This window comes from Entelurus aequoreus, linkage group LG24 (assembly GCF_033978785.1).
Source record: "Entelurus aequoreus isolate RoL-2023_Sb linkage group LG24, RoL_Eaeq_v1.1, whole genome shotgun sequence".
Lineage (NCBI taxonomy): Eukaryota > Metazoa > Chordata > Actinopteri > Syngnathiformes > Syngnathidae > Entelurus > Entelurus aequoreus.
In genome coordinates this window covers 19,583,711-19,872,068 of record NC_084754.1, presented here as the reverse complement: position 1 = coordinate 19,872,068, position 288,358 = coordinate 19,583,711, and the positions used below count along the sequence as shown (strand labels likewise).

The 288,358-nt window shown below is 40.2% G+C and overlaps 3 protein-coding genes across 6 annotated transcripts; 1 reads left to right on the top strand and 2 right to left on the bottom strand.

The window, feature by feature from the left end:
- The first annotated feature begins 47,835 nt into the window (after positions 1-47,835).
- Positions 47,836-53,046, top strand: LOC133641625 (uncharacterized). Its single transcript, XM_062035488.1, has 10 exons — positions 47,836-48,114; positions 49,171-49,281; positions 49,402-49,516; positions 49,693-50,543; positions 50,712-50,898; positions 51,014-51,262; positions 51,428-51,552; positions 51,920-51,966; positions 52,051-52,199; positions 52,327-53,046. Exons 1-10 carry the CDS (start codon positions 47,953-47,955, stop codon positions 52,512-52,514), a joined length of 2,184 nt encoding a protein of 727 aa, XP_061891472.1. The 5' UTR covers positions 47,836-47,952; the 3' UTR covers positions 52,515-53,046.
- On the bottom strand, positions 52,139-54,562 carry LOC133641626 (uncharacterized). The gene is made up of 3 exons (XM_062035489.1): positions 54,165-54,562; positions 53,562-53,780; positions 52,139-53,257 (listed from the first exon to the last, which is right to left on the bottom strand). Exons 1-3 carry the CDS (start codon positions 54,428-54,430, stop codon positions 53,104-53,106), a joined length of 639 nt encoding a protein of 212 aa, XP_061891473.1. The 5' UTR covers positions 54,431-54,562; the 3' UTR covers positions 52,139-53,103.
- An 11,175-nt stretch (positions 54,563-65,737) lies between these two features.
- Positions 65,738-277,770, bottom strand: lrrc4ca (leucine rich repeat containing 4C, genome duplicate a). Of its 4 annotated transcripts, none has more exons than XM_062036079.1 (3): positions 277,214-277,770; positions 125,596-125,664; positions 65,738-69,249 (listed from the first exon to the last, which is right to left on the bottom strand). In XM_062036079.1, exon 3 carries the CDS (start codon positions 69,193-69,195, stop codon positions 67,249-67,251), a length of 1,947 nt encoding a protein of 648 aa, XP_061892063.1. In that variant the 5' UTR covers positions 69,196-69,249; positions 125,596-125,664; positions 277,214-277,770; the 3' UTR covers positions 65,738-67,248. The 4 variants fall into 4 exon arrangements, with proteins under 4 accessions (XP_061892063.1, XP_061892064.1, XP_061892066.1 ...); XM_062036080.1 differs by lacking the exon at positions 277,214-277,770 and adding an exon at positions 251,564-251,611; XM_062036082.1 differs by lacking the exon at positions 277,214-277,770 and adding an exon at positions 180,781-180,820.
- Between the last annotated feature and the right edge of the window lie 10,588 nt (positions 277,771-288,358).

The following is a 288,358-nucleotide window of genomic DNA, read 5'->3' as shown; positions in this document are numbered from 1 at the left end:
TCCACTTAAAAAGCTTCAAAAATTGGTCTCCTCAGTTCCCAAACGTTTGCTGAGTGCTGTTAAAAGGAAAGGCCATGTAACACAGTGGTAAAAATGCCCCTGTGCCAACTTTTTTGCAATGTGTTGCTTTCATTAAATTAGTTAATGATAATTTGCAAAAAAAAAAAAAAGTTTCTCAGTTCGAACATTAAATAGCTTGTCTTTGCAGTCTTTTCAATTGAATAAAAGTTGAATATGGTTTCCAAATCATTGTATTCTGTTTTTATTTACGAATTACGCAACATGCCAACTTCACTGGTTTTGGGTTTTGTACAACCCTCAAAATGACACCTTTGGCCAATCAATGTAAGCATGTTCAAACACTTAAGTGGTATACAAAGCTGAATGCACACTGCTAATGTAGAAATGCAAGACTACTTAGCCTCAGCTAAGCTCAACAGACCTAAATACAAGTTAATTTGCATAGGAAATTATATGGGTAAGCTTTACCTATGCATGTAATACATAGTAAGGAAGTGTTTTTTAACTTGCATTGCATTTGCATTTACGGTAACTTTTGCAGATACCTCTATCAATTTTCTAATGATTTGATCAAGCCCCCATGTTGGGTCTAGCACACACTTTAATTGGTAGTAAAATACGTTGCAGAAATTGAGTAATTAATGCTAATTGTATGTAGCTCTTCCTAAAACTAGATGCCCCAAAAATGGCAGTTGACAGGGATTCCATTTTTTCAGTTCTCTGCACATCAAAGGAGGTCATACTCAAAAATGGCAACAGCCACTCCAAATGCCGGTATATGGATGGTGCTGAGTGAGCAGCTGGGAAACAGCATCACTGCAAAGGCCCTCTATACCTTTTGTTAAATTAAACAGACACAACATTTGGTCAGCATTAGGCTTTAGTCATTATACAAGTGATCCTGCGACTATTGATGACACAGATTATTCAGCTTTTCCTTCTGACGGACCAAATCGTCAAGCTGAAAAGCTTGATGTTCCTTTTGAAAATGGATCGAATTCATTCTGGAAAAGGTTGAATACAAAGACAAACAGTATCAAGCAAACAAAAAAAAGGGAATATACAATTTTGAAGCGAAGGCGGTGAATAGTTTCTTTACATTTGTTTTTCAAAAAGCAAAGGGCTATCCATCAATCAGCAATTACGTTGACATAAAAGACTACTGTAAGGACTATCACGGTCATGTCCATTTAACATGGGATAGAGAGCCTGCAATTAACAGCCCAATGGTGTTCAAATGATGCATCAAAACATAGATGACTCCCTGCACACTGGCTGTTCAAAGCGTCTTTTGTCTGTAGACTTGCGTGTGCAGGTAGCCACAGAACTATGCGGGGGAAGGATGCAACCCAATGTCTGGAGGGCATCACAGACACGAAAGCTTATGGACTTTGGAGATCCAAAGCCAACTCATCTACCCAATTTGGCAAAAAGAAAAGCAAAACAGGAAAGGAATTATGTGGAATTATGTGACAAAAATCTGGTTTATTGCATGCAGCTGTTAAAATGCAGTTCACCTCACAGTAGTAGCATCAGAGACATTAGACTGGACAAGTTTTTCTGTCACTACTGGAGTCAAACACAAATGCATGTGTACATAAAGAAAACTCAGCTGACAGTATGCTTCGTATGTGCCTCTTAAGACCTCATTGCAGGAGGTCTTAAGAGGCACATACGTAAGGAAATGTTACCCGTTAAACTAAACCAAATTAAAGTTAACCCTTGTGTAATGTTCATATTGTTGTTACTCAGCCAGCGTTTGTGGGTCTGATGGACCCGTTGCACTTTGTGGCTTTTAATGCCTTACAATCAAACACTATTATGTTAAAATACTGAACATATGTTTACCTTGTCCCTATAAACATCAGACCCACAAACGCTGGCTAAGTAACAACAATATGAACGTTGCACGGAAAATTTGTCTGCCAGTTTCTGCATCCCACAGGGATTCTTCTTTTGTGTTTCTGCACCTGTGGTTCCCACACAAGGTTGCAACATTGTTTGTCAACACTGTCTGCTCTGATTTTCTCGCACAATTGACCCTCTGATGTTCTGTGTACCTACACTCTGTCCTCCTCCTGTCTAGGCCTGCTGTGTGTGTGTGTGTGTGTGTGTGTGTGTGTGTGTGTGTGTGTGTGTGTGTGTGTGTGTGTGTGTGTGTGTGTGTGTGTGTGTGTGTGTGTGTGTGTGTGTGTGTGGTACACAGAACATCAATTTCCACACTTCTATTAGCCCCGGGTCCAGTGGACCCGGACATCTTATATGTAATAGAAATGTGTAGGGGGGGTGTATGGTGTGTGGTCATTAAATATGTATTCTGATATATGTTATTCACAGAAATTGAGCCAAAGTCAATGAGTCTCTGTGAGGGGCGTGGCCTGCGGAACTGCAGCAAGGCGGGATGTGCCAAGACCGGCTTCGAGATTAGCGACAGGTGCGTAGATGACACAGCTGAGAGTGTTTGTCTGATCGCCTGTCGTTCTGTTAAAGGGAGCAGTCGGGAAGGAGAAGGGGGTGGATGGTTGTTGAGGGTGGCGAGTTGGCAGCGGAGCACGAGCGAAAGACTGCAGAGAAACCATTTGTGTGCTCACTGAGAGTGACGGACATTTGCTGAAAAGCATAAAGAAGTATTTATTGCAAAATAAATCATTGTGTGCAAATATGACCGAAGCTGTCACGTCCGTCTGTGGTGATCCAAGAAACCCTGGGGAGCAAGACTTCCACAATTTGGCGCCCAACCTGCCTGGACCACCGGAGGTGGGGGAGGACGACCCCCTGACGGCTCTCGAGGGCGTGCTCGCTAAGGTGGCAGCGAGCAGCCGCCAACAGCTCGAGGTAGCCCGCCAACAGTGCGAGGTCCTGTGGGCGTTGGCGGACCAGATGGGCGGAGCACGGCCAATACCGACGGCTGTCACCATACACCGCATGGGGGAGGAAGAGGAATAATAAATGATAAATGGGTTATACTTGTATAGCGCTTTTCTACCTTCAAGGTACTCAAAGCGCTTTTGACAGTATTTCCACATTCACCCATTCACACACACATTCACACACTGATGGCGGGAGCTGCCATGCAAGGCGCTAACCAGCAGCCATCAGGAGCAAGGGTGAAGTGTCTTGCCCAAGGACACAACGGACGTGACTAGGATGGTAGAAGGTGGGGATTGAACCCCAGTAACCAGCAACCCTCCGATTGCTGGCCCGGCCACTCTACCAACTTCGCCACGCCGCCCTCGCGAACCCCATGCCTTTTTGTACATTTTTGCGGCCACGGCAAGAGCATGTGCGTGGCCGGAGGAAGAGTGGGGGGTGCGGCTCTTGCTGCTCCTGACTGGGGAGGCGCAGCGTGCAACGCTCATCCTGCCAGCGGCATCCGGAATGCGCTTCACGGACCTGAGGAAGGCGGTGCTGGACCGGACGGGAGGCACCATCGAAGATTACCGGCGCCGGTTCCGGTCCATGCGTCTGGGAAAGGAGGACCGGCCATTCACCTTTGGTCAGCGGCTCCGGGACACAGCGACGCGCTGGCTGCAGCCGGGAGAAGGAGATGGCAGGCTGCTGGACCTGGCAGTTCCTGGAGGCGATCCCGACGAAGACGGCCGACTGGGTCCGGTACCACCGGCCCCGGGACCTGGCAGCTGCGGTGACCCTCGCCGAGGACCACCTGGCCGTCCACCGCGAGGCGCAACCGGCACCAACGGCGCACGGACAGAGCGCGCGACATAAGAAGGAGAGCGTAGAGCACATTCCCCACCTTAACCCGCGTAACTCTCCTTCTACTCTTTCTTCGCAGGTCCCGGCTGCTTCCCCCAGAACATCTCCCGCGCAGACGGCCCCTCAAACGTTTGGGCAGGCGTGCTGGAGGCGTGGGTGGCCCGGTCACACGCATCAGGGACCTCAGCAGGTGGAGGTGGGGCGCGTGGCCAGGGTGGCCGGCCCTTCAGTGCCCTCCCCCGGCCCGGGTGAGACATATGGTATCAAGGTAACGATACAAGGGAGTACATACCAGGCAATGGTGGATTCGGGCTGCGGGCAGACCATGATCCACCAGAACCTGGTTCGACCCGGGGCTTTGAGGCATGCAACACGGCTAAAAATCAGGTGTGTTCAAGGGGATGTGCACGAGTACCCTATGGTGCCAGTAGAAATTTGGTATGAGGGACAAAAGCATAGGGTCGAGGTAGCTGTAAGTACGCACCTCTCGCACCCAGTAATGTTGGGCATAAATTGGCCGGGGTTTAACCGTTTACTGACACAATGCGTGGGGGTGCGTTCACAGACCGTAGGAAAGGGGAATATCCACGCGGTTCTCAGTGGCGACGCGAGTCCATCCGACACTGCCGAGCGGGAAACGGCGGGGGCTTCGCGGGAGGCCCCCCACTGGCACCCTACGGAGAATTTTCCCCTCGAGCAGTCCCGTGATGAGACTTTGCGCGCGGCCTGGGACCAGGTGGATTACATCGACGGTCAGCTGGTGCGCCCGGGAACAGCGCGGGTATTTCCTCACTTCTCAGTTATTAGAGATAGATTATACCGAGTGAGCCGTGACACTCAAACAGGAGAGGAAATCACCCAGTTGTTGGTGCCGAAACGCCGCCTGGAAATGGTTTTCCAGGCGTCGCACTACAGTCCCATGGCTGGCCACTTGGGGTATAATAAAACACTCAATCGGGTCATGGTCCGATTCTATTGGCCGGGCATCCGAGCAGACGTGCGCCGCTGGTGCGCTGCCTGCCCGGACTGTCAACTAGTGAACCCGGCGGCCACCCCAAAGGCGCCCTTGCGCCCATTGCCGCTCATGGAGGTCCCCTTCGAAAGAATGGCTATGGACCTCATCGGACCATTCCACCCGAGCACACGGGGATATCGCTTTGTGTTAGTCCTGGTGGATTATGCAACGCGCTATCCCGAAGCAGTGCCTCTGCGCTCCATCTCTGCAAAGAGTGTAGCGCAGGCCCTGTTTCAGGTCATCTCCCGAGTTGGAATCCCAAAAGAGATTCTGACTGACCAGGGCACGTCCTTTATGTCACGCACGATAAAGGAACTGTATGGGTTATTGGGAATTAAAGCGATCCGCACCAGCGTGTACCACTCATAGACAGATGGGCTGGTGGAGCGGCTAAATAAGACGCTAAAAACCATGATCCGTAAGTGTACGCACAAGGACAAACCAAATTGGGATGAATGGCTGGATCCCCTAATGTTTGCGATGCGGGTAGTACCCCAAGCCTCCACAGGCTTTCCGCCTTTTGAGTTATTATACGGCAGGAAACCGCGCGGGGTGTTGGACGTGATTAAGGAAAGTTGGGAGGAGGGTCCAAGCTCCAGCAAGAACGAAATTCAGTACGTTATGGACATGCGAACAAAACTCCACACGGTGGGGCACTTATCACGGGAGAATTTGCTCCGCGCCCAGGAATGGCAGCAACGCACGTATAACAGGGGGACCCAGCTAAGAACATTTTCACCGGGAGAAAAAGTACTTGTATTACTCCCAACATCCAGCTCAGAATTACTTGCGAGGTGGCAGGGACCCTTCGAGGTCACACGGCAAGTGGGTGATGTGGATTACGACGTTCGACGCTCGGACCGGGGCGGAGACACTCAAATCTACCATCTAAACCTACTGAAATCATGGAGGGAGGCGGAGCCTGTTTCCATGATGACAGTAGTGCGGGAGGAGGAGGAGCTGGGACCAGAGATCCCGCGCTCTGTCACGGCCCCTCCCCTACCCTGTGACAACCAGCTCATGTTAGCGCAGAGAGCGGATGTTGCCAAGCTGCAGCGGCGCTTTTCTGATGTGTTCTCCTCTCGGCCCGGGCACACGAATCTCATCCAGCATCATATTGAGACCAGCCCGGGGGTTACGGTGCGATCTCGGCCATACAGGCTCCCCGAACACAAACGCAAAGTAGTTCGGGTGGAATTAAAATCCATGCTGGAATTGGGGGTAATAGAAGAATCCCACAGTGTGTGGTGCAGCCCCATCGTTCTGGTAGGGAAGAAGGATGGGTCTGTGCGGTTCTGTGTGGATTACCGCAAGGTGAACGAAGTATCACGGTTTGATGCGTACCCAATGCCTCGGGTCGACGAGCTCCTGGATCGGCTGGGCACTGCTCGTTTTTTCACAACGCTGGATTAAACCAAGGGCTACTGGCAGATTCCCTTGTCACCAGAGTTCAACGAAAAAACGGCCTTTTCCACTCCGGAAGGTTTGTACCAATTTGTGAAACTTCCGTTTGGCTTGTTCGGTGCGCCCGCCACGTTCCAGCGCCTCATGGACCGGTTGCTGCGACCCCACGCTGCATACGCGGCCGCCTACCTGGATGACCTCATCATCCAGAGTAGCGGCTGGGAAGAACACATGCAGCGGGTGGGGGTGGTGCTCGAGTCCCTGAGGCAGGCAGGGCTCACCGCCAACCCGGCGAAGTGTGCAGTTGGCCGGAGGGAAGTACAGTATCTGGGGTACCACTTGGGAGAGGGACAGGTGTGTCCGCAGGTAGATAAAACAGCGGCAATTGCGGCCTGCCCAAACCCCAAGACGAAAAAAGAGGTGAGGCAGTTTTTGGATCTGGCGGGCTACTACCGGAGGTTTTTCCCCCGGTTTGCGGACCTGACCAGCCCAATAACTGACCTCACCCGAAAGGGTGCTCCAGATCTGGTCCAGTGGACGGAGCAGTGCCAGCAGGCGTTTGAGAGGGTTTAGAAAGCCCTCTGCGAGGAGCCGGTCCTGCACATGCCTGATTTTTCTCTCCCGTTTTATCTGCAGGCTGACGCGTCGGGCAGAGGTCTGGGAGCGGTTTTGTCCCAGCAGGTGGAGGGCGTCAACCGACCCATCCTATACATCAGCCGGAAGCTGTCCGAAAGGGAGGCAAGGTACAGCACAGTGGAGAGGGAGTGCCTCGCCATCAGGTGGGCGGTCGGGGCCCTCCGATACTACCTCCTGGGGCGCTCATTCAGCCTCTGCTCGGACCACAAGCCCCTCCAGTGGCTCCACCACATGAAAGATGCCAACGCGCGGATCACCCGTTGGTATCTAGCGTTGCAACCCTACAACTTCAGAGTGATTCACAGACCGGGTGTACAGATGGCCGTGGCCGACTTCCTTTCCGAAGCTGTCACGTCCGTCTGTGGTGATCCAAGGAACCCTGGGGAGCAAGACTTCCACAGTCTCAGTTTGAAAAATTAATTAATTGTATAATTTTTCTTTTAATGAAAAATGAAAACGGGTCCCACAGACCACACAAGGGTTAAAACACCTTTTTTTCCCTCCCCCCCCCCCAACATAATAATCGATTAAAGAATCGTTAAAGAACTGAATCGATAAGCAGAATTGAAAGTGGAATCGGAACCAAAATAGGAAAATGATGTGGTTGCACTGCAGATATTGCATATTGCTGGTCTTGTCATCCTTGTCCGGACCTGCAGACGACTTGGTAGTGTGAATGAACCAAAGATGACGCCACTGAGGAATCGATGAACAAAAGCTATTATATATATACATCATAAGTTATTCCTGCATTTATACTAATTGTCCAAGTATTTTAACAATATTTTTTAGATTTAAAAAGTAAAGCCATTGATCGTGTAACAGTGCACATCCAAAGCCAGTGTGGTGTTCACAACTACAACTGACTGATCAGTCCAGGTTGGAGTATGCCTTTTGTCAACTGGAATAGGGTAGGGAGCGTGCAAAATTGATAAAGGGATGGGGTTTAATAGGCGCTTGTGTTTGTACAGTGAACATGTTTGCAGTCACGTTTTTGAAAGAGAAATCACAAAACCATGTTTTTCGGACTATAAGGCGCAATTCAAATCCTTTAATTTTCTCGAAAAAATCGACAGTACCCCTTGTAGCCCAATGCGCCTAATGTAGGGATTGATTCTGGTTGCACTTACCAACCTCGAAGCAATTTTATTTTGTACATGGTATAATGGTAAGTGTGACCGATAGATGGCAGTCACACATCAGAGATGAGTGTGGACTGTAAGAAGACGCTTGCAAGCAAGCCCAAAACGATGTTTCATTTAGAATATAGAACATTACACACGGCTCTCAAAAATTTGTCAAAATGTCTTAGTACGACTTTGGTAAGCTACGAAGCCGCTCTGCTTGATGGATTGCACTGCAGTCAGACGTACTGTGCTTCAACATACGAGTATTATTATGGTGTGTGTATAGGGATGGTTTTCACACCATGCCAGACCTCTCTCATGTTGTTCACCTCTAGTTTTCTCCCCGCCTTCCTCCTGTAGCTCTCCTTTTCCCCTTTAGGCACAGTTTTAGCTCACGCTGTGCTGTCTTTATTTACTCCCTGTCTTTGGTCCTAAAGGCAGCCTTCTTCTTGTTGAGGACAGTTTGGATAAGAACATTTTACGGTTGTCAAGGAACATGAATTTATTGACTATATATATATATATATATATATATATATATATATATATATATATATATATATATATATATATATTTGCTTTTTTTAGTTCTTATAATTTTCTGATCAATTTTAACTCCGCACTTAAAGAACAGGTAGTCGTGCTGCTTGTCAATATCCAAGGGAGACAAATGCAATGGCAGTGGTAGGCTGGTGCAGAGCTCCCATATCACGTTTCCACTAATTAATGCCAGTGCATTAAAAAATGAATTAAGAATTACAGTTGTATGTTTTTTTGTAAAAAGGTCCAATTTTATTCTCACTATTGATATTACAATGTTTACATTGACATTCTAATTGTTGTGTTGTTGCCATATTATTAAATATACTGTATGTATGGAGGGGCCTATATGGATTTTTGCCTACAGGGCTCTAACATGACCTCTGCTGATACCTGTTGAGGTAGTCATGACAGCATGGCAACATTTGTGCTGTGTCTGGAGTCTTCCCAAAACACCTCATGCATCCATCTGGGATCCACCTGAGAAGTCGATACTGCAGTGATTTTTACTACAGAGCGTGGGCAGTAATCAATACAAACAGCTCTTAGGGAAGATTTATTTACAGCGTGAGCTGCAGTGCTGTACAGTGTTGTTTAGTATTTGCATTTGCAGGGACACTTGATACATTTCCATTTTAACTATGAGTTGACCACTTGGAAGCAAACGATGTGAAAGGTCTGAAATATTTGTGTTTGAAGTGTGAAAATGTCATGGGCAAATGTGTCTGTGCTTGCAAAGTTACTATCTAGCTTAACCTCACAGTTACTTATTTGAATGATGTAATGGTTAAAATAATTTAATCATTTCGTATAATTACCATGTATCGGTAATTGGGGTTTTGATATCACATTCTGTGATATCATGTAACTTCTTACTAATGAAAGCAACAACTAGCACCACATAAAATTGAACTTGATATTCAATAGGAAGAGGTAACATCACACACACACACACACACACACACACACACACGCACACACATGCACAAACTCCTTTGTGTATTTGTTACCATCTTGAGACCTCCGAAAAATACCTACCTCTTTAGGACGACGCTTTCTAGATATATAAATATTTGTATTTACAACATTAATAATATATACATACTATGCAAATATAAAAAAGGTAAGCTTTTAGTCTTTTTTTGTTTGTAATTGTTTTTTAATCTTCATTATTTACTTCAAGTTATTACAGTATGTCTCTATATACATATTTATAAAAAAATGTTTGATCAATTTTGGCCAAAGGGGGCGCATTTCAATGTCTTACACAGACTTGTTATTAGATATGTTGGCCAGAGGGGGAGCACTTCAATTTTTTATACACACTTGTTATTTCAAATGTTGACCAGAGGGGCGGCACTTTCAAAACCGACAGTCAATTTGAAAAATCCTTCTTTTTTGGGACCACCCCAATTTTGATAGATTTCACCACCAGGGGTGCAAATGAGAAATTCTATATTAGATACAATGGTTTTCTATATTGGGACCATGATTTCGGTCCTAACTTGTTCACCGTATGGAAGGTATTTTTCCTTGTTGATGTCTCAAGAAGGGTAGAAATACAAGAACACACACACACACTCCTACACGCACACACACAGACACACACACTCCTACTATGGTACACACACTCATACTAGTGCGAGGGAATAATAAACAACAAATCAATGATTGAATTGACAAGCTTGCAATCCTACAATAGACCGTTAGTGGACAAGGACACTACAGCAATAAAAGGACAGTCAATCTCTTAATTAGCTAGCGCTAAAAGAATCCAGTGAAAAGATTCATCAGAGCTGCCGTCACTGCTGGCAAATTGCTGCTGCTAAACTAACAAACACAGATGAGCTAAAATGCTGCACTTAAAGAACAGGTAGTCGTGCTGCTTGTCAATATCCAAGGGATGGTGTGGTGTGGTTGGGAGAGTGACCGTGCCAGCAACCTCAGGGTTCCTGGTTTGATCCCCATCTTCTACCAACCTAGTCAATGCCGTTGTGTCCTTGAGCAAGACCTTTCACCCTCAAAAGTTTATTATGTTATGAAGCAAATAAACTCTGTCTTGTCACTAATAACAGGTGCCGAAACGACAACACAAAGACAGCTTTGCCTTGACACCACAACAGTAATTTACTAACACTTAAGATGCGACTTTAAGGTTTTACTACTTACGTATAAAATACTAAACGGTCTAGCTCCATCCTAACTTGCTGATTGTATTGTACCATATGTCCCAGCCAGAAATCTACGTTCTAAGAACCCTGGCTTATTAGTTATTCCCAGAGCCCAAAAAAAGTCTGCGGGCTATAGAACGTTTTCTATTCGGGCTCCAGTACTCAAGAATGCCCAACCGGTAACAGGTAGAGAGGCTACCTCAGTAGAACCTTTTAAAGGCCTACTGAAATGATTTTTTTTTATTTAAACGGGAATAGCAGATCCATTCTATGTGTAATACTTGATCATTTCGCGATATTGCCATATTTTTGCTGAAAGGATTTAGTAGAGAAAATCGACGATAAAGTTCGCAACTTTTGCTCGCTGATAAAAAAAAGCCTTGCCTGTACCGGAAGTAGCGTGACGTCACAGGAGGTAATATTCCTCACAATTTTCCTTTGTTTACAATGGAGCGAGAGAGATTTGGAGCGACAAAGCGACGATTACCCCATTAATTTGAGGAGGACGTATCTTTTTTTGCTCTGACCGTAACTTAGGTACAAGCTGGCTCATTGGATTCCACACTCTCTCCTTTTTCTATTGTGGATCACGGATTTGTATTTTAAACCACCTCGGATACTATATCCTCTTGAAAATGAGAGTCGAGCACGCGAAATGGACATTCAAAGTGACTTTTATCTCCACGACAATACATCGGTGACACACTTAGCTGCTGAGCTAACGTGATAGCATCGTTCTCAAATGCAGATAGAAACAAAATACATAAATCCCTGGCTGGAAGGATAGACAGAAGATCAACAATACTATTCAGCCGTGCTCACCTGCGTTCCAGCGATCGACGGCGCGACGAAGGACTTCATCCGTGGGTTTGGCGGCTAGCATCGGCTAGGCGTCTGCTAAGTCTTTGTTGTGTTGCTACAGCCAGCTGCTAATACACCGATCCCACCTACAACGTTCTTCTTTGCAGCCTCCATTGTTCATTAAACAAATTGCAAAAGATTCACCAACACAGATGTCCAGAATACTGTGGAATTATGAAATGAAAACAGAGCTTGTTGTATAGGATTCTCCGGGCTCCGAATACTTCCATTGTCCTTGTGACGTCACACGCATACATCAGCATAATAAAACGTTTTTAACAGGAAGTGTGGCGGGAAATTTTAAATTGCACTTTATAAGTTAACCTGGCCGTATTGGCATGTGTTGCAATGTTAAGATTTCATCATTGATATATAAACTATCAGACTGCGTGGTCGGTAGTAGTGGGTTTCAGTAGGCCTTTAAGTCCCATCTTAAAACTCATTTGTATACTCTAGCCTTTAAATTGACCTCTTTAAGACCAGTTGATCTGCTGTCTCTCTTTTCTATTCTGCCCCCCTCTCCTGTGTAAAGAGATTATCAGGTGGCCACGAATCAGTTCCAAGTTAGGACCTAGGATGGACCACTACTCTGTGCATCAATTGGTGGAGTTTCTGTGCTGCTGACTTATCTACCGTATTTTTCGGACTATAAGTCGCAGTTTTTTTCATAGTTTGGCTGGTGGTGTGACTTATACTCAGGAGCGACTTATGTGTGAAATTATTAACACATTACCGTAAAATATCAAATAATATTATTTAGCTCATTCACGTAAGAGACTAGACGTATAAGATTTCATCGGATTTAGCGATTAGGAGTGACATATTAATTGGTAAACGTATAGCACAGTGGTTCTTAACCTTGTTGTAGGTACCGAACCCCACCAGTTTCATATGCGCATTCACCGAACCCTTCTTTACTGAAAAATAAAACTTTTTTTTTTTTCAAATTCAAGACAAAGTCATGTTTTTTTTACTGGTGCACAAAATGAACTGTGCATGAACATCACCTTGTTCAAAAAACAAAACCAACACAGTGCATAAACTCACAACAAATTACACACTTGCAAAACAGATGGAAAATTAGAGGGAACATTGTTTGGTGGTATCCATAATACGCCGATAGGGAGAAGTTTTTATTTACACGATGAGTCGGGTGTGTCTTGACCTCCGCAGTGGAGGCTCTGCCGAAACCCTGAGGCCGACTCACCCTAGGGTTCGATCGAACCCAGGTTAAGGGCATGTTCTATATTATATAGTTATTTGAATGACTCTTACCATAACATGTTACGTTAACATACCAGGCACGTTCTCAGTTGGTTATTTATGCGTCATATAACGTACACTTATTCAGCCTGTTGTTCACTATTCTTTATTTATTTTAAATTGCCTTTCAAATGTCTATTCTTGGTGTTGGGTTTTATTAAATAAATTTCCCAAAAAAAATGCATCTTATACTCCAGTGCGACTTATATATGTTTTTTTCCTTCTTTATTATGCATTTTCGGCCGGTGCGACTTATACTCCGGAGAGACTTATACTCCGAAAAATACGGTACATACAAAAGGATCCCCTTCTGGCCTCATTATGTACTGGACTCTCACGTTATTAACCGTATCCACTACCCATCAATTGCACCTGTCACCTGTGGGGAGGAGGTCTGGTTTCTCATTGTGCCCTTTGGGTTTAGTTTTTTTTTTGCCCTGATGTGGGATCAGAGCCAAATATGTCATTGTGGTTTGTGCAGCCCTTTGAGGCACGTGTGATTAAGGGCTCTATAAATAGACTTTGATTAATTGATTGTAACATCATCCCTGGCGAACGTGTCACAACAACCACTACTCTGCTTTCCTGGTCCCCATTACAGCTGATATTTGACAGAGGCCACCATATAGCTGCCCGAGTTGCACCTGCACATTATTCTTTAATTTTGGACCTCCAGAATCAGCATGTCTTCATCCATTTGTGTCAACAAGAAGAAACTAACAATGAAAACTTTTGACAAGTTCACTTCATGTCCATCACTGCCCATTAGGACGTTTCAAAGTGTAAAATGCAATCCGCCTTGAAAAAGGTGTATTTATTTTGAAAGTACACCGGATAATTTATCTAGTGTTGGTGCATGACTTCCTGTCCGACACAAGCAGATTTTAGCTAAAATGAACAAATTTGTTGCGGCGTCTGGCAAATAATAACAATTCTGCGTATATTTAGCGCTGGAAAGCAACGGCATGTCGGTGACATTCCGCAGGCGGTGGAAACAGACACATTGAATTGAATAAAAACAGAAAGTGTCTTCCATTGTGCGGGTGCCGTTCTGCAGCCGTTTCGGATCCAGTGGAAATCCAGGGTCACACTTTAAAGGGTGTTTTCTGAGAGCTGATTCTCTGTCAAACACACCATCAGCAGCTTCTTTATATTTTCATGAATGAAAGTTTGCTGTTTAGAAATCATTTTCACAGACTTGGCTGTCATGGTAGCCTTTAAAAAAGGCTTACTGGTTTTGCTTCACCAAGTAGGCTACACGGTCGCCTCGGTTTGTTGATTTCTTTCTCAAATTCAATGAATACCACCCGCTTCTTCTTCCCAGCACTGTTCTGCACATTCACTTTCTTTGGACCCACAATTGTAAAACAGACTTTGGTCTGTTTAGCTATCTATCTCCTATTAGCTAATGCTACCAAGTGCGACACCGGATGTTGGGCAGATCTTACAGGATTCACTGTGCCATTTGCTACGCCAACTAGCATTGGGGATGTATTAGAAGCTGGCTCGTAAATATTTTTTTTGCGCTCAACTAAAAGCAAAAAATTGTCAGAGAGTCACACGTACAGTATATCAAAGAAATTGAGATTACACCGTTTTTAAACAGTCAGATACTTGGTTAAATATGCAGGTCCTCCAGGAGTTCTCAATGTTGTGGTAGTCCAAATTCACAGATATTCAATCATCCATCCATCCATCTGAAACCTATCACAGCTGCACTCGGGTGGAAGGCAGGTCACATCCAATTCTCGCCAATTATGCACGGCCTTGCAACTTTGTGCAAGGTCTATGTCCCTGCACTTTTTGGTCAATCATCACAATTTTTACTAATGCAATTGTCTTACTGCCATCCAATGTCTACTTAGTAAGGTATCATACGTCGGTATAACATTTGTGAATTATCATGTTTTCCAAACTGTGCACACATTCGCATGCAAATGAAGCATATTTTCTTAGATTTGTTGAACACCTGAGCTTTTTCTGGTTTAGCTTACAATGAACACTTAAAACGCTGATGTTCAATGAATAAAAAAAACTAAAACATTTGCATGCCTTGGATTCATGCACCTCCGAATTCCAATAGAGAGCATGTGTCACACCCCGCCTCGGGTGAAGGTAATGTAACCGTTGCAAACCAGACTTTCAAATCAAGGATGGCAAGGCACGCAGTTGGTAACAGTTTACAAACATTTATTGAAATCCCAAAAAGTGTCAAAAGGTGAACAATGACAGGAAAACAAAGCACCTACACTCTGTAATGGTAATAAACAGAGGCAATATTAGTTATTGTATATTATATATAGTACATTTATATTCTAAATACATTTCAAAGTTGCATGCGTTAAATAGGCCTATATATTTCATCAAAATAAGCATATTAAAAATAATCAAAATGTAAATCATCCATTATAACAAAATACATGTATTCATAATCAAAGGTCAATAATCAAATATGTCAAAGTAAAGAATTAAATAATCAAAACAGATTTAGCAAAATCTATTAGCAATCAACAAAACTCATTTAACCGGTTACAACACATCTCATCATCAAAATAATCACCTCAGTAGATGATGCATGGAGACCGAAACTCCTGCTCAGGACAGAGAACCTCCTCTGGCAGTGACCAACAGCAGACTGTCAGAAAAACAGCATTTTCCAACTTAAATAGCCCATAGCTCCGCCCACTAGCTGGGACCAATTGGGGGAATTAAGAAAACCGTTATTTTGTAAATTACACCGTAAATAACCATCACATGTCTAAAAAGTATTCACATAGTACTTTTGCATGTGTAGAGCAGTCATTTCTGTACACAGTATATTCAGGCTTTAGACAACACAACTTTCAAATGTCCAGTGTCCTTCTGTAATACCCAGCTTTTGATAATCATGGTTCGACCCAAATTTGGCCTAATTAGTGAATGCAGGTGTGTTCACCTATATAAAGCCCTCAACCCCACCTTGACTCTTTTAGTCAACTGTTCAGAGCCATGGTGGGTGACAGGTAACAATTTGTTTGTTGAGCACATGCTTTTCACTAGCTAACAAGATTGAATGTTTGTAGTTTGTCCATGTTGAGCTTCCCAACAAATGTGCACGGTTTGTGAGGAAGTCCAAAGGTCAAACAGTGACAGTGTGGGGTCAAACTGTCACATTACCTCCCTCCTCTCCAGCGACAGCAAGTTCAGGGAGACGAGACAGGTAATCAGCTAGCAAGTTAGTTTTGCCAGCTCGATGTGTGATATTGAAGCAAAAGGGCTGTAACGCCAAGTACCATCTGGTGACACGGGAGTTCTTATCCCTCATGGAGTTGATCCAGCTCAATGCTCTGTGGTCCGTTTCCAGATCAAAGGTCCGTCCCAGAAGGTAATAACGTAGGCTGTCCAATGCCCACTTGATGGCAAGACATTCCTTTTCGATGGCAGAGTACCTAGTGTCTCTGGGATGCAGTTTACGGCTCAGATATAGAAGCGGTTGTTCCTCGCCCTCCTTTCCTTGGGCTAGGACGGCTCCAAGGCCCACACCGGAGGCATCAACTTGAACAAGGAATCGCTGGTTGAAGTCAGGACTTTGTAAGACCGGGAAAGAGCATAGAATAGCTTTGACCTTTGTGAAGGCAGTTTCACATTTTTCTGTCCATTTGACTGGATTAGAGGATGCTTTGGTAGTCAGCTCGACAAGAGGAGCTGTGATGGTAGAGAAGTGGGGCACAAATCTTCTGTACCACCCAGAAAGCCCCAAGAATGACCGGACCTGCTTCTTTGTCCGGGGTCTAGGACTGTCTTGGATAGCCTTCACCTTGTCCACCTGAGGGCGTATCTGCCCGTTGCCAAGATGGTAACCTAGGTAGCACACCTCAGTTTTGGCCCACTCACATTTCTGGGTGTTAAGAGTGAGCCCAGCAGAATGGATCCGGAGCAGGACTTGACGCAGGTGAGAGAGGTGGTCTTTCCAGGAAGTGCTGAAAACCACCACATCATCAAGATAGGCAGCAGAGAACTGGCCACACCCCTGCAGAGCGCGATCCATTAGCCGCTGAAAGGTTGCGGGGGCTCCGTGGAGTCCGAACGGCATCACTGTGTAATGATAGAGACCCTTTGGTCCACGGAAGGCAGTGTACTCCCTAGACTCCTTCTTTAAAGGGACTTGCCAGTATCCCTTACACAGGTCAAGGGTGGTGATGAACACAGCTTTGCCGAGCTTCTCAAGAAGTTCATCAATACGTGGCATAGGATAAGCATCAAATTTAGAAACGGCATTCACTTTGCGTAGGTCATTACAAACTCGTATCGTGTTGTCTTTTTTAGGAACGAGGACAATGGGGTTACACCACTCACTGTTTGAGGGTTCAATCACTCCTAGATCCAGCATGGTTTGGATTTCATGGTTGAGGGGCTCCACCATCCGCTCAGGCACTCTGTATGGGCGCTGACGGATAGGTGTTGGGTTTTTTAAGTGAATGACATGTTCAATTAGTGGAGTCCTTCCGGGCTTTCCACTGAACAATACTGGGAATTCTTCACACACTTGCAATAGTTTAAGGGCAGATTGTGCAGACAAGTGGCTTACATCAGGTTTCTGTGGTGTAGTGAGCATGGACAGATCTGTCTCCTCCACATCATCCTCCATTTCCACTTCCCGTGCCAGCATCACCTTTTTCTCTTGCAACTTCTTGCTTTGAGTAGGTACTTGACTGGCCTGGACATCCTTTCCTTCCACAGAGGATTTCCTCTCCTTCCATTCCTTCAGAAGGTTGATGTGGTACACTTGGGATGCCTTTCCTTTATCCGGATGTGAGATCTCATAGGTGACTGGACCAGCTTGTCTCACCACGGAGTAAGGACCTTGCCATTGGGCCAGCAGTTTATGGCTTGAGGTTGGAAGCAAGAGCATGACCTTTTGACCTGGGTATAGCACCCTGTGACGTGCTTTTTGGTCATACCAGGTCTTCTGTTTCATCTGGGCCTTTCCAAGATTTTCTCTTGCCTTGGCTCTGTATTGCTCCAGCCGGTCTCGCATCTGCAGCACATAAGAAAGTACCCCTTGTGGTGCAGGTGGTTTGGATTCCCAGGATTTCTTCAAGAGGTCCAAGGGGCCTTGAACAGGGAACCCATAAAGGAGCTCAAAAGGCGAAAACCCGGTAGAGGCTTGGGGTACCTCTCGATAGGCAAAGAGCAAGAAGGGAAGCCATTTCTCCCAGTCTCGACCGGTGTCGTCTACAAACTTCCTCAGCATGGACTTCAGGGTTTGGTTGAAGCGTTCCACCAACCCGTCAGTTTGTGGATGATAGGGGGTGGTGCGAATGCCAGTAATTCCAAGTTGTTTGTGAAGCTGCTTCATGAGCTTTGAGGTGAAGTTGGTTCCTTGATCCGTGATTATTTCATCTGGAATTCCTACTCGTGAGAAGAATTGTACAAGTGCAGAGATGACTTTCGGAGTCTTGATACTCCTTAGTGGGAAGGCCTCGGGAAATCTGGTGGCATAGTCACAGAGGACAAGGATGTATTCATGGCCTCCACTGCTTTTCTCCAGGGGTCCAACGATATCCATTGCAATCCTCCGGAAAGGAACATCAATGAGAGGAAGAGGGAGTAGTGGGGCTTTCTCAGGTCGTCTCGGAGAGGTCTTCTGGCACTGTAGACAGGTTTGACAGTACTCAATAACATATTTGACCATTAAAGGCCAAAAGAAGCGAGCTTTGACTCGAGCAAGAGTCTTGTCTTGCCCAAGATGACCAGCCCAAGGTATGGAATGAGCAAGATGCAGTACAAGGGGCCTACAGCAGGTAGGGACCACCAAGCGATTCTCTGACTGATCTGCTACATACAGAACTCCATCCTCCAAGACATACTTTTCACCCTGGTTTGGCTGCAAGGGGATGTTTGCATCTTTCATCTTAGCCAGCAGGGGAGCCAGTGAGACGTCAGCTCTCTGTAGCTCTCGGATGTCTTCAGGTACTTGCCACTCTTCATCAGGTTTCAAGCTTGACACATTACCCAACAGTGGAGTACCTTGGATTTTCTCCAGGCGGCGCTGGCTCTTACTTTTGGGCGGGCCCTTCTGACCACCCTGGCATAGAGAAGGGTCCAAGTCAGGAAGAGGCTCCAGCCCTATCTTGGCTGTCTGGGCACGGGTGAGTACTGGATAAGCCTCTTGAATGGCTGGAATAAAACTGGACTTCACTTTCTGCGTGTGTGTCTGATGAACAAGATCATGCAGAATAGGCAAGTCTCTGCCCAAGATCATGTCATGGGGCATGTGATCAAGAACCCCCACACGGAGCAAGAAAGCCTGGTCATCGATGACGATGGTCACATCAGCCACGGGATATATTCTTTGATCACCATGGACACATTGAATGGCTGTGGCATGCTGATAGTCAAGATTACCAAGTGACACAAAAGAATGGTTCAACAGTGTCATGGAGCTACCTGTGTCCAACAATGCTTGCACTGGACGGCCATTAACACAAGCTGGCACCATGATAGGTTTGGCCTCAGGTTCAGAATTGGGTGCAAGAGCAGGTGCCATGACTGAAGCTGGGACAGATGGATGGGGAACATGACAGAAGCTGGACAGCTTGGGACCTTTCAAGGGGCAGACTGGGGCTCGATGCCCTGGCTGTTGGCAGTGGTAGCAGATGAGATCCTTCACTGGACTCTGTCTCGGGAGCAGTCTGTTGTCCCCTGAGGTGCTATAACCACCTGCTTTCTGCACACCTCTTTGGTGTGACAGGTCGGCTGCACCTTGGGCTGCTACACGGTTGTTCTGCTGCCTTGGCATTCGGAGTCCTTTACGAGCATTCAAGTACTGGCCTGCAAGTTTAGCAACAGTAAGTCCGTCTTCTGGCTCATGTTCCTTCACCCAAGTCTTCATTTCGTTGGGCAGCATGCGAAGCATTTGCTCCAGAATGAAGAGCTCTGCAATGTCTTCTTTGGAATGCTGCTCTGGCTTGATCCATCTTCTGTAGAGACCTTTGAGTCGGTTGTAAGTCTCCTTGGGAGATTCACCAGGGGGAATGTAGGTTGACCGGAACTGGAGTCTATAAGTCTCAGGAGAGATATCAAACTTAGCAAGGAGGGCTTCTTTAAGGTCAGTATAGACGTTGGAAGCATCTTCCTCCATCGCAGAATAGGCATCCAGAGCTTTGCCGGTCAAGAGTGGAACAAGTCGGCAAGCCCAGTCAGACTGAGGCCAGCCCCAGGTGCGAGCGATGCGCTCGAAGCGGACAAGAAAGTTTTCGATGTCCTCACCCTGCTGGAAAGGGAGTATCTTTGGGCCTTGTCGGAGATGATGGTCAGGTGGCAAGGAATCTCTGGACGGCGACGCTTGAGGACTAGGAGTTGGCTGTGGGCGAGTTCTGGGTTTGGGCAACTGCTCATAACGACTATCATCAGTAGTACGGTTAGCATTTTGGTTAGTGAGTGAGTGATCTAGGCTAGGCCTTGTACAGACATTTTTTAACTCCTGGAGTTCACGGACTATGATAGCTTCCCTACGTTGCTGTCCAATCAAAAAGTCTTGGAACATGTTAACCAGGGGAGGTTCACTTAGCACTCTTTCAGTCTTTGGTGGCTCAGCAGACCACCTAGCCTTCCCAGAACCCTTCCTATGCTGCTTACGCCTAGCCCCAGAGTTCTCAAAACCTGTGACGTCTTCTTCAGACTCCTCTGTGTTCCATCCAACTTCACGCTCCTCAGCCATAGTCGTCCGGTCCAGCCTCATCGCCGTGGCCCCTCGACCAGCCATCTCATCAGTCTCCTCTGTCATTGCCACCTTCGACACTTGGGATCTCAAACCAGTTCTGGCCTGCCCTCTGCCAGATTTGTTGTAAACTCTGCGGCTTGCCATCCCACCACTGCCACCATATGTCACACCCCGCCTCGGGTGAAGGTAATGTAACCGTTGCAAACCAGACTTTCAAATCAAGGATGGCAAGGCACGCAGTTGGTAACAGTTTACAAACATTTATTGAAATCCCAAAAAGTGTCAAAAGGTGAACAATGACAGGAAAACAAAGCACCTACACTCTGTAATGGTAATAAACAGAGGCAATATTAGTTATTGTATATTATATATAGTACATTTATATTCTAAATACATTTCAAAGTTGCATGCGTTAAATAGGCCTATATATTTCATCAAAATAAGCATATTAAAAATAATCAAAATGTAAATCATCCATTATAACAAAATACATGTATTCATAATCAAAGGTCAATAATCAAATATGTCAAAGTAAAGAATTAAATAATCAAAACAGATTTAGCAAAATCTATTAGCAATCAACAAAACTCATTTAACCGGTTACAACACATCTCATCATCAAAATAATCACCTCAGTAGATGATGCATGGAGACCGAAACTCCTGCTCAGGACAGAGAACCTCCTCTGGCAGTGACCAACAGCAGACTGTCAGAAAAACAGCATTTTCCAACTTAAATAGCCCATAGCTCCGCCCACTAGCTGGGACCAATTGGGGGAATTAAGAAAACCGTTATTTTGTAAATTACACCGTAAATAACCATCACATGTCTAAAAAGTATTCACATAGTACTTTTGCATGTGTAGAGCAGTCATTTTTGTACACAGTATATTCAGGCTTTAGACAACACAACTTTCAAATGTCCAGTGTCCTTCTGTAATACCCAGCTTTTGATAATCATGGTTCGACCCAAATTTGGCCTAATTAGTGAATGCAGGTGTGTTCACCTATATAAAGCCCTCAACCCCACCTTGACTCTTTTAGTCAACTGTTCAGAGCCATGGTGGGTGACAGGTAACAATTTGTTTGTTGAGCACATGCTTTTCACTAGCTAACAAGATTGAATGTTTGTAGTTTGTCCATGTTGAGCTTCCCAACAAATGTGCACGGTTTGTGAGGAAGTCCAAAGGTCAAACAGTGACAGTGTGGGGTCAAACTGTCACAGCATGTCTCCCCAGAACACCGGAAAGACCCTGAAAAAAAGGGATTTTACAGGAAAAACAGGAAGGTTGATAAGTATGCAACAGCCATCAGTTCATGTCTTTAAAGGGGAACTGCACTTTTGTTGAAATTGTACTTATCGTTTACAATCATTATGAAAGACATGACGACAGATGGGTTGTTTTTTAATGCGCTCTTAACTTTTAAATAAACACAAATAAAGGTCTGCTTACAGCTGCGCCAATGGGAGGTTTGCTATTCCGCCCATAACATCCAATAAAAAAACATCCAAAAGACGGCAACAATACTCCATTTGCATTTTGTGACATGAATATTAACCAAGTATTATCATTCTTAAACTAAACTGGAAAATTTAAACATCCTAGCAGTTAGCATCTTAATGACAGCAGACATCGTACAGTAAGTTATTTTTTATTATGTTTTTTGGCTCTCATGAATCAGTGATGTTGTTAAAAAAAGCAACGGCTGTGATTGTGATGTGCGTTTTTGAAATTAATGCACCACGTATGTTTAAAATGATCAAAATACGTAAATATTAAATGTTATTATGAATTTGCCTGTTACTACATTACATATATACTAACATCATGTATATAAAACCTTAATGGAGGTGTTTGGATGTTTTTATGGGCTTTATAGGCAGAATAGAGCGGCTTTCATAGGCTTCTTTGCATTGAAAGCAGACTTTTGATCAAATGCATGTATTATTAAGAATGCATTAAAAATATACATCTGTCGTCATGTCTTTCATAATGATTGTGAACTTTAGGTAAAATTTTAAAAAAAGTGCAGTTCCCCTTTGAGGACACATTTTCTCTGCCAAATACTTTGCTCGACTAATCTTTGTTCAACCAAATGTCTTTAAACATGTGTGTGTGTTGCTTCCATTAATCTGAACAAGAACTGATGCTGACATCCAATTTTTTTACATTTTCAAAGTAAGAACAACACTACTTTTTTGCTGCTGTCAGCTGCTTTGTTTTTGTAGAAGCAGCTAATTTATGTAGACGAGTCCATTCATATGTACAGTACATATACAATATTGTTAGTCTGTAGAGTGTGTACAACAATAATAGAATTACAAAGTCCCACTTGATTTTAGGGAGGACGTGCAGAAAAACTGTTTGAGCTGATGGCTCACATCAAAGAGTTGTTAAATTATAAAATAATAGTTCAATAAAAATGATCTATAATGAGCCAGAAACACTGTGAGGCTTTAATGTACATGAGTACTGTTCTATAGTTCAGGCTTGGAGTATAATGGATGATTCCCCAGACTGAGGAAATGGACTGCATCGGTTAATTAGTTTTCCTGAAATAAAGCCATGAACCCTACTATGACCCATCAACACAAGATTCCATCTTGTTGGGCAATTTTCTTCCAGCATTCGTATGTAAAGATCTAATGAGAAATCTTCCAGTAATTTAACACTTTAATATAGTAAATATATTCATATTTCACAAGCCCCCTGCATACAGCACTTTGCCAAGTCATTATAAGAAGGTTGCTGGCAAAACCCAAACCATTTGTGTTTGTGTGTAGTTAATACTACTATCAATAATACATTACACAAGAAACGGAGATTATTCCCACAAGCATTAACGAGGTAACCATCAATAGTGGACTTTAGAATTCCACATATTGTACAGTTACTTTCAAAACATATGTGGTGTAATTTCATTAGTCTCGTTAAATTAATATCGCTGGGAAAAGGCATATTATAGCATTGTTGGAGGAATTGCACCATGGCATGTTTCATTGTAATAAACAGTTATATTGCCATTGACATTCATACTGTTTGAAATAGTACACTAACCACAACTCTGTGAAAATGTCAAATATTAAAATATGAAGCATTTTTTTTTAGCTTGGAGTCACAGTGCTTTACGTTTTTGATTGGCTAGATGTTTCATTGTGCTAGCCTTCTCCCTGTATTTATTTAGATGACAGTTGCTGTCTTGTCCCGGCACTTTTTGGTATTCTCCCGTTTTGCTAGTTTTCTTTGATAGTAGATTTAGATTTTGAATTCATCGCATGTATTTTCTATTAAAGGGTACATATGATAAATCTACGGTAATCTACATCTAAAACACTTTCTTTTGGTCTCGATAATGTATTGGATATGCTTTGGTGTAAATTTTTCGTCACATTTATGAGCCAATTTTTGAGCCTGTCTGCAAGCTATTCGTTTATGGAGGCGTTCCTGGATTGCAAATGAAACCATGCCCCACCCTGTCCAAAAGGATCCAAATTTCTCATCGCAGGTCCCCTTTAAAGACAAAGTTCCATTACCTTTAGTAAATCAATCCTCTGCTCTGGGGTCCGAGTTGACACGATTTGTCACAAAACAATCTACCTATGATGGAACCCACGGACCCTTTCCAATGTGCGTTATCGTCTCAGGAATTGTTGCTCAATAAGCACAAAGTGTCCCTCTGCAGGGTGTCGGAAGAAATCAACACAGTATCTTCCAGTGTGGGGAATTCAGGCATAAGAGTGAAACGCAACAGTTTCTGTTCTCAATTGTCCCCTTGTTTGTCCTCTGCCACTGCCACAAGTTCCTGCTCGCATGCTGTATTAACGCCAGCTTCATCCGGAACCCTCTTTCTGGAACCTAGCGTTCCCCATCCTGCAAGGTGCCCCAGTTAGTTGGGAACATGCAGAGAAGTCATTCACCAATGCCCGGTAGTATTCAACCAACAAACAGCCACGCTGATATGTAAACATTATCCAAGATTAATTGTATGTTTCTTGACAAAACATCATAGCTCTCACAGAGGACTGAGGTCGACCAAGAGCTCACACGAGTGGACAAATTCTTAAGGCTAGTATGTTTCCAGTTTCAGTCAGCCATTGAGATAATGGAACTGCTCATTTCCAACATGCATCAAATCAAGTAAAAGTATATTTATATAGCCCTAAAGAACAAATATCTCAAAGGGCTGCACAAGCCACAACGACATCCTCGGCTCAGATGCCACATCAGGGAAAGGAAAAACTCAACCCAATGGGCTACAATGAGAACAATATAATATTTGTTTGTCTATATTTAAAACACTTACTTGTGGTCTACATCAGTGTTTTTCAACCTTTTTTGAGCCAAGGCACATTTTTTGCGTTTAAAAAATCTGGAGGCACATCACCAGCAGAAATCATTAAAAAACGAAACTCAGTTGACAGTAAAAAGTCGTCGCAATTGTTGGATATGACTTCAAACCATAATCAACCATGCATCACTATAGCTCTTGTCTCAAAGTAGGTGTACTGTCACGACCTGTCACATCATGCCGTTACTTATTTTGAGTGTTTTGCTGTTTTCCTGTGTGTAGTGTTTTAGTTCTTGTCTTGCGCTCCTATTTTGGTGGCTTTTTCTCTTTTTTTGGTATTTTCCTGTAGCTGTAGTTTCATGTCTTCCTTTGCTGTCGTCCAGCATTGTGTTTGTGTTTACTTTGTAGCCAGTTCAGTTTTAGTTTCATTATGCATAGTCTTCCCTAAGATTCAATGCCTTTTCTTAGGGGCACTCACCTTTTGTTTATTTCTGGTTTAAGCATTAGAGACCTTTTTACCTGCACACTGCCTCCCGCTGTTTCCGACATCTACAAAGCAATTAGCTACCGGCTGCCACCTACTGATATGGAAGAGTATTATATGGTTACTCTGCAGAGCTCTAGACAGCACCAACACTCAACAACAGCACATAATTTGCAGACTACAATTACTGGTTTGCAAACAATATTTTTAACCCAAATAGGTGGAATTAGATAATCTCCCACGGCACACCAGACCGTAACTCACGGTACACTAGTGTGCCACAGCACAGTGGTTGAAAAACACTGTTCTACATAACATGTAACCATGGTTCTTTGATGAACATTTTTGCATACATTTTATTCTACAGACCTATCTTCAAGCCACTTATTGATTCCCTTTGAAAACAAGTCGTTTGGAGAGGCGGAGTTGTTATGTACAAATTAACCCCTACTCACCACGCCCCTTCCCGCTAAGTGAACTTCTTCCCCACCCCAAATATGTTCTGTAGTTATATAGCTCCCTTATGTACATCAGTGACCACCACCAGCCATTTGTTTTGAGTGACTTTCACCACAACACAACATCCCAGGTGATACAGACCAGCGGGCTCACCGTGGTTTGCTGTCGGCACAAGGAGGACAGAAAGGAAGGAAGCCTGGCTGCAGATTTGAAACTATACGCTGGCTAAGGTTAAACCTCTACCGAGTCTGAGTCTCTCTAATGCTTTTCTATTGTATATCATGTTAACAATTCCACTGCATTGCTGCTTCGACCCCTTGTTGTAAACAATAGACTCAATGCTATACAGTAAGCGACGCTACGAGCTACATTGCTAATGTAGTAATGTATTATACCACTTATTCGTCCATTGCCAAACACAGTAGGGTCGTTTTTTTTATAGGGTGCCATTTGGACTTCATAACTTGTAAAAAATAAATAGTTGATTTACCAATATTTTTATGTTCTATTGTATACATGACATATGTAACTTGCTGAAAAACATATTGGTCGAACTCAGGCACCTAAATCATAGTATATTTAGCTATATTAATGAGAGGTGACACACGGGATATGTCCACTCTGTACTTTTAACACCAATGTATTTGCTGTATATGATATTTTGCAACAGCAGTGATGATTAACCAATAATTATGAAAGAAACTGCTGTTGAATGCATAATAGCACTACATATACATTGTGATAAGTCAACATTACTATATACATGTCCACTCTGTTAGGTTGATGTCCACCGTGTTAGTTGAATGAGGCTAACACGGTGGACACTAACACGGTGGACATTTTGAGCTAAAGTTAGCCTTCAGCCTGCCTGTGTTAACATAACAGCTAGCATGGACTTGAATAATTGATAAGAAATCTATAATTTCACACAAACATGTTTTGAAAAATTTCAATTTGATTGATCTCCTTATTATTTAGGCCTAACAGAGTGGACACGTTATGTTCAACCACATTAAATTCACTTCATAAAAACATCAACATCAGATAGTAAGAGAGCTAAAAAACCACACAGCTTACCAGAGTTGAGTTTCCCGCCACTGGTGTGATGTTACCTGATGAGAATGATGTCACTGACAAATGTGGTTGTTTTCTTAAAGGGACAGTAACGCAACTTAACAGAGTCGACAGCGACCACAGGGACAGACATAGAACCTTATTTTTTTGTAATTATTTTTACGATTTTGATAATATACACCATATGACTAAAGAGAGCTTGTCTATGATAATTATATCATAACAAAAAAAAATTAAAAATATATGTTTTTATTTGTTATTTTCTAGATTAAAGTTGAATAAACAGCACCAGGGACATGGCAAAATCGCATAATAGAACTTTAACAAAAGCTTTAAAAAATATATATTCTAATGTTTGAAGCCCATATCACTGTATTTATGATAGACAACAATTTACCATACACAAAGAAACTAATGGAATGAGCAATTGTAAATATTTTGAGAAAATATGACATGATTTATACTGGGGACGCAAAAGGCACCATATAAAAAAAATGACCCAGTAGGCACTGATAAAATTAAAAGTAGTTTTTAGGAAAATGTATCGTTATTTTGCCGCAAGACTGTGACACTGTTGTTTACATTAGAAGGCTAAGCTACAGTATAGCAACTACACAACAAATCGAGCTAACGTTGCTAACACCTCATCCACACATTACTTACAGTTGTAGTGTCTCCCTCATTACCATGAATAGTAGGAACCCAGCGTGCCTTTAAAGGTTGTTGTTTTTTTGTCCATATTTATACTGTTGCAGGTTTGTTTAGCAGCTGGGCTCTCCGAAGTGGTTTGTTTTGCACACATTGCTACAAATCACAGAACTTAAAAAAAAAGGCGATTCTTACTTCAGGTGAGGCTAAAAGTTTGTGTAGTGACTGGTATAGCAACCAACAACCGAACATATTGGTTCACTGGGCTTCATTGTGGACATGTTGTGGACCAGGGCCGGCTTTCCCAACAGGCGAAACAGGCAGCTGCCTGTGGCGCCATCCTTTGGCGGGGGCGCCAAATTATAGAATGTAAAAAAACAAAAACAAAAACTATTTTAATAACAATAAAAATATGTACATTTAATTGTTTGCATAATACGCACTCTGTACACTTAATTAGAAGGTTTTCTTTAAAAAATTCAGAAATGCACGAAAGGTGAAAAAGTTGGTAACCCAAACTTAATCTGTATCTAGACTAATCTAAGATCAGTTATTGGCTCATTTGGCTACAATGTAAGCTATTATTTCAATGAAACAATGAATTCTATTTGCGATGTGATGTAATCAGACACATTTACAGGCTGTTCCAGAAGAATGAGGTGGCACTGTGTTCACGTGAGCTTTGCCAACTTGAACCATGGAAGTTTTTCAGTTTTGGAATATGATTGCAGGGCAATTTATTCCCATTATCTATGTTTTATTCATTAATAAATACAATTTGAATGTAGAAAAAAGTAATTTAGAGTTGCAATGCATGCAGAAGTGCCATTTTGTGTTTTACACTACAGCATCTATTCAGACAGCAACCAACACATTTGCCGGTGAAAGACAGACTCAACATGTAGATCCAAGTGAGGGTTAATTGTATTGTGACCCTCACCCCATCCTTGTTTGTGAATGACTGAGCATTTCATGGAAGCTGCTTTTATACCCAATCATGGCACCCACCTGTTCCCAATTAGCCTGTTCACCTGTGGGATGTTCCAAATTAGTGTTTGATGAGCTTCCCTTGATTTTCTCAGTCTTTTTTGCCACATGTGCCAGCTTTTTTGAAACGTATTGCAGGCATCAAATTCCAAATGAGCTAATATTTGCAAAAAATAACTAAGTTTCTCAGTTTGAACGCTAAGTATCTTGTCTTTGCAGTGCATTCAATTGAATATAGGTTGAAAATTATTTGCAAATCATTGTATTCTGTTTGTATTTACCATTTACACAACATACCAACTTCACTGGTTTTGGGTTTTGTACATAACTGCACATCAATTGTAAACATCAAATGTTCAACGGAAAAAGACCCCCATGACACGCACACAACTAAATACTGTTTTTTTGTCATGATCCATTACCCGGGTCCTGGCATGATTTAGGTTTCGTAGCTTGTTTTTATGTTTTAGTCTGTTTCCTGGCTGCACCCTCTTTCCTTTCGTTTACCGTTGGTTTCCATGGGCACTAATTCTACACACCTGCCCTTGTTTAGTAATTAGTGTTCCCACCAGCTGTTTTGGTTGATTACTCCCCTTTATAGTTTCCAGTCACCCAGCACAAGTTACTGGGTCAATGCTCGCTCTTCATTTTGTCTTGTTTTAGCCACGCTTAAGTGTTTTTTCCCTGTTCACCCTTGGTAACTTTTTGGGTTTTTGGCTCCACGCCTGTTTAGTGTCTGAGTTTTTGTATTTTTTTTCCTGACTGCACACTGCTTTCTGCTTGTCCTTCTGCATTCGAGAGAACACAACCATCGCAGCCATGCGCTTAACAGTTTTTATCATCAAAACATATATGCCCAATATGTTTTATGAATTTTAAGGCCTTGTAGGATGCCAAATATTTTTTTGTTTATTCTATACTTGGCATAGTGCATGTTAGAGGACTGTAGGAAGATATGGACATTCAAAACACAGTCAGTCAGTGAATTCTACAATCTCTGTTTTGGTAGGACTATCAACAGCTGACAAAGCCGATCACCCACGCGCACAAACCATAGCAATCATTACGAAGATGTGATTTGTGCACATGGATGCCAATGTGTGAATTGAGAGGAGATTATTTCTGTGTGCTCCTTTGTCAACATCCACATATATGATCCTCTGTGGTTGTCATGCTGGGTCAGGAACAGATTGATTTATGGCTGCTTTAGTTGCTTCCACTTAGTGCTGAATCTGCTAATCAAAGCAGTGTGACCACATTTTAGGGGGAGTGAGTCACCCTGAGAAATGCTATAAAAAGGCCTATTTTTGTTCTACTAAGGTGACTTGATGAACTTTATATTAAGATTTATTACAGAATGTTTTTTTTTTAATACCACAAATATGAAAATAAACGTCATACTGCATTTCTTGGACCTTAAGGCCTACCGGAGTATAAGGCGCACTGCCGATGAGCGGGTATATTCAGGTTATTTTCATACAAAAGGCGCACCGTATTATAGGAAGCATTAAAGGGGCCATATTATGATTTTTTTTCAAAATTTGAAAACTTCCTTGTGGTCTACAACAGTGGTCCCCAACCACTGGTACCGGTCCGTGAGGCATTTGCTACCGGGCCGCAGAAAAACATTAAATGATTTATAAAATTTTGCCTGTCCCACTAGTCACACCAATAAGCTTGTTTATAGATCCATCCATCCATTTTCTACCGCGTGTCCCTTTTGGGGTTGCAGGGGGTGCTGGAGATATGTACAATAAAACTCCTCATAGAAAGTTGCCATTTGTTATAACTCTGGGACATGATACAATGCACATGAATGAACATATCAAATATAAATGTGACAGATTGTAGCCAAAGGCTGATTTCCATCTGCATCTCATTGCAAAGGAACAAGCCCAGGGCTCCCACTAATTCAGCGTTATAGTAAGTTGTATTTTTCATGCACTTATTTTTCTGTATTTATCTGGCACAAGTGGAAAGCCAGTCCCTGAAAATAATGCCTCCATTAAACCGGTCCGTGATGCAAAAAAGGTTGGGGACCACTGGTCTACATAACATGTAATGGTGGTTCTTTGGTTAAAATTATAAATTATGTTTTACAGACCATCTTCACGCCGTTTTCTAACCCTGTCTTTAGGATGCTTTTTTTTGGGCGGTCCTATTTACGTGGCTCTATTCAGAAAGCGTTTTCCCACTTCATTTGTGTTGTACCGATAGTTTTTAGCGCTTCCACAGCAAGTTTATTGATAGATATACGTTAGAACTGTACATCATGTAAATAAAACTGCAAGGGGGTTGTAGAAATGGAGGAAGTATGAAGGAAGGCAAGACTGTTTTACAAATATGCCGGTAATGCCTCTACGGTTTGATTTTAAAATACACCAAAACATGTATCAATAGGTAAGTAGTGTTGATTTTGCATAATAGGGTCATTTTAATGGCAAAGACTACTCCCTAACCAGGCACACCACTGTCATGTTACGTCTTGGAATTGCATGCGAAGTCTACTATATAATAATTGCAAATGAGACTCAGCAGTGTAAACAATCAATATATAACAACTGGACAGCAGAGCTATTATCAGCTCAATGTTAAATGTTAACACATAAAATTGTATTATTAAAGAAATTAACATTTATAACTAATCAAATCTGCCTCCGTCTGACACTCGCTATCAGGCTTGTTTGCAATGTAAACAAGCCCTGCCCAGTCTGCATGAAGCAGAGCTTTGATTGTCACTCAAATGTGCCGATTCTAACCATTGTAATCATTTCTATATTTATTTTGAAAATATTCAGTGGGCCGCATTGAAATGTTAAATATGTTGTATTATTCCCAGGTTGCCCAGTCAACTGACTTTTCTTATGCTGTTTAGCAGGACCCGTGTCACGTCACTTTAAACTTGACACCACAATGAGTCCTGCTTTTTAAAGCAGCGCATTTTTCGACACAGATTTTTTTTTTTTTACATTGAATTTTTATACACTGATTTTTTTAAACACACACATTTTGATAGCACATTTTTCTTTAATGAAATTAGCATACATTCATGTAAAAAAAATTCAGTTCACAAAATTAAAACGCAAAAAAATCTGTTACATCAATTCAGTGTCAAAACAAAGCTTTCGTAATAAAGACACTAATTAACCTCCATACTTAATTGTGAGGTTTGGTGTTATACCTGCTGTAATGCAGATTTTTATCAGTACAATTCAAAGATAGTTGAGACTTATTTTTTAGAGTTCCCTTTTTGTAATGCTTTGAATTACACTCATACTTGCCAACCTTGAGACCTCCGAATTCGGGAGATGGGTGGGGGGTGAGGGCGTGGCTGGGGCGGGGGGCGTGGTTAAGAGGGGAGGAGTATATTTACAGCTAGAATTCACCAAAAGTCAAGTATTTCATATATATATATATATATATATATATATATATATATATATATATATATATATATATATATATATATAAGAAATACTTGACTTTCAGTGAATTCTAGCTATATATATATATATACATATAAGAAATACTTGACTTTCAGTGAATTCTAGCTATATATATATATATATATACATACAGTATATATATATATATATATATATATATATATATATATATATATATATATATATATATATATATATATATACATATATATATATATATATATATATATATATATAAGAAATATTTGTCTTTCAGTGAATTCTAGCTATATATATATATATATATATATATATATGTATTGTATTATATATATATATATATATATATATATATATATATATGTATATATATATATATATATATATATATATATATATATAAATAAAATAAATACTTGAATTTCAGTGTTCATTTATTTACACATATACACACACATAACACTCATCTACTCATTGTTGTACTTGAAAGTGCAATGCTTTGCAGCCAGAAGCACAGCTTGCTGCTTACTAAAAAAAAAAAAACACTTATCTTTCACTATTTGAGTAGCCTTTGTTCTGCCATTTGCGTACTGGCGAACGATCACTGAATACGCGAACATATCCTTCCCGGATTTGTTGAAGACATCCGCAAATGAGAACGGGATGTTGCTTCTAACTATCAGCATAGCCATCTTTGTCTCGGCATAAGTTACACCCTCCATTTAGCTAGGTGGCCCATAATACTGGGCTGTGACCGGTGCTGCGCTGCCGCCACCTTGTGCTTCGCTGACCGTTCATGAGTGACTATATCCGTTCGGCCACCGTGTTCAGTGGAGAAGTCTGTTCTACAAAATTTACAGGCAGCATACCCCTTCCCCTTTGAACTGTCCTGGATAAACTGAAATTCTTGTTTCCATTCGTTTTGGAACTTACAAGCGTATTTCTTCATCTTACTCGTCGTCGGCGTCGCCATGGTTGTATCTTCCTCGTTCTTCTGCTTCATCTCCTTGTTGTGTGCGCAGTTGTGCACTCTCTAAAAGCCGTAGATGTTATAACGTGATTGTGCAGGCACGCTGTTTATATCGTAGGAAAGCGGACGTGAAAACAGGCTGTCGACTCGTCACTCAGGTTCGCATGGAGCTGGAGGGGGCGTGGCCTCCAGCTCCAGCTGGAAATCGGGAGATTTTTAAGACAATTTTTGTCCCGGGAGGTTTTCGGGAGAGGCGCTGAAATTCGGGAGTCTCCTGGAAAATTTGTGAGGGTTGGCAAGTATGATTACACTAAAATATGTATACTTGGAAAATGATACATGCAATGTTTTTTTTTTATCAACGTTTTTTACTGCAGAATACTGAATCCGGAAAATACATATTCAAAGACTAATTTTGAAATTTCTTTCACTTTATTGACATTTCTCCAATAGGAGAACCAATTTCATTAGATATAATGGAACTGTGCATGTACGTTTTATACATTTTAAAATTGTTTTGTTGGCTACAAAAACTAATTTGGCATTTTTAATTATGTGATAAAGACATTATTTTCTGTATGATTGATAAGCAGTAATTGTTAGCACCTACTGGTCTACATGGTTTATTTAGGGTTATGCACTCCAAAAAAAAGTTTATTTGGAATTCACCTAGGATATTTAAAAGAAACTCTCTCTCAAACAAAATGAGCTATTAAATGAAATAGGAGTATTCAATGAAGGTGAGGAGGAGGGGCAGGTGGTATATATATTTACTTTTGTGACTGTCTAAATACAAAGTTGTGTAATGCAGCAGAATAAAATATAAACTCTGCCAATGATGACTATGATAATGATCTGTAAATTAAAAAAAAAAGTGTATTAACATTTTGCTGGTCCTCCAAAATATAGCCATTATGTTGAACAAATTAGCCCAACACTACATCAACAAACAATTTAACTGTGCTACTTTGGGAATTGGTGACATGAATTAGCTAAGTCAGACTGCTGAAGATGGATGTTATATTGCTGAGCCAGCAAAATCAGGGTCAAGAGTATACTGTCACTAGTTTATCAAATGAGGATGGATGATGAGGTAGGGATCCTCACACTAATAGATTCAGACGACGCTGTGAATCCTTAAGCTGACAATATACATTTAGCTCATGCCTGTCAAAATAGGAAACTCATTTTTTTATGAAGGTGTAAAACATTTAATGAAATACAATATTATCCAGTCATCATAATTATTTTTGGAGCTGATTAGGTTTTTGTACTTCCATTTGTCACTGACAAATCTTTTGGGTACTATCCAACAAATGTAGTGGCTAATGACTTAAATGTGTGTTCATGTCTTGGAAAACAATCAGTTAACACACAGTAATTGTATTTAACTAAACCATTTTGTCTTGAATACAAATAAGATGTTGGAATGTGTGCCAGGGGCGGGCGTATTGATGTAAATATCTAGAGTATTGCTACCAAAGTCGTTATTGGTATCAAATCGATACTAGCATGCTGGATCGATACTTTTACAATATGTCCAGGAAATTACTCAATTTTCCTTACAGAATTAAGGCAACTGCATCGTCTCTGCTGGTCTGTCCGTGCAAACAGCACACCTCTCCCTCTCTGTTGCTCACTCAGGCATACTTTGCCCTCTGCCTCCCTGCTCTAATAGTATCTGCATGTGATGGAAGTTATTTTTCTTATTTTCACATTTATATTTTTGTTACATTGTTGCTTTTGTATTATTTTTCACTAATGACTGTTTTCTTAAACAATTATGTGGAGGAGAACATAATGACACCATTTTGGAGGCAACTGCCAAAGGAGGAGCCAAACGACAATGACCACGATAATCATCAGTCTAGCTGCAGAGAGGTTTTGGCTAGAGGAACACCTAGCAGTGAAGACCCCCTTTCACCATTACACCAACAGAGCTAGCAAGATCCATCAGACAGAATCTGAAGAGCTTGAGGCAGCAGTTTAGGGTTGCGAGTAAAGAGGCGAGGGGACCTCTTGCAGAGTTACCCTGCATAATCCGCAAGAGGTTGATGACCTTGTGGAGAGCTACGTTGCAAAGGAGGAGTCGAAAAGATTGGTCTAGCAAACCCATTTGGGTTCACAAAAAAGTTGCTAGGACAGAAGCATACCGGTCAACTTGCTCCAAAGCTAAGATTGACTCACACCTCAAGAAGACCTACAGTGATGAATGCAGACAGCAAGACCTAGGCCCCTGATGGTCTCTGATGAAGCCACCTGCTTAGTTGGAAGGAAATCCAGGTGGTGGAGCTCTGCTCTGGGGCTCAGTGGAGTGCCTTATAAGGTATACAATAACTGCCCAATGCTACTACACAGGATATGGAAGATCCTGAAGATGATCTGGAGGAAAGGCAAGATAGCAGACCAGTGGAGACAAGCAGAGGGTTTGTGAATCACATCTCAATTGAGTGTTGAAGGGAAGCTCTGCTTCAGGCTCTTTGCCAGGTGTCTGACAGACTACCTCCTCAAAAACTCAGAAACCAATACCTCGGTACATAAAGGAGGGATTCCAAAGCTACCCGGGTGTCTGGAGCACACAGGCGTGGTCATACAGCTTATTATGTACGCCAGGGCGAACAAGGGGCACCTGGCTGTATTGTGGCTGGGCCCTCGCAAACGCCTACGGATCAATACTCAAGTTGGTCAAAAAAGCACTGAACCGGCATTACATCCCGCCAACTTCTGCCTGAGAGTCTCCTCTGGAACAACAACCTCCGACTGGTACAAGCTTGAAAAGGGTATCATCACCGACTGTACGATCACGGTCATCCGCTTTGCACTTGCCATGAACATGCTGGTAAAGTCGGCAGAAATTCAGTGCAGGGGGACCCTGACCAAGTCTGGAGTACGACAGCTACCCATTTGAGCCTTCCTGAATGACCTGACGGTGACAACTACATCTGTCCCAGGCTACAGTTGGGATCCTGAACGGCTAGAGGAGATGATTTATTGGATTCGCATGAGCTTCAAGGTCTCTTGTGCTGAAAAAGGGCAAGTTCTGCTTCTCACTCTGCACCACCAAAATACCATCACTTACTGAGGAACTGGTGAATAGCTTCGGTAAGGTGTACAGTTGCAGGCTGAGATACACAGCCTCCATACAAGTGACTAACCAAGACCTGGCAACCTGGCAAGCCGTGGTGGAAAAATCTGGCCTCCCTGGCAAGTTCAAGGCTTGGGTTTACCGGTATGGTGTTCTCCCTCTGATCCTTTGGCCGCTCTTGGACTGAGCTGTGGAAAGCTGAACCTTATCGGATATCGGCAAAGGGGCTCCACTGGCAACATGACCAGGTCCTGAAAGCCATAGCGAATTTCAACTGCGGTGAGATCAGCCACAATAAGAATATTTGCCCAATAAAGAACACCATCGCTTTTATCAGATCCGGTGAGAAGTCTACAGCTTGTTGGCAACGCCACGCAATTGGGAGATGGTAATTGATCCGAGAAAGCAGCGGAAGTTCCCTGAAGCGATCACCAAGACAACATTAAGGCCATACATTGTTTTTACATCAGTAGCCTCAAAGCATGTAATCTTGGAGGTCAATGGAGATAAGACAAGACTGTGCCTTGGGAAGACAATAAGGGGGAGGACAAAGTATGCTGAACTAATGGAGGAGTGTCGAGCAATGTTTGGCGGGCAAGATGTCTACCCATTTTTTCAATTTTATTTTTCATTTATTTATTTATTTCAGGCAATTAACATAAAAAAATAATAATAATTTAAAAAAAAAACTACAAAGTTGACAACACATAATAATATAAATTAATATAGTGCAAAAGGTAATGTATAGTATGTAATGCATGATTGTCCAGTTTTGCCTGAAAGGGAGTGGGAAGAAAATCATTTATTTAATCCCACCCCCAGTTCTCCATTCAGTGATTATTCACATGAGTTTCACTGTCACTTTGTTCAATGATTATAATACAAATGTTGTATCATAGTCGCATTACCACAGGTAACAATAATTATTAGACTTAGACTTAGACTTAGACTTCCTTTTTATTGTCATTCAAATTTTAATTTTACAGTACAGATAAGAACGAAATTTCGTTACATTAGCTCATGGTACTGCAGGATAAAAAAAGCAATAAGGTGCATATATAAATAAATAAATTGGTTACTGTACAGATACATATATTGCACTTTTTCATATGCATCCACGTTTATGGATGTATGTTATATTGTCTTTTTTATTCCAGCGAGTTAATCCATTTTGGGTTCAACATTGTTGAATGCTGAATCCAAGGGGGGCCAGTTTGCTCACCAAGTGCTGCGGGATGATGGTGTTGAATGCTGAGCTGAAGTCCAGAAACAACATCCGCACGTGTGTGTCCTTTCCTTCCAGATGTTCTAAGCTCAGGTGGAGTTCAGAGGAGATGGCGTCCTCTGTGGAGCGGTTAGGGCGATAAGCAAACTGTTATGGGTCGAATGTGGGGGGAAGTCTGGAGACAATATATTCCTTTACCAGCCTCTCGAAGCACTTCATTATGATGGGGGTGAGTGCAACGAGGCGGTAATCATTGAGGGAGGAGATTGTGGGTTTTTTAGGCACTGGAATGATGGTGGCCGTCTTAAAACATGTTGGTACCACAGCCTGGGTCAGCAAGATGTTGAAGATGTCTGTGAGAACCCCAGCCAGCTGGTCTGCACATCCCTTAAAGTCCTACTGAAATGATTTTTTTTAATTTAAACGGGGATAGCAGATCCATTCTATGTGTCACACTTGATCATTTTGCGATATTGCCATATTTTTGCTGAAAGGATTTAGTAGAGAACATCGACGATAAAGTTCGCAACTTTTGGTCGCTGATAAAAAAAGCCTTGCCTGTACCGGAAGTAGCGTGACGTCACAGGTTGAAAGGCTCCTCACATTTCCCCATTGTTTACAATGCAGCGAGAGCGATTCGGACCAAGAAAGCGACGATTACCCCATTAATTTGAGCGAGGAGGAAAGATTTGTGGATGAGGAACGTGAGAGTGAAGGACTAGAGTGCAGTGCAGGACGTATCTTTTTTCGCTCTGACCTTAACTTAGGTACAAGGGTTCATTGGATTCCACACATTTTTCTATTGTGGATCACGGATTTGTATTTTAAAGCACCTCGGATACTATATCCTCTTGAAAATGAGAGTCGAGAACGCAAAATGGACATTCACAGTGACTTTTATCTCCACGACAATACATCGGCGAAGCACTTTAGCTACGGAGCTAACGTGATAGCATCGGGCTTAAATGCAGATAGAAACAAAATAAATAAACCCCTGACTGGAAAGATAGACAGAAAATCAACAATACTATTAAACCATGGACATGTAACTACACGGTTAATGCTTTCCAGGCTGGCGAAGCTTAACAATGCTGTTGCTAACGACGCCATTGAAGCTAACTTAGCAACGGGACCTCACAGAGCTATGCTAAAAATATTAGCTATCCACCTACGCAAGCCCTCATCTGCTCATCAACACCCGTGCTCACCTGCGTTCCAGCGATCGACGGAGCGACGAAGGACTTCACCCGATCATAGATGCGGTCGGCGGCCCGGAGACGGAGGAAGTCAAGGTGAGGTCGGCGGCTAGCGTGTCTGCTATCCATCTCAAAGTCCTCCTGGTTGTGTTGATGTAGTCCGCCGCTAATACACCGATCCCACCTACAACTTTCTTCTTTGCAGTCTTCATTGTTCATTAAAAAAATTGCAAAAGATTCACCAACACAGATGTCCAGAATACTGTGGAATTTTGAGATGAAAACAGAGCTTTTTGTCTTGGATTCAATGGGGTCCGAATACTTCCGTTTCCACGATTGAAGTCACGCGCATACGTCATCATACATAGACGTTTTCAATCGGAAGTTTAGCGGGAAATTTAAAATTGCACTTTATAAGTTAACCCCGCCATATTGGCATGTGTTGCAATGTTAAGATTTCATCATTGATACATAAACTATCAGACTGCGTGGTCGGTAGTAGTGGGTTTCAGTAGGCCTTTAAGCACCTTGCCCGGAATGTCATCAGGTCCCTGCTGCTTTCCAGGGGTTCACTCTCCTCAGGGTTTTCCGGACATCCGCTATGTCCAGGTTGAGCGGCTGCTCATCAGGGCGAGGGATGGATTTTCTCGCCGTAGTGGTGTTAAGTGCCTCAAACCTCGCAAAGTAGTTGTTAAGGTCATTTAGGAAGCTGATACTGTTGTCACAGGGACAGGGGGCAGCTTTATAGTCCGTGATGACCTGTTACACTGTAACAATAATTTGTATCAACAATGTAGGAATAATGAATATACCAACAATGGTAATAGACAAAATACCAGCAATGGTAATAGACAACATAGCAATAATGGTAATACACAACATAGCAACAATGGTAATGAACCATTGAGCACATGTTAACACTTTGAGACAGAGTACAACAGCAGGTCAAATTAAAGACCCTCATCTCTACATTTGAACCAGACCCAATGTTTGTATAATAGTTTAAATCGATTAATGGTTTGGCATTGCTTGTGTTGTAAGTCCAGTTTGTTCCGTAGTTTTACTCCGCATACAGACACACAAAAACGTTTACAAGTGGTTTTAGCTCTCGGCAATGAGAAATATCCAAAGTACAAATACCCATTGAAGTGGGATGCAGAGGATTTGTGGGCCAATCCCTCTCTAGTGCTTAGAAAATGCTCGGTATTACAGGGACCAGCCAGCAAAGGGCCATTAAGTTGGCCAGTGGTGCAACGGTATAGCGTTGAGGTGGCTGTGGGTCAGGAGGGGTGAAGCATGTCATGTTCTGTACGGGGCGGCGTGGCTCGGTTGGTAGAGTGGCCGTGCTAGCAACTTGAGGGTTCCAGGTTCGATCCTCGCTTCCACCATCCTAGTCACTGCCGATGTGTCCTTGGGCAAGACACTTTACCCACCTGTTTAAATATAATTCACTTCACTTCACTACGGTAGTGCTACCTGTACACAAGCTGAGGTTTCATTAACCCCCTGTGATCCCAGGTTACATCACTGATGATGTGTCCAGGGGCATTAGACCGTGTATCTAAAACTGTGAATTATTTTATTTGTTTTCATTAGAGATGTCCTGATCAAAATTTTTGGCCGTCAATACGATTTTTATCCTTGTTTTTCAAGTCTCGATCTGTTACTTTGACAATATGTTATAGAACTGAACATATTTTGTAGCAAGAGACTAAAGTACACACAATAACAAATGCATAAAGCTTATATTATCAAATTTTGAATGTACTAGTTTTGTTATAAATCGGATGATGTATTGCATTTGTGGTATTTAATGCTACATATAAAAACAATTTAACAAAAAAAAACTAGCTTGTCCACAATAACTAAACAAAAGCAATAACTATACTATGGGCTTTTAAAGCATAAGTAAAACTGTTTATACTTACCAAACCGTCCCGTATGGGATGTCTGTAAGAGTGTTTTTATGCCTATTTGTGCGTGCTATCATAATGTAATGACACCAGCGTCATTAGTATTAGCTAATATGTTAACACATTTACGAGTGATAGAATTATTAACTTACAACAGCATTATTTTGGTGTTGTTTGAGTTTCCCAAATTCCTTGGTATAGTCACCAAGACGTCACTGTGGAGTTATTGTGTCTGTTTATCTGATTATAGAGCTAGCTTCTGCAGCTAGTGGGTCCATGACAATGACTTCTGTTTTGTTCGATCAGCTGTTTTTCTGCCGTGTTTCAGGCACTGTTTGAAGACAATCAAGGTATGTTAATATAAACATTTACTGAGTCTTACTGTGTAAATACCTCATGTCCCAGTGCACTGTATATATCTGTGGCTTGTAGTCCGGTGCAGCCAATAAATTACAATTTGATATGATTCGATGCGATACAATTCGATGCAGATGAAAGTTTTGCATGGTGAAAATAAAATTAAATGTTTCATGTATCACGTCAGAACAATGTCATGTGTTTATTTTGTGAATAGACACATACAAAACAGGCGGTTTCTGTACTGATTTTGAGCAAATAGTAGAAGTATCAACTTCAAGGCATTGCAATCCATAAACTTAAAGAAAAGAAGATGTAAACAAAATACTTTTAGAAAAGTTACCAGGTATTTACTGTTGTTTGCTCATGTAGTATCAATTAAAAACAGAGAAAAGCAAACTGTGCATCAAGTAAAGGTGTTATAACACCACAGTAACACAAGTGCAAGATACAATTAAGTGCCACCTCCTATTTTCTTCCCTCAGGGGGAGGATCCGCCAGGGCAGTTGCTGGATGTTCTATCTCTATAACTGGGGTCCCTGTAGGTGGGGTGGGTGGTTCCAGTGGCCCCATGCTGGGCGGTCCTGCGGTGACCGAGTTGGGTGGGATGGCCTGGGGTGGGCCCCGCCATGCTCTCGTGGGGGACCGGTTGCTGGTGGGGCAGGGGCGGTCTTCCCGTCCGGCAGCGGGGAGTCTCTAAACCCCTCGGGGTGGGGCGTCCCGTCTTTCTTCCCCCGTGGGGTGTGGTCTCTCACTGGCTTGGGGGCTGGCTGTCCCCTGCTTCTCCTGTGCCTTGTCCTGTGCTGAGCGCGTATGTCTATGGCACGGTGGGTTTCTGTCGCTGGCCGGCCTAACTGCGTGGCACCGGTCCCTTGTTCTCACTGTTGTTTTGGGTTGGGCTCTCTGGGTGGCTGGGGCCGTACTTTGGCTCCCGCGCACACTGGGAGACAAATATATTGTACATACAAATTAACATACATACTCACATACACACAATTATACATACATATATACACACATTCATACATTAATACATACATATGCGCACACATTGGTACTTACATAGATACATACGCTCCCACATACATACACAAATACAGTACATATTTACATACGCACATTCACTGTACATATATACACATGCACATTCACTGTACAACCATACATATACACATACTGTAAATACACAAGCACATACTGTATGCATACATTATTTTGATATATTCTACATATATTATCACAAGCCGAGAAAAAAAGCATTTATAAAAGAAAAAAGGCACTAAAATAAACACACTGGTTTATTGTGGGATCTGAGCCGAGGATTTCATTGTGGCTTGTGCAGCCCTTTGAGACACTGGTGATTAAAGGCTATATAAATAAACTTTGATTGATTATTGATTGATTGTCCAAGTAGAAAAACAAGAATATCGATTCACTACCATTCAATAATAACTTGTATCAAGCATATTATAAATCACGGAGTGTAATTTAATTCCTGATCCCAGGCTTTCTGCAACAAAAAGATATTTGCTGCAAATTGGCTCAAATGCACCACTTCTTGGTCCCACTGTTTATTGTGGGATTTCTTTCTGCAAAACCACTTAATCACACTAGAATCTCAATCCCACTTTATTTGGCCGACAGAGAGTGGAACAATTGCTCATGTATGCTGATGATAAATAAATGTGCAATCAATGTGTTTGTCTTGTGATGTAGTGGGTTTTCAACCACAAGATGTTTTACCAATGCACTAATTAGTCCTTCAGAGACTAACAAAATGGAAATGATTGGATTTGCCTGCATAATGTCTGCCAGTCAGAGTTGTGCAATTTTAGAATAACATATTATGAGTGACACCTGCAAACTGAGCTCACATTTTGTGTTTAAATTATACATATTGTCTAGGCAATAGTAAGATAATGTTAGTCTTTGGCATATATTACAACTATAAAAAATTATCGCTTTAATCATGTATATATATCATTTATTTCAACTGTACATGCTCCTTTACTTCAACCACCGGATGGTTATCTAAAAGATGGTGTGGGTTGTTGTACTGTATGGTCAGTGGTGAGGTAATGGCAAATTGAAAAATACACCCTGACTGTATTTAATATAAAACTGTTACCAAATTTTGAGCAAATAAATAAAATGTGTTAAAGTTAAACTTATACGGTCGGCTTGGCCCGAGTAGGAGCCGAAAGCTGAGAGAGAGACATGATACAAAAATATACAAGATTCAATAACAAACATTGCACTAAGATGGAGTGGGGAAAAAATACAAAGTACAACATGAATTTGGCAAAGCCACATGAATAAGGACAAAACCAAAAGTACATTGTGGTGTGGGGAAAAACAGTAACAACAGGACTCACTGAATGTTCGGAATAGGAGAGTTTAGCTCGCTGTTACAATTAGCTGTGTAAAATCAACTGGCAACTGTTGTGGCTGACAGCAAGGCCAAATAAACCCTAATTGCACTTGCTTGCAGGTGTGTGGGGTCAGTGGCTCCGCCCTGGAATGCCAAAAGAGGTGCTGTAGGAAAAGGCAGACAGGCGGTAGCAGAGCAGCGGCGACAAATCCCACATTTTTGTAAAGCAATTCTGACAATAAATGTGCATTTTGTGTCCAAATGTTATTATAGAGTGTAGATATAGACTGTATTCATATATATATATATATATATATATATATATATATATATATATATATATATATATATATATATATGTATATATATATGTATATATATATATATATATATATATATACCGTATTTTTCGGACTATAAGTCGCAGTTTTCAGGAGCGACTTATGTGTGAAATTATTAACACATTACCGTAAAATATCAAATAATATTATTTAGCTCATTCACATAAGAGACTAGACGTATAAGATTTCATGGGATTTAGCGATTAGGAGTGACAGATTGTTTGGTAAACGTATGTTCTATGTTATAGTTATTTGAATGACTCTTACCATAATATGTTACGTTAACATACCAGGCACGTTCTCAGTTTGTTATTTATGCGTCATATAACGTACACTTATTCAGCCTGTTGTTCACTATTCTTTATTTATTTTAAATTGCCTTTCAAATGTCTATTCTTGGTGTTGGGTTTTATCAAATAAATTTCCCCAAAAAATGCGACTTATACTCCAGTGTGACTTATATATGTTTTTTTCCTTCTTTATTATGCATTTTCGGCCGGTGCGACTTATACTCCGGAGCGACTTATACTCCGGAGCGATTTATACTCCGAAAAATACGGTATATGTATAAATGTTTATATATATATACAAAACGGCTATCAAATTCAACGCAATAATGCGTTAACTATAAGTTCCTTTAACCACGGCAATTTTTTTTAACTTGCGATTAACATTTTTCACCCTCAGCCCGTTCCGTAGATGGGGAAATGTGTAATGGCGTCCAATTACTGTTGAGCCACAATCTCGGAAATAGCTAGCAGAACCACACAAAAAAGGGGGACCTGATGGAAATCTTGGATCCAAAGCCAAGGCAAGTCGTTCTCCGAACAAGACAATTTTAGCCACCCATTGATTGTCAATGGGTGGCTGACTAAATACTTTTTTGTATATATATATATATATATATATATATATATATATATATATATATATATATATATATATATATATATATATATATATATATATATATGTAGATATATGTATCCAGCATCAAAACATGTCAAGACACTTTCTCAAACCAATCACACAATTTTCCGGCTTGAAAATAAAGGTTCTACGCTGTACATCCGGTTTTTGCTTCACTTTCATTTTTAGTTTAATACTTTTGAAAAAAAAAAAAAATCGGCTGTCTGAAATATTGTGTGAATTATTTTATAACATGTTTTGGTTGAATCCTGAATTACAAAATTAGTAGAAAGCTGAATAATAGAGGTTATTAATTAATAGAGAAAGTTAAAACATTGCCATGCAGCAATATAAAGACCATTAACTTGTACAACATGTAATGTACAGAATATCAGAAGCATTTATTCAGGAAGAAATATCACAGATTACAGCTAGGATAGGCGACCCCAAAAGGGACAAGCGTTAGAAATTGCATAGGTGGTTTCCAAAAAACATCTTTGACAATGAAAGCATGATGATAACAATCCACATTTGGTGTTATTTATGGGTGAAACGGTTATTCAAACATGGTATTGTAGCTCCTCCTCTGAATGCAAGTGCTCCTAAAGCAGGAATAAAAATTCTGTATTGCGACAAAATACAAAATCTTGCAAGACACCAACACACAGTAGGCATTTTTTTATTGGCATTAAATCACCTTTTTGTGTTGAGCTGTTTAAAAAAGCATAATGTTTAAAACACATTTATTTCAAGCAAATTAGTTGTTCCTTCATAGTTTTAAAACTTGAAAAATAGGTCTATGGTACACTAATTCTGGTTGTGCTTACCGAACTCGAAGTTATTTTATTTGGTAAGTGTGACCCGTAGATGGCAGTGACACATAAGAGATACGAGAAGACTGCAAGATGACGCCAGTAAACAACACTAAAACTTTAACTGTTCCATTGAGAATATAGAACATTACATATGGCGCTCAAAAAATCTGTCAAAATGTTTTTAGTACGACTTTGGTAAGCTATGAAGCCGCACCGCTGGATGGCTACCATAGTCAGACATACAAGTATTATTATGGTGTGTATACAGTATAAGGACCGCAAAATGGCACCTGTTAGGTGACATATTATCTGGCGTTTTGTTTTGCAATATTATGCAAAACCAACTTTTTCTTACCTTCTGGTACCTGATGATCTGTATCTGGGATCCGCATAAGTCCTGAAAAATTGCGTGGGTCCGCCATTGTAGTCTTGTGTCTTATGATTGTGAATGAAACAAGTGCAGTTCCCTTTTAAGTGAGCAAATTAAGGCGTGCAATCCATGTTGCATCCGTCTAAAATAATATGCAAAATATATGCTAATCGTCAGTACAGCCACAATACTGGGAGGAGAAAAGGCAAATATAATTATTGAGCACACACAGACAAATTTAATACAACTAGAAAGTGATTGTGGCACCTAAATTAGCGTCCTTATTTAGCAGGTCTGAAAAGTACATGCAAACTAACAGTTAAACACACGGCTGCAAGATCAGTGCCACCGCTGAAAAGACAGATGATGGACAGACAAGAATCCTGTGTCAACGTATTTGGACTGACATAACTAAAACATTTTAGACATATCGTCTATTCAGCCACATTTTTATACTGTATGCTGGGTGACTTAAGAGGCTTATTAAAACGAATTCAAATGATGCGTTTTGGTGTCCTATATTGTTTTAATGGCATCTATTTTTCACACAGAATATATATTAATATATCTCCTATATATAAAAAAAAAAAGTTGCAGTATGTACTTTCACAGCGCAAAAAAAAAAAAAGTGGTGTCAATGGACAAAACCCAAAACTCAGTGAAGTTGGCACTTTGTGTAAATCGTACATGAAAACAGAATATAAGGATTTGCAAATCCTATATTGAATTGAATAGACTGCAATGACAAGAAGATACTTAACTTTCGACCTGGAAAACTTTGTTATTTTTTGCAGATATTAGCTCATCTGGAATTTGATGCCTGCAATATATTTCAAAAAATCTGGCAAAAGTGGCAAAAAAGACGGACAAAGTTGAGGAATGCTCATCAAACACTTATTTGGAACATCCCACAGGTGAACAGGCTAACTGGGAACAGGTGGGTGCCATGGTTGGGTATAAAAGCAGCGTCCATGAATGCTCAGTCATTCACAAACAAGGATGGGGCGAGGGTCACCACTTTGTGAAAAAATGTGTAAGAAAATTGTCTAACAGTTTAAGAACAACATTTCTCAACGAGCTATTGCAAGGAATTTAGGGATTTCACCATCTACGGTCCGTAATATCATCAAAGGGTTCAGAGAAACTAGAGAAACCACTGCACGTAAGCAGCAATGCCCGTGACCTTCCATCCCTCAGGCGGTACTGCATCAAAAACCAACATCAGTGTGTAAAGGATATCACCACGTGGGCTCAGGAAAACTTCAGAAAACCACTGTCAGTAACTATAGTTTGTCGCTACATCTGTAAATGCAAGTTAAAACTTTACTATGCAAAGCAAAAGCCATTTATCAACACCCAGAAACGCAGTCGGCTTTGCTGGGCCCGAACTCATCTAAAATGGACTGATGCAAAGTGGAAAAGTGTTCTGTGGTCTGACGAGTCCACATTTCAAATTGTTTGTGGAAACTGTGGACGTCCTGTCTTCCGGAACAAAGAGGAAAAGAACCATCCGGACTGTTCGAGGCGCAAAGTTCAAAAGCCAGCATCTGTGATGGTACGGGGGTGTATTACTGCCCAAGACATGGGTATCTTACACATCTGTGAAGGCACCATTAATGCTGAAAGGTACATACAGGTTTTGGAGCAAAATATGTTGCCATCTGAGCAATGTCTTTTTCATGCTTATTTCGGCAAGACAATCCAAAGTCACATGTTACAACAGCGTGGCTTCATAGTAAAAGAGTGTGGGTACTAGACTGGCCTGCCTGTAGTCCAGACCTGTCTCCTATTGAAAATGTGTGGCACAATATGAAGCCTAAAATACCACAACGGAGACCCCGGACTGTTGAACAACTTAACCTGTACATCAAGCAAGAATGGGAAAGAATTCCACCTGAAAAGCTTCAAAAATTGGTCTCCTCAGTTCCCAAACGTTTACTGAGTGTTGTTAAAAGGAAAGGCCATGTAACACTGGTAAATATGCGCCTGTGCCAACTTTTTTGCAATGTGTTGCTGCCATAAACTCTAAGTTAAAGGCCTACTGAAACCCACTACTACCGACCACGCAGTCTGATAGTTTATATATCAATGATGAAATCTTAACATTGCAACACATGCCAATACGGCCGGGTTAACTTATAAAGTGACATTTAAAATTTCCCGGGAAATATCCGGCTGAAACGTCGCGGTATGATGACGTATGCGCGTGACGAAGGCAGTTGAACGCGTCATCTTGGAATAGGTCCCTCCCAATTTAAACAGCTCTGTTTTAATCGCTAATTTCCACAGTATTCAGGACATCTGTGTTGGTGAATCTTTTGGAAATTTGTTCAATTAACAATGGAGACTGCAAAAAAGAGAGTTGTAGGGAAGCGGTGTGTTGCTGCTGGATGTAGCAACACAAACCAAAACACAACCGGTGTTTCATTGTTTCTTTTCCCAAAAGATGGCGGCCAAGCTTTACTATGGAACAAAGAAGTCAAGCGAACACGGTTGGATTGGACGACACATACGAAGTACAGTGTATTATGCAGCGAACATTTCGAAAGATCATGTTTCGAAGAGGGTCCCTTGCGAATGGCAGAAATGGGAATCAGCACTCGTCGACTCGTGCTGAAGAAAGGTGCGAAGCCAACTATTTTCGATAGACCACGGACAAGTCCGGAGCACCCGACCCCCTCCACAAGCGGACAGACTGGGCACATGAGGTCTGCATTTGCCAAAAGGGAAAGGAAGAGGGTAAGAATCTTGATATCCAGTTTTCATAGTCAGACTACACTGTTCCAATATCCATTTCTTTGTTCTCAATTGTTGAAACCCCCCCACCTCCACACCCCGGATTGTAAATAATGTAAATAATTCAATGTGATTATCTTGTGTGATGACTGTATTATGATGATAGTATATATATGATAGTATATATCTGTATCATGAATCAATTTAAGTGGACCCCGACTTAAACAAGTTGAAAAACTTATTGGGGTGGTACCATTTAGTGGTCAATTGTACGGAATATGTACTTCACTGTGCAACCTACTAATAAAAGTCTCAATCAATCAACCAAAACTAACACACACAGTCATAGACTACTCCAGTGGTTCTCAACCTTTTTTCAGTGATTTTCCCCTGTGAACATTTTTTTAATTCAAGTACCCCCTAATCAGAGCAAAGCATTTTTGGTTGAAAAAAAGAAAAAAAATACAGCACTATGTCATCAGTTTCTGATTTATTAAATTGTATAACAGTGCAAGATATTGCTAATTTGTAGTGGTCTTTCTTGAACTATTTGGAAAAAAAGATATAAAAATAACTAAAAACTTGTTGAAAAATAAACAAGTGATTCAATTATAAATAATATTTTGTACACATAGAAGTAATCATCAACTTAAAGTGCCCTCTTTGGGGATTGTAATAGAGATCCATCTGGATTCATGAACTTAATTCTAAACATTTATTTTGTTGAAGTATTATTCAATAAATATATTTATAAAGGATTTTTGAATTGTTGCTATTTTTATAATATTTAAAAAAAAATCTCTCGTACCCCTTGGCATACCTTCAAGTATCCCCAAGGGTATGCGTACCCCCATTTGAGAACCACTGGACTACTCCATGAACAATGAAATAAATTAACAATAAAATAGTCTACATATAATTATTGCTTCAAGTTCTAGTCAAGTTCTTCTGCAGTATAAAGTATCGTACATTTACTGACATTACTGTCAATAGTGTCAATACTGTCAATAGATTACAATAGACAATAATATAAAGTATTGTACATTTGTACATTTACAGACAATAGATCAGATCATGGACAGTACGACTACGGCATCAGTGGCGGATGCGGTGGATGAACCAATGGCAATGGCACTAGATTTGCCTGATGAGGAGGGCGATCAAGATCAGGTTCGATTTGTTTTCCTAATCAATGTTCAAATGGATTACAGTTCAAGCCCAATCCAAAAGTATTCATAATTAATGTAAATGAGGTATCCATATTACATGTAGCTGTTTCTCCATTTCCAGGGAAATACAAGAGAACAAGGATGCCAGACGGACTGGGTACCGATTGGGACAGCACCAACAGCAATGACCAGTAGCAAGAGCACCCAAACAGGGAAAATACATCATAGATCAAAGGGTATGTCTATTTCGGTGACGAACATGATTCTGCACATCACAGTACACATTGCACGCTGCCTGTGCAGAGTAGAGTAGACAGATAAATTAGGTGATTCAAAGACAATAATTATTATGTGATTCTAGTTTAATTTTAACAGATTATATAAAACAACTTGTGCTTGATTTTATTGCTAGGACACCAGGTGACCCCAGATATCCTCGAGAGGGTTAGAGCTCGGCCGGCCAGGGTTAGTGAAGTCCCATTGTCAAGTGTAGCAGCTCCATCTGACAGCCCCGAGATGCAGACTAACATAGCAGCTCCAGGTGTGTCTGGAATGCAAGCCAAGCTACGACCACCTCCTGCATTGTTTGATGAAGGACCAGCATCAAGTCCCACTGCGCCTTTTGTTGGTGGTTCTTCCGATGACAGCTATGTGCCGAGTGAGTCAACGACATCGGATCCGTGTCAATCTGACGGGTCGCCAGATCGCCCATGTACTCACCAGATGCATGAAGAGGGCTGCCACAAGGAACCGAAGTACATCATCTTTGAGTCGTGCCTCCAGAGTCTCGTCAAGTGGTGTCACTGTCCAGTCTGTGGCAGCCAGGACATAAGCCCTTCTTGGGATTCGAACGGTACACAGCTGACCATGACTCTTCAATGTGCATCATGTGACCAGAGGAGTAGTTGGAGCAGCCAGCCAAACATTGGCCCTTATGCCGCGGGCAACATCCTGCTGTCTGCTGGCATCCTCTTCGCTGGGGCATCTTCTGGCAAGGTGTTGCAAGTGCTGAACAGCATCGGAGTGGTCACGTATGTGAAGAGGACATTTTTCAACCACCAGGAGCTCATCCTGCAGCCAGCCATCAAAAAGGTGTGGGAGGAACAGCAACGGACGCACCTCACCATGCTGCAGGTGGAAGGCCGACCCCTCGTCCTTGGTGGTGATGGGCGAGCAGACAGTCCGGGACACAGCGCCAAGTTCGGTACCTACACCACAATGGAGCTTGTGGCCAATGTGGTTCTCGACCTTCAGGTTGTACAGGTACGACCATATAATCTCACTAAAACACTAGTAACACAATAAGCAGATAAGGGATTTTCCAGAATTATCCTAGTAAATTTGTCTAATAACATTAACCATTTCAATGTATACTAAGCCCCTTTTTCATTTTTTTCTTTGCTCATTCCTTTTCTGTTATATATATTTCAGAGCAACGAATGTCTTGGCAGCTACCATATGGAGATGGAAGGACTGAAGAGGATGGTGGAACTGCTGATCAGCTGGGACCTGGATGTCGGGGTGCTGGTGACAGACAGACACAGACAGATCGCTAAATGGATTCGTGAAAACATGCCCAATACACGGCACTGCTATGACATCTGGCATGTTGCAAAATGTTAGTTGGATTATTTGTATGCATGACAAGTTGTGAAGTAGTGTGTACATATCAGTGATCAGATGAATGCGATATTGTATTTAATCCACAAATTTCTGTTTTTTTCTGTTTGTAGCCATCGGAAAGAAACTGAAGGCCATCGCCAAGCATAAGGACTGTGAAGACCTGAAGCCCTGGGTGCAAAGTATAATCAACCACCTCTACTGGGCAGCAGTGTCTACACCGCCTGGAGAGGGGGAACTTCTGGTTGCCAAGTGGAAGTCTGTGGAGCGACACATTCAGAACATCCACAAGGACCATGGCGACCTCTTCCCAATTTGTACTCATGGACAACTGCAACGGCAAAAGAAATGGCTCAAACAAAGTGAGTAGGCAAATAAGTTGCCCGAAAGCAGTGAGGGACTAGCAGTATTTTCCTGCACATCTTTTGAAAGTCAAAAAATTCAGATAAACTTGTAAGTAAATAACCAGTTTAAGTTGACTGGAACATTTTTGTAGAAACGTTGTTCTATTTTAAATTTATGTTTAGGTTCACGCTCAGCAGTGAAACTGGAGGAGGTGGTCAACAACAAGTCCCTGCTAAAAGATATCGCCATGCTGTCGGGTGAACACCAGACTTCCAAGGTGGAGGCGTTCCATAGCCTTATCATACAGGTGAGAATTAGACTGATCGCCTGTAGGTGGTGTCGGTGGTTACCACCTGCCACTAGGACTTTGGTGGCCAGGGAGCAAAATACTAGAGCATACTAAATGAAGCCTTGATACAGTCAGTGTAAGCAAGAGAATGTTGGAGGTCCAACATAGTGGCTGGCATCTTGGTGAGAAAGATTGCAAACAATTCTGGCGTGGTGTTAACATTGAAAACAAAACAGCTTCATTACTGCAGGAGATCAAGCTTTAATAGCTGACTATTAACAGTTTAATACACAAACATTTGTATTCAAATTTACAAACAATTTATAAATTTACACACACATTGTATGGACGCATGACTGAATAAAGTGTCTTTTATCTTATACAGTTCGCACCGAAAATGTATGTCTTCTCATACATCGGAATGCTGTGCAGGTATGTTTCCACACTAATCTAAGTGTCACTAGTGTGTGCCATACTTTAGTACTAATTATTACATTATTCTGTTACCACACCTAGGAACCTGCTTGCTGGGCTGCACTGGAACGAAAATTCGAGCCGCCCTATAGCCACTACACAAGCGGGTGCTGAGCGCTATGCAGTACGCTACCCGAAGTATAAAGCAGGGGGCCATGTGGTCAAGAAAATCGCGACAGAGCCAACATACCGTAAGTGTAGAGGACACAAAACATGTAAACACTTGACACTTTGTATCATGATAATAATACTGTCAAGTTTCACTCTCCATGAGTATATTATGTTGTGAGCAGGAACATGTACAATTGTATTTTGCAGGCTACGTAGATGACTTGATCAGGGAGGTTGTTGCTGGCTGCAGACAGACCCCTGACGAGAGAACACCACTCAGCGTCACTGTGGATGTGCCTCCCTTCCTCTGCGATGAACTGGAGAAGCCAGACAAGGAGGAAGCCATCGCCAAGCACAGGAGTCGCTTCGGTAAGTGTGAAATGCCCTCCCGGTAACAGTTAGAGATGCTACCTCAGTAGAAGCATTTAAGTCCCATCTTAAAACTCATTTGTATACTCTAGCCTTTAAATAGACCCCCTTTTTAGACCAGTTGATCTGCCGTTTCTTTTCTTTTCTCCTCTGCCCCCCCCCCACGTGGAGGGGTTATTCCGGTGACCATGGATAAAGTGCTGGCTGTCCAGAGTTGGGACCCGGGGTATACCGCTCGCCTGTGCATCGGTTGGGGACATCTGCGCTGCTGACCCGTCTCCGCTCGGGGTGGCCTCCTGCTGGCTCCACTGGACCCTCACTAATATGTTAGACCCACTCGACATCCATTGCTTTCGGTCTCCCCTAGAGGGGGGGGGTTACCCACATATGCGGTCCTCTCCAAGGTTTCTCATAGTCATTCACATCGACGTCCTACTGGGGTGAGTTTTCCTTGCCCGTGTGTGGGCTCTGTACCGAGGATGTCGTTGTGGCTTGTACAGCCCTTTGAGACATTTGTGATTTAGTGCTATATAAATAAACATTGATTGATTGACTGATTGATTGATTGATTGATTTTATTGATTAAGTACAGTGGCCATGTAGATTCTGTTGCAGTCACTGCACGTCTTGGAACCCCGTGTAGTCCATCGATGGGAATGTTGTCCTAATCTTATGTACTACACAAGCTGGTAGTACCACCCTTATGTCCTTTCCCAGATATCCCCAGCAGAAGCGGACAAACTGTCGATAGGCTGTGTGTCGTCTCCGCCTGCAAGTAGCAAATGATGGCAGCTGTTATTATCCGGACATGGATACACAGTGACTCACTGTTCTCTGAGATTCAAAAGACATTGTCATGCATTCTATTCATTTGTCATTTACTGTTGCAGTAAATTGTAAATATTGTTGACATCTACGGTCCATCTATGTAATACTTCTATGATATATAATGTCATGTGCATTGTAGCACAGTACATTTCACAGAATAAGAATAAGATAAGAAAGTGCTCATTCTGACTTATCTTCCAAAGGTTGATAGAATAAAGAATTATTTAAACTTATTAGTGCCTCACTCATTTTGCTGTTGCTGCAGCATGCCATATTGCTGTTTGTAGGCGTTATACGCTGTCTGCAGCACCCATTCATCCAGACACACAGATGGAAAGCCATGGTGGTCTATGATGCACGTCTTCACCCCCTCCTCCTCCATCGTTCTGGTCACTGCCTCTATTTCACTACAGCAGACACACTCAGCCACTGTCTCCATGTTCACACAGTTTTGACATGTACACCTGGAAATAGAAATGTTCATAATATTTGTAAATCAATTCATATTATTGACACCTGCAATCTGCAAACATGTGGAATAATTAATATTATCATTGTCTTGTTGTGGATCTTATTAATCTGCATGCATATTTTTAGTATTGCCGGTATATGGAGCTGTGGCCCATAGAAATAATGGGTAATTAATTAGGTTTGACATTGTGTCAATGATAGATACTTAGTGTATAGATAGGCCTGGGGTGTAAGTTGTAACACTAACAGTAACACATTGTGTCAATGATAGATACTTAGTGTATAGATAGGCCTGGGGTGTAAGTTGTAACACTAACAGTAACAGTGCAAGACTAGGCCACAAACTAAAACTAGTCTATAAATAAATAACATATTACCATTCTGTATTCTCAAGGCGATCTATGTCGTGTGCTCCTCCAGCATCAATAGCAGCAGCGTCCTCCTGACCGTCTTCATCAGCGTCGGGTTCAAAGCGATATGGCTCTATCCCTCTCACAGCTTCTTCCCTATCTGAATCGCTTCCACTCCCCACTAGTCCTTCACTTGCACTTTCCTCATCCACAAATCTTTCATCCTCGCTCAAATTAATGGAGAAATCGTCGCTATCTCGGTCAGAATCGCTCTCAGATCTGGCGGCCATCATTGCAAACAATAGGGAGCTTTGCGGATATGTTCAATTGTCCACGTCACGCTACTTCCGGTAGGGGCAAGGCTTTTTTTTGTCAGATACCAAAAGTTGCTATCTTTATCGTCGTTTTTCTATTCTAAATCCTTTCAGCAAAAATATGGCAATATCGCGAAATGATCAAGTATGACACATAGAATAGATCTGCTATCCCCGTTTAAATAAAAAAATTTCATTTCAGTAGGCCTTTAATGATTATTTGCAAGACAAAAAAATGTTTCTCAGTTTGAACATGAAATATCTTGTCTTTGCAGTCTATTCAATTGAATATAAGTTGAAAAGGATTTGCAATTCATTGTATTCTGTTTTAATTTACTAATTACACAACGTGCCAACTTCACTGGTTTTGGGTTTTGTAGATGCACTGCACGACTGCTTCTAAAATGCCCGTAAAAAGTCTCCTGCATGTTTGAAAACATAACAAAACAGCACAGGTAGGTGCATGATAACATGAATGTTCAGTAAATGATCAAGTGTCTGTATCCATGGTGAAAGCCTGTATACTACACGCAAAATCGTCATTAAAACAAGGCGGTCTGCACCAATTTTCAATTGTACACGCACTTAGTAGATCACATGCAACACGGCCACTAACAGTACACACAATTTTGTTATTTGCACACACACACTGTTTAGCATGTGGTATTTTGATCTTGATAAATCAGGCCCATGATACTTAAGAGAAGATTGGGTGCAGCAAGAACACTGCAGCAAATTAAAGGCCATGGATGTTAAAACTGCAGCGTTCGGAGCAAAAATATAGAAACAAAAGTGTGTACACCTCACACATACCATTATTTTTTATTACAGTATATAATACTGCAGAAATTAAACATGTACTGTGTGACCTTTTGAAGGAGCGCTTCGGACAATGGACCACGTAGCAGCTTTCCAACATGTATAATGACCCCAAATACACCTCCCAAGATCAAAAGTGTCTTACTAATGAGCTGAAGGTGATGGTAGTGGCCAAGGACATCTACAGACCTCAACCCTGTTGAGCATCTTCAAACGGAAGGTGGAGGGGAGTGCAAGGTATCTAATATCAAACCAGGATTTTATCATGAAGATTTCAGTAACTGTGCAGCTCTGGTGAATTTCATGACCAAGAGGATTAAGGCAATACTATATAATAAATACAATAAATACTGCTCAATGGGACATACCATGGACTGTGTTCACTGTGATGTATGCATGCAATATTGACAAACATGGTTGTAGTTAAGTTGACATTAAAGGCCTACTGAAATGATTTTTTTTTATTTAAACGGGAATAGCAGATCCATTCTATGTGTCATACTTGATCATTTCGCGATATTGCCATATTTTTGCTGAAAGGATTTAGTAGAGAAAATCGACGATAAAGTTCGCAACTTTTGCTCGCTGATAAAAAAAAAGCCTTGCCTGTACCGGAAGTAGCGTGACGTCACAGGAGCTAGTATTCCTCACAATTCCCCGTTGTTTACAATGGAGCGAGAGAGATTCGGACCGAGAAAGTGATGATTACCCCATTAATTTGAGCGAGGATGAAAGATTCGTTGATGAGGAACGTTACAGTGAATGACTTGAGAGGCAGCGATGGACGTATCTTTTTTCGCTCTGACCGTAACTTAGGTACAAGCTGGCTCATTGGATTCCACACTCTCCTTTTTCTATTGTAGATCACAGATTTGTATTTTAAACCACCTCGGATACTATATCCTCTTGAAAATGAGAGTCGAGAACGCGAAATGGACATTCAGTGCCTTTTATCTCCACGACAATACATCGGCGAAATGCTTTAGCTACGAGCTAATGTGATAGCATCTTGCTTTAACTGCATATAGAAACAAAAGAAATAAACCCCTGACTGGAAGTATAGATAGAAAATCAACAATACTATTAAACCGTGGACATGTAAATACACGGTTAATGCTTTCCAGGCTGGCGAAGGTTAACAATGCTGTGCTAACGACGCCATTGAAGCTAACTTAGCAATCGGACTGCACAGAGCTATGCTAAAAACATTAGCTCTCCACCTACGCCAGCCAGCCCTCATTTGCTCATCAACACCCGTGCTCACCTTCGTTCCAGCGATCGGCAGAAGGACGAAGGACTTCACCCGATGCGTTTGGCGGCCCGGAGACGTAGGAAGTCAAGGTGAAGTCGCCGGCTAGCGCGGCTAGCGCGGCTAGCGCGGCTAGCGCGGCTAGCGCGGCTAGCGCGGCTAGCGCGGCTAGCGCTCCAACAAAGTCCTCCTGGTTGTGTTGCTGTAGTCCGCTGCTAATACACTGATCCCACCTACAACTGTCTTCTTTGCAGCCTTCATTGTTCATTAAAAAAATTGCAAAATATGTCCAGAATACTGTGGAATTATGAAATGAAAACAGAGCTTTTTGTATAGGATTCTACGGGGTACCATAACTTCCGTTACTCGGACTTCGTCACGCGCATACGTCATCATACCGCGATGTTTCAGCCGGATATTTCCCGGGAATTTTAAAATGTCACTTTATAAGTTAACCCGGCCGTATTGGCATGTGTTGCTATGTTAATATTTCATCATTGTTATATAAACTATCAGACTGCGTGGTCGGTAGTAGTGGCTTTCAGTAGGCCTTTAAAGCTACACTGCTATTCATTTCTACACTGTTTCTTGAAAATAAATGACAATTGTTTTAATGAAATACGAAATAATAAAATAAATTAATAAATGCATACTTAACCAAGCACTACTTTGACACTCTTGAGAAACCAGCGACCGACGTAGGTAAACATTTAAAAAAATAAGCATTCAGATCTGCACAAGGAGTTATAAAGAGTGACAGGTAATATTGTAGTTTTTACACCTGTCCTACTGTTCGGCTCTGGTGCAGACCGTAGTTGAGAAGCAGGCGTTCCCTTCAGTGTCGATGTTTTCATCGGGGGTAACACCCTTCACTTTACAATGGGTCCGCAAAGGTCCGCTTTCGGGTCAGAACGACAAAGCCGCCGATTTGTGACAATCTGGTTGCTTTTTTATTAGTTTTGCAGAACACAAAACTAATAAACATTCATCACTCCACTGTGCAGTGCACACTCTATCTCTCTCTCTCTTTACTCGCCCACTCACTCAGTGACGTCACTCAGGAAACATGTTGCCATTCTCACAAACACACATACATTAAGTTAACCGGCTCCCCTGTTGTGCACGTGTAGATACGTAGACATGCACACAGCTGCTTGGCTTGATACCAAATATTAACAGAGTTAAGACCGCCCAATTAGCATCAACTAATGCAAGTGAAATGACTGATTTTTTTTAACAAATTCCTACAATTTATGCTTTATATTTAACAAATGTGTGTTTTACCTGTTACATGGCTTATCTGTGTACATGTATCCATTGTTTTGTTTTTAGTATTTACTAATAATTGTATTTTTCTTAAAGCACAGACCAGGACTGGCAACCATATATCATGAAACATTTAATATAATGTCAATAAAGCTTTTTTATTGTATTCTAATCTAATCCTTGATTATGGCAGACTATATGTAATGCGGAAAATTGTAAATTGTTCTTTGAGTGCGACAAGAGCTCATGTGTTTAATGCCCTTTAATTTATATTTTAATCTTGTAAAATTGTTATTGGAGTGCAATAAAAAACATATGTTTTGTGTATTGATTTTCTGTTAAAAAAAAGCCAATGTTGACATTTTTCGTAGTTCCCTTTATATATAAAAGTATCGGAAAGTATCGATATACATTTTGGTACTGGTACCAAATTATTAGTATCGGCACAACCCTAATACTGTGTGTGTATATGTATATATATATATATATATATATATATATATATATATATATATATATGTGTGTATCAATATATATATATATATATATATATATATATATATATGTGTATCAATATATATATATATATATATATATATATATATATATATATATATATATATATATATATATATATATATATATATATATATATATGTATCAATATATATATATATATATATATATATATATATATATATATATATATATATATTGATATATATGTATATATATATATATATATATATATATATATATATATATATATATATATATATATATATGTATCAATATATATATGTATCAATATATATATATATATATATATATATATATATATATATATATATATATATATATATATATATATATATATATATATATTGATATATATATATATATATATATATATATATATATATATATATATATATATGTATCAATATATATATATATATATACAGTATATGAATATATTAATATTTTTATCAATTTTTTATTTGCAAATAAAAAAAAATGTTTGCAAATGTTTATGTTCTCCGACTTTGGAAGTTTTGTATTTGTATTGCTTTTAAAATAAACAAATAACAAAATCTGATATTTCATATGTTGTGGTTCAAATGCAACAGTTTTTCAGCAAAGTAACAATAATTTTTAAAAAGTCCGCAAATCACTTTAGATTTCATATCTGTAACCTCCTGAAAAAAATTGTTTAAAATATTGTTTTTCTTAAATGTGATTGATACAACACAGAAGAGCACAGACAGTACCAAAAACAACAAGAGTTTATTTTAACCATATTTTATGTACTACAAACTCTGTTCTCTATAATCAATCCCCATATCTTTTTAAAGGTCATAAAATAATTCTTACATGAAAATCAACCTCTTAATCTTGTACAGCACATTTTTTTTAAACAGCTGGTTGGTACGAGTAAAAACAAAACAGACAACAAAACACTTGATTTTTGACATTTGTAAATGATGCAATCTCAAAATGTATTTTTGTATAAATCTACTACTACAACTACATTTCCTCTTAAAAAAAAAAAAAAAAAAGTGTGTGTCAGGAAAAAATGCTGATCAAAACATGGCAATATCTTACATACATGAAGGAGTGTGACGCAAATGAAAGTAATCAAATTTCCAACACAAATCACCTTCAACTAAAGACCAAACGGGAAGTTTAGGACCGGAAATGTTTATAATTGTAACAACAATGTCCCAAATATGGAACTTCCAATGGGATTTAGAGAATTACAAGTGAAATGTGATATATTTTGTTTGGATGTCAGAAAGCATATTAAATATAGCTCAATTAGACCAAAATTATATGGGGGTCTTAATTAAGCATTTATATAAAACACTTGTTAAATGTGCAGCACACTCACGTCAAATCTATTAGTGTTTTTCCTTCAAAGGGGCTAGACACATTATCAGCTTAATATTAATATCATTATCCTAGACACTATTGACACAAACAGTGGGCATGCTGGGTAGACTCATTAGACTCTGACATTGCACCCCCAAAGTGTTCATAATCGACGCTGCTTCCTCCATAAGCCTGGAAGGGAAAAGACAATTATGTATATTTTTTTGTTGTTGGACCTAATACATCACATCAGTGTGATGATACGCTGAGGAATTCTTTGTTAGAAAAAAAAAAATCATAAAATGAAGTAGGATGCAATTAACTGTGTTAGCTTTTTAAAATATGCAGGTTTTAAGCATGAACTTGTAATGGCTAATATACAATACAGTGGTACCTCTGATTTTATACGGTTTGTTATGATTCGGGTTTTAGGCAAACTATGTCTGGGTTTTCACACACAGTCTCAGTTTTAGAATAATTAAACATGTTAGTGACATTTTTTATTGAGTACGGCTGCAAACCGACCAGAGCAAATAATGTTGTAGCATTCAGTAATAGTTCAATCGAAGCCGATTAGAGCCTAAGAGTCCATGTTTACATAGTGTCCCTTAACGCACCACACTGCGAGGATAAGTCAAGCCCAACAATCATGGGTAATATGGCGCTTACCGGCTGACATCTACAGTTTCATGTAACACTTGGTCTTACATTGATTAGAGATGAAATTTGCTCTTGATAAAGGCCTACTGAAATGATTTTTTTTTATTTAAACGAAAATAGCAGATACATTCTATGTGTCATACTTGATCATTTCGCGATATTGCCATATTTTTGCTGAAAGGATTTAGTAGAGAAAATCGACGATAAAGTTCGCAACTTTTGCTCGCTGATAAAAAAAAGCCTTGCCTGTACCGGAAGTATCGTGACGTCACAGGAGCTAGTATTCCTCACAATTCCCCATTGTTTACAATGGAGCGAGAGAGATTCGGACCGAGAAAGTGATGATTACCCCATTAATTTGAGCAAGGATGAAAGATTCGTAGATGAGGAACGTTACAGTGAAGGACTTGAGAGGCAGTGATGGACGTATCTTTTTTCGCTCTGACCGTAACTTAGGTACAAGCTGGCTCATTGGATTCCACACTCTCTCCTTTTTCTATTGTGTATCACGGATTTGTATTTTAAACCACCTCGGATACTATATCCTCTTGAAAATGAGAGTCGAGCACGCGAAATGGACATTTAAAGTGACTTTTATCTCCAAGACAATACATCGGTGACACACTTAGCTACTGAGCTAACGTGCTAGCATCGTTCTCAAATGAAGATAGAAACAAAATAAATAAACCCCTGACTGGAAGGATAGACAGAAGAGCAAAAATACTATTAAACCATGTACATGTAACTACACTGTTAAAAATTCTCAGCCTGGTAAGGCTTAACTATGCTGTTGCTAACGACGCTAAGGCTAATTTAGCAACCGGAACTCAGAGAACTATGATAAAACATTAGCGCTCCACCTACGCGAGCCAGCCCTCATCTTCCCATCAACAGCCGTGCTCACCTGCGTTCCAGCGATCAACGGCGCGACGAAGGACTTCATCCGTGGGTTTGGCGGCAAGCATCAGCTAGGCGTCTTCTATCAGGGTAAGTAGTCCTTGTTGTGTTGCTGTAAGTATTGTACTTAGCCGCTAAGACACCGATCGATCCCACCTACAACGTTCTTCTTTGCAGCCTCCATTGTTCATTAAACAAATTGCAAAAGATTCACCAACACAGATGTCCAGAATACTGTGGAATTTTGTCGAAGAAAACAGAGCTTTGTGTATTGTGTCCAATAGGGCCCAAACACTTCCGCGCATTTTATGACGTCACGCGCATAAATCATATCCAAAGGAGATTTTCAACCGGAAGTGTGGCGGGAATTTTAAAATTGCACTTTATAAGTTAACCCGGCCGTATTGGCATGTGTTTCAATGTTAAGATTTCATCATTGATATATAAACTATCAGACTGCGTGGTCGGTAGTAGTGGGTATCAGTAGGCCTTTAAGAGAACTACAGTAGAGAAGGGATTTATATGGTCCCATTCCTGAGAGGAAGGGGGTGTGTACATTTTTTTTGCAATGCAGTTTGCTGAAAATGATGGAAAGTACCACTCTATAGAGCAGGGGTGTCAAACTCATTTTAGATCGGGGTCCACATGGAGAAAAATCTACTCCCAAGTGGGCCGGACTGGTAAAATCACGGCATGATAACTTAAAAATAAAGACAACTTCAGATAGGTTTTTTTTGTTTAGAAATAGAACAGGCACATTCTGAAAATGTACAAATCATAATGTTGTTATTTTTTTTTACACTTACATGTTGCGGTTAATAGTATTCTATCTTTATTTGTTGTTTATACTTTCTGTGATAATTTTCATCAGTCAACTCGTTGGTGTTAATTTTCAATCTATCAAGATAAAAAAATTGTATCAAAATCGAATTACAGGATGTTATTTATGTAGTTTGCTCATTTTCCTCGACTGGTGCACTAACATCATGTGGTTAATTTTTTTTTATATACGTAGCATAATCTACAAAGATACAGATAATTGCTATTGCAACATCTAGTGGACAAATTTAGAACAACAGTTTCTTTCGTTCAAAAATGTTGGCTCATTTTTATACCTGGGCCGTACGTTTGACACCCCTGCTATTGAGCAACTGACACAGTGGTCAAAGTTGTAATAGACACAAAACACATTTTAAGATATTAATCACTCTACTGCCATCTGGCGGCTAAATTGGATAGTGCACCGCCCACCCCCCAATTTAATGTGTCAGGAAAACCGCCAAGAATGGGGGCCTTTGAATCCCCTTCCTACTGATTTAGCGCAGTTGCATGCTCAGATTTTTTCGAAGACTACTTCCACCTTGTATTCCCTGCTGATGGAAGAGGATCAGGAAATGTTTGCAGAGCAAGACTATACTTAAGCGCATGATGTTGCCGGGTCACGACAGTATAACGTGTTGTGCTGTAAATTCTGTCTCGTGCATGCGTGGTATTGCATAAAGAAAACTCAACAGTTTTTATTAAAAGGGTGAAAGTGATGTTAAATGTTCATTTATCAATTTCAGTCTTAGTGCATATGCATTTTGCATTGTTTCCGCTTGTAAAACTACAATTATTCTATATCAAAAAGCTTGGGGATGTCTGAAATTAATTAACTTGATATTCATTGTGTCCTAATAGGAAAAATAGTTTCAGTTATCATCCGATTTTGTTTTCAACAGACACTTTGGAACGGATTAATCATCGAAAAGGAGGTACAGCTGTATTTGTCCCTGACTTCTTGAGCAACCTAATAACATTAAAGATTAAGATTAAGATTAAAGTACCAATGATTGTCACACACACACTATATGTGGTGAAATTTGTCCTCTGCATTTGTCCCCAAGGGAGCACATTTGTTTATTTATTTTTTACCAACTTTACATCTTTATGTCAAATTATAATATATATTTTTTTGCACAGGTCAGCAGTAAGTTCCACCAAATAAGATGTGATGTTTCTAATAATTGCCATAATTAAATTGTATTATTTATTACTATTTTTGATTGATTCCAGTAAAAAGGATGGATATATGCAGTCGTGGTTAAAAGTTTACATACACTTGTAAAGAACATAATGTCGTGGCTGTATTGAGTTTCCAGTAAATTCTACAACTCTTATTTTTTTATGATAGAGTGATTGGAGCACATACTTGTTGGTCACAAAAAACATTCATGAAGTTTGGTTCTTTTATGAATTTATTATGGGTCTACTGAAAATGTGACCAAATCTGCTGGGTCAAAAGTATACATACAGCAATGTTAATATTTGGTTACATGTCCCTTGGCAAGTTTCACTGCAATAAGGCACTTTTGGTAGCCATCCACAAGCTTCTGGTTGAATTTTTGACCATTCCTCTTGACAGAATTGGTGCAGTTCAGCTAAATTTGTTGGTTTTCTGACATGGGTTTGTTTCTTCAGCATTGTCTACATGTTCTCAATGGGGTTTAAGTCAGGACATTAGGAAGGCCATTCTAAAACCTTAATTCTAGCCTGATTTAGTCATTCCTTTACCACTTTTGACGTGTGTTTGGGGTCATTGTCCTGTTGGAACACCCATCTGTGCCCAAGACCCAACCTCCGGGCTGATGATTTTAGGTTGTCCTGAAGATTTTGGAGGTAATCATCCTTTTTCATTGTCCCATTTACTCTCTGTAAAGCACCAGTTCCATTGGCAGCAAAACAGACCCAGAGCATAATACTACCACCACCATGCTTGACGGTAGGAATGGTGGTCCAAGTGACTTTCCTGACTTGTTGAAGTCAATGATTAGTTTTTTCAGATCTGTGCTGAGTTCCTTTGACTTTCCCATTGTCTGGGCTCAGAGAAGTCAACAGGTGTCGTCAATCATAATCGATCACATGAAGTTTAGAGGCCATGCCATGAAGCTAATTTGATTTGATTGTAACTTTTCTACATCACCAATATTTATCATGTATGTTGCTGTATGTATACTTTTGACCCAGCAGATTTGGTCACATTTTCAGTAGACCCATAATAAATTCATAAAATAACCAAACTTCATGAATGTTTTTTGTGACCAACAAGGATGTGCTCCAATCACTCTATCACAAAAAAATAAGAGTTGTAGAAATGATTGAAAACTCAAGACAGCCATGACATTATGTCCTTCACAAGTGTATGCAAACCTTTGACCACGACTGTATATATTTATGTTCTTAGAATAATCTGTAACAAAGCTGAATTAATCTTGATAAAAAGGGACAAGCAAGATTAAATATACGTTATCGTAAATGTTGGGCTTGACTGAATTTATGATTGTTGGCATTATTTTATTTCTGGTGGGCTGTTTGAAACGTTGCAGAGCCGTGCCCATGAGCCCATCGATTAAAGTGTAAATGGAGTTGGGGGAGTAAAGCAGGTACAGCAGACATCTGGCTGGTGCTCGCTCCCACACACGCCACGTCCTAAAGCCACAAAACCTGCTGCTAAGGGCCGAGTTGTTTTGCTGGCAGGCGGTGGGTGGCTGTGGGCCTGCCAGCTACTGCACATGTGGAAATGTGGGATGCAGATTACAGGCAATGTGCTCAGACAGCTGTATAAAGGGTTTAAGCTCACTAGTCTACCTCTGACAGCATGCAGTCCTTCAGCCCGGTAGATGAGGTGAGGGGTATGTGCTCGAAAAAAAGGTTGCTAAGGATCCTGCAGAAAATGTTTTAACTCCAAACTAGATGAGGCAATTCCTGAAATAATTGCATGTGAATGCTCCAATGCTGAAGTTGAACTGAAATCCTGGAATTTTTTTAGAATTGTTGAAGTAGAGCACACAATTCCCAAACAGGCTGAATATTTTGAAGTTGGAACAGTTTAAATCAGATTAAAAAATGTGGGAGTTGTGGAACTTTGAAGAATGTCCCGTTGATTTCAATGGAAATTCACCCCAAAATTGGGAATTTAGGGAAAAGTGGGAATTTTATTGAAAATGGTAAAAAAATTGAATGGTCGGAATGAGTTGAAATGGTTTGTGTTGAATTTTTTCTAATTGGTCGAAAAATGTTGAAATATTAACATGTTGAATTGAGAAATGGTATTCCGGAATTCCTGGAATTTCGGGAAAAAGAGGAATTTTCCCAGTTTTTTGTCCTGATTAAGAGGAATGTTTTGACGGTGGAACAGTTGAAGTGGGTTGAAAAATGTGGGTTGAGTAGTCGCCAGAAAAAAGGGTGGAAATAGAGCTTCGGAAAACCAGGAATTCTGGAAAATCCTGGAAATTTTTTGAACTTGGAAAAATGATAGTTTAAATTTCAAGAATGGTGGAATGTGTTGAAGGTAGAATGGTTTGAATAGGTTGAAACATGTGGAAATGGTGGACGTTTGAAAAATGGCCAATTCATTTTGAATGGGAAAAATGTTCCGAAAACCTGGAAGTCTTGAAAATCGGGGAATTTTTGGAATTTTTCAAGGGAAAGCCCGCGGTTCCCGAATAGGCTGAACAGTTTGAAGTTAAAACGGTTTGAATCGGGTGAAAAATGTGGAAGGTAGGGTGCGCCAAAATCTGGAGAAGAATAAGTTGTTGAATAATAATAATAAATAGATGGATTTTGGTGTAGAAAACCATATGTGTGAATGCTCCAAAGCATTCACACAATTATGGATATAAATATGCAAATGAGTGACATGTTAAACTATTCTTCCATTTTGCTTAGCCTTTGTTGTTTTCCCTTCAAGGTTTCAGTGAGTTTATTGCAATCGGTGGTAAAAAAACAAAAACAAAAAACCAACTCTTGGAAGGTGGGCACTTGAGTAAAAAAATGGCCAATTCATACAAATTATATGCATAAGATTACCGATATATAATTTTTTTTACAATTACAGTATAATTAAAAAACACATTCTAAGTTATCCTCAACTATTATTACAACAAAGTAATAATAGTTGATCAGATATCATTTCTACCAATTGTTGCTGAACAATTAGAAATAATGAGCAATAGTATGGTGTAAAAAGCACACTCAATGTGTGCAGACTCATTTTGCCCATGCAATCGCAATGTGTCCATCTCTTTCTCCACGCGCGCAACATTAATGTATTTTTTATTAATTTATGTACCGGCAATTACCCTCATTTCTGATTGGTCACTTTAAATGTCTACTGTCTCCTAGTCAAAGGCAATCCAAGGGAACTGTTAATGTTGAACTGTGTGTAAGAGCAGTCTTTAGAGTCTCAAGTTTAGACAAAGTAACGCGTTATATCACTCCTTATGAAGTACAGTGCTTAAAATAAAAACCATTAAATGATACAAATTTGATCCCATTGTGAGGGAATCACACTTGTGATGCTGGCACTATGACATCAGAGCACTGATAAATTAGCTACCTTTTATCATATAAAGTAGATTGCAATTACCTGGGGTGCACATATCCAGACAAAAAAATGTGTCAGTTAAAATAATCTATCTTTAATGACATCAAATTGTTAAAAGTTGTTGTTGAACGCACACATAATGAGCTTGCGATCGCACGAAGAGTGTCGTTTTTATCAAGTTTTTTTTGGCACAGTTTTGATGCCGTACGATATGTACTTCATCCAATATCCAAATAGTCGTAAAATACTTAATCACTTACTCCACAGCTGAGGAAACCAGTCAATTCTGTTCTAGATGTTCTGGAAAAAAAACTAAGTATTCAGTTTACTAAATATAAACAACTCGTTTCAGTCAATCTACATAAGAAAAAGGCAAGAAAAACAAACCTATTCCTGAAAAAATAATTGTAGGATACTGTATTTTTTTTCTTGATTTAACAACAATATTTTTTTTCTTAAATAAATAACTTTTTGTTTTGTAAAGACACTTTTTGTAACAGACATACCCTAATTACCAAAGTCATTGAAGAAACATCACCGACCACTGACTTGCCAAACACACAGTGGTTCGTCCGTGTTTGAGCTATCTCCTCAAAACGAATCGTTAAACATGTACTGTCAGCAAAGTCTTTGTGTGATTCCATGACAAGGGGGACAAAAGGAACATGTTCAGATTTGGGTCTCTTGTACATTGTCTTTCGAACTGGCTCGGATTAACAAAGGTTCATGCGCTGAGCTGTGTATGGAGTTGATAGTGGAGACATGGTTGTATGCAGTTTTATATGCGTTGTAATGGTTGAGGTGCTCGTGTTCAAGAGGAGGCAAAGTCAAGTGGCTCTCCATGCCTGGTCCACCGGTTACGCAGTCCTCGTCCACGTTGATGATCTCAATGGTGCGAGTAGGCGCGTGGTGGTTCTGCTGGTGGTGCTGTTTGCGCATCTTGTAGAAGATGATCAGCATGACGGCTGCCATGAGTGTGATTGCGACAAAGCAGCCGATAATAATCTTGGTTGTCTTCATGACCTCATCCAAGCCATTCAGTGAGCCTTCCCCACCAAATTCAGTGACGGGTATTGTGTAGGTCTTCTCTGTGGTACGGGTAGAAAGAGGGGTCTGGACTGTGGTAGTGGTTGTAGAGGTGGGGGAAATAGACTTCCATGTTCCAGCTGATGGAGTGGGCCCCACTTTCTGCTGTACGATGGTGGTAAAGCCTTCGTTATGTGGCGTTTCGATTGTCTCTACCGTCACTGTGGTGAAGTAGCTGAAGCTGCTATTCTCAGTGGAGGACACGTTGAGTGTGGCAGATGCTGTTGTGTTACCGGCTGAATTACTGACCATGCATGTGTACGTACCAGTGTCCTGCATGGTAACGTTGGTGAAGTTTAGAGTGCCATCAGTTAGTACTGAGATCCTGACCTTGTACGCACCATGTGTCATGATGGACCCGTTGGGTGTAATCCAGCTCACTGAGGTCAAAGAGCTGGCTCGACATTTCAGCTCGGCAGCGCTCCCCTCTGTCACATTTAGGTCAGCAGGGGGCTCCACAATAACAGGAGCATAGCAGTGAAAGTAGTTTTGATCCAGCTCGCCAATGTAGCGCCCCTTGTGGTTAGTCGGTGAGCTGCAGCGGGCGCAGCAGCTGGTGTTTGCTGGGACCATCTCTTTAAGCCACCAGCTCAACCAGAGAATGTCACAGTTACAATTCCATGGGTTGTGGTGCAAATGCACCCTCTCCAGATGATGCAAAGGGGTAAAGAGATCATGCGGCAAGAGGGTGAGGTTGTTGTGGGCTAAATTAAGCTCCACGAGTGACTGGAGGTCATCAAACGAGTTCCTCTCTATAGTCTGAATCTGAGCATGCATCATCCATAGCTTCTGCAGATGGACGAGCCCTTTAAAAGAGCCAGGGCGGATGATAGAGAGCTGGTTTCCTGACATCTCCAGTTCATCCAGCTTCACCAGGGGAATAAGGTTTGGGATTTCCTTCAGATTGCACATTCCCAGATTTAAGTAGCGAAGATTGCTCAGCCCTTCAAAGGCTCCCTCAGATATGTAGGAAAGCCTTTTAAGTTCCCCAAGGTCCAGCCGCCGTAATGAGGGCACCCTGTTGAAAGCATAGGAGGGAATACTCTCTACAGGGTTATTCCTTAACCATAGCTCCTTTAGTTTGGACAGGTACTCAAATGCCCCATTTGGGATTGTGGTGAGGCGGTTGTCAAAAAGCTCCAGGGTATTGAGGCTAGCGAGTCCATTGAAGGCCCCAAGCTCTATTTTGCGTATGTGGTTTTTACTCAGCTGCAAGATCTCCAAATGTCTTAGGTGCTTGAAGCTGTCCACTTTTATCACCTGGATGAGGTTTTCTTGCAGATTTAGGTAGCGCGTGTTGGTAGAAATTCCATCAGGGACCTCACGCAGGCCCCTCCGTGTGCAGATGACTTTGCTGAACTGATTACTACAGGAGCAGACAGAGGGGCAAGTCTGCGCACGTACCAGACCTGCAACCACCAACAGCTGGAGGGCAAGGAGCAGTACAAACAAAGGGTCGGACAAGGCCCGGTTCCACCTAGGACCTCGCATCATCTGCTGCTGCTGAGAGGAGGTCATCTTGTTTAACATTCATAATTCACTGGCTGGTCTTCTGCTCTTTGGAAAGATGATCGTTTGGGCCAACTGGAATGAAATAAAACACAAGGAAAGATATAAATTAGTTGAAGCACTGGTCAAAAACTGCTTTTACCTCAAACACAAAAACACATTTTGTCGCTTGGATGTTCGATCTTTGTAGCGTCTAATATGAAACATTAGGATACTGTATCTACTGCTTATCTTATCCTCATTGTCAAAAGTGAGCTGGAACCTATCCCACTGGAATTCCTTGGGCGGTGGTGTGCACCCTGGCCTGGCTGCCACTTACAAGGCACATATAGACAACCACTCACAATGGCAATTTAGAGTCTTCAAATAACCTGATGAACTGGAATACTGGAAGAAAATCCACGCATATATGGGAAGAACGTTCAAACCGACGACAATTTGGCTTTGGTTCAGACATGATGTGAAGTGAATTATATTTATATAGCGCTTTTCTCTAGTGACTCAAAGCGCTTTACATAGTGAAACCCAATATCTAAGTTACATTTAAACCAGTGTGGGTGGCACTGGGGGCAGGGGGGTAAAGTGTCTTGCCACTGTTTATCCATCCATTTTCTACCGCTTGTCCCTCTCGAGGTCACGGGGGGCCTAAAGCCTATCCCAGCTGCACTCAGGCGGAAGGCAGGGTACATCCTGGACAAATCTCCACCTCATCGCAGGGCCAACACTGACAGAGAACAAATGTCCTTTACTTTTTCTTTTTCAATATATACCAGAGATGTAACATTGGCGAACGAGTCAAGTCTTTTGAACGGCTCTTTCAAGTGAACAACAAAAGCCGAATTACAGTTCGAGTGGTTAGTTTGGGAGCCGTTTTAAGCCACCTGACTTGACTGGAAAAAATCTCAAAATGACCAAGAGTCAAAATAAATTTAGCAAATGTAGATGCACTTTTCTGGGTCATTGTTTTGTTATGGATTTGTTAAGTAACCTAATTTAGGTGTACACATACCAGGTAAAGTAATACAATTTGTCATTCATATTTATATATTGTGCTTATTTTTAATTCATATTTTTATCATTCAGACTATTTTTGTATTGTGTCATGTTTCTGACTGCCACCTGTCATGCCAGTTCTGCTCCTAAATCGCTTTTCTGTTGCAGAGCCACTGTCTCTCACCTGATCACACTCAGTAATCAGGCCTTTATGACCCCGGCTGCTGCCACTCTGGTTACTGGATTGTTCCTTTACTAGGCCCGTGTCAGTGGCTCTGCCCTATGTTGGCTACCTATAGTCACCATCTACCTATTTTATTATTTGCCTGTCATGACGAGTAAGTATTTATTTACTTTTGACATGCATCTGGTTTATGTTCTGTGGCTTTGTGCTACTCTTTTATGTACTTTATTTTTCTCTAAATTCCTTTTTTCACAACAACCTTTTGTTGCATTTGCTTTTTTTTATCTTTTAGACTTTGAGTTTTTTGCCTCTTTCAAACTTGTATGCTTCCTTTGTTATTAAGTCCTTTTTGTGTTGACTTTTTTCTCTGCTTTGGGGTCAAAATACGCCACAATACAGGCTCCTGACATATTTTTTCCCCTGTACTGTTAAAATGCTGTTTTGTGAAACATTTTACAGTAAAGTTGATTTGCATGAAGGTTATTTGTACCTGGTGTAGTTTTTATTCTGCCACAACATTGATAAGGTGTGAGAAAATTCTAAATAAGGATCTCACTGTCAACTCATGGGGATCAGGTACCACCTTCATTGAATGTTTAGAATTTCAACACAAGACAGATCAAATTATGATTTATATTTTAGAATATTTCCCACAATCTTAATTTTACAACTGTTAGTGATTAATTTATTGAATAAAAGCCAGCAATGTCTGTAATATATATATATATATATATATATATATATATATATATATATATATATATATATATATATATATATATATATATATATATATATATATATATATATATATATATATATATATATATACACTACTGTTTAAAAGTTTGGGGTCACATTGAAATGTCCTTATTTTTGAAGGAAAAGCACTGTACTTTTCAATGAATATAACTTTAAACTAGTCTCAACTTTAAAGAAATACACTCTATACATTGCTAATGTGGTAAATGACTATTCTAGCTGCAAATGTCTGGTTTTTGGTGCAATATCTACATAGGTGTATAGAGGCCCATTTCCAGCAACTATCACTCCAGTGTTCTAATGGTACAATGTGTTTGCTCATTGTCTCAGAAGGCTAATTGATGATTTGAAAACCCTTGTGCAATCATGTTCACACATCTGAAAACAGTTTAGCTCGTTACAGAAGCTACAAAACTGACCTTCCTTTGAGCAGATTGAGTTTCTGGAGCATCAGATTTGTGGGGTCAATTAAACGCTCAAAATGGCCAGAAAAAGAGAACTTTCATCTGAAACTCGACAGTCTATTCTCGTTCTTAGAAATGAAGGCTATTCCACAAAATTGTTTGGGTGACCCCAAACTTTTGAACGGTAGTGTATATATATATATATATATATATATATATATATATATATATATATATATATATATATATATATATATATATATATATATATATATATATATACATATATATATATACACATACAGTACAGGCCAAAAGTTTGTACACACCTTCTCATTCAATGTGTTTTCTTTAATTCCATGACTATTTACATTGTAGATTGTCATTGAAGGCATCAAACCTATGAATGAACACATGTGGCATTATGTACTTAACAAAACAAGGTAAAATAACTGAAAACATGTTTTATATTCTAGTTTCTTCAAAATAGCCACCCTTTGCTCTGATTACTGCTTTGCACACTCTTGGCATTCTCTCGGTGAGCTTCAAGAGGTAGTCACCTAAAATGGTTTTCTAAAAGTCTTGAAGGACTTTCCAGAGGTGTTTAGCACTTGTTAGCCCCTTTGCCTTTACTCTGCGGTCCAGCTCACCCAAAACCATCTCGACCGGGTTCAGGTCCGGTGACTGTTGAGGCCGGGTCATCTGCCGCAGCACTCCATCACTCTCCTTCTTGGTCAAATAGCGCTTACACAGCCTGGAAGTGTTTTTGGGGTCATTGTACTTTTGAAAAATAAATGATTGTCCAACTAAGCGCACACCGGATGAGATGGCATGTCGCTGCAGGATGCTGGTGTCTCTTCAATTTTGAATAAATCCCCAACAGTGTCACCAGCAAAACACCCCCACACCACCACACCTCCTCCTCCATGCTTCACAGTGGGAACCAGGCATGTGGAATCCATCCGTTCACTTGTTCTGCGTCTCACAAAGACACGGCGGTTAGAACCAAAGATCTCAAATTTGGACTCATCAGACCAAAACACAGACTTCCACTGTCCATTCCTTGTGTTTCTTGGCCCAAACAAATATCTTTTGCTTGTTGCCTCTTCTTAGCAGTGGTTACCTAGGAGCTATTTGACCATGAAGGCCTGATTCACGCAGTCTCCTTTTAACAGTTGTTCTAGAGATTGGTCTGCTGCTAGAACTCTGTGTGGCATTCATCTGGTCTCTGATCTGAACTGCTGTTAACCTGCCATTTCTGAGGCTCGTGACTCGAATGAACTTGTCCTCAGAAGCAGAGGTGACTCTTGGTCTTCCTTTCTTGGGTCGGTCCTCATGTGTGCCAGTTTCGTTGCAGCATTCGATGGTTTTTGCGACTTCACTGGGGGACACATTTAAAGTTTTTGGAATTTTCCGGACTGACTGACCTTCATTTCTTAAAGTAATGATGGCCATTCATTTTTCTAGTTAGCTGATTGGTTCTTGCCATGATTTAAATTCTAACAGTTGTCCAATAGGGCTGTCGGCTATGTAGTAACCTGAATTCTGCACAACACAACTGATGGTCCCAACCCCATTGATAAAGTAAGAAATTCCACTAATCAACCCTGATAAGGCACACCTGTGAAGTGAAAACCATTACGGGTGACTAGACTACCTCTTGAAGCTCATCGGGAGAATGCCAAGAGTGTTTGACATGTTTTCAGTTATTTCACCTTGTTTTGTTAAGTACATAACTCCACATGTGTTTATTCATAGTTTTGATGCCTTCAGTGACAAACCACAATGTAAATAGTACTGAAAAAAAGAAAACACTCTGAATTAGAAGGTGTCTTTGTTTCTGATCTTTTTCTACTTCCATCCATGCATCCATTCTTAACCGGTTGTCCCTCTCGGGGCCGCGCGGGATGCTGGAGCCTATCCCAGCTGCACCCGGGCAGAAAGCGGAATACATCCCGGACAAGTCGCCACCTCATCGCAGGGTCAACAGAACACTCACACTCACATTCACACACACTCGGGACCATTTAGTGTTGCCAGTCAACCTATCTACTGGTCTTTAACACATAAAGCTCAGCGGTGTCACTAAAAGTGTGTCTCTACAAGAATATTCCGACTTAAAAATGTGTGCATACACACACACCTCCACTCAATCTTCCTTTAATAAATTGTACTCTGCCTGGAAACGTGCACCAGGTTCCGCCTCATATACCTCCTTGCCTTCTACACACCCACTTTCAGCTATAGAGGGTCAATGCAAAGTACCTCATGAATTCAAATGCATACCAATGAGCGTGTTGATCAATGACATTTGAATCCGAGCAGCAAGCGAAAAATATGGCGCAACACATAAATTGAAGTACTTATGGGTGTGATGGGGATTTTTAAAGTACACAATGTTTGGTCATTGCAGAAGTTTTGAAAAATGAAGACACTACAGTGACAATACGTCCATAAATGGAACAAACTCTTTCTGTTTCCATTCAAATCAATGTGTCAGTTTTCACCAGCACCGGCATTTCTGCGCTAAAGATGCACATAGCTTTTTCTATATTTGCCAGACAGTGCAACACAACGGATCAATGTATCTAAAATCTCCTCGTGTTGGACAGAAAGTCCAGCACAGACAAATAAAACATCCGGTTTATTTTCCAAAATAAAATACTCCTTGTTCAAGGCTTATTGTATTTTACACCTTGAAAACGTACAAATGGGCAGGGATAGATGTACAAACCCCGTTTCCATATGAGTTGGGAAATTGTGTTAGATGTAAATATAAACGGAATACAATGATTTGCAAATCCTTTTCACCCATATTCAATTGAATGCACTACAAAGACAAGATATTTGATGTTCAAACTCATAAACTTTATTTATTTTTTGCAAATAATAATTAACTTAGAATTTCATGGCTGCAACACGTGCCAAAGTAGTTGGGAAAGGGCATGTTCACCACTGTGTTACATCACCTTTTCTTTTAACAACACTCAATAAACGATTGGGAACTGAGGAAACTAATTGTTGAAGCTTTGAAAGTGGAATTCTTTCCCATTCTTGTTGTATGTAGAGATTCAGTCGTTCAACAGTCCGGGGTCTCCGCTGTCGTATTTTACGCTTCATAATGCGCCACACATTTTCGATGGGAGACAGGTCTGGACTGCAAGCGGGCCAGGAAAGTACCCCGCACTGTTTTTTTACAAAGCGACGCTGTTGTAACACATGCTGAATGTGGCTTGGCATTGTCTTGCTGAAATAAGCAGGGGCGTCCATGAAAAAGACGGCGCTTAGATGGCAGCATATGTTGTTCCAAAACCTGTATGTACCTTTCAGCATTAATGGTGCCTTCACAGATGTGTAAGTTACCCATGTCTTGGGCACTAATGCACCCCCATACCATCACAGATGCTGGCTTTTGAACTTTGCGTCGATAACAGTCTGGATGGTTCGCTTCCCCTTTGGTCCGGATGACACGATGTCGAATATTTCCAAAAACTATTTGAAATGTGGACTCGTCAGACCACAGAACACTTTTCCACTTTGCATCAGTCCATCTTAGATGATCTCGGGCCCAGAGAAGCCAGCGGCGTTTCTGTATGTTGTTGATAAATGGCTTTCGCTTTGCATAGTAGAGCTTTAACTTGCACTTACAGATGTAGCGATGAACTGTATTTAGTGACAGTGGTTTTCTGAAGTGTTCCTGAGACCATGTGGTGATATCCTTTAGAGATTGATGTCGGTTTTGATAAAGTGCCGTCTGAGGGATCGAAGGTCACGGTCATTCAATGTTGTTTTCCGGCCATGCCGCTTACGTGGAGTGATTTCTCCAGATTCTCTGAACCTTTTGATTATATTATGAACCGTAGATGTTGAAATCCCTAAATTTCTTGCAATTGCACTTTGAGAAATGTTGTTCTTAAACCATACTTGCCAACCCTCCCGTTTTTAGCGGGATAATCCCGATATTCAGCGCCTCTCCCGACAACCTCCCGACAGAGATTTTCTCCCGACAAACTCCCGGTATTCAGCCGGAGCTGGAGGCCACGCCCCCCCAAAAAAAAGTCTGCCGCAGCTGCGATTGGACCTGACCAGCCTCCGGGTACAAGTACTGGAGTACCAATTGCTTGCCAGGGAAGATCTTCCCCAGGAAGCAAGGATTGACCGGTTTTGGGCCATGCTAGGGAGAGATGGAAGATTCCACACTCTCGTGCATTTGATGAAAGCACTTTGTGCGTGCCACACAGCAATGCATCATCAGAGAGGGTGTTCAGCATGGTTAGAAAAATAGTGACAGAGAATAGAAAGAGGATGGACAATTCAACCCTTAACAAAGCATTGTACTTTCAAGTACAACAATGAGTAAATGAGTGTTGTGTGTGTGTGTGTATATCGGTAAATAAATGAACACTAAAATTCAAGTATTTCTTTTATGTATATAATAAAATCAATATATATATATATACATATATATATATATATATAATATATATATATATATATATATATATATATATATATATATATATATATATATATATATATATATATATATATATATATATATATATATATATATGTAACAGTGTAGAAACAGACGTTTATTATGCTTGATTAAATTATGAATGAAGTGTTGCAACAGCGCCTATTGCTGGCGAGAAGTGGTATGTACTTTACCTGCGGGAAGTGCTCAGAACTGTGACGCCTTCCAATTGATAATCCCGTGACCCAAGTGGACTCACAGTCTCACAATTTGCACTGTTTTGCAGGACACTGTAATAAAAGAAATTCATAATCCACCTGGTGCCAGTGATATGTTGAAGCGACAGCAGTGTGGAGCTGCATTTTGCCACATACAGTTTTGGACCGTCACATATATATATATATATATATATATATATATATATATATATATATATATATATATATATATATATATATATATATATATATATATATATATATATATATAGCTAGAATTCACTGAAAGTCAAGTATTTTTATATATATATATATATATATATATATATATATATATATATATATATATATATATATATATATATATATATATATATATATATATATATATATATGAAATACTTGAGTTGGTGAATTCTAGCTGTAAATATACTCTCCTCTTAACCACGCCCCTAACCACGCCCCCCGTCCCAACCACGCCCCCCCCCCCCCCCCCCCCCCCCCACACACACACACACACACACCTCCCGATATTGGAGGTCTCAAGGTTGGCAAGTATGTCTTAAACTGTTTGACTATTTGCTCACACAGTTCTGGACAAAGGGGTGTACCTCACCCCATCCTTTCTTGTGAAAGACTGATAATTTTTTGGGAAGCTGTTTTTATACCCAATCATGGCACCCACCTATTCCCAATTAGCCTGCACACATGTGGGATGTTCCAAATAAGTGTTTGATGAGCATTCCTCAACTTTATCAGTATTAATTGCCACCTTTCCCAACTTCTTTGTCACGTGTTGCTGGCATCAAATTCTAAAGTTAATGATTATTTGAAAAAAAAAAAGTTTTATCAGTTTGAACATCAAATATGTTGTCTTTGTAGCATATTCAACTGAATATGGGTTGAAAATGATTTGCAAATTATTGTATTCCGTTTATATTTACATATAACACAATTTCCCAACTCATATGGAAACGGGGTTTGTAATTTCAGCTCATTAACACAAATGGATTAGGACATGCTGATTCTGGCGGTCCATAATCAAAGAATCGTATAACAGGCATGTTCTGGACAGCTATAATGGGACCCTATGTCAAATACCAGCTGATACAAATAAATGGGTTATACTTGTATAGCGCTTTTCTACCTTCAAGGTACTCAAAGCGCTTTGACACTATTTCCACATTCACCCATTCACACACACATTCACACACTGATGGCGGGAGTTGCCATGCAATACCCTAACCACGACCCATCAGGAGCAAGGGTGAAGTGTCTTGCTCAAAGACACAACGGACGTTACTAGGTTGGTAGAAGCTGGGGATCGAACCAGGAACCCTCAGATTGCTGGCACGGCCACTCTACAGACCGCGCCACGCCATCCCCCAAATACCAGCTGATACGAGGACCGGGAAAGCAGGGGAGTGGTTAGCGTTGTGTGTAAAACTCTCGCCAGGGATGATTTTACTATTGTGTTGTTGCTTGCTACATATAGAAAAATAAAGTTGTCATTCTGCAAGGAAAAACTGTTGTCTTTTCCACAAGACAAATCAGTGCTGTCGCAAACGCCCTACTCGTGGGAATTAATGGAAGGCAAAACTCGAGATGGCCGCAGTGTTGCTATTCAGCGGTTGTTACATATCTCCAATGGCAGGACGGAGTTTAAAGTCTGTGCTTATGCTCCTCTGGAAGGACAGAATAAACCGTTTGTTTGTGAACTATTTCACTGCTAACAATGCGCTTCAAACGGCGGTGGGATTGGCGGATGACGGAGTCGTTCCGTGGTGGCGCCGTTCAGCAGTCGTTACGCATCCTGTGGAAATCCGGGGTTACTCTGGAACCTGTTCAAGTGAAGGATGTATAAAACACACTAAAGCAGAGTCGTGCAAACTTTAGGTTTGATCTACTAAAGGACACACAACACAACAAAAAACTGATCTACTAAACTTGTGCGCAGATGATTGCGTCTCTTACTCTTAATAAGGAGCCCAATCCATTGAGCATTCCTGTCTTAATTAATATTCAGATACTGATCGTCACAACGCCAACAATACTGTGAGGAGCAAAGGCAAATTTAGTCCACACAGTGTGATCTATCAAGGCTGAAACTGATCTGTGGATGCTGTTTTGCGTCTATTTAGTACGTCTAAAAAGGATGTGCAAACCAACAGTTTCGCAGAGATAGCTTTAAGAAAAGAGAGGATGGCGCTGCAGCTCAGTCCTACCTATGCTTGTATGGATTATCATACATTATAGCTGATCCATATTTAAATACTAGACATATCATTTATTTAGCAATACAATGTAATACTTTTTCAGCCAATGGATGACTTCAGGGACTGAGTAAAACAAATTAAATTGATGTGTTTTAATGTCTGCTTGCATTTTTTATTTATTTGACAATTTTTTTTTTTCAATAGGAGACACTATTGACATACCTCCTATATGAACAAAAAAACTTGCAATATGCATTGTTTTGTGTCTAGAACATTCCAGCACACAGTCGCTGTTATTTTCTATGAGCACGCTAAAAAAATGGGTTCTGTTGTAGATGGCACTGCAGGACCGCTTCTAAAATGCCCAGGAAAAGTGGTACAGAATGGTTTGCTGCGTGTTTCAAAACATAGCAAAACACAATATCCATCCATCCTTCCGTTTTCTACTGCTTGTCCCTGTCGGGGTTGCGGGGGGGTGTTGGAGTCTATCTCAGCTGCATTCGGGCGGAAGGCTGGTACACCCTGGACAAGTCGCCACCTCATTGCAGGGCCAACACAGATAGACAGGCAACATTCACGCTCACTCAATTTTTAGTGTTGCCAATCAACCTATCCCCAGGTGCATGTTTTTGGAGGTGGGAGGAAGCCGGAGTACCCGGAGGAAACCCACACAGTCACGAGGAGAACATGCAAACTCCACACAGAAAGATCCCGAGCCTGGGATTGAACTCAGGACTACTCAGGACCTTCGTATTGTGAGGCACATGCACTAACCTCTGTTTCACCGTGCTGCTCACGCAAAACACAACATGAAATGAGTAAATGAGTGTCTCCATAGTACATGCAAAAACATCATTTAAATAAGGCGGTCTGCACCAGTTATCAATTGCACACAGTCTTAGGAGATCACGCGCAACACACCCAATATATAGTATACATCAAGGGTCCCCAAACTACGGCCCGCGGGCCGGATCCGGCCCCCCAGCATCCAAAATCCGGCCCACAGGAAGTCCCAAGTAAAAAAAAAAAAAAAAAAAAAATTTTGTTGTTTTAATCTTTCCTTTCTAATCTATATTATACCGCTTGTTACTCTTGGTGTCTCCTAGTCGTTCAGGCAAATCATATTGTCTAAAAATGAGTTTTCCCCTCGATAACGTGACAATGTTAAATGTTGATTAACATCAATGTTAATTGATGTTAAATGACAAAACTGATTATAAAGACAATGTATATATGTATATATACATATATAAATATATATATATATATATATATATATATATATATATATATATATATATATATATATATATATATATATATATATATACTACTGTTCAAAAGTTTGGGGTCACATTGAAATGTCCTTATTTTTGAAGGAAAAGCACTATACTTTTCAATGAAGATAACTTTAAACTAGTAATAACTTTAAAGAAATACACTCTATACATTGCTAATGTGGTAAATGACTATCCTAGCTGCAAATGTCTGGTTTTTGGTGCAATATTTACATAGGTGTATAGAGGCCCATTTCCAGCAACTATCACTCCAGTGTTCTAATGGTACAATGTGTTTGCTCATTGGCTCAGAAGGCTAATTGATGATTAGAAAACCCTTGTGCAATCATGTTCACACATCTGAAAACAGTTTAGCTCGTTACAGAAGGTACAAAACTGACCTTCCTTTGAGCAGATTGAGTTTCTGGAGCATCACATTTGTGGGGTCAATTAAACGCTCAAAATGGCCAGAAAAAGAGAACTTTCATCTGACACTCGACAGTCTATTCTTGTTCTTAGAAATGAAGGCTATTCCACAAAATTGTTACACAGTTTGGTGTGGAGCGTGTGGTATTGGGCATTTGGCCCTTAATGATACATTGTGAGCGCATTACAATAAATACAGTCTCTGGGTTGGTGTGGGTCAGATTTTGCCCACAAGCTGCATTTTGGGGTTGGCTGTGATCATGCTAATAATTTGGTTAAAGGAGTCTTGCATTATGCACTTTATACAAATAAAAGCATTTTAATTATTTTATAAAAACAATTATTTTTTGGTATAGGTTAATTTAGGTTTAATATGACATTGAAATGAATGCGTCAGTCTTCATTTTATCACCTTCCAACTCGAATTTGCAGTTTTCACGGTCTCAAATGTCTCCCCCCGTCCCAGCCACCCAAGTTGTTTCTTATAAAACACAATCTTGGCATAAAATTAGGTATGCACTACTTTCAGGCCCAGTTGTTTTTCAGAACATTTATAAATGAATAAATAACATCTTTTAAAGTCTTTATAAATGGGGTTTCATTATATGTTTTTCAGATTAGAATTCCTGGGTAACTCCACTAAAACATTAGTGGAGCTCAAATCCTTGTTGTTATTGAGAAAATGCTGCCTAAATTAAGCCTAATGTGTCGCTATTATAGGTATTCAAAAACTCAATGCTCTTTTTCTGCAAAAACATGAAATATGAGATACTGATGTGGTAAAGATATCATGGTGTTGGTCATTTCAGATTTACAACTGAGGAAAACGATGCAGTTTTTCCTCAAAGGGTGGTTCGGAACCGCCTGGTGGGGTCACGGGCAGCAGGGGAGATTTTCATTATCTGTACCTACACTCTAGTATTCATGTTGAAACAATAAACAGGCCTGCAGTTGGTTGTAATAACATTTCTACCCAGTAGAATTAGTAAGTACACAGGAAGAAATGGAAAAGTTTGATGGATTTGAACAGAATAATTTCACAGTGCGGTGTACGGATATAAAAATACATATTATTACGTTTTCAATAGTACTGTAATTTAATTTAAGGCAGTCGCAGGATTTTCTGTCCCCCAGGAGGGCCATGACTATAAATAATTGAGAAGCACTGGTGTAATGTAATGATACAATTTACAATTCACATCAAATCATACCTCAGCTTCATGGGGGTGTAATCTGAAAATAAATATCCTTTATAATATGCTACCATAAGAAAAATCCATCTGTGTTGAATATGCAGTACATAGCATACAGTATGTCTACCTACATAACCTATTTTGTTAAGACGGCTGCCACCCCAAAATGTTTGTTTTTATAACTAAAATTGTCTCTTGAAAAACAAACTTGCAAATGTAGCTTTTACGCAACTGTTTTTGGAAAATAAGTATTTTTTTATTTTTATTATTGTCATTGTGACTAAACGAGTGTTGTATTTAATCATGAATGACTCTCATTAGAACAAATAATCTATTACCATAGTCACTTTATTGTCATATTTGGCTGACAATGACTCATCAAATCCAAATAGAAAGACCAAAGATCACATTTGAATGCAAGGGAATACGATGAATGCTTACAAAGCCAATAAAAGCAATTTGATTGGATCTGCATGCTCTGTGATTTAAATCAATTGACCAAAAAAACAAAAAGTTGCAGCAACTGTAACTCAGCAAAGGGAATCGTTTTTCAACTGTAGGAAGATGATGAATAACCAGTACTGTATCTTATGTCACGGCGCATGCTCAATCCCGCATGTCCTCTGCGGCAAGCTCTGCCGGCGCCTCCGCTGGCAGCGCGCCAGGACACGCCCCTGCTCGCTCTGGCCGCAACACGGCCACGCGCCGGCAAGGCTGCAGGCAATCAGCAATTCTGCACACTTGAAGGCGACCGGTATAAAGACCAGCGGACCCGAAGATCCTGCACCGGAACGTAGTTAACTCCTCGTAGTAAGCATCCCGTCTCTGGCTTCCCTCCCGCATACTTGACCTTTCTCTGTGTCTTCCCAGTTCCTGTTTCTTATGTCCCTTGTGTTTCCGCAGTACTTCCAGTGTCTCCCGTGATCGAGCTGTGTGCCTCGACTTACCTCTGGACTTTGGACTGCCTCCCTCGATCCTCGACCCCTGCTTGGACACGGACCCTTTTGACGCCTCGCTATACCCACCGAAAACCTGCCTGTCTCATGGACACTCGAGCCTGCCTATCCCCTTCGGGACTTCCGCCTCTCTCGCTCAACACTCCCGGTAACACACTCATTAATTCCTACACATAGTCTCACACCATACACCCCTTTTGTATTTGTCACACTCCATTCTCTAGTTGATATTATTAGTATTGTTTGTTTTTATATATATAGTGCATATATATAATAAATCATTGAGCTTACTACGCCCTCTTGTGGTCTGTGCCGTCTACACTCCCTCCGTAAGCATAACATCTTAACCTTAACTGTGTGTGATCCATGACTGTGGACAAAATAGAGCATTATTTGCATATTTTTTTTTTGACAAACGAATGAACAGTTTATTGCATCCAATAGATTTTGCAACACCTTATTATTGTCAACTTATTCCAAAACATGGTCCAGCAAAAACTACAGAATCACTGGTAAGTGGTCTTATCATATTCACCACCATTTGTGCATTGTTATTCAGAAAAATAACTGAAAACTATTATTGAGCTGAGCTACGGAATATTCCATTGGGACTTAAGTTTTTCTGATGATGCCACGGTTTTGCAAGATACATTTTCTTTTTGTTTGTTCTCTTTGAGTTCATTTGGGCTATGGAAAACAACAAAGCTTAATTTAGGTGGTGAGGAAAATGAGACCGGGCTGATGCTTGAGTACCTGCTTATTACGAATGTGAACAGTGACTTACTGCTTTCATTCCACATGATACGCGGGAGGAATGATGATGGGAGATTGTAGAATGAGAGGCATATATTACAGGGGAAGGTTGGGAAGTGTTCTCCTCTTGAAAGAAAAGGAGAGAACGCAGAGGTAGAGATTAATGGCATATAAATCAAATCAGGTCACTACTTGATAATGCCTGCAATCTTGCAATGGTTCCAAATATCAACTAAAATCCTTTATGGATTCCAGTGTGGGAGTGATACTCACCACATTTATCACAGGCCTTCTCATTTCCCTCCCTCTTTCCCCAGTGGCATAAAAGTGCTGCATGACTGGTTGACGGTACTGTGCAGCATTTCTCAATAGATCATCATTTTTGCAATAGTTGTTGCATCACTCATGACTTTAACCACAATATTGGATTTTACTTAGGTTATCGAACGCAACGTTTTTTTTTAACACAAGTCACTGTTAGTGGCCACCGTATGTCACCTACGTACTGTACTGCGACTCTGGTGTCAATATTTCAGAGCAAAGACAATAGACCATTTGACTGAAAGAGCATACCGCTTTGTACTTTAAGTCCCCTTCTACACTAAACCGGATAAAGTTATCCAGGGTAAATCCCACCTTACTTTATCCGTGTTCACACGCACACAATGCATGCACACAAAAAAATGCACGCATAGTCACCTCTGACCTGGAAGTGTATCCTTTCCCTGTGTTTCAATGTAGACTATTGACACATTGCTCTTAACAGTAAACCTTGCTTGCCTCACCATCAGCAGCTGTTAAGACTATTGTAGTGAACCACACCTGAGCCATCATACATGAATCATATCTTTAATGGACGTGTGAAAGTAAACAATGTGATAAAGAACATTTTACAACAAACCCACCACAGGACACTGTGCTTGTAGGCTGAAATTGGCGGTCGTACTTGACGGCCGCAACCACTTCATGGCTTCACAATAGTTATGGAGTACAAAACTAGACGTTGCGTAATCGCTCGACATACATGGTGGACAATAACTGACAGTCTGCTTTGCCAGTCCAAATGCATTCGCTATTTTTCGTAGTTTTCCCTCGTCCACAGGAGCCCGCATTGTTGTTGTCTCTGCTTCGACAAATGGACAACGTTTTTCACTAAGTAGAATCACAGCTGACCTGGAAATTCGAAAGTTGTCTTGCCGTTCCTGTGGCACAACACACTCGGTGACAAACATATCCCACCAGGCTGCCGTTCTTCCAGGGCTTATCCAAAACCGTCGCTCAACATTGCTTTGTTGCCGTCTGAGATGTGTTGTATCCGAAGTAGCTGCAATCGCCCGTTTCCTTCTTTTAAGGTATTGATGAGTGATTTCCAAAAGCGCATATACATGTACAAGGAGTAACAAGGACATGTCTAGATCAGTGTTTTTCAACCTTTTTTGAGCCAAGGCACATTTTTTGCATTGAAAAAATCCGGAGGCACACCACCAGCAGAAATCATTAACTCAGTTGACAGTTAAAAGTCATTGTCGCAATTGTTGGATATGACTTTTAAATTTTTTTATCTTTTTACATAAATAAATAAGATCATGTGTGCTCATGGACTGTATCCCTGCAGACAGTATTGATCTATATTGATATATAATGTATGTATTGTGTTTTTTATGTTGATTTCATTAAAAAAATAAAATAAAAATAAAAATAAAAAATGTAATTTCTTATGCGGCCCGGTACCAATCGGTCCGCGGCCCGGTGGTTGGGTCCACTGGTCTAGATGACTCGCCTCCATCTTTCTAGTGGTTGCCGCCGAGTTACCTAACGGGTTGTTATGAAGCTGGCTGAGGCGCGTTCTTTCTTATGTCACTTCCTGTGTGGGGCGCGGTCTTTCTGGCGTCCACTTCCAGTACCCAAGGGGGGTTGGTTGGTTTTAGGAACAGTAAGTATATGCTTCAGAGATATTTTGACCAAACACAGTGGTAGAATCTGTTTGAGCACCATTATAAAATATAATCATTGATGGAAATACAATAGATGAGTAACAAGTGGCTTAGTAAATACAATAAATACAAATTATTATGATGCCTGACATCAATAAATACGATGACAAAGGAAAGATGGAAAGCTGTGTCTATTTTTTCAAGCTTACTCATATTTAAAATAGTGCAGGCTAGATTTATTAATCCCCTCAAGGGTTTATTAAAGGAGACCTATGATGAGTTGAATCTATATTTAAAACACTTCCTTGTGGTCTAAATAATATGGATTAGACAGTCACATTCATAACCTGTTTTTCGATTCTGGTGGCGTTCCCAGTTTGCCACGTCCCACCCACTCCAAAAGTATTATAATTTATTTTTTGAAAGTGTACACTGTTTAAATATGGGATGAGAATCAGCACCTCCAAGTCCGAGTCCATGGTTCTCGCCCGGAAAAGGGTGGAGTGCCATCTCCTGGTTGGGGAAGAGATCTTGCCCCAAGTGGAGGAGTTCAAGTACCACGGAATCTTGATCACGAGTGAGGGAAGAGTGGATCGTGAGGTCGACAGGCGGATCGGTGAGGCGTCTTCAGTAATGCGGACGCTGTATCGATCCGTTGTGGTGAAGAAGGAGCTGAGCCGGAAGGCAAAGCTCTCAATTTACCGGTCGATCTACGTTCCCATCCTCACCTATGGTCATGAGCTTTGGGTTATGACCGAAAGGACAAGATCACGGGTACAAGCGGCCGAAATGAGTTTCCTTCGCCGGGTGGCGGGGCTTTCCCTTAGAGATAGGGTGAGAAGCTCTGTCATCCGGGAGGAGCTCAAACTAAAGCCGCTGCTCCTCCACATCGAGAGGAGCCAGATGAGGTGTTTCGGGCATCTGGTCAGGATTCCACCCTAAACACCTCCCTGTTTAGGGCACGTCCGACTGGTAGGAGGCCACGGGGAAGACCCAGGACCCGTTGGGAAGACTGTCTCCCGGCTGGCTTGGGAACGCCTCGGGATCCCCCGGGAGGAGCTGGACGAAATGGCTGGGGAGAGGGAAGTCTGGGCTTCCCTGCTTAGGCTGCTGCCCCCGCGACCCGACCTCGGATAAGCGGAAGAAGATGGATGGATGGATGGAACAATGTACCGTAGTAGCTGTATAAAATATAACATAAATGTAGTATTTACATATTATATACTATATACAGTATATGATATATACTGATATATTATATTATATGGGGAGAACATGCAAACTCCACACAGAAAGAGCCCGAGCGCAGATCATTTTACAATATGCAAACCTTTAGTACAGTGGTCCCCAACCACCGGGCCGATTGGTACCAGAAAAAAAAAGAAAAAAAAGAAAAAATATTTTTTTAATTAAATCAACATAGAAAAACACATTTTATACATTATATATCAATGTAGATCAATACAGTCTGCAGGGATACAGCCCGTAAGCACACATGATTGTATTTCTTTACGAAAAAAAAAAAATATATATTTTTATTTTATTTTTTTTTAAATTTGCAAGCGTTGACCGGTCCGCAGCTACAAAAAGGTTGGGGACCACTGCTTTAGTAGATCAGGCCCTATGTATGTCTACTGTGGTTATCAATGTTAGTTCTGTGAAGACCTGCCTGCGAAACGCAAAACCTACCAAGGAATTCAACCGTCAACCAATGTGACAGGATAGCAAGTTATAGCCACAACAATGTAAACAAGAGGCACAATGTTGCTGGCTTATCACATGTTTTCTGCTCGCATAAATGTATTTTAGTAAGTCAACAGCAGCTCCACTCTTTCCATACCAGACTACAGCAGTTAGCACAACAACAGATGGGGAGGCCTGGACAGAACTAAACTATTCAACAGTTTACGTGCACATTACAACAAAGGCACTACGTTGTCAAGCTTCTCTGTGATATTGCACACTTGTGTCAGACAAAACATGACATCCCTGGCACGCCTCTTGAATTGCTTTACTCCCTTGTTTTCACAAGCTTTATTCTCATGTAGGACGGGAGGAATTTCAGTTCAAGAAATACTACCAGCAGAATTTTCACATGCACTCTCTCTTGGTTGTTCAACGATTTTGTGCAATAATTTAGGAATACTTACAGTTGTGTTCAAAATAATAGCAGTCCCACATCACTAGCAAGATAAATCACTGTTTTTGTTAGAATTTCAACTTCTACACTGCAAGTAAGTTTCTAGAAGGTTTAGTAAAGGTATAGAAAACCAACAGACCCAACAGGAATGATGTGCATGCTGCTGATTCTGTGAAACTGAATCATTTACTGAAAGGGTCATGTTAAAAAAAAATAGCAATGCTGCGTTCCATAAGTGACATCATTGATTATGTGTAAAAAAAAAAAAAGTTAAACAAGTGGCCCTTATTTTAGGATCAAGGCAACTGACGCTGAATATGCTGGCTGTGCATTTGTCCTTGGAAAAACAGTGTAAAATGGGTCGTTGAAGACACTGTTCAGAAGAAGAGCGTTCTTTCATTAAGAATTTAATAAAAGAGGGGAAAACCTATAAGGAAGTGCAGAAATTGATAGGCTTTTCAGCTAAAATGATATCAAACACTTTAAAATGGCAGCCAAAACCAAAAAGACGAGGAAAAAAAAGAAAAACGACTATTGAAATGGATCGGAGAATAACCAAAATGGCAAAGGCTCAGCCAATGATCAGCTCCAGGAGGATCAAAGAAGATCTAAGATGGCCTGTGAGTACTGTAACAATCAGACCACGTCTATGTGAAGCTAAGCTAGCAGCAAGAAACCCCCGCAAAGTCCCATTGTTTAAAAAAAAGACGTGTGCTGAAGCGGTTACAATTTGCCAAAAAACACATTGACTGGCCTAAAAAGAAATGGCGTAAAATTTTGGGACTGATGAGAGTAAGATTGTTCTTTTTGGGTGTAAGGGCCACAGACAGTTTGTCAGACGTCCTGCAAACACTGAATTCAAGCCCAAGTGCACAGTGAAGACGGTGAAGAATGGTGGTGCAAGCATCATGATATGGGGATGTTTCTCGTACTATGGTGTTGGTCCTATTTATCGCATACCAGGGATCATGGATCAGTTTTAGTACATCAGAATACTGGAAGAAGTCATGTCATGTTGCTGTATTCTGAAGAGGAAATGCCCTTGAAATGGGTGTTTGAACAAGACAATGACCCCAAACACACCAGCAAGCGAGTAAAATCATGGTTCCAGACAAACAGAGTTCAAGTAATGGAGTGGCCAGCACAATCCCCGAACCTTAATCCCATTGAAAACTTGTGGGCTGACATAAAGAATGCTGTTCATGAGGCAAAACCAAAAAATGCAGAGGAATTGTGGAACGTAGTACAATTGTCCTGGGCTGCAATACCTGTCGACTCCATGTGTCACAGATGTGAAGCAGTTTTTAGAAACCGTGGTTATGCAACTAAATTATAGTTAATAATTCTAAGGAAAGTTGAATCTGCAAGCCTTTCTTAGTTTATACAGTACATTTGAGTTTTATAAAGAAAGATGTCAACACTGCTTTTTGTTGTTTTATATTTCTTGACTTTCTGTAAAATATTGTCAAATTGAATTACTTTTTTCCATTTTTCTGGCTTTGAAATTGAATGTGCAGTCTCTCCAATGCATTTGTGTTCATTAAAATACAATTTATTTGAATAATTTTGAGGTTTACACAGCTTTTTAAACACACTGCTATTATTATGAACATAACTGTACAGGCTTACATTATTTGTCCTGCATGCATGTCATTCTCCATTCTGTATCTTAAAAAAAACAATATCACCATCCATCCATTTTAACCACATATTTCAGGGACGTTGGTAGCTGGAACCTATCCCAACTAACTTTGGGCAAAAGGTTTACAATACCTGGGACTGGTAACCCAGCAATCGCAAGGCACAGCTAGACTAAGAACTGTTCACACACTGACTGAACCCACTGCCAGTCAAGTCAACCACTCGACTAGAATGTTAGTCACCATTTGGAAAGCAGTGATGTCCATTTCCCATTATTTACTCTGTGGCAGGCCGTACGTTTCTTACCTAGGCCTTCAGTGATGTCCTACTTAGTCCAACTTCACCTCTCAAAATACCGTAATTTATGTCACCACATGGACACGGCTGGAGATACTATACAGAAACACACTTGCACGCTACTGCGCATTGGATCCCCTCAACAGTGTACAAAAGGGTCTATTTTTCGGCATATTTAACATTCAATAAACCTGCTTCAGCAATTAAAACATATCTTACGTGGCACTGTCAAAATTAAAATAATTGTATAAAACACATGAAACATGGACAAATAAAGAAATCAAATATTTTAACTCACAATTTGTAGGACCCATCCGACGCTGTATAAGCCAGTCGTACCCCTCGTAGTCGGTTGATACGTGTGAAAGTGGCGGGCAAACCATTTCGCCGCCGGTGTTGTGCCAAAATGGGATTGTCTGCCAAAAATGTGTTTGCTTCGCGGGAGCGCGCACCGCTCGCTAAACCTGCATTGCTTGGCTTCGTCTGTCCACAGCGGATTACTAGGTGTAAGACAAACACTTTATCTCCGTGGTTATTGTACCGGTGAGTTTTCTGTGGTTTTCTATGGCTCGTATGGTTGCGGTGCCACTTCCTGTTTTCGCAACTTGTGATTGGATACTCACTTGGGACTCCTAAGTGAGTATCCAATCACAGCGTTAGGCCAGCTAGAAGACCTTACTGACAACAACTCGTGATCTGATTGTCTATCGCAGTGGTTCTTAACCTTGTTGGAGGTACCGAACCCCACTAGTTTCATATGCGCATTCACCGAACCCTTCTTTAGTGAAAAATACATATATTTTATTTATTTTTTTCAAATTCAAGAAAAAGTTGTGTGTTTTTTTACTGGTGCACAAAATGAACTGTGCATGAACATCACCTTGTTCAAAGAACAAAACCAACACAGTGCATGAACTCACAACAAATTACACACCTTACACACATTACCATGAATTGATTAACGTGGACCCTGACTTAAACAAGTTGAAAAACTTATTCGGGTGTTACCATTTAGTGGTCAATTGTACGGAATATGTACCGAACTGTGTAAACTGTAATGTGTATTCTCTTCCTTTGCAATCTGCTAGTAAAAGTTTCAATCAATCAAACAAACAACCTGCAAATCAGATGGAAAATTATAGGGAACATTGTTTGGGGGTATCCATAATACGCTGATAGGGAGACGTTTTTATTTACACAATAAGTCGGATGTCTCTTTACCTCCGTGGCGGAGGCTCCGCCGAACCCCTGAGGCCGACTCACCGAACCCCTAGGGTTCGATCGAACCCAGGTTAAGAACCACTGGTCTATCGCAATTGTCTTATCACCGGTATGTGTCCGTTCACTTATAGTGCAAAGACGCCGGCATTGTTGATTCTGAAGGCTCCGGGCAGATTTCGTACAGCATGGCAACATAAACTAGCTGAAATCTGGTTGGATACGTACTCTAAACTAAAAACAACAGTATTGGAAGGAGCATAATATGACATGAAAACAATATGAACACTTTTAGATATTTAGGGAAAGTAAATAAAAAAATACTTACATCTTTAATTATGATCATGATTTCTGGTTATGTTAGGCCAACAGAGAAGGCCTTGCTGGCCCTGTCGGCCCACCACTGCATTTAATAGTATATTTATCTCAACAAAGAGAAACAGAAACAAATCATCAGATTAATTTGTATTTGATTGAAAATTATGTTTTTCATTCACTACCAAACAGCCATAAGTCTAACCTTTACCTACTGGTTATTTGCCCAGGAAGCAGATAAATGAGTTTCAGAAGGAGACTTTGCAAGAAATAAACATATTTTTTCTCGAACAATTACAAAATAAAAGAAACACAGGATAACAATCAATCATCTTCCCACTGGAGCTCCACATCAAGATAAGATCCTTATGGGGCAATTATGATTGAGAAATTGAGGGATCAGTTCAAAATTACACAGGTGGAGCTTGTTGTTGATGTATTGTAGAGGGTCTTGCGACCACAGTCACCAACAATACAATTTGGAACACATTTCTATAATGGACTGCTATCCTGCAGTGCGTGCAAAGACCCCCTACTCAAAAAACCACATCTACAGGCCTGTCTGAAGTTTGCAAATCAACATCTGAATGATTCATAGGCTGACGAGAATGTGATGTGGTCGGAAGAGAAAAAAATCAAGCTCTTTTGCATCAACTTGACTCCAGGTCTATTCAGTGTTTTGTTTTACTGAGTAATGTGTAGCAGACATACCGAATACTATTTTGAGAATTTCTGTTGACTAGTCAAGTGAGACAGACTGACCGCTGCTCTCGTGTAGGGCTGGGACGATTAGTTGATTTAGTCGACTCGCTTCGAAAAAAGATGGCCATGCACAGAGAAAAAGATGGGTCACGTATCATTATTTCTGTGGTAAAGTCTGTGATTGCCAGATGCCTATCTATGAGGGGCCGTTAGGGACACTACTCGGAATTACCTCTTATATACACTACTTAAATGCTCTCAGATAAACAACTGAAATGTTTTTCTCTCACACACACTACTGAAACACTCTCATGCACACTACTGAAATGCTCTCAGATAAACAACTGAAATGTTTTCCTCTCTCACACACTACTGAAACACTCTCATACAAGAGAGTGAGTAGTGTGTATAAGAATGTTTCAGTGGTGTGTGTGAGAGAAAAACATTTCAGTTGTTTATGGGAGAGCATTTCAGTAGTGTATGTAAGTAAGAGGTAATTCTGAACAATGTCCCTAACGACCCCTCATACCTATCAATGCTCATCACAAAAAAGTATTACTTGTGGCTTATCCCTTGCAGATGGTCCTTTTGTTGACAGACAAGGACTCTGCTAGCAGCTACTGGTAACTGTGTTCATGTGCACAGTTACAAGGTGCAGAGTGGCCCCCTCTAAGTTAATATCACTCCCATTGCAAATAAACTACATTTCTCACATGTTTTAATATCACTGTGGAACTGGAGAAAGAGTCTGAAAATACAACACATCGAGAAAGAGAGCAGAGAAATCATGCTAATACTAAGCTAGCTTGAAACAACAGCAACATAATTGCTAATTGTACTTTAACAGAAGTGTAGATGGAAGCGCTTTAGAGCAGAAAGTAAGTTGTTAACAGCAAATAAACCAGTAGATAATAAAGAGTCTAGAGCAGGGGTGTCCAAACTTTTTCCACTGAGGGCCGCCCACAGAAAAATTTAAGCATGCGGGGGCCATTTTGATATTTTTCATTTTCAAACCTTAAGAAAATATATGGATTTTTTTTTTTTAACCTTTAGGGCTACCGGGGACCATAAAGGGTCTCAGTCATTAAAATGCTAAAAATAAGTCAAATTATTATTATTTTTTATTTAACGCTTACAGTGAATCTCTATATCAACTTCAGGTTGATATAAAGTTAAAAAAAAAAAAAAAGGTTTTATGCCTTTTCTGTCAAAGAAAACTTTGTTTTTTATAGTAAAACTGAAATATGCAGTATTTAGTATTAGAGCCTGAAAAGATCAATAATGCAGTACACCATTGATTTTAATTATTTAATATTTTTAAGTAATCACAGTGAAAAGTTAAATAAAATCCTACTAAATATATTTGGGATCCAAAAGGTCCCCCACTCATAAAGTGATACATTTTTATTATTATTTTTTTTTACTTTTAACACTTAAATTACGAGATCAACTTCAGATATATCTGTCGATTTTACGTTTGAACTATTATTTTGTTTGTTTTATGCTCTTTTGTGAAATAAAACTTTGATGTTTTTATATGGCAACCACACAATACATGCAATATCTTTTCCACATAAAACATTTTAAAGTGATATTTTTTAAGTAATAATTCATTATAACATAGATTTTTAGTCTTATTTTTTTTTTTAGCAATGGCAAAAAAAAGAAAAATAAACAAAGACAAAAGAAAAAAAACAGCCTGCATGGCAGCTTTGTGTCAACATTGCAACTTTATCTTGTTAGATTTCACCTCATTCCACTTTTTTAAAATGTTTTTTAAAATTTTTGCAATATTATCAATTTTGCAATTTTTGCAGGATGTGTGGCGGGCCGGTAAACAATTAGCTGCGGGCCGCAAATGGCCCCCGGGCCGCACTTTGGACACCCCTGGTCTAGAGGGAGGATACTATTACATCAACAGAGGCAACTGTTGTGCTCTGCTCATAATATTTACAGTTAATACATGTGAGGGTATTGGCTGCTCTCACTTACGGATGATCGGTATCAGAATTGGCAGCTTAAAACCCTGATCAGAACACGCCCTCAGTCCCCCTTTCTTCTTCTCCAGTGATTTACTTGCATGCCCAAGTCTAGTAAAACTGCTCCCGGGTAAACTTGTTGTAAGCCCCGCCAACAGGCATCTGCCACTCACGCTAAAACACTACCTTTAGTTTGAAACCGTAAAAAAAAGGAGCAAAACCGGGGGAAAAAAGAAACAAAATAAATAAATATAAGTAGTAGAAATGTAAGTTTATAAAACATTTTAATATTGGTATCCAAAACATCCACCAACAATATTGTATTTTTTCAATATTGTTTCGGTGCCAATACAACTTTTTCTACAATGTTTTTTTTTTTTCGATACCAAATCTTAATGGCAGTGTTCTGGCTCCATATTTTAGGTGCTCTGTAAACTGCACATTAGAAATAATTTCTCACGCACTGTAATGCACAAGCACTTGAGGCATCAAGAGCGATACTCCAGGATGGCGGAGGAAGTAAAACAGATGTTTAAATTTATTTTATTTTGACTTCTCGACCAAACAACATACTGCACATTTAAAGTCTTTGCATACAAGATCATTGTTTATGTGTTTTGGGGGTATTTATTCGTAAAATGTGTTGTGCCACTACTAGTGTTGTCCCGATACCAATATTTTGGTACCGGTAACAAAATGTATTTTGATACTTTTCGGTACTTTTCAATACCTTTCTAAATCAAGTGGACCACAAAAAATTGCATTACTGGCTTTATTTTAACAAAAAATCTTAGGGTACATTAAATATATGTTTCTTATTGCAATTCAGTCCTTAAATAAAATAGTGAACATACAAGACAACTCGTCTTTTAGTAGTAAGTAAGCAAACAAAGGCTCCTATTTTAGCTGCTGACATACGCAGTAACATATTGTGTCATTTATCATTCTATTATTTTGTCAAAATTATTAAGGACAAGTGAAAGAAAATGAATTATTAATCTACTTGTTCATTTACTGTTAATATCTGCTTACATTCTCTTTTAACATGTTCTATCTACACTTCTGTTAAAATGTAATAATCACTTATTCTTCTGTTGTTTGGATGCTTTACATTAGTTTTGGATGATACCACAAATTTAGGTATCCATCCGATACCAAGTAGTTACAGGATCATACATTGGTCATATTCAAAGACCTCATGTGTCAAGGGACATACAATATTTCCTGAGTTTATAAACATCATGTAAATAAAAAAAAAACGAAAAAGATTTTGTGATGCTAAAAAAATCGATTTATTCATAGTAGTATCGACTAGATACGCTCCTGTACTTGGTATCATTACAGTGGATGTTAGGTGTAGGTGGGGAACCGGTACTTTTTAGATGATTCATTAGTATTACGGTACTATACCAATACCTTACAACCCTAACCACTACACAAATAAACAGTTTTAATTAACTGATTGAAAAAATAAACAATAAATTAATTGATTCAATAAATTATCATTTAGTGCGGCCCTACTCTCTTGTCCCATCACCATTCAACATATTTTCACGCACAGCTTGTTGTCTAGTCCATAACTGTATTTATTTAATAAACACACATAATTAAATCATGATTTATTAAATACATTTTTTGCATGTGATGTGTTTATCCTAGTATCACGTATGCACCATTGACTCAGTAGGTTATATGTGTCAAAAGGTGGATTTGACAACACACTGACTCATTAGCATTCAAATGCAGTCCAAATTAGAGACACCAATAATAATAAAAAGAACAAGAAAACATATTCAGGAGCAAGATGCAAGCTCCTGTAGTTGGTTTCTTAAATTTAAAGCTTAAAATAAAGTAAGCCAGCAAATAATATTATCTCCACACAGTTACTGTGCAGTATGTCTGTGGGGATATTTTTTGACAAGCACCTATGAGCAGCTTTTCTCAACATGAATGCAATATTCAACTTCCACAGAGAGTAAGGCCTTAGAGTTAAAAAAGCAGCTGACCTTTTTCTATGGTTAAAGACTGCAGTTGATAACTCCACAGTATCTCTACAGTATTGGTGCATGGTGCACATGTGTAAGGTTAAGCAAAATGTGTGATTGCCCATTACTATTTGTGTCACAATTGAAGTGTGCAGCTCTGGTGAACTTTATACCCCAAATAATTAAAGCAGTGCTCGATAAAATTCACACTCACATAAGATATTCACACTTTGAACATGTTTACTGTGAGGTGAACTCATTTGTCTTGCCAGCTATTTAGAGAATAATTGTGTTGTGTGTTGAGATTTTTTCCAAGGGGAATACTGTAAGTAAATATGTACACACACCGGCTGTACACAGACTACTAAAATATGTTCTATCCAAATTTCATTTTCAGTATTGTTTCTTGAGAAGATAAAAAATATAATGGTTGCTGATATGTGATGAATGTACTCACTCTTACAAACTACAATATTTAGTCTTCATGGAGTAATCAATACTATCGGAATAATTTCAACCAATATTCTTGCTGGCCACTACTACGAACTGATATGATTGTGTCCATGTTAATTAAATTGACTGTACATTACATTCATGTGAAATGTGGTTCCCCTGCTTATACTAAAACAAGTAACATAAGGAAGAGAACCACATTTCACTCTGTTCAAATAAAACAATTACCGTATTTTGCGGACCATAGGGCTCACCAGATTATAAGGCTCACCGCCGACGAATAGTCTATTGTTTTTTTTCATATATAAGGCGCACCGGACTATAGGGCGCATTGAAGGAGTCATTTATATATATATTTTTTTTCTAAATTGATAACACTTTCTTGTGGTCTACATAACATGTAATGGTGGTTCTTTGGTCAAAATAATGCATAGATAATAATAGTTTTACAGATCATCTTCAAGCCGCTTTCTGACAGTCGCTTCCGGATGCGCCGTTTTGTGGACGGTCTTATTTACGTAGCTCACTTTCGGCAGCGTCTTCTCCCTGTCATCTTTGTTGTAGCGGTGTAGCGTGCAAGGATGGGAGTTGAAGATGTGTCAAAAGATGGAGCTAACTGTTTTAATGACATTCAGACTTTACTTAAATCAATAACGGAGCAGCATCTCCTCATCCGGAAACAACAACAACACTGGAAATGTGTCCCGTAAAAAAACGTCGGACAATAACTCTCTAAAGTTCCTTGAGTGAATAATGAAAACTCACTATACCGGTATGTTTTAGCACTCTCATGGCGAGTTTACTGACAGATATAAGTAAGAACTTTACACTACTTTATATTAGAAATGGCAACAGCGGAAGGTGAATAATAACAAGAAGATAAGAGAAAAAAAGAAGCTTATCGGCTACGGTGTCAACACGGACTACAAAGGTAGACGCGCACAATTTTTCAGGATTAATGTAGATATAATACTTGAAAATGAGACTCACAAGTGAAATAATGATATAACAACTGGACAGAACAGTTATTATCAGCTTACTATTAAATGTTAAATAAAAAATGTAGATTTTATCATTTAAACTTTGATATTTATGAACACATACATACGTATCGAAAATTAGTACTGTACCATATTTCTCGGACTAAAAGGCGCACTTCAAATACTTTATTTTTCTCAATAATCACCAGTGCGGCTTACTGCCTTATAACATGGTGCGTCTAACGTACATATTAATTCTGGTTGTACTTACAGACCTCAAAGCAATTTTATTTGGTACATGGTGTAATGATAAGTGTCACCTGTAGAAGGTCAAACATAAGAGATATGTGTGGACTGCAAGTTGGCGCCTTTTCAATAAATGATGCTACCTCTAAGCAAGCAACACCAAAACTTTGATGTTTCATTGAGAATATAGAACATTACACACGATGCTCCAAAATCTGTCAAAATGTTTTAGTACGACTTTGGTACGCTACTAAGACGCACCGTAGTCAGACAAACTATCCTTTAGACAACATTTACATTTTGTGAATTGAATATTAACCAAGTATTTGTGATATTGTTATTATAAGCGCTAATGCAGATTAACTATTATAAGCGGCGCTGTGATCACAAATGTGTGCCTATGTATAAACATCATTGAGTGATCTGCTGCTTCCTCGCTTCCTTTCTCCCTGTAAGTTTATTGTAGATCATAAATCTGTCATGTCTGTGTTTTTGTTTGGCCATGTGCTGTTTTGTTTTTTGGACACTTCCTTAGTTCCTTGTTTCACTTCCTGGTTTTGTTTGTCACCATAGCAACCATTAGTTTCACCTGTTCCACGTTTGGACTCACACACACCTGTCTCACGTTTTCACAGTCATGTCACGCACCTGTTCACAGTTAGTCACGCACCTGTTTTCACTTATCATGTCACTATATAGGCTTTTCTGTTTCTGTTGTTCGTCCTGGTGACATCATACATTCATGCCATGTTCACAGTTCCTTGTCACGTAAGTTTTTGTTTGTTTCATAGTCTAGTTTTTTACTTCCGCCTTTGTGCGCGCTTTTTGTTTTGTCATAGCCAAGTTTGTTACCTCCTCTGTGAGCGCCTTTTGTTTGTACCTTTTGTTTGAGTTTATAGTAATAATTAAACTATGTCTTTACCTGCACGCCACGTCCGTTCCAATTCTTTTGCACCACAGGAGAGCAAACCACGCCAAAGACCAAGTCCTGACAGATGTCGCCAGCACGAGAGCTCTCCCGCAAAAAATTTGGACAATTTTGACGAGGCAACGTGGGAGGTCCTCCGCGCGATGGAGGAAGAGACACTCCGCCATTCCCCCATGGAGCGCAGGGATCTCATGTGGGGTCCGACCGGCAAACTGGTGCCGATCAGCTCCCTTTGGCCCGGGGACGTTGGCACGTCATCCCTGTCCCGGAAGCGGCGCTCCAGACCGAGGATGTCAGGGAAGGTGAGCGGACAGCACGCTGCGCTCCTGCAGGCTCCTCCCCCTCCGGGCGGAAATGGAAATCAGCCAGCCTGGCAGCTCAAGGAGCACTCCACAGACCTGGAGATTGTTTTCCCAAATTCTTTACCGGTTCAATCCAAGCCACCCAAATTCCATGCCCCGCCCCCCAGGACTCATGCCACGCCCAAGTCAGAAATTTTTTTTTCACCCACAAAAGCCCAGGTGGGGGGGAAAGAAAGACATTTTGGACAATTTAGAGGGGAGGATTCTGCCCTCCTCCTGAACCCCCTCCGCCCACCCCAAAAGACGGTTCCAGACCGCGGGGAGCGCGTCTGGTATCCGCTCCTTGAGGGGGGGGCTAGGGCTGGGAATTGTTCAGGTGGGGTGGCTCAGCATCGTCACGCCAAGCCACAGCCTCCAGCACGACCACAACCACCTGTCTTTCGACCTGCCAAGCCACAGCCACCAGCACGACCCCCACCACCAGTCTTTCGTCACGCCAAGCCACAGCTTCCAGCACGACCCCCACCACCTGTCTTTCGACCTGCCAAGCCACAGCCACCAGCACGGCCGCCACCACCAGTTTTTCGACCATGCCAAGATCCACCTGCTCCACGCCCAGCTCCACGCCAAGCGCCACCAGTACCTGCTCCACGCCAAGCGCCACCAGTACCTGCTCCACGCCAAGCGCCACCAGTACCTGCTCCACGCCAAGCGCCACCAATACCTGCTCCACGCCAAGCGCCACCAGTACCTGCTCCACGCCAAGCGCCACCAGTACCTGCTCCACGCCAAGCGCCACCAGTACCTGCTCCACGCCAAGCGCCGCCAGTCGCAGCTTCACGACGCCAAGTGCCGCCAGTCGCAGCCCCACGCCGCCAAGTGCCGCCAGTCGCAGCTTCACGACGCCAAGTGCCGCCAGTCGCAGCTTCACGACGCCAAGTGCCGCCCGTGGCTGCCCCACGCCGCCAAGTGCCGCCCGTGGCTGCCCCACGCCGCCAAGTGCCGCCCGTGGCTGCCCCACGCCGCCAAGTGCCGCCCGTGGCTGCCCCACGCCGCCAAGTGCCGCCCGTGGCTGCCCCACGCCAAGACCAAAGCCAAGACCAAGACCCGCCAAGTGACCAAGACCAAGAACCGCCAAGTGACCAAGAACCGCCAAGTGACCAAGAACCGCCAAGTGACCAAGAACCGCCAAGTGACCAAGAACCGCCAAGTGACCAAGACCAAGACCCGCCAAGTGACCAAGACCCGCCAAGTGTCCAAGACCAAGTCCAAGACCAAGACCCTCGCCAAGACCAAGACCCTCGCCAAGACCAAGACCCTCGCCAAGACCAAGACCCTCGCCAAGAACAAGACCCACGCCAAGACCAAGACCCACGCCAAGACCAAGACCCAGACCCTCGCCAAGACCAAGACCCAGACCCTCGCCAAGACCCAGACCCTCGCCAAGACCAAGACCCTCGCCAAGACCAAGACCCTCGCCAAGACCAAGACCCACGCCAAGACCAAAACCCGCCACGCCAAGCTTCGCCGCCTGACGCGCCACGCCAAACTTCGCCGCCTGCCATGATGACGACGCGCCTGCCTCCTCGTCTGCCACGAAGGTGGCCACAGCCTGGTCGTCCGCCACGCCAAGTGCGCCCACCTCATCGGCCATGGATATGGCCATTCCCGGGTCGCCCACCTCGTCAGGTACAGCGGCGATCTACGCGTCGCCGCCACCTGATCCTGCCCCGGTGGATTCGGGGACACCTGGTCTGGCGACCCACCGCCATGTCCCCCTCCCCCCCTCCCATGACTCTTGATCCTGTTTTTTGTTTTTGGACATCTGGAATCTGTCCGTAAGGGGGGGGTTCTGTCATGTCTGTGTTTTTGTTTGGCCATGTGCTGTTTTGTTTTTTGGACACTTCCTTAGTTCCTTGTTTCACTTCCTGGTTTTGTTTGTCACCATAGCAACCATTAGTTTCACCTGTTCCACGTTTGGACTCACACACACCTGTCTCACGTTTTCACAGTCATGTCACGCACCTGTTCACAGTTAGTCACGCACCTGTTTTCACTTATCATGTCACTATATAGGCTTTTCTGTTTCTGTTGTTCGTCCTGGTGACATCATACATTCATGCCATGTTCACAGTTCCTTGTCACGTAAGTTTTTGTTTGTTTCATAGTCTAGTTTTTTACTTCCGCCTTTGTGCGCGCTTTTTGTTTTGTCATAGCCAAGTTTGTTACCTCCTCTGTGAGCGCCTTTTGTTTGTACCTTTTGTTTGAGTTTATAGTAATAATTAAACTATGTCTTTACCTGCACGCCACGTCCGTTCCAATTCTTTTGCACCACAGGAGAGCAAACCACGCCAAAGACCAAGTCCTGACAAAATCATGCCTCTCACCTACAAAGTAGATTGCTGAGGATATAATCTGACAAGTTGGGACACTTTGACAGCAATTTAGGATCCCAAACTGGCGAGGACGACCCGGAAAGACGCTTGGTCCTCCCGCCCCTTTTATTTGTGAGGATTATGAGACATTCTTCACCTAAATAGGAATATATGAACATCCCAGCAGTCAGCATCCTAATTACAGCAGACCTTGTACAGTAAGTGATGTTTTATTATGTTAGCTCAAAAAGGTTCATTATGTCTTCTTATTCATATACTTTTCAAATGTTCTTGTAATCGGACAATATTTTCGGTATATTAGATGTAATTTTTACCTGACATCTTCAGAAGGCTCACATGACCACTGTGACGTGTTGCCTATCAGTTGTTTTTATAGGCGTGGCTAAGTGTGGTCATGTGACCCTTCTGAAGAAGACTGCAGATGACAGTCGAAACATGTCAGGTAAAAATTTTAAAATCTAATATACCGAAAATATTGTCTGATTACAAGAACATTTGAAAAGTACAGATTTTGCTTTAAATGATGTTTTTTGTCTTTCATGAAGCCTGCAGTAAGTAATAATCAGTGATAAGGAAAATAAGCAAATGTTGTGATGCTTTTTTTAAATTAATGCGCCACGTAGCTTAATTTCATCAAAATATGTTAATATTAAATGTTATTATAAATGTGCCCGTTACTACATTGCATACAGTATATACTTACATCATGTAAATAAAACCTCAAAGGAGGTGTTTGGATGTTTTTTTAAGGGCTTTATGGGCAACATTGTGCGGCTCCCATAGGCTCCATTGTAAGCGACATTTTGATCGCATTTATTTAATATTTAGAATGCAACAAAAAACACATCACTAATCATGTCTTTCATAATGATTGTAAACAATAGGCAACATTTTAAAAAAAAGTGCAGTTCCCCTTTAACGCACAGGTGTTTGTATAAGGACCCCACAATGGCACCTATTCGGAGACATATTAGCTGGCGTTTTGTTTTGCAACATTATGCAAAACCAACTTTACTTACCTAATAGTACCTCCTGTTACGTATTTGGGATCTACATAAGTCCTGAAAATGTGCATGTGTCCGCTATTGTTGTCAGTGCCGATGCCATAGTCAATAAGCTCCTTCTTATTCTCTATCCTTTAGTTGTGGGGCATTCATCCTCCGCTTTTGTCATTTCTAACAAAAAGTAGCGTACAGTTCTAACTTATATCTGTCAGTAGACTCGCTATGGAAGAGCTGAAAACTACCGGTACAACAAAGATGACGGGGAGAAGATGCCGTCGAAGGGAAGCCAATAAGACCGCCCAAAAAACTATGCATCCTGGTCAGAAAGCGGTTTGAAGATGGTGTGTAAAATAGGGCTGCAACAACTAATCGATTAAATCGATTAAAATCAATTATAAAAATAGTTGCCGATTAATTTAGTCATCGATTCGTTGGAACTATGCTATGCGCATGCGCGGAGGCTTTTTATTTTAATTTTTAATTTTTTAATTTTTAATTTTTTTTAATAATTATTTATTTATAAACTGCAACATTTACAAACAGCTGAGAAACAATAATCAAAATAAGTACAAAAACAGTACAAAATAGCGCCAGGGCGGCGCTGAGGCTACGTCTCATGAGGTGGAGGTAAGCTAGCCAATGATGTGTCATGTACAGCTCACGTGACGACGCCGTCTCCTTTACTGGAACAATTCGAAAAATGGCGCAGGAAAACAGTACCGATAGTTCAACGGAAAAACATCTTGAGAATATTGCTTCAATGGAGAAAAGTCTACGACCTAAGTCGTCAAAAGTGTGGGAACACTTTACTTTAAAGACTTCAAAGAACACAGTTTCCTGCAAAATGGCACGGAAGTACAACATTGCTTCAGGAGCACCTGAAAAGGAAACATGTTGGAGCCATGGATGAAGGGAAGAACTCACGGTATGTAACTTTTTAAGTCCATAGTGGCAACAGGCATTCATGAGTTCAGCTTTTTTGTGAGTAACGTTAAAGTTATGCCTTTGTTGCAACGCGGGGCTGATAATGTGTCTCCGGCACATTTGACTCCGTTTTGAGAGAGAAAACGCACGGTTACCAATCTCGAAATAAACGTAACGGACAGAAATATCTCAGGTTGGTTTCATAATGGATCAATGTAGCCGGGCCCGATAAAGCTATATAAATCTATTTAGATTTGAGTGACGCTTTAGTATAACTAAACGTTATGAAGGTGCTGGAATATTTCATGCTATTATTCAGAGGCAGCCTAAAATGAATCCTTTATTATTCACAACAGAAACGTGTACAATATCTGATTCAGTTCTGATCTGATGAGTTACATTTTTGTGTTATTATTGGTGTATGCTGCATCCCGAATGTCCAGAACATGGTGCCAGTGTGCTGTTTTTTTTCAATAAAATACTGGAAAGGATAGAAATGTAGTTTGTCTCTTTTATCCGACTATTAATCAATTAATCGAAGTAATAATCGACGGATGAATCGATTATCAAATTAATCGTTAGTTGCAGCCCTAGTGTAAAACATAATCTATGCAACATTTTGACGGAAGAACTAATATTACATGTTATGTAGACCACAAGGAAGTGACCCCTTTATTGCGCCTTATAATCCGGTGCGCCCTGTGGTCCGTAAAACGCGGTACTGGTTTTTGGTACTGTATCGATTTAAATGTGAAAGGTACCCCTCCCTACTCGTGACCCTGAACAGGATGAATGGAATGAAAAGGATGGATGAAGTTGAGCCAGCATATTTGCATTTACACAAGCATCTCAAAACAGTCATATTTTTCAGACTGTGCGCACAACCATTTGATGGGTCTGTACAAGTGGTATTGATAAATATTCTTCATTCTCGGAGCATCTCTTAGTGTCTGTGGGCAGAAAATTGATGTACTATTCGAGGCATGCAAGATGAGACTGTCAGTCCTTAATATTGTTGTCACTTTTGGCGCTGGGGAGGTCAGGGTTGTATGCGTTACACTGAAACTGACCACGGTGTGCTTAGGTCACTCAGAGGTTGTGTGAACATGGACATAGAGTCAAAATTATTTGTTGTTCGCTGTTAAAGAATGTGTGTTTGGCTTAAGACCTGGGCGATTACTATCCAGTGTATCTCCAAATCATACGCAATACTAACTAGAGGGTGCTCTTTCTAAATCAGTTACTCTAATGTATGTTTAGATTAACTGCAACAATCAATTCAAACAGTTTTAAATGTCATTTTGGTGCAATTACAATCAATGATGCAATCCAGCAGAAGCCTCATTAACAAAATCAATTAGAGAAAGATGTAGACTGGATACGCATCAAACAGTTTAGTCAATAAGCTCAAAAAGGAGACCTGAATATGTGGACACACTCTGTGAACATGTGGAATATTTTCAAACTCTTTCAATGTTGACATGTTCAAGGACCCACACATGTAACATGTCCTTGGTAGAGGAGTCATTACATACGTTCACCTGAGCAACAGATAAGCACATCTGGAGGTTCAAGGTTGGCCATCAATTACTGATGAAAATATTTGAGGGCATTATTTTGCTATTATTTGTCATCTTGAGAGATCATAAAATGTTCAAATAAGTGCTGACAAAACCATTGTTTTAATTAGATCATGATTAATCACAGGTTGTGACACGCTTACATAATTCAAAGTTAATTAGAAAAGACCAATATTTTCACACACATGCAATGTTATTGTCAGAATGTCATACAGCAACAATTCAATGGATTTGTTTTCTGAAAACATTTTTAACGACAGTCCCGTCTGAGTTTATTTTGAAGCGAAACCTGCCAGCAAGCACATCAGTCGTAATCTCTTCTGTTAGGCCTTCTCTGCTGGCCTAACATAACCAGAAATCATAATTAAAGATAAAAGTAATTTTTTATTTACTTTCCCTAAATATCTAAAAGTATTCGATATTCTCTTCATGTCATATTATGCTCCTTCCAGCGCTGTTGTTTTTAGGTTATAGAGTTTTATCCAATCAGAATTCAGCTAGGTTATGTTGCCATGCTGTACCAAATCTGCCCAAGGCCCGAGGAATCAACAATGTGGGCGTCAGTAAACGGACGCAAACATTTGAAAGACAGTTGCGATAGCCAATCAGATCACCAGTGGTTGTCAGTAAGGCCTTCTAGCTGGCGTAAGGCAGATAAATATTGTAATGTTATGAGCTAGGTAACATAAGAACTCCATTACCCAGCATGCCACAGTAGTGAAGAGCATGCACAGTCGCCCCGTTTGTTGAATGTAGACATGCCGGCGGCTTGATGTTATCGACGAGCACGCTGTGGAGTAAACTTTAAGAACTCAGCCAACACGCCTCGTCTGCATCTTTTATGATTAGACAAGACAACACATATATTTGCAAGGCCATTTTCAAGAAGGATATTTAAAGAGAAACTACATCTTGTGAGACGATGTCGGCCAATCCCGGAAGCTAGCTCAGCTATCCCGGCGATGAAATGTGAGTTCAGATATTTTATTTCTTAATTTTTTCACGTTTAATATGTTTTTTGCAATTTTACTTTTGACAGTACCACATAAGATATGTTTTAATTGCTGACGCGGGTTTATTGATTTTTAAATGCGCCAGAAAATAACCCGTTTTGTACAATGCCCATTAGTGCGTAAATGTGTTTCTGTATAGTATTTATCCAGCAATGGTCATGTGGTGACATCAATTAAGGTATTTTGAGAGGTAATCATTGAAGTCGGACATCACTGAAGGCCTAGGTGGGAAACGCGCAGCCTGCCACTGCATTGTTGTATACATTGAGCTGATCACTGGCCATTAACAAACTGCAACGCTGGTCAAAGAAAATGCGCTCAAAAATAATTGCAAGATTAATCTACATTTATACATGATTAATGTCATGTTTTTTGTGATTAATCACATGTGTTAATGCATTAGTCCTATTTGTTCTGGATTGTGTTTTATTGAATATTTTTAACTGACTATGCCATTGCTTAAAGAACTGCTTTGTTCCTCTTAGGCTACCTTATTAAACAGGCTGAAAAAAAGATTTTCTCTGTTTTAATTTATATTAAATGGTTCACATTTATACCCATAACCTGTTATTACAGGTAAGCTAGAGCTGATTCAATTGCAGATGACAGGACCAATAACTGTCTCAGGAAGAGGCAGCCGTCCAGGCATGGTTTAGATCTGCCGGAAGAAAAACGAAACAGACTGCACGCTTGTAAACAATAAAACAATGGCAGCCCCTGAAGAGATTTGTGTGGATGCTACCATATAACAGATTTATTGCCCACTTCTTTATATGATGATCTGTAACAGATGTACGTTTGTCCAGTCTCTTTTGAGTACCAGTTTAACCCGTCAAGTTAAGACAATGATACATAAAATGACCAACAAATACTGCCTCAATTGATAGGAACGATAATTGCATTATTTGAGACGTACTGTAATAGTTAATACAACGTATCTTCTTCTCAGTTGTGCAGTTCAACTGAGAATGCATGTCAAGATAATACAGCAAAAGGAAAAGAAAGCATTCATTGATTCATTTGCTGCAAAGAAACAAACATGCTATTTTGAATTAACAGGGTTATTTTTCATTATTTACAAACTCATCAATTTCAGCTAAAAGTGCTTCAGTAATAAAGTGTATTGTTTGGTAATAAAGTTGGAATATTAGTGGACACATGGGTATAAAGGACATTCAGTATGTATAGCGTCAGTTTATCCGGCTGTTCAACTTTTCTTTAAAGAAAGTCCGTTTGGAATGAAATGATATCAGAACATTTATATTAGTTGTAACTGAATGACAAAAGCAATTTTCCACGAAAATGTTATGTAACGTTTGGAAGGCAAGAAAAAGAGAACACAGCTTCTTAGCAGGCCCAGATTGACGGTGTCGGCATTTGCTGCTGCATCAACCATAAAAAGTCAAGAATTGCTGATCGCGCCACTCAATGAAAAAAAAAGAACAGCAAAGCAAACAAACAGCATTATTGGCCTAGAGGAAATGAATTTATCAGCACAAGTACTCTCAAACTAACCTCAACCCCTAGAATAAACTAACTTTCTTGTTTGGGGTTTGAGTCCTTCAACTCTGCTAAAGAATGATGTCCTACATGTGCCATCAAAAGGGATGAGGTTTTAGATTGAGATTTTCTTGATTTTAATTGGGAAAAAAAAGGATTATTATCATTATTGGTTCATTATTTAGTTTCAAATATTTACATGTATCTACAGTATTTTTATGTTAGAAATTACTAACTTAAGTGCCTGTGTAATTAAATATTTTAGAATAAATGTTATACAACAACAATTAAATATTAAACAAAGATAACATTAAATTAAATGATGGTACAGAGCGCTTGTGAAGCTTCAGGCTCAAAGGAAAACCTCCTCACAATTAAGTACGGATGGGTATCAAATTCAGTACTTTTGTAGGCATCAACTAAATTACATCAGTACTACTATCAATTCACATAAAATCAAACCGATCTTTTTTTTGCCCTTGATGTCACATCCGGTTTCACACTAAACACCCACTCAAACACTTGGCAGGGAAACCAGCACTCAAGTGGCGTTTGGTAGCAGACATAGTCAAACAACCTCTCTGTAAGGTTGCAATGTTTAATGCCAACAAAGCAGGTATGCCTGAAAGAAAACACTTGAGTGTAAAGTAGGACTTCACTTTTCCAATATGTGCTAGCTTGATGCTAATTACAATGGCTTTGCCATATACATACTACTACTTAGCATTAGCGACTGTACATGGCATTTTCAACATCACCAAATTTGGTAATAAAAACTACAACTAAGATGAACATTACAATAAAACAACAAGGGTGTGATTAAATATGCAATACTTATAGTATAAACACATTGTAAGACTCAACATAAATCTACTGGCACTTCCGAGCCAGGCAACACACTATACACTACTGCCGTCTAATGTCTTGGAATTGCAACTGCATGCAAAGTCATCAGTCAATCAATCAATGTTCATTTATATAGCCCTAAATCACAAGTGTCTCAAAGGGCTGCACAAGCCACAACGACATCAGCGGTTCAGCGCCCACATAAGGACAAGGAAAAACTCACAGCCCAGTGGGACGTTGAAGAGAATGACTATGAGAAACCTTGGAGAGGACCCCCCTCTACGACATAATGCTTGTAATTGAGACTCAGAAATGTAGTAAAAAAACAATATGTTAACTGGACAACACCATTTATGCTACATTAAAAATGTTTTACTTTCATAAAAGTAACATTTATTAACACTCACAAAAGTACAGAAAAGTGATATCGTTGAGTACCGGTATCGATGCACAGATACCGAGGAGTGTTAATTTTTATTTAGTTTTAGTCTTGGTTTTTTTACGTAAATGTATTTTAGTTTTAGTCCTAATTTACACATCTAAATGTATTTAGTTGTATTTAACTAAACACCTCAACATTTCAATTCACTAAAATGTTGTAGTCACAAAATTCGTCCATCCTTCCATTATTTAGGAATACTGTATTTATTTTGAAACCGTAGAGATCTGTACAGAAACCTGAATGATGTGCTCAGCAGACTTGAATTGCAAAAAAATCAATATTTGTTACTATTTATTTACATCAATTCCCAATATTGCCGATTTAAAAGTCTACTTTTTGTCAGAACGCAGATATAGATATAAGAAAATGCCCTTGTTTAAAAACATACATAATAATATAATCGCTATATTATTAATAATTAATATAATTGGATATTATAAAGTATGTGAATATTTGACTCCTACCTTGATTACTTCAATGACGACCTCCCTAAAGTTGTGTAATCCATCAGAAAAATCAAGCAGCTAAAATGCACCAATAACATGGATAAGTGTAGACCGATTTTAATTTTTTTTTGCATTGCAGTGGCTTTATAGTGGAATTGTAATTTTGGGGAATTTTTCCTATCGTTCTCAATCATTATGGGAGACAAGAACACACTTGTCTTTTTTTAAATTAGGATTTTAAGATGATAAAAAATGCTTGGACGATGAATGGTTAGTCACCGTTGTAGCCTTTGAAGCCCTTTAAGACAATTTCAAAACCCTCCATCAACGTTTTGTATACACACTGCAAGTATATATTTATAATGTAGTAACAGACACGTTCATAACAATATGTAATATGCACAATATTTACCGTATTTTGATCATTTTAATCAACGCCGGAACTCATTGATTTAATCAATGCCGGAACTCATTGATTTTCGTTTCCATAGCAGCGCACATTTGACTTCCAGTGTGTTCCTATTTGCGGGTACAAAATGCCTTTGTGTATTCTAATCATGGCAGACTTGGTAACAAACAACAAACCAGACTATTTTTGGACAAGAAGAGCATTCACCACCTTACCCTTTTGAACCTGAATGAACGGGGATGAACTGCTGCTTCTAAGAAGAGTGAGACGTTGAAGCAGACAGAAGCCAGGAGCATGATGTTAAAGCCACACAAGGCTGCAAAATGTGGATTTTGGAGCCAAGCTAGTTTGAAATAAATGGAGTGCTTACCCCAAATAAACAAGAAAAACATCCCCAGCCAGCTGGATGAAAGAAACAACTGTCCATTGAGTAAATCACACTTTATATTGATCATGATACATGCAGCACGTCATGTGTGTATTGTAACATGACAGACAGATACGCTATCTAGCTAGCTGTGTACAAACAAAACATGAAATGTGGGCTAAATACTTTACCGATACTATAATATAATTGTTCATGTTTTTCAGATAGTACAGTTTGGTGTCTTATCGCATTGTGTTGTGCATTACAAGCTCAAACACGTTTCGTGTTGACGTAGAACCTAGCTTATCTCTCACCGTAGTTAGCTTTTATGGCTAATACCGAAGCACGTCGATGTGTTACTACGCCTGAAAGAGAGTGCCTCAGTGTTCACTCTTACAATAACAATGTCGCTACAGTTTGGTTATGGTACAGGTTACAGAGCTGACGGTTTTAGCAATGCATTTTTAAAATGAGTTAGTGGTAGAATTGATTTGATCCCATTAGCTGCATTGCTAGCTACCTGGAACGAGCCGATTTTCACATGTTAGAATGCAAAAATAAAAACAACTTTTGTCTTCTTAATGATTGTGAACGATAGGCAATATTCCCAAAAAAGTGCAGTTCCCATTGAAATGGGTGTAATGTTAAATTATGCATTTTTTTGGATAATTTCCACAAAGTTCAGTGAGCAGGTTGTGTTATGTGTGACCATGTTTGTTGACTTTCTGTGTTTGGTTGCAGTGTGCGCCATGAGTGGGAAAAGTTGCTTGGATTGGGCCTTATAAAGAAATACTGTGCTCTGTTCACTTCAAAGGAAAATTCATGGTCATTGACCTGATTTTCTCACATTGTCTACAAGATGGCAGCAAATTAGTAACATTTCGACTGTCAGGTATTTAAACAACCAGTAGAATGGAAAAACAAGTTGCCTCTATATTGAAGCTAGTATCATATATATCTGATTTATGACACTTAAAGACTTCCAACGTTTGCGAATAAATAGATATGATCGAAATAAGATCAATTTCACAGATTCCCGAGCCATTTTGAGAGATAATGAGTGATCGCGTGACGTGGCAGGAGTAACCACAGAGCCCTTCCCCATCAACAACAATGCTAATCAAGCAGACTTTGTGAGAGCTAACAACAATTACTTTGGGAACAATTATGATAAAGGATCTTATATTTTTGAGCTAAAACACAAAGAGGATGAGCAATACGTTTTAGAAAGCCGACTGCTACCCGGCGGGCGCAGCTTTGTTGTGACGGTAGCCTCCGCAGCATTGCTAGATGCTAAACATACAAACTAACCATTTTAAACCATAATGAAACTTGTGTTGTCCCGATACCAATATTTTGGTACCAGTACCAAAGTTATTTTGATACTTTTTGGTACTTTTCTAAATAAAAGGGACCACAAAAAATTGCATTATTGGCTTTATTTCAACAAAAAATCTTACGGTACATTAAACATATGTTTCTTATTGCAAGTTTGTCCTTAAATAAAATATTGAACGTACTAGACAACTTGTCTTTTAGTAGTAAGTAAACAAACAAAGGCTCCTAATTTAGTCTGCTGACATATGCAGTAACATATTGTGTCATTTTCCATTCTATTATTTTGTCAAAATTATTAAGGACAAGTGGTAGAAAATTATTTATTAATCTACTTGTTAATTTACTGTTAATATCTGCTTACTTTCTATTTTAGCATGTTCTATTTACACTTCTGTTAAAATGTAATAATCATGTATTCTTCTGTTGTTTGGATGCTTTACATTAGTTTTGGAAGATACCACAAATTTGGGTATCAATCCGATACCAAGTCGTTACAGCATATTCAAAGTCTTAATGTGTCCAGGAACATATTTCCTGAGTTTATAAACATAATATGAATACAAAAAAAACGAAAGAAGATGTTGTGATGCCAAAAAATATTGACATAATATAGTAGTATCGACTAGATACACTATTGTACTTGGTATCATTACAGTGGATGTCAGGTGTAGATCCACCAATGGCATTTGTTTAATTTTCAGAGGTGGTATCGTACCGAATATGATTCATTAGTATCGCGGTACTATCCTTACATGAGGATTGTGAATGATAGACAGCACTTCGCTTTCCAATTTTGGCATATTTCCAGTATGGCCGATCTGATAGCAAGGTCATGAGTGCAGAAGCGTTACTACAGTGATGAAAATGGCTGAAGGTATTCGGAGCAGAATATTCAAAATGGCTGAATTTGTGATATTTAAACAGTGTTTTTCACATACTTTGCGGATTGTAAATACAATTGGATATGGTTTAATGGATACAATGAAACATAATAAAGCATATAAAGTCGACTTGAGCTAGACAAAGAGGATGAGCTTTATTGTGACGGTAGCATCCGCGGCATTGCTAGATGCTAAACATCAAAACTTGTGGTCGTTCTCCCTGATGCAGCAGGAACTCCGGAGGCGACGTGCAGGTGAGGCAGTGATTTATTGTCCATGAAATCATGCAAAAAGCAAACGACCGAAAAGCGTACAGATAGCGTGGGAGCTATGGCAAAGCTTAGCACAGAGACAGGAATCAACAGTCATAGAATAATACACGTACGGGTTGCATGGAAGGCGGTAGAAATTTCGTCACTGTTGCGCAATGCAAACAAGGAAGCCAGACTGATTGTGGAAAGAAACGGGAATAAATAGCTCTCCGATTAGTGCCCAGAAGCAGGTAAGCGTCCCGAACACTAATCAGAGGGAGGTGAAACTAATCTGCAGTCATGGCAACTGAAACACAAACCCATGGGTGCAAAAAACAGAAATGAGGTAGTCAAAACTAACAGAAAAAAAACATGATCCGGGCAACGGATCATAACACAAACTAACCATTTTTAACCATAATGAAACAAACACTTACTGTAATATTTCCACTCTTTGCTGGAATGTCGACCGACAGGATGCTCACATAATCCCATTTAGATGAATAATTAATTGCAATCCTCATGAAGGTTTAAAAAAAAAAAGGTCCTGCAGGATGCGTCACCAAAATTATTCCCGAGCGCGGTCACCACTGCTGCTCACTGCTCTCCTCACCTCCCAGGGGGTGGAACAAAGGGATGGGTCAAACACAGAGAGTAATTTCGCCACACCTCGTGTGTGTGTGTGTGACTATCACTGGTACTTTAACTTTAAATTGTATTTTTCCACTCTACTGGTACTTTAAAATGAAGCTTCCCCCCCCCACAGGCCAGATTCCTTATTAAACTTGTGATGTCTCGTGGGCCAAACTGAAGACGCCGGAGGTTCACACATGGCCCGCGAGCCATAGTTTGGACACCCCTTATTTAGTGTCTGTGACTATTCTTGAAGATGATGTGTAAATCTACATCTAATAATGTATTCTCTTGTGTGAATTGTCTAGTATTACTAATGCACCACTAGTTTCTCCTAAATGTGGGCATAATGAGTGGCATGTTTACAGCTAAATGAAGCATGTTGCTTCTGTAGCATCATCAGCATGATTTACATAAATCTTCCTGCTGTGCTAAAGCAAAACAAGATAGGCCGCAGGCAGCTTTTAGTTCCAAGAATTACAGTCACCAGGACCTACATGTTCCTCGCCAATGGTAGGAAAATTGTCTTTTGTCTGTAATTACAGTACCCCAAAAACTGGGAACAAATCCACTGGTTGGCCAAAAGAGTGTTACCACCTGGATTCAATTGCTTGTATCTCGTCACGTCACTTCTTCCCGGAAGTGAAAAACAATGGTGGTCAACCAAGCCAAAATGGCAAGCAGTGCGCAAACTCTCTGAGTACGCAAAAGGCCTTGATGTTCCTGCAAAAAGCAGATACAAGCAAATAATCTAACTTTGCAACAGAAAATATCTCTATACTTTATCGAAAAAAGATTTGATGAGTGATATCAAGTTATATCCATCAAAAGAGTTCCCAGACATATCAAACTATCTTGTGCCCCAGTTGTCCTTCTACACGACAAACATATGGAAACGTGGAAAAGCATGGAGGCCTACAACTTCTTTGTGTGTGGCTGAGTCAAGGAAATTGGTCTGTACTGGATAAAAATGCATCGTTTTTGCTCCGGTAATGTTGCATTTCATGATTCAATTTTGCGACTTGCGAGGGCGCCTCTGTGTACACAAACTGCGACGATGAGCACCTGCCAGCTGACACCCGTGACTGCATATCTATTTAACAACCTACAATTACTGAATAATCACCATAGTTGACTTTAGTCCTGTTGTCGTATGTACTCTGACACATTTAAGTCAAAGAAGCATTTAAGTCCCATCTTAAAACTAATTTGTATACTCTAGCCCAGGGGTCCCCAACGCGGTGCCCGCGGGCACCAGGTCGCCCGTAAGGACCAGATGAGTCGCCCGCGGGCCTGTTCTAAAAAATATATATATATATAAACATTTTTTTTTAAAAATAAAACAATTTTTTTTTTTTTTTTTTTTAATTAAATCTACATAGAAAAAACACAAGATACACTTTCAATCAGTGCATCAACCCAAACAACCTCCCCCATGCACACTCATCCACACCCACTCACACAAAAGGGGTTATTTCTTTCTGCTACCAATATTCTGGTTCCCACAACATAGACAACACATCTGCAAGGGACACAGTCCCTGAAGCACACATGATTGTATAGGCTGCTGGTCCACTAACATTTTCATTAATTACCATTTTTTATGTAATTATTTTTATATTGTTTTACTTTCTTTTTTATCCAATAAAATGTTTTTTATTTATGTATGTTATTTTGTTTTATTTTTTTAAAAAGGGCCTTATCTTCAACAGACCAGGTTGTCAATGATATTAGATTTGTTTAAAGGGTTTTTTAAACCAGGCCCAGTCCAGATAATGTCCAAGTCGGACTCAGCAACACACACCTTCATTCATGTACACAGAAAAAAATTAGGGAACACAACAGATTGCATATAATTTATAAACAAAATTACATTTTCAAAATAAGCATTTATGTACAGTCCAGATTATGTCCAGGTCACTCAAATTAGGGAACACAACAACATATATCATATAATCTATAAACATAATTATACTTTCAAAATAAGCCTTTGAGGACTTCTCATCTTTTTTTTAATGTTTTTTGGCATTATTATCGTTTTCAACCATGTAACTTTCTAAAGTTAGAAAATACTGAATACATGTTTTAAAGAAAGTAATACTAAGTGAATATCTGTTTTTGGCCTTAAAAATAAACATTTTACTGAGTACTATAATTAAATTGACTAAATCATGATTGTCAATGAACTCTCTTAAAATAACAGAAACCACATTAAGCTTCATAAACAAACCAATCCTTAAACACATTGTTTCAACTTCCACCCAAAACAAAGACACAATATGACAATACCAAAACAAATGCAGGGTGGATTCAGGCTCCTGACAACAAAATCGGCAATCATCTGACTCTGTCATATTCCATAATTTTAACATTTTCCCTGTGGGTAAGAAGTTATAAATAATTTTAATTTGAAAATAACGATTTTGCATATCGATAGTGGTTTTATAGATTAGTTTGAATATGGCATCCCATGGCAACGGGCAGTCAAAAAAGTCCTCCCATTTTCCATTTGTGTTGTATGAGGCAGCCTTCAAAGATTTCTTTATTAAATAAAAATTATATATTTTTCTATTTATTTTAGTTCCTTTTTGCCAACTAGAATTTCTTATTAGAGGTTTACAAACTAATAATTTAGTAGTTCCATAATTAATTATTTGTTTCCATCTTTTCCCAATTACTCCAGTTAGTTGATAAAATGAAAAGCTTGAGCAAGCATCAAAATACATAGCTCTAAATTCATAATTGTACCATTTTCATTGATAATATCATTGACAAAAATGATTCCTCTTTCAAACATATTTTTCCAAAAGAAAGGCTTTCCATCTATTACAATATTAGAGTTCATCCATATTAACTGCTGCAAAATATCATCTCTTTTTTCTGGCACATAAAATTGAAAACACCACTATGAGTGGATTGTTTCCTTTATGAAACCCGCCATGTTTCCCAGCAGACTCTCTGGGAGGGGATCACTTGTAAAAAAGGATACAATTTCTTTTGATACAGTACATGTTTTTTGTCCAACAGGACATTTGTGTACCACTCAATGTTTAAATACATCTTTGGAACAATTGATGCTTTTAAAGACAGACACATAGCTTCAAAGTTTCAGGCCCCCACATTCATACTCTTTGTACAAAACCTTTCTTTTAATCTTTTCTGGTTTGCCGTTCCAGACAAAATCGAAGACCCTCCGCTCATAAATCTTAAAAAAGTTTTGTGATGGAGCTGGTAATGACAAAAACAAATAAATAAATTGAGGAATAATTAACGAGTTGGCAATAGACATTTTACCATACAAGGTTAGGGATTTCCCTTTCCATAATTGCATAATTTTGTCCAGCTTTCTTAGTCGATTATCATAATTTACTGAGCCTAGATCTTCCAGATTTTTTGGGACAACAACACCAAGTATGTTAACTGGTCCATCTGTCCACAAAACAGGCACTTTGCATTCCATTCGAAAGGACGTTCCCTTTAGATTTCCGATCCTTAACATTTTACATTCATCATAATTAAGCTTAAGGCCAGATTGCTGTGAAAATATGTCCAAAAGATTAAGAATGTTCCGCAAACAATGAGGAAAAATCTTATCTTTGTGAATCAGCCTTTTCTGACATGAACTTCATCAAGAACAAACACAGAACACGCCTCACTGATGCACATCTGCAAGACTCACTCAGAGTTGCAGTGTCAAGTTACACACCAGAGTACAACACACTAGTTAACAGCATGCAATGCCAGGCTTCCAACTAACTGACAAAGAAACAGATAACAGATTTGGTGTCCAGTTCAAAGTGTGACATGATTTAAAAATTTGAGAGTTTACTTTTGTATTTTACATGAGTTATTATTTTTACAAACATGGTGCAAAGTAATTCATGATTTGTTAAAAAATGTTAGTGGCTATCTAGTTAAAATGGGATATTGTATATTTCACAAGACTGTCTTAGAAGTGATCATTTGAAAATGTTCAATTTGAAAAATGTGCACTTAGAGAAAATATAAAAATAAAGTGTTGCATATTGATATTTATGTTTCTATATATATTTATTGTGAGAAATCATTAAGATGATCAGTGTTTCCACAAAGATAAATATCATTAATTATTAATAATAACAGAGTTAAAGGTAAATTGAGCAAATTGGCTACTTCTGGCAATTTATTTAAGTGTGTATCTAACTGGTAGCCCTTCGCATTAATCAGTACCCAAGAAGTAGCCCTTGGTTTCAAAAAGGTTGGTGACCCCTGCTCTAGCCTTTAAACAGACCCCACCTTTTAGACCAGTTGATCTGCTGTTTCTTTTCTGCTCTGCCTCCCTCTCCTGCGTGGAGAGAGTATTAGGTGACCACAGATTAAGTGCTAGCTGTTCAAAGTCGGGACCCGGGGTGGACCACTCATCTGTGCGTCAGTTGATGACGTCTCTGCGCTGCTGACTTGTCTCCACTCAAGATGATCTCCTGCTGGCCCCACTATGGACTGGACCGTCACACTATTAACTAGATCCACTCGACGTCCATTGCACCGGTCGACCAGGGGGGCGGGGTCCCCACATTTGCGGTCCCCTCCAAGGTTTCTCATTGTATCCCATTGGGTTGAGGGTTTTTTTGCCCTAATGTGGGATCTGAGTCGAGGATGTCCTTGTGGCTTTTGCAGCCCTTTGAGACACTTGTGATTTAGGGCTATATAAATAAACTTTGATTGATCAGTAACCCTGACTTTCTGGTTTTTGCTTGTTAAAAATTAAACTACATACAATATCAAGATAATACTTCAATGGCAAATACTAAAAGAGTAAACTATATTAAACATATTTTAAACAAATCCTTAACAAAGGGATCACTGCAAACTCGTGCGTTCTTCGACTCTGCTCCCCTGGACTGGAGTACATGCCCATTTTCTTGTCGTCTTTCGTAAAATCTCGCACTCTTCCGCCCTTCATGATTACCTCTCGAGAAACTTTGAAGACATGTTTATCCTGTCCCCAATTCGAACGGTTCGTACAGCCAAAAACAAATTTTCTTCGGGAAAGGCTAAATGGCACCTAGTACCCATTGAGAACACTGACTTGACCACCATGTCGGATGTAATGTGGTGTAAATCCAAGAAATTAGGCCAGGGATGTCCAAAGTGCGGCCCGGGGGCCATTTGCGGCCCGCAGGTCATTTTTTAAGGGCCCCACGGCCCATTTTGAAATACGATTTAAAAAATTAAAAACATAAAACGTGGTATGAAAGACCAAGCAGGTGAAATGTAACGAGAAAATGTTGCAATGTTTACTCTAATAACACAAAGCTGCCATGCAGGCTGTTTCTTTCTTTCAAAAATAATAATGAATCAAAATCAATGTTATTATGAATTATTGACCTATCCAAGGCTCCAATTAAGTCACATTAAATATTGCACTTTGAGATATTTTTTGGGGAAAATGTTGCATATTTTGTTTGCCATATAAAAAATTTAGCTTTTTTTTTTTTTTTAAAGAAGGGCCTAAAACGAACAAACAAAAAACATAAACAACAACACAACGTATAATTGACGGATAGATCTGAAGTTGATCTCGAGATTATTGTGTTAAAAGTAAACGGTAAAAAAAACGTATAATTCATTTTTTAACACTTTAATGAGTAGGACCCTTTTGGTTCCCCAATAATTTTTGTGTGATTTGTTTTTAAATGTCATCGCTCAAAAAATAATAATGAATTAAAATCAATGGTGTTATGAGTTATTGACCTTTTTAAGGCTCAAATTATTATATAATCTGAAATATTCCACTTAAACATTTTATTGGGTGAAAATAATGCATATTTTGTGTTTTTTCCATTAAAAAACAGGGTTTTCTTTGACAAAAAGAGCATACGACTTAAATCTTTAAAAACGTTATATTGACAGATAGACCTAATGTTGATCTAGGGATTTAAAACTTGAATAATAATAAAAATAATAATACTGAATAATGACACATTTTTAATATTTTTTTTACCAAAACCCTTTGGGGTCCCTGGGATCAAGCCTCAGTGGAGGCCTAAATGTATATTTTTTATTGATATATTGTATTGGTTTTTAAAATAAAAACTTATCAAAATGGCCCCCGCTTGCTTTGATTTTTCAGTGTGCGGCCCTCAGTGGAAAAAGGTTGGACACCTCTGAATTAGGCAAATAGGTAGGAGTCTCCCATTGGATAATTACTGCATTTGTAATTGTTTTAGCTGGCAGCAATACATTAGACCCTGACTGATGTCCTGATTAGCTTCTCATGTGTTAAACAACCATCCTGTAGTGTCAAATTGTTGGTATGCGTCAAGCATTTGAAAACATTTATGAACATTTCTGAAACTACTAAAATTGGTCTAAGAACGAACGGTCCAACACATTTTTCAAACGTTCCATCTTTGAGCTGATGGATGACTTCAGGGCTGATTTGGAGCCATCAGACACCAAATAAATCAACTTTAGAAAAAAACTTTGGTGTTTCCGAGGACATCGTTTTTTACAGTATTTATTGCGAAGGACATAGTACCAAATAAACTTAGACATTTATGACCAACTGCAAAAATGAACTCAGTAAAATAAAAATATATTCAAGCAAGCAGTGCAATGTTCATACCAGCAGCTAATAATTTACCAAGTTCATCATCTTAATAGTAACAAAAAGCACAAACTCATTTTTATAAGGCACTAAATATAAAGAACATTTAAAGGCCTACTGAAACCCACTACTACTGACCACGCAGTCTGATAGTTTATACATCAATGATGAAATCTTAACATTGCAACACATGCCAATACGGCCGGGTAAACTTATAAAGTGCAATTTTAAATTTCCTGCTAAACTTCCGGTTGAAAACGTCTTTGGATGATGACGTATGCGCGTGACGTAGCCAGTGAAACAGAAGTATTGGTACCCCATTGAATACAATACAAAATAGCTCTGTTTTCATATCATAATTCCATAGTATTCTGGACATCTGTGTTGGTGAATCTTTTGCAATTTGTTTAATGAACAATGAAGACTGCAAAGAAGAAAGTTGTAGGTTGGATCGGTGTATTAGCGGCGGACTACAGCAACACAACCAGGAAGACTTTGACTCGGATAGCCAACGCTAGCCACCGACCGCACGGATGATCGTGGTGAAGTCCTTCGTCCTTCCGTCGATCGCTGGAACGCAGGTGAGCACGGGTGTTGATGAGCAGATGAGGGCTGGCTGGCGTAGGTGGAGCGCTAATGTTTTTATCATAGCTCTGTGAGGTCCCGTTATACTAAGTTAGCTTCAATGGCGTCGTTAGCAACAGCATTTTTAAGCTTCGCCAAGCTGGAAAGCATTAACTGTGTATTTACATGTCCCTGGTTTAATAGTATTGTTGATCTTCTGTCTATCCTTCCAGTCAGGGATTTATTTATTTTGTTTCTATATGCAGTTAAGCACGATGCTATCACGTTAGCTCCGTAGCTAAAGTGTTTCGTCGATGTATTGTCGTGGAGATAAAAGTCACTGTGAATGTTCATTTCGCGTTCTCGACTGTCATTTTCAAGAGGATATAGTATCCGAGGTGGTTTAAAATACAAATCCGTGATCCACAATAGAAAAAGGAGAGAGTGTGGAATCCAATGAGCCAGCTTGTACCTAAGTTACGGTCAGAGCGAAAAAAGATATGTCTTGCACTGCATTCTAGTCCTTCACTCTAACATACCTCATCCACAAATCTTTCATCCTCGCTCAAATTAATGGGGTAATCATCGCTTTCTCGGTCCGAATCTCTCTCGCTGCTGGTGTAAACAATAGGAAAATATGAGGAGTCCTTCCTCAGGTGTCGTCACGCTACTTCCGGTAGGGGCAAGGCTTTTTTTTTATCAGAGACCAAAAGTTGCAAACTTTATCGTCGTTGTTCTATACTAAATCCTTTCAGCAAAAATATGGCAATATCGCAAGATGATCAAGTATGACACATAGAATGGATTTGCTATCCCCGTTTAAATAAAAAAAAATCATTTCAGTAGGCCTTTAAATGACCAAAGAAGGTCACATTAGGACTGGTTATCTTTTTTTCTGTACCGGTAACTGGTTTTCACTAACCACGCTTTTAGCCTGACAAAAAAAAAAATCACAATAACGTAGATACTTTATTCTGACTTTATCTCATTTGAAAGAGTCAAATCCGTCTGAAAAACGTAATTAGAAAACCCAATATCTCTTGGGTTTAGACATGGTCATCTCCACTAGGCTTGGACCTGGCTTTCAACGGATTCTTCCATTCTCTGCTGCAAAGTTAAATACCGTCACTGTAGAAGAAAAAAGGCAAAGGCAGTGACGCCGTGGCTTAAACTACATTGCGAGGTGCCAATTTTTGGATGGACCGAGAGACAGAGATTATGCTCCTGCAGCTCAAAAAGGTCAATATTGCCAAAGCAATCGCAAATTTGCATTGGGGAAAATTACTCAAACAGGAGAAGGCACAACTGAAAAAACTTGGAGCATGCTATCCGTACAATAAATGTTTTTATTTTTTTATTTACTACCACCACTTTTGGTGCCGTTTAAAGTCCCCACAGGATATTAACTTTTTATCATTAATGGTTTGTGCATGTTACCTTACATTAGAATACATTGATGTGTACTTACAGTAGGCCTTTACTCATTGTGTTAAATAAGACAAATCCAAATGACATTTTATTTATACACAGTAGGGTTGTACAGTATACCGGTAGTGGTATAGTATCGCGGTATTAATAAATCAATAACAGTACTATGTTTGAAAAAAAACGGTTTCCCGGGCATGACATTGCTGGTTTTGCGAGCAGAGGAGCATGTTCGGCAGCGCACAATCACATAGTACTTACAAGCAGACACAGTGTGTCGATAGAGAAGGGAGAATGGACGCATTTTGGTCTAAAAAGTAACGATAAAGGTGAAGTTATATCACTGAAACGCCCTCAGGAAGAGGTGCTTTAAGACATGGCTAGCTAGATAGCGGCAAACATTCATCCGCAGTCAGCAGTGTTTTAGCTACTTCTAAATCAATAATTCTTGCCTCCATGGCAACAAATATAGTAAGTTTCTAACAAGTATCATCCCTGCAGTACGAGGAATAGCTAAACATGCTTCACTACACACCGTAAGAGGATACAATAGCTAACCGCTAACAGCAAGCGAGCACCCTGAATGTAAACAAATGCCATGGGTGTATCTACACCTGACATCCACTGTAATGATACCAAGTACAATAGCGTATCTAGTCAATACTACTATGAATACATCAATATTTTTTATCGGCACTAAATATTTTTTCCTTTTACAAAAAATCATATTATGTTTATAAACTCAGGAAATATGTCCATGGACACATGAAGACTTTGAATATGACCAATGTATGATCCTGTAACTACTTGGTATCGGATCGATACCTACATTTGTGGTATCATCGAAAACTAATGTAAAGTATCAAACAACAGAAGAATAAGTGATTATTACATTTGAACAGAAGTGTAGATAGAACATGTCAAAAGAGAAAGTAACCAGATATTAACAGTAAATGAAAAGTGGCTTAATAATAAATTTTTACAGCTTGTCCCTCATAATTTTGACAAAATAGAATGAGAAATGACACAATATGTTACTGCATATGTCAGCAGACTAATTAGGAGCCTTTGTTTGCTTACTTACTGAACCATGAATTGATTAACGTGGACCCCGACTTAAACAAGTTGAAAAACTTATTCGGGTGTTACCACTTAGTTGTCAATTGTACGGAATATGCACTGTACTGTGCCATCTACTAATACAAGTTTCAATCAATCAAACTTACTAATAAAAGACAAGTTGTCTACTATGTTCAATATTTTATTTAAAGACAAAATTGTTATTTGATTGCAATAAGACACATATGTTTAATGTACCGTAAGATTTGTTTGTTAAAATAAAGCCAATAATGCCATTTTTTGTGGTTCCCCTTATTTAGAAAAGTACCGAAAACTATCGAAATACATTTTGGTACCGGTACTAAAATATTGGTATCGGGACCACACTAATACACAGTAATTATCCCTTGTGTACAGCCTTATCTTTTGTGGTTTTAAAAAAATGTAAACATGTTGTGTCCGTGTGTCAGCTGTGTTTCCCCTGTCTTGTTAACTCCCCCCGGCCCCTTGAAGCTCTAATGACACAAGAAATTATAAATAGTTAACATGAGTGAAAAGAGCATCCGCGGGAGTTGGTAACGCGTACAGCATGCATGCTGCAAAGTTATTCATTTCACCACTGCTGGCTATCCACAGCTTTCATGTTTTGATGTGATGTAATAGGTCAACTGGAAATGCCCTATGGCAAAACAAACTGAAAGGGGGATGCGTTGCCACCTAACGTTATAGAGGAATACATAATTTGAAACACTGTATACTTGAACAAAAAGTCAAATTAAACTGATTTGGACTACTTCTACTTATGCCAGGGATATTAACTAAATTGTTTTGAGGACCACATTTTCAGAAAGCTAAGGACCGGGGGGAGGTAGTTTATATGACGGTATTTGGCAACATTGACAACGTCTTGCAGCATGAGGTCTTCACTGATGTTAAGTGGCTTACATCTGGTGGCGGTCCATTTAAAAAAGGCATTGTTTAATGTATCTGTGCTAAAATCAGCCATCATAGTTTGTTTGCTGTCCATCTAACATTTATGCTAGCGGCGCCATCCGCCTGTTCATGTTTTGCTTTAAAATGCTATTTAAAACTTGATGTGCGCAAATATTAAGAACGTTTGTCGCTGCAATACTAACTAATTACCTCCGTTTTAGAAGCCAAGTTTTAGAAAATGACAGGAGTGAGACTTTAGTGTAATGATGCGTTAAAATAATTGTGGCCTTTTTTAACATTGATTTCCAATGTAAATCTTTGTTAGTGAGCACTTCTTCTTTGCAAAAATAATCCATCCCACCTCACAGGTGTGGCATGTCAAGATGCGGATTAAACAGCACGGTTATTTCACAGGTGTGCCTTAGGCTGCTCACAACAGCTCTGGTGGACATTCCTGCAGTCAGCATGCCAACTGCACGCTCCCTCAAAACTTGCAACATCTGTGGCATTGTGCTGTGGAATAAATCTGCACATTTCAGAGTGGCCTTTAATTGTGGACAGCCTAATCCACACCTGTGCAATATTCATGATGTTTAATCAGCATCTTGATATGCCACACCTGTGAGGTGGGATGGATTATCTTGGCAAGTGCTCACTAACACAGATTTGTGCACAATATTTGAGAAGAAAAGGTCTTTTGTGTGTATAATAAACGTTTTAGATCTTGGAGTTAGATTCATGAAAATTGGGAGCACAAACAAAAGTGTTTTGTTTATATTTTTGTTCTGTGTTTATATATATATACACATACATGTATACATACATACATGGACATATATATATATATATATATATATATATATATATATATATATATATATATATATATATATATATATATATATATATATATATATATATATATATATATATATAGAGAGAGAGATAGGCTTCAGCGCCCCCCGCGACCCCGAAGGGAATAAGCGGTAGAAAATGGATGGATGGATGGATATATATATATATATATATATATATATATATATATATATATATATATATATATGTATATAGGTATATATATATATATATATTGTGAAAGTCTATTTCCCTCGTGGGTTCTCCTGACGCTGACAAAGCTTCACGAAAGTCCGGATGTCTGGTGTTATCAATAACTTTTATTGGCAGCGCACACACGCACAACACTCGACTTTTCAGTCCTTTCTGGAAGCACCTCCCAACAGTCTCTGCTCCGAAAAATTATATCTGCGATTAATGATAGGTACATTTGAGTCAAGTATGAACAAACTGCGATTAATCGCGATTAAATATTTTAATCATTTGATGGTCCGCACACAGAAATCTTGGATGAAAACCAACATTTCCCATCCAATCTGATGGAGCTTGAGCGGTGCTGCAAAGATGAATGGGCGAAACCACCCAAAGATAGTTGTGCCAAGCTTGTGGGTTCATATTCAAAAAGACTTGAGGCTGTAATTGCTGCCAAAGGTGCATCAACAAAGTATTGGGCAAAGGGTATGAGTACCTGTACATGTTATGTTTGAGTTTTTTATTTTTCATAAATTAGCAATAATTTCTACATTTCTGTTTTTTTATGTCAAAATGGGGTGCTGAGTGTACATTAATGAGAAATAAAATGAACTTTTTTGATTTTAACAAATGGCTGCAATGAAACAAAGAGTGAAACATTTAAGGGGCTCTGATTATATACCCACTGTACATAATCCATGCATCCATCCATTTTCCTCCGCTTATCCGAGGTCGGGTCGCGGGGGCTAAGTCTAAGCAGAGTAGCCCAGACATCCCTCTCCCCAGCCACTTCGTCCAGCTCCTCCCAGGGGATCCCGAGGCGTTCCCAGGCCAGCCGGGAGACATAGTCTTCCCAATGTGTCCTGGGTCTTCCCCGTGGTCAGACGTGCCCTAAACACCTCTCTAAGGAGGCGTTCCTGACCAGATGCCCGAACCACCTCATCTGGCTCCTCTCAATGTGAAGGAGCAGCGGCTTTACTTTGAGCTCCTCCCGGATGACAGAGCTTCTCACCCTATCTCTTAAGGGAGAGCCCCACCACCCAAACTCATTTCGGCCGCTTGTACCCATGATCTTGTCCTTTCGGTCATAACCCAAAGCTCATGACCATAGGTGAGGATGGGAACGTAGATCGACCGGTAAATTGAGAGCGTTGCCTTCCGGCTCAGCTCCTTCTTCACCACAACGGATTGATACAGCGTCTGTAATACTGAAGACTGTCGATCTCACGATCCACTCTTCCCTCACTCGTGAACAAGACTCAGAGGTACTTAAACTCCTCCACATGGGGCAAGATCTTTTCCCCAACCCGGAGATGGGACTCCACGCTTATATATATATGAAAAAACATATAGCCTACAGTATTATTTGCGCACTATTGACTAGTGATGCACCAAAAATTTGATTGCCGGAAAAATACTTTGCTCACCGAAACCGGATGTTGCGATGACGTAACCACTTCCGCTGGCTGGTCGTGTCTTTTCCTAGACTGCAGTGAAAACATCCGGTGGAAATGTCAATACAAGGATCTGACAATGGTCCAAGTTCCTTGAGACAACAGGAGCACTCTAGTGTTTTTAAGAATTGGCGGCAAGTTTTGTCCCACAAGTTTTGAACTGAACTTGGGGGCTGATATGGTGTCATTACCGATTTTCCACCAGTTGAATAGCCCTGATTTATACACATAGTATCACATGTATTTGAACCCTTCTGTTTTTCTCAATATGAATGGACATAGTGTAACTCTATCTTTTTTATTAGAAAGATGCTTCAGGTGATTGAAGAATGAGTTCTTACCTGCCAAGTCAGTTATAGCACAGAAAGGTTCAGGTCATTCTCATTTAAGCCACGAACCAAACACTGGCCCTGAAAACACAAGAGACGTACGTTATTGCTACTTCAACATACTGTAAATGTGTTTTAACAGTCCTGTGTCCACATATGAGTATTCTCCAAGGGACACAACATGAATAATGCACTCTGATTGAAAGACTAGGATACAACTAATCACCTGCTAAAATGCAATTTTTAAACCCTCTGGATGGAGTACAGCTCATCGAAAATTCTCTTTACTGTCTTTAAACAATCATTGAGTCATCTAGTTAGTTTTTCTTTCAACCTCTTCCCTTTGCATGCTCTGCTGATGCTGATGTTTTTTTCTCTCCTTTGAGAACCTCCAACAGGACATTCTTCAGTATGTTACTGAAATAAGAAATAGCTCACACCTCAGGGACGACCGACATTCAAGGCCCTCGTGCCTTTCAAACACATCTACACAAGCATAAAAAGCCTGCACACACACACACACACACACACACACAGAGGAAAGACCCTGCATGCTAAATAAATGATGTAGGACAAAAGCAAGTTGATACAATTTCCTGTCTTGCCCAGCATCCATTAGCGCAGTGCATAAACTGTGAGTGTAAATACGGGTGTTTGATCCCCTTAACATCATCGCGTAGGTCCTCTCATATGACTCCTGTTGTCCAGATACAAGCTATGCTTTCTTTGTCTCATCCATTCTGAATTACATTCAGGTGGAGACCGATGTTACTAAACCATTAACTTTGCATCTTGCAATGAAATACACCCAAAGCCAACTTATTTCAACATAAACATCTATTCATCCGTGAACTGAAGCTCATCTCAGATGATTTTGGTCGAGAGGCTGAGTACACCTTGGACTTGTTGCCTGTCAGTCGCAGTGCACTATGCATACTTACATTCACACACATGGACAGTTTGGAGTGTTCAGTTATAACATGCATGGTTTTAGAAAGTGGGAGCTGGAGCACTCTGAGAAAAACCCACATAAGCACTTAAGTGTTGTGGGATATAGATTATATATGATATAAATGTTAGACTTCAACTTAGACTTAGACTTCCTTTTATTGTCATTCAAATTTGAACTTTACAGTACAGATAAGAACAACATTTTGTTGCATTAGCTCGTTGTAGCGCAGGATAAAAGAGCAATAATGTGCAGATATAAATAAATAGGTTACTGTAAATATATTGCACTCTGCGTTTACTGCCATGTTGGTTCCCTTTTTGTTGCACACTCTGTCTTTATCAAAATATAACTATAGATGTCAACATCGTGTATGTGCTGAAAGGTCGTATCTTTGTCCAAGTGATGTCATATGAAACAAAAATTTAGCTGTTTGGCCACAATACCCAGCAATATGTTTGGAGGAGAAAAGGTGAGGCCATTAATCCCAGGAACACCACACCTACCGTCAAGAATGGTGGTGGTAGTATTATGCTCTGGGCCTGTTTTGCTGCCAATGGAACTGGTGCTTTACAGAGAGTAAATGGGACAATGAAAAAGGAGGATTACCTCCAAATTCTTCAGGACAACCTAAAATCATCAGCCCGGAGGTTGGGTCTTGAGTGCAGTTGGGTGTTCCAACAGGACAATGACGCTAAACACACGTCAAAAGTGATAAAGGAATGGCTAAATCAAGCTAGAATTAAGGGTTTAGAATGGCCTTCCCAAAGTCCTGACTTAAATGTGTGGACAATGCTGAAGAAAACAAATCCATGTCAGATAACCAACACATTTCAGCTGAACTGCACCAATTTTGTCAAGAGGAGTGGTCAAATATTCAACCAGAAGCTCACTAGAAGCTTGTGGATGGCTACGAAAAGTGCCTTATTGCAGTGAAACTTGCCAAGGGACACGTAACCAAATATTAACATTGCTGTATGTATACTTTTGACCCAGCGGATTTGGTCACATTTTCAGTAGACCCATAATACATTCATAAAAGAACCAAACTTCATGAATGTTTTTTGTGACCAAAAAGTATGTGCTCCAATGACTCTATCACAAAAAAATAAGAGTTGTAGAAATTATTGAAAACTCAAGACAGCCAAGACATTATGTTCTTTACAAGTGTATGTCAACTTTTGACCTCGACTGTACAAGTAAAATAGGCATATGATATGCACCAACATTACACTTGCAGATACATTAAAATAGACCAGTCTTTTTCCTTTTTTTTTACCTCTGCTATCTTCATAGTCCACAGACTCAAAGAGATGCTGCCCTTTTCTTTAAGAGTCTAACAAATCAAACCTAATGTCAATGTCTTCTGCTCCACAACCCAGCATATTTTGACCTGCGGGTCAGACTACATAACATACTAGAAATGAGCAGAAATGCATGTCAGGCTGAATCAATTGGCTACAGAGCCACCTTTTCAATTAAGATCCGTGGTGGTGGGGGTTCGCCTGCATGGTTCTCTAGTGTGGTGAGTACAGGCTCCCAAAGGAGTAGTAAGTGCTGAAATCAGCTCAGCCGTGCCTGCCATTTGTCATTATCTAATGGTAAATCCATCTGTGTCCGATGGAAGGATCCTGGCAAGCTGAATCACTAAGCAAAGACAGACCAAGCTTAAAGATGGCAAGGATGAATGGGTCAATATCAAATACAAACGATTGTGACAGGAATACTTTATTGCCCCGTAATAAAGTCACAGAGATCATATCTACAAGTTTAAAAAGATCCAAGATATTGTATCATTTTAATATTTTACATGATACACACATGGATTCCTGCACATATGTTCTCATAGATGAGACTAAGTAAGACGATGGTGACGAGATAAAACAAATTAATAGGCTTCCGAACACAATTTAAGACCGAATACAATTATGTGGAACAAAGAAAGCACACTTGTAATTCTCAGTTATATTATTTATTTGACGTGTGTCTACATTGAATGAGATTGTAGCAAAATAAACTATTTTAATTAAGGCAGATCTGAGGAATATACACCACTTGTCAGCAAGCAGACTTTTCTAGAGTATAGTCTTCATCTGATGTGTGTGTGTGTGTGTCTATTGTGCCTGCGTGGGTGTGTTGTTTGTTTGTATTGTGTCAACAGTCTCTGCAACCGATAGCCAGCCTTTCCAGGGGTACAGACAAACATGCCACCATAATGTGGTGCTTAACCGGTGACGGCTTTTGCCAGATTTTTAGCAGTTGTTGGCATACAGTGTTAGTTTAAGACATTGTTTATTACAACATCGCGCCTTTTTCTCTGGAAAAAGAGACAAAAACACTATTATTTACAAGTACAGTGAGATTGTACATGGTAGAATAGAATAGCCTTGCAAATTACAAATAATTATCTCAAATATACACCCCAAAAATGTATTTATTGACAAAATAAATATCCCGTATTTTTCGGACTATAAGGCGCACTTAAAATCCTTCCATTTTCTCAAAACTCGACAGTGCGCCTTATAACCCTAACGCCTAATGTACGGAATAATTTTGGTTGTGCTGACCGACCTCGAAGCTATTTTATATGGTACGTGGTGAAATGATGAGTGTGACCAGTAGATGGGAGTCACACATAAGAGATAAGTGTAGACTGCAATATGACTCAAGTAAACAATACCAAAATTGTACATGTTCCATTGAAAATATAGAACAATACACACGGCGGTCAAAAATGTATCAAAATATTTTAGTACGACTTTAGTAAGCTATGAAGCCGCACCGCTTGATGGATTGTACTGTGTTTCAACATACGACTATTATTATGGTGTGTGTATAAGGTAAGACATATTATCTGGCGTTTTGTTTCGCAATATTATGCAAAAGCAACTTCTCTTACCTTCTGGTACCTGCTGATCTGTATTTGGTTCGCATAAATCCAGAAAATGTGCGCGCTTCCGCCTTTGTAGTCCGTGAGACACCGTAGTCGATAAGCTTCTTCTTTTTCTCTATTTTCTTGTTATGGGACATTCATCCTCCACTGTTGCCATTTCTAATATAAGTAGTGTAAAGGTATTACTTATATCCGTCAGTAAACTCGCCATGAAAGCGCTAAAACATACCGGTGTAGTGAGTTTACATTATTCACCCAAGGAACTCGAGTTACTAGAGAGTTCCGGTTGGACGTTTTTTCACGGGACACATTCCCAGCTTTCTTATTGCACGAGTGAGCCACGGATGAGGAGATGATGCTCTGTTATTGATTTAAGTAAAGTCTGAATGTCATTAAAACATTTAGCTCCATCCCGTCCTTGCACGCTACACCGCTACATCAAAGATGACGGAAAAAAGACGCTGCCGAAGGTGAGCCATGTAAATAAGACCGCCCACAAAACGGCGCATCCTGAATCGACTGTCAGAAAGCGGCTTGAAGATGATCTGTAAAACATAATCTATGCAACATTTTGACCAAAGAACCACCATTACATGTTATGTAGACCACAACGAAGTGTTTTCAGTTCAGAAAAAATCATAATAATATGACCCCTTTAATGTGCCCTACAATTCGGTGCGCCTTTTGTATGAAAATAGACCTGACTAGACCCGCTCATCGGCGGTGCGCCTTGTAATCCGGTGCGCCCGATGGTCCGGAAAATACGGTAAACACAACAATTTAAACAAAGACATTTTTCAAGCTGGCTGACATAATTTCCTCTTGGATATTACAGAAAGTATGAGAATGCTGCCTATTCTTTTTTACTTATATTGTAACTTTCTGTCATGCCTAATTTTTGGTTTAGTGGTATTGTTCCTGCGTTAGGGGTGTTTTCCTCTCCAAATGCTAAGCGCGGATCTCATCAATTAATAATTATTGTGTGCGTGAGCGAAGCAGTGGAAAAAATGAGCATATGTGTATATATTGTATCTGCTTCAGTTTAGTTAAAGACAAAAAAAGACAGATACAAATAAAAACAGGCCGGTACAGATTTACGTCAGAATGCCAAATCTCGGCGCCGATAATCAGTCGATCTGTTGTTTGGGGAAAGTAACATGTAATTTTCTTAATACTGTTCACAAAGTAGATTGTTGGCCATTCAAACTTGTTGAAGACTTTGAAGAAATAGTCTGTTTTTGATGGAAACCCTTTCATTAGGGATGTGAGAACCACATGAAGATGACTACCGGTAGTTCAGTAATTAGACATCAGAGGTGGCACAAAGGGAAATACTTGAAGGCAAATGAGGCTCCATTAGTAAAATGTCTGCTAAAAGGCAGTTTTGCAGAAAGGTGCAGAAGATGGAAGGCATAAATTGCAGAGTAAGTATCTGAAAGAAGAGAGAATTACAAATAAGACATTTCTTACACAAAATGTCTGTCTGTCATTTTACAGATTTGGCAAAAGCTTCTGAAAAAAATGCCTGAGAAGGTTTGCCATGCTGCCACCGAGATATAGGAGGATTAACACGCTAAGCCGATAAGAATATGTAATACGAATCACTGATAACTAAGAATCGCAGCAGTCCCGCAGAGAATACTGAGACCGTCTTTGGAAAAAAACCAGGGGATGCAAAACGGGTGGTGCGGTAAAAGATGAAAATGTGAGGTGATGCTGAGAAATGAAGTCCTTCAAGTAAGGAGGAAAAATGAGAATACAAAATAGAGCTAGAGGAATATTGCGAGTTATTTTCTGACGAGATATGAAGATGAGTCAATAAGGTTTATACCGGTATAAGTTGATGTTACGTTTAGAATAGTAAATTCAGTTCTTCTATAAAACTTTGTAGGTGTGTGAGTTTGCATCTTTCCTCTTGCTCTGTTCCTCACTGTCTGTACAGGACTTTATTCACACTGTCTATCCAGAGAAATAGGCTCTAGTTTTGTAGATGACGTCACACTGAGAGAAGTGGTGCTTGGATTCAAAATGACGTCACGTCCGGCTCATTGAAGACAGTGTCTGTTTTCATTTGGTACTCTGCGCCATTTAGCATTTCTCGAAGAAAAATGCCCTATGATTGCATTGTATACGGCGGTACGGACCGTTTAAATCACGCTTTTCTTCTGAGTTCCTCGAGGGGTAATCAAGAACGGAAGAGTGCAAGGTTTTATGAAAGACAAAAGTACCACACACTCCAGTATAAGGTTGTACGGTATACCAGTTTTAATATAGTACCGCGGTACTAATTAATCATATTCGGTACAATACAGCCTCTGAAAAGTACCGGTCGCCCATTAACCGCCGTACCTTAATTGTCACGTCGTGCTGGTTCACGAGCAGAGGAGCATGTTCGGCAGCGCACAATCACAGAGTACTTACAAGTAGACACAGTGTGTAGACAGAAAAGGGAGAACGGACGCATTTTGGCTTAAAAACTAACAATAAAGGTGAAGTTATAACACTGAAACGCCCTCAGGAAGAGGTGCTTTAAGACATGGCTAGCTAGCTAGCGGCTAAAGTCCATCCGCAGTCTGCAGTGTTGTAGCAACTTCTAAATCACTAATCCTCGCCTCGACGGCGACAAATAAAGTAAGTTTCTTACAAGAATCATCCCTACAGGACGAGGAATAGGTAAAAATACTTCACTACACACCGTAGGAGGATACAACAGCTCACCGGTGTCACCGCTAACAAAAGCTAGCGTGCCTGAATTGAAGGATATTTTGATATTTTAAAAAAATGCTAAAAACACATATATACACTTAAAGACATAAAGTTGTGTTATAGCTGATTAGGTATATTATTATTTGATTCGATTTTGATTTGATATATTTTTATTTCAAATATGAAAAAAAACAAGAGCAAGCCTGATCCAATACAGTGCTATAGCCTTAACAGCCATTATAACAAAATGAAAACAATGGAGAAGAAAAAACAAAGAAAAAAAATAAACACAATGAGCAATGGACTTTCTTATTTTATTTTATTATTTTTTTTACATATTTGAAAAGGAGTGAGAAGAAGTTTACACTTATTTAATCCAACTCCTTTTCTTTAAATCATAAATTACTCTGAGCTAGAACTACCTATTCACTCTATGTACAAACTTAATGAACTTGTATATACATAAATTATAAATATATACATACATATGCACACTGCATACAAACATAGCCACACCATTTCCACTAGTGATCATGGAAATGACATCATGTCACAGCAGCAGCACCACTGCCTCAATGGGCAGCCCCACACTCTTCTGTAACACAAACAACCCAATATCAAACCCCTTCTTCATCTCTGTACCTCTGGAATACCATGTACCTATACATCTTTTTAAACTGGTTTATGTTTGGACATTGCTTTAACTCCACAATTAAACCATTCCATAGTTTCACTCCACAAATTATCATTATTATTAAGTTTTTAAAAAATCAGCTTTTTCGCAATACATTTCGATTTTTGGCTCTTTTTTCTTACACATTTACTGTTGTTTTTTAGGACTGACATTTTACATACATATTTTAAAACCCACAACTTTTAAAATTTTAGTGGACACAAAATATTTGCACAAAATATCGATATTGCCGATAACAGCCTGAATTTTACTCGGTATCTGATCGGGGAAAAAAAAACATTGGTATCGCACATCTAATAGCCACATTTACCTGGGAGTAGTTTGTACAAATATATTTTTTTGGGACAGAATCAGTTGATTTGATGTGTCGATATTTTGTCACTCTTAAAATGTGTAATCATACCATCAAACCTTTGTAAAACTTGGGACTGCTTTACTAACTAGTGTTGATGGAAAAATGCTGTAACCGGTGGAAAAGTGTACCTAAAAAAGACTCAGGACCAACGTTCCCTCTAAGGTGCGCTCCTGTGCAATTGCCCACTGCTCAAGCGTCCTCTGCGCACAGCAAATCTATGCCACACACAAAATCAAATAAAAAAATAAGCGCATAACAATTTTCGACACACGGACATGACAGAGAAAACAGTTTTCGTCATCCTTGTTCAAATATTGTAACGTCTGTCGAGACGTTTTGAAGACATGAATTCCATCAATCACTTTACTGAGCAAAACTCTTTATTGTCGGCCATAAACCATACTTGCCAACCCTCCCTGTTTTACCGGGAGACTCCCGCTATTCAGCGCCTCTCCCGATAACCTCCCGGCAGAAATTTTCTCCAGACAAACTCCCGGTATTCAGCCGGAGCTGGAGGCCACGCCCCCTCCAGCTCAATGCGGACCTGAGTGGGGACAGCCTGTTCTCACGTCCGCTTTCCCACTATATAAACAGCTTGCCTGCCCAATGACGTCATAACATCTACGGCTTTTAGAGAGTAGAGTGCACAACTGCGCACACAACAAGGAGACGAAGCAGAAGAACGAGGAAGTTACAGACATGGCGACGCCGTCGACGAGCAAGATGAAGAAATACGCTTGCAAGTTCCAAAACGAATGGAAACAAGAATTTCGGTTCATCCAGGACAGTTCGAAGGGGAAGGTGTATGTTGCCTGTACATTTTGTAGAACAGACTTCTCCATTGAACACAGTGGCCGAAATGAAATACTCAGTCATGAACGAAGAAATTAAACAGGACAATACTGCCATCTACTGGATAGCCTCCGGAACACTGAAATTCAAGTATTTATTGTATTTATATGTATAATAAAATAAGTAAATATATATATATATATATATATATATATATAGCTAGAATTTACTGAAAGTCAAGTATTTCATATATATATATATATATATATATATATATATATATATATATATATATATATATATATATATGAAATACTTGAGTTGGTGAATTCTAGCAGTAAATATACTCCCCTATTAACCACGCCCCCCGCCCCACCCCGACCACGCCCCCCACCCCCACCTCCCGGTATCAGAGGTCTCAAGGTTGGCAAGTATGCCATAAACACATCACCAAAACATTAGTAAAAAAATGATATCTAGCAAAACTGGTCATTTTCTGCAGTACAAACCAGACCAAAAGCAACTTTGTTATATCAACAGCAGCCGCTCGCTCTTTCTCACTTGCGCCAACACATGCACATATGGCACTTAGCCAGTGATGCGTTTACAGCCACACAAAAAGTCGGGACAACTCCAACACCACACACAAAGTGTAATTCCAGGTCGTTACAATATGATTTACCAATCAAATGTATGCTTATTATAGTGTCATTTATTAGGAATCTTAATTTATAAATATTAATCATGAAATGCTGTTAGTATATTAAATAAATACTAATAAAAATATATTTTTTACAAACAGGAAGTTGCAGAAATGTACACATGATCCCCTGCTTACATCTCATTGTGCAACATGTGAATGTTTTAATGGGAACTAAATGCAATGTGTGAAAGGCGTACAAATTATTTCCAAAGCAGGACCTCCACCCAGACAAACAATACAAGTACACAGTTCATGAAAAACAATATTTTTTGTTATTGTCATTGTAAGTGGGCCTAAACATTTATATTAGAAATGGAAATGACTGATGTCATTTGATTATAATAATAAGAGAATGTTGTCTGTCTATCTGTGTTGGCCCTGCGATGAGATGGCGACTTGTCCAGGGTGTACTCCGCCTTCCGCCCAGATGCAGCTGAGATAGGCTCCAGCGACCCCGAAAGGGAAAAGCGGTAGAAAATGGATGGATGGATGGAGATTGAACTTGTTATTTAGTCAGGTTTGGGACAGATGTGCTGCTGGTGTAGCCCCAGTGTGCATGTCTGATGTTGCTCACATGGGCTCCACTGAATGCTCAGGGAGTTTTTGCGTTTGCTCACACACATGAAAAATTAGAGGGAACATTGCTCAGGACTTCTTTTTATTTTCCCTTTTTTTTTTTTTTTTTTTTTAAAGGTGGGTAAAGCGAAACATATTTTTTTATATGCCAGAGTGGGACAACATAATTCATTTATAAAAATAGACAAATAGATTGATATTTTATTCATCTCTAATTGGCTGTTTTGGACTACACGTCTGCATTTAATTTTGCAACCTTGGTGCATGGTTGCAGTTGTTCCCAAGGTGAAGACAAGGCAGGCTGTATGCAAGCAGAAGGTCCGTTTTATTATTAGGTACCAAGCAGAGTATCAAAAACAAAGAGCGCCGGCGTGGGACAAGCAGTCAATGGGTAAAACTGCAAAAAGATAGCAATAAGGACACACAAGTCAAAACATGAACTAAGGCGCACACTCAACAATGCACCAGCGCTGTCTAAGAAGCTGCACGACGAAGCGGTAAATATACCCCTCAAATCAGTGATTGTCCAGAGGTGAGTCTCCTAATCACCGAACATTCATGTGTTAATCAGCACTCCAGACAGGCTGTGACATGGTAGAGGAAGCACACAGGAAGTGTAAAAAACAGGGAGGATGGAGCACAGACATAGAAACAAACACAAAATACAGGGAAATAATTTACTAAGTCTAAACCTGCAGGGACAGGTCATGACACATTGTGTAAGTTCTTTATATTTCCGGTCCTCCTTAGAGCTCTTTGTTAACCTGAAGGCTCAAAATGTAACTACTTCCGGGTAAATTGATTCACCAAAATTATGTTTGTACACTAGTTATACATTTTACATGTTATTTAATTACCGTATTTTTCGGACTATAAGTCGCAGTTTTTTTCATAGTGCGACATATACTCCGGAGCGACTTATGTGTGAAATTATTAACACATTACCGTAAAATATCAAATAATATTATTTATCTCATTCGCGTGAGCGACAAAGCAAATGGCAGCCATCGTCACACACACGTCAGCAATTGTCACTCACACGCCAACCAATAAGAATTCGGCGGGGGCGGGTCATGGCAGAAGTGCAATGTGGGTTTTGGAATGCTAACTGCTATATGCTATACGCAACTGCCGGAGCTATTAAAATGGATCCCATCAACGTTGGCGGTAACTTATAAAAACTGAGAAAGACTGAACTAAAATGGCACCGAAAAGGAAATCATATACTGCAGATTACAAGCTGGACGTAGTGAATATGCAGCAGAAAACGGCGATCGAGCAGCAGAAAGAATGGACGCTAGCGGGGCATACCAGGAGCGACACCGGGGAGGAAGATTTCATGTTATTTAGCGATCGGGAGTGACAGATTGTTTGGTAAACGTATAGCATGTTCTATATGTTATAGTTATTTGAATGACTCTTACCATAATATGTTACGTTAACACATACTTGCCAACCTTGAGACCTCCAATATCGGGAGGTGGGGGGTAGGGGGGGGCGTGGTTGGGGGCGTGGTTATTTACCGCTAGAATTCACCAACTCGAGTATTTCATATATATTTCATATATATATATATATATATATATATATATATATATATATATATATATATATATATATATATATATATATATATATATATATATATATATATATATTTATGTATGAAATACTTGACTTTCAGTGAATTCTAGCTATATATATATATTTATTTTATTTACATAAAATAAATACTTGAATTATCTATCCATTAGATGGCAGTATTGTCCTGTTTAACTTCTCTGTTCATGACTGAGAAATCATTTCGGCCACCGTGTTCAATGGAGAAGTCTGTTCTACATATTTACAGGCAACATACCCCTTCCCCTTCGAACTGTCCTGGATGAACTGAAATTCTTGTTTCCATTCGTTTTGGAACTTGCAAGCGTATTTATATTGTGGTAAAGCGGATGTGAGAATAGGCTGTCCCCACTCAGTCTCAGGTCCGCATTGAGCTGGAGGGGGCGTGGCCTCCATCTCCGGCTGAATACCGGGAGTTTGTCGGGAGAAAATCTCTGCCGGGAGGTTGTCGGGAGAGGCGCTGAATAACGGGATTCTCCCGCTAAAAACGGGAGGGTTGGCAAGTATGCGTTAACATACCAGGCACGTTCTCAGTTGGTTATTTGTGCGTCATATAACGTACACTTATTCAGCCTGTTGTTCACTATTCTTTATATGTTTTAAATTGCCTTTCAAATGTCTATTCTTGGTGTTGGATTTTATCAAATACATTTCCCCCCAAAATGCGACTTATACCCCAGTGTGACGTATATATGTTTTTTTGCTTCTTTATTGTGCATTTTCGGCCGGTGCGACATAAACTACGGAGTGACGTGTAGTCCGAAAAATACGGTAATCGATTTACAAAAAGAAAAACAAAATATCTGTCTGGACAGTGCCTCAGACTGGAAGTCTCTGCAGAAAATGGTGAGGACGGCGGAAAAGACCATCAGCACTCCTCTTCCTCCTATCCACGAGATCGCAAAAAGCCGCTGCCTGACCAGGGCTCAGAAATTCTGCAGAGACTCCCCCCACCCCCACCAAGGACTGTTTTCACTGCTGGACTCTAGAAAGAGGTTCCACAGCCTCCGTAGCAGAACCTCCAGGTTCTGTAACGGCTTCTTCCCTCAGGCCATAAGACTCTTGAAAAACATCATAATGATCCCCTCAATTCCCCCCAAAAAACGGATTAACTCGCTGGAATATAAAGACAATATAACATACATTCATAAACAAGGATACATATACAAAAGTGCAATACATTTATCTGTACAGTAATCTATTTATTTATATCTGCACCTTAATGCTCTTTTATCCTGCACTACAAGGAGCTAATGCAACGACATTTCGTTCTTATCTGTACTGTAAAGTTCAAATTTGAATGACAATAAAAGGAAGTTTAAGTCTAAAACATTATACCTTTTTTGTTTCATTTTAAAAAACTAATTATGAAAAACAGATTTTCTAATGTCGGTTTTAAAATGGAAAAAACAAATGAATGGATGATATTGAGTCTCCTTTGTCATGTTTTGTTTAGTTTAGTATTCCCTTAGTTGTTTAGTTCTGTTTGAAAACATCTGTTTGTGTTCCTTGTTGCCATGGGTGTTGATGGTTGTCACCTGCCTCTGATTAGTGGTCGGGACACTCACCTGCTCCCGGTCACTAATCAGAGAGCTATTTATTCCTGCCTCTCGCCACACTCTGCCCGGCAGTTTTATTTGCGACACGCAACAATTTGTTCCTGTTCTGGCTAGTGTTTTGCTAAGCATTACCATAGCTTCCTGTGCTGTAGGCACCTTTTTGTATTTTGGCTTGATTTATTGGAATAATTCATTCTTCCTACCTGCACGTTTATTTGCATCTTGGATAAACGACCCCGGCGTAACATCCTTAGTCTTTGATTGGTTCCTTTGAACTTTGCAATATAAAAATAAAATACCTTTTGCACAATATTCTGATTTATTAAGCTGCGCGAGCAAGACCGGCTCGCAAACAAACAACTCGCAACTGTCAATTGATTCTCATTGTTCACCTAAATAAGCTGTTCAAAAGACACGGCTGAACATCGGGAACATCAGGGGCGTCACTCGGTCTGGAGAACAGGGGGGGCCTAGCCGCCAGGGGGTTTCTGTGGTTCGAGCATGTGAGCAAAAACTGTTTGCACTTGCAAGATCTTTTCACTCACAACTTTTTAGCACTGTATTAAAATTGCACAACAAACAGTGAATACATCTACATGGCTGAGTGTGGAAGTGGAAGAAAGCTTGAGTCATCTTTAGTAAGCATGAGATGGTCCAAACACATAAGGACAGTGTTGTTGCATGGAAAAGCTAGCAGGCCACTTGCAAACAGGGAAACGTTGCACAGATGATAGGAGTGTAAACAAACTTGCACAGCACTACAGAGTTGACCTGAAAACAGAGGAGGTTCTGGCGGAAAGAAACGTTCTTGCCTGGAAAACAGGGGCTGGATGTCCACCCAAAGATATGTTGTCTGTGCAACAACCCCTTTGACTTACAATTTTTGCACTTTTTTTTGCTTTCAACTTGTTGTTACTGTATTATAATTACACAACAAATACTGAATAAATCAAAATGGTTGAAAAGCAGTGTTGGGACTAACTGTACTGTAACACTGTTATTTTCGGTGGTAACTAGTAATATAACGCATTATTTTTTATATTCAGTAACTCAGTTACCGTTACTACATGATGCGTTACTGCGTTATTTTACGTTATTTTTTATGTAGTATCGGCTAGAAACAGAAGATCTGAGTGTGTTTTATCGGAGCGCTGCAGTGTCGTCCTTCTGTGTCACAAGGAAAAGAAAAGGCGTGCTTTGTGTGGGTGGAGGCGGGGGGGACCGTAGTTGAGGAGCGCAGGGCAGACGTTCCTCCAGGGCCTATGTACTTCGGGGCTAACAACCTTCACTTTACCCGGCAGTGGGTCTTTACAGCTCCGGACTTTAGGGTGAATGACGAGGCCTGCGGTTTGCTGTAACTTTGTGACTTTATTGGTGTCTTGCACGCAGCCATCCACCAAGCTAGAGCACCTGCACGCACTCACTGTTGCCGCTCCCTCACCTCTCTCGCCCACTCACTCACTGACTTCACTCACCTCACATGCTGTCATATCTTAAAGGGCCACACACACACACACATACGCTACTGTCATAACAACTAACAAGACATCATGGCGAAGCCAGAAGTCGAGTTTCTTAACATGGAGACATTCTCAATACTTTTCTTTTGTCGAGCACAAAGAAAATAACATTTTAGTTAAATGTAAGTTGTGTCTTGGATCAAAGATCCCATCTACTTAAAGTTAAAGTTAAAGTGCCATTATGTTGCAGCTATTTAAAATTGTTTTTTCAATTTGTTCTGGCCTGAAATACATTTCTTTGTGTGTTGTATGTAGACCACATTGCTTTCTGAGTTCAGTGATGCAAATGCAAGTCAATTTGATCAACAGATTGTATTATTCTACAGTGCAATAACAGTACTGAAATGAAGGCTAAAAGGGCAATAACGAGAGCCTTAAAAAAAAAAGAAGAAAAAAAGAAGTAACTAAATAGTTACTTTTCACAGTAACGCATTACTTTTTGGTGTAAGTAACTGAGTTAGTAACTGAGTTACTTTTGAAATAAAGTAACTAGTAACTGTAACTAGTTACTGGTTTTCAGTAACTAACCCAACACTGTTGAAAAGCAATATTGTTATTTTCCTGTTATTACTGTAATGTTAATGTAAGGTATTTAGACCGTTGGTGTCAAATTCAAGGCCTACAGGCCACACTTGGCTAGTAAGGATGGCTGATATGGACTATCACAATAACCTGTAATTTGTGGTGAAAACGATAAACGTGAAGATAAAAAACATCTATAGAACGCCACTTTTTTGACAGAGTCTACAAGTGCAGCCAGTCTTCAGAGCCCCCAAAACACTACTCTAAAATAACTACATCCATTAAGTTTAAGTAGCACACCTATACAGTAAAGCTGTGGTAGTGTGATCTGCTTATCATACGGTATGGAAGTTATTTTTCTGTCAGCAATATTATAGACATTATTATTATTATGAGTTTTGTATTACAAGTCAATCAGATAGTGTTTTGATGCGACTTCAGTGTGAACTCTCCCGCGCCCCGGTCGCATTATGGCAAATAATGAGGAGGCTTATCATAAGCCTCATCATTACTCACCAAAATAGACGGTTACAAAATAAATAGTTGATTGAAATGAGCAGAAACAGGCGAAAATCATGTTTTAATAACTCATGTCAATCAATATTGCACCTCTAATTGCCATCACGCTCTTCAGAGCAGACATCGAGGCAAATGTCCCCGAAACTGCGGGAGACTTCTTCTTTCATAAACTTCTCCGCGGTTCAGAAAATGTCAACTTTGATTGCACAGAAGCCTTGAAATTGCTACAAATACGCCAGTACTGAGATGACTAAGCATGTTTACTTCCGTAAACACTGCAGGACGGGCGACGTCATGACACCATTTCTGTATTCGGGTCAGTTTGCATTCACATTTGAGTCTGGACACATTTCTTTTTGTAATATGACAAAACATTTGATCAAATTTGACCAAAAATAAAAAATCTGAATTTGAAATCCTACCTTGCAGTGTTGTGAACACCTTGCTAAGGTAACAGTGAAAACATGGACTGAAATTTCAGTTAAGTAATGCGGGCGTTACTGATGGAACGGATTGGATTGGATAATAAGCGCTGACAAAGGGTCTTCAAATGATTTATAATCATATTGAAAAATGACAGGTTATATTATTATTTCACTCATATTCCTGCATATTTATATAGATTTTTTCTGCCTTTTTTTTTAAATACAAAAAAAATCACACCAAATTATTTAAGGGGGGTTTCACACCCCATATTGGAAACTCTGTTCTAAATTGAGTCAAAATGTGATTGGCTAACAACCAGTCCAGGGTGTAAAAGTCCGCTGGGATACACTCGAGCTTACCTGTGATGCTAGTAAGGACAATCAGTATGAAAATGGTCACATTTGGAAGGTCATCTATGTCAATCATTGTAGCAGAGTCACTGATTGGTCGTAATATTTGTCAGTTTGCTCTACTTCATACATAATGTATACAACAATCATTATTGAAAGCGCTTATGCTTATACTAGTACGTTGTTTGGTACAAAACATCTCGAAAGGAATAATTTCCTCTAAGTGTATGGAGCAGGAAATGTGCAGAAAAGAGGTGTCATCGTTATCAATTATATACAGTCATGGTCAAAAGTTTACATACCACTAGACTTTCCTCCAGAAGGTCTTATCTTTGTCAATGTGATGTCAGATGAAACAAAAATTGAGCTGTTTGGCCAAAATGCCCAGCAATATGTTTGGAGGAGAAAAGGTGAGGCCTTTAATCCCAGGAACACCATTCCTAATGTCAAGCACGGTGGTGGTAGTATTATGCTCTGGGCCTGTTTTGCTGTCAATGGAACTGGTGCTTTACATAGAGTAAAAGGGACAATGAAAAAGGAGGATTACCTCCAAATTCTTCAGGACAACCTAAAATCATCAGGAGGTTGGGTCTTATGCGCAGTTGGGTGTTCCAAAAGGACAATGACCCCAAACACATGTCAAAAGTGGTAAAGGAATGGCTAAATCAGGCTAGAAAGGAAGGCTTTAGAATGGCCTTCCCAAAGTCCTGACTTAAAAATGTGGACAATGCTGAAGAAACAAGTCCATGTCAGAAAACCAACAAATTTAGCTGAACTGCTCCAATTTTGTCAAGAGGAGTGGTCAAACATTCCACCAGAAGCTTGCCAGAAGCTTGTAGATGGCTACCAAAAGTGTCTTATTGCAGTGAAACTTGTAACCAAATATTAACATTGCTGTATGTATACTTTTGACCCAGCAGATTTGGTCACATTTTCAGTTAGACCCATAATAAATTCATAAAAGAGCCAAACTTCATGAATGTTTTTGTGACCCACAAGTATGTGCTCCAATCACTCTAGTACAAAAAACTAAGAGTTGTAGAAATTATTGGAAACTCAAGACAGCCATGACATTATGTTCTTTACAAGTGTATGTAAACTTTTGACCATGACTGTACGTCTAACATGTTTGGTATTTCCTTAAAATACAGTTATCCAGGTGTTTGGAGTGCAATTCAACACCTAATAATGTGCATGTTTGTTTTGCTAAACTCACTTTTTAATTTAATAAACACAGAAAAGTGAAAGAAACAGGCAAAAATGGAAAAAAATAAATGATAAAATAGGGCATTGGATACATAAACAAATCAGTAGATAAATAAGTGAGTGTTAGTGAGTTTTAAAAACTAACAAATACATGATTTATGAAACTGTACGCACATCTGTTCCCGTTTGTCTCCCTGCATCATATTCCACCCTCAGTGTGCTCACAAACGGTCATGAAAAGCCCCGCCAAAATGCTCTGGTACTCCTAAACTGAGACTGTTGTAAATACTGTAGATTGGGCGACACACAGCCATATTTTTGTGGTGAGCATGCTTGGATATTCTATTGCTGCAGTTTGTCCAACAGGGCACAAACTGATCTTTTAAAACATGTGGTTACTTTCAAAAGGTGGAGGTGAAATAATAGGAACACCAGCGTGTGTCTTCTAATGGTTTTTCGAGGGCATGAACTGTCACACAGCAGGGATCCCGAACAGCCTTCACTCTCTTAAACTACGGTATAAGGGATCTTGTATGCTCCTTCAAGTCTGTCCTGTTTGATGCAGAAATATTGACCATTATGCAATGCAGGTGAACCCAAGATGCAGCGACATAGGTTGGAATGCAAGTAAAAAAGTATATTTAATGAAAATGAAAAGCTAGTGCAGCTCGGGAATGCACAAAAACATAACACCTGTGAGGTAGCAACAGACACAAAACAACAAAGAGAAAAGCTACGGGAGCTTATAGAGCTCGGAAGTGCACAACAAAGAACAGGACAATGGCATCCTCATTGGCAACCAGGACCAGGTGTGTCCTGATTGCCAATCAGGGACAGGTGAGAGAAGTGGCAGGAAACACAAGACAAACAGGCATTGGAAACAAGAAAACAAGAGGGCTGGAACATAAATAACCCCAAAAACTGTCATAGAGCATCATGACTAGGGATGGGTGCCGTTCCAGGTACAATTCCCTGTAACTGGAACTCGATACCAGTACCAACTAATGGTACTTTTGTGTGTGTTAACACATTTTGTTTGTGTTAACAAATGTTTATTGTTTGATTTTTTTTCATGTAACACTTAAAAATGAGCTAATTATGATAACTGTGCTGTCCAGTTATATTTTGTTTTACTACGTTTGAGTTTCATTTGCAATGCAGTTAGATGGCAGTACTGTATAGGCTATTTATGGTATGTTGTCTAACTAGGAAGTAGCTTTTTCCATGAAGCTGGATGTGTCATGTAGCGCCCTACAATGTGTTTGTACTGTAAGTATCAAGCTTATTACACACCAGCTTTTTTTTTATTGTTTCATTCATCATAGTTGTAGTTTTCAGTACCAAATTTGAAGGCATTAAAATCGCAAAATTGCCACTGCCAATAGTAGCCTGTCTATAGAACATCCAATATAAATTATCATCAAAGTATCACATTTTGGAAAAGTGGAGCCTTGACGTGCTAGCGTTTTCGACCAAGCATACTTGCTTTGTTGGTGTTGAAAAGTGCATCATTACCACACCAAGTGTTGCTTGAGTGATTGTTTCTTTGAGCCTGTGTTTAGTCTGCAACTGGACGTGACGCCACGGGCAACAAGAGGTATCACAATATGGAACCTTTTAGATGATTAATACCACGTTAATTATACATTAACACCATACTACGTTAATAACTTAAAAACCGTAACGAGACAAACAAACATTTTTGCTGCACAAACGCAGCACAAAGAATTGGGACAAGTTTGGGGAGATTTGGACAAGGTGAGGGGGCGAAATGTACACAGATCACTGTTGTAACTCCACATCTGTGGACTACCAGTACCAGTAACATAATCCATACAGTACCATGTGATACAAAATTAAATGAAACATGTGAGATCTATAATTATGCACATAATCGCAACTTTTGAAATATATTTTAACTTTACTTTATATCTGCCTACATATCTCCACCATGCCATCTGTGTCTCCAAACTATTTGCATGAAATGAGTCAGTTTCTTTTTTACGTGCATATTTTGCCATTATATTTAAATTGCAAACATCCAAAAACTCTGAAAAAATGGTGTAAGCCTTATTCTGATATGTGTTTGTGCGTATCGGGCAGTTATAAATTAGGCCCCATGAGCGCAAAAATGATGCTGATGCAAAACAGTGAGAAGAAATATATATACAGTATATATATATATATTAAATGAACTATGAAGACCGCAGGGCAAGACCTCAGGATAAAGGTGGGGAAAACCACACACTTACGGACACAATTAAGCGTATACTCTTTTAAAATAAAAGTATTGAGCCAGATTATACTCAGGCTCCAATGTTTCCTCTACCAGTGCCTTAGGGACGCATCCCACATATTCCATGATATATATTTTTTTTAATTAATGCCTCAAATGGCACAAAGGAAGCATGTAGAGGAGATACATAAAACACATTTTCTGTCAAAATCTGGTTTTTATTTTAAGATTAATACTTATTTGTATATCTCTTAAAGGGGGTCTTACTATGATTTTTTTTTCAACATTTAAAAAATTTCCTTGTGGTGTTTTTAACATAATGGTGGTCCTTTGGTCCACATTTTGCATAGATTATATTTCACAGACCATCTTCAAGCTGCGTTCTGGCCCTCTTTTTCAGGATGCACCGTTTTGTGGGCGGTCTTATTTACTGTACGTGCATCCACTTGGATTGCATCTACTCCCCCGTCAGCCAAGTTGTACTTTTTAGCGCTTCCATATCGAGTCTATTGACAGATATACAGTAGATGAGAATTATACACTACTTTGTATTAGTAATGGCAACAGCAGAGGTTGCATGTGCGTGTACGAACTTATTGATTACAATGTCAGGCTACAATGGCCGACTACAATGGGGCCCGTCGGGGGCAGAAGCTAGCTCTGGAACGTCACCTCACTGGGGGGAAGGAGCCTGAACTTGCGCGCGAAGTGGAGAAGTTCCGGCTGAATTTAGTCGGACTTACTTCGACGCACAGCAAGGCTTCTGGAACAAATCCTCTCGAGAACGGCTAAACTCTCTTCCACTCTGGAATTGTAAGCAGTGAGAGGCGATGGGCTGAGGTGGCAATACCTTTTGCCCTGCAGCCCAGAGCCTGTACAATGGAGTTTAACCTAGTAGACGAGAGGGTAGCTTCCTTCCGTCTCCGGGCGGCGGGGACGGGTCCGGACTGTTGTTTGTGCTTCCGCACCAAACTGCAGTACCCGCCCTTTTTGGATTTGCTAAAGGAAGTACGACAGTGAAACCTGGTGAGGCGTGATTGGGAAAAACGGCCACCCGTATCTAAACCCAAGTGGTGTTTTCTTACAAGACTTTTGTGCACGTCACAGTTTATCAATAACAAACACCATTTTTAAACCTGGTGCACTTGGCACCAGGACACCCTAGGCCGCAGTTCGATGATCGACTTTGTAGTTGTGTCATCAGTCGCATGTATTGGACACTCGGGTGAAGAGAAGGGCTGAGCTCTCCACTGATCACCAGTTGGTGGTGAGTTGGCTCCGATGGTGGCGGGGGATGCCGGTCAGAACTGGCAGGCCCAAACACATTGTGAGGGTCTGCTGGGAACGTCTAGCAAAGAGAGAGTTTCAATTCCCACCTCCGGAAGAACTATCAACATGTCACGAGGGAGGCACTGGATATTGAGTCCGAGTGGACTATGTACCATGCCTCTATTGTTGAGGCTGATTGGAGCTGTAGTCGTAAGGTGGTTGGAACCTCTCGTGGTAGCAATCCCAGAACTCACGGGTGTGGATGCCGTCAAGCTTAAGGAGGAGTTTGGAAAAGCCATGGAAAATGACTTTCGGACGAATTTGAAGCGATTCTGGAGTAAGTCAGACCAGTTTCCAGTGAGGGTTGCACTTTGCCAGGGCAGCCTTTTGTCACGGGTTCTGTTCATAACTTTTATGTACAGAATTTCTAGGAGCAGTCCTAGTGTTGAGGAGATCTGGTTAGGTGGCTCCAGGATTAGGTCTCTGCTTTTTGCAGATGATGTGGTCCTGCTGGCTTCATCTGGCCAAGATCTTCAGCTCTCACTGGATCGGTTTGCAGCCGAGTGTTAAGCGACTGAGATGAGAATCAAGGCCGAGTCCATGCTTCTCACCCGTAAAATGGTGCAGTGCCATCTCCAGGTTGGGGAGGAGAACCAAGTGGAGGAGTTCAAGTACCTTTGTCCTGTCCAGCTACTCAGGCAAATCATATTGTTGATGAGATGCCCATATCGGCTGTACAGATTTACTTTACAAAAGAGAAGTGTGGGATACTTAACTTGTTGCCTTATTTGTAGTTGACTTTATTAAATGGATTTGTATTATTATTTGGCGCAGCCGGACCGGAGCAGGAGGGGATAGAAAGAGAAACAAAGGAAAACAGAGGGGAAAATTGCGGGCACAAAAGGGGGATAAGACAGACAGACAACAACAACAACAACAGAACAGCATCAGCAAATACAATATGTACAAATATGATACGAAAAGTGATACCAAAGAAGCAGTTGGTGAAGTAAATATTAATAACACAGAAATGACAATGAACATTATTACACGACAAATGGAGTGTTGTTCACGAGTGAGGGAAGAGTGGATCGTAAGATCGACAGGTGGTTTGGTGCGGCGTCTGCAGTAATGCGGACCCTGTATTGGTCTGTCCTGGTGAAGAAGGAGCTGAGCCGGAAAGCTCATAATTTACAGATCGATCTACGTTCCTACTGTGAGCTTTGTCATTCGGGAGGAGCTCAGGGTAAAGCCGCTGCTCCTCAATATCGAAAGGAGCCAGATGAAGCGATTTGAGCATCTAGTCAGGATGGCCACTGATCGTCTCCCTGGGGAGGTGTTTAGGGCATGTCCGAACAGTAAGAGGCCAAGCGGAAGACCCAGGACACGTTGGGGAGACTATGTCTACCAGTTGGCCTGGGAACGCCTCAGGATCCACCGGGAGGAGCTGGACGAAGTGGCTGGGGACAGGGAAGTCTGGCCTTCTCTGCTTAGGCTGCTGCACCCGTGACCCAACCTCGGATAAGCATAAGAAAATGGATGGAATATATTGTATATATATTATATATAAACTGAGATTTTTGGAAACTTTTAAGAACATATTAAACATCTTAGTTAATAGTTGGCTTGTATCCTTCCTATATATCTTAGAAACCTTAAACAGCAGATATGGGTGAACTAGGAAAAACTACTACTTTGCCCCACTCTATTCCAAGATCTTGGCATATCTCAGTCATTAATTATTTGTAAACTGTAATTAATCTGATTATTTTTTTAAACACTAACAGCTCTAATTATCACGTGTCATCTGAAAAGTGATTGTGTGTCTCACTGTAATATTCAGAGCAGTTTTATGATAATAATAAAAATAACTTATGCAAACTGATTAGGGTCAACGAGTGTATATTTACCTGAATCTGCCAGGATGTTAAGTTATGCTACTGATGTAATAATATTAATGGAGCTAATTATAGTCCATTAAAAAGAAGGATATTTGCTTAACGGTTGATCAGCGGAGTCCCTAAAGCACATTGTACTTACATCCCACATCTCTTTAGCCCCTGCTGGATATTTTAGTAAGCATATATATTTTTCCATCATTTAATATATACTGTATATTTTATGCACTGTAAGCAATTATTGGATACCTAATCCTCTTTGTAGCTCAACATTAAATATGAATAACAAACACATATGTTGCAGCTAATTAAGTCATGCATACAATTAAAACGTGCAGTAAAATTAATCATTAGAATGCTGGTACATTGTTCATCTAGTCAAAGACAAAATAATAGTGGCCATGAAAGTAGAGGACTGGGGGAGCTGAAAGTAGACTGGCTTGTCTTCATAGATATTAAGTTTTATTTTTTACTATTATGCCTACTCAACTGTGCATTGTAAATGTCTTTGGGATAATTGAATACATGGTCATTGAACAAGAAGTTTCATTGTCTGAATGATGTCTAAATCCACTTTGGGAATTCTGAAAACGCAACACCCACAACAATTTTGATTACGTCGCTCTTGTCACCAGGTTTTCAAACCCTTCTCGAGTGTGTAGCCACTTCATTCCATATCGGGCTCACTGGCAGGGATCCTAAGCGGATTTATTGCGCAGTATCAACATTACTTGTACCATTCGTAAGGGATATCGGGAGTTAATGTCGATAGTCGCATTAAGAAGGGAAATGCTGACATAGAACTAGAAAATAGGGCTAATATGACAGCCGGATTAATGCAGGACATTATCCTTCTAGAAAAATAGAGGGAGCGTCTCTATATTAGATACTATGTTAATGCATTTAGTCTATGAGCCAAGGCACTACACCGATACATTATGTGTATATGTACCATTTTGATAAACCATTTGTGATCTTTTCAATGTAATTGCACTTTATCTCATTAGTCTGTTTAAAAGATGTTCTTTCCACTGCTGTGATTTAAGCATAGAGAAAGGCTTTGGAGTTGTGGGTAATTGACCAGGAGTCTCTCATAACTGGCAAGGGTGCAGGTAGAGAGGTGTTTTAGCAGGGACTAATCATGAAGTAAGTGAACAGGAGTAAGAATGAAATATTTTTTTTTCAATAATTAGCATTTTTTAGGCTATGTGTTTTTCAAAATAACAGTAGTAAGTTAAGCCAAAAATGGCAATAACATTAATTTGGGACAATTAAGTCGATCAGTATGAAATGAACTGCGATGAGGTGGCGACTTGTCCAGGGTGTACCCCGCCTTCTGCCCGAATGCAGCTGAGATAAGCTCCAGCACCGCCCGCGACCCCGAAAATTACAAGCGAAATGAAATGAAATGAGTTTATTTCGGTCATATAATCAACTATTTTGTGTGATCAATTTAACAGCACAGATCATACATATTAACAATTATAAACATACACACACAAAAAGAAAAATAATGACTGAAAAAAGGAATAGGCTGAAGCCAAGGCTTATATTTGTCTATCCTATACATCAGACCTGGGCATTCTGCGGCCCGCGGGCCGCATCCGGCCCTTTGTACGTCCCTGTCCGGCCCGCGTGAGGCCAATTATAAATTACAAAATAAATTTTAAAAAGTATCTATGTCGAGTGTGCAATACAACGGTGCTGCTTTTGTTTTGAAAAGCGTTATTTGTATTACTTCCGTGTGGACGTATGCGTGTGCGTGATTGTGAGTGAATGTGAACAGCTGCAATTACAAATTACAAAATAAAGTTGAAAAAACATCTATGTCGTGCGCGCAATACAACTGTGCTACTTTTATTTTGAAAAGTATTATTTATGGGCGTGTGTCCGTGTGTAACCTGCGAGTGAAGGTGCACATGCAGCGACAAGTGATGCACGGTTTACACCCGAGACGCTAAAAAGAGAAAAGTTGATGAAGAATGACGTGTTTCCAACAAGACATGGACTGCCAAGCAACGCTGCTCAAGCGTCTGCTGCGCGCAGCAAATATATGCCGCGCACCAAATCAAATCCCATCTGAATTCTAAACAAAATAAACATATTTATTCTATGTAATTTTGCAATGCAACTTTGAGTGACAGTGACAACAAGCGGCCCTAACGGTGTTCGTCAACACCGTTCAATTATTGTAACGTCTATCGAGATGCTTCGAGGACAGGAATTATATCGATCACTTTATTGAGCAAAACTGTTTATATTCGGACATAACCACACCAAAAAACATGAGTAAAACACTTCTATCTCGAAAAACTAGTCATTTTCTGCCGTACACACCAGGCCAAAACCAACTTGTCATCTGTCACCAACACGCATAGCACTAAACCACTGGTGCGTTTATGGCCACACAAAAAGTCAGACAACTCAAACACCACACAAAGTTACACTATGGCTCCTCAGTCATACGTGTGCTTATTTTACTGTCATTTATTATTAATGTTAATTTATTTATATTAGTCATGGAATGCTGTTACACACACTATGTTGAAGTATTACTATTATTATTAATGATTATTATTATTATTATTATTATTATTTATCTTACGATATATATCAAAAATAATATTGAGCAAAATGTAATTGAAATATTGTCGATGTGGCCCTCCAGCAGTGCTCGGGTTGCTCATGCGGCCCCCGGTAAAAATTAAATGCCCACCCCTGCTATACATTCACTGAAAATTAGATTGCCTGGAACATCAACGTTCAAAAAAATCAATGGGATGAAAGTAATCGTTGCTATATTTTATAATTTTCCATTATTTCACCTTTCAAGGCTTTCTTAAACATTAACAAAGAACTACATGTCTTCAACTCATCACTGAGCTTGTTACACTATTTAACTCCTAAAACTGAAATACATTTGTATTTTATATTCGTTCTTACTTGGCGTATTTGAAAAATCAATATTCCCCGTAAATTATAGTTTTCTCCTCTTAATTTAAATAACCTAAGAATACAAGCTGGAAGGCTGTTTTTCTTTACTCGAAACACAATTTCCATTGTTTTTAAAAACACAATATCTGAACATCTTAACACATTAGAGCTTATGAATAATGGATTGGTACTAGCACGCTTTGTGTCTTATTCCAATTACCCTTTTTTGAAGTTGAATTATTGGGTCTGTTTGTTTTATAAACTTTTCCCCAAACTTCAACACAATGTTAAATATGGAAAAAAATGATAATAATATAACATATGCAGACATTTCTTATTCAGCATGTGTCTTACTTTATAAAGCATAGCAATGGATTTGGATATTTTTCCCTTTATATATTCAATCTGCGGTTTCCAACATAATTAATGATCAATTATTATTCCCAAGAACTTAGTTTCATATACTCTATCAATTTCCACTTGATTTAATTTGAATTTTGCTTCACAATTTGTCCTTGCACCACTAAACACCATCAATTTAGTTTTCTTGTCATTTAATGATAACTTATTAATATCAAATCATTTTTTTAGCTGATGCAACTCAACCTTTATTATCCTCAACACTTCCTTCAAGTTGTCTCCTGAACAATATACATTGATAGAAGTATCTTATCATTACCACACCAATGTTTTTCTGTTCACGTTCTCATTTTGAATGTGTAGCTACAAAAAATACCAGATAAGTTCCGTTTTCTGTTAGTATGGTCAAGCGTGAACACTGTCACATACTGTATCCCATACAAAGGACTGAGACCAAACTCTGGTGCTGTTTGGTGGTATCAATACTGAATAATGTACAAAGCAATTACACCAACCGGATTTTAAATAACAACAAATCAAAACCAAACATATTAAAGTGAATGATCAGCTCACATGTCTGAACTACTACTGCCTTTCTGTGGCTTGCCTCTGGGTAAGTTGCTGTGTGTTGCATGTAATGGTGCTTTTTAAAATACAATTTAGAAGCTTTTCACAACATATCAACTGTTATTTGTACCACAGCAGTCAGCATTGTTCGACAATGCGAATACACAAAAAACATGGGCTCATGACAGCCTGATGTGACAATTTCCTGCAGTTCTGGTTTGTTTACTTTCCAGTGCTCTTGTTTTGCATGTCCACTTCCTGTTTTGCCATGCTTTTAGTGATAACTTTACCACTACTCTAAACGCTGGTTTCTCAGCTGTTCGTGTTTGGCAATCAAGAGGCTCACCTGGCTCTGATTGCCAATCAAGAGGATACTTAAACCAGTGGCATCGGTTTGATGGTGCATTGAGTAAGCACAATGAACTGTGAATATGTGGCAGCTTTTTCATGGCCCCACAAAAACCATCAGAAATAGAGCTAAAAGCATCATCTAATGAGAACAAGATGCAATGTTTTAAATAATCACCAAAAAACTAAGATTTGTCTTAGACTTTTTTATCAGACTATTTAATTACAAATGACATGATGACGTCTCAGTCACGCGTCATGCCCAAATCCCCTCCCTGGACCCCATTACCGCTAGTAAATTGCCAAAACTATCATTTACCAAACATAATAAATAATCGTGATTTCAATAGTGTTAAAAATATTTATCATTATTATTTTCGCCAAAATTGCGCCGCCCTACGTGAACGTGAACGTGAAGCTGTCCTAGCTTGGTATTCATTTTGTACCCTGTGTTCCGTATGCTTCACACCAGGCCTGGGCGATATGTCGATTGAATCGATATATTCAAGTTTTTTTGGAATTAAATGTATTTTTTTTTTCTTATCTTGCACCTTCTCCGTTACTTCCTAGCAAAACATGGCTAATGCTAACGCTAACGAGAGTGAGACGTTTGTTCCAAAGAAAAGAAAAGAGTTGTCAATACTTAGGTTTTGCTACAACATACGTGGACCAAAGACTGGTCAGGGAAAACTATTTCAAAAAAGTTAGCAGAACAACAAAGTTATTCCTGCATTTGAAACCAAAGCCTCAAATACAAGTCTTTACGAGGCGAACAACACCGTAGTGGAATCATTTACACCAGGTATGTATGATGATCAGTGTTCTGATGTACAGTAACGTGGCAAGCTACTTTTGATGTGGTTTTATATAGACATGACAGCATCAGAAGATATTTCCTGTACAGCAAGTTCAGTGCAGGCAATATCCTTTTATTAATTAAAGCAACAACCAGCATTAAACACGAAAATGAACTTGATATTGAATACAAAAAGGCAACATCACACACAGCAGACAACAAACACACGCACATAAACACAACTACCAACTGCGAGGGTACAAATCAATGATTGAAGTGACAAGCTTCAGCTCGTAATCCAAACAATACCCCGTTTTTGTGGACCAGAAGATATGACAGCCATAGAAGCACATTCAATCTCTTTATTTAGTAGCGCTAACACAATCTAGTGAACAGATTCAACAGAGCTGCTGTAACTGCCAACAAACTTCCACTGCTAAGCTAACAAACACAATTGAGCTAATGCTGCTCTGTCTGGTCAGTGACATCACACGTCACTTGGCAACATGCACAGCCTTTTAAAGGCACACACACACTCTGCTCTAACATGAAATGTCTCAACTGCATAACACATTAATTATTTTCCCTAGTAATTGATTACATATATGAAAGAGTAATTACGTTAGTAATTTATCTACTTTTTTGGTAAAGTAACAAGTAACTGAGAAAGGACGCAAAAGAGAAAGGCTCCGCTCTTGCTACCGGAGTTTTTTGTTAAATCTGAAGATTTTGACCACTGATTTGCGATCACAGCCACAGGAGAGTACCCTGGCATCTTCAATCTGATTTTGGTCAGTTGAGAGGCACTGATACGCTGAAAGAAGGCGAGTTGGGAGAGCCGTTAGCCTCAAGCCAAAGGCGCCTTGCCGCAGTTCAAAGCGGTTGCCTAGCAACCAAAAGCTACAGCGAGTTTACAGCTGTTTTAAAGTGATCCCGACGTCGCAGAGTGATATAAGTTGACAGGCTGACACCTCAAATTGATCTCTGAACGGCGCAAGATACGAAATTGTTGGAAAAAACAAGTTAAAGTGCCGCAAGTCGCTAAAGAAGCAACTGCCGTTAAAACACAAGCAAGAGGCAGTGACATCAGTGACTGCCGCGATGCGAAAAGGTAAAGGAAAGATTGAAATCCCGAAACCTTCGGGGTCAGCTGATACAGAACACAACTGGGAAAAAGATTTGAGGTTGGACACAGGACATGATGGGAATCAAGAAGTGATAATACAAAAACTTGAAGAAATGAAAGAAGAAATGAAAGAAATGAAAAAAGAAATGAAAGAAATTAAAAAAGAAATGAAATAAATTAAAAAAGAAATGAAAGAAATGAAAGAAATGAAAGAAGAAATGAAATAATTGAAAGAATATCTGAGAAAAGTAACAACAGAACACAAACAAGATGTGGAAAGTCTGCAGGAAAATATAGAAAATCTGCAATCTCAGAACAACAGAAGAAATAATGAAGCCACTGAAATGGGCAAACGAATGAAGACCCTTCAAGAAGACAACAACATGTTGTGGAATATCATAGACGAAATGGATCAGGACAAATGAATGAATGATATCATCGTGACAGGGCACCGAATTAAACCAAGATCCTATGCGAAAGCTGTGAATAATGAAGGTGAAACTGATTAAATGGATATGATCTCAGTAGAACAGCAAGTGGTCAACTTTCTGCAATCAAAGGAAATTGAAATTGACATTAATACCATCGAAAGATGCATCCCACTGAACGGAAGAAACAACAACGCCACTCCAGTCGTGCTCGTGAAACTCATAAACAGAAAATCTAAAATGGCATTGCTGAGACAGGGAAAGCAGCTGAAGGGAACAAATGTGTACATGAATGAGCATCTCACAAAACGCAATGCTGGAATCGCCAAGAAAGCACGCGACTTGAGAAAGCAGGGAAAAATCCAGGGAACTTGGAGCACCAACTGTAAAATCTACATCAAGCTGAATGGAGGTCCAGAAGCAAGAGTAATGGTTGTCCATGACATCAAGGACCTGTACAATTTTTAAAGTTTACACAGCTACCACAACAGCGATGATAATAGACTCTGACAGAAAACAAACACCCAAATTCAGCATCGACACTACTATGTTCCAAGGGACGACTAAACAAGAGGACCTACATTCAGGATTACATCCACCTACACTTATTGAGATTATTGAAACAACATCAAAGATTGTTGAACAAGAAAATATGGAACTAAAAAATTTCTGCAACAAAGATTACAAAAACCAGGATTTGGAAAATGATATAGATCCAGATACAAATGTTTTCTCCCACATCAGTAATAATTGTTTTTATTATACAGATGATCAATATAATAGCAACATTACATGCGATAACAAATTGTCAATTATTCATTTTAATAGCAGAAGCTTGTATGCAAACTACAACAACATTAAGAACTTTTTGGAACACATCAACGAACCATTCAAAGTTATTTGCTGTCACAGAAACACGGATTGATGATAAAAAAGGAATAGATTTTGATCTGGAAGGATATGAACTAAACTACATCAACAGAACCAACAAAAATGGAGGAGGAGTAGCTGTGTACGTGATGAAGAACCTGAACTACAAAGTGGTAAAAAACACGTAATTTGCTATAGATAATATCTTAGAATGTATAACCATTGAAATATGTCAGGAAAAAAGCAAAAACATTTGCATCAGTTGTATATATAGATCACCTAAGTCAAGTATAGAAACATTTGAAGAATGGATCAAGGCTACTTACATGGATAATGGTCAAAGAATAATGTTCTTATGTGGTGACTTTAATATTGACTTATTGAACCCTAACAAGCAAAAGTCTATTGATGACTTCATTGATACGATGTACAGCATCAGTTTATATCCAAAAATCACAAAGCCAAGCAGAATCACAGCACACTGCGCCACGCTTATTGATAATATTTTTACCAATGAGTTTGACAATAACACTACAAGTGGTCTAATTATAACCAACGTTAGTGATCATCTGCCAGTTTTTACAATATATGATGGACACTACAAGAAGAACATGGAAGACAAGAGGACATTTCGAAGACTATGCACAGAGAAGAGGATGACTGCTTTCAAAAGTGAGCTACAAAAGCAAGATTGGGACAATGTGTACAATGAAAAAGAGGTTGATGAAGCATATGAACATTTCTTAAACAAGTTCATAATAGTTTATGACAAACATTGTCCATGGATACTAAGGCTGCAGCTAACGATTATTTTTATATCGATTAATCTATAGATTATTTTTTCGATTAATCGGTTAATCTATATATTATTTGTTCGATTAATATATAGATTATTTTTCCTTTTACCGATTATTTTTTTATTCAAAATGAAGATGAAAAAATAAATGTAGGTCCGTTTTTTCAAAAGGCATGGCTTTTATTTACAAAAAAAAAAGAAGTATGGCCACTCAGTCAACATTGACATCAACATGACTACATATTCTGTAACAATGTAAACATTTAAAACTTTTAACATTTAAAAAAATTAAAGGTAGCTTATTTGCTTTTTAATGTGCAAATATAAAAGTCAACATCCATTGCAAATCTTAATATTCTGCAATAGTATAAGCATTTCAAAAGTGAATGTATTGCTTATTTTGCTTTAAAATGTGCAAAAATAAAGATAAACATCCAATACAAAAAAGTCCAAAACGAAATATTCTGTAACAACAGTGTAAACATTTCAACAAAAGTGGAAGTATTGAGTATTTGCTAAAATGTGCAAAAATAAAGATAAACATCCAATACAAAAAAGTGCCAATCTAAATATTCTGGAGCACTGTAAATATTAAGTATTGCTTTTAAAATGTGCAAAATAAACATCCAGTCCAACACAGTACACAATAACCAATTCTACTCATTCCAGTGAGTGACTAACAGTTGTAATGAAGAAAGGTTAGCATGTGTACATGCTCTGGTTCTTTTCTTGTTTACAATATTCCCAGCAGCTGAAAATAGGCGCTCAGAAGGGGTCGATGTGGCTGGAACTGAGAGGTAATTAGCCTTCACCTCAAGCCAGGACTGCGAGTGAGCTGAGCTGCAGTTTATATTTCTAGAAGGTCAACGGGCTCATAGTGATGTTACTAGTAGTTGACTGGGAGGTGTTTATTATCATTTGGGGAGAGTCCGCTGCCTGATGCTCACCTGCTAAACACCTATCTGCTCCACGCTGAAGCGCTGACTACATGCGCTCTGAATACACACTGCTGATTGGCTGATAATGCTTCGTGTGTACCAATCAGATGGTTGTGTGGGTGGGACAATGCTGCGTGTGTACCAATCAGATGGTTGTGTGGGTGGGACAATGCTGCGTGCTGAGACAGAGGCAGAGGAGCGAAGCAGCTTGTTAAGACTTTAGCAGCTAAAGTTAGCTTTAGCTTAGAAACTCGTTCGGTACACCCCCGTGCCGAACCGAAAGCCCCGTACCGAAACGGTTCAATACAAAACACGTACCGTTACACCCCTAGCAGATACAAATGACACATTCATGTTTTTGTGTAATGATGACAACGTATGCTCGCGCGGACGATTGACTAGTTGATGGTTTTCTTTTCAAATGTTCGTTCATAGCCGTTGTGCTGCTATGATAGGCCATTTACGCTCGACACAGTGTGCATACAACAACATTATTAGGCCGTTTATTGAAATACTCCCACACTTTTGACCACTTTTGCATGCTTTTCCCCCCTCGCTCGCACCGCTCGCATCGTCTGCTTTGATCGTCTGCTTTGCGGTCCGCCATGACGGTAGTGTGACGTAAATATGCGACGCGTTGACGCACAAAAACGGCGTCGACGTATTTACGTAACCGATGACGTCGACTATGTCGACGCGTCGTTTCAGCCTTAATGGATACAACTCAGTAACAAGCAGAGAAAGAATAATCAACCATGGATGACAAAAGGATTAAAAAATGCTTGTAAGAAGAAGAATACACTATATAGAGAATTTATAGCACAAAGAACTATAGAGGCAGAAATTAAGTACAAAAAGTATAAAAACAAGTTAACAGATATACTACGATCATGTAGAAAATAATATTACAGTGAATTATTGGACAGGAACAAAAATAATATGAGAGCAACATGGGGCATCCTCAATAGCATTATTAAAAATGGCACAAAGAGGGACTACCCTCAATACTTTTTAGACGGAAATAAAAAAAATGACAACATAAAGGAAGTAGTTGAAAGTTTCAATAATTATTTTGTAAATATTGGACCAAAATTGGAAGAAAGGATTCCAGACCCAGTTCCAATTGAGGAATATAATGATACCATAGAGCGAAATCCCAACTCCATGTTCCTCAGTAATGTGACACAGGAGGAAATAGTTACAATCGTGAAAAAATGTAAATCTAAGACTTCAACTGATTGTAATGGAATTGATATGGAAACGATAAACAAGGTTATAGAATAGATCTCAGGACCATTAATGTATATTAGTAATCTATCATTTCAAACAGGTACATTCCCAAACAAAATGAAAATAGCTAAAGTTGCACCAATTTATAAGACTGGAGATAAACATCAATTTACAAATTATACACCTGTTTCTTTACTTCCACAATTTTCTAAAATCATTGAAAAACTGTTTAATAACAGATTAGAGAGTTTCATAAATAAAAATAGAATACTCGAAGAGAACCAATATGGATACAGAGCTAATGTCTCAACTTCAATGGCTTTAATTGAAATAACAGAGGAAATTACCAATGCAATAGACAGTAAAAAATGTGCAGCAGCAGTTTTTATGGATCTAACTAAAGCATTTGACACAATTAATCACAATATTTTAATCAAAAAAACTAGAACGATATGGCATCAGAGGGTTAGTCTTAAACTGGATAAGAAGTTATCTAACGAACAGGAAACAATACGTGAAGCTAGGCGAACACATGTCTACAACGCTAAATATATCCTGTGGTGTACCTCAGGGATCAATATTAGGACCTAAATTATTCAATCTCTATATAAATGACATTTGTAAAGTTACAAAATATTTAAAGTTAGTATTATTTGCGGATGATACAACAGCGTTTTGTTCAGGAGAGAACACAAAGGAGATAATACAAATAATAACAGAAGAAATTAACAAATTAAAAAGATGGTTTGACAAAAATAGATTATTGTTGAATCCCAGCAAAACTAAAATAATGCTATTTGGTAACAGTAGTAGAGAAAGTCAAACACAATTACAAATAGACGGAATAGAAATTGAAAGAGTAAATGAAACCAAATTTCTAGGTATAATGATTGATGATAAATTGAACTGGAAATCTCACGTAAAAAATATGCAACATAAAGTAGCAAGAAACACGTCAATAATGAATAAAGCAAAACATGTTCTAGACAAAAAATCACTTCATATTCTCTACTGCTCACTAGTGTTACCATATCTGAGCTACTGTGTAGAAATATGGGGAAATAATTACAAAAGTACACTTCATTCATTAACGGTGTTACAAAAAAGATCAGTTAGAATAATACATAATGTTGGATATAGTGAACATACAAATCCTTTATTTATTGAATCAAAGATACTGAAATTCCACGACATAGTGAATTTGCAAACAGCTAAAATTATGCACAAAGCAAACTATAACCTGCTACCCAAGAATATACAACAATTCTTCTCAACAAAAGAGGAGAAATATAATCTTAGAGAAACATTTAATTTAAAACATTTGTACGCACGTACAACACTTAAGACCTTCAGTATATCAATATGTGTAATTAAATTATGGAATGGATTAAGCAAAGCAATCAAACAATGTACACTTCAAGAAACTCTTCAAACGTAAAGTGTTTACAAAGTACAAAGAAGAAGAACCATGACAAACATTCTCAATTTATTTCATCCATCCATTCATTCATTCTTAAAGTAATCTTACTTATCTCATCACATGAAATATGACTTACTTCACCAATTATTATTATTAAATTCTTACTATTATTTATTCATTTTTATTGTGATTACCTATGGAGTTATTGTGAATAAATTGAGAACAGGAAATGAATAAAAAAGTTTCAGCAACTGTTATGTAAAGAAAAGGGGTGGGATTAAATAAGCTCTGCTTCTTCCTACTCCTTTTCGAACATGTTGAAAAGAGAAACTGGAAATTGTGATGTATCATGTTGTATGCTTGCATGTTCGAAATAAACTCAAACTCTAACTCTAACTCTAACTCTAATTACTTTTTTAAAGTAATTTTCCGTACACTGATGATGATACTATGTATGATTAAAAAAGGAGCACAGTGGAGAACGATCGCTAAAGCAAACGCTCTACACACCGCCAAGATGGGTGACTGAAAAAGCCTGTGTTTATCCACTGCACTTACTAATTCTCAATGTTTTACTTAATCATTTATTTGCATAGACGGTATAATTCTACATTTTATTTGTGGAATTATATACATTTTTACTTTATTAATGTCAATGTTAGAGATGGTTTATTTGCATGCAATATGCTGTGTTACATTTTTGTTAACAGAAGTATTTTACTCAAGACAGAAGTATTGTACTCTTAATTTAGTTCATTGAAAATTATCGCATCAATTTATATCTGGTGTAAAAAGAACAACATTATAGAAATTTTGAATCATTGAATTACTTGGTATCGTGTTGATACCCAAATTTGTGGGATCATCCAAAACTAATGTTAAGTATCAAACAACAGAATAATAATTGATTATTACATTTTCACAGAAGGGTAGACAGAACATGTTAAAAGAGAAAGCAAGCAGATATGAACAAGTAGATTAATAATTAATTCCATACCACTTGTCCTTAAAAATGTTGACAAAATAATAGAGTGATAAACCTTACAATATGTTACTGCATACGTCAGCAGAATAAATTAGGAGCCTTTGTTTGTTTACTTACTACTAAAAGACAAGTTGTCTTGTATGTTCACTATTTTATTTAGAGCAATGGTTCTTAACCTTGTTAGAGGTACCGAACCCCACCAGTTTCATATGCACATTCACCGAACCCAAATTCAAATTCAAAACAAAGTTATTATATGTTTTTGGTAACACTTTAGTATGGGGAACATATTCTAAGTAACAAAGACTTAATTTAGAGTTTTTTGGACACTAGGAGAACATATTCTAAGTAACAAAGACTTAATTCCGAGTTATTTGGTTAGGGTTAGGGTTAGGGCCAGGGTTAGAGGGTTAGGGTTATAATAAGGCCATGCCGAATAAGCCATTAATAAGTACTTAATAATGACTAGTTAAGAGCTAATATGTTACTATTTTGCATGTTAATAAGCAACTAATTAATGGTGAATATGTTCCCCATACTAAAGTGTTACCATGTTTTTTTACTGGTGCACAAAATTAACCGTGCGTGAACATCACCTTGTTCAAAGAACAAAACCAACACAATGCATAAACTCAACAATTTACACACCTGCAAATCAGTGTGACTTCTGCTGTTGTCGTATCCGTAATACGCCGACAGGGAGAAGTTTTTATTTACACGATGAGTCGGGTGTGTTTTGACCTGCGCCGAACCCCTGAGCCCGACTCACCGAACCCCTAGGGTTCGATTGAACCCAGGTTAAGAACCACTGATTTAGAGCCTTCTGCCCGAATGCAGCTGAGATAGGCTCCAGCACCCCCCGCGACCCCAAAAGGGACAAGCGGTAGAAAATGGATGGATGGACTTAACTGCAATAAGAAACATATGTTTAATGTACCCTAATTTTTTTGGTTAAAATGAAGCCAATAATAAAAAAAAATGTGGTCCTTTTATTTAGAAAAGTACCGAAAAGTATCTAAATAATTTTAGTACCGGTACCAAAAATATTGGTATCGTTACAACACTAAGCGCGGCCACTGTTGCTGCTCACTGCTCCCCCCACCTCCTAGGGGTTGGAACAAGGGGATGGGTCAAATGCAGAGGATAATTTCACCACACCTAGTGTGTGCGTGACCATTGTTGGGACTTTAAACTTAACTTTTAACTCCGATATAAGTAAAACAGTGGACTCTACATCCACATAGGGTATGAGCATAGCATGTGTCAGAAAATGTAAGCAAAAAAAATCCAGTTACAGGAGGACAACACGGCGATAACTGAAAGTGAACCTCGCCCCTGGGAAAGCTGACTTTCTCAGAGGAGAAGGAGACCAACTGAAGAGGTTATTTATTTTTCATCTTACGGTGGAAAGTGAGCACTGATGGAGGGAGTCCCAGTGGAATTACTGACTGGAGATATGTTCTCCTGGGGCTACTGTCTCTTTCTCCCCTCACTTTTTCCATCTCCCACCTTTCTGATCTTCAACAAGTGAACTGCCTCTGTGAGAGAAGGGAGTCGAGAGGAAGACGGAAGACTCATTCACAATGCCATCTTTCCCTGCGTTTCAGTCATCTTTCCCTGCGTTTCAGTTGTACGCCATCCACCTCACACATCAGTGGTCTGCAGAGGCCTCCTCAGCTCTTCTTACACTTGTGAAGAGGCCAAGGCAAGCAGTTCTTTGGGCTCCTCCAAGGCTTGTCTCTACGCGGGAAGTATAGCTTCTTATCCCAGACCTCCTCATTAACAGGATTCCCACCACGCTCCAGAGTCATTAAAAAAAAAGCCACTTGTCTCCCCCGTCCCCCTCTGGTATTTTCCTTTCATCATTCCGTTTCTCGCGCTGTAGATGAACCGGCTGTGTAATGTCTTGTCTGACACCTTTTCTCCACCAGGACCGGAGTGAAATATTAGGCGGCCTACAACGATGCTACATAAGCTTGGCGAAACTAGCGCTCTGTGGTATGTTCACGGCACACTCGTGTCGTCATGGGAGCCCACGAAAACCCGCCTTTCTGCTCCCAATTTCTCTTAATGAACACGGGTGTCAAATGCATCCTCGCATTCGGGTCATTTGGGAGGTTCCCCTCGGGCTGCAAAAAGTCAAGATGCTAAAAATAAAGAGTGCTGTTCAAAGTATGCTGCAAGCCTTGTACTTTCAGGCTGGATTGTTTTCCCATTCCTAGCATCTAGGGAGCGATCGGAGCCTGTTTCGGTGCAGGCTTTTCTGCAAGACCACAATTAAGATGACAGCGTTGCTGCAGTGACTCGCTTATAAGCAACAATGCGCTCCTGTTGAAAATCTCACCTGGCAACACAGTGCTATCTACCAGTTTCCATGTGGCTTTATTGTACAGCAGGGGTGTCAAACTAATTTTAGATCGGGGGCCACATGGAGAAAAATCTACTCCCAAGTGGGCCGGACTGGTAGAATCACAGCACGATCATTTAAAAATAAAGACAACTTTGTTTAGAAAAAGAACAAGCATATACTGAAAATGTACAAATCATAAGGTTGTTAGTTTTTTTTTTACACGTACATGTTGCGGTTAATAGTGTTCTATCTTTATTTGTCGTTATTTATACTTTGTGAATAAATTATGTGATAATTTTCACAGTGACGTGCGGTGAGGTTCATGGCTGGTGAGGCACTGACTTCATCACAGTCAGATTTAAAAACATATGAACCCTAAAGAGTATATTATTCACCATTTGATTGGCAGCAGTTAACGGGTTATGTTTAAAAGCTCATACCAGCATTCTTCCCTGCTTGGCACTCAGCATCAAGGGTTGGAATTGGGGGTTAAATCACCAAAAAGTATTCCCGGGCGCAGTGCTGCTGCTGCCCACTGCTCCCAACTGCTCCCCTCACCTCCCAGGGGGTGATCAAGGGATGGGTCGAATGCAGAGGACAAATTTCACCACACCTAGTGTGTGTGTGACAATCATTGGTACTTTAAATTAACTTTAACTTTACACATACAAACTGTAGCACACAAAAAAGCACATTTAATAAAAAAACTTTATTATGGTCTTACCTTTACTTATAAATGAAGTCCATGCGCCGCTGTTGTGCTGGATTAATGCACCCCCGCCGTAGAATGCACCCCCTGACGGGAGTGTAATATCAACTAAAGCCCACACTTAAACTTTCCACGTGCAAGATTGAATCTATTTAAAAAAGTTATTTAATAAGAAGCCAAAAAGTGCAAAAACAATAATGTTCATGTTGGAGGAGTTGTGAATGAATGAAATATGAAATCCGTGCTGCAGTCTGCAGGTGTACCTAATGTTGTGGCCCAGCAGTCATTCTCTACCACCAGGAGGCGGGATTACTGCGAGCCTCAGCCAGTGCGTCTTCGCAGCAGTTTTATGATTGCTCAGCACAAGAAATACTTACACACATACAGTTGTTGACAAAATACACTGTACATTATATACCTCAGCTAACTAAACTATGGAAATGTATAATTAAGTTCATATAGCAATACGGTCTCACTTCACAGCAGGCCAGCAGTTAGCCGAGTCCGCAATCCATGTTGAGGCACAACTCAGTGACGTGCCTCAACTGGCTGCTGATCACAGCAAGTCTCTTCTCAGTATTTGAACGGCAAATGTGAAAATTCAGCGATTTTGAATAAAAATAATCTAAAACTGGTGAAGTTAAACTGAAAATAACTTTATAGTATAATCACCGGATACATATAACAATTTAATTTTTTTTTTTTCTTTTTAAATTTTTTTTCTTTCCATGATGGCACGTGAGGCCCCGCCTCACCTGCCTCCAGTGACTGTATGTCACTGAATTTTCATCAGTCAACTCGTTGGTGTTCATTTTCAATCTATCAAGATAAAAAAATAATATCAAAATCAAATTACAGGATGTTATGGTAACATGAATTAGTTGCTTATTAAAGTAAAAAAGACTTAATTTAGAGTTATTTGGACACTAGGGGAACATACAAGGGTTAGGGTTAGGTTTAGGTTAGGGTTACTGATAAGCAGTAAGGGTTAGGGGTAGTTAACTCTTAGTTAATGGCTTACTGGTTGTATAATAAGGCCATGCAGAATAAGACATTAATAAGTACTTAATAATGACTAATTACGAGCCAATATGTTACTATTTTTCATGTTAATAAGCAACTAATTAATGGTGAATATGTGTTCCTCATACCAAAGTGTTACCGGTGTTATTTATGTAACTTTGGTCATTTTCCTTGACTGGTGCACTAACATCATGTGTTTTTTCGTTTTTTTTTTTTACATATGTAGCATCATCTACAACGATACAAATAATTCCTATTGCGACATCTAGTGGACACATTTAGAACAGCAGTTTCCTTCATTAAAAAAATTCAGCTCATTTTTATAATTAGCAAACTCATCCCGGATAAAAACCTGTTCGCAGGCCTGATCCGGCCCGGGGGCCGTACGTTTGACACCCCTGTTCTAGAATCTCTAGTCTCCAAATTCACAAAAAGACAGGAACGGCAATGATGAACCGGCATATGATTTACATTTTTATGGAGAAAGAGAGAGTGTTGTGAGAGAGAGGGGAAAATACTATTTGCAGCATTAGTTGAGTAGGGTTTATATGGAGGCACTCTTCATTATTCTTCAAATAGAAACAAGCCCGGTCTGCTGATCTCTGTCACAAGAAAATGTATTCTACATTTGCAGCGTCCGAAAGTCATGGACTAACAACGCATGTCAAAGAAACCCCATTTTCACTCCCTCGCACGTAACCTTCTTGGAGTTTTCTAAGCTTTTGTCTGTTTTTTTCCTCTCTGCACCTTCCTCCCTCACCTCGACAGTATATCTTCCGCCTGCACGCCATCGGCTGAAGAGGGAGACTGCTGAGGATGCAGAACTACAGCGAGACCAGCATCAATTAGACTCTAAAGTGCACTTTATTTTTGTCCCCCTATGCCAAATTAAATTACACGATAAATAAATAAAAATTGCAATGGAAAACCAATCAACTTTAATTACAAATTAATCAAAGCAGAACCAATACACACTAGGTCCCAGTATTTAAACATTCTACACATGCTGGTTAGATGCCAACACATCACTAAACATGTATACTGAAATTACTCCGTAGGAAAATATAGTGTAAGGAACATTGCGACTTGCTAATCTTTTACTCTTGGTTTAGTCGTGTTAGTTATTTTTCACATTCTGTTTTGTTTTGCATTGCTGCTGGTTTGTTGAAAGTATTACTTATTATTTCATTTGTATTATTGAAGTGTTTAAAATACAGTGGTACCTCAACGCAAGAGTTCCTCACGGGCAGGACATCGAAAAGTAGATGTTTCGTCAGAAAGTGCCTCCGCAGGTTATATTTCTTTGAGACTGTGTTTACTTAATTGCAAAGTAAACACATCGGCCTTCACACTGCACTGTCGATAAATTAATTATTCTGCCCTCTCTACTTATTAACAGTATGAAGAAAAAGAAGCTCCAGTTTTTGTTGAGGATTGATGTTCCTTCTTTTGAATTACTTTCCTTCCTTGGTTTTATTTCTTTAAACTTCTTCTTTCATTCAGGTTTGAAAATTGAAAATATATACATAAAAAAACCAGAACAAAAGTATAACGTTCATTGTGTATTTTACATAAATAAAATAGAAGGTTTAGTGTTACTATAATATAATAATAACAAACTACAAATGCCTACACATGTAGAAATTACACAATATTCACACACTAAACATATCACTATTAGCATTGTCGCCCTCTGCTGGTCAAATTTACCACTACATGTATTAAACCAGGTTTGAGCATTACTCAGACAAAAAAACAACATGACCACAAATACAAAAGACATCACAAAGTCAGGAGTTTCAATACAAAACAAACTAAATACCTTTTATGCACAAATTATATTTACTTACGAATGTTTGACCAAGTTTCGAGTTGAAGCTGACATTCTGGGATTTCTACTATTATTGCTGCTTGTCTGGATCAATATTTCCATCGCTTAAAAGGTCCGTCAGAAAACACGGACTTGAGCACTTGCTCGGGGTAGAACATTCATACTTTGTAGTCCAGTCGTTTTTAAAAGTCCGATTTTTGCAATATATTTAGATTTTTTTTAGAGATGTCCGATAATGGCTTATTTGCCGATATCTGGTATTCCGATATTGTCCAACTCTTAATTACAGATTCCGATATCAACCGATACCGATATATACAGTCGTGGAATTAACACATTGTTATGCCTAATTTTGTTGTGATGCCCCGCTGGATGCATTAAACAATGTAACAAGGTTTTCCAAAATAAATCAACTCAAGTTATGGAAAAAAATGCCAACATGGCACTGCCATATTTATTATTGAAGTCACAAAGTGCACTATTTTTTTTTAACATGCCTCAAAACAGCAGCTTGGAATGAGGTGAGGGTGGCGGGGGGTGTATATTGTAGCGTCCCGGAAGAGTTAGTGCTGCAAGGGGTTTTGGGTATTTGTTCAGTTGTGTTTATGTTGTGTTACGGTGCGGATGTTCTCCCGAAATGTGTTTGTCATCCTTGTTTGGTGTGGGTTCACAGTGTGGCGCATATTTGCAACAGTGCTAAAGTTGTTTATACGGCACCTTCAGTGTGACCTGTATGGCTGTTGACCAAGTATGCATTGCATTCACTTGTAAATAAATGATACATGGGTTATACTTGTATAGCGCTTTTCTACCTTCAAGGTACTCAAAGCGCTTTGACAGTATTTCCACATTCACCCATTCACACACACATTCACACACTGATGGCGGGAGCTGCCATGCAAGGCGCTAACCAGCAGCCATCAGGAGCAAGGATGAAGTGTCCTGCCCAAGGACACAACGGACGTGACTAGGATGGTAGAAGGTGGGGATTGAACCCCAGTAACCAGCAACCCTCCGATTGCTGGCACGGCCACTCTACCAACTTCGCCACGCCGTCCCCTTGTGTGTGTGAAAAGCCATAGATATTATGTGATTGGGCCGGCACGCAAAGGCAGTGCCTTTAATGTTTATTGGCGCTCTGTACTTCTCCCTACATCCGTGTACCACTCCGTACAGCGGCGTTTTAAAAAGTCATACATTTTACTTTTTGAAACCGATACCGATAATTTCCGATATTTCATTTTAAGCATTTATCGGCCGATAATATCGGCGGTCCGATATTATGGGAGAGCTCTAATTTTTTTTTCCAAGGGTTGAATGAGTAATCTTCTTCTCCTCACCCCACTGCTGCTTCACTGTGAGCCATATGCCTCACTGTTGTCCCCTGCGGGATGGCGTGAGTACTACATACATGATCAACCTAGTTTTGATGGTTTTATTAAGCCTATTTGGGTGATGTTTGGCAGGACAAATTAAAAGCTTTGACAGGCCGGATGTGGCCCGCACATCTGGGGTGCCCAAAACATCTGGGTCCTCATGTATTAAGAGTTGCGTGGATTTCCTACAAAAAACATCTGGTGTATGCTCAAATCCAGAAAACGGCATATGCACAAAACATTTCAGATGTAATGTGTGCGCATGCATGAATAAAAGCAATTTTTTTTTTCTTTATTTACATCCCAATCAATGTGGAATGGAGCACACATGTTTGTGTAGCTGGGTACGCCCAGTCCGTTAGTGGTTAGAGTGTCCGCCCTGAGATCGGTATGTTGGAGTTCAAATCCCAGCCGAGTCATACCAAAGACTATACAAATGGGACCCATAACCTCCCTGCTTGGCACTCAGCAACAAAGGGTTGGAGTTGGGGGTTAAATCACCAAAATGATTCCCGGGCGCGGCGCCGCTGCTGCCCACTGCTCCCCAAGGGGATGGGACAAATGCAGAGGACAAATGTCACCACATCTAGTGTGTGTGTGACAATCATTGGTACTTTAATCTTAATCTTTAATCTTAAATATGCAAATCATATTGAAATTAGCCATGTGCCTGGGACCTCACAGTCTGCCCAATCAGAATCCACCGCCAAGCAGTAAGAAATTATTATTTTCTGGCGTTTCCAGTGAAAAAGCGAGGGTTGAGTGAGATGAAGTGTGTGAGCCTGGCAATGCTGTGGAGTCACAGAACCGTACACAGGAAGAAATAAGAACTATGTGGTACTACATCAGGAAAAAGGTGAAGAAGATGGTGGACGTGGCCAATACAGGTGAGAGGACCCTAGAGTAGTGCTCACCCAGTTTGAAAAGATAGTCACTTTAGAAGAGGGGGGATGACTACGATTACTACCAATATAAATACAACTTGTGTAACTTGCAACAAAATGTGTTGATGGGTTCATTTGAAATCTTTTAAGTTTAAACATGCCAGCATATCAAAAAGAATGCAAAATACTTTGATTCTTGTTCGATTACTCAATTTATTATTACAACTTAGGAGCGCTTCGTGCAGTAGCAGCCGTACGGGACACAAAGTCCTGTCCACAACCGTCTCAGCGCCTGCAAGCTGTGCTGAAGTCACAGGAACTAAATGGGTTATACTTGTATAGCGCTTTTCTACCTTCAAGGTACTCAAAGCGCTTTGACACTATTTCCACATTCACTCATTCAAACACACATTCACACACTGATGGCGGGAGCTGCCATCAGGAGCAAGGGTGAAGTGTCTTGCTCAAGGACACAACGAACATGACGAGGTTGGTAGAAGGTGGGGATTGAACCAGGAACCCTCAGGTTGCTGGCCCGGTAGCTCTACCAACTGTGCCAAGCCGTCCCCACACATTGGAACAGCAATAGGTGGCAAAATGATGGCCAAGATAAATGAATAGATGTCCTCACAAATGTGAATATGTAGCATTAAATGCATCGTCTATAAAGTGAATTTTGTGTCTTTGTCTCAATCTTTTACATTGTTGAAATCACCTGCGTGTCACCAAAGTATCCACTGAATGTAGAAATGTGCGTACGTGAAGCATGACATTTGTGTGAGGCAACGCACATTTCGATGTTCAGTTCACTCCTGAAAAAGTGCGTACGCCAGGTTTTAGTGCTTAATACATGAGGCCCGTGGTCTTATTTGCTAGCATTTCAGTACGAGAGAAAACTACAACAGTTTGTTTTCCAACATTTGGGAAGGGAGAAAGTGGGTGTGGACGACAGTGCTGAGAAGAGTGGTGGATGATATACATTTAATTAAAAACAGAAATCATCAAAAGGAGCTACAGAGTGTATTGCTGATTTAGCAAAGCAAAACAATTTGCTATTCTGCACCATCCATTTTCTACCGCTTGTTCCTTTTGGAGTCACGGGGGGTGCTGGAGCCTATCTCAGCTGCATTCTGCACCATGTTGAAGCAGAATTAGTTTAATGGCAACAAATAATGGTAAAATATCAAAACGTCAGACATGTATCCATGAAAATATGGAAAAGCTCCTGATGGTGGGTTTGACCGCGAAATAGCTGGAGGGAAATTCCATAGTAGTCCGCTCCCCAAGGTAAATGATGTACATTATTGTTAAAATACTTTTTAAACTAATGTTGTTGCTAGTAGTACATTATATTGTATTGTTTTGATACAATATTTCATATCTCAAAGTTAGTTTTTCTTCTTAAAAGGTAAATGGGTTATACTTTTCTACCTTCAAGGTACGCAAAGCGCTTTGACACTATTTCCACATTCACCCATTCACACACTGATGGGAGCTGCCATGCAAGGCCCTAACCACCACCCATCAGGAGCAAGGGTGAACCCTCAGGTTGCTGGCACGGCCGCCCTACCAACCGAGCTACGGCATCTTAAAAGGCATGCCGCATGTTAAAATGGTGCTGTTGTGGGCGGGGGGAGCACCAATTAAATAGCTTTTAATGAGAGATAATGGTTTGAGATGCAAGTGTTTTGGGTTAAAAGCTCCATCACAGAACCAAAGCTCGTAAATTGAGGTACAACTGTAATATATTGTTTAACATGCATTTCATGTAAAATTAATAAAAACAAAAAAAACATTATTTTTAACATTGTGTACGTTTGTCATTGTCATCTTTTAGCCATGGATTGATGAATAGTTAGTTGACTTCCTTCTAAATTATGACACTAACCAATTAATCTGTCCAGTAGGTTTGCATGCACAGCCCAGATTGTTAATGTTGCTGAATACTACAGATGGCTTTGGAACCAAATTAAACCATGCAATTGAGGGTGTGTTTACCCTCATGTGGCTTTTATAGTCGTGTGTCTTGAAGCGATGCAACAAGCGGGACAAGGAATGTAAGAAACAGCGGCTCTGATTGCCCTTTATTTTCTTTCTCAGGGAGGACTGCCAGGTCGGTTGGCATGACAGAGTTTTCCAGGAATAAAAATGCTACAGTTTCATTCATTCTCTTCAAAACGAACATATTACATTTTGGCTGCGAGCAACAACATTTTTTACTTGAATCCACTTATTTGTGGTATAGCTCGGTTGGTAGAGCGGCCGTGCCAGCAACTTGAGGGTTGCAGGTTCGATCCCCGCATCCGCCGTCCTAGTTACTGCCGTTGTGTCCTTGGGCAAGACACTTTACCCACCTGCTCCCAGTGCCACCCACACTGGTTTAAATGTAACTTAGATATTGGGTTTCACTATGTAAAGCGCTTTGAGTCACTAGAGAAAAGCGCTATATAAATATAATTCACTTCACTTCACCTTTCCTATCATAGTGAGTTTTCATTTAGAACAGAGGAAAGGCACAAATGCCTAAAGCATGTTTTGACACAAAAATGCACTCTTTAACCCTTGTGTAATCTTAAGATTGAATATTCACACTATTCTTAGGACCCGGAACAGACCTGCTCATAAAATAATCTATATATATATAATATAAAATTATCAATCTAAGGTTGTTTTTTTTTGTTTGTTTTATGGCCTTTTTATAATGGAAAAATACAAAATATGCAATATTTCAAAAAATAACTTGCAAAATGTAATATTTGAGGTTGGGTAATTATAGCATTGAAGAGGTCAATAACTAATTTAACATGGATTTTGATGCAGCAGATAAAAAAATAATTTTTTTATCACGCCTACTGACTAGAATGAGAGAGAAATCAGGCAGGACTTGGTTGAGTTTGAGTTCACACAAGTCTTTTATTTACGGTATTTTCCGGACCATAGGGCGCACCGGATTATAAGGCGCACTGCCGATGAATGGTTTATTTTCGATAATTTTTCATATAAAAGGCCCACCGGTTAATAGGGCGCATTAAAGGAGTCATATTATTATATTTTTTTTTCTAAATGTAAAACACTTCCTTGTGGTCTACATAAGATGTAATGGTGGTTCTTTGGTGAAATTGTTGCATAGATTGTTTTACGGATGCACCATTTTGAGGGCAGTCTTATTTACGTGGCTCACCTTCGACAGCGTCTTCTCCCCGTCATCTTTGTTGTAGCGGTGTAGCGTGCAAGGACGGGAGTGGAAGAAGTGTCAAAAGATGGAGCTAACTGTTTTAATGACATTCAGACTTTACTTAAATCAATAACGGAGCAGCATCTCCTCATCCGGAAACAACAACACGGGAAATGTGTCCCGTGAAAAACCGTCCGACCGGAACTCTAATAACTGAAATTCCTTGGGTGAATAATGTAAACTCATTACACCGGTATGTTTTAGCGCTTTCATGGCGAGTTTACTGACAGATATGAGGAATAACTTTACACTACTTTATACTAGAAATGGCAACAGTGGAGGATGAATGTCCCATAACAAGAAGATAGAGAAAAAGAAGAAGCTTATCGACTACGTCCTCGTTACAGATTACCAAGGCGGACACGCGCAATTTTTCAGGATTCATGAAGATCCAAAATACAGATCAGCAGGTACCAGAATGTAAGAAAAGTTGCTTTTGCATAATATTGCGAAACAAAATGTCAGATAATATGTTTTACTTTATAATAATTGTGTACTCCCTCGTCCCAGGAAGAATGCTTTGCGGAAATCTTTTATTTATAGATCTGTATCGCTCTGGAATAACCTGCCTTGAATTCTCACCAGCATTGAAAGTAAACAGGTTTTTAAAAGGAAAGTAATATCTTATCTGAGTCTGTAAATTAGTTTGCTTGTTGATGATGTCTGTGTAGCTATATTTATATGGTAATTATTATTCTGTGACTGTAAATTGTTTGCTTGTTTTCTTATTGATGCTTTTATTTTTTTTTCTGTATTGTGTAGTTATAATTATATGTTTTTACTTGTAATTGTATTGAGTTTGTGGACCCTAGGAAGACTAGTGGGTTGTTGTGGCAACCAGCTAATGGGGATCCTTAATAAAAATCTAAATCTAAAAATACTCGTATGTTTAATGAGCCAACAATCCTTCAAGCGGTGCGGCTTCATAGCTTACCAAAGTCGTACCAAAATATTTTGAGCGCCGTGTGTAATGTTCAATATTTTCAATGGAACATTTAAACTGTTGGTGTTGTTTACTTGATTTATATTTCCATCATTCCTCTTACCACGTATCTCTTATGTTTGACTGCCATCTACTGGTCACACGTATCATTACACCATGTACCAAATAAAATTGCTTTGAGGTCAGTGAGCAAAACCAGAATTATTCCGTTCATTAGGGGCACCGGGTTATAAGGCGCACTGTCGAGTTTTGAGAAAATAAAAAGGATTTTAAGTGCGCTTTATAGTCCGGAAAATACAGTACATGCCCAAGATCATATTTTCATTTCATGTCAGCACTTTCACAGCACGTTAACTCGTTTACGCTCATCAAATCTCTGATCAGGGTTTACTGCCAAGATACCTGTGGTGGTGGGGGCGTGGTTATGGGCGTGGCCACTATGATGCCATCGTCATTTGCATAATTTACCATGATGATATGATGTTCTTTAAAAAGGCTAAAAAAAAAGTATACTCAAATCTGTTATCAACTAATATTAACATACTTTGTAATCTTTTTTCCATACTTTCAATTGTTGCTACTTTTTGTACAATGTACTTTATTGTGACTTTTTCAAGTGTTTAGAGACGTTTAATGACTTTTAAAAAAAAATAAAAACAACTAGCGACACATCTAGCATCTTCTTCTGGTGTTATTATAAAATGTACTCGTGTTTAGAGACTCTACTTCTGTCCCTCAGTGTCCCAGACGGAAGAGGCGAGCTGCAGCAAGCATGACGTCACAATTGCCTCGCGCCCTTGCTCTTTTTTGGACTTTCTCTTTCTAACTGTCCTCTTAATATTTGCACATTTTGTAGATGGCTGTCCGCGGGTGTAACTGCGATATGATAAAATGATGTCCACATTGCAGACTGGTGTACGTTTTTGTTAACATCCGGTTTTGGCAGCGCAGTTTTTGGTTATCAGTCTTTTTTCGGTGGATGAGTTTTCAGTAGATCACTTGTCAATAGTGCGCAAATAATAGGCTACATATATCAATTCATACTGTAACGACCAAATGTCGTTAATGATAAAAATCCACTTTTCCCTGCTTTTTGGTTTGACAATAAAAAACAAAAAAACGGAGAACGGATTGTTCTCCATTTTCTGTTATCCGAATGTATTAATGTGTTTAAAAATCGAAAACAGGAATTAAAACAAAGGAGAAGGTCCGTGTACCTTCCGTACATTCTATTTCCAATTTCGAAACGCAAATCAAAAAACAAAGATATGGCCGTTTTTTGTTTTTTATTATATATATGGCAGTTTTGCAAACAAAGAAAAAAGGGTTGATTTTCATTAAAATATTGCCATAAAATTGGATTTTGTGCGGTTTTCCTTTTATGGATTTTTATTTTTCCAGATACACAAAAATCCAATTCCTGTTAATCCAAAATGCAAAAATGCATGGTTATCTGTGTGAAGACAAATTGAAACGGAAGCAGTATTTTAGCTTTTCCTTGGCGTTGAGCACGTTTTTAGCATAGCGGTAACACCTTTGTTCAGCAGAAGTCTTACTGTCGTTTCAAAAAAGTGTCATTAAGTAGTTGTCTAACTTTGGTTTCAGAAATGAAAATGGAAAAAATGGCCCAAAATGTGTTTTTTTGGTTTGCATTTAAGGATTCGAAATAGAATGAACGGAAGGTACACGGACCTAAAATACTGCTTCCGGTTCAATTTGTCATCACACAGATAACCACGCATTTTTGCATTTTGGATGAACGTATATTTGATGTTTGATGGAAAAATATAAGTCCATAAAAGGAAAACAGCACAAATCCAATTTTTTGGCAATACTTTAATGAAAATTAACCCTTTTTTGTGTGTTTTAAAATCTGCCATGCATAATAAAAATCGAAAAACAGCCCTCATTTTGTTTTTTGATTTGCATTTCAGAATTGGAAATAGAATGAACATCGACTTCCCACTGGGTTGTGAGTTTTTCCTTGCCCTTATGTGGGCTCTGAACTGAGGGTGTCATTGTGGCTTGTGCAGCCCTTTGAGACACTTGTGATTTAGGGCTATATAAATAAGCATTGATTGATATTTGCCGTTCAATGTTTGGACAAATGGGCCAACTGCACATGCAATCTAGAAAAGAGTGTTCCACTTTTTTAAATTCTTTAATAATTTTAGATTTTCAAACAAATTAATACATTTGGATAACGGATAACGGCTAACGATAAGTTTTCCTGTTTTTTAATTTGTTTTTATTATCAAACCAAAAAACGGGAAAAGTGGGTCCGTGTACCTTCCGTTCATAATTCCAAATGCAAATCAAAAAACACATTTTGGGCCATTTTTTCGGTTTTCATTTCTGAAACAAAAGTTGGACAACTATTTAATGACACTTTTTTAAAACGACAATAGAACTCCTGCTGAACAAAGATGCTACCGTAATGCTAAAAACAAGCTAAATGCAAAGGAAAAGCTAAAATTCTGTTTCAGGTTGAATTTGTCATCACACAGATAAACATGCATTTTTGCATTTTGGATGAACCTTTTTTTTTTTTTTTTTTTTCGATTTTTGTGTTTATCTTGAAATGAAATAAGTTTATTTCGGCCATACAATCAACCCTCAACCAATAACCATTTTGTGTGACAGTACAGTACAAATTATACATATATAACAATCATACACATTTACACACAAAAACAAAAGAAAAGAAAAAGCGTGACCGAAAAAGGAATAGGCTGAAGCCAAGGCTTATATTTGCCTATTCTATACCTTCACTGAAAATAAGATTACCTGGAACATCAACATTAAAAAGAAAAAAAAAATCAATGGGATGAAAGTAATCGTTGCTATATTTTATAATTTTCAATTATTTCACCTTTCAATGTTTTCTTAAACCTTAACAAACAAGTACATGTCTTCAACTTGTCACTGAGCCTGTTACACCACTTAACTCCTAAAACTGAAATACATTTGTATTTTGTATTCGTTCTTGCTTTACATATTTCAAAAACCAATATCCCCCGTAAATTATAGTTTTCTCCTCTTAATTGAAATAACCTAAGAATACAAGCTGGAAGGCTGTTGTTCTTTACTCTAAACATAATTTCCATTGTTTTTAAAAACACAATATCTGAAAATGTTAACACATTAGAACTTATAAATAATGGATTGGTATGTTCATAGTAGCACGCTTTGTGTATTATTCTAATGACCCTTTTTTGAAGTTTAATTATTGGGTCTACGTTTGTTTTACAAACATTTCCCCAAACTTCAACACAATATGTTAAATATGGAAACATAAAAGAATAATATAACATCTGCAAACATTTCTTATTCAGCATGTGTTTTACTTTATAAAGAATAGCAATGGATTTGGATATTTTTCCCTTTATATATTCAATATGCGGTTTTCAACATAATTTATGATCAATTATTATTCCCAAGAATTTAGTTTCATATACTCTATCAATTTCCACTTGATTTAATTTTAATTTTGCTGCACAGTTTGTCCTTGCACCACTAAACACCATAAACTTAGTTTTCTTATCATTTAATGATAACTTATTAATATCAAACCATTTTTTTAGCTGAATCAACTCAACCTCTATTATCCTCAACACTTCCTTCAAGTCTTCTCCTGAACAATATACATTTGTATCATCTGCAAACATAATAAATTTTAATTTATTAGACACTGAACAAATATCATTTAAATATAGTATAAATAACTTAGGTCCCAGTACCGAGCCTTGTGGAACCCCACAAGTTACTCTTCTTGGCTGTGATTTAGTCTTATTAATTTCCACATATTGAGATCTATTGCTTAAATAACTATTTAACCACTGTTGTGAAACATCTCTTATGCCATAGTTTTCCAATTTTTGCAGAAGTAAGGAATGATCGATTGTGTCAAAAGCTTTACATAAATCAATAAATACTCCAACGGTGTGTTGCTTATTTTCTATTGCTGTAGCTACGTTTTCTACAAAGTCCATCACTGCTAGGGATGTAGATCGATTACTCCTGAAGCCATACTGCTGATAATTCAGAAGCTCATGTTTGTCAATACACTTATCAAGTCTATTTACAAATTATTTCTCAAGAATTTTTGCAAATTGAGGTAGTAGAGACACAGGTCTATAATTTGAGACCATGTGTTTATCACCATTTTTATAAATTGGAATAACTTTAGCAATTTTCATTTTGTCAGGAAAAGTTCCAGTTGATAAATATTTATTACATATATAAGTAAACAGCTTCAGGACCCAATCCACCACTTCTTTAACAAGTGACATATCCACGTTGTTACCATCGACAGATTTTTTGTTTTTAAACTTTCTGACCACTTCTAACACATCACTTTCACAAACTCCACCAAGAAACATTGAATTTTTAATGTCAGATACACGCTTTAACTTTTTCTCATCATTCATATTAAAATTAATATTTTTTGCCAAATTTGGGCCAACATTCACAAAAAACTTATTGAATTCCTCAGCTATTTCTTCTATATTTTCAATAAATGAGTTATATTCTTAGAAAAATTTAAATCCATAAAAAGGAAATTGCCAATTTTATGGCAATATTTAAATGAAAATCAACTCCTTTTTGTTTGTTTTAAAATCTGCCATATCTAATACAAATCGAAAAACGGCCCTCATTTTATTTTTTGATTTGCGTTTCAGAATTAGAAATAGAATGAACAGGAGGTACACGGACCAAAGTGGATTTTTATGTTGAATTATGTTTCTATTCGGGGCGGCGTGGCGAAGTTGGTAGAGCGGCCGTGCCAGCAATCGGAGGGTTGCTGGTTACTGGGGTTCAATCCCCACCTTCTACCATCCTAGTCATGTCCGTTGTGTCCTTGGGCAAGACACTTCACCCTTGCTCCTGATGGCTGCTGGTTAGCGCCTTGCATGGCAGCTCCCGCCATCAGTGTGTGAATGTGTGTGTGAATGGGTGAATGTGGAAATACTGTCAAAGCGCTTTGAGTACCTTAAAGGTAGAAAAGCGCTATACAAGTATAACCCATTTATCATTTATTTATTTATTCCAGACAAACGAACGGCCGCGATGAAACAGGGTGTGTGTACCTTCTAGGATTGGGTATCGAGTATCGATTGGAACCGGGACTAACTTTCCGATTCTCCCGGAATCGTTCAAAAGTTTAAATTTCGAATTCCTATTTTCGATACCTAGAAACCGGAAGAAGAAGCTGCTGAACACCAACGAAGAAGCGCCCACCGCCGGAAGTGTTAGCATAGCCGAGCGAGTCAGTCAAGCTCAAGCATGGATAGCGTGCGTCGGCGGTCGAAAGTGTGGCTTTACTTTACAAAAAAAAATGAAATAACCGCTAAATAACAGAGCTCCATGTCCATCAAGAAACGAGTGGAGAGAGAGCTGCAGATGTACCAGGACGTTCCACCGATACTTATGTCTGACGACCCTGCTGTGCATGGTGGTGGTCCGGTGGAACCAACAAAAGACTTATCCTTTGCTGTCAGATCTAGCTTTCTCCTATTTATGCGTTCAAGCTTCTTCCACACCCAGCGAACGTGTATTTTCCACAGCAGGAGACACTATCTGTCCAGAACGCTCACGCATCCTGCCTGAGAAGGCGGATATGGTCATTTTCCTAAACAAGAACTGTCTCTGATTTTATACTGTACCTGCTGCTAATCTGGACTGGGTTTTGCAAGTTGTTTCTTATTGTTTATTTGCTTTTCTGCACTAGGTTAGCCCATCAGTGGGAGCACGGTAACATTTTTAAGTACCTGTAGCATCATACACTTCTGTGTGTAAAGGTGTTTTCATGAGGTTTCCTGCAGCATCATACACTTATGTGTAAAGGTGTTTTCATGAGGTTTCCTGCAGCATCATACACTTATGTGTAAAGGTGTTTTCATGAGGTTTCCTGCAGCATCCTACACTTATGTGTAAAGGTGTTTTCATGAGGTTTCCTGCAGCATCATACACTTATGTGTAAATGTGTTTTCATGAGGTTTTCAAAAATAAAGCTCTCTTGTGGAAAGTGTACCCATGGGAAAATGTATTCATAATTTATAATATTTATATTCAAGTTCATAGATTTGATATTTATATTCTAGTTGAAAACAGCCCTGTGAGGAATTTATAGTAAAGTTCATAAAAAGTTAATAGAATTAAAATTGATGGAGAATGTCAGACTATTTCATTCAGAAAGACTGTAGGTTAGCTAGCTCATTTAAAATATCCTGCCTCTTAAAAGAATCGGAATCGAGAATCGTCAGGAATCGGAATCAAGAATCGTCAGGAATCGGAATCGGAATCGTTCGAATTCAAACGATACCCAACCCTAGTACCTTCCATTCCTTCTATTTCCAATTCTGAAACGCAAATAAAAAAACATTTTTTTATTATATATGGCAGATTTGAAAACAAACAAAAAAGAGGGGATTTTCATTCAAATATTGCCATAAAATTGGATTTTGTGCGGTTTTCCTTTTTCCAGATAAACACAAAAATAAATAAAAAAATTCGTACAAAATGAAAAAATGCATGGTTATCTGGGTGATGAAAAATTGAACCGGAAGCAGTATTTTTGTTTTCCTTTGCATTTAGCTTCTTTTTACCATTTGTTGTTCAGCAGGAGTCCTATTGATGTTTTAAAAAAGTGTCATTAAATAGTTGTCCAACTTTTGTTTCAGAAATGAAAATGGAAAAAATGGCCCGAAATGTGTTTTTTGATTTGCATTCAAGAATTTGAAATAGAATGAACGGAAGGTACACAGACCAAACGGACCCCCAGACACAGGAAACTTTGACTTTACTTTGGTTAAACAGTTGTATGAAATAATAAGAGAATAATGAATTAGTTTAAATATTGTGAATCAAAATTTAAAAGCAAAATTGTGACGGTCTGTCACATTCACGTCTTATGTTTCCTTAGTTTGTGTTTATTTCCTGTCAGCGCTTTTGTTTGTGTTCCACATGTTTCCCTGAGCGCTGGTTTCCCTCACCTGTCTTTGATTGGCAGCCTGGCACACCTGGCTGCAGTTGCCAATCAAGCTGCTATTTATGCCTGCCCACCTGTTCGTCAGCCTGGCACACCTGGCTGCAGTTGCCAATCAAGCTGCTATTTATGCCTGCCCACCTGTTCGTCAGGGTTCGAGGATTGTTTCTTTGTTGAATTGTTACTGACTCAGTAGTGTAGGCTGCTATAATTTGGTGCACTTCCCTGCTGCACCTCTAGTGTTTAATATAATTAAGAGACTCTTACCTGCACGTCGTCCTCCTGTTTCCTGCATCTTGGGGTCACAACTACCGCAGCCATGCGAGTTCCTGACAAAAATCATTTAGGGGTCTTAAATATTTTAAAATAAAATATATTGGTAGCAGTACCATTACTGTGTCACATTCCAAAAAGTAATGCGATTTTATGGATCCTTTTTTTTTAGATCTTATAGTCAATAGTTCTCATCATAAATAATTACATTTACAGTTAATACATTTAATCATATAGGAGGATCGCACTTATTGGAATTGGCAGCCTAAACCCCTGATCAGAATACCTTTAGATGCCACTGTAGAAAATGAGCCTTTTAAAATGCTCTGTAAACTGCAAATTAGAAATAGCTTTTCACAACAGCACACTGTAAAGCACAAGCACTTAAAAATGCATCAATGGTGATTCTCCCGGATGGCGGAGGAAGTAAAACGACTCCTTTAAGTAATTTTATGTTGTATTCTTGACCAAACAACATGCATTTAAAGTTTCTACCTGCAAGAAAAATGTTTGTTTAATTTGGAGTAATTCATAAGAAAAAAAATGTTGCAACAAGACACTAAAAAACAGTTTGTTACAAAAATAAATTATATTAACAGATTAATAGAAAAAATATTCGATATATTAGTCCAGGGATTCACACCCTTTTTTAATTCAAATTTTACTTTTGATTTGATCTTATTCAATAATTATGTCTAACCTACTTATCATTATTATTATTTCAAGCTGATGAGAATAACAAGTACATTATTTTCAGGACTATAAAGCGGCCACTAAATTTTAGGGAAAACATATGTTTTCATATATTAGCCGCACCACACTATAAGCCGCAAATATTTACAGTACGTTGCAAAATAAGTTATTTAGACAGAACAATTCTGTAAATGTTTATCCATATACCTTAATTGTTTCCAAACGGGGTCGTAACATGGCAGTAAAACGGGAGATCAAACAAAACAGAAGTCATCATCACAAACCCACTAGCTGCGGAAGCTACCTCTCAATCAGCTAAACAGACTCAATAACTCCACAGTGACGTTTTGGTGAATTTACTGCGGAATTTGTGAAACTGAAACAACGCAAAAAGAATGCCGTTGTAAGTTCATAATACTATCACAGACGCTCGTAAACATGTTAGCATGTTAGCTAGCGTCATTAGATTACAATAGCCTGTACAAATATGCATAAAAACACGCCTACAGACATCACACATGGGATAGTTTAGTAAGTATACAACGTTTTCGTTATACTGTAAAACTTACAAAGTTACTTGGAGTGATGCATGAAGTAAAAACGCTAAGGATGGCTAAAAAGACTGAATGACACTTGGTTGGAAAAAAAAACCTGCTGCCAGTAAATAGGACACTGTAGCACCTGCCGTGGGCAAACTTGTCACCATAGAAAAAACAATAAAACACTTTCTCATTTTGTTTGCTTGTTTTGTTTTTTTTCTAAATATTTTTATTGTGGCCATCAGTGATGAAAAATCCATAAATTAGCCCCATCACCTTGTAAGCTTAAAGTGTAGGAAAAACGTACTGTATTTTCCGCACTATAAGGCGCACCTAAAAACCTCCAATTTTGTCAAAAGCTGACAGTGCGCCTTATAATCCGGTGCGCCTTATATATGGACCAATATTGAGCCTCCAACAGGTAAAAGTTTCTATCAATCAATCAATCGCAATTACGGTAAGCAGCCGCCGACTTCATTTTCCCCCGTCTTCTTCTCACCGTAGAAGAAGAACTTCTTCTACGGTAAGCAGCCGCCCCCGTAGAAGAAGAAGAAGCGCGCAGTGCATGCTGGGATATATGACTGCGCAAAGCCTGCCATTTTATTTCCATTTGTTTGTTTATGTAAAGACCCCAAAATGGCTCCTATTAAGAGACACACTTACGACGCAGAGTTTAAACTTAAGACGATCAGTCACGCAGTAGAACACGGGAATAGAGCAGCAGCGACACTGACTCCATTAATGACGACTTCGTGTTGGATGCCGTATCCGCCCAACTGTTTAATTCGGACACTGAAGAAGAATTCGAAGGATTCGTGGATGAGGAATAACTACATAAAGTGAGCTTTACATGTTTATTTTGTGTGTTGTGTTGTGTGACATTAATGTTTGAGCAACGTTGAGTTATTGATATATTGTTATTGCTCTGCACTATTTTGAGTGTTACTACCGTATTTCCTTGAATAGCCGCAGGGGCGTTAATTAATTTAAAACCTCCTGTCACTCCTGCGTTTACCGGAAACCGGCGGGATGGCCGTGCATGCGGTAATTATTTTAAAACCTCTTCCCACTCCGGCGTTTACCAAAAGGAATCCATAAAATTTAGTCGTGCGCTTTGAGTGTGATGTAAGCATACCATCATGAAAAGCACATTTAATTAAAAAAAAACGTTATTATGGTCTTACCTGTACTTATAAATGGAGTCCATTTGCAGCTCCTTCTGACCAAAAGCATCGATAACTTGTTGATAGAAGTCTTCATTATTTCCTTTTTTCCGTTTTAAAAGTCTCTGTCTCGATGGAGATATTCCTTTAATTATTACCTCCTGCTTCCATTGAAAGTCCAGTTTAGAAAACTGTTTTATTTTAGATACCCTCCTTGTTAAAAGGAAGAGGAAAAAATCTCTTGCTGCGTGTGTTCACTTCTTCTGCAGTACCGGAAGTCGCAAGAAGGATCACTAGCGCGGCAGCGCCCTCTACCACCAGGAGACGGGAGTCATTTAATGACTTATACAGTATTTCACACACGCCGCTACGGTATATTAATAAAACATAGCTGCTTACTGTTCTCTTTAGCATACTGTACCGATATTCAATAGCTTGGACCTTAAATCCTACTGAAAAGCTCTTTATCTTTTTTCCTTTGTGCGATTGTAAACTACTGAAAGCAGCTTCCTCCATTTTGAAAATGAGGACAGATGCGTCACTCGTGACGTAACGAATTTGACCCGGTGGAAGTTCTAGACATATGCTAAATATTTTGCGAAACGAGTTTGACCCGGTTAGGGATGTTAACAATTAATCGATTTTCGATTAATTGCCGTTAAGAAATTACCCGATTAAAATTAACGATTTCAATTAATTGACAATTCCGTTCTGTCACGGTCGGTGCGGTGGTTTTCTGTGTGAAGGTAATGCTGAGTTTATACCTCGCTAGTCCACACGAGGGAGTTGTTGCTTATTGTACTTTTTCCAAGCAGCAACACCATCACGTGACCAGCCCTACATGTCCGCTGTACACATGAGAGTCCACATGCGAGAGAAGAAAAACAAACATGAAGCGACGCAAGAGAAGTGCTGTGTGGGAACATTTCACCCTAAAAGAGGACGATGCAACGTGCAAAATATGTAAGGCTGTTTTGAAGTACAACAATTCAACCAGTTCGTTAAATTACCACCTAAAAAGTTTACATGCCGCTGTGCTTGGAGGAGAGAGTGGAGGCGGAGCACGGCCAGGCCAGCCCTCCGTCGCCGAAGCGTTTTCCAAAAGAAAAGCGGTGTGTGATGACGCACGGGCAGAGGGCATCACCCAGAGGATTTGCAACATGGTTGAAAAGGATATGCTGCCTATAAGCATTGTGGATGGCAAGGGGTTTCGTGAGTTGATGAACTATTGTGAGCCAGACTACCAAATCCCTTCTCGAGAAACAATAACAACCCGCATAGAGGCTCGCTACAAAAGAAAGAAAGCCGAGCTGAAAGCACGACTGGCCAACACGCATGTAGCAATAACCACTGACAATTAATGTTGCAGCTTGCAGGCTGCTAGCCTTCTAATAGTTTGTGAGACAGACTAAGATGTGCATTGTGCATGTTGTGCACTTGATGTTACTTTATTTTTCTTGTCTTTACAGTAGTGAGTGAGTGACATGTTTTTTCACTTCAGTTCTTGTCAGCCTCACCTGAGTCCAAAGGTGAAGTTCTGCAGCAGACTGCAACAGCCAACAGGCTTACTTATTTGCTGCCTGCTGTTACAATTTTCAGGGATGTCTTCCTTGTATTTTTTCAAGTTGACAGATAGGCATTAGGCACCTTTCCCAGTTCAAGAGGGATTATATAAAATAAAGCTAGCTATTATGGCTGCTGCCACTACCAAGTCTTGCATGTGTGACAAGACTAAAGTGCACTTTATATTATATTCCTCATGTTACAAAGATGACTTACTTTTGTATCAAATAAACATTTGATTAGGGAATACAATGTCCTTTGTATTTTATACCAGCAAAATTTTGATTTTGATTTTGTACCTTATTGAGGGGAAATCTCAGATGGGGGGAAAACGCCGCTTTATCAACTAATCGATGATCGATCGATAAGGTTATCAACTATCAATTAATGAAATAATCGATAATTTGCATCCCTAGACCCGGTGAAAATTATAGACATGCGATAATAAAATTAATATTTTGAGAAACGAATTTGATCCAGCTTCAATAATGAACCGGCGATAAGGCCAAGCATGCGTTAATTATTTTGAGAAACGAGTTTGACCCGGCAGTAATTCTAGACGTGCGAATAGTATATTCCCTGCGCCAATTCAAGGAAATACGGTATATTGTGATTGCACTAACGTTTGATTTACCGTAACAGTATCACTGTTTTTTACCTGTTTATTGAATCAGGGAAAAGTTCCCCTCCACTATGTGATATAAATGTTGCACTACTGTTATACCTTGCAGTTGTTAAAAGATAAACAAAACACCACGTCACTGACTTTACCTCGGGGAAAATAATAAAACAGCGTATTCTTCATTTTGGGAGTGAACAGAGTTGTCAGAACGCTGGTTTGTAATCTATTAATAAAGTTTGACTGACCTATCTGACTGTTTTGTTGACATTCCCTTTAGCGCAGCTCTATCTAATGGATGCATGGGTGCGCCTTATATATGAACAAAGTTTTGAAATATGCCATTCATTGAAGGTGCGCCTTATAATTCGGTGCGCCTTATAGTGCGGAAAATACGGTAACCGCTTATAGCCCTGTATTTACGGTACTAACCGAATATACTTTATAAGAAGGGACTCATAAAATACCTGATGAAAAATAAATTCACATAAAATATTATTTATCCATCCATCCATCAATCCATCTTCTTCCGCTTATCCGAGGTCGAGTCGCGGGGGCAACAGCCTAAGCAGGGAAGCCCAGACTTCCCTCTCCCCAGCCACTTCGTCCAGCTCCTTTCGGGGATCCCGAGGCGTTCCCAGGCCAGCCGGGAGACATAGTCTACCCAACGTGTCTTGGGTCTTCTCCGTGGCCTCCTACCAGTCGGATGTGCCATAAACACCTCCGTAGGGAGGCGTTCGGGTGGCATCCTGACCATCTGGCTCCTCTCGATGTGGAGGAGCAGCGGCTTTACTTTGAGCTCCTCCCGTATGACAGAACTTCTCACCCTATCTCTAAGGGAGAGCCCCGCCACCCGGCGGAGGAAGCTCATTTTGGCCGCTTGTACCCGTGATCTTGTCCTTTCGGTCATAACCCAAAGCTCATGACCATAGGTCAGGATGGGAACGTAGATCGACTGGTAAATTGAGAGCTTTGCCTTCCGGCTCAGCTCCTTCTTCACCACAACGGAACGATACAGCGTCCGCATTACTGAAGACACTGCACCGATCCGCCTGTCGACCTCACGATCCACTCTTCCCTCACTCGTGAACAAGACTCTGAGGTACTTGAATTCCTCCATTTGGGACAAGATCTCCTCCCCAACCCGGAGATGACACTCCACCCTTTTCCGGGCGAGAACCATGGACTCGGACTTGGAGGTGCTGATTCCCATCCCAGTCGCTTCACACTCTTAATTAAGAATAGTGCATGTTTTTTTTAAATAAAGCGTCAATGAAATTAAAGTGTAAATAAAATACAGGTTCAACTCTTGTTTGCACTTAAACTTCTCTATGACTTTAGCTCCATATTTCTTCTGTTTGTTTAATATTGTCATTAGTGCCACAAGTGGTGGAAAAGTGTATTACAACGGAGTATAGCTGTGGCCCGTACGGACCACAGCTAGGAAACTGATATTTTTAGGCGGCCCTATCGGGTGCGCTCCGGCCTTACTGTTAAGAAACACTGGATTAGTCGATTGAAGAAATAATGGTTTTGTGCAGCCTTAATGGACATTGCTGTATGCACTTGGGCACGGTCATGCCGAAGTGGAAAACTACGTGCCTTTAACTGTCCTCAAAAATTACACCGAAGAGTTAATGGTCAAGGGCAGGGGTCTCAAACTCAATTTACCTGGGGGCCACTGGATGCAGAAACTGGGTGAGGCTGGGCCGCAAGAAACGATTTCTTAAAAAAAATCTAACATGCACTTTTTAATGAATTCACCTTCTTTGAATGGCTTTCCCGCCCTAGCAACCATCTCACTCACCATGTAGCTAGCTTTGACTGCTGCATCGCTCTTTTCGCTTGCTTTCTTGACCAAATCTTGTTGCCTCAGTAGACTGGTTTTAAAATTTGCAACCCGGTTCACTCTCTTATCTCCCTGGTATTTTGCATACTCCTCAGCATGTCTAGTTGTATAATGACGTTTCAAATTGTATTCCTTGTGCATCGCAACTTTCTCTGTATCAACTACAGTTTACAGCCGTGGAGTTTACAGTTACGGTGGCACAATTAGCCCCGAACGGGCGAACATCACCACTAACGTGTTACACGTCTGATTCGCACAGCGACTCTCTGTCGGAGTATCAGCGCTGGGGTCCAGTGCACCACACTTTTGTATTGTCGCTCGGTCCTTCGGCGGAGTGCTCGTCTTCCCCGCCCGGACTGTTTACAACGGGGGCGGGAGCGAGCAGGCGGGCGAGCGAGGGAGGCAGGGAGGGAGGGAGGGAGGAAGAGCTTGTGCGGTTGTCGTGGAAAAGCGGCAAAATGTTTCTCTGCTTGCATCACGCAAGTGACGTCAATGCATACTTGCCAACCTTGAGACCTCCGAATTCGGGAGATGGGGGGGTTTGAGGTGGGCGGGGTTGGGAGGAGGCGGGGTTGAGGGAAGCGGGGTTGTTTTTGTAGCCAGGAAGAGTTAGGGCTGCAAAGGATTCTGGGTATTTGTTCTGTTGTGTTTAGGTGTGGATGTTCTCCCGAAATGTGTTTGTCATTCCTGTTCGGTGTGGGTTCACAGAGTGGCGCATATTTGTAACAGTGTTAAAAAATAAATAAAATAAAATATGACCACCCTCAGTGTGACATGTATGGTTGTTCCTCAAGTATGTCTTGCAATAACTTGCGTGTGTCTGCAGAAGCCTCATACAACATGTGTCTGAACCGGCATGCTGTTAGTATGGAGAATAAGATGATGTGTCGACCTTTTGCATCACGGCACTTTGTCGAGAGCCTTATACTACACCAGACCTGGGCATTTTGCGGCCCGCGGGCCGCATCCGGCCCTTTGTGCGTCCCTGTCCGGCCCGCGTGAGGCCAATTATAAATTACAAAATAAATTTTAAAAAGTATCTATGTCGAGTGTGCAATACAACAGTGCTGCTTTTGTTTTGAAAATCGTTATTTGTATTACTTCCGTGTGGACGTATGCGTGTGCGTGATTGTGAGTGAATGTGAACAGCTGCAATCATTAATTACAAAATAAAGTTGAAAAAACATCTATGTCGTGCGCGCAATACAACTGTGCTGCTTTTATTTTGAAAAGTATTATTTATGGGCGTGTGTCCGTGTGTAACCTGTGAGTGAAGGTGCACATGCAGCGACAAGTGATGCACGGTTTACACCCGAGACGCTAAAAAGAGAAAAGTTGATGAAGAATGGCGTGTTTCCAACAAGACATGGACTGCCATGCAACGTTCCCTCTAAGGTGCGTGCCTGCACAATTGCGCACTGCTCAAGCGTCTGCTGCGCGCAGCAAGTATATGCCCCGCACCAAATCAAATCCCATCTGAATTCTAAACAAAATAAACATATTTATTCTATGTAATTTTGCAATGCAACTTTGAGTGACAGTGACAACAAGCGGCCCTAACGGTGTTCGTCAACACCGTTCAATTGAACACCGTTCTATTATTGTAACGTCTATCCAGATGCATCGAGGCCAGGAATTATATCGATCACTTTATTGAGCAAAACTGTTTATATTCGGACATAACCACACCAAAAACATAAGTAAAACACTTCTATCTCGAAAAACTAGTCATTTTCTGCCGTACAAACCAGGCCAAAACCAACTTGTCATCTGTCACCAACACGCATAGCACTAAACCACTGGTGCGTTTATGGCCAACAGAAAGTCGGACAACTCAAACACCACACAAAGTTACACTATGACTCCTCAGTCATACGTGTGCTTATTTTACTGTCATTTATTATTAATGTTAATTTATTTATATTAGTCATGGAATGCTGTTACACACACTATGTTGAAGTATTACTATTATTATTAATTATTATTATTATAATTATTATGTATCTTACGGTATACATCAAAAATAATATTGAGCAAAATTTAATTGAAATATTGTCGATGTGGCCCTCCAGCAGTGCTCGGGTTGCTCATGCGGCCCCCGGTAAAAATTAATTGCCCACCCCTGTACTACACCGTGATTGGTAGGATCCTTCAGCTCGCACACAACGCCATTCACTTATAACTCGCGGGCCGCACTATCATTAAACGTTCATATTAAGGTGGGGGCTGCAAAATAACGTCTCGCGGGCCGCAATTGGCCCGTGGGCCGCGTGTTTGAGACCCCTGGTCAAGGGGGTATTGAAAAACATTCGATGCATTTGTTTGATTGGTGGTTATCAATGTTTTCTGTAATTTTGTTGTCTTATATCCATCACCTCATTTCCTTGACAAAATAGGCCTGTTATGCAACATGGTTGTGGTGAATCATTACTCGTTGGTGTTTTGTCTCCTGGCGGTTTATATAATAAGGATTTATAAATAGAGCACGTACGTGAATGCTCTCCTTAAAATAATGCTTCGCTTCCTGACCAAGAGCTGGTACGAAGGGTTTGCGGTCTGCATTTGAGAATAAATCAGGACCGCAAAAGGAAGCAGGAGAGTGAGAGATGGAGTGGGGGGATGAAATGAACCAGGAAAATGCATGTCCCCTGCCACATGCCTGACGTTCACCCCGCAAAGTCACAGATGTCTTGGCCTCGACAGTGTTACAGATGCAGAAATGTCTCAGGGGCTGGTGCATATAATTTGGCGAGCGGAAGCATGAATCACAACATCGGAACACACACGCTCATGAATCTTTGTTTCGGATTTGCTCAGGAGACAGGATGTTGTTTTGGTTTGATCTGGAACACTTATCCTACAACAGATGATGCTAAAGCGTTCAGTGCTACAAGCTGTCCATGCCAATCAAAGCTGTGTCAGCACCAAGGAAAAAAAGCGCAATGTGCGACTCCAGACGGCAACGCTTTCGTACAGCATGTGTGCAGCATCTCAGTCTTACAATCTGGCCATGGCCACAAGAACACTGACATTTTTTTAAAACTGATATTTGGCATTTCATCCACTCTTTAGAAAACCCAAGCCAGGCTCTAGAATATATTTCTAGTCTTTAGTGAAGTTTTAAATCAGTTTTAATAATTAAACTTGCTATGCAAATATCATGATTTTCAAGACTTATTGGATCATTGTTGACAAGGAGATGGTTTGGAGTTAGGGTTGTACGGTATACCGGTACCGCGATACTAATGAATTATATTCTGTACTATACCGCCTCTGAAAAGTATCGGTCCCGCACCTTGTTGTCACGTCGTGTCATTGCTGGTTTTACGAGCAGAGGAGCATGTTCGGCAGCGCACAATCACAGAGTACTTACAAACAGACACAGTGTGTAGACAGAAAAGGGAGAACAAACACATTTTGGCTTAAAAACTAACCATAAAAGTGAAGTTATAACACTGAAACGCCCTCAGGAAGAGGTGCTTTAAGAAATGGCTAATTAGCAAACGTCCATCCGCCGTCGGCAGTGTTTTAGCTACTTCTAAATCACTAATCCTGGTCTCCATGGCGACAAATAAAGTAAGTTTCTTACAAGTATCATCCCTGCAGGACGAGGAATAGCTAAACATGCTTCACTACAAACCGTAGCTCACCGGCGTCAAAATTTAAACAAACGCCATTTGTGGATCTACACCTGACATCCACTGTAATGATACCAAGTAAAATAGTGTATCTAGTCGATACTACTATGATTACGTCGATATTTTTTGGCATCACATCTTCTTTCGTTTTTTTTCATTCATATTTCATAATTCATAATATTATGTTTATGAACTCAGGAAATATGTCCCTGACACATGAAGACTTTGAATATGACCAATGTATGATCCTGTAACGACTTGGTATCGAATTGATACCCACCTTTGTGGTATCATCCAAAACTAATGTAAAGCATCCAAACAACAGAAGAATAAATTATTATTACATTTTAACAGAAGTGTAGATAGAACATGTTAAAACAGAAAGTAAGCAGATATTAACAGTAAATGAACAAGTAGATTACTAATTAATTTTTCTACCACCTTCCCTTAATAATTTTGACAAAATAATAGAATGGAAAATGACAGAAAATGTTACTGCATAAGTCAGCAGACTAATTTAGGAGTCTTTGTTTGCTGACTTACTATTAAAAGACAAGTTGTCTTGTATGTTTACTATTTTATTTAAGGACAAACTTGCAATAATAAAACATATGTTTAAAGGCCTACTGAAATGATTTTTTTTTATTTAAACGGGGATAGCAGATCTATTCTATGTGTCATACTTGATCATTTCGCGATATTGCCATATTTTTGCTGAAAGGATTTAGTATAGAACAACGACGATAAAGATTGCAACTTTTGGTATCTGATAAAAAAAAGGCTTGCACCTACCGGAAGTAGCGTGACGTAGTCAGTTGAACATATACGCAAAGTTCCCTATTGTTTACAATGATGGCCGCATGAAGTGAGAGAGATTCGGACCGAGAAAGCGACAATTTCCCCATTAATTTGAGCGAGGATGAAAGATTTGTGGATGAGTAAAGTGCAAGTGAAGGACTAGTGGGGAGTTGAAGCTATTCAGATAGGGAAGATGCTGTGAGAGCCGGGGGTGACCTGATATTCAGCTGGGAATGACTACAACAGTAAATAAACACAAGACATATATATACTCTATTAGCCACAACACAACCAGGCTTATATTTAATATGCCACAAATTAATCCTGCATAAAAACACCTGCGTGTTTGTTATGCTAGCTCCTAGCTCCTCTGCTAGCTCCTAGCTCCATAGAACACGCCAATACAATTCAAACACCTGATCAACACACACAATCACTCAGCCCAAAAGACCGTTTACCTAACCCAAGGTTCATAAAGCTTATATATTTTTAAAAAGTTACGTACGTGACGCGCACATACGGTCAAGTTATCGAATGTTTAGCAGCCAAGGCTGCATACTCACGGTACCTGATATTCAGCTGGGAATGACTACAACAGTAAATAAACACAAGACATATATATACTCTATTAGCCACAACACAACCAGGCTTATATTTAATATGCCACAAATTAATCCTGCATAATAACACCTGCGTGTTTGTTATGCTAGCTCCTAGCTCCTCTGCTAGCTCCTAGCTCCATAGAACACGCCAATACAATTCAAACACCTGATCAACACACACAATCACTCAGCCCAAAAGACCGTTCACCTAACCCAAGGTTCATAAAGCTTATATGTTTTTAAAAAGTTACGTACGTGACGCGCACTTACGGTACGGTACGTGTTATGCTAGCTCCTAGCTCCTCTGCTAGCTCCTAGCTCCATAGAACACGCCAATACAATTCAAACACATGATCAACACACACAATCACTCAGCCCAAAAGACCGTTCACCTAACCCAAGGTTCATAAAGCTTATATATTTTAAAAAAGTTACGTACATACGCAAAAAAAAGCCAAAGCTGCATACTCACAGTAGCACGTCTGCGTCTTTGTCATCCAAATCAAAGTAATCCTGGTAAGAGTCTGTGTTGTCCCAGTTCTCTACAGGCGTCTGTGTATCCAAATCAAAAGTCCTCCTGGTTAGAGTCTCTGTTATCCGAGTTCTTCCATCTTGACTGCATCTTTCGGGAATGTAAACAAAGAAGCGCCGGCTGTGTACTGTTGTGGCTGACTACGTTCGAAAAATACGTCCATTTCGCACCGACAACTTTCTTCTTTGCTTGCTTGGCTTCCTTCTCCATAATGCAATGAACATGATTGAAACAGATTCACGAACACAGATGTCCAGAATACTGTGGAATTATGAAATGAAAACAGAGCGTTTTCGTATCGGCTTCAATGTGGAAGGCATACCCGTGTTCGCCGGGCAACGTCACACGCATACGTCATCCTCAGAGGCGTTTCGAACCGGAAGTTTAGCGGCAAATTTAAAATGTCACTTTATAAGTTAACCCGGCCGTATTGGCATGTGTTATAATGTTAAGATTTCATCATTGATATATAAACTATCAGACTGCGTGGTCGGTAGTAGTGGGTTTCAGTAGGCCTTTAATGTACCGTAAGACTTTTTGTTAAAATAAAGCCAATAATGCAATTTTTGGTGGTCCCCTTTTCTTTAGAAAAGTACCGGAAAGTATTGAATAATTTTGGTACCGGTACCAAAATATTGGTATCGGGACAACACTAGTTGGAGTAAACAAAACAAAATCTACAAAAATAAGTAAAGATTCAGGAGTAGCTCCATCAGTTCTTATGTTTGTAAGTATCATTTCACTGTCCGCCATGGTGTCAATAGTATCACGTACTGTATGTGTACGCCCTGATTAACTAACCACTACAAGCATACTTGCCAACCTTGAGACCTCTGAATTCGGGAGGTGGGGGCAGGCGGGGTTTGGTGGTAGCGGAGGTGTATATTGTAGCGTCCCGGAAGAGTTAGTGCTGCAAGGGGTTCTGGGTATTTGTCATGTTGTGTTTATGTTGTGTTAAAGTGCGGATGTTCTCCCGAAATGTGTTTGTCATTCTTGTTTGGTGTGGGTTCACAGTGTGGCGCATATTTGTAACAGTGTTAAAGTTGTTTATTCCGCAACCCTCAGTGTGACCTGTATGTTTGTTGATCAATTATGCCTTGCATTCCGCATACTGTATATTGTGTGAATGGGCCGGCACGCTGTTTGTATGGAGGATAACCGGACGTGACGACAGGTTGTAGAGGACGCTAAAGGCAGTGCCTTTAAGGCACGCCCCCAATATTGTTGTCCGGGTGGAAATCGGGAGAAATTCAGGAGAATGGTTGCCCCAAGAGATTTTCGGGAGGGGCACTGAAATTCGGGAGTCTCCCGGGAAAATCGGGAGGGTTGGCAAGTATGACTACAAGATGTAGTGAGCTGGGTCCCTGAACAAAATAGAATGTATAAAAGGATTCTGATGATACTATCTACATGTAGTATAAACTAAGGGTGTGTTAGGACAGTCGACTATTCGAAGAACATTGATCATAAGGATGGCTAGTTTGCTACCCCAAGCACCCCGCGTATAGCAGGTATGTTCGCAGGATGTTCCGAGATGGTGGGGATACACCGCCGTAGGACACAGCCCGAGGCATGCAATAGAGCGGCGGGCCCTGACAGGATTCTACTGTCGGCCCTGGTGGGACTTGCTGTAAATCAGAAGGGGCACAAACACCACTGCTGGTGTAGCTTAGACTATTTTGCTCGGGCAGAAGGCCTCCCTCTCTGTTTCCTTCTGGCAACGGTAATGATCCTTAGACCGGTTCACCTACGGAAAACGTGTTACAACTTCTACTCCTAGGTAGTCAAGTTCGATGGTGTTCTCTCAGTTGGCGATTTTCCAACTCTTCATTTCTTTTCAAAAGAGACTAATGACAATTCAGTGACTTTTTCGCATGTTTTGAAGACATGAAAGCACTTATCACTTTTAGCCCCTCTTTCCAGACAGTCAGGTTGACAGTAGCCTCACGCAGCAGTCCCAGCTGCAGTCAAAGCAGAAAGGAGATCCACAACCCCTTCGTGTCCAGACTGAAAATGAAACGTGCATGTGCAAAGCGTGTTTAAGCTGTTTCCGCTTTGGTTTACATAGCGAGATGTAAAAGGTTGTTGTTTTTTTATGCTAAAATAAATTGCTGCAACGTCCCACTCCCATGGTTAATGTTAATGAGCCAGTCAATAGATTTGATTCATTTGGAAATGTCACAACCCTTCAGTCTTTTGATCAAATTTGATACATTTTGTTCTGCATTATTAAATACTGAAGTAGCTAGATTTTTAAAGAAAACAAACTAAGAATCAACGGCAGAAAGTTAATTTGAAATTGTAATCATGCTTCCAATCTCTGCTTTGTTTATTGGAGTGTTTTAGCTTTTGTCTTTGAGGTGGAAAAATACATAAATGAGATCTATTTAATTATAAGCAACCCCATTAGATGTCCTCTTAAAAATGATAAACGATAAATGGGTTATACTTGTATAGCGCTTTTCTACCTTCAGGGTACTCAAAGCGCTTTGACAGTATTTCCACATTCACCCATTCACACACACATTCACACACTGATGGCGGGAGCTGCCATGCAAGGCGCTAACCAGCACCCATCAGGAGCAAGGGTGAAGTGTCTTGCCCAAAGACACAACGGACGTGACTAGGATGGTAGAAGGTGGGGCTTGAACCCCAGTAACCAGCAACCCTCCGATTGCTGGCACGGCCACTCTACCAACTTCGCCATGCCATCCCCATAACAAAACATTCTACGATCAGTGGACTATGGGGCCAAATCCAACCCATCCAATTCGACTATAAAAAGCCTTAGTCAATAGCGTTTGAATTAACATTAACATAGGTTTGTACGGTATACCAGTATTAGTATAATACCGCGATACTAATGAATCACATACGGTACTATACCGCCTCTGAAAAGTACCGGTCCGCCGCGCCCCCCTCGTTGTCGTCACGTCGTGTCATTGCTGGTTTACGAGCAGAGGAGCATGTTTGGCAGCGCCCAATCACTGAGTACTTACAAGCAGATACAGTGTGTACACAGAAAAGGGAGAACGGACAAATTTTGGCTTAAAAACTAACGATAAAGGTGAAGTTATAACACTGAAACGCCCCCAGGAAGAGGTGCTTTAAGATATGGTTAGCTAGCTAGCGGCTAAAGTCCAGCCCCAGTCTGCAGTGTTTTAGCTACTTCTAAATCACTAATCTTCGCCTCCATGGCGACAAATAAAGTAAGTTTCTTACAAGTATCATCCCTGCAGGACGAAGAATAGCTAAACATGCTTCACTACACACCGTAGCTCACCGGCGTCAAAATGTAAACAAACGGGGATCTACACCTAACATTCACTGTAATGATACAAAGTATAGTAGTGTATCTAGTCGATACTACTATGATTATGTCGATATTTTTTGGCTTCATAACATCTTCTTTCGTTTTTGTTTTTTTAATATTTTTATAAACTCAGGAAATATGTCCCTGACACATGAGGACTTTGAATATGACCAGTGTATGATCCTGTAACGACTTGGTATCGGATTGATATCCAAATTTGTGGTATCATCTAAAACTAATGTAAAGTATCAAAAAACAGAAGAATAAGTGATTATTACATTTTAACAGAGGTGTAGATAGAACATGTTGAAAGAGAAAGTAAGCAGATATTAACAGTAAATGAACAAGTAGATTAATAATTCACTCTCTACCACTTGTCCTTAATAATTTTGACAAAATAATAGAATGGAAAATGACACAATATGTTACTGCATACGTCAGCAACTAAATTAGGAGCCTTTGTTTGCTTACTACTAAAAGAGAAGTTGTCTTGTATGTTCACTATTTTATTTACGGACAAACTTGCAATAAGAAACATTTGTTTAATGTAACGTAAGATTTTTTGTTAAAATAAAGCCAATAATGCAATTGTTTGTGGTCCCCTTTATTTAGAAAAGTACCGAAAAGTATTGAAATAATTTTGGTACTAGTACCAAAATATTGGAATCGGTACAACAGTACATTAACATTTAGTTAACAGTGTCATCTGGTGTTTTGGTAGGTACATGACAACAAATTGTTTCTTTATGCTAAAGAAGGAGACTCACGATTTTTAACAAACTTTGAAAAGATAAAAGACAAGCAAATTCAACTCATCCACAAGTTACTCAAAAAGGTTTTATATAATCAATGTTGATGAGCGCTTAACAACTTGGGATGCCTTCAACCACTTCTGACCAACCACCGGCAGACAAATTAAAGAGCTTCAGCTGGAAGTGAACAAGAGTCTTACTGAAAAACATCTTCAGCTGGCAGACATTTCCTTTTTTTGGCTGGAAACCTTACGAAGCATGCACATGAGTGTGTATGTGAACGTTGGCCAGAACAGTGCAACCAAGAGAGTGGCTACATGTTAGCAGTCACATCGCATCACGGATTTTATATCCAAAAAAGACCCATGATGCAGAATAATTTGGACACGAAACAAACTATGCAATTACTGAATTTTGCGTGAGGACATCTGAATACTTCATTTTTTTTTTTTTTTTACACAAACAAACTCAGTCTTTCCACTGTGGCTTCAATCGCTGTATTATGTGTTGAGGCCCACTGTGCACATATGTAGGTCTGTGTCAGGCGACTTAAACGCATGTGATGACAAGAGAGAAATTACAATATTGTGCAATGCATTCTGTTTGTTTGCGGGGGCGTTTTATTTATCTCTTTATTTGAGGATGCAGTCCTTTGAGAGACTCCAAGCAAATTCCATTGTAAACTGCGGGTTACATAGTGAGCGTGCGAGCCAAAGCCATCCATCAGAGCTGGACATTTTCCGTGTATGCAAACAAATGAATTAGAGCACCCGCCTCCCACAGGGCTCATGACTCAATAGAGCAAAATGGGGAGCAGGGATGTTGGCAAAGGTGAAGAAATGTTTTATAATAGTATGAAAAATGAAGCACCCGGTTCATTCATACCAAAGTGAAAGAAACGGACAAATAGAGGGTAAATGAAGAACAAGGTCAAGTGAATTGATTTCAGAGGAGGTCAAGACAAAACATTTAGATTTCTTCACATGATTTGAGGTTTAAAGACTGCATGGGTACAGTTTAAGCCATGGGTGTCAAACGTACGGCCCGGAGCCAGATCAGGCGGGATGAGTTTTGCTAAGTTTAGAAATTAAGCTGACATGTTTTAATGAAAGAAACAGCAGTTCTAAATGTGTTCAATGGATGACGAAATAGCAATTATTTGTATCTTTGTAGATGATGCTACATATGTACAAAATAAACCACAGGATGTTAGTACATCAGTCGAGGAAAATGATCAAACTACATAAATAACATACTGTAATTTATCTTGATAGATTGAAAATTAACACCAATGACTTGACTGATGAACATTATCACACAATTTATTCAGAAAATATAAATAACGACAAGTAAAGATAGAATACTATTAAACCGCAACATGTAAGTGTAAAAAAAAACAAAAAACATTTTGAATATGCTTGTTCTATTTTTAAACAAAGAAAACAATCTGAAGTTGTCTTTATTTTTAAGTTATCGGGCCGTGATTTTACCAGTCCGGCTCACTTGGGAGTAGAGTTGTCCCCATGTGGCCCCCCCATCTAAAATGAGTTTGACACTCCTGGTTTAAGTGGTCTGTGATGTTTAGAAGTGGTTACAAAAGAAAAGGATGTGTGTCACTTTTTCCTGCACTGGCGTCCTCTAGGAATGATTAACCCAGAAGAGCCTAATATAGAAAGAGAGGAAGATTGCAGAGGAGGATGAGAGGGGACGAAAGAGAGAAGGGCGAAGAGGACGTGGTTTTGTTCTGCGGAGTCTTGTGTTTATCGCTGCACATCAAGCTGTGCTCGGTACCATTTAGCCGTCTGTCTGCTAATTATTCATGCCTCTGTAATCAGTCGGGGACATTTTAACTCATCTCGGCTAGTCGATTAGTAGCATTGTTAAATATGTTCACACCTCTCATGCAGAAAGTCAATTTCAATGAAAGCTCAATGACAAAACATCCATATTTTTGAATTACTCATTTTGACATTTGTACAAAAAAGGTCGCCACATCCTGCTTTTATTGTATGTGCTTTTTACATCAATAGCCATGATTTACCATTTACGGATGACTCACTGTGGGATGCTTTTGTGAACTTGTTAGCCACATAATTTAGAGCAAAGAACAATGGGCCCCATTCAACAATAAGTTCCTAACTTTTCCTCTTATCTTTCTTCCTAAGTGATTTCCTAAGAGGAGTCCATTCAAATTAATGACGTGTTCTTAAACGACCAAATTGTTCCCACCTGCTGTTCTTAAGTTGCTGAATGCCAAATGGTTAGGGTGTGCGTGTCCATCATAATTTTGCATATACACACGCCCTTATTTCCCCAATATGCATGTGGAAAAAACCCTAATTCCGTAATTTGCATAGGTAAACGCCCTTAATTCCCCATATAAGGGCACAATTCCGGCGGAAAAGCCGAACATCAAACACACGGAGAAAACACAAACAGATTACAGGAGAGAAATCTGTATTATCCCGCGAGGGAAATACATGAAGTCAAAACGTAAGTTTAAGAAAGGCAAGGACAGCTCTCTGTAGTTTAAAGCGTTCAAATAAATATTTGGCACTTCGTACATGGTCGTGAAATATGCGCTCCCTCCCCAGGGCACGATCTGCGGCATCAAGCCACCTTGCTGTGTGTGTGTGTGTGTGTGTGAGTGTGTGTGTGTGTGTGTGTGTGTGTGTGTGTGTGTGTGTGTGTGTGTGTGAGTTCCTGCACGCACACAGTATTTTGAAATGTCTATATATGGCTCATTTTGCTACATGTCTGTCTGTGTTATCTATCTCTATCTATCTATGTGTCTATCTATGTGTCTATCTATGGATCTATCCTTCTATATCTATCAATCTTTCTATCTATCTATGATATTAATCACATAAACTTGTCACACTTAAAAACACATAGGCCACCATAAGAGTGCTCTGGAGCACTCGTAGATTTTGTTCTTACCTACGAACAAATCCCAGCTAAGAAAACATTGGTGAATACAAAAATCTCCTTAAAAACGTCGTAAGTGGGCCTAAGAACCAAATTGAATCTTAAGAAAGTTTGCAGAATGGGGCCCTTTGAAGGTTGCGATTCTAGATTTTGGCACAGAATATGATGTAAAAGGTAATATCAGGTGCGGTATTCATCATGCTGGCAACGATCTCCCGGGTGGTGATATCTGTGTGATTCGAGAAGGGTTGAGTGTATTTGCCACCAGGGCAGGCAATCAGGCCCGTAGCTATTCTGGCTAATTGCGACATGGCACCAGTGACAGCAGGGGTGGGCCGGGTTAGCATCCGACACAGAACACCAGCCAAGCCTGCGAGCTCGCATACAGCCATCAACACTAATCTCCCCCTGTGTGATAACAATAGCACTGCTGTGCTTGCTTTCTCCAGAAGCTTTGCTCCCAAGCCTGCCTTGTTTATGTGCTGCCCAAGCAGCATGTTGTTTTAGCATCCCCCCTAACATAGGGACCTGGGGTGTTAGTACCTACTGGACTGTGTGATTGAAGGCACACAAGTTACCAACTTTGAATACCTGGAATTTGGGGAGTTTCAGGTCTATAAAGCAGGAAAAAGTGAACGATTCTTCGATGCATCACGATTAGAACGTTGGCGATTCATGAATTGAAGGACAAATGTTCAAACATCGATTATATACGTATGGTAAATACAGTAATAGAGACGGTTCTAAAATGTGGCTTATTGCTAATGTTCTAGGTAAGGTTGTACGGTATACCGGTATTAGTATAGTACCGCAATACTAATGAATCATATTCGGTGCTATACCGCCTCTAAAAAGAACCGGTCCTCCGCAACCCTACATCGTCACGCCGTGTCATTGCTGGCTTACGAGCAGACGAGCATGTTCAGCAGAGCACAATCACAGAGTACTTACAAGCAGACACAGTGTGTAGACAGAAAAGGGACAACGGATGCATTTTGGCTTAAAAACTAACTATAAAGGTGAAGTTATAACACTGATTTTATTTTATTTTATTAGCCTTTATTTAACCAGGTAAAATCCCATTGAGATCAAAGATCTCTTTTCCAAGGGAGACCTGGCCAAGAGGGCAGCAGCAAGGTTACATTAAAAACAGTAAAGAAATACATAAAACATCACATTTACGAAATTAAAACTTGCTCACATAATTGAAACGCCCACAGGAAGAGGTGCTTTACGACATGGCTAGCTAGCTATATCCAATCATTATCCTGCAGAAGAAAGCAATAAGAGTAATTCATAACGCAGGATATAGGGATCACACAAATACGTTTTTCTTGCATTTGAAACTATTGAATTTAAAGGCCTACTGAAATGATTTTTTAAAATTTAAACAGGGATAGCAGATCCATTCTATGTGTCATACTTAATCATTTCGCGATATAGCCATATTTTTGCTGAAAGGATTTAGTAGAGAACATCGACGATAAAGTTCGCAACTTTTGGTCGCTGATAAAAAAAGCCTTGCCTGTACCGGAAGTAGCGTGACGTCACAGGTTGAAAAGCTCCTCACATTTCCCTATTGTTTACAATGCAGCGAGAGCAATTCGGACCGAGAAAGCGACGATTACCCCATTAATTTGAGCGAGGATGAAAGATTCGTGGATGAGGAGCGTGAGAGTGAAGGACTAGAGTGCAGTGCAGGACGTATCTTTTTTCGCTCTGACCGTAACTTAGGTACAAGGGTTCATTGGATTCCACACTTTCTCCTTTTTCTATTGTGGATCACGGATTTGTATTTTAAACCACCTCGGATACTATATCCTCTTGAAAATGAGAGTCGAGAACGCAAAATGGACATTCACAGTGACTTTTATCTCCACGACAATACATCGGCGAAGCTCTTTAGCTACGGAGCTAACGTGATAGCATCGGGCTTAAATGCAGATAGAAACAAAATAAATAAACCCCTGACTGGAAGGATAGACAGAAAATCAACAATACTATTAAACCATGGACATGTAACTACACGGTTAATGCTTTCCAGGCTGACGAAGCTTAACAATGCTGTTACTAACGACGCCATTGAAGCTAACTTAGCAACGGGACCTCACAGAGCTATGCTAAAAACATTAGCTATCCACCTACGCCAGCCCTCATCTGCTCATCAACACCCGTGCTCACCTGCGTTCCAGCGATCGACGGAGCGACGAAGGACTTCACCCGATCATAGATGCGGTCGGCGGCCCGGAGACAGAGGAAGTCAAGGTGAGGTCGGCGGCTAGCGTGTCTGCTATCCATCTCAAAGTCCTCCTGGTTGTGTTGCTGTAGTCCGCCGCTAAAACACCGATCCCACCTACAACTTTATTCTTTGCAGTCTTCATTGTTCATTAAACAAATTGCAAAAGATTCACCAACACAGATGTCCAGAATACTGTGGAATTTTGAGATGAAAACAGAGCTTTTTGTATTGGATTCAATGGGGTCCGAATACTTCCGTTTCAACGATTGACGTCACGCGCATACGTCATCATACATAGACGTTTTCAACCGGAAGTTGTGCGGGAAATTTAAAATTGCACTTTATAAGTTAACCCGGTTGTATTGGCATGTGTTGCAATGTTAATATTTCATCATTGATATATAAACTATCAGACTGCGTGGTCGGTAGTAGTGGGTTTCAGTAGGCCTTTAAAGATCTTGTGGAACTACACACAGTACAAATTACATATAAAGCAAAATAAGTGTAAAGTGAGTAAAATATTATTGATAATATATTTTATTAAGACCCGTACATTTTTCATTGTATGTAATGATGATAAGAAAGCTTGTTATTTGATTTATAAAGTAAAGGATGGGAGTAAATATTGTAACGACCTGCATTTCCCGCCAAGAGTGTGTTGTGTACCTTGATGACATCTTGGTTCATGGTGGGTCTTTTGAAGCAGCCATAGCAGGTCTCAAGCATGTGCTAGAGCGGATGAAGGCAGCAGGCTTAAAACTAAACCCCCAGAAGTGCTGCTTTTTGAGACGGGAGGTCACGTTCCTGGGACACAGAGTTGGAGGAGGCGGGGTGGGCACCGTACCTGAGAAGGTGCGCGCTGTGGAGGAGTGGCCCACTCCGAGGTCGGTGCATGAGCTGAAGAGTTTCCTGGGCTTGGCATCATATTACAGGCGGTTTGTGAAAAGGTTCTCCTGCATCGCTGCTAGCCTGTTCCGGTTGCTACAAAAGGGCGAGTCATTTACCTGGACTGAAGAGTGTCAGACAGCATTCAGCCCGCTGCAGAGAGCTCTTGTGGAGGCTCCCATCCTCTCCCCACCTAACTCCAGTCTCCCCTTTGTTTTGGACACTGATGCCAGCAATGTTGGCTCCGGAGCGGTGCTGTCACAGGTGACACCTGAAGGCGAGAAGGTGATCGCCTACCGTAGCAGGACATTTAACAAGGCCGAATGACGCTATTGTGTGACCCGGCGGGAGCTACTTGCGGTAGTCACTGCTGTCCGCCACTTCAAATATTACCTGGTTGGACTTAATTTTACAGTCAGAACCGACCACGCCGCTTTACAGTGGCTTATGTCCTTCAAAGAGCCTGAAGGCCAGCTGGCGCGCTGGATTGAAGAGCTACAGGCATACAACTTCACCGTGGCCCATAGGCCAGGAGCACAACATGGCAATGCTGATGCACTCTCTCGCCGGCCCTGCTACGTAACTAACTGTCAATATTGTGAAAAAATGGACACACTGGAGGGGCTCCATCCAAATGTGTTGTGTGCGGTGGTGGATGCAAGGGGGCCAACCGGTGGACAGCTGCAGCCACCCATCACGGCAGTGGAGTGGGAGCTTGAACAAGAGGAGGACAGTGACATTAGGCCCCTTCGCGCATGGGTGGCTGGTGAGCGGCGACCACAGTGGGAGGAGATTGCCATGCTCTCACGCACTACAAAAGGCCTCTGGTCAATGTTTGAAACCCTGCGTCTGTCAGATGGTGTGCTACAAAGAGGCTGGAGAGAACCAGCCACAGGGGAGACCCGCTGGCAAGTGGTGGTGCCAAAAACTTTGAGAGAGTCGGTCCTACAAGCGGTGCACGGGGCCCCGGGATCTGGGCACTTTGGTATCTCCAAGACCCTAAGCCGCCTCCGCCAAGCCTTTTACTGGGGTCAACACAGAAGAGGTGTGGTTGACTATTGCGAGCATTGTGACAGCTGTGTGGCAAAGAAGGGCCCTGCTGGTAGATCACATGCACAGCTACAGCAATTCCCTGCGGGCTGTCCTATGGAGAGGGTGGGGATAGATGTCCTCGGGCCCTTCCCTCGCACAGAAAGAGGAAACCGCTACATCATAATGGACTACTTTACAAAGTGGCCTGAAGCATACAGCCTGCCCGACCAAGAAGCTGAAACTATTGCAGATGCGCTGTTGGAGGGGATGTTCAGCAGGTTCGGTGCTCCAGAGATCATCCACACCGATCAAGGCAGAAATTTTGAGTCAAGGCTTTTTGCAACGTTGTGCGAGAAACTTGGCTCTCGGAAGACCCGGACCACACCCTTGCACCCATAGAGTGACGGGCTTGTGGAGAGGTTTAACCGCACCTTGGGACAACAGTTGGCAATTGTCACGGCTAAACATCAGCGGGACTGAACTTGCCATGTTCCCCTCGTGTTAATGGCATACAGGTCAGTAGTTCAAGACTCCACTTCTTGCTCCCCGGCCTTTTTAATGCTGGGCCGAGAGATCCGCACGCCTGCCGAAATGATGATGGGTAGACCTCCGGATGCGCCGGTTGGTCCACCAGTAGTGGAGTACGCTAAGAGACTACAAGACCGGCTGGATTCAGCTCATGAGTTTGCCAGGAACCAGCTGCGGAATGCTGGCCGTAGACAAAAGAGGAATTACGACGTGCACGAAAAAGGGCGACATTTTGCCGCTGATGAGTTGGTGTGGGTGTACAACCCCCAACGGAAAAAGGGAAGATGCCCAAAGCTGGACAGCGACTGGATGGGCCCTTGTAGAGTGTTGGAAAGACTCGGGGAAGTTGTGTACAGGGTCCAACGCCCACCCCGTGGCAGAAAAGTTGTCCTGCACCGTGACCGGCTAGCACCGTACCGGGACACAGGCACTCCTGCAGGACTAGGAGTGGAGTTACCGGGGAGAATGGGCCTTAGCCCAGGGGCTGGAGAGTCTTGTTCTTCCGTTCCGGGGACCTCGTCCTGGCCTTCACAAGATGTAACACTTCCTGTGACTTCCTCCCCACGAAGGGGGAACACTGCTACTCCAACAAGACCCCGGAGGCTGAGGCGGCGACCAGCCCATTTGAGAGATTTTGTTGTCCCCCTCGGGGACGAGGGACTTTGAAAGGGGGGTATAGTGTAACGACCTGCTGAAGTTGTGTTGTGTTCTTGAGTGAGTGAGATTTAGAATTCCCAGTGTTGTGAACGTAGCACGTCTGTAAGATGATTGGCGAAGAAGGAGGAAGTGTTGTTGTTGCGGAAATGAGGAGGAGGATAGACGTGTGTGTGGAAGGAACAAGATAAGTTGAGCTGTGTTATTATAGGTTGCTCAATAAAAGTTAAAAAAAAAGAGCGTCAGACTTGGTGTGCACTTCTTCTGGACGCTACAATATGTTTCTCTTCCTCTCACTCCTTTTTGCATATGAAAAAAACTACCCATTATGTATTGTTTTTATTTTGTATGTGTTTTTATTGTGAAATGTGTTTCTATTTCTGTACCTTACTGTAATGTTATCAAGATTATTTCATTTGTTCCATTAATTTTTAATTTGCTTTGTGTTTAACATGTGCAAAATAAACTATTACTACAACTAACTTGTACAATATGTGAAGTACAGAATATCAGAAACATTTAATCATGTATAAAAAATATCACCTAGTATATTTGACAATCAAAGCATGACAGTAGCAATTCACATATTTGGTTATTAATGCATTAAACTGGTATCTAAACATGGAAGTGTAGATTATTTCCTCTAAATAAAATCACAATGCATACATAAAAAGTGCTATAATCCAAAAGTCAGAAATGCTAATATTTTGTGTTAAAAGCAGATTACATTAAATAATGGCCACATTGCACTTCAAATTCATAACAACATTCTGGTGCACAACATTGTTGCAAATGCTTGCTTCACATCAACAATGACATCATAAAATACTTGACTCTTCGTGTTGTTTTGCAAAGGAAAAGCCAGACAAAATCTGGGAATGTAGACATTATACAACTAAATCCTTGTCCAGCAACTTATCTTGCTGATAAGGCACCAGACATTCAAGAGGAAAATTGGTGTGCTAATGTCAGTTCAGAGGCTGTTTAGGTAATTACCCTCTTAGGCTTGCACATTAAACAGCAGGTACCGTAAAATGTAATTTCAGACCCTTTAAATGCCGATGAGGTCAAAAGTCTTCTTCCTGTTTCCTGGAAGCAAAACGTTGCAATGTTTTGCATGTGTTGAATACAATTGTTGGCACCCTTCTGTGAAAGAAAGTTTGTAATTTTTGACAAATGAAATTTGGCCAATTTTCCAAAAACAAGCAACAGAGCTATTGTGAGAGAAATCTTAAGATTTTTTGTCAAGTCACATAACTCTATATTTATTATTACAAAAATGAGGTGTTACTAAAAAGAACACCAAACTTGGTTATGTTCTAAGGATGCTTTGCTCTCTCCATCTGTGCAGGGTGGTATTGCAATGGTATACAATGATATTTCAAGTCGAATCATGGCTTTCTGGAGCGAAATGTTTTGTCTAGTGTCAGAAAACTTGGTCTCAGTCACATGTCACCAAAACACTCAACCCAAAGCACTAAAAAATGGCAAAGGGTGAACGAATGGACTATTCTGAAGTGGCCTTCTATACAGTAAGCACTGATTTAAATCAAATTGATATATATATCCAATCTGTGTAAAGAGCTGAGACATGCAGTCTAAAGAAGGCCATCAAAGCTGACAGCGCTGCAGCAGTTTGCCCATGAGGAGTGAGCCAAAATACCCATTAATAGAGTTGACCATTGAGCATCAGTAAGAACCGGGTCTTTCCCGGAACCGTCCAATTTTTTAAACATTGAGTCCTATTTTCTATGCTCAGTCTACCAACTGGAAGCAATAGCTGCCACAAAGGCGGCTAGCAACTAACTGGATCTCCAAACATTGTGTGGAGCTGCTCCCTTAAGTCAATAATCCTCCAAATTGACTACATTTCCTACAAGTATTATTACAAACCCCGTTTCCATATGAGTTGGGAAATTGTGTTAGATGTAAATATAAACGGAATACAATGATTTGCAAATCATTTTCAACCCATATTCAGTTGAATATGCTACAAAGACAACATATTTGATGTTCAAACTGATAAACATTTTTCTTTTGCAAATAATAATTAACTTTAGAATTTGATTCAGCAACACGTGACAAAGAATTTGGGAAAGGTGGCAATAAATACTGATAAAGTTGAGGAATGCTCATCAAACACTTATTTGGAACATCCCACAGGTGAACAGGCAAATTGGGAACAGGTGGGTGCCATGATTGGGTATAAAAGTAGATTCCATGAAATGCTCAGTCATTCACAAACAAGGATGGGGAGAGGGTAACCACTTTGTCAACAAATGCGTGAGCAAATTGTTGAATAGTTTAAGAAAAACCTTTCTCAACCAGCTATTGCAAGGAATTTAGGGATTTCACCATCTATGCTCCGTAATATCATCAAAGGGTTCAGAGAATCTGGAGAAATCACTGCACGTAAGCAGCTAAGCCTGTGACCTTCGATCCCTCAGGCTGTACTGCATCAACAAGCGACATCAGTGTGTAAAGGATATCACCACATGGGCTCAGGAAAACTTCAGAAACCCTCTGTCAGTAACTACAGTTGGTCGCTACATCTGTAAGTGCAAGTTAAAACTCTCCTATGCAAGGCGAAAACCGTATATCAACAACACCCAGAAACGGCGTCGGCTTCGCTGGGCCTGAGCTCATCTAGGATGGACTGATACAAAGTGGAAAAGTGTTCTGTGGTTTGACGAGTCCACATTTCAAATTGTTTTTGGAAACTGTGGACGTCGTGTCCTCACGACCAAAGAGGAAAAGAACCATCCGGATTGTTATAGGCGCAAAGTTGAAAAGCCAGCATCTGTGATGGTATGGGGGTGTATTAGTGCCCAAGACATGGGTAACTTACACATCTGTGAAGGTGCCATTAATGCTGAAAGGTACATACAGGTTTTGGAGCAACATATGTTGCCATCCAAGCAACGTTACCATGGACGCCCCTGCTTATTTCAGCAAGACAATGCCAAGCCACGTGTTACAGCAACGTGGCTTCATAGTAAAAGAGCGCGGGTACTAGACTGGACAGCCTGTAGTCCAGACCTGTCCCCCATTGAAAATGTGTGGCGCATTATGAAGCCTAAAATACCACAACGGAGACGGTGCACGGATTGTTCTCCCAACAATGCAGCAGGAACTCCGGAGACAGCGTGCATGTAGGATAATCATGTATTCGCTTAAATTAAACAAAAAGACAGGAACAAACAAACGGGACGCGTGGCGATAGCACGAGGAGCTAAGGCGAAACTTAGCACAGGAATCAAAAACATGTTGCAGGAAGGCAAAGAAAAACACCAGACTGAGTGAGGCGAAAAAGGCAGGACTGAATAGCTCTTTGATTAGTGCCCGGGAACAGGTGAGCATCCAGAACACTAATTGGAGGCAGGTGAAAACAATTTAGCACCCATGACAACCAAGAAACACAGAACAGGGGTGCTGAAACAGAACTTAATCCACAAGTGAATCAAAACCTAAATAAACGTAAACAAACTATGATCCGGGCAACGGATCATAGCAAATAGATGCACAATAAACTTTTAAGAAGTGTCGATGGAACCGTGTTACAGCAAGAAAGTAAGCAGACATTAAAAGGAAACTAACAAGTAGAACTAGAATTTGCAAATCCGGTAGGAATTGTGTGTGACTGCCCTATGTGCGCCAGCCGCTGAACCGCCGATACGCCTGAGCGGAACTGAAATGCTTGAATCTATAACAGGGATGTCAAACTCGTTTTCATTAAAGATTAAAAGATTAAAGTACCAATGATTGTCACACACACACTAGATGTGGTGAAATTTGTCCTCTGCATTTGTCCCATCCCCTTGGGGAGCAGTGGGCAGCAGTGGGCAGCAGTGGGCAGCAGTGGCGCCGCGCCCGGGAATCATTTTGGTGATTTAACCCCCAACTCCAACCCTTTGTTGCTGAGTGCCAAGCAGCTGAGGGCCACATCACAGTTATGGCTGCCATCAGAGGGCCGCTTGCAACAGCAAATAATGTATGAATTTGCCTCTGGATTTCGTTATTAATTATATAAATTGTTTTAAGTAGACTGTCAATTTTACAGTAAAAACTTTACATTTACAAAATGTTACTGTAAAAAATATAGTGTTTTGTTTTTTTTATACTACATTTTACGGTAAATGGAAAAACAGTATCACTGTTTTGTTTTTTTTTGTTTGTTTTTTTTGGGGTGGGGGCGTTGTTTACAGAAAAAGCTGACAGCTTTAGTTGCCAGAATTTTACTATTAAATTTACATTGGTTTTTTTTAACATTATATTGTTAATGGAAAAACAGTACAAGTTATTTTCTTATTCTGGCAACTGAGCTGTACCGTCTTTCCATTTACAGTAATACACCGTTAAAAACAACAACCGTAGATTTTACAGTCAAAAACTGCCAGCGCAATACAACGTAAACCGTTGGCCAACCAAAAAGTTACTTTTTGGTTGGCCAAACAGACGTGATGACAGGCTGTCCTCACTCAGGTCCGCACGGACCTGGAGGGGGCGTGCCTTAAGTCCGGCTGGAAATCGGGAGAAATTTGGGAGAATGGAGGCACTGAAATTCGGGAGGGTTGGCAAGTATGAGATATCCTCACTTCTTTTCTTTTGTCGAGCACAAAGAAAATACAATTTTAGTTAAATGTAAGTTGTGTCTTGGATCAAAGATCCCGTCTACTGCCCAAAACAACAATTCAAATCTGCCTGGTTAGGCTTTGTGTATGTCACGTGTGCCTTCCTTAGGTGAAGCCAGGTTTATTACAGCTATGTTGTTATTATGCTGTTTGTTACTTATGTATGTTATGTTGCAGCTATTTAAAACAGTTTTGTCAATTTGTTCTGGCCTGAAATAAATTGGCCTTTTGAAACATATCTTTGTCTTTGTGTGTTGTATGTAGACCACATTGCTTAGCAGAGTTCAGTGATGCAAATGCATGTCAAGTTGATCAACACATTGTATTATTCTCCAGTTCAATAACAGTACTGAAATGAAGGCTAAAAGGGCATTAATGGGAGCTTTAAAAAAAAAAAGTAGAAGAAGTAACTAAATAGTTACTTTTCACAGTAATGCATTACTTTTTGGTGTAAGTAACTGAGTTAGTAACTCAATCAATCAATGTTTATTTATACAACCCTAAATCACAAGTGTCTCAAAGGGCTGTTGAGTTACTTTTGAAATAAAGTAACTAGTAACTGTAACTAGTTACTGGTTTCAGTAACTAACCCAACACTGGATACCAGAGTGATTACAATATTATATATTTGTTTTCCAAAATATATATTCTTGCCTTTTGTTTATGTTAATGTTTAAAAATTCAGGAAACAAGTCTGTGGACAGAGGAGGACTTTGAGGGTAAAAACCAAATGATTTAAACTTGTAATAGTATAGTAATAGTATTTTTTGTTTTTGTTTGTTCAGTCATGGTGTCCTATTGACTATAAGGAACCCATTTAAACATTGTCGTGATGCGGTTAAACTGTCAATGGCACTCACCATAAAATAAAATAAAAAACATTTACACATATCCTGTTTTTTATGTGTCAGAAATAGGGATGTTCTGATCAGGACTGTATGCTGCCGATTCCGATCATCCATAAGTGGGATCAGCCAATACCGATCGCATGTCAAACTTAATACAATGATAATTGATGGATGGATAAATGTATGCTGAGTCAAAGTTTGAACATAGAGCTAGAGCAGTGGTTCTCAAACTTTTTTCACTGAGTACCAGCTCAGAAAACACTCCAGGTACCACCATAATGACAAACATTAAAATAGAGTATTTCAATAGGCCTAAATATTCATTAGAAACAAGGCGCAGGTTTTATTTAACAGGTATATTTATTATTTTTGGCCACTGTAACACGACACACAGTTTGAACAGTAACACTGTGTTTGAATATTTAGTTAAGTGATTCTTGGGCGAACCACTGGATGGAGTACATACCACTCTTTGAGAATCACTGAACTAGAGCATTGACCCGCAATTCAAATAATTTTGATCCTTTGAGATTTTTGTTACCGATACTAACAACATAATACATTTATTTGAAATCTATCGATTTTACGTATGCAAGCCAGAAGATGAGCCTCACACCTTGTACTTTCTGCTGCATTTATAAACATATGCGGCCTATCACATTTCATAGGATTTTAAATCCTGTAACACCTCCAGGGCTTTGGGCTTAAAACATGGCAAATTGCATTGCATGGAGAAGGGGGGACGGGGGGGGGGGGGGAGGGGTCCCCCCTACGGTGTGTCAAAGTGTAATCCTGTATTTAAACACTCTCCCCAAAGCTTTCTGCATTCGTCCATCTGTGTTTTCGCCCCCTGCACCCAGCGGATGTCAAAAGACATAAACTGCATGTTGTTCGAGATGAGTTGGTTTTGTATATCACATATATTTTGTAGCTTCTAAACTACATTCCCCAAATTCTTGTTTACTGTAACGTCTAGAGGCATGCACATGATTAAGGCAGACACTCCCCTGATTAGGCGGAGAGTGGATGGTTCCTAATCTCTCTCAACTGAATGGATGCCAACGACACTGTTGGAGAAAGTGGCCCTGCAACGTCACACTGCAGCAGGTTAGTTGGCAACTGCTAAATCTACTTTAACTCGCTGCCTGTCTGACACTGAAAAGCCACAGTGGCCTCAAACACACTGCTGATTTTTGGCCATGCAGAACATTTCATTCCTAAACATATATAGCTGTAAAATAGCAACAAAACAGGCAAAACACTTTGCAGTGACAAGAAATGTTAATAATGTGAAAAGGGAAGCTGCACTTTAAAAAAAAATGTATCAATTACAATGCTTATGTAAAACGAGCACACAGATGGTTTCTTTTTTATGCATTCTAACTCACAGATAAACATAAGTAAAAGTCAGCAAACAATGGAGCCAATTAGAGTCGCTCTATTCTGCCTATAAAGCTCTGTTAAAGTTAAAGTGCCAATGATTGTCACACACACACTAGATGTGGCGAAATTATTCACTGCATTTGACCCATCACCCTTGATCACCCCCTGGGAGGTGAGGGGAGCAGTGAGCAGCAGCGGTGGCCGCACCCGGGAATCATTTCGGTGATTTAACCCCCGATTCCAACCCTTGATGCTGAGTGCCAAGCAGGGAGGCAATGGGTCCCATTTTTATAGTCTTTGGTATAACTCGGTCGGGGTTTGAACTCACAACCTACCGATCTCAGGCCGGACAAAAGCATCCAAACACCTCCATCTACGTTTTATATACATGTTGTAAGGATATATGTAATTTAGTAACAAGCATATACATAAAAACATCTAATATTTACGTATTTTGCTCATTTTAAGCATAGAGCGGCACATTAATTTCATAGACTCATCACAATATGCTCCGACTGATTAGACGTTCATATATACCGTATTTTCCGGACCATAGGGCGCACCGGATTATAAGGCGCACTGCCGATAAATGGTCTATTTTTGTCTTTTTGCATATATTAGGCACAACGGGTTATGGGGCACATTAAAGGAGTCATATTATTATAATGTTTTTCTAAATTAAAAACACTTTCTTGTGGTCTACATAACATGTAATGGTGGTTCTTTGGTGAACATGTTGCATAGATTATATTTTACAGATCATCTTCAAGCCGCTTTCTGACAGTTGCTTCCGGATGCGTCGTTTTGTGGGCGGTCTTATTCACGTAGCTCACCTTCGGCAGCGTCTTCGCCCCGTCATCTTTGTTGTAGCGGTGTAGCGTGCAAGGACGGTAGTGGAAGAAGTGTCAAAAGATGGAGCTAACTGTTTTAATGACATTCAGACTTTACTTCAATCAATAACGGAGCAGCATCTCCTCATCCAGAAACAACAACACAGGAAATGTGTCTCGTGAAAAACCGTCCGACCGGAACTCTAATAACTAAAGTTCCATGGGTGAATAATGTCAACTCAATACACATGATATGTTTTAGCACTTTCATGGCGAGTTTACTGACAGATATAAGTAAGAACTTTACACTACTTTATATTAGAAATGGCAACAGCGGAGGATGAAAGAGATGAAAAAGAAGAAGCTTATTGACTCGCGGACACGCGGAATTTTTCAGAACTTTTGCAGATCCCAAATACAGATCAGCAGGTACCAGAAGGTAAGAAAAATGTATTTTGCATAATATTGCGAAACAAAACGCCAGATAATGTCTTACCTTATACACACACCATAATAAAACTCGAATGTGTAATGCGCCGACAATTATTCAAGCGGTGCGGCTTCATAGCTTACCAAGGTCGTAGTAAAACATTTTGATATATTTTTGAGTGCTGTGTGTAATGTTCTATATTTTCAATGGAACATTTAAAATGTTGCTGTTGTTTACTTCAGACATATTGCAATCATAGTGCTGTCTACGCTTATCTCTTATGTTTGACTGCCATCCACTGGTCATACTTATCATTACACCGTGTACCAAATAAAATAGCTTCGAGGTGAGTAAGCCCAACTCAACGTATTCCTTACATTAGGCGCACCGGGTTATAAAGTTAAAGTTAAAGTATCAATGATTGTCACACACACACTAGGTGTGACGAAATTATTCTCTGCAGGGACGGCGTGGCAAAGTTGGTAGAGTTGCCGTGCCAGCAATCGGAGGGTTGCTGGTTACTGGGGTTCAATCCCCACCTTCTACCATCTTAGTCACGTCCGTTGTGTCCTTGGGCAAGACACTTCACCCTTGCTCCTGATGGCTGCTGGTTAGCGCCTTGCAAGGCAGCTCCCGCCATCAGTGTGTGAATGTGTGTGTGAATGGATGAATGTGGAAATACTGTCAAAGCGCTTTGAGTACCTTGAAGGTAGAAAAGCGCTATACATACAAAAGCGCTATACCCATTTATCATTTATTTATCATTTGACCATAATGCGCACTGTCGAGTTTTGATTAAAAAAAAAACTATTTTAAGTGCGCTTTATAGTCCGGAAAATATGGTACCAATTTAGCCGAAGAATAAATTTAGCCGAAGAATAAATCATAGTCCTTGCAAAGGGTTAAAAAAAGGTGGGCGCAAAACCGTTTTTTCTTGTCTCAGGGGATTCAATCGATGGCAACTGGACTGCTTGGTTTGTCTTGGAAGTCGTTTCGCCACTCATCCGAGTAGGCTTCATCAGTCAATGCTCATAGACTTAGATTGGTCAGATCTAGTCCAGCGGTTTGAGTATAAATATTTGGGGTTTTGGAAACAGCCGCTGGACAAGATCTGACTAATTTAAGTCTACCAGCATTGACTGATGAAGCCTACTCAAATGAGCGGCGAAACGTCTTCTAACACAAACCAAGCAGTCCAGTTGCGATCCATTGAATGCCCTGAGATGACAATGACCTGGATGAATGAGAACATTCATAGACAAATTTTTTCTTGTCCAAGTTTACAAACTTCTCGGTTTATGTCCATATCACATTACTATCCAGGTGAGAAGTATTATTTATAATCTAGAATTAACTTTCACCAGCTAACAGGCGATGCATCAGCTCACCGGCTGATGATGTCAATATAGCAGCATGAGCGAGTTACAGCTCTGTGATCAATGTGCCGCTATAAGTAGGTGCTAAACGTTAGCGTTTATATTAACAATATTGCTAATACTTGGTTAAAATTCAGGTCACGAAGTGTAAATGGAGTATTTTTGGCACTTTTTGGATATTCTTTTAGTGGGTTTTATGGACACTAGAGGATCGTCCAGTAACTTCCCCTTTAAAGTTTTTCCCATGCAAACTAAAATATGCTGACCTGGTTGTTTATGGCAAATTAGGTTGTGGTGTAGTGCATCAGTGCTTCTGTTAAAATTAATGCAGCTTCCTTTTTGACACTAACTCTTGTCAGCCCACAACTACTTTTATAAATGGACTTAGTGTGAATAATTTCACAGCCATTTATTTACAAGGATAACTGTTATTCCATACAATACTTTATTATAATACAAGCGAATATCATTTCACATGAAATTAGGAGGATAATCACACAAAACACTTATCAGTAGGGATGATGTTCGAAACCGGTTCTCCCGGTTGTTCGATAAAACAAGAACAAATTCCATGGACTCGAATCCCTTTTTGAGAACTGGTTCCCGTTATCGAGGCCACTATAGTAAAGAAAAAGAGTTGGTTCTTTATTCGAATCCCTGGGAACGAATCCCGTCCCACAGGAAATGCCCTGTGGGACATCACAGGAAATGACGTAGCTCAGTCATTAGGTGGCAGATACAGAAAGCAACAAAAATAATGGACAGGAAAAAACGCCTCAAGGCATGGCTTAATTTTACAAAAAAATACAATGAGGAAACGGCAATATGCAATTATTGCCAGGCTTTGCTCTCATGTAAGGGGTTAATTACAACAAGCATGTTGAAACATGTTCAGGCCGTACATAACCTGAACGTTCGAGAACCGTGTCGTGTCTTCGACACATGGAGAAGCAGAGACAGAGATGACGAAGCACGCCCCTCTTCCTGTGCTTCAACCTGCAGCCCCAGTTCCAGTTATAGTGGCGGTGAGTATCTAACATAACTGTTGCCGGTTAATTTCCATATTTGCTCACTTGTAGCCGTCAGGCTAAAATAAGGTTACCTCTTATGTCAACCAGGTCTGCAGTAATGTTAGCTAGACTAACGTTACCTAAGCATAGTCAGTGGCTAACGGTAACGTTAACGTTAGCCTTTTTTGTATGTGTCTGATAACGTTAACGGTATCTTGTAGCCTACACCAGTGGTCCCCAACCACCGGGTTGCGGCCCGGTACCGGTCCGTGGATCGATTGGTACCGGGCCGCACAAGAAATTAAAAAAATAAATAAAAAAAATAAAAATGTAATTAATTTTTATATTTATATTAAATCAACATAAAAAAAAAGATACACTTACAATTAGTGCACCAACCCAAAAAACCTCACTCCCCCATTTACACTCATTCACACTCATTCGCACAAAATGGTTGTTTTTTCTGTTATTAATATTTCTGGTTCCTACATTATATATTATAGTTTCATATCATTTCACTTTACATCATGTCCGAAAATGAGTAGGAAGAAGTAAAGCTTATTTAATCCTACCTCTTTCCCACTTCAGAGCGTTTACAAATACTGTATATACATCATATACTGACCTTTTTATAACAAAATAACATATGTGAATTAGTATATACAACAGTTTTGTAATATGTAATTAATTAATTCAGTCATTATTAATATACTGAGATGAAGAATATCTTATTTTCAATTAGGTTGAAAGTATTTCTCATAATTCTTATTCTTTGTACTTTGTGAGCACTATTAATTTGAACAACCTCTTAAAGTGGATCATATCAGTACAATGTTTAACTTCATTACTTAATCCAGTCCATCATTTAATTCTACATACTAATGCTAAAGGCTTAATAACAGACACCCTAGTCTTCACATTCAGCTAATTTCCCCCCTAATTATATGCTGTGTCTGTCCCTCATTTTCCCTCCAGGACAAGGACGTGCAGTCATTCCTGGAGGAGGCCACACTGATGGACCCCAGAAGGTTTAGATACAGACTGGAGGAGGATGTCGTCAAACCTATTTGTGTGTCCAAGTTAGTTCCACGCCAAGTGAACGTGTTTTTTCCACCGTTGGCAACACGATTAGCGAAGAGCGGGTCAGACTTGATCCTGAAAAAGCAGACATGCTAATTTTTTGGAAGAAGAATTGTTGATTGATGACTGTGGCATTCTTAGTGTCATAGTGTGTGTAGTTAGTGTGTTCCAATAGCAGCAGAAGTGCACTTTTTGGAGAGCTGTATTATTTTCAGTTTTGTGCCCAAGGGACTGATTTTATTTAACACTACATACTATTATTTAGTCAAAGTCAAAGTCAAAGTCAGCTTTATTGTCAAACAACTGTTTGTACAGGACATACAGGTGGACGAAATTGCGTTCCTCTCACATCCACGGTGTCTATAAATATAAAGTGTAAAAGAAAAATAAAAAAGACAACAATTTAAACAGTCGCATGAGGGGGGGGAAAAATATACAGGGGAAGAAGATATTACCAGAATATCTATAATATCTATCTAAGTATTCAGATGGGAGTGCAAAGTGCAATGTAAACAGTGTAAACAGTTAAAACAGTTAGCAGCATTTTGAGTCCGGAGTAAAGTGGCTAAGTGATAGATGGTGTGTGTGTGTGTGTGTGTGTGTGTGTGTGTGTGTGTGTGTGTGGGTGAGTGGGGGGGGGTGGGGTGTAGTGTCTCAGTTCACAGTTCAGTTCAGATCAGATTGCAGGGCAGAGTGAGAAGGGGGGGGGGGGGGGCCGGGAGAGAGTTCAGCTTCCTGACAGCCTGATGGATGAAGCTGTCTCTCAGCCTACAGCTTCGAGCTCGGAGGCTTCTCAGTCGTCTGCCGGATGGCAGCAGTCTGAAGAAGCCGTGTGAGGGGTGTGTGATGTCGCCTGCCACGCGGAGTGCTTTGCGTGACAGGCGTGTGTTGTAAATGTCCTGGAGGGAGGGGAGGGGGGCACCGACGATCTTCTCAGCTGCCCTAACTGTGCGCTGCAGCGTCCTGCGGCAGGACGCCGTGCAGCCTCCGTACCACACAGTTATGCAGCTGGTCAGGATGCTCTCGATGACGCCCCGGTAGAAGGAGTGCATGATGGAGGCTGAGGCTTTTGCTCTTCGCAGTTTGCGGAGGAAGTAGAGGCGCTGTTGAGCCCTCTTGGCCAGTGATGCAGTGTTGGTCTTCCAGGAGAGGTCATCTGTGATGTGCACACCCAGGAATTTGGTGCTGCTCACTCTCTCCACCACCACACCGTTGATGGTCAGAGGAGGGTGCTGGGTGTGCGCTCTCCTGAAGTCCACAACAATCTCCCTTGTTTTCTCTACATTGAGAGAGAGATTGTTGTCACCGCACCATGTGGCCAGTTGGCTCACCTCGTCTCTGTAGCTGGTCTCATCGTTATTGTGGATGAGACCTACCACAGTTGTGTCGTCCGCAAACTTGACGAAGAGGTTGGTGCTGTGTTTCGGCGTGCAGTCGTGGGTCAGCAGGGTGAAGAGAAGGGGGCTCAGCACACATCCTTGAGGGGCCCCTGTGTTCATGATGATGGTGCTGGATGTGTACCTGCCGACCCGGACTGCCTGTGGTCTCCCAGTCAGGAAGTCCAGCAGCCAGTTGCACAGCGACGTGTTCAGCCCCAGCCGGTCCAGTTTGTGAATCAGCTGCTGTGGGATGATGGTGTTAAATGCTGAACTGAAGTCTATGAACAGCATCCTGGCGTAGGAGTCTTTAGTGTCCAGGTGGGTGAGAGCTGAGTGGAGGGCTGTGGAGATTGCATCATCGGTCGATCTGTTGGCCCGATATGCAAACTGGTAGGGGTCCAGGGTGGGGGGGAGGATGGACTTGATGTGCTGCAAGACTAGCCGTTCGAAGCACTTCGTGATGATGGGCGTCAGTGCAACGGGACGGTAATCGTTGTAGCTGGATGGGGAAGCCTTCTTGGGAACCGGGATGATGGTGGAGGCTTTGAGGCACGTGGGAACAGCAGCTTGGCTCAGGGAGGTGTTGAAGATGTCCGTGAAGACATCTGTGAGCTCCGCTGCACAGTCTCTCAGCACACGACCAGGTATGTTGTCCGGGCCTCCAGCTTTGCGTGCGTTGACTCTGGAGAGGGAACGCCTCACGCTGGCCGAAGACAGGGACAGCACCTGGTCATCCGGAGGGGGTGGAGTCTTCCGTGCAGGCGTGCTGTTTTGTGCCTCAAAGCGTCCAAAGAACTCGTTCAGGCTGTTCAGCAGAGCGGTGTCACTGTCACAGGTCTGTGGTCGGGGTTTATAGTCCGTGATGGTCTGGATCCCCCGCCACAGGCTCCTGGTGTCTCTGCTGTCACTGAAGCGGTGGGCTATCCTGCTGCCGTACTGCCTCTTAGCATCTCTGATGCCACGGTTCAGGTTGGCCCTGGCTGTTCTCAGGCCAGCCTCATCTCCTGCTCTGAAGGCAGCGTTCCGGGCTCTCAGCAACCTATGGACTTCCCCCGTCAGCCATGGTTTCTGATTTTCCCGTACCGTGATGGTCCTGGTCTCTGTGACATCATCGATGCATTTAGTGATGTATGCAGTGACAGTCTCTGTATATTCCTGTATGTCGATGTGGTGGTTGTAGGTGGCTGCCTGCTTAAAAATGACCCAGTCTGTGGTGTCAAAACAGTCCTGCAGAGCAGAGGAGGCATCCACTGGCCACACCCTCACTTGCTTCTGAACTGGTCTGGTGACTTTAGCCCTCGGCCTGTATGCTGGCATTAGCATGACAGTGAGGTGGTCAGAAGCACCCAGGTGGGGGAGGGGTGACGCCTTGTAAGCTCCTCTCTGAGTGGTGAAGACCATGTCCAGTGTGTTTTTACCTCTTGTAGGAAAGTCAATGTGTTGATGTAGCTGTGGACACACTGACTTGAGGTTAGCCTGGTTGAAATCACCAGCCACGATGAGGAAGCCGTCTGGATGGGCTGTCTGGTGTTCGGTGATGGCACAGTTCAGTTCAGATAGTGCCCTGTCTCTGTCCTTGTTGTTAGAGCAGGGGGGGAATATAAACAGCAGCTAGTAGAATGGCTGCAAACTCCCTCGGTAGGTGGAAAGGCCGACACTTTAAAAACATGAACTCCACCAGGGCTGAGCAGTGCTTCTGTGTAACAACAGTGTCCTTACACCATGCATCACTGATGTAAACACAGACCCCGCCACCGCGGGTCTTACCTCCTGCAGTGAGGGCCCTGTCTGCCCGATAGCATGTTAGCTGGTCGAGCTGGATGGCGGAGTCCGGGATGCCGTCGTGGAGCCACGTTTCGGTGAACACAAAAGCACAACACTCTCTCACCGTCTTCTGTGTGGATCGGATGAGCTGTATGTGGTCCCGTTTGTTGTCCAGGGAGCGTACGTTGGCTAGGAGGATGGATGGAATAGCCGGCTTGTTTGGGCTAGCCGCTAGCCTGGCTCGGATACCTCCGCGCTTGCCGCGCTTCCGCCTTCTCGCACACCGCTTGCGGCGCCTCCTCTGCGGGCACGGAGCAGCTGTGGGGGTCGGTGTTGTGGTGGGCCGCCGGAGTAATCCGAGGCTTCGTAGCACCTCGACGTCCGCCGGGTTTAAGTCCTTAACTCCGGTGCTGCCTATGGTGAGCAGTCCCTCACGGCTGTATGTTTGCCGTGGGGCAGATAAACGCGACGAACACTTACACACACGAGACGAAAAAACACACGTAAAACAAGAAAACACCGCATTATCAGGAGAGAGAGTGGTCGCTGCATGTACACGCGCCGCCATTTTGGATATAACTAATTTATTTATACACCTATAGTGATCACAGAGACAGGTTGTTTTTGTGTTACTGTATATATTTGTTTTTCTGAAAAATCCCACTTAATATACTTTGGGTAACAACAGTCAATATGTATTTATTTTATAGTATTTATTTAGGGTGGTAACAACAGTCAATATTTATTTATTTCATTTTTTTTCCTATAAAATAAAAGTGAGCTTTTGTTAAACCAAATATTGTGTTTTTTTTTTCCATATACAGCAACCTATCTGGATTCGATAAGAGAATCGATTCGATAAAAGGATTCGATAATGGGCTCAAACTCGATAATTTCTTATCAAACATCATCCCTACTTATCAGCACTGTGAAGTAGTACCTCAACTTATGAGCTAAATTGGATCTGTGACAAATTTCTTCACTTAAAACACTCAAATCAAATGAAGTAAATTAACTTCAATCGAATTGATGCTCGCTCCCCCCAGCCACCCAAAAAACAACAACACAGATTTAACATGAAGCATACCTTTTTAAAAAGAAAAACTAACTTTTAGATGAGAGATATTAAATAAACAGTACAATAGAATGTACTACAAACAACTAGAGTAGTTTTATGAAGTAATGTATTAATAATGTGCAGCATTTACCTTGTTGAACAGACCTCTATGTCATTTCCTTCCAAGCTGCTTCTCTGTCAAAAGCACCCAATGCAGCTTCTTCATATTTTTATGCATAAATGTCTGCTGTTAAGATACTATTGTAACATTCTTGCCTGGCAGACTAATTCTGCTTCTGTATGGTGCGGACTAGCAGTGGTACATTCTTCATTCTCATGGTTGGAAACCAGTTAATGTATGTCAATTCCTAGCTATAAACTAATGCTAGTAAAAAAGACCAGGTGAGTAAGGACCATGCGGGTTACACATGTATTTTTTTTGTATGTATATATTTTCAAATAATGTAAAAATAATCAGCTGAACTACTAACATTTAAACATTTTAGCAGAGTATTTTTTTTATATTAGAAAGTCTGTTTTTTTTTGTCAATGCACTGTGCAAAAGAAAAATAATTCACAAACGTCATCTCAAATGAATGCGTATTAATTTTCTTTGTCATTTTTATAGGATAAAATGACAAAGGGAGGGAAGTAACAGAAAATTGCTTTACAATTCTTACCCTATGTCCAACTGACTACATTTCAGCAGTGCACCAATGAATTCGGTTTATGGTGGAAGGGCTACGATTGCACAGCAGCTGATCCTTTTGATGTAACAAATGAGCACAAAAATGGGAAAGCTTTCCTGTGACAAATTGTTCCCCCTTTTCCAAGGCAAAGCGTATGAACTCGCCAGTAAGTTCCTGAGTCTATTTTCTCCATCGTGACAAAATCCTCCTTTGTCATTTGAAAATCGGAGGATCATTGGATCTTTTAGGAGAAAAAAAGAACCCCTGTGCCCCACAATACATTAAATTGACACACTTTCTGCTACGCTTTCTGCATGTTCAATGCAATTCATATGACTTATACAGTTCTATGATAAATGCCCCATCTCTGCAAAACATTTTTATTTGGGAAACTTGTATGGTTTCGCAAGCATAATTTTTCTACGTACAAGAAGACCCTGGAATAACCAGCAAGGTTAATCTCAAAGTAATTCAAAAATGGATTAAACTTGTATTGCGCTTTTCTAACTTCAAGATACTCAAAGAACGTTGACTCTATTTCCACCCATTCATACACACATTCACATACATCAGGGGTGTCCAAAGTGCGACCCGGGGGCCATTTGCGGCCCGCAGCTAATTGTTTACCAGCCCGCCACACATTCTGGAAATGCTATTACAAAAATAAAAATAAAACATAAAAAAAAGTGAAATGAGGTGAAATCTAACTAGAAAAAGTTGCAATGTTGACACAAAGCTGCCATGCTTTTGTCGTGGCGAAGTTGGTAGAGTGGCCGTGCCAGCAATCGGAGGGTTGCTGGTTACTGGGGTTCAATCCCCGCCTTCTACCATCCTAGTCACGTCCGTTGTGTCCTTGGGCGAGACACTTCACCCTTGCTCCTGATGGGTGCTGGTTAGTGCCTTGCATGGCAGCTCCCGCCATGAATGTATGGGTGAATGTGGAAATACTGTCAAAGCGCTTTGAGTACCTTGAAGGTAGAAAAGCTATACAAGTATAACCCATTCATCATTTATCTTTATTTTTATTTTTTGCCATTGCTCAAAACATTTAAAAAAAAAATCAATGTTATAATGATTTTATAACATTGAAAAACGACAACATTCTTCTTGGGACCATTTTTCAACCTGAGGTAGTTCCAAAAAAGAAGCTTCAGGAAGGAGGCGGCGGCCGACCTTACAGTAAAGCAGTTTGATTGGGAACTGTGCTACCCAAAGCTCCAATTATTTCAAATATTTCACTTTAAAATGTTTTATGTGGAAAATATTGCATATATATTGCATATGTTTTTGTATGTTGCCATACAAAAATATCAACATTTTCTTTGACAAAAGGGCATAAAACAAACAAGATAATAGTTCAAATGTAATATTCAGGTAACATGACCCTTTATGATCCCCGGGAGACCTAAAGGTAAAAAACATTTTTTTTTAAATCCATATACAGTATTTTGTTATGGTTTGAAAATGAAAAATATCAAAATGGCCCCCGCATGCTTTAATTTTTCCGTGTGCGGCCCTCAGTGGAAAAAGTTTGGACACCCCTGACATACATAAACCATCAGGATAAAGGGTAAAGTGTCTTGCTCAAGGACAGGATGGCGGAAGCCGGGGATCGAACCGCTATGCCAACAGAGCCACGCCGTACCAAAGCATACATACATACACATATACATACAGTATATACACATATACTTATATATATATATATATATATGTATATATATATATATATATATATATATATATATATATATATATATATATATATATACACAACCATATATACATATAAACACACATTTATATATAGACATACTGTACATATAAATACATACACACATATATACATACACACACATAGATACATATTAGGGCTGTCAAAGATAACTATACATTTCAATAACGGCACACATTTTTTTAACGGTCGATTAATGCACACGTGTCCTTTCTGATCCTCGGGCGGTACCATAGCAGGGGGAGCTTGGCTGCAGTTCACTTGCTACTGATGAGCCACAAGCGAGCAAAAATTGGACAAAGGAAAGTCTACCTTATGGAAATATCAGGTTCAAAGTCATGGCAAGTTGTTCTCCCGACAAGAAAGGACAATTTTTTGCCGTGAGAAGACGCGACATCCCTGCAGCAAACACCTGCTGTGCGCATCGCTCGGTAGGTGGTGCTTCACTTCAGTGTTCAGATGACGGTTAAGGTGCAGTGATAACATAACATTTAGATTGTTACTGTGACTGATTTAGTAAGTAAGATGACGTAAAAGCTCAACAGAAATGAAAGACGGTCGGCAGGAAGTCGAAAAGGAGACTTTTTTTTATTGCAAACAGTCGATCCAACATCAAAACATGTCAAGACACTTTCTCAAACCAATCACTTTTCCGGCTTCAAAATAAAAGCGCTATGCTATACATCCGGTTTAACTACATTTACAAAATAATAATGTCTTACACTATGATCATGCTTTGTCAATAGGGATGGGCACCGGATCTGGTACTTTTTTGGAAGCGACCAATTCACGTAAGATCCAGCGGTTGCACGTGACTTCACGTCTGTTTGAATTAGCACTTTCGAGTGGCGAGTACTTACTAGCACTTGGTAGGAAAACAGGTGATTTCAAAGCGGACATTCTCTTAGTAATCTTGCAACTCATCAATCACCTTATTTGTTTGAACCTTGCAGTGTTTCTCACTAGTGAATAGCAACAAGCGAGGCTCTGTCTGTGCATCCTGTGTGTGGAAGATAGTGATCCACAGAGTGAACCCTATTGCACCCTGCTGGAAATTGAGAGACAAAGAAAACAAACAAATACAGAGACAGCAACTTCTCGATGACAGGAAATGATCGAGTTTATTTTCATTTCATTCATTGTTTTCATTTATTGACGGCCCATGCGTAATATCACCCGCTTCATTAAATACACAAGACCAGGGGTGTCAAACTCATTTGAGCTCAGGGGCTGCACGAAGGAAAATTTGTGGCATTAAAACTAAAACATAAAGACAACTTCGGATTGTTTTCTTTGTTTTACTTTGGCCAAAAATAGAACAAATGCATTCTGAAAACATTACAATAAAAATATAGAAAAAACTACCGGCAGGAAAGGAAAGAAGAAAGCGAATGAAAGTTTATAACTGAATACATTTATATATGCATAAAATTGTGTTTTCTTTTGTATTATTTTTTAAAATTAAGTAAGTAATGTTTATGACAAACTTTTTCCAAAATACAATATAAAATGTGAGATATAACAGGATAATGCATACATTTATCATTTGTTTTCAAAACGGTTACAAAAAAGTGGGACCCCAAAGATCTACTGTGGGACCCCATTTTTATGACTTGATGGGGTCCCTGGGACCCCATTTTGAAAATTCCTAGCGCTAACACTGATGAAGTATTGGTGCATGCAAAGCAGCAGCAAGCGGCTGTGGCCTGCGGGCCGGTACTAATACTAATCAAATATCATCCCGCGGGCCATCGATAATTCATTCATGAGCCGGATCTGGCCCGCGGGCCTTGACTTTGACACCCCTGCACAAGACCCTCTTAACTCCCAATGCCACACACACGTAAAAACAAACAGCATATCCACCCACAGAGACAAGCTGTTAATCATGACCCACAACACACAAAGAAACATTTGTTGGTGGAAGTAAATAAGAAACACACACACATCTCAGTGGAAGAATCGTACATCTACAGTCGTGGTCAAAAGTTTACATACACTTGTAAAGAACATAATGTCATGGCTGTCTTGAGTTTCCAATCATTTCTACAACTCTTATTTTTTTGTGATAGAGTGATTGGAGCACATACTTGTTGGTCACCAAAAATATTCATGACGTTTGGTTCTTTAATGAATTTATTATGGATCTACTGAAAATGTGACCAAATCTGCTGGGTCAAAAGTATACATACAGCAATGTTAGTATTTGTGGCCATACAGCTCAATTTTTGTTTCATCTGACCACAGAACTTTCCTCCGGAAGGTCTTATCTTTGTCAATGTGATGTCAGATGAAACAACATTTGAGCTGTTTGGCCACAATACCCAGCAATATGTTTGAAAGAGAAAAGGTGAGGCCTTTAATCCCAGGAACACCAGGCCTACCGTCAAGCATGGTGGTGGTAGTATTATGCTCTGGGCCTGTTTTGCTGCCAATGGAACTGGCGCTTTACAGAGAGTAAATGGGACAATGAAAAAGGAGGATTACCTCCAAATTCTTCAAGACAACCTAAAATCACCAACCCGGAGGTTGAGTCTTGGGCGCATTTGGGTGTTCCAACATGACAATTACCCCAAACACACGTCAAAAGTGGTAAAGGAATGGCTAAATCAGGCTACAATTAAGATTTTATAATGACCTTCCCAATGCCCTGACGTAAACATGTGGACAATGCTGAAGAAACAAGTCCATGTCAGAAAACCAACAAATTTAGCTGAACTGCACCAATTTTGTCAAGCGGAGTGGTCAAAAATTCAACCAGAAGCTTGTGGATGGCTACCAAAAGTGCCTTATTGCAGTGAAACCTGCCAAGGGACATGTAACCAAATATTAACATTGCTGTATGTATACTTTTGACCCAGCAGATTTGGTCACATTTTCAGTAGACCCACAATAAATTCATAAAGAACCAAACTTAATGAATGTTTTTTGTGAGCAACAAGTATGTGCTCCAATCACTCTAGCACAAAAAAATAAGAGTTGTAGAAATGATTGGAAACTCAAGACAGCCATGACATTATGTTCTTTACAAGTGTATGTTAACTTTTGACCACGACTGTACATCACAGAGGCTATGATAGCAAACACTGTACCCACTTATCAGAAACACAGCAGCATAAAATGAAGAAGACCTGCATGCAGTGATTATCCTTTGTTCCACCCTCACAAACACACACACACTCACACACACGCATACACATCACATGCAATTGTTCAACACACAGTAACACTTATGGACCTCTGTACTGTGCAGGTTCACAGAAAAAAAAGCAATGTGGCGCACATCATGAATATTACCAAAAGCTAGATCTGGGTCATTAATGACACAGCCGTTGCACTGGAGCCCAATTAGCAGAGACTAGAATGTTCCCCTTTTGCAATATATAACCACTGTACCACTGCAACAGACTCAGGACATGATCAAACGACACAATCACAGATACAGTAGAGGAACCAATTATCAGGCCACGTTATTATGTTGTGTGATTAGAGCACGGTTGTCCAAAGTGCGGCCCGGGGGCCATTTGCGGCCCGCAGCTAATTGTTTACCGGCCCGCCACACATTCTGGACATGCTATTGCAAAAAATAAAAATGAACATTAAAAAAAGTGGAATGAGGTGAGATCTAACGAGAAAAAGTTGCAATGTTGACACAAAGCTGCCATGCAGGCTGTTTTTTTTCTTTTGTCTTTCTTTCTTTTTCTTTTTTTTCCACTGCTCGAAAAAAAAAAAAAAAGACAAAAATCCATGTTATAATTAATTATTTTCAAAGCTCCAATTAGTTAAAATGTTTCACTTTAAAATGTTTTATGTGGTAAATATTGCATATAATGTGTAGTTACCATATAAAAACAAAGTTTTCTTTGACAAAAGAGCATAAAACAAACAAAATAATAGTTCAAACGCAAAATTGACAGATATATCTGAAGTTGATCTCGTAACTTAAGTGATGAAAGTAAAAATAAAAAAAAACTAATAAAAATGTATCACTTTATGAGTGGGGCACCTTTTGGATCCCAAATATATTTAGTAGTATTTTATTTATCTTTTCACTGTGATGACTAAAAATATTAAATAATTAAAATCAATGGTGTCCTGCATTATTCATATTTTAGGGCTCTAATTACTAAGTACTGCATATTTCAGTTTTACTATAAAAAACAAAGTTGTTTTTGACAGAAAAGCCATAAAACCTTTTTTTTTTTTTTTAAGTTGATATAGACATTTACTGTAAGCGTTAAATAAAAATTAATAATACAAATTACACTTATTTTTAACGTTTTAATAACTGAGACCCTTTATGGTCCCCGGGACCCCTAAAGGTAAAATAAATACAAAAAATCTATGTATTTTGTTATGGTTTGAAAATGAAAAATATCAAAATGGCCCCCACATGCTTTAATTTTTCCGTTTGCGGCCCTCAGTGGAAAAAGTTTGGACACCCCTGGATTAGAGGAACACGCCGAATGTCACTTTTTGTAGTGAAGTGAAGTGAAGTGAAGTGAATTACATTTATATAGCGCTTTTTCTCAAGTGACTCAAAGCGCTTTACATTGTGAAACCCAATATCTAAGTTACATTTAAACCAGTGTGGGTGGCACTGGGAACAGGTGGGTAAAGTGTCTTGCCCAAGGACACAACGGCAGTGACTAGGATGGCAGAAGCGGGGATCGAACCTGCAACCCTCAAGTTGCTGGCACGGCTGCTCTACCATCCAAGCTATACCGCCCCACAAGTTCAGAAATCCTTTTTTTTAACAAGTGGAAATAGCCTACTTTTTCAGTTGAATGGCTGCAGGTTTGACACATCCCTCGCATGTGTGCATTTTATGCTGTTTTGCTCCGCCTTATCCAAATGTCACATCTTGTTTTACTGAGCAGGTTGGTGCCCTATGCACTTAATCATGTTGTCGGGTCTGACAGGTACTGTAAGAGTTTGGGGCTATGCAGTGTTTGTTTGTTTGTCTTTGTGCTCCTGACAGCATCAGGCTTGTGGTGCATTCGGGGTAGTGCAGTCATGACTGATTTTCCGTGACCATTTTATTTTTATTGCCTATTCAGGAAGTCACATCGGGTCTAGATCTTATTTGCATGTGAGACATGAGAACAGTATATATCAATATAACAACAACATAATAAAATCCTCTTGCTAAAGGGCACCACAGTGCTAGTGCTGCAGGGACAGTGAGACGTCCTCGCTGTCATCACTATTCTAACCACTGGCTACTGTCTCCTCTTTTACATTTATACAATCATGACAGATCTTACGCAATGATGTAGACCAGTGGTCCCCAACCACCGGTCCGTGAAGCATTTGCTACCGGGCCGGAGAGAAACATTAAATAATTTATAAAGGACTGCATTTTCTCCGACATAACTTTGGCCTGTCCCACTAGAGGTGTCAAACTTGTTTTCATTGAGGGCCACGCCGCAGTCATGGCTGCCAATAGAGGGCCGATTGTAACAGTAAATAATTAACGAATTTGCCTATGACTTTAAATATTTTACATTTTTTTTAATGTAAAAAGTAACACAAATCTGTGGATTTGACCACTGTTTTTTACAGAAAAAACTGGCAGCTTAGTTGCCAGACTTTTACTGTTAAATATATGGTGTTATTATATTGTTATTATTTTTACAACATATTACTGTAAATAGAAATACAGTACTGCAGATTTAAAAAAAATGTTACTGTAAAAAAAATAAACATTGGTCGTTTTTCTGTTAACTTACAGTAATATGCTGTAAAACATTTTTACAGTAAATCTATTGGTCATTTTTATACTGAACAATTTGATGGACAACTTGCTTCGAAACCATAAGTTAAGCAGATATTTAAAGGCCTACTGAAACCCACTACTACCGACTACGCAGTCTGATAGTTTATATATCAATGATGAAATCTTAACATTGCAACACATGCCAATACGGCCGGGTTAACTTATAAAGTGCAATTTTAATTTTCCCGCTAAACTTCCGGTTGGAAACGCCTTTGGATGATGACGTATGCGCGTGACGTAGCCAGTGAAACAGAAGTATCGGTAGCCCATTGAAGCCAATACAAAATAGCTCTGTTTTCATTTCATAATTCCACAGTATTCTGGACATCCGTGTTGGTGAATCTGTTGCAATTTGTTCATTGCATGATGGAGAAAGAAGCTGAGCAAGCAAAGAAGAAAGTTGTCGGTGCGAAGCGGAGTATTTTGCGAGGGAAGTCAGCAAAACAACACAGCCGGTGTTTCATTGTTTACATTCCCGAAAGATGCAGTCAAGATCGAAGAACTCGGACAACAGAGACGCTTACCAGGAGGACTTTGACTTTGATACACATACACCTGTAGAGAACTGGGACAACACAGACTCTTACCAGGATTACTTTGATTTGGATACACAGACGCAGACGTGCTACCGTGAGTACGCAGCTGCGCTTCCAAACATTTGATCGCTTGCCCGTACGTGCGTGTAACGTACGTAACTTTGGGTAAAATATATAAGCTTTATGAACCTTGGGTTAGGTGAACGGTCCTTTGGGCTGAGTGATTGTGTGTGTTGTGCAGGTGTTTGAATTGTATTGGCAGGTTATATGGAGGGGAGCTAGGAGCTAGCATAACAAACACCTAGGTGTTTGTTATGCGGGATTAATTTGTGGCATATTAAATATAAGCCTGGTTGTGTTGTGGCTAATAGAGTATATATATGTCTTGTGTTTATTTACTGTTGTAGTCATTCCCAGCTGAATATCAGGTCCCACCCGCCTCTCACAGCATCTTCCCTATCTGAATTGCTTCCACTCCCCACTAGTCCTTCACTTGCACTTTCCTCATCCACAAATGTTTCAACCTCGCTCAAATTAATGGGGAAATCGTCGCTTTCGAATCGCTCTCACTTCTGGCCGCCATCACTGTAAACAATAGGGAACTTTGCGGAAATGTTCAACTGACTACGTCACGCTACTTCCGGTAGGGGCAAGGCTTTTTTTGTCAGATACCAAAAGTTGCAATCTTTATCGTCGTTGTTCTCTACTAAATAATTTCAGCAAAAATATGGCAATATCGCGAAATGATTAAGTATGACACATAGAATAGATCTGCTATCCCCGTTTAAATAAAAAAAAATCATTTCAGTAGGCCTTTAAGTATTTGTTTGGATTTTGACCAACAAAGTTAGATAATATAATATTTGTTGCAATATTGGATAAAAAATGTTTTCCCTGTCAAACTAGAAATAACCCTAATACCTTTAGTTAGAAAATAAGAAAGTAAGGAAAGAAAATACAAGGTATTTTATTGACACATTATTTCCAGGCTTTTGCAGGCCATATAAAATTATGTGGAGAGCCAGATCTGGCCCGCGGGCCTTGAGTTTGACACCTGTGCACTAGACACACCAATAAGCTTGTTTATAGATGTACAATAAAACTCCTCATTGGAAGTTGCCATTTGTTATAACTTTGTGACATGATACGATGTGCATTAATGAACATATCAAATATAAATGTGACAGATTGTAGCCAAAGACTTATTACCATCAGCATTTCATTGCAAAGAAACAAGCCCAGGGCTCCCACTAATTCAGCTTTATAGTGAGTTGTATTTTTCACAAGTGGGAAGCCGGTCCCTGAAAGTAATGCCTACATTAAACCGGTCTGTGGTGCAAAAAAGGTTGGGGACCACTGATGTAGACAATGTTCTTGGCATAGGTATAAAAAGGAAAAATGACAATAATACAATACATTTTCTATATAGCTTGACCTTATTAGGGTCAAGGTGAGCAGGAGCCTATTACAGTGACTTTTGGGCAAAAGGCAGGGTAAACGAAAGAGCGGTCACCAGCCAATCGCAGGGTATGTAAGGAAACATTCACGCTCACAATGTCACACCTATAGACAAGAGTTTCCAATTTGTCACACGTGGTTGTCAGCTTGATCCCTGGATGCAGAAAATGTAGGGGTGCACGCTAATTATCAGACCGATTATTACCGGGGGGATATTGTGAAGTATAACATCCTGCAATAATCCATAGGGAAAAAAAACCCTCGAAGGCAGGAAGATCCCATACTGTTCTGTAAGTGGGTTGGGGTGAACAAATCAAGTGCTCCTACTGTACCTCATAGGATGTTCCAAACTTCCTGTAAGACTATGTTAACACTGCAGGACGAAGTGGCCCAAATCAGATTTTTTTCCACCTGACTATTTACACTGCAAGTAAAATGTGATTTTAAAATGTAATCTCGATGTCACTTGCAATGCGCAGTTCGCGAAAGTGCAAACAAAGGAAGTTGACCGAGAGGAAATATGGGAAAACAAGTACAAATGTGCGCTTCATTCACTAACGGTGTGACAAAAAAGATCAATTAGAATAATACATAATGTTGGATATAGAGAACATACAAACCCCTTATTTATTAAATCACAAATATTGAAATTCAATGATTTGGTGCATTTGCAAACAGCTAAAATTATGTACAAAGCAAACTATAACATGCTACCCAAGAATGTACAACAATTCTTCTCAACAAAATAGGAGGAATATAACCTTAGAGGAAAATCTAATTTAAAATATTTGTGTGCTCGTACAACACTTAAAACCTTTAGCATATCAGTATGTGGAATTAAATTATGGAATGGATTAACCAAAGAAATCAAAGAAAGCACTAATATGTTTCAGTTTAAGAGACTGTTCAAACTAAAAGTCTTCACAAAGTACACAGAACAAGAATTATGTTCTTGAACCCTTTTCATTATTTTCTTTTTTTATTGAGACAAATATTACTTATGTATTTAATATTTGTTTACTTACTATGGTATATTATTTATTTGTTCACTGTTATGTTACAGAGAACAAGGAAATAGGATACAATTGCTATGGTATGAAAAGGGGTAGGATGTCACAGCCCGGGCACATACCGCTGTGCTGGGCACACCTCTAAGAGCGCGCCAGGTGCGCGCCAGTCCGGCTGCAGCCAGCAGCTGCACTCAATCATCTGCAATCAACGCACCTGTCGCTGATGAGAAGCCCTGCCTTCATAAGCCAGCACAACCTGTTATCCTGCGCAAGAAAAAAATACATCGTTTTTGTTATTGGTTTACAAAAATGTGCATGTTTTAAATTTTTTAAGTATTGTTTCGGGCACCGTTTAAGCACCGGCACCGCTTATTAAGTACCGATTTGGTACTAATATAGGTTAAAATGTAAACACCAATCCGTGTATCATTCGTTCATCAAAATAAAACCAAAACTAAAAAGAAATAACTTTTTTATTTAATATTTATTTTTCCACCCACAATGAAAACACGGATAACAAACTGGTTTTCCAATTTTCAATTTTGTACACAATTGGAAAATGGATAAAACGGATAACGAGTGATCTTCCAATTGTCTAGCCATGTGACCAAGAAGTGAAAAAAAAAATGAAGTTTTTTCATTTTGGATGAAAAAATAAATATTAAATAAATGAGTTATTTCTTTTTTTTAGTTTAGGGTTTATTTTAAAAAAAAAAGAATGAACGAATGATACACGGATTAATCCCTAATCCAGACCTAAAATGTGATGTTAGTTCTACTTAAGAATGATGTCATATTTGGTTAGGACAAATAAAAGGCACAATTTGTCAAATTCACCATTGTTTGACTCTTTCTTACCTCCAGGTCAGAACAAACTACAATTTACATTAAAAAAATTAAAAAAAAGATATAAATAGGTATCAGTACTGGTCTTGAGAAGCAGCAAGTTACCTCAATCAGGGTCAGCTTGAATAAAAACATATCATGCATCCATAAGAGAAGGTAAGTTTTGTGCAGGTTTGGTATTTCAATTCGGTACCAGGCAGTAGTGGGAACACACAAGTGGTGCAGGGACTCCTACACTGGCATTCAAAAAACGCACATAATGAACTAGCAGCCGTGTTTAGGCTGAGGTTAGCTATAAACCTGACTAATTGGTCCTACCGGCAGGTGAGTGTAATCACCAAGGTGTGCAGAATCAGCGCTCCGTCAGGGAGGAATGAGCACTGACACAGAAAATAACTTTAAACAGAAACAACGTCCAACGTGTCATGAAACAATTACAATAAAATTGAATATTTTTGGAATGTGGGAGGAAGCCGCAGTAGCTGCAGAAAACCCCCACACCCACAGAGATAACGTAAAACCATGCCCCCCAGAGATCAGCAAACTTAATTCAAATCCAGATCCTGACAATGTGACCTACAAGCTAATTATTGGACCCCAGTGCTTTTCACTAAATAAACTGTCGCCTGAAATGCCTAATGATCAAACTGGTTAATTGGAGTTCAGATTTAGCTTTGGATGCATTCCTTCCTCTGCAGGATCAATCATTTAGTCTAGACAACAGTCATTATTGGAAGAATCCCACAGACACATCAGTGACAATAAATAAAGCTTTGACGGAGAAGAAGGGCAATCTCAACTTTACATAGGGGACACAATGATGGCTGCCAGGAATAAATCCATGTCTGACCAATGATAGACAACAAATAAAATCCCTACAATCCAATGTAAATAGCAAGGTGCTTTCCATGCCTCTCTCCTGGGGGGTGCTGTCACCATTTGCACGCCCTCTTGCTCTGACATATCTCCTTCCAGTATGCCTGAGAGTGTGTTCCCTGTGCGGTGTGCGACACAAATGCATGCCTGTCAACATTTGCATTTGAAAATAAGTGGCATTTTCCGGGAAAATTCCATAAAAATTGAAACAGCCGCCTGCACACTGCTAATGTGCTGCACTATTGTCCTCACAGATTGCTGTTGACTCAAGCGTGGTTACAAGCACCATTGTCACCAGCGGTGCTGGAGAGGATTTTTTTTTGTTTTGTTTTGTTACAAGTGGAACGAATGTCTATTTAAAGGGCAAAACCATGTTGTTTCCCCGGAATACAGTAGGGTAAGATTAGGATTAATGTGAAAACAATTACAAAAGGGAACAACAAGAGAGTATCACTGACCCACTGAGTCACTACAGATGCTGACTATCTAGGGTTGCCAAATGTCTCTTAAAAAAACAGAATGTCCCGTTTTTAAAAGACAAAAGTACACGTTCCGTATGAATCTGTCAAGGGACGCACTTTGTCCTGTATTTTTATTACTGTGATAATAAAAAAAGTCTGTAAAATAGCAATACATTCTGGCGAACAAAGCTTTGCCAACAGTTTGTCGCAGGTTAAAGGCCTACTGAAATGAGATGTTCTTATTTAAACGGGGATAGCAGATCTATTCTATGTGTCATACTTGATCATTTTGCGATATTGCCATATTTTTGCTGAAAGGATTTAGTAGAGAACATCGACGATAAAGTTCACAACTTTTGGTCGCTGATAAAAAAGCCTTGCCTGTACCGGAAGTAGCGTGACGTCACAGGTTGTGGAGCTCCTCACATATGCACATTGTTTACAATCATGGCCACAAGCAGCGAGAGCGATTCGGACCGAGAAAGCAACGATTCCCCCATTAATTTGAGTGAGGATGAACGATTTGTGGATGAGGAAAGTGAGAGTGAAGGATTAGAGGGCAGTGGAAGCGATTCAGATAGGGAAGATGCTCTGAGAGGCGGGTGGGACGTGATATTCAGCTGGGAATGACTAAAACAGTAAATAAACACAAGACATATATATGCTCTATTAGCCACAACACAACCAGGCTTATATTTAATATGCCACAGATTAATCCCACATAACAAACACCTCCCTCCTCCCGTCCATATAACCCGCCAATACAAATCAAACACCCGCACAACACACTCAATCCCACAGCCCAAAGTACCGTTCACCTCCCCAAAGTTCATACAGCACATATATTTCCCCAAAGTTACGTACGTGACATGCACATAGCGGCACGCACGTACGGGCAAGCGTTTAAATGTTTGGAAGCAGCAGCTGCGTACTCACGGTAGCGCGTATCCAACTCAAAGTCCTCCTGGTAAGAGTCTCTGTTGTCCCATCTCCACAAGCATGCGTATCCAACTCAAAGTCCTCCTGGTAAGAGCCTATGTTGTCCCAGTTCCCCACAGGCCAATGGTAAAGCTTGACTGTCATCGTTCGGGAATGTAAACAATGAAACACCGGCTACGTCGGCCGCTACGTGTTTGTGTTGCTGCAGCCGCCGCTAATACACCGCTTCCCACCTACAGCTTTCTTCTTTGCTATTTCCATTGTTCATTAAACAAATTGCAAAAGATTAACCAACACAGATGTCCAGAATACTGTGGAATTTTGCGATGAAAACAGACGACCTAATAGCTGGCCACAATGGTGTCCCAAAATGTCCACTACAATCCATGACGTCACGCGCAAACGTCATCAAACCGAGACGTTTTCAGCAGGATATTTCGTGGGATATTTAAAATTACACTTTACTAATCTAACCTGGCCGTATTGGCATGTGTTGCAATGTTAAGTTTAGGGATGTCCCGATCCAGGTTTTTGCACTTCCGATCCGATTCGATACCGATATTGTTTTTGCACTTCCGATCCGATATTGATACTGGCCTATTCGAGCATGTATTAAAGTTTAAAGTTATTTACCCTACTTAGTTGTCAGAATCATGTTGAAAAGGGTTTTAGTACTCTTGATAACAACTAGCCAGCTGAATTAGGGGAGTTTGAATAATACACAATGGTTGGTAACAAGAAACTGACCTGTTTATTCAAGGATAAACACAAAATAGACAAAATTATACATGACAAACAGAAATGGCATCATTGAACTAGGGCTGGGCGATATGGCCTTTTTTTAATATCGCGATATTTTAAGGCCATTTTGCGATACACAATATATATCTTGATATTTTGCCTTAGCCTTGAATGAACACTTGATGCATATAATCACAGCAGTATGATGATTCTATGTGTTTTGATTGATTGATTGAGACTTTTATTAGTAGGTTGCACAGTGAAGTACATATTCCGTACAATTGACCACTAAATGGTAACACCCGAATAAGTTTTTCAACTTGTTTAAGTCGGGGTCCACTTAAATTGATTCATGATACAGATATATACTATCAGATATATACTATCATCATAATACAGTCATCACACAAGATAATCACATTGAATTATTTACATTATTTATAATCCGGGGTGTGGAGGGGGGCGCCGGATGTAAGTGTCAAAAAGACAGCCAAAAGAGTTTGATATGAGAATAAATCTAAAGTTAAAATATAGGGTAGAAATGCACCCATTTGCAGGAAATGTAGTCTTGATTTTCAAAATTTTCTTTCAAGGCTTGCATGTCTACATTAAAACATTCTTCTTCATACTGCATTAATATATGCTACTTTTAAACTTTCATGCAGAGAAGGAAATCCCAACTAAAAAAATCACACATTTTTTCATACGGTGTTGATGTGGAAATTTTTGCCTCGGCATTTTGATGGTGTGGGTGTGTGGCACCAAATGGAGATAAGCGTCTCGACAGACGTTACAATATTTGAACAATGATGACGAAAACTGTTTTCTCTGTCGTGTCCGTGTGTCGAAAATTGTTATGCGCTTATTTTTTTCCCAAGATGGCGGCGCGCACAGACGCAGCGGCTTACGGCTCTCCTTTTCAGTGCTCTTTCCTCCTTCTTTTCTTCTTGTTTTTTTCCCTTTTGTGCACCACCTGTACTGCAAACACCCGGTACATCCGCCAGTCACTCTTGGATATCGGGAACTCGCACCAGATATCTGTTTCGAGCGACTTTCAACACGAGCACAACATCCCAGACGACATAGCAAGAGCACCGGGCTCTCCGTGGTTTGTTGTCGGGTCTGGGAGACGGCGCAGACGGAGGAGGGAGAGGAAGCAGAAGCGTGGCCGCAGGTCCGGCGTCTTGCTCAGGCTTAGGAAACAACCCCACAAGCCACCTCTACCCAGCCTGTTCCTCTCCAATGCCAGATCCCTCGTGTAGAAGATGGACGACCTGGAGTTACAACTCGCTGGAAACCGCTATGTTCGGGACTGTTGTGCTATGATTATCACTGAAACCTGGCTTCACCCGGAAATACCCGATGCTAGCATGCAGCTAGCCGGCCGCACTCTGCTCCGCCGGGACAGAACTAAGGACTCCGGTAAGAGCAGAGGAGGGGGGCTCTGTATTTACGTGCATGAGAACTGGTGCAACAACGGGACAATCATTGAACAGCACTGTTGCCCGGACGTGGAGTACATGTCTGTTAGATGTCGGCCTTTTTTTCTCCCGAGAGAGCTGTCTGTTGTTATCATCACGGCTGTGTATATTCCACCGGACGCCAAAGTAAACACAGCGCTCTCTCTTCTGCTGAACACCGTCAACGAACAGCAGGGGGCCCACCCCGATGGTGTTCATATCATAGCAGGGGATTTTAATAAGGCCAATCTAAAGACTGTACTCCCTAAGTTCTACCAGCACGTGAAGTGTTCTACTAGGGGCAAGAACACCCTTGACCACGTGTATACCAACGTGAAGCACGCGTACAGAGCTACACCCCTCCCCCAGCTTGGACAGTCAGACCATCTTTCCCTCCTGCTCTCTCCTACCTACACGCCCATCAGACGCCAGGCCAGACCCATCACAAAGACTGTTATGACCTGGCCTGACGATGCACTCCCCAAACTTCAGGACTGCTTCCAACACACGAATTGGGACCTCTTCCAACAACACGAGCTGGAGACAGCCACAGGAACAGTGCTGGACTACATACAGTTCTGCATCGGGAATGTGACTGTGGAAAAAACCATCCGGGTTTACCCCAACAAGAAACCCTGGATGACCAGCCAGGTCCACACACTCCTCAGGGCCCGCGACGCAGCCTTCAGGTCAGGGGACAGGGCACTGTACAGTGCTGCTAGAGCCGACCTGAAGAGAGGGATTAAAAAAGCAAAAGCGGACCACAGGAGGTGCATAGAGTCCCATCTGTCCAGCAATAACTCACGGGAGGTGTGGCGGGGCATTCATGACATCACGAACTACAGAGGCTGCAATGTGACAACTGCGGATCAGAGTGTGACACTGGCAGAGGAGCTTAACTGTTTCTTTGCCCGTTTCGATACCCCCCAGCGACACTCATCTGCTCCAGCCCTGCCCCCGCCCCCACCGGGCTCCGGCACCACTCCACTCACTGTACAGGAGCACAGTGTCAGACGAGTGCTCCTGGCTGTGAACCCCAGGAAGGCTGCCGGACCAGACGGAGTACCTGGAAAGGTGCTCAGGGCGTGCGCCCACCAGCTCACTTCCCCCCTCACCAGGATCTTTAACCTCTCCCTGGCTCAGGCAGTCATCCCATCCTGCCTGAAGTCATCTACAATAATCCCGGTGCCGAAGAAGTCTCCCATCACCAGCCTGAATGATTACCGACCAGTGGCCCTCACTCCGGTAATCATGAAGTGCTTCGAGAGACTGGTTCTCCAGCACATCAAGGACCATATCCCTATAGACTTTGACCCCCACCAGTTCGCATACCGGGCGAACAGATCCACAGAGGACGCCATCGCTGTTGCTCTCCACTCTGCTCTGAACCACCTGGAGCAGCAGCAGAGCTACGTCCGGATGCTCTCTGTGGATTATAGTTCTGCCTTCAATACAATAATCCCGGACAGACTCTGCAATAAACTGGACACTCTTGGCCTCCCCCCTCTCACAAACGCCTGGATAAGGGACTTCCTAACGGACCGACCCCAGAATGTGAGACTTGGCCCCCACCTCTCATCCACCCGCACGCTGAGCATCGGCTCCCCACAGGGCTGTGTGCTGAGCCCCCTCCTCTACTGCCTCTACACCCATGACTGCAGTCCAGCCCACAGTGACAACCTTATCGTCAAGTTTGCTGACGATACCACAGTGGTCGGGCTCATCTCCAGGGGTGACGAGGCTGCCTACAGGGAGGAGGTCCTGAAGCTGACGGCCTGGTCTTCGGAGAACAACCTCGCTCTCAACACCAGCAAGACCAGAGAGATCATCGTCGACTTCAGGAGGAGCAGCACCGACCCTTCCCCCCTCTACATCAACGGCGAGCGTGTGGAGGGGGTCCACACCTTCAGGTACCTTGGAGTCCACATCTCCAACGACTTTTCCTGGACAGTCAACACCACAGCAATCATCAAGAAGGCTCAGCAGCGGCTACACTTCCTGAGAGTCCTCGGGAAGTACAACCTGAAGCCTGACCTGCTGCTGACCTTCTACCGCTCGTCCATCGAGAGCCTGCTGACCTACTGTATTACAGTATGGTACGACAGGGAGAGGCTGCAAAGAGTGGTCAAGACGGCTCAAAAGATCATCGGCCGCCCTCTCCCCTCTCTGATGGACATCTACACCTCCCGCTGCCTCAACAGAGCCAGTGCCATCATCAAGGACAGCACCCACCCTGGCTCTGACCTGTTCCACCTGCTGCCCTCTGGGAAGCGCTACAGGTGCATTAAAACCAGGACGAACAGGCTAAAAAACAGCTTCTTCCCCAGGGCCATAACCACCCTGAACAGACTTCCCCACTGACCCTCATAACTGCCTTCTCTTCTGTGCAATAACCCATTCCACCAACCACCCTGTTTCATGTAGATATTCATGTACATATTCATTTCACCCTCTGTATAGAGTGTACACTTGTTTTATCGCACTGTATGGAATGGCCTCAATCTCGTTACCCTGCGTAATGACAATAAAGCTGATTCTAATTCTGATTTTTTTATTTGATTTTGTGCGTGGCATATAATTGCTATGGGCAGAAGACGCTTGAGCAGTGCGCAATTGCACAGGCGCGCACCTTAGAGGGAACGTAGCTCGCACGGCTGCGCTAGCATCACAGCTAACGTTAGCCATGCTGCTACCTCTCTGCTCGGGGAGTGCGTATACGTATGTGATGTATGACGTGACAGTATGTGACGTGTGTAAGAAGGTGCGCTTGCTGTCTGTGAGAGGGAGACACAGAAAAGAGTGTGAAGTATGGGTGAAGAGCCTGTCGTGTAATTCCAGCAGCGAAAAGCAACTGCGTGAGAATCCACAGACCTGTGGATGTGTTGAAGGTGTGCTGGAAAATGCGGAACGGAAATTAGGGAGCAGCAAAAAAGTGGAATGTATTATTTAAATCAATGCGTTGGAAAACACGGACCGGAGTTTTTTTTTAAACTGGATCTGGATCTGCATTTTCCCATGCCTTGCCGATACGCATTTTTTGGCAAATATCGGCGGCCGATCCGATCCAAATATCGGATCGGGACATCCCTAGATAAGATTTCATCATTGATATATAAACTATCAGACTGCGTGGTCGGTACTAGTGGATTTCAGTAGGCCTTTAATGCTAAAAGTTAAAGTACCACTGATAGTCACGCACACACTAGGTGTGGTGAAATTACCCTCTGCATTTGACCCATCTCCTTGTTCCACCCCCTGGGAGGTGAGGGGAGCAGTGAGCAGCAGCGGTGGCCATGCTCGGGAATCATTTTGGTGATTTAACACCCAATTCCAACCCTTGATGCTGAGTGCCAAGCAGGGAGGTAATGGTTATAGTCTTTGGTATGACTCGGCCAGGGTTTTAACTCACGACCTGCCGATCTCGGGGCGGACACTCTAATTACAAGGCCACTGAGCAGGCTAAACCAATGGATGTTAGCATGTCTGATCGCTCACCTGTCCAACCCATTGCAGTTCGCCGTTTCTGGCATTTCTTTGTCTTGCTTGTCTGCTGTCAGTCTGCCTCAGTGCTAGCTAGCTAGAATGATCCGCCCAGGTTCTGGAAATCAGACTACAAACTACTTTTTACCACAATTACATTGTTTGTGTAAAAAAAAAAAAGCAAATTGGGAAATTCAGACACTTTCAATACTTTCTGAGCTACATGTGGCTATCACGTTTATGAGTATGTGCTAACATATCAGTCTTGCTCGCTCACTTTTTTTTAAAGTTTGCTCTCTTGTTATAACAATAATGTATTGTCTTCAAAACTAGTTGTGTATCAAAGTTGTTAAACATAAACATAGTTTCTCCAGCTTTATGATCGTGACACGACAGAGATCTCTAACAGTTAGCTGGTGATACACGGGTCAAATTATATTTTCTGGAACTCTTAATAGTTTTATAAGTGTTATATGATCCCAATATATCATAAAAACCATGGCCATAGGTGATTTAATTTAAATGTAGCCAGTTATATAAATGAAAGACACATATCTCACCTCCCTTTTCTTTTTGTCCAAGTAGTTCTCCTACTGATTAAGCTGGAAACCTCTTCTCTATCATAAAGCTGCACACACAATTTTTACTGTTAAGCAGGAGACATATCATTTTATGAAATGTGTTTATTTAGGTTAAGCTTGAAATATTTCACTTTAGTTTTAATTGTAATTTCATTGTCTTCATTTGTTATGTTTTACAAAAACACTGATTATTGAAGAATTACTTTACAATGTATTTGTATTAGTGCAAAACCTGCTCATCTAATTACATTTTGGTTGACGTCAATTTGTATGAAAACAAGTGTGTAGATTGTCAATTGTCAATCAAGGTTTAATTGATGCAGATGGACTCTTTTGAATGGTAGTCCAGCTGCTTCCAGTCAGCATTTGCAGATACTATAAACTCCTTTCACACAAATAAAAAAAGGCAGAAAAAAATTATGTCAACCAACCCCACAATGTGTCCCGTATTTGTTTTCAGTTAGTTGGTGATGTGTATTTCTGGTCCTGTCACCCTTGTCCGGACAGAAAGATGACATGGCAGTGCGGCTGGATCAAAAGAGATGTCGGAGACGCTTTACTGAACCAAAAGTTGCATTATACAGGACTGCAGTTCGTGGAGGAGGTCAGGTCTGGAAAATAAGGCACTCCTAACTTGCAGAAAAAAGTTTTATATTCCTCCTTCCTGTCTCTGAGTGTGTGCTAAGTCAGGAGAGCGCATCCTGACCATAAAAGGAGAAGTTTGTGTGTAAGTGCTCTAAGTCATAACTTCAATGTTGGCATTGGGCTGAACATGTAGTCTCTTCTCAAGGATAGGGCTATCACTTTTGCATTCCAAAGTCCCAATTAGGGCCTCTTTCTCGCGAGAAGTGATCCGATCCACCTGCAAACATCTAACTAAGGGACCTTATCTTATTATGTGCTCAAACTGAAATACCACTATTTAATTAAACTTGGTAGTTTGGTTTCTCCAAAACGAATATGAACATTCACCATAAGCAAAACATAATATGAGTTAGTTAATTCACTTCATTGGCAACCCTACAACTATCACAAACAAGAATGGAATCAATTTGTACATCACCGGTCGCAAAAATGTGTCATGTGATGTTTTACATACTTATGTTGTTATGAAACTTGTCGAGGGTGTATTCTGCCTTGCGCCTGAGTGTATCTGGGATAGGCTCCAGCCCCGAGAGACATGCGGTAGAAAATGGATGGATGTTGTTATAAAATAAATGGGGTAAAGTGGGAAAATGGAGAGAAATCAGAAACTCCGTCCAAAGACTTAACGCAAGGCAAAAAATAGATATTATAAAAATGAAATGCAAAACCTAAAGAAAAAGAACCCCAAAGAGTGGTGGGACTATATAAATAAAGGACTAGGACGCGCTAAATCATCAACTGATGGAATAATCAAAATACAAGAAGTTGAAGAGGACAAAACTGCAGAAGCCCTGAACAACTTCTTTGCGGAGTCGTGGGCTAAAGCAACGCCCTATTGTGTCTATCCCCTACCAAGAGCTACACCAAGTGACATCTGTAGCATAGGTGAGATGAAGCTAGCCCTCACTCGGCTGGACCCCCAGAAAGCAAGTGGGCCGGATGGCATTCCCAACTGGCTGCTGAAAGAACATGCAGAGGACCTGGCACCGGTCATCACACATCTGGCCAACTGCTCTTTCCAACAGGGGTGTGTCCCCGATGTATGGAAGGAGTCAAATGTCTGTCCCATACCCAAAGGCCAAGACCCTGGCTCAATCTCAAACTGGCGTCCTATCTCACTAACTTCTTGTGTGGGGAAAACAATAGAACGTTTTGTGTTGAAAAAGCTTATGCCAACAGTGCTTGACGTATGTAACAATCAATATGCATATCTGCCTAAGCACAGTACTACAACGGCTCTAGTCAGGGCAATGCACACCTGGCTTACCGAAACCGATTCCAAACCAACGATGGTGAGAGTACTGTTGGCAGATATGTCGAGAGCTTTTGATGTAATTGACCATGGGATCCTGATGCAAAACATACTGGACCTAGGACTGTGCCCATATCTGACAGCCTGGCTACATAGTTACATCTCAGGAAGGAGACATAGAGTGGTGGCAAATGGAGCTCACAGCCCCTGGATTGAAGTTACATCTGGGGTGCCACAAGGGGGTGTTGTCTCCCCATATGTCTTCCTCCTTTACATGGCCACCCGGGATGCTGTTTTTGAGGACACCCTTGATGTCGGATATGCAGACGACATCGGGCTATCGAGAGCGATCCCCATATCCAACATCATGTCAGACACAACGGTGTGCCAGGAGGCACAAAGGCTGGATGAATGGGCAGCAAATAAGAAAATGATACTCAACGGGAAAAAGTCGGTAGAACTCCGGATATGTTTTGCCCGAAATCCATCACAACCTCCTGCACTGATGTTGGGGGGACAGGAGGTCCCTGTTGTGGAAACAACAAAGTACCTGGGTTACCACCTCGATCAAAACCTGACTGGAGATGTGCACATGGAGAAGGCAATAAAAACCGCCTCCAAGCGGCTGCACTACCTCACAGTCATGGCGAGACATGGACTACCTGCAGACGACCTTGATACCATCTACACCACTCTCATCAGGCCGTGTCTGGAATATAGCTCAGTGCTCTTAGTGGGCTGCTCCAAAAAACAACAGGCAGAGCTAGAGCGAGTCCAGAAACGTGCCTGTAAAATCATTACGAGGAGAGCCGGAAACATCTCACAACCCCTACCATCACTCCAGACCAGGAGAGAGGAGGCTGCAGTGTAGCTGGTCAGGGATATGCATGATGAGCAACACCCTCTGCATGACCTGCTACCTCCAACACGAGGCAGCCGCACTGCCAGGACATTGAGGAACCAACATAAGCTGGCTGAACCCGAGCCCAAAGCCAAGACAAAGAGACTTAAAAACTCTACCCTGCATACTGCAATTAAACTGTATAATAATACTATCTAATTAAATAAGTAATACAGTCATATACCAGAATGCTAATAGTTTCCATGCTGCTGTTGCCCTGAAAATGAAAATGTTTTTTTTTTATATAAAATACTGTCTGTTCTTTTAATTTTTTTTATCTTTGTTTGTTTATTATTAATTGTAAAGTTCAGCTGTTTTTTCAGTGGGGCCTTGGCTCCACTGCAAGCATGAATAAATAAAGTCAAGTCAAGTCATGAAGATACATTTAATCAACATTTAATATGATATGTTTGTTATGTTAGGTATCTATTTGTTTTCCAATGTGAATGATAACATAACGTTGATGTCATAGCCTACTTTGATGTAGTTACCTCCGCCAGGAGCTTTTGCAATCATTGCAGTTGGTTTGGCTATCTGTCAGTAAGCCAAATAACTCAAAACAGATTGTCTTTAAACTTTCAGGAAATGTCCGGAATGGGATAAATAAACTGATTAGATTTTAAATTAATAAATGTATTGGAAATAAATTGTACAATGTATGTATATTTTTCTGCAAAATAATACAATTTAACATAAACTACCATATCTCCAGCCGGGATTTGATGCCAGTATGGTTATTTCCCAGCCCTGCACTAAAACTGCAAGCCATGAGAGACAATGAAAATGTCCAGGTAAATGTACCTGTATATCCTTAGAAGTAACACAGCTGGATAGGAATTTTAATCCTCCTGTCATTCATTTATTGGCATTTTAAATGCACTTCTTCAAACAATCGGGCTGATTTGGAGGGGTGGCGCTGTGTGTGCATGCGTGCGTGTACGTGAGTGTACGTGTGTGTCTGTAAAAGACACACACACACACACACACACACACACACACACACACACACACACACACACACACACACACACACACACACAAGACCATTTTGTGTTGAGCTTTCAACAAAAACATTTGCATAAACCAAACTAATTGTTTAGTCCCATGTTAGGTGTGCATTTTAAAAGGATGCACTTATTAAGAAAAAAAACAACCTTCTTCTTGCAATTAATTGCGATTAATTATGAGTTAACTATGGACAAAATGCAAACATTTGCAACTATATATTTGAATCGTTTGACAGCCTTATTGTGAATATATTCATACAGATCCCCCTGGTGGTGTTATGGTACACACGAACAGTTGCATCAGGAAGGGCAAAAACTAAGCCAAAACCATTCATGTGATTGTCTTGTTTGGGCAACTCCTTAAGGGGAAAAAGACAAACAAGAACATAATATTCATGCAGAGTGAGTATCAACCATCCTTCTATCCAGAAATGTGTGAAATAGTTTTTGTTACATCTAATTTACAAACCCCGTTTCCATATGAGTTGGGAAATTGTGTTAGATGTAAATATAAATGGAATACAATGATTTGCAAATCCTTTTCAACTCATATTCAATTGAATGCACTACAAAGACAAGATATTTGATGTTCAAACTCATAAACTTTATTTTTTTTTTGCAAATAATAATTAACTTAGGATTTTCATGGCTGCAACACGTGCCAAAGTAGTTGGGAAAGGGCATGTTCACCACTGTGTTACATGGCCTTTACTTTTAACAACACTCAGTAAACGTTTGGGAACTGAAGAGACACATTTTTTAAGCTTCTCAGGTGGAATTATTTCCCATTCTTGCTTGATGTACAGCTTAAGTTGTTCAACAGTCTCCGTTGTGGAATTTTAGGCTTCATAATGCGCCATACATTTTCAATGGGAGACAGGTCTGGACTACAGGCAGGCCAGTCTAGTACCCGCACTCTTTTACTATGAAGCCACGTTGGTGTAACACGTGGCTTGGCATTGTCTTGCTGAAATAAGCAGGGGCGTCCATGGTAACGTTGCTTGGATGGCAACATATGTTGCTCCAAAACCTGTATGTACCTTTCAGCATTAATGGTGCCTTCACAGATGTGTAAGTTACCCATGTCTTGGGCACTAATACACCCCAATACCATCACAGATGCTGGCTTTTCAACTTTGCGCCTATAACAATCCGGATGGTTCTTTTCCTCTTTGGTCCGGAGGACACGACGTCCACAGTTTCCAAAAACAATTTGAAATGTGGACTCGTCAGACCACAGAACACTTTTCCACTTTGTATCAGTCCATCTTAGATGAGCTCAGGCCCAGCAAAGCCAACGGCGTTTCTGGGTGTTGTTGATATACGGTTTTCGCCTTACATAGAAGAGTTTTAACTTGCACTTACAGATGTAGCGACCAACTGTAGTTACTGACTGTGGGTTTCTGAAGTGTTCCTGAGCCCATGTGGTGATATCCTTTACACACTGATGTCGCTTGTTGATGCAGTACAGCCTGAGGGATCGAAGGTCACAGGCTTAGCTGCTTACGTGCAGTGATTTCTCCAGAATCTTTGAACCCCTTGATGATATTACGGAGCTTAGATGGTGAAATCCCTAAATTCCTTGCAATAGCTGGTTGAGAACTGTTCAACAATTTGCTCACGCATTTGTTGACAAAGTGGTGACCCTTGCCCCATCCTTGTTTGTGAATGACTGAGCATTTCATGGAGTCTACTTTTATACCCAATCATGGCACCCACCTGTTCCCAATTTGCCTGTTCACCTGTGGGATGTTCCAAATAAGTGTTTGATGAGCATTCCTCAACTTTATCAGTATTTATTGCCACCTTTCCCAACTTCTTGTTGCTGGCATCAAATTCTAAAGTTGTTGATTATTTGCAAAAAGTTTGAACATCAAATATGTTGTCTTTGTAGCATATTCAACTGAATATGGGTTGAAAATGATTTGCAAATCATTGTATTCGGTTTATATTTACATCTAACACAATTTCCCAACTCATATGGAAACAGGGTTTGTATTTAAGACCGTATACCTGGCATATTAGGCCTGTATATGTCTGGCAAAAGTTTAAAATGATGTTAATGCATTCACTAAAGGAAACCCGAATGTGACAAATGTGACTAGGTCTTGAATGTTGTGTAATTATTATTTGTTTCTTCTCAGTGACAGACGGGAAGCGGCCAAATGCTGAAGAGTCTGGCACAGGCTGCACAGAGCTAGCCACAGGCCTACAGTGCACACACACACACACACACACACACACACACACACACACACACACACACACACACACACACACACACACATTATTGTATTTGTTACCTTCTTGAGACCTCTGAAACATGCCTACCTCTTTAGGACCACCCTTTCTAGATATATAAAGATTTGTAGTTACAACATTAATAATATATATATACTATCCACAAATAAAAAAGGTAAGCTTTTAGTTATTCATTTTTTGTTTGTAATTGTTTTTTAATCTTCATTATTTAATTCAAGTTATTACAGTATGTCTCTATATACATGTTTATTTTTGTTAATTAATTTTGGGCAAAGGGGACGCATTTCAATTTCTCACACACACTTGTTATTACATATGTTGGCCAGAGGGGGGGGGGGGGGGGCACTTTTAAAACTGACACACAGTCAATTTGAAAAATCCCTCCTTTTTGGGACCACCCTAATTTTGGTAGATTTCACCACCGGAGGTGCAAATGAGATCTCTATGTTTTGTTTTTTGTAAGGTGCTTAAGGCCGATGACAAACGAGTCACGGACCACAGATGGCCCCTGTGCCGCACTTTGCGCAACCCAGCTGTAGAAGCTAACTATTAATGGCCACCATAGTCTTAGTACAGTAGTGTATTTGTTCATTGTATGGTCACATATGGGACGCGGGTTGTCTTACATCAGCACCAGAAATTGTAAAATCAGCTGTTCACCTGGCGTGTTTTTTCAGGGATGGATAGAGAAGTCCTTCTTTAGCTGCCGTCTTGTTTTATCATATATTGCTGCCTTTGCACCTGTCAATGTTTACTTTTGTATGCACATTAAATCAACAAAAAATACTGACTTTGGAGCAATGTTCACAGACTCTAGTATTTGGCTCTCTATTAGATGGTAAATGGTAAGTGGGGTATAACGCTTTTCTGCCTTCAAGGTACTCAAAGTGCTTTAAAACTATTTCCACATTCACCCATTCACTCACACCAGATCACACACACACACATACACTTCAGATGCAATGGTTTTCCGTATTGGGACCATGATTTCAATCCTAACTTGTTCACCGGTCCTCATATGGAAGGTACTTTTCCTTGTTGATGTCTCAAGAAGGGTAGAAATACAACACACAAACACACAGTCTGTGAACAACGGGCAAAGGTTTTGTTTTATGAAATTTAATGAAATGTTACTATAGTGCTATGTCCATACATAAGGATGATACTTAATTTAAAAAATATTTCTTGATCCACTCATTATGTCAGACACATGCCAAAGCAAAGGGTGGCCATTTTAGACGATTTGAAGCAGATAGGGACAGGGCTTGCGATGCATACCGAAACTGTTTCCGTTGTCAGCGTACTAAAAAAATAAATAAATATATATATGTGGAAATAGGTACTACATTTATTTAGCCTTAGGCGGAGTCGACAGTCACGACGTGTTGCGCTTCTTATAGTGTTAGTTTTTGTTTTTTAACCACACATCCAACACACATCTAGCTGCAGTAAAATACTTAAGCCTAAAGGAAAACACCAACGTTTGGCAGACACCTTCAACAAGTCCTTAAACTGGTGATTATGTGCAAGTAACTTTGTCTAAGTAAATTCATTTTGCACAATACATGACTTGTGCATGTAGAAATAACTAGAAAATCGCCTCAATTTTGTCTCAAATTCTGCTCGAACTGGGTGTAATTTATGCACTGAAAGCACTGTAATGTCGGCAGAATAAGAAGGGTAGAATAATGCAAGTCAGTTCATCCCCTGAAAATATATAGTTAGTAGCAGTAGCAGTTAGGACAAAGTACAGTGGAACTTCAATTTACAAACCTAATCGGTTCTTGAACAGGAGTCGTAAATAGAATATTTTTTATACAGAAGCACATTTCTCCATTAGAAACAAAGTAAATATGAATATTTTAGTAAATTACATTGTGGGGAGGCGGGGCCGGCAGGCCGACAGCGAGGCGTGCCCCGCCGGGGCCGACTCCGAGATGGCGGCGAGGAGGCGTGGCCGGCAGACCGACAGCGAGGCAGGGCACACCTGAGCCCGCTCTAAGATGGCGGCGAGGAGGCGTGGACATTGAGCGAGCAGCGAGGGGGGCGCGCCGGGTTCGACGCCGCAAACTTCAGGTGCGGGAATCGCCCGGCTGGGCACAATTAAGTAATCCCCTCTGTGTGTAAAAGGGCGACAGCTGAGAACGACGGGGCAGAAGGAGGTGGAGAGCCAGTGGTGCATGAGGAGCACGCGCGACAAAGAGCGAGAGACAGACGACGCCGGGGACGGCTGAAAAGTGACCGGAAGAGCGAGCGGTTTGAGAGGCGAGAGCTGAAAAGCGACCCGACCTGAGACTGAGGTTTTATTTGCAAAAATAAAATAAAGTCAACCATGCTCGCAGCGATGTCTGTCCTTGATGGTCCTTGGAACTCGCACGACGGCTTGAGTCTGTCACATACATATTTTAGTAAAAGTTTGTACACTTTGAACACAATATAAAGTTCAGTACAGTACTGCATACCAAACAAAGAAAACAAGGGTGTGATGGATCGACTTTCTATTTATTAACAAAGCCAAAACAGCAACTAGCTGAACTGTCCTCCTATGCAGCCGCCCTGCCGACACACACACATACACTAACACACACACACTGCCACGAGCCCTGTGGTTCACTCACAGTTTGAAATCTCAAAATGTTTTAACCTTAACAGCCAGGTTGCTACAATGATTAGGAATAATCATTAAAAAACACTTTACCTTGTTGGTTTATCTTCTTTATGTGAAGCGACAGAAAGAGGACGTTGTCGACAACGCTGTGCATTCTTCCTGAATGTTTCAAAGCCCACATTGCCTGTACATTGCTTTTTTTGAACTAATATTGAGCTAGCACAACTAGCAACATGTTGAAAAAGGCTAAAAAAAACACTCAAAAGGCACACAAAGTAGCACAATAGTTAACAGCAGCACTGTGTTCTGCTGACTGAATGAGCACCAAAGATCGATCAGCCTGCCCACAATCACTGTGCTGCATGGGTGGATGAAACGTTCGTATACAGAGGCAAGGTTCGTACACCAAAGTGTTATTTGTTATGTGGTTAGTAAATTGAAAAGTTTGTACAAAACCCAAGACCAGTGAAGTTTGCACGTTGTGTAAGTCGTTCTGAGGTGGGTGGTGCTTCTGTTTAGATTACAGTTAAAGGCCTACTGAAATGAATTATTTTTATTTAAACGGGGATAGCAGATCCATTCTATGTGTCATACTTGATCATTTCGCGATATTGCCATATTTTTGCTGAAAGGATTTAGTATAGAACGAGGATAAAGTTCGCAACTTTTGGTCGCTGATAAAAAAAAAGCCTTGCCTATACCGGAAGTAACGTGACGTCACAGGAGGAAGGATTCCTCACAATTCCCCGTTGTTTACAATGGAGCGAGAGAGATTCGGACCGAGAAAGTGACGATTACCCCATTAATTTGAGCGAGGATGAAAGATTTGTGGATGAGGAACATTAGAGTGAAGGACTAGAGTGTAGTGCAGGGTGTATCTTTTTTCGCTTTGACCGTAACTTAGGTACAAGCTGGCTCATTGGATTCCACACTTTCTCCTTTTTCTATTGTGGATCACGGATTTGTATTTTAAACCACCTCGGATACTATATCCTCTTGAAAATGAAAGTCGAGAACGCGAAATGGACATTCACAGTGACTTTTATCCTCACAACAATACATCGGTGAAGCTCTTTAGCTACGGAGCTAACGTGATAGCATCAGGCCCAAATGCAGATAGAAACAAAATTTAAAAAAACCCTGACTGGAAGGATAGACAGAAGATCAACAATACTATTAAACTATGAACATGTAAATACACGGTTAATAATTTCCAGCTTGGCGAAGCTTAACAATTGAAGCTAACTTAGCTGTAGGGCGGCGGCGGGTGTTGTAGCTTTCGACGACACCTCGGCAAGAAACATATATTTCCCCAAAGTTACGTACGTGACATGCACATAGCGACATGCACGTACGGGCAAGCAATCAAATGTTTGGAAGCCAAAGCTGTACTCACGGTAGCGCGTCTGCTATCCAGCTCAAACACAACACAACCTCCTGGTGTTGGTGTTGCTGTAGTCCGCCGCTACTACACCGATCGCACCTACAACTTTCTTCTTTGCAGTCTCCATTGTCCATTAAACAAATTGCAAAAGATTCACCAACACAGATGTCCAGAATACTGTGGAATTTTTCGATGAAAACAGAGCAGTTTGTATGGTGACACATTGGGTCCGAATACTTCCGTTGCCGTCGTGACGTCACGCGCATACGTCATCATACATAGACGTTTTCAAGCGGAAGTTTCCCGGGAAATTTAAAATTGCACTTTATAAATTAACCCGGCCGTAGTGGCATGTGTTGCAATGTTAAGATTTCATCATTGATATATAAACTATCAGACTGCGTGGTCGGTAGTAGTGGGTTTCAGTAGGCCTTTAAGGTGCATTGATAACATAACATTTAGATTGCTACTGTGACTGATTTAGTGAGATGGCATAAAATCTCAACAGACATGAAAGACGGTAAGCAGTCAGTCGAAAGGAGACCTTTTTTTATTGCATACAGTCAGGTCCGACATCAAAACATGTGAAGACACAGTCTTAAACCAATCACTTTTGTGGTTTCAAAATAAAAGCACTATGCTATACGTCCAGTTTACTACATTAAAAATAAAAATGTCTTACAAAACCCAAAACCAGTGAAGTTGGCACGTTCTGTAAATCGTAAAAAAAAAACAGAATACAATGATTTGCAAGTCATTTTCAACTTATATTCAATTGAATAGACTGCAAAGACAAGATATTTAATTTAATTAACTGGAAAACTTTGTTATTTTTTGCAAATATTAGCTAATTTGGAATTTGATGACTGCAACATGTTTCAAGTGGCAAAAAAGACTAAGACAGTTGAGGAATGCTCATCAAACACTTATTTGGAAAATCCCACAGGTGAACGGGCTAATTGGGAACAGGTGGTTGCCATGATTGGGTATAAAAGCAGCTTCCATGAAATGCTCAGTCATTCACAAACAAGGATGGGGCGATGGTCACCCCTTTGTGAACAAATACCTGAGCAAATTGTTTAAGAACATTTCTCAACTATCTATTGCAAGGGATTTAGGGATTTCACCATTTATGGTCCATAATACCATCAAAAGGTTCACTGCATGTAAGCAGCAAGGTGGAAAACCAACATTGAATGCCTGTGACCTTCGATCCCTCAGCAATACTGCATCAAAAAACAACATCAGTGTGTAAAGGATATCACCACATGGGCTCAGGAACACTTTAGAAAACCACTGTCAGTAACTACAGTTTGTCACTACATCTGTAAGTGCAAGTTAAAACTCTACTATGCAAAGCGAAAGCCATTTATAAACAACACCCAGAAACGCCGCCGACTTCGCTGGGCCCGAGCTCATCTAAGATGGACTGATGCAAAGTGTTCTGCTGTCTGACGAGTTCACATTCCAAATTGTTTTTGGAAACTGTGGACGTTGTGTCCTCCGGAACAAAGAGGAAAAGCACCATCTGGTTTGTTATAGGCGCAAAGTTGAAAAGCCAGCATCTGTGATGGTATGGGGGTGTATTAGTGCCCAAGGCATAAATAACTTACACATCTGTGAAGGCACCATTAATGCTGAAAAGTACATACAGGTTTTGGAGCAACATATGTTGCCATCCAAGCAAGGTTATCATGGACTCCCCTGCTTATTTCAGCAAGACAATGCCAAGCCACGTGTTACAACAGTGTGGCTTCATAGTAAAAGAGTGCAGGTACTAGACTGGCCTGTCTGTAGTCCAGACCTGTCTCCCATTGAAAATGTGTGGCGCAATATGAAGCATAAAATACCACAACGGAGACCCTGGACTGTTGAACAACTTAAGCTGTACATCAAGCAAGAATGGGAAATAATTCCACCTTAAAAGCTTCAAAGATTGGTCTCCTCAGTTCCCAAACGTTTACTGAGGGTTGTTAAAAGGAACGGCCATGTAACACAGTGGTAAAAATACCCCTGTGAAAACTTTTTTGCAATGTGTTGCTGCCATCAATAATAATAATTATTATTTGCAAAAAAATATTAAGTTTTTCAGTTTGAACATTAAATATATTGTCTTTGCAGTCTATTCAATTGAATATAAGTTGAAAAGGATTTGCAAATCATTGTATTCTGTTTTTATTTACAAATTACACAACGTGCCAACTTCACTGGTTTTGGGGTTTGTACAATGAGGGACTCGTTAATCGAAGATTCACTGTACCTATGTAAATCCAACCTCTGTGTGTTGTGTTTTCAATATCTAGGTATATCTATATCCATCTGAAGTGTGAAAAAGACCCATTTATACGTCAAGGCAGATTGCACTTAACTTTACAACAGCCTGCATTTATTTACTCCCTCTCCACCAAGCAATGTAGGAGCAGACTGACAGCGCCTGTCACAGGGCCTTGACCTGAGTGGTGAAAACAGACTGGTACCATAAAGACAAGTTGGATTAAATCACGTGAAAGTCGATCCATGTCAGATCAAAACTATCTTACTAGGGCAGTCTTGCCGACATGCAGGTGCCAGGAAGACTGACACATTAAGGTCATAAGCTAACAAGGTGAGTGGATAGCGAGAGAGATCCATCAAGACATTGCCAATCGCACGGATACACACTCAGACAAACACACATATATATATATATATATATATATATATATATATATATATATATATATATATATATATATATATATATATATACAGTATATATATATATATATATATATATATATATATATATATATATATATATATATATATATATATATATATATATATATTTATATATACACACATAAAAGCACATTGCTCAGAGATCAAATAGATAAATGTGAGGCTGATTACTTCACAGCGGTTCACTTTTCATCGAAAGGTAAGGTGTTGTGTTGTTAAATAAAGGTATGTTAGGCTAAATCAGTGGTCAACAACACTAGATAAAAGACACCCTGCCAGGTTTGTTTTTTTATTTTATAGAAAGCCCTAAATAGTAGTACATATTTTAGGAAAAATATAGTTTTTTCCTCATTGTAACTTATTTTTTAGGCAAATGAGTCACGGGCCGACTGGGCAGCACTTTCGGTACCCCTGCGTTTGTGGTTTTTCGGTTGGGCTCTGTGTATGTGGTGTCGGCTCTGTTGTCTGAGTGTTGTTGCGGCTGGATTTGGTCGATGCTTTGCAACTTAGAATGGGACATGTGAGATACAAACACATCAATAGAGCAGCTTTAAATCACTGTGGTTTAAGGTTACAATTCAAGGTGCTTTGGGTTTTACCTTGTATCAAAGAAATTAAATAGCTTTAACAACATTTTTAACAAATGATTATCTAATTTGCGTTTTACAACGTCCTTTTAGTCAACTAATTGTGGTTAGACCCATGAACTTATCAACACAAGGCAAGTATGGGTGAGTCGATACACATTCACTTCCACACTTAAAATTTAAAGTTTGGCAAAACTATGAGCCTGATTTACCAAAGGTTTGTGTTTACCTCAGTCTTCCCGGTAAGGTCTATTCAGAAGTACTGGAAAGGAGGCAATGCCAGATAGTCGAACCCCAGATTCAGGAGGAGCAGTGTGGTTTTCGTCCTTGTCGTGGAACTGTGGACCAGCTCTATACTCTCAGCAGGATCTTTGAGGGTACATGGGAGTGTGCCCAACCAGTCTACATGTGCTTTGTGGACTTGGAGAAGGCATTCGACCATGTACCTCAGGATGTCCTGTGGAGAGTGCTCAAAGAGTATGGGCTGGGCTATCGGACCACCTGATTGTGGCGGGGAGATCCTACCCCAAGTGGAGGAGCTCAAGTACCTCGGATTCTTGTTCACGAGTGAGAGAAGACTGGATCGTGGGATCGACAGGCGGATCGACAGGCGGATCTATGAGGCGGCGGCAGTGACGGTCCTTCGTAGTGAAAAAGGAGCTGAGGCGGAAAGCAAAGCCCTCAATTTACCGGTCGATGTACGTCCCTATGGTCATGAACTTTGGGTTATGACCGAAAGGAGGAGATCTTGAGTACAAGCAGCTGAAATGAGTTTCCCCCGTCAGGTGGGGGGGCTCTCCCTTAGAGATAGGGTGAGAAGCTCTGTCATTCGGGAAGATCTTAAAGTAAAGCCACTGCTACTCCACATCGAGAGGAGCCAGATGAGGTGGTTTGGGTTTGGGTGGTTATTTGTCTTTAAATATATGAATAACGTTTATCTATGGCCTTTTCATTAGACATTACAAATTACATGATGGCGTCACGTTCACTCCCCACCCCAACTCTGTTTTACCCAACATAATCATTTTTTTATTTATATAGACAAAAAGTGCAGTTAGGTCTTCATCATGTGCCATCTTTCAAAATTCTTACAATTGTTTTTATTTTATTATCTCTAATGATCTCTAATGATCTACCTTGCACAATTTTCACATTTTATTTATTTTTTATTTCTTTATGCCATATTACTTTGTTTATAATGCTTTTGTTGCTTTCATATGCACATTCAAGTTCTACTTGAGGTCCATGAAACAGTGTTTTTATCTACAACAATGTTTCTTCTACAAAGGAAATCATTTAGAATGTGTTGTTTGTGTTTTAAAATAAAACTTGGTTAAAAGATTTCAGTATATTTATTTTTTTTAAATTTTGCGCACATTTAAAAATCCTGCGATTATAACGATAACCGTGATTATTTTGGTCACAATAACCGTGATAAGAAATGTTCATACCATGACATCCCTCCAATCAAATCACCTATTAATAAAAAAAATGTATTTTAAGTGCTTGTTGCTTGTGAATTGAGATGTAAATTGTATCGGATGGCTCACAATATCGGTTCTCTGTTCTTTCAAAAGTGTATGGTGGAGTTGTAGTTAGTTTTTGTGCCATCTTAAATACCCAGCCCGACCTCAGTCAAATTATTCCACTCATTAAGCCATGGCATTATGGGCCTTGCTTTGTGCACTGGGACTCAGTAAATACCATGAATGTGGAGGGAAATGAGTATATCCATGGGCATAGCCGGTATACAGAACATGCACAATCTTCATTTAAAAAGAGCAGTGTGCACCACTTTTGCACTTTTGATCAAGTGCTCATACAGTTGGAGTAGATCACCGGCAACATGCCTACTAATAATATCCACCATTTATAGTTTGCACACGCTGTTTAGTATGTTATTTGGATCCCAGTCGATCATGGTCATAGTGTGCTACTACTTGCTGAGCTGTTGGTGAGTTGTCATTGGTGTGCATTTTTCAACTGAGGCTACGTTTTGTGCTGTAAATTAGCTTCTACTCTGATGACTATTCTGGTAAAAGACTGCACAGCTCGACCCAGATGTCCAGATCTCACACACTTATTCTTCACCCATGGGTCTGCAGAAGGCACCACTTTAGAAGTGCAAACATATGCCAGGCTTGCACACACGCGCGTACTGTACTGTGGCAAACCATCAAAACCAGATAATATTTTTTTAAGAGCGTGAGCTTACATAAGTTTACACGCTTGAGGTAAAAAAAAAATTAACAACACATTGTGGTGTTTAAACATTCCATTTTTATGCAATTTCCTAAATATTCTATTTCTCTAATCCAGGGGTGTCAAGCGTAAGGTTTTATGCAGCCCGCGGGATGAGTCTGCTAAGTATAAAAATGAGCCAATATTTTTGAATGAAAGAAACTGCTGTTGTAAATGTGTCAACCAGATGTCGCAATAGCAATTATTTGTATCTATGTAGATTATGCTATATATGTAAACAACAACAAAAAATAAACCACATGATGTTAGTACATCAGTAAATCTTGTAGTTTGATTTTGATATATTTTTTTTCATCTTGATAGATTGAATATTAACAACAATGAGTTGACTGATGAACATTATCACATAATTTATTCAGAAAGTATAAATAACGACAAATAAAGGTAGAATACTATTAACCGCAACATGTAAGTGTAAAAAAAACCCCACAATAACATTATGATTTGTACATTTTCAGAATGTGCTTGTTCCATTTTTAAACAAAGAAACAATCTGAAGTTGCCTTTGTTTTTAAGTTATCGTGCTGTGATTTTACCAGTCCGGCCCACTTGGGAGTAGATTTTTCTCCATGTGGCCCCCGATCTAAAATGAGTTTGACACCCCTGCTCTAATCTATCAAATTGTATTTAGAGTTATTATCCACACACTCAATAACTAAAATATTAAGCTGTACCAAAAAAATCTAACACAGTTATGTCCTGATCTAATGATGTACTACCATGATTAGGGACGGCGTGGCTCAGTTGGTGGAGCAGCCCTGTCAGCAACTTAAGACCTTCACCCTTGCTCCTGATGGGTCGTGGTTAGGGCCTTGCATGGCAGCTTCCGCCATCAGTGTGTGAATGTGGAAATAGTGCATGAGTGCCTTGAAGTTAGAAAAGCGCTATACAAGTAAAACCCATTCACCATTTAATATTTTGGTCATATCGCGCAAAATAATAACTGTGATATGGTCAGCAGAAACTCAGGTTCCACTGACAAAGCAAGTCGGACTGTAGCTGAGACTGATGAGCTTCAATGGAAACCTTGAATAAAACCCATGGATTGAAATCTTTATCTACTTTAATATATTATAGCTTTGTGGAGTGTTTAATGAAGGACATTTTACATTTGATGCGGTCACATTGTGTTGTATTTTTACATTTGTTTTAAATAGCATCTCTGTACTAAACTCTGTATGAAGAAATGTTCATTTTCCACCAGACCAAATAGCTACACTATATTGCCAAAAGTATTTGGCCACCCATCCAAATGATGAGAATCAGGTGTCCTAATCACTTGGCCCGGTGTATAAAATCAAGCACTTAGGCATGGAGACTGTTTCTACAGTCATTTGTGAAAGAATGTTGATTTCAGTGATTTCCGGCGTGGAACTGTCATAGGATCCTGCTACCTGTGCAACAAATACAGTCGTGAAATTTGCTCGCTCCTAAATATTCCAAAGTCAACTGTTGGCTTTATTATAAGAAAAGTGAAGAGTTTGGGAACAACAGCAAGTCAGCCACGAAGCGGTAGGCCACGTAAACTGACAAAGAGAGGTGAGTGGATGCTGAAGCGCATAGTGCAAAGACTTTCTGCACAGTCGGTTGCAACAGAGCTCCAAACTTCATGTGACCTTCCAGTTAGCCCACGTACAGTACGCAGAGAGCTTCATGGAATGGGTTTACATGGCCAAGCAGCTGTATCTAAGGCATACATCACCAAGTCCAATGCAAAGCGTGGGATGCAGTGGTGTAAAGCACATCACCACTAAACTCTAGAGCAGTGGAGACGCCTTCTCTGGACTGATGAGTCACGCTTTTCCATCTGGCAATCTGATGGACCAGTCTGAGTTTGGAGGTTGCCAGGAGAACAGTACATATCAGACTGCATTGTGCCGAGTGTGAAATTTGGTGAATGAGGAATTATGGTGTTTTTCAGGGGTTGGGCTTCGCCCCTTAGTTCCAGTGAAAGGAACTTTGAATGCTCCAGGATACCAAAACATTTTGGACAATTCCATGGGATGACACTTCAAGTTCATATGTGAGCAAAGGCAGGTGGCCAAATACTTTTGGCAACATCGTGTATAATGGTTGCAGATCCATTTCTTTCATCGAGAAACAGCCCAGAGCGTTTGCTCCTTCAGATTAAATTACTCACTTTCTTACCCCGGGGAAGCACGTGGAGGCCAGATAAAGTTAAAAAAGCCAATGAATAAACATATACACTGTCATATCCATCATATACATTTTGAAATGCTGCAAGTAAACACAGATGCTTTCTGGTTGTGTTGCCAATAGCTGGTGTTTTCCTGAAAAGCTCTATTTTAAATAGCAACCTAGGGATAAGATAGTCGTGGCTTATAAAGTACTAAATCTGGTTCGAGGGAATCTCTAGCATTTATGTTTTGTCGTTGAGTACCAGATAACTCTAAATTCCACTGCAGAGAACAAAAGAGCATAAAAATACCCCTTTTCATACTTATCCTTCGTCTCTTTTTTACCCCTGTGGGAAACTAAATGTCTCGGTTTCATAAATCTATTGAATTTAGAGGAACCAGCAAGAGCCGGTTCTCAACCATTTCACATACCATTTAACCTTTTAAATAAGCAGCAGGAATTAATGTGAGGGCCTGGGCGAGTACCAGTTTGAACTCAGTGCACCCAATTGCCTTCAAGGCAGAAAGAAGGCTTCTTGCATGGTGCATATGTGCCTTCATTAGGGCTGTCAAAATTAACGAGTTAACTTATGCGATAAATCACAAAAAAATGTTGCGATAATCATGAAGACACTCAGATTAATCATGCAATATATTTTGACCATACAAGCTCCTTTACGTTAACCATTAGACCAGTGTTTTTCAACCACTGTGCCGCGGCACACTAGTGTACCGTGAGATACAGTCTGGTGTGCCGTGGGAGATTATGTAATTTCACCTAATTGGGTTAAAAATATTTTTTGCAAACCAGTAATTATAATCCGCAAATGTGCCGTTGTTGAGTGTCTGTGCTGGTTAGAGCTCGGCAGAGTAACCGTGTCTTCCATATCAGTAGGTGGCAGCAGGTAGCTAATTGCTTTGTATATGTCGGGAACATGGTTTGTTGTGATCACAATATGCAGACAACAGCGGGAGGCAGTGTGCAGGTAAAAAGGTATCTAATGCTTAAACCAAAAATAAACAAAAGGCATTGAAGCTTAGGGATAGCTAAGCAAAACTAAACTAAAACTGAACTGGTTGCAAAGTAAACAAAAACAGAATGCTGGACGACAGCAAAGACTTGCATCGTGTGGAGCAGACTGCGTCCACAAAGTACATCCGTACATAACATGACAATCAACACCAAAATAGGAGTGCTAGACAAGAACTAAAACACTACACACACGAGAACATCAAAAACCTCAAAATAAGTCACGGCGTGATGTGACAGGTCGTGACAGTACACCTACTTTGAGACAAGAGCTATAGTGATGCATGCTTGGTCATGGTTTGAACGACTTTTTACTGTCAATATCGGCTGCTGAGTTTAATTTTTTAATGTGTTCTGCTGGTAGTGTGCCTCAGGATTTTTTCAAAGACAAAAAATCTGCCTCGGCTCAGAAAAGGTTGAAAAACACTGCATTAGACAGTCAGTGATCGGATTATTGCATACGTCAGTACAAAATTGAGCGAGAAGACTGACTGGCAACTTTCATTGCAAAATAAAGCCAAAAATAACTTAAGATAAAACTGTTACCAAATTTTGGGCAAACAAATGACGAGCAATGAATTAAAATGTTTAAACATGTTAATGGATGACATTCTGACATTGAAATTGCATTTGAGTACAAATATTAGGGTATTTTCTTCAGCAAATTGTAATTATGCTTGCAAGTAATCACCTGTGGTAAATCATGATTAACCCAAATTCCAAAAGGTGATTAATCTGATTTTTTTTTTTTTATCTGTTGACAGCCCTACTCCTAATGTGTGTGCACCCGCATGGGAAACTGCGCTTTGGAGTATTTATGGTGAACTCCTGCAAGCTGTTATTATCAGAGCCATCGCATTAGTCCTACCTCGGGTGCTGTCACTCCCCATATTAGCAGAGAGTGACATTGCTGTGAGGCCAAGAAAGAAAAACCCCGGCATGGCAGAGAATGTATGTATTAGTAAGTGGAAAATATATTATCAAGACTGGTAAAGGGAAAAATCCAAGGAAAACTTTGTGAGGAGTTATGGCCCTGATCTATTAAAATCCAAATAACACGCACTAGTGTTGTCCCGATACCAATATTTTGGTACCGGTACCAAAATGTATTTCGATACTTTTCAGTACTTTTATAAATAAAGGGAACCACAAAAAATGGCATTATTAGCTTCATTTAAAAAAAAAAAAATCTTACGGTACATTAAACATATGTTTCTTATTGCAAGTTTGTCCTTAAATAAAATAGTGAACATACAAGACAACTTGTCTTTTAGTAGTAAGTAATCAAACAAAGGCTCCTAATTTAGTCTGCTGACATATGCAGTAACATATTGTGTCATTTATCATTCTATTATTTTGTCAAAATTATTAAGGACAAGTGGTAGAAAATTAATTATTAATTTACTTGTTCATTTACTGTTAATATCTGCTTACTTTCTATTTTAACATGTTCTACCTACACTTTTTTTAAAATGTAATAATCATTTATTATTCTATTGTTTGGATGTTTTACATTAGTTTTGGATGATACCACAAATCAGATCCGATACCAAGTCGTTACAGGATCATATATTGGTCATATTCAAAGTCCTCATGTGTCCAGGGACATATTTCCTGAGTTTATAAACATAATATACATTTTAAAAAAACGAAAGAAGATGTTGTGATGCCAAAAAATATAGATGTAATCGTAATAGTATCGACTAGATACGCTCCTGTACTTGGTATCATTACAGTTGATGTCAGGTGTAGATCCACCAATTAGGTTTATTTACATTTTGACGCTGGTGAGCTACGGTGTGTAGTGAAGCATGTTTAGCTATTCCTCATCCTGCAGGGATGATACTTGTAAAAAATTTACTTTATTTGTTGCCATGGAGGCGAGGATTAGTGATTTAGAAGTAGCTAAAACACTGTCGACTCCGGATGGACTTTAGCTGGTGGTTAGCTAGACATGTCTTAAAGCACCTCTTCCTGAGGGCGTTTCAGTGTTACAACTTCACCTTTGTCGTTAGTTTTTAAGCCAAAATGCGTCCGTTCTCCCTTTTCTGTCTACACACTGTGTCTGCTTGTAAGTACTCCGTGATTGTGCGCTGCCGAACATGCTCGTCTGCTCGTAAACCAGCAATGACACAACGTGACGACAACGGGGGGGCGGGGAGATGGGGGGACTGGTACTTTTTAGAGGCTGTATAGTATCAAATATGATTCATTAGTAGTTCGGTAATATACTAATACCTGTATACCGTACAACCCTAACACGCGCTGAACAGTGTGTGCAAACTATACAATTGTGTGTACTATTTGTGGGCGCGTTGTGTGTGATCTACTAAGACGATTGATAACACGTGCATAAGTGACACAGATGGCCCTATTTAAATTTGGATTTTGCGTGTACTACCGGCAGTTTCCCTCCACATTCATGACATCATATGCTCCAATGGTTCAACTTGTGCTGCTTCGTTGTGTTGTGGAATATGCCACACACACCAGCTTTTCTGGCCAATATACTTTGGAAGTATGATCTGGACAACAAAACCATTTTTAGCACATCAAAGGTGTGATGGTGCGTCTGGAATGATCCAGCAATGCATGCAAAAATGCATGAAAATGTATGTTGCAAGGTTGCCGGTTTACCAGGGGTGGGGGGTCCCCATATCTGCGGTCCCCTCCAAGGTTTGTCATTGTCATCCCATTGGGTTGAGTTTTTTCTTGCCCTGATGTGGGATCTGAGCCGAGGATGTCGTTGTGGCTTGTGCAGCCCTTTGAGACACTCGTGATTTAGGGCTATATAAGTAAACTTTGATTGATTGATTGATATTGTGATGAAAAAAAACAGCATCTGGCACCAAAACAAGTCATTAAAAAGTCTTAATATGATACAATAATATTACTGGATAGACTGTATTTAAAAATTGTTTTCTGACAGTCCAAATATGTTAACACAAAATGTATTTGTCCAGCGTCTGTCTTTGCATCTATCTGTGCCAGTTTGCACATTCTTTGGAGATGTGCTGAATACACAAAACAATGGCCGCAGAACAGTTTTAGTCTTGATAAATCACATTGCGACTGCTAAATAATTATATTTGCATTTCTTCCCCCCGATATTGGGGGCGTTTGAATAATCAGCATTTATTCTACATGAAGACAGACACGTTAAATGGATTTCGCTCCCTCTTTTACCCTTTGAAGAGACGCAGTCCTCTGTGCACAACTTCAGTAGATCAGCTTTGTGTGTGCTATCAAGTTTGCACATGTTTTAATACAGGCAAAACTATCGCAAATCAGGTCCTTTGTGGCTGAAGAAACAAACGGAGTTAGGAACCATGGAGATGATGTTTGATTTTGCTCAATGTCCTTTTACCCGACAGTAATCTACCCCATAAGTAAAATCAGAAGTATTGTTTTAAAGGGGAACTGCTCTTTGTTTGGAATTTTGCCTATCGTTCACAATCATTATGAAAGACATGACGACAGGTGGATTTTTTTTTAAAATGCATTCAAAACATTAAATAAACGTAAATAAAAGTCAGCTTACAGCGGAACATGGAAGGTCCTCTATTCCGCCCATAAAATCCAATAAATAACCATTCACAAGGCGCCACCAATACTCTATTGTACATTTTGTGACTTGAAGTATTAGTGATATTGGTATTATAAGCACAAACGCAGACAAACTATTCATAGCGGCGAATTGATCACTACTGTGTCCCTATGTTTACATCATCGAGTGGTCTGCTGTTTCCTCACTTCCCTGCTCCCTGTAAGTTAATTGTAGATCACAAATCATGCATCTCGCCTGGAAAGTAGATGGCTGAGGATGTAATCCGACAAGTTGGTACACTTTGACAGCCATTTAGGATCCGGACTAACAAGAACGACACAAAAAGACGCTTGGCCCCACCCACCCCGTTTCTTCGCGAGGATTATGAGTAATATTTCATCTAAATGGGAATATATAGAATAGAATAGAATAGAATGCCTTTTATTGTCACTATACACAGGTACAATTAGATTAAAAGCAACTCCAGTATCAGTGCGAGAGTCTACAAATATGCAAAACATAGGAAGGAAAGAAAGGAAAAATGGTGCAAAAGGAGGTAAGGTGCACAGTCCAGTCCTGAGAACGAATGTTCTGAATGTGTTGTTTAACTAGTATACTATATACATATATACAGAAGCATATGAACATCCCAGCAGTCAGCATCCTAATAACAGCAGACCTTGTCCAGTAAGTGATATTTTATTATGTTTGTTGGCTCTCACCCTTTCTCACTGGCACTCATCGAGGGCGGACACACCCCTTTCCTCTCCCTTATCTCTCCTGCTTGCTTCTTTGTCTTGTCTTGTCTTAACTTTCACACACACACATACCCCACACCCCATCCAACGCCCTTGACGCAAATCCCTTAGGGGTGATGGAGCGCCTGAAGAGCTGTAGCCTTGCACCGTGGCCCCCACTCCCTCTGTTGCAACTCTCGAGATTTATGTTGTAATATGTATACATGCTTTGCTATGGATGTTTTTTCCCACTCCAAACTGGGCCCCCTTAAGAGCCCAGTCTACAAACCCCGTTTCCATATGAGTTGGGAAATTGTGTTAGATGTAAATATAAACGGAATACAATGATTTACAAATCATTTTCAACCCATATTCAATTGAATGCACTACAAAGACAAAATATTTGATGTTCAAACTCATAAACTTTATTTTATTTTTTGCAAATAATTAACTTAGGATTTCATGGCTGCAAAAAAAAAAAAAAAAAAAAAAAAAAAAAAGAATTTCATGGCTGCAACACGTGCCAAAGTAGTTGGAAAAGGGCATGTTCACCACTGTGTTACATGGCCTTTCCTTTTAACAAAACTCAGTAAACGTTTGGGAACTGAGGAGACACATTTTTAAAGCTTCTCAGGTGGAATTCTTTCCCATTCTTGCTTGATGTACAGCTTAAGTTGTTCAACAGTCCGGGGGTCTCCGTTGTGGTATTTTAGGCTTCATAATGCGCCACACATTTTCAATGGGAGACAGTTCTATACTACAGGCAGACCAGTCTAGTACCCACACTCTTTTACTATGAAGCCACGTTGATGTAACACGTGGCTTGGCATTGTCTTGCTGAAATAAGCAGGGGCGTCCATGGTAACGTTGCTTGGATGGCAACATATGTTGCTCCAAAACCTGTATGTACCTTTCAGCATTAATGGTGCCTTCACAGATGTGTAATTTACCCATATCTTGGGCACTAATACACCCCCATGCCATCACAGATGCTGGCTTTTCAACTTTGCGCCTATAACAATCCGGACGGTTCTTTTCCTCTTTGGTCCGGAGGACACGACGTCCACAGTTTCCAAAAACAATTTGAAATGTGGACTCGTCAGACCACAGAACACTTTTCCACTTTGTATCAGTCCATCTAAGATGAGCTCAGGCCCAGCGAAGCCGACGGCGTTTCTGGGTGTTGTTGATAAACGGTTTTCGCCTTGCATAGGAGAGTTTTTACTTGCACTTACAGATGTAGCGACCAACTGTAGTTACTGACAGTGGGTTTCTGAAGTGTTACTGAGCCCATGTGGTGATATCCTTTACACACTGATGTCGCTTATTGATGCAGTACAGCCTGAGGGATCGAAGGTCACGGGCTTAGCTGCTTACGTGCAGTGATTTCTCCAGATTCTCTGAACCCTTTGATGATATTACGGACCGTAGATGGTGAAATCCCTAAATTCCTTGCAATAGCTGGTTGAGAAAGGTTTTTCTTAAACTGTTCAACAACTTGCTCACGCATTTGTTGACAAAGTGGTGACCCTCGCCCCATCCTTGTTTGTGAATGACTGAGCATTTCATGGAATCTACTTGTATACCCAATCATGGCACCCACCTGTTCCCAATTTGCCTGTTCACCTGTGGGATGTTCCAAATAAGTGTTTGATGAGCATTCCTCAACTTTATCAGTATTTATTGCCACCTTTCCCAACTTCCTTGTCACATGTTGCTGGCATCAAATTCTTAAGTTAATGATTATTTGCAAAAAAAAAAATGTTTATCAGTTTGAACATCAAATATGTTGTCTTTGTAGCATATTCAACTTAATATGGGTTGAAAATGATTTGCAAATCATTGTATTCCGTTTGTATTTACATCTAACACAATTTCCCAACTCATATGGAAACGGGGTTTGTAGATTGTATTTTTTTTACTCATCCTCCCCCAGCGTTTACGTTTTTCCAATCTTTTACGAGGCGCCTTGTGGCGACCCATCAGCGTTCCTGTCCTGTAACCCTGTACACTGTTTGTTTGTCTAATCTTGAACGGGTTTGTGCTGAAAACAACGTTTTGTTTTACTTGTGCAATGACAATAAAGACCTACCTATCCATAAAGTCTGCAGTGAGTAATAATCAGTGATGAAGAAAATAAAAAAAGCAAACACAATGATGCGTTTTTAAAATGCTTAAAATTACGTAAATATTAAATGTTATTAAAGATGAGCCTGTTACCACTCTACATACAGTATATACTTACATCATGTATTTAAAACCCTAATGGAGGTGTTTGGATGTTTCTTTAAGGGCTTTTTAGGCAGAATTAAGCTCCTATAGGCTCCATAGTAAGCAGTCTTTTGATCGCATTTATTTAATATTTAGTATATATATATATATATATATATATATATATATATATATATATATATATATATATATATATATATATATATATATATGACATCCATCGCCATGTCTTTCATAATGACTGGGAATGTTAGGCAAAATTCCCAAAAAAAGTTAAGTTCCCCTTTAAATAGAAAAAAAAAACACAAGCAAGATTCTCCGTTTTCCCACCATACTGAACTCATATCTATATCCCTTTGAATCCACTTACAGTACATTCTCGCGATAAACGTGGCCCTTGGGAAGGAGGTAAGAAAAACAAGACAACTGATCCTTGGCCCTTAGAATGACAGACTAGCACTTTTATGATGTTCACCAAATTATTCCCAAAGATGGATGGGTTGAGCTGGAATACCAATTGATTAACCCATCGACTGGTGAAATGTGCTGCGGCTGTCCCCTTTCTCAGCTGTGCTTCCCTTGGACACTACATTCAGACAGACAAGCTGGAGTGGATGACTAACGAGCAGGGCCAACCGCAGATACCGAACGTGACCATCTGCGTCAGGGTGCTACATATAAGATGCCGGCTCGTGATGGAGGATTTATTAATACACATTAACATCATCCAGTCACTTCCACAGGTGTGCAACAGGACCCCCTTATTCAGTAATACGGCCCACTGCTGCGACAGTTTACTTGATTTTTCAGCACTCCCGTGTTCTGTGAAGAAAATGGCGATCAAATTCACAAAAAATAGGAATTAGATTTGCTTTGTCTTCCCTAGTGAGAGAGAGTGGTGCTTTTGTGTTTGCGGCTTTGCAGTAACAATTAACTCCTAAAAGAAAGCAACCGACAAATCTGACCGCAACTCTCACAAAGCCAACTTACTCTAATCCAGTGTTTTTCAACCACTCAACTGTATCTCAACTGAGATACAGTCTGGTGTGCCGTGGAAATTATATAATTTCACCTGATTGGGATAAAAATATTTTTTTGCAAACCAGTAATTATAGTCTGCAAATAATGTGCCGTTGTTGAGTGTCGGTGCTGTCTAGAGCTCGGCAGCGTAAACATGTAATACTTTTTTATATCAGTAGGTGGCAGCCGGTAGCTAATTACTTTATTGATGTCAGGAACACGTCGTGTGAGACGACGATAGTTTGTCGTGATCACAATATGCAGACCACAGTGGGAGGCAGCGTGCAGGTGAAACGGTATCTAATGCTTAAACCAAAAATAAACAAAAGGTGAGTTCCCCTAAGAAAAGGGGAAGGCTATTCAGGACGAAACTAAAACTGAACTGGCTATAAAATAAACAAAAACAGAATGCTGGACAACGGCAAAGACTTACAGCGTGTGGAGCAGATGGCGTCCACAAAGTACATCCGAACATGACATGACAATCAACAATGAAGGATAGCAATAACTTAAATAGTCTTGATTGCCAAAACAAAGCAGGAGCGGGGAATGGCGTTCAAGGAAGACATGGAACTGCTACAGGAAAATACCTAAAAAAGATAAAAATCCACCAAAATAGGAGCGCAAGACAAGAACTAAAGCTATACGCATGGGAAAACACCAAAAAACTTAAAATAAGTCACGGCGTGATGTGACAGGTCGTGACAGTACACCTACTTTGAGACAAGAGCTATAGTGATGCATGGTTGGTTATGGTTTAAAGTCATATCGAACAATTGTGAACAAAACCTTTGTTCAAGTCCGCTGGAAGCAGACTTGTATTTACGTTTATTTAATATTTAGAATGCAAAAAAAATAATTCATCCGTAGTCATGTCTTTCATAACGATTGTGAAAGATTACAAAAAAAGTGCAGTTCCCCTGTAAATATTGTTTCATCAGTCGGAATAAAAGGTTGGTCGACACTGCACAGCTTTTTCGCACAGGCAAGGAAATTGCTGTTTCACTTTCTCTGTTCACATTAATGAAAGGGTGTCAAACAGGTTTATATATATATATATATATATATATATATATATATATATATATATATATATATATATATATATATATATATATATATATATATATATATATATATATATATATAAGGGATGTAACGGTACATGTATTTGTATTGAACCGTTTCGGTACGGGGGTTCCGGTTCGGTTCGGAGGTGTACCGAACGAGTTTCTACACGGACATATTAAGTAGCGTAACGCACGTTGTGTAAACAATGCACACCGTGGCACAACACACGGCCTGCTAGCAGCTAAGGGGCTACGATAGACTGACCATACGTCCTCTTTTCACCGGACATGTCCTCTTTTGCGGAGCTGTCAGGGCGGAGTTTCTTAAATGCCTCAAATGTCCGGCATTTTGAGTTAGGGTTGCATGTATTTTCAATGTACGTTCAGGGTTAAGAAGGGGTTAAAAACAAAACAAATTGTGCGCGCAGCAGCATTCGTGAGGGAGGGGCAGAGACAGAGAGAGCGAGAGAGTTATGACAAACGCGCACGGGTCGCCAGGCTCTGCTTTTTATCCATAGATTTATCAGATTAAATTTTTTATTATCTATAGCAGGGGTGTCAAAAGTGTGCCGCAGAGGCCATTTGCGGCCCACAGCTAATGTTTTAAAGGCCCACAGCACATTCTAAAAATACTATTAAAATAAACAAAAACATAACAAAAGTGAAATAAAAAAGCTTAAAGGTTAAATTTAATTTAGAAAAAGTTGCAATGTTGACTAATAAAACAAAGCTGTTTTTTCTTTTCTTTCAAACTGTCATTGCTCAAAACATAATATTGAATCAAAATCAATGTTATTATGAATTATTGACCTATCCAAAGTTCCGATTGCTTCACATCAAATATTCCACTAAGAAAAATATTTTTGGTGGAAGATTTTGCAAATTTGGTAAATAAATAACCCAAAAATGTATATTTTGTTGTTTTCTTACTGTACCGATAATGAACCGAACCGTGACCTCTAAACCGAGGTACGTGCCGAACCGAAATTTTTGTGTACCGTTACACCATATATATATATATATATATATATATATATATATATATATATATATATATATATATATATATATATATATATATATATATATATATATATACATACAGTCGTGGTCAAAAGTTTACATACCTTGTGTAGGACATAATGTCATGGCTGTCTTGAGTCTCCAATAATTTCGACAACTCTTATTTTTGACATCACATGGACAAAGATAACACCTTCTGGAGGAAAGTTCTGTTGTCAGATGAAACAAAATTTGATCTGTTTGGCCACAATACCCAGCAATATGTTGGGAGGAGAAAAGGTGAGGCCTTTAATCCCAGGAACACCAAGCCTACCGTCAAGCATGGTGGTAGTAGTATTATGCTCTGGGCCTGTATTGCTGCCAATGGAACTGGTGCTTTACAGAGAGTAAATGGGACAATGAGGATTACCTCCAAATTCTTCAGGACAACCTAAAATCATCAGCCCGGAGGTTGGATGTTGGGCGCAGTTGGGTGTTCCAACAGGCCAATGACCCCAAACACACATCAAAAGTGGTAAAGGAATGGCTAAATCAGGCAAGAATTAAGGTTTTACAATGGACAATGCGGAAGAAACAAGTCCATGTCAGAAAACCAACACATTTAGTTGAACTGCACCGATTTTGTCAAGAGGAGTGGTCAAAAATTCAACCGGAAGTTTGCCAGAAGCTTGTTGATGGCTACCAAAATTGCCTTATTGTAGTGAAACTTGACAAGGGACATGTAACCAAATATTAACATTGCTGTATGTATACTTTTGACCCAGCAGATTTGGTCACATTTTCAGTAGACCCATAATAAATTCAAAAAAGAACCAAACTTCATGAATGTTTTTTGTGACAAACAAGTATGTGCTCCAATCACTCTATCACAAAAAATAAGAGTTGTAGAAATTATTGGAGACTCAAGACAGCCATGACATTATGTTCTTTACAAGTGTATGTAAACGTTTGGCCACAACTGTGTGTGCGTGTATATATATATATATATATATATATATATATATATATATATATATATATATATATATATATATATATATATATATATATATATATATATATATATATATATATATATATATATATATATATATATATATATATATATATATATATATTATATATATATAATGTGTATATATATATATATATATATGTGTGTGTGTATATATATACTGTATATATATATATATATATGTATGTGTGTGTATATATATATATATATATATATATATATATATATATATATATATATATATATATATATATATATATATATATATATATATATATATATATGAGTTGCAATATTAGATCATATTAAAGTTTAAAAGATATGTAATTGCATGCAGTATAAATGTATTCTCTCAAAATGGAAAAATAAATGCATTCAGTAAGTAAAGAAAGTAATTAATTAATGCATATTATCAATATAAAATTATGTGGCGTGCCATGTCTGGCCCCTGGCCTTTGAGTTTGACACCTGTGTATTAAAGCATGAGGTTGATGTTGTTGTGCTAGTCGATTCGAACATGGAGTCACCGCTCCACTGTCTAGTGGTCATGAGACATGAAGACGTCGTTGTTAGTTACCCCAAAATATGTGAAAGTGACACATGTACTAGTATTGATAGACATGGGAGCTGCTGAGATACAACACAGCATGTGGTTTCATTTCTTGGGGAGTGGAAGGCAATTTTCCTCGATGCCCTGTGGACCTATGTGCTACATGACAATTAATTACAAAAATAAGCACAATTAATCAATCATTTATTAATTTGTTTATCAAAAGGAAACATAATTGGATAAATAATTAGCATAATCGTGAGCCAAAGTAGGTTTAGAAAACAGTTTGGTTTTAAAAGTAACACCTTCAAATGTGCAAGTAAAAGGCAGATACCTTCTGCTTGTTTTTCTTGGAAAAGAAAACATCTCTTAAAGTTAACAATATTACATGGTTTGTGTCTTTTGTCTCGTGGTCGTAAATGTAAAACTTGTGGCGTTAAATTTTTTTTACAAACATAAGTCTCATGTGGCACATTTTGGTGTTATATTGATGCATTCATCCACCACTGTCATCAGTTTGAGGAACCTACATTTACGACCTATCCTGTAACGTCAATGGGCCCCATTCAGCAATAAGTTCCTAACTTTTCCTCTTATCTTTCTTCCTAAGTGATTTCCTAAGAGGAGTCCATTCAAATTCATGACGTCGCAATTGTTCCCACCTGCTGTTCTTAAGTTGCTGAATGCCAAATGGTTAGTGCTTGTGTGTCTATCACAATTTGCATATAAACACGCCCTTATTTCCCCAATATGCATATGTAAACACCCTTAATTCCGTAATTTGCATAGGTAAACGCCCTTAATTCCCCATATAAGGGTACAATTCTGAAACAACACTCAATAAACGATTGGGAACTGAGGAAACTAATTGTTGAAGCTTTGAAAGTGGAATTCTTTCCCATTCTTGTTTTATGTAGAGCTTCAGTCGTTCAACAGTCCGGGGTCTCCGCTGTCGTATTTTACGCTTCATAATGCGCCACACATTTTCGATGGGAGACAGGTCTGGACTGCAGGCGGGCCAGGAAAGTACCCGCACTATTTTTTTACGAAGCCACGCTGTTGTAACACGTGCTGAATGTGGCTTGGCATTGTCTTGCTGAAATAAGCAGGGGCGTCCATGAAAAAGACGGCGCTTAGATGGCAGCATATGTTGTTCCAAAACCTGTATGTACCTTTCAGCATTAATGGTGCCTTCACAGATGCGTAAGTTACCCATGCCTTGGGAACTAATGCACCCCCATACCATCACAGATGCTGGCTTTTGAACTTTGCGTCGATAACAGTATGGATGGTTCGCTTCCCCTTTGGTCCGGATGACACAATGTCGAATATTTCCAAAAACAATTTGAAATGTGGACTCGTCAGACCACAGAACACTTTTCCACTTTGCATGAGTCCATCTTAGATGATCTCGGGCCCAGAGAAGCCGACGGCGTTTCTGTATGTTGTTGATAAATGGCTTTCGCTTTGCATAGTAGAGCTTTAACTTGCACTTACAGATGTAACCACAAACTGTATTTAGAGAGAGTGGTTTTCTGAAGTGTTCCTGAGCCCATGTGGTGATATCCTTTAGAGATTGATGTCAGTTTTTGATACAGTGCAGTCTGAGGGATCGAAGGTCACGGTCATTCAATGTTGGTTTCCGGCCATGCCGCTTACGTGCAGTGATTTCTCCAGATTCTCTGAACTTTTTGATGATTTTATGGACCGTAGATGTTGAAATCCCTAAATTTCTTGCAATTGCACTTTGAAAAACGTTGTTCTTAAACTGTTTGACTATTTGCTCACGCAGTTGTGGACAAAGGGGTGTACCTCACCCCATCCTTTCTTGTGAAAGACTGAGCATTTTTTGGGAAGCTGTTTTTATACCCAATCATGGCACCCACCTGTTCCCAATTAGCCTGCACACCTGTGGGATGTTCCAAATAAGTGTTTGATGAGCATTCCTCAACTTTATCAGTATTAATTGCCACCTTTCCCAACTTCTTTGTCACGTGTTGCTGGCATCAAATTCTAAAGTTAATGATTATTTGCAAAAAAAAAAAAAGTTTATCAGTTTGAACATCAAATATGTTGTCTTTGTAGCATATTCAACTGAATGTGGGTTGAAAATTAATTGCAAATAATTGTTTTCCGTTTATATTTACATCTAACACAATTTCCCAACTCATATGGAAACAGGGTTTGTATCTCTATTCATCTATCCATCTATCTATCTATCTATCTATCTATCTATCTATCTATCTATCTATCTATCTATCTATGATATTCATTTAACATTAGACAATAGAAGTAAGGGAACTTGTCACACTTGAGAACAAATAGGCCATCCTAAGAGAGCTCTGGAGCACTCATAGATTTTGATCTTACTAACGAAGAAACAGAAAACATTGGTGAATAAAAAAATGTCCTTAAAAACTTTGTAAGTGGGCCTAGGAACAAAACTTGTTCTTAAGAATGGTTGCTGAATGGGGCCCAATGTCCTCCACACGTTTTTCACATTATGTATGTGAGCTTTCAGATTCTCTTTTGCAGTCAGACATGCCGGATTGATCCGCTTGTCCCCGAGACAAGAAAATGGTGAGTATAAAAGTGGATCTATGTAACTGCTCTATTTCTTACAAACCTTCTTGAGAGATTCCATAACCATGGACCAAGCAAAATATGTCGGTCGCTCCTATTGTTGATACAAGTGCAATGAAAGAAATGAATACTAATGACGTTCTAAGAAGACCTTTTTAGATATTAATCCGATTTGAGAAATTATCATTTCATTATGTGGCACAGAGTGCTGGCCTTGATATGAACCGGACCACAGGCTGAAGTGGGAACTAAATGACAAAAGAGCGTAGGAAGCCAACGTCTTATACGGTATGTCACTCTGAAAGACCCCCGACCCCTAATTTATGTGTCCTTTTCTGTCTGACAACTTCATTAATTTTCTGACATGGCTGCTGGAACGATTTTCAATAGATGCATCAGACAGAAGCGACTGAATAAATTGGACATGAAACAGATGTCTGAGGGAGCAATGTCATCACGTAAAGACCGTCTTTGTGTGAACAGCAGGAAGTCGCTTTTGGTCTGCAAAATGCACCTGCTCAAAGGCTAATGCCAACTATTATAGCGCAAATACCTCTAACATGGTAAAAGCCACAAATAAAGTTGAAATAGTAATGTTGGGTTATAGTTGTGAATTTGTCATTTTGCAGCACTTTACCAACTGCACACTTAGGAGTGTGAGGGGAGGATGTATTATGGCAACCAAATGGTGACAACATTAATCACGGTAACCCAAAGTCAAATGTCAAACAAACAAACAAAAAAAACATCCAATCAGCATTCTAACATTTCCCAAGGTGATGTCACTCCATCATGGAATGCTTTTCTTTCAAAGGATGAATGATGCTCGCCAATGCTTGCCATATTTCTCCCTTTCACAGGAGAATAATGTGATTCATTCCTTATGTGAAAAGTGACAGCTACATCTATTTATACGTTTTACCACCGTGGTTTCCGGTTGATGATTGACATTCCAGAATTACCTTGCACAAAATTCAAATGAAAATAAAGTAAAATCTAAATGTATGACACATAGCCTTCATTTTTAATGCTCAAGATTCTGATCAGATTGGGGTTTTGTTTCTTCTTTTCAGTGGATATGGAGCAGATCCTGCTGTTTTAAATCTGTCTTTTTCACAAAAAGCAGGCTGATGTGTAATCTGTTGTGTTGGTTGCATATTTGTGAACGACTATAACAAGAAAATGTGTGTTTCTTGGATATGGACAATCGCCCACAATGTCTTGGTACTAATTTGGATTCACGGGTAGACTAATAATTGATAAAACAATTGATGAAGAGATACCTTTCAATGCATATGCCATCTGTTTTATGTTGCAGCTCATTTCAGCACCACAGCAAAAGGGACAGCTCCCTCTCAGCTCTAGAACAAGTGCCTTCTGTGTAGGCCAGGCAATGTCTCACAATATACGCAACCAGTCATTGCAATACTGTGCTGCTGCTCTTGAAATACAAACAATCTCAAATAATACTTAAGTATGACAAAGTAGTCACTCGCAAACCGCATGCCGCAATGTACTGTTGCAGATTGTTAGTGACTTAAAAATAAAAAAATAAAAAATAAAAAAATGAGCTGTTGCCTACTTTGTATTCAGCAAGTGTTTGACATGGTGCAGTGTGTAACTCCATGCTGGTGACTAACACGCTTTATAGTGCACTCTTTCTCGCCCATAAACAGGAGGCACACTTCCCCTTGCACGTCAGCTCAAATCCGACGCTCTACATCCATCCAAATTAGCATTTAATATATGGTCCAGATATGACACACGCACACATACAGTTAATAATAACTTGGTGCAGAAAAGGCCGTAACTCTGCACTATATTTCCTTTTAGAACTGTGCTTTACTTTAGAACGGGGGTGTCCTAATTTTTTCCATCAACAACTGTATACTAAAAAAAATGTAGATTTCTATATTATATTGTAAAATATAAAAAAACTTGGTAACACTTTAGTTTGGGGAACATATTCACGATTAATTAGTTGCTTATTAAAGTAACAAAGACTTAATTTAGAGTTATTTAGACACTAGGGGCCCTGCGATGAGGTGGCGAATTGTCCAGGGTGTACACCGCCTTCCGCCCGAATGCAGCTGAGAAAGGCTCCAGCACCCCCCGCGACCCCAAAAAGGGACAAGCGGTAGAAAATGGATGGATGGATAGACACTAGGAGAACATATCAACTTTATAACATAACTATGTTTGAATACAAAACCTTTTTTCATCAATTTGTGTATTATATTGTATTTTACAACGTACCACAAATGTCACCGGGACCCCAGTTTGGACACCCCTGCTTCAGGAGATGTGAGGCTTTATACTGGGGGTCGGTAACCTTTTTGGCTGAGAGAACCATGAAAGCCAAATATTTTAAAATGTATTTCCGTGCGAGCCATATAATATTTTGGTAACACTTTAGTATGGGGAACATATGAATCCTTAATTAGTTGCTTATTAACATGCAAATTAGTAACATATTAGCTGTTAATTAGTCATTATTAAATACTTATTAATGCCTTAGTCTGCATGGCCTTATTATACAACCAGTAAGCCATTAACTAAGAGTCTCCCCTAACCCTATCCCTAACCCTATGTTAATAAGCAACTAATTAATGGTTCATATGTTCCCCATACTAAAGTGTTATCAATTTTTTTTAACACTGAATGCAACAAAATGCGTGCATTTTTTAAGTACTTAAGTCTATTATTAATTGTAATAACATTGTTATTCTGAATATAACCAATACTAAATAAAACTCTTCTTACCTATTAATGCGACTTCTTGAACAGGTGCGGTAGAAAAACGGATAGATGGATTAAAACGCATGAGAATGTTTAACATTTTGAACGTTATTTTGAACGTACCCTGAGTTTTTTCCCTGCCCTGATGTGAGCCGAGGATGCCGTTGTGGCTCGTGCAGCCCTTTGAGACACTTGTGATTTAGGGCTATGTCAATAAACTATGATTGATTGATTGATTGATTGATTGAACACTGTGATTACCAGCGGAATTATCCATTACCTATCGTGTTAAGCAATGTCAGCTAAGATGTATCTGAGAGCCAGATGCAGTCGTCAAAAGAGCCCCATGTTGCTCGAAAGCCATAAGTTCCCTACCCCCTTGCTTCACACACACAAACATGAACTTACTTCTTGATGAGTCTTCCCACTCGACAACGATGCCGCAATTCTCAGGCGATCCCGCACAATCCGAGGCTATTTAGCCCCCACTCTCATCACGACCAGCAACCCATCCATTAGTCCGGCTGTAGGGGAATAAATCTCAAAATGACGGGGATATATCCTTTTCCCGTGACAGACCCACAAGTGCCATAGCCGAAGAAAGTGAGCAACCCCCTTCCCCCCCCCTCCAATGCGTGAATTTTCTCCTGGGTGAGGGCAACGTGGACGTTATTTCCACATATAAGATGACACAAAATGGTGCACACCAGCAATCATGAGATGCATCCTAAAAAAAATCAAAAAAATAAGAGAGGATGTAGATGATGAACTTCCACCGAGTGTCTATGACTTCAGCCACACTGGGTTGGATAGTCTAAATGGCGCAAAGCTCTTCAGAATTTGCAGTATATATTTCCCCACGCGTGGGTCTTCCTCCTTTCCCAACCTGGAAAATCCTGCGGGTATCCTTAAAGTAAAGGGTAAATCGCCGTGTTCAAATTCTCACGTTTCCTTCCCGTGCGTCTTCACTTCTGCGTAAGTCTCCCCACGCGTCAAGTCTCGCCTATTCACCGAGGAGACGTGCCCACGGGGGGGGGGGGACAAGATGACGCCGAGGGCTGCTTATCAAAGTGTCCGTCCCTCGTCCTCACCTCCGGGCTTGCAGTCGGCGTTCGTGAGACGGGGTTCACTTTTTTTTTCTCCCCCCCCCCTTCCGTGCGCGTTCCGAACGGACAGCCGTGGAATTGATAAGCAGTGGCGTGGGTTACCTCCCACTGACAAAGTTCTCCCTCAACCACTGAGGAAGAGCCGCGGACGTTTCTCCTCTCCTCCCAAAGTCGACATTACAGTCACCTTGAGTGGCGCTGCTGCGTGTTTCCAGTCCCACGTCAAATGTGTTCATGAACGGCTTCTTTAATGTTGCATCCACGAGGCGGAGATGGAGAAGGGACAAAAAGGGGGTTTAGATGTTCTGAATACGACCGCTTGAATGCGCTAATGTGGCTTTGCAAGTAGGACACGACTGCCACCTACCGGGCTCTCTCGTCGGACAGCTGTAGTGGAATTGTGGCCCCCAGGGCTCTTTGTGCAGAGGATAGACTACATTTAACTTCAACTTGATCAGTCTGCATTTGGAAATGCTGCAGCAGACAATATAGTATATATTGGTGTATATACAGGTAAAATCCAGTATATTAGAATATTTTGAAAAACTTGATTTATTTCAGTAATTGCATTCAAAAGGTGTAACTTGTACATTATATTTATTCATTGCACACAGACTGATGCATTCAAATGTTTATTTCATTTAATTTTGATGATTTGAAGGGGCAACAAATGAAAATCCAAAATTCCGTGTGTCACAAAATTTGAATATTACTTAAGGCTAATACAAAAAAGGGATTTTTAGAAATGTTGGCCAACTGAAAAGTATGAAAATGAAAAATATGAGCATGTACAATACTCAATACTTGGTTGGAGCTCCTTTTGCCTCAATTACTGCGTTAATGCGGCGTGGCATGGAGTCCATGAGTTTCTGGCACTGCTCAGGTGTTATGAGAGCCCAGGTTGCTCTGATAGTGGCCTTCAACTCTTCTGCGTTTTTGGGTCTGGCATTCTGCATCTTCCTTTTCACAATACCCCACAGATTTTCTATGGGGCTAAGGTCAGGGGAGTTGGCGGGCCAATTTAGAACAGAAATACCATGGTCCGTAAACCAGGCACGGGTAGATTTTGCGCTGTGTGCAGGCGCCAAGTCCTGTTGGAACTTGAAATCTCCATCTCCATAGAGCAGGTCAGCAGCAGGAAGCATGAAGTGCTCTAAAACTTGCTGGTAGACGGCTGCGTTGACCCTGGATCTCAGGAAACAGAGTGGACCGACACCAGCAGATGACATGGCACCCCAAACCATCACTGATGGTGGAAACGAAAGCAAATTTTGCATTTCCTTTGGAAATCGAGGTCCCAGAGTCTGGAGGAAGACAGGAGAGGCACAGGATCCACGTTGCCTGAAGTCTAGTGTAAAGTTTCCACCATCAGTGATGGTTTGGGGTGCCATGTCATCTGCATTTGAATGCATCAGTCTGTGTGCAATGAATAAATATAATGTACAAGTTACACCTTTTGAATGCAATTACTGAAATAAATCAAGTTTTTCAAAATATTCTAATTTACTGGATTTTACCTGTATATACCCTATATTGCCTAAAGTATTTGGCCACCTGCCTTGACTCACATATGAACTTGAAGTGCCATCCCATTCCTAACCCATAGGGTTCAATATGATGTCGGTCCACCTTTAAAGGCCTACTGAAACCCACTACTACCGACCACGCACGCAGTCTGATAGTTTATATATCAATGATGAAATCTTAACATTGCAACACATGCCAATACGGCCGGGTTGACTTATAAAGTGCAATTTTAAATTTCCCGGGGAACTTCCGGTTGAACATGTCTATGTATGATGACGTTTGCGCGTGACGTCGATGGTTGAAACGGAAGTATTCGGACACTTTGTAACACAATACAAACAGCTCTGTTTACATCGCAAAATTCCACAGTATTCTGGACATCTGTGTTGGTAAATCTTTTGCAATTTGTTTAATAAACAATGGAGACTGCAAAGAAGAAAGCTGTAGGTGGGATCGGTGTTTTAGCGGCTGGCTGCAGCAACACAACCAGGAGGACTTTGAGTTGGATAGCAGACGTGCTATCCGACGCTAGCCGCCGACCGCATTGATGATCGGGTGAAGTCCTTCGTCGCGCCGTCGATCACTGGAACGCAGGTGAGCACGGGTGTTGATGAGCAGATGAGGGCTGGCGTAGGTGGAGCGCTAATGTTTTTATCATAGCTCTGACGAGGCCCCGTAGCTAAGTTAGCTTCAATGGCGTCGTTAGCAACAGCATTGCTAGGCTTCGACAGGCGGCACAGCATTAACCGTGTGGTTACAGGTCCAGTGTTTGGTTCGGTGTCTCCTGATAGTAGTATTGTTGATTTTCTGTCTATCCTTCCAGTCAGGGGTTTATTTATTTTATTTCTATCTGCATTCAAGCACGATGCTATCACGTTAGCTCCGTAGCTAAAGTGCTTCACCGATGTATTGTCGTGGAAATAAAAGTCACTGTGAATGTCCATTTCGCGTTCTCGACTCTCATTTTCAAGAGGATATAGTATCCGAGGTGGTTTAAAATACAAATCCGTGATCCACAATAGAAAAAGGAGAAAGTGTGGAATCCAATGAACCCTTGTACCTAAGTTACGGTCTGAGCGAAAAAAGATGCGTCCTGCACTGGACTCTAGTCCTTCACTCTCACGTTCCTCATCAACAAATCTTTCATCCTCGCTCAAATTAATGGGGTAATCGTCGCTTTCTCGGTCCGAATCGCTCTCGCTGCATTGTAAACAATGGGGAAATGTGAGGAGCCTTTCAACCTGTGACGTCACGCTACTTCCGGTACAGGCAAGGCTTTTTTTTATCAGCGACCAAAAGTTGCGAACTTTATCGTCGATGTTCTCTACTAAATCCTTTCAGCAAAAATATGGCAATATTGCGAAATGATCAAGTATGACACATAGAATGGATCTGCTATCCCCGTTTAAATAAAAAAAATGCATTTCAGTAGGCCTTTAACTCTTCTGGGAAGGCTGTCCACAAGGTTGCAGAGTGAGTTTATAGGAATTTTCCACCGTTCATTGGTGAGGTCACACACTGATGTTGATCGAGAAGGCCTGGCTCTCAGTCTCCGTTCTAATTCATCCCAAAGGTGTTCTATCGGATTCAGGTCAGGACTCTGTGCAGGCCAGTCAAGTTCATCCACACCAGACTCTGTCATCCATGTCTTTATGGACCTTGCTTTGTGCACTGGTGCACAGTCATGTTGGAAGAGGAAGGGGCCCGCTCCAAACTGTTCCCACAAGATTGGGAGCATGGAATTGTCCAAAATGTTTTGGTATCCTGGAGCATTCAAAGTTCCTTTCACTGGAACCAAGGGGCCAAGTGATTAGGACACCTGATTCCGATCATTTGGATGGGTGGCCATATACTTTCGGCAATATAGTGTATATATTAGTATACATAGAATGCACACCAGATGCAGTCTGGTGTGCCGTGGGTGATGATCTAATTTCACCTATTTGGGTTAAAAATATTTTTCGCAAACCAGTAATTATAGTCTGCAAATTATGTGTTGTTGTTGAGTGTCGGTGCTGTCTAGAGCGCGGCAGAGTAAATGGTAAATGGGTTATACTTGTATAGCGTTTTCTACCTTCAAGGTACTCAAAGCGCTTTGACACTATTTCCACATTCACACACTCACACACTGATGGCGGGAGCTACCATGCAAGGCCCTAACCACGACCCATCAGGAGCAAGGGTGAAGTGTCTTGCTCAAGGACACAACGGACGTGACAAGGTTGGTAGAAGGTTGGCATTGAACCCGGAACCCTCAGGTTGCTGGCACGGCCACTCTCCCAACTGTGCCACGCCGTCCCGTGTAACCGTGTAATACTCTTCCAGTAGGTGGCAGCCGGTAGCTAATTGCTTTGTAGATGTCGGGAACAGCGGAAGGCAGCGTGCAGGTAAATAGGTGTTTAGTGCTTTAACCAAAAATAAATAAAAAGCGAGTGCCCCTAAGACAGTGGTTCTCAAACTTTTTTTGTCAGGCCCCCCTTCAGATGGAAAAAAAAAATTGCCCCCCCCTCACACCAATAAAAGTCACAATAGTCACACAAGTTTCGATTTATTGACATAACATAAATATGTATTTTTTCAAAAAGATAACACATCTTAAAGTATTGAACTCACTTTACAATCTGTGCAAAAAAAAAAAGAAAATACAGCCATTTGGTAAAAAGTTGAACAGTTACCTTGCTAAAAAAAAAAAAAAAGAGTTTTATCACAGCGTTAGTGGCTGCAATGAGCCTGTTTTGCACTGCACATTTTTTCAAAGCGGGGTTGCAGGCTTGATACTGCCACTCTTAAATCATGCCCAACGTTGAGTTGAGATTAGAAATTAGGGTATCTAGCTGCTTTCTGATATTCAACGCGGTTTGTGTCTTCTGCTTTCTGACTTGCGGTGGGCGTGACTCGCGGTGGGTGAGCGGGACAACGCGATTTGTTTGTTACGCTGGCATAGAGATGTTAAGAGACATTATTTATTCCTATTTTTATAGTATGTTTATTTGATGCTTGTCTGGGTTTTTAAATGAAATGACATATTTATTTCTATAAAAAAAATAAAAAATAACAATTTGTTAAAAAAAACTTCTCCCCCCCCCCCCCCCCCCCCAGTCATGCCTCTGCGCCCCCCAAGGGGGGCCCAACCCCCACTTTGAAAACCACTGCCCTAAGAAAAGGCATGGAAGCTTAGGGAAGGCTATGCAGAACGAAACTAAAACTGAACTGGCTACAAAGTAAACAAAAACAGAATGCTGGACAACAGCAAAGACTTACTGTGAGGCAAAGATGGTGTCCACAATGTACATCCAAACATGACATGACAATCAACAATGTCCCCACAAAGAAGGATACAAACAACTGAAATAGTCTTGATTGCTAAAACAAAGTAGATGCGGGAACTATCGCTCAAAGGAAGACATGAAACTGCTACAGGAAAATACCAAAGAAAGAGAAAAAGCCACCAAAATAGGAGCGCAAAATAAGAACTAAAACACTACACACAGAAAAACAGCAAAAAAACTCCAAATAAGTCACGTCGTGATGTGACAGGTCGTGACAGTACACCTACTTTGAGACAAGAGCTATAGTGATGTATGGTTGATTATGCTTTAAAGTCGTATCCAACAATTGTGACAGCGACTTTTTACCATCAACTGAGTTTCGTTTTTTTTAAGGATTTCTGCTGGTGGTGTGCCTCCGTCTATGGGCCACACTTTGGACACCCTTGTGTTATGTGATTGCAACATTTTTGATTTGCAACATTTTGCTTGGGCTTCTGCCCCTGTTGGCCACCACAAAATAAACCCAAATAGATTTGCAATATTTGAGGTAATATTCACCCTTTTTGAGCGTCCTGTCTAAATGTTATGTTATCAATGCACCTTAACTGTAATCTAAACAGAAGCACCACCCACCTCAGAACGACATGCAGAGCAGGCATTTGCTGCAGCGCGGTTTTCTCACGGCGAAAAATAATCCTTTCTTCTCAGGAGAACAGCTTGCCATGGCTTTGAACCTGATACTTCCTAAAGTACTCTTTTCTTTGTCCATCTATGCTCAATATTTTCCCGCTTGTGAATCATCTGTAACAAGTGAACGCAGCCTAGGATCAAGGGTGAGCAAAAATTTAACAAACAAGGCAAGGCAAGGCAAGGGAAGGCAAGGCAATATTTGCAATACCAGCTAAGAAAAGGTAGGCTAAAAACACAAAATGACCCATAAATGTGACACTGGCGGATAATGAATGGCAATCGCGGACAGGTAAGCCTCAGAATTGCTTTGAACAGCACTCAGAAGCAGTAGTAAAGCCACAGCAAGACTGACCAATAAAACAATTTGGAACCAAAATAAGAGCGCTGGACAAGAAAAAACACAAAAAAACAACTCAAAAGTCCAAAAGTTTAATGATATATCATGACACTGTCTTTAATTTTATTATGGGATTTTGATAAGAACGCAACAATTTTGTAAACATCCATCAATGAATACAAATATTTTAAAAAGCCTTTAGCACATCCCAGCACTGTTTGGGCAGCACCACACATGATATTTAAATGCAATGATCTCAGCAGAGGCCAAACAATGCTAATTTGGCTCAGCATCAAATAAAATACAGGCTCCTGAATGTTACTGCATTTTGCATCATTCACTAAAGGTTGAACAATGATCTACACCAGACCTGGGCATTGTACGGCCCGCGGGCCGCATCCGGCCCTTTGCGCATCCCTGTCCGGCCCGCGTGAGGCCAATCATAAATTACAAAATACATTTCAAAAAGTATCTATGTCGATTGTGCAATACAACGGTGCTGCTTTTGTTTTGAAAAGCGTTATTTGTATTACTTCCGTGTGTACGTATGCGCGTGTGCGATTGTGAGTGAATTGAACGGCGCAATCACAAATTACAAAATAAAGTTTAAAAAACATCTATGTCGTGCGCGCAATACAACTGTGCTGCTTTTATTTTGAAATGTGTTATTTATGCCGTATGTCCGGGGGGAACCTGTGAGTGAAGGTGCATAGAGACAAGTGATGAGACGCTAAAAAAGAAAAGTTGATGAGGAATGGCGTGTTTTCAACAAGACATGGACTGCCAAGTATTTCTTTACATAAATTAATGGTAAAGCCGTGTGCTTAATGTGTGGTACACAGCTTGCTGTGTTTAAAGAATATCATTTTAATCGCCACTACACGAAGAAACACGAGGGAAAATACCGGAATGTGTCTGATGAAGCGCGCGCAAGGGAGGCCGATGCGTTGATGGTAAAACTGCAAACCCAACAAGGACTTTTTGCCATATTTCACACCCCCAGAGATGCAGCTGTCAGGACAAGTTTCGTCATTTCTCACAAAAGCGACAGAAAAAGTAAGGCGTTTTCTGACGGAGAGTTTATTAAGGAATGCTTATTGGACTTTGTTGCGCTGTATGCCCGGAGACATGGACTGTTTTTCGCTAACTTTGGATGAGAGCTGTGATGTACGTGACACCGCCCAGCTGCTCTTCTTCTTACGTGGAATAACTGCAGACTTTCAAATCACAGAGTAGCTGGCAGCCATGCAGTCAATTAAAGAGACAACCACAGGTAATGACTTGTTCACATAGGTAAATGCCTATTTGGACATGTTAGGACTGAAATGGAAAAAGCTGGCAGGTGTGACAATCCAATCCACTTTATTTATATAGCACATTTAAACAACAAAATGTTTCCAAAGTGCTGCACAACAATATTAAAAACAATATTCAAATATTATCCTTAGCTCCACCAATGACTGAATAAAAAGAAAAAACAATTACATATAAAACCAATATAAAAAACAATATAAAATAAATATGATTAAAAACTTTTTTTTTTTTTACAACAGATGGTTGTCCAAATCTGACGGGGAAAAATGTTGGATAACGCAGGATAAAGTGACAATCAAAAGCAATCTGCTTTTTTATAAAGTTAAGTTAGGTTAAATTAAATTATTATTATTATTATTAATTATTATTATTATTATCATCATTATTATTTATCTTACGGTATATCAAAAATAATATTGAGCAAAATTTAATTGAAATATTGTCGTGTGGCCCTCCAGCAGTGCTCGGGTTGCTTATGCGGCCCCCGGTGAAAATTAATTGCCCACCCCTGATCTACACCAATATTTAATGGCTTCTTGCTCGGCATATGACTCACCACTCCCCGAATTCTCAACAACAAACACAAAGCGATGGAATTGTTCTTCCTCGGTGGAGATAATGACGATGTTCTGGTTGGAGGAAGCTCTTGTGCTTTTGTATCGAAGCACATGGCTGCAATCATCACCTGCCCATCCTGTCGTATTAAAGTACAGGCTAAAACATGTTCACATTTTATTGCTTAAACCTCGCCTGACACTGTGCACGGTACACGCACGCACACACACACACACATACCCTGTACATCAACAGACATTATGCCAGAAGATGTGGGGAAACCATTTGAATGCCAGTGCAGCGATACGTCCATCGAGCTGTCAGCATCTGATATCATTTCCCTCCATGCTGAAAGGTGTTGCGTCATTCATCTGTCTTCATAACTGTCCTCCTGCCAGCCTCCCTGCCCCTGGCATATAAAGAGCACCACCCTCTTGCTTTGCAGCTGAAGGAGACATTATTAAATACTCTGACTTCCCTGCTGTTTCTTTTTCACCTTTTGTTGGTTTCTGAGCACGCTCCCTTAACGGATGCCTGTAATACACAAACTCTCCAAAATGTTGGATATTTTCATACGCCGTTGTTTATGTCATCATTCTTAATGACAGACTAATTTGCCTTTTACTTTCCATGTGGATTTCTGGTGATCGCATCTTCTTGTAGCTGGTCTTATCTGTGTCATGGGAGCCATCACTTAGAGGTACACACTTAATCTTAGTTTATGTGCCTTTTAAGACCACAACATCTTTACTGGTGGAAACACTTACATATTTAAAGTGATGCTTCAGGATGCTCAAGTATCGTTGCAAGAATCAATCAACTTAAGCACATTAGGTCCATGTTTACCGTATTATAATCACACAATGTCACATGTACATTTAGTGTACGGGTATTGTGTATTGGTTTGCAAATTAGTTAAGAGCCTTTGTTTGCTTACTTACGACTAAAAGAAACGTTGTCTCGTATGTTCACTATTTGATTTAAGGACAAAATTGCAATAAGAAACATACACTATATTGCCAAAAGTATTTGGTCACCCATCCAAATGATCAGAATCAGTTGTCCTAATCACTTGGCACAGGTGTATAAAAATCAAGCACATAGGCATGGAGACTGTTTCCACAAACATTTGTGAAAGAATGGGCCACTCTCAGGAGCTCAGTGATTTCCAGCGTGGAACTGTCATATGATGCTACCCGTGCAACAAATCCAGTCGGGAAATTTCCTCGCTCCTAAATATTCCAAAGTCAACTTTATTATAAGAGAATGGAAGAGTTTGGGAACAACAGCAACTCAGCCACGAAGTGGTAGGCCACGTAAACTGACAAAGAGGAGTCAGCGGATGCTGAAGCGCATAGTGCAAAGACTCTCTGCACAGTCAGTTGCTACAGAGCTCCAAACTTCATGTAACCTTCCAATTAGCCCACGTACAGTACGCAGAGAGCTTCATAGAATGGGTTTCCATGGCCGATCAGCTGCACGTAAGCCATACATCACCAAGTCCAATGCAAAGCGTGGGATGCAGTGGTGTAAAGCACGTCGCCACTGGACTCTAGAGCAGTGGAGACGAGTTCTCTGGAGTGATGAATCACGCTTTTCCATCTGGCAATCTGATGGATGAGTCTGGGTTTGGAGGTTGCCAGGAGAACAGTACATATCAGACTGCATTGTGCCGAGTGTAAAATTTGGTGGTGGAGGAATTATGGTGTGGGGTTGTCTTTCAGGAGTTGGGCTTGGCCCCTTAGTTCCCGTGAAAGGAACTTTGAATGCTCCAGGATACCAAAACATTTTGGACAATTCCATGCTCCCAACCTTGTGGAAACAGTTTCTAGCGGGCCCCTTCTTCTTCCAACATGACTGTGCACCAGTGCACAAGGCAAGGTCCATAAAGGCGTGGATGACAGAGTCTGGTGTGGATGAACTTGACTGGCCTGATAGAACACCTTTGGGATGAATTAGAACGGAGACTGAGAGCCAGGCCTTCTCGACCAACATCAGTGTGTGACCTCATCAATGCGCTTTTGGAAGAAAGGTGGAAAATTCCTATAAACACACTCCGCAACCTTGTGCAATAGCTGCAAAAAGTGGACCGACATCATATTGAACCCTATGGGTTAGGAATGGGATGGCACTTCAAGTTCGTATGCGAGTCAAGGCAGGTGGCCAAATACTTTTGGCAATATAGTGTATGTTTAATGAACCGTAAGATTTTTTGTTAAATTAAAGCCAATAATGCATTCTTTTGTGGTGCCTTTTATTTAGAAAAGTATCTAAAAGTATTGAAATACATTTTGGTACCGGTACCAAAATATTGGTATCGGGCCAACCCTAGTTCTAACGTATATCTGTCAGTAGCCTCCATATTGAGGCGCTAAAATCTACAACATGGCTGACGAGGAGAAGACGCCGTCAAGTGGAGGCACGTAAATAAGACCCCCAACAAAAGGGCGCATCCTGAAGTGCACTCATCTTTGCACGGACATATGCATTGACCTGATCAATGACCGTAAAGCAACCTCCTGCGGTTGAGGTAACAGAACAGGGGCCGTCCAAATAAATTGTGCGATTAATCTGATTTTGGTGATTAATCGCGATAAACTTAAAAATAACACTAATCTCGTGAGAATGTTCGTGCCCATTTCCGTAGTGTTTTTGTTTGAATATTTATCTATACATTGTGCAATCATTTAGTGCGTAATATGTATTATTTATTGTTTATTACTATTTTTTTGTTTTTAATTATGTTTTAGTTTTC

Excerpts from the sequence above, each read along its gene's own strand:
- lrrc4ca (XM_062036079.1), bottom strand. The coding sequence starts at position 69,195 with ATGTTAAACAAGATGACCTCCTCTCAGCAGCAGCAGATGATGCGAGGT.
- LOC133641626 (XM_062035489.1), bottom strand. The coding sequence starts at position 54,430 with ATGATGGCCGCCAGATCTGAGAGCGATTCTGACCGAGATAGCGACGAT. Across the intron at positions 53,781-54,164 it reads CGCCTTGAGAATACAGAATG|GTGTACATGTCAAAACTGTG; the intron begins GTAATATGTTAT and ends TTCTATTTCCAG. Across the intron at positions 53,258-53,561 it reads CTGCAGCAACAGCAAAATGA|GCGGAGACGACACACAGCCT; the intron begins GTGAGGCACTAA and ends TGCTACTTGCAG.
- LOC133641625 (XM_062035488.1), top strand. The coding sequence starts at position 47,953 with ATGGCAGAAATGGGAATCAGCACTCGTCGACTCGTGCTGAAGAAAGGT. Across the intron at positions 48,115-49,170 it reads CCAAAAGGGAAAGGAAGAGG|ACAATAGATCAGATCATGGA; the intron begins GTAAGAATCTTG and ends GTACATTTACAG. Across the intron at positions 50,544-50,711 it reads TCGACCTTCAGGTTGTACAG|AGCAACGAATGTCTTGGCAG; the intron begins GTACGACCATAT and ends TATATATTTCAG.